Here is a 230608-nt window from a genome sequence, read left to right as displayed (position 1 = left end):
GATCCAACCAGTCCATTCTGAAGGAGATCAACCCTGGGATTTCTTTGGAAGGAATGATGCTAAAGCTGAAGCTCCAGTACTTTGGCCACCTCATGCGAAGAGTTGACTCATTGGAAAAGACTCTGATGCTGGGAGAGATTGGGGGCAGGAGGAGAAGGGGACGACCCAGGATGAGATTGCTGGATGGCATCATGGACTCGATGGACGTGAGTCTGAGTGAACTCCAAGAAATGGTGATGGACAGGGAGGGCTGGCGTACCGCGATTCATGGGGTCGCAAAGAGTCGGACACGACTGAGCAACTGAACTGAACTGAACTGAGTTAGCAGTCTTTCATTGTTTGTAGATTTCTTTGGGTTTTCTGGCTATGGATAATAGATTTGCTCCTTTCTTGTCTTGATGCTCTGGCTGGGCCCTCCACGCAATGTTGCATTTTGTTCAATGATAGGATTCAAAATTTTGTTCCTGGCTCTAAAGAGAATAATGCTTAACATTTACCATAGAGCATGGTGTTTTACCATCAAGTATAATATTTGACACAAGTTTTTTTATTTTTTATGTTGGGAGAACTCAACTAGAAAACCATCTGGACTCATTTTTTGTATATGGCTACTTGGTTTGTCTACTTCTTTTTAAATTGGTCTTGGCAAACTATCTTTTCTAGAAAACTGTCCATTTATTCTAATTTTTTAATGTATTGGTATAAAGTTTATAATCTTATTTTGTCATTTCTGCTGTATCTGTAGGTATATCCCTTTTGTACATTATGATAGTCGCTCAGTCGTGTCTGACTCTTTTCGACCTCATGGTCTGTCCATGGAATTTTCTAGGCAAGAATACTGGAGTAGGTTGCCATTCCCTTCTCCAGGGGATCATCCCAACCCAGGGATCGAACCTGGGTTTCCTGCATTGCAGGCAGATTCTTTACCGTCTGAACTACCAGGGAAGCCCTTTTGCATTATTTTATTGGTCTTTTGAAAGATCCAGCTTTGTTTTGTGGCCCATATTGTGTTTCTGTTGTCTATTTCTTCAATTTCTGCTCTTCATTATCTTCCACTTTCTTTGGGTTTACACTTACTGCATTCTAAAATTCTTCGACACTCTGCTCATAAATTTTCCGTATTTCTTTTTACCTAATATCACTAATGGGCTTCCCTGGTGGCTCAGAGGTTAAAGCGTCTGCCTCCAATGCAGGAGACCCGGGTTCGATCCCTGGGTCGGGAAGATCCCCTGGAGAAGGAAATGGCAATCCACTCCAGTATTCTTGCCTGGAGAATCCCATAGACGGAGAAGTCCATGGGGTCACAAAGAGTCAGACACGACTGAGCGACTTCACCACCATCACCAATATCACTAATAAAGATCTTTTAAATTCTGCTTTAGTTCCCCGTACCCTCAACCTGGAGTTTTTATATACATTCTCATTTTTAGTTTGACCCAAGTAGTTTTCATTTCCACATGATTTCATCTTTAAGTAAAGAGTTTTCTATAAGTGTTTTAAATATCTGAAGACCTAGACTTTACTCTGCTCTTGTTTGTGGTTAGAGAACATGGTCTGTATGAAATTGATTATTTGATATCTATTGAGATTTGTCTTGGGGCCTAGTAATCAGGTCATTTTTTAAGATAAATGATTCCTGTGTGCCTGAAAGTAATATATTGGGTTCAAGTTTCTACCAGGGTCCATTGATTAGAATTATTAATAGTATTAAAATCATCTGTATCCTTTTTCTTTGACTGGTCTATCAGTTACTGTACGAGGTCTTAAATCTCCCACTGTGATGAAGGATATGGCCATATCTTCTTGTATCCTGTCACTTTTGCTTCATATTCTTTCAGCCTTTTTTTTTTAACCTCTAACACACATTTGGAATTGTTTTATCTCCTTAGAAAATTATTCTTTCCATCATTTTGTGTTGACCCTCTTCATCACTAAGAATGTCTTTAGTCTTAAGACTATACTTTCAGGGATCATTTCTATATTTCATTACTGTTTTAGTGTTTGGAAATATTGTTTACCTTCTGAAGTCTTTGGAAATACATACTTGACTTTACAAAGCCAGGTCATTACTAATTATCTTTATCCTCCTCTTCTGAAATAAGTGAAGCTTCTCAGAACACTTAAATTCTGACCACCCTCTCCAGTCCTACCTGTGATCATGTCCTGCTCCTTGCTCTGCTCTCCACAGTCACCATTCATGTTCTGTGGCAAGTGCTTGTTCAGACAGACTTCCATGCTTATCAGTTTAGTTACTTGCCATTTCTCTAATTTCTTCCCTTTAGAGTTCTGCAAATTCACTACAAAGTGTTTAAAGTGAAGTCGCTCAGTCGTGTCCGACTCTTTGCAACCCCATGGACTGTAGCCTACCAGGCTCCTCTGTCCATGGGATTTTCCAGGCAATAGTACTGGAATGGATTGCCGTTTCCTTCTCCAGCAGATCTTCCCGACCCAGGGATGGAAAAAAGTGTTTCGATGAGATTTATTTTTATTTATTCCATTCCAGATTTTAGGTGAGGCTCCTCATCTTTAATCAATTTTGGAAGTTGTTCAGGAATTGCCTCTCCCACATTCTCTTCTCTCCTTCTGGAATGCTGATTGGACCCGAGTTCTCCTCACTTTACCATTCCTGTCCCTTCCTCTTTTATATGTTCCATCTGGCTTGTTTTCTCGCTCATTGCTTCTGATCTTTCATCCGGTTCAGTGATTTTCTCTTCTGCTGTATCTAATAGGCTTTCTTGCCTCATCCTTTGAGAACTTGACTTTCAATAGCTCTGTTTTTCAATTCTAGAAATTCCATGTAAAACTTTCACGCTCCTTTGTAGTGTCTTGCTCCAAGTGTCTTCATGTGTTAATCCCCCACCCCGACCACCTTTATCTTTCGCTAACCAAGAACTCCACAAAGGCAAGGACATTTGTTTCAGTGCTGTCATCCCCAGTGCCTCCTACCGTCCCAGGAACGGAACAGGCTGTGAGCGCTGTCAGATGACACAGTAACGGTGGGGACAGGAGGATGCTGTGCCGCAGCCCGGCCCCGCCCCTCCCGCCGGCGGAGCTCTGCTCCCCTAACCGCCTTGGCATCGAAGATTTGCAGTCTCCCCTCAGACCCGGCCTAAGGGAGACGGCGCCCCTCCGCAGGCCGTGACGTCACGGGACTGTGACGCGCCCTCGGAGCCTCCGCCCCTTCGCGGCGCGGGGCCGGCAATACAGGTTTTCTGCGCCGTGACGTCACGAGTCCGGGCGGGTGGATTTTGCGTCGGCCCAATGGGAGCGGCGCGCCGGCCTCCCCTTTAAGGAATGTTGTGACCTGACGTCACCCAGGCGAGTTACCTCCCCGAGCCGCCGCCGCCGGGCTCAGCGCGAGCTCCGGAGCCCTTGTGCGCGAGGCGCGGAGCCCCCGGAGCCCCCGGACCGCAGCCACATCCCTGCGTCGCGCGCCTCGGTGGTCCCGCCTGCGCGCCCCGCCGGGCCGGCGCGATGCCCTCAGACCGGCCTTTCAAGCAGCGGCGAAGCTTTGGTGAGGCCCAGCGGGCGATCTGCGAGCGCGGGGTAGGGGCGTGGGGGTTGGGGGTGTTGGCCGACCGACCCGACTGCCGCAGGTGACGTCAGCTCCGTGACGTCAGGCTCGGGCTGGACCCCCAGGCTGGGAAGCCGGCTCGGGCCTGGGCCGGGGCCTCTGCCTCCCATCTCTGTGTTGTGCCCGGGCAGTGGGGCACGAAGGCCCCCGGGGGCGGGAGCGTCGAGGGGGCGGGGCGGGGCGGGGTCGGGGCCGCCCCTCGGGTACCCGCGGGGCGGAACCTCGGCCCGGCCTCATCCCCGCCCGCTGTCCGTAGCCGACCGCTGTAAAGAGGTGCAGCAGATCCGCGAGCAGCACCCCAGCAAAATCCCGGTGAGTCCCTCCGCCCCCTCCCATCCCGGCCCGACCCAGGCCCCGACTCGGGCTCACGCGTCCCCCGTCCCACCCCGCTCCCAGGTGATCATCGAGCGCTACAAGGGTGAGAAGCAGCTGCCGGTCCTGGACAAGACCAAGTTCCTGGTCCCGGACCATGTCAACATGAGCGAGTTGGTCAAAATCATCCGGTGCGCGGGCAGCAGCTGTCAGAGGGGGACTTGGGTTCTGCTGGGATCAGGCAGGGCGCTGGGTCTTCCGGCGAAGGATGGGGTGGAGGTGGGGTATGGGACCGGGAGCTGGGTCCCTGTTCTGGGGAGGTTGGGAAAGGTCAAGGTCAAGGCTGGGGTCAGTGTCCAGTCAGAGGTAACCACCTCTAGAAGGGCCTGGGATGGGTGTGAAATGGAGGATCAGGGTCATTTTGGGGAGGGGTTCAGGCTGCGCTCCCCAACATCCAGGCCCTTCACAGTGTGCTTGCCTCCTGCCCCCCTCAGGCGCCGCCTGCAGCTCAACCCCACTCAGGCCTTCTTCCTGCTGGTGAACCAGCACAGCATGGTGAGCGTGTCCACGCCCATCGCGGACATCTACGAGCAGGAGAAGGACGAGGATGGCTTCCTCTACATGGTCTACGCCTCCCAGGAAACCTTCGGCTTCTGAGCCAGCAGTAGGGGGGGGGTTGGCTTGGGCATGGGGGGGGTGGGGGCCCTGTCAGGCTCTGCCCGGGGAGCTCCTCGCACCTTAACTGAGCTGCCTCTGCCCCTGCCCCTGGTGGGTGAGGCAGAGGTGCCACCTCCTAGCCAGGGGGTACCAACTGCACCTCCTCTGCCTCTGGGTGGATCCTGGCCCAGTCATGTTAGGGGGTTGCTCTTCTGGGTGCTGGCTGGGATTGGGGAGAATGGGGAGCAGCCCCCAGCACCCCTGTTCTGTGTGGTTTGTCTTTTTTTTAGGCCCCTGCCTGTCTGCCCATCTGCCCCTCCCTGACCTGAGGCGCTGCCCCTGCCTGGACCTGCCCACCCCTAAAGGACTGGCCCGGGCTCTCCTGGTCTTCATGTGTGTATGGACCTGTGGTCACTGTCCCTCTGCAGAATAAAGATTGCTCAGGCCTGCCTGGCCCTCTGCCTCCAGCTGCTTGGGGACTGGGAACGGCTGGGGGGCGGGGAGAGGACTGCCCCGCACACAGACCCCTGCTCTGTGGACTCAGAGCTCTCTCAGGAAACCCACACCTGTGTGTAGTGCCCCACGGCAGTATTATGGGTCATGCCCACCCCTTCCAAGAGTGCAGTGTGGTTCCAGGGCAGATGTGTTGGTAACAAAAAACATTTATTAAGTAGCCACAACCTAACAAACCCTGCTCACCTGCTTCGTCCCCTTTCCTGCTTGGGAGGGAGGGCTCCTTGGTATGTAGAGCCACAAAGTGGGCGATCCAAGGGGAGATGCTCTTGGTGACTCCCCCCACGGACCCTGCTGCTGGCGTTGGCTCCTCACTGGTACTGGTAGTCGTCACCCTGGACTCAAACCTCATCTGCCCTTGGACTTGCCTACTGGCAACTCTGGTTAGACGGCCTTGGCCCAGCTGCTGGCCCTTTCACCCCGGAAGTCTGTGCAGCCTTGTGTCCAGCCAGGCCTACTTGAGCACAAGCATGGCCTCCGTGCCGTCCTTGGCGGTCAGGTAGAGGCCATGTGTGAGGTAGTACTCGCGCCGCAGGAAGGCATAGAAATAATCGGAGATGAGCAGGATCTGAGGGGAGAAAGAGGTTGTGAGAAGCTTTATGATACCTGCCCCTGAACCTTGGGTCATTGAGGGGCCAGGTAGGTGTTAGGGAGATGCTGCCCAAGGAACCCCCCCATCTCAGGGCATACACTTGACCCTGCAGGGTCTCACTGGCCCCTCAGAAGTTGCCCTACCTCCTCCACCAAGCCTGGCCTCAGCTCTCCACTGGTGCCCCTCCATCTCACCTGGGTGCCCACTGGCCCTTTCACCCCAGCCGTGTCCCCTGTCAAACCTGCTTCTCCCACTGGGAACCTATATCCCGCATCTTCCATCCAGGTGTTCAGGCCACAGAATCAGCAGACTCGTCTCTTCCCCATACCAAGCCCCCAAGCCTGTTGGTTCTGTTTCTGCCTGCCCCTACAGATATCACCCCGGACAAAGCCACTGTCACACAAACAGCAGTGGTCTCCTCTCGGCTTCCTGACCTCAAATCTCCCGCCTGCCCCACCCTAGAAGCAGAGGTTGCTTTTCAAAACACAAATCTGGTCGTGCTGCTTCCCAGCTTCAGGCCTGTAAAGGTGCTCCATGGCTCTTCGGGTGAAGATCAAACTCAGGGGCTCTGAGGCCTTGCGCCTGGTGTGTGTGCTTTAGCCTCTCCCATGCTCCACCTCACTCAGCTCCAGCCACACCGGCTTCTTCCCTCCCAGGGCCGGATCTTTGCTGCTTCCTCTGCCTGAAATGTTCTCTTTCCCTTTCATCTCGTCAACACCTGCTTGCCCTTCAGGCTCAGAAAGGATCACTTCTTCAGGGAAGCCTCCCTCACACCCCAGACTGGGTCTTGAAACCATTCACTTCTATGGTAGCACAGACCCACCCAAATTGCAGTTCTGCTTTTATCCGTGTGACTGCCTGATGACCGCGGCTCCTCCCCTGGCCTGGGCAGAGTCTAGAGTGATTCTGCCATCGTGGTGTCTGTGCCTGGCTTGGTCTGTCTGTTCTCTCTGGGCCCCAGAACTGAGAGGGCCCTAGCAGCTCAGTCCACCACCCCCTCTCCCTGATGCCCTGAAGTGAACAGGGATTTGCCAAGGCCCCCGAACCCTGGACCTGGAGTCTTACAATTCCATTCATCCTAAGCCCCCAGGACCTCTGCTGCCTGAAACAGGATGGATGTGGGGAGAGGGGCTCACCTCTGCAGACACCACCAGTTCTCAGGCACTTAAAAGCCTTTCAGACTATCCGCACCAACCACCTCAACACGTAAGCCCGGAGCTGGGGGAGCACCTGGCTAGGGTCTAAAGGCAAGTCAGAGGTGGGCAGTGGAGCCTGGGGTCTCAGCCTCTGACTCCCCAGGCCCCTGTCCTGGAAAGCCTCCCTCACACGTGGGCAAGAAAGAGAGCACAGAGGGGTCTGGAGGAGGCCCTCGGAACCCACACCATCAATGGCCTCAGGACCACGACCTGCCATTTTGTCACCACAGGAACTCATCTGGAAGGCTGATGGAGCCCATCTTACAGATGAGGAAACTGAGGCACCAAGAGTTCAGTAGTTGGCCTAAGGCTGTACTGAGAGAGCTGGACTGGTGGTCATCACCCTGCAAGGCAATACATCTGGGGCCCAGTGTGCAAAAGGCTCAGAACCCTGCCGCTGAGGCTGTCAGAGCAGAGGCCCTGAGGCCTTGTCCTATAACTGCCCGTGGGGCACAGTTACCAGAGCAAGGGCGGTCCTCACCCCCAGCAGTTGCTTTCTCACCCAGGTCCAAGTGCCTGGGGAAGAGGAGCCTGGAGCTGGTGGGGACTGATCCCTGAGCCAGGTCAGATGACGGCAGGTGCAGAGTCACAGTTCATAACAAAAGAACTCCAATGTCACACATAATCAACTGGCCAAGTAGGAAGTCAAAATACTAGGTTATTAGTTTGAACCATATGAAACCGCCATTTATGCAGATCAAAAATGGTTGAGTATTAACAATTTGATATGATTCAACTTAATATAAACTGGAAGAAAATCAAGAAAGAGTAGTAATCTAGAAGTACCAGAGCAAATAACTGTAAGACCTTAAGGAGCTATTCTTCTTCCTTATAAGCCTAAACTTTGTAAATTATATATTCAAGTTATGGTGATAAAAATTAAAATCCAATTAAAAATAATCAGTCAATAAATGACTGAATAAATAAATAAATGGAGGATTCGTTTTGGAATCCTTTCAAGAGAATTCCAAATAATATATGTAGAGACTCTCCCCTTAGGAGGAGGAATTTAATTCTTGCTCACTCGCCCCCCCTGCCCCCAAGCTTAGGCTAGACTTCGTGACTCACTTCCAAAGAACAGGGAAAACAGAAAATAGCCACTCTGCACTGGAGAAGCCTGGCAAACACTATCTTAACCAAACGATGAAGGGTAAACAGCACGAAGTGTGGCTAGTGTGTACTGCCTGAGCTTTCCAAAAACCTTAAATGTGGCCTCATGATGAGAAAAGCATCAGAAAAACCCAGAGGGGACACTCTTCTGGGATACCTGGCCAGGATACCTCAAGACTGTCCATGTCATGAGAAATTAGGAAAGAGAGTGTGAGCAGAGGACACAGGAGATGGGACAACTGAGGTAGTGTGGTCCTGGGGGCTTGATCCTGGGAGAAAAAGAAGACATCACAGGAAAAGCTGGTGAAATCCACATCAGATCAGGAGTTTGCTTCGTAGTAACAGACCAGGGTCCGTTTCTTGGTTTGGACAAACATACCATGGTAATAGGGCTTCTCCAGTGGCTCAGCAGTAAAGAACCTGCCTGCCAATGCCAGAGACATGAGTCATAGGTTTGATTCCTGGGTGGGGAAGATCCCCCAGAGGAGGGCATAGCAACCCACTCCAGTATTCTTGCCTAGAGAATCCCCACGGACAGAGGAGCCTGTGGGCTCAGTGCATAGGGTTGCAAAGAGCTGGACAGGCCTGAAGCGACTGAGCATGCACGCATGGTGATACTATGTTAAAACGGGAGACTAGGTGGGGGGCATGTGGAAATTCTCTGCACTATGAAATCATTCCAACATTTAAACATTTTAAAAAGCAATGTATTATTGTCATATGCAACAACATGAATGAGCCTCACAAATATCTTGCTGACTGAAAGAAGGCTTCAGGAAATGTACGTAAAGATTTGTTTTACCATTAATAAAGGAAATTGAAGATGACTCGACGAAATGGAAAAATCTCTCATGCTCTTGGACTGGAAGAATTAATATTGTTAAAATGGCATGCTACCCAAAACAATCTACAGCTATAATATGACCCCTTATCAAGTTACCCATGACATTTTTCACAGAGCTAGAACAGATAATCCTAAAATTTATATGGAACCATGAAAGACGCAGAACTGCCAAAGCAATTCTGAGGAAAGAGAACAAAGCAGGAGGCATAACCGTCCCAGACTTCAGATAATACTACAAAAGCTACAGTAATCAAAGTGTCATGATACTATCACAAAAGAAGATATGGATCAATAGAACAGAAAGCCTAGAAGTAAATCCACACACCTACAGTCAATTAATTTTCAACACAATGGGGAAAGACAACCTCTTCAGCAAGGGGTGTTGGGAAAGCTGGACAACTGCATGAAGTCAGCAGTAAGAACATACCCTCCCACCATACACAAAAATAAACTCAAAACAGCTTAAAGACTTAAACATAAGACATGACACCATAAAACTGGAACACAGGCAACATTCTCTGACATAAATTGTGCCAATGTTTTCTTAGGTCAATCTCCCAAAGAAATAGAAATAAAAGCAAAAACAAACAAATGGAACCTAATCAAGCTTATAAGTTTCTGTACAGCAAAGGAAATCATAAACAAAATGAAGAGACAACCTACAGAATGGGAGAAAATATTTGCCAATGATGTGACTGACAACGGCTTAATTTCCAAAATATACAGCTTATACAGTTCAACAACAAAAAGCAACCCAATTGAAAAATGAGCAGAAGGACTAAATAGACATTTCTCCAAAGATGACATACAGATGGCCAACAGGCACATGAAAAGATGCTCAACGTCGCTAATTATTAGAGAAAAGGAAATCAAAACTACCATGAGATACCACCTCACACTGGTCAGAATGGCCACCATTAAAAAGTCCACCAAGAACAAATGTTCTGGGGAGGGTGTGGAGAAAAGAGAACCCTCCTATACTGTTGGGGGAAATGGAAGTTGGTGCGGCCACTATGGAAAACAATATGGAGCTGCCTCAGAAAACTTAAAAACAGAGCTGCCATATGACCCAGCAATTGTGCTCCTGGGCATATATCCAGAAAAAAACCTAAAATTCAAAAACTATACACGTCCACAGCAGCACTATTCCCAACAGCCGAGACGTGGAAACCTAAATGTCCATCGATAGATGAACAGGTACAGAACACACACATACAACAGAGTACTACCTGGCCAAAAAAAAAAGAACCAGATAACGCCCGTTTGTAGCAACACGGATGGAACTAGAGATTACTATACCGAATGCAGTAAGTCAGAAGACAAATATCATATATCACTTATATGTGGAATCTAAAATATGATACATATGGACTTATCTACAAAACAGAAACAGACACAGAGAACAGACTGGCGGCTGGCAAGAGGGTGACGGGGAGGGACTGAGTGGGAGTCTGGGGCTTAGCAGAGGCCAACTGTTCCATACAGAATGGAGTGACAAGGTTCTACTACACAGCACAGGGAACTGCATTCAATACCCTATGATAAGCCACAATGGCCAAGAACATTAACAAAGATAGGGACTTCTTTGGTGGTCCAGCAGCTGAGACTCCACGCTTCCACTGCAGGGGCACGGGTTCGATCCCTGGTCAGGGAACTAAGATTCTGCATGCCACATAGCAGCCAAGAAAAAAAAAAATGTATATATGTATAACTGAATCACTTTGCTGTACAGCAAAAATTAACACAATATTATAAATCAACTATATGTCAATATAAAGTTTTTTAAAGATTTGTGTTTTTCACTATATGTAAATTTCACATAAGAAAAATATAAGTTTTGAGCTCTGGTTAATGATACACATGCTGAAATATTTGGCAGGAAATGTACTGATATCTGTATTTTACTTTGAATACATTACAAAAATAAGATGGATTTAGAAATGGATCATTTGTGATCACCCAAGTATAGGAAAATGGTAATTGTGAAGTCCAGGTGGTAGGTATACAGGTGTTCAAGGTTACATCTTTCAACTTTGCTTGTATGTGTGAAACTTTGCATAATAAAGCAACAGGGGAGGGTGGTGTGAGGGACAGACTCCTGCGTGTTGGCTTGGTTTTCTAGAATCGAAGGTCACTAGTCCTGAGTGGGTGCCCTGCCTCTGCCCCCAGGGAGAGGGCATGTTGGGGACACACTGGCCTGGAGGCTTTGCGCTGAGGGAAGCCCCCAGCTGTCACAGGCTGGCTGAGAAAGCCTCGTTTGACCTCAAGACTTTCCATGTGGGCCGAGAAGGGATTTCCCTGAGGCCCTGGGATTCAGCCGACACCCTATCTGTAGACCCAGCGCCCCTTTGCCCCATCTGAGCAGGGCAAGTTGGGAGAGGAGCCTGGCCAAGTCGGTGGCTGTGTGACCCTCTGTGAGCGACGGCCCCCTCCCTCCCTATGCAGCACTGTCCATGTCTGTAAAATGAATGATAAACTCTAGTTTATTCCTTATAATGGTGGCCCCCTGGTCCCTGCTCTGTCCCTCTGTGCTTCCAGAGACCTGAAGAGCAACCCATTCTTTTGTTTTTTTAAATCTTTTAATGGCTTTAATTTGAAAACAAAAGTGAAAAATGTTTTTATGAAGTATGAAAACCTGGTTGTGGGGAGTTCCCAGGTGGCCTAGTGGTGGCCAGGGTTCAACCCCTGGTTGGGGGAACTGAGATCCCACAAGCTGAGCAGCATGGCCACAAAAACCGCCAAAAACCGAGTTGCAGGATTTCCAGTTTATTACATGAAAGTGAGAATTACATGATGTAGGAACTGAATGCTTTCTAAGGTAGTTAGTGGTTAGAACTGCAAAGGTCAGTGTCTGAGAGAGGAGAAAAACACTAGTGCTGATAAACGCTGCCCATTACAATATTTTATTCTTATGAATAAAAATGCTGATAATACTCAGGCATTAAACACTTCACACATGTTAAAACAGTTACTTCTTGCAATAAACCTTCATAGTAGGTACATTATAATTATCCTATCTTAGAACAAAGAAACAAAAGGTGCTTCAAGTAACTTGACCAAAGTCGTATAACAGCAAGTGTCAAGAGGCAGGCTCCGAACCCAGACTGTCAGGCATCAAACACCACACGCTGACCCACGCTGCTGGAGCCACTCTGCTGTAATGGAGCAGCCTGTTAAAGCTGCCCTCAGTGACCACAGCTGAGCCCCTTGGCCTCGCTTGCCATCAACCACCAGTTGCCACCAATTTCCCTCAGAATTCCAACTCGGCCCCCTCTTGCTCGAAGGCCTTCCTCATCCTCCTGGCCCCTGAGGGGTCACACACACACTCACTCACTCAGACTCTCTCTCATACACACACACCATGAAAGCCTCTCACTTGCCCGCTCAGAAACCTCCAGTGCTGCCCTCTCCCTGCGCTGCACCTGCATGTCCCCGAAGCCCCAGACACAGCCGGGGCCACACCTTGGTGCTTCTGCGCAAGCCCCATCCCTGGGCTAGGATGGTCTTTCTCCCAAAGGGCTCCTTCTCATCCCTAGAGAGGCAACGTCTCCATCTCCCACCCCCAGAGTCTCCCCCCAACCCCCACACTCAGTTCCTTGACCGCTGAAGTGAAGTCACTTCCCACTGCCTCCCCACCAAATGGTGGCATCTGCTCCAGCTCTGGGACCCCAGACCCAGCATGTAGCTGGCATCCTGCCCCCGTGAGGGCTCAGTCAGACAACATTCCTCTCAGTGGCAGCTCTGGGTCACGATGAAGATACAGACAGACAGACAGTCGTGCCGAGTGGCTTGTGAGGTATTAGTTTCCTGACCAGGGATCAAATGCAGGCCCTGGCAGTGACAGCACCGAGTCCTAACCACTGGACCACCAGGGATGTCCCAGAAGATGCAGACTGAATGGGGCAGCTGATAAAAGGTGGCCGAGGACAGAGTGGACAGATCGGAAGTGGTGTGAGATGGTCAGAAGATGCCTCACTACAGAGTGAGAGTGAGGAGAGACCAGGAAACCAACAGCTGAGTAGCTGCCCTGGGCCGGGTCCTTTAACAATAAGCACATCAGTGGCTCAGCAGGTAGAGAACCTGCCTGCAATGCAGGAGACCCAGGGGATGCGGGTTCAATTCCTGGGTTGGGAAGATCCCCTGAAAGAGGAAATGGCACCCCACTCCAGTATTCTTGCTGGGAAATCCCATGGGCAGAGGAGCCTGGCAGGCTACAGTCTATAGGGTTGCAAGAATCGGACACGACTGAGCAACTGATATACACACTCAGGAACTGTCACAATACCCTGGGGCAGGGCTTAGAAGTCTCAGAGGTGAGCAGACTCAGAGGTTAAGGGTCTTGCCTGGGATCACTGGGGAGTAAGTGACACGTTGGGGCTGCAGTGTCTATCCTGCCTGTCTGAGGCCTAAACACTAGTCCATCCTGGCCCCCACAACCCTCCTCAGGGGTCTGCACCCACACATGCTGTGGCCCTGTGCTCACGCTTCATATCCACTAGGCCCAGAGCTGTGCTCCCAGTTCACAACTGTGTCACTCAGCCAAGGAGACAGTTTCTTGAGAAAAGGCAAAACGAGCATATGAGGCATCAGAGTCAGCAATTAAGGCAGCGTGTCTAGAAGCCATGGGGCTCGGGATCGCAGCCATGGCCAACAGCCCTGGGCTGCAGTGTCCTGGAGAGGCAGATGCTGTCATCCCAGGCATGTCCTGGCTCCCCAGGTCTCACCTGTGCTGGGGATGCTGACACCTGACAGCCACGGAGAACTCCCGTGACCGTCATCACTGGCAATCACAGTGCCTCAGCCCCCACCCTTGCTGCCCAGGATCTAGGAAACGGGGATTTAGTGGGGAGCAAGAGGGGCCAAGGGCCGACTGGTGGAGCTGGATGGGGCTTAGGTGTGACCGGCCAACTCAGGCCTGAATGGACAGGCATGGGAAGAGATGGTGGAGAAATGGCCCCACCCTCTAAAGTTCTAAAGAAGCAAAACAGTAGGGAAATCAATGGACCTCAGCCTCAGGGTCGGGAAGGTCAGGAAGGTAGATCATAGCTAATTATAGAGGCAGTTATCTAGGCGGCACTTTCCAATTCATCCAAGTTTTCCCCACTCACTTCCATATTCTCCACTCATGACCCTGTTCCAGGCTGGGGACACTGAGGCTACCAGCCGCTCACACCAGGTCTCAAGATACCCCATCCCCATGCTCCAGATTCCAGCCCACCCCTGATCTCTTCCCTTCCTGGCAGAGGGAGGTTTTCAGAGCACAAGTCTGGCCTCAATTGTCTTCACTTCAGACCGACAGCTCAGCCTGGTCCTCAGTATAACTTGTGGCTCTGACCACAGCTGTCTTGAAAGGGCCTCATCCCCTATCAGGCGGCACGTGCTGGTCCTACAGAACTGCATTCCACAGCAGCTCCTTCACAGGCTCTCACCCCCAGACCTCACCTCCCAGAACCTGGTTTGAACCTGGCACGTCCTGCAGGACTCCACTTAGAGGCGTCCTCCCCGCAGAAGCGTCCTTAACCACCAGCTCTGAGCTCCCAGCACAGTCACCCTGCCCTGGCCCCGCCCACTTCCTTTTCTTTCTCTCCCACAGACAGCAGAGCTTCTGGGAAGCAGGGCTGTGTCTCACATACCCCTAGCAGAGTGCCCGGCACCTAGTTAATATTTACAAATCAATCAACCAGGCACGAAGTTATGTGACTTGCCCAGGGCCAGTGAGCTGGGCAGGCAGGGGGCTGGGAGGCACTGTGGAGTTCCTGTTGGCCTGACGCCGCTGTACTCCTTCCGTGCTTTTTCTCTCTCTCTCTGGTTGTGTGGGTAAGACAAAGGGGGGGAAAGCGCCTGTGAAAGACAAGTCTGGGATGCTGGGTGTTAAGTCTGAGGATGGGAGCTAAGACGTTAACAAAACGCTACCAGCTGAGGAGAGCGAGCACCCACGCACGGAGAGCTGGACAAGGAGGAGGGCTCCAGCCTGGGCCACTGGCGCCTCATGCCACGAGGAGCAGGCCTCCCAGCCGGGGCCATATACCACAAGAATGAGCCTGACAGTCCCCTGTCTGTGCATAAACACAGGCTCCACACCACTGGACCACTGGTGACCTGCACAACCCGCCCCCACATTTTTTCTCACTGGGGAAGGCAGATTCCCAGAAGGACACACAGGACTGAGTGAGCTTCCACATGAGTGAACAAGGAAAGATCATGGAGATGTTTCATTAGAAAGAAAAAAAAAAGTCATACTTTCATCATGCTGCCAACAATAAACATGAGTGAGTGAAGTTGCTCAGTCGTGTCCGATGCTTTGCGACCCCATGGACAGTAGCCTACCAGGCTTCTCCGTCCATGGGGTTTTCCAGGCAAGAGTACTGGAGTGGGTTGTCATTTCCTTCTCCAACAATAAAACACATACACAAACAAAACTCCTCCACGAGCAGACGAGGTCATGTCAACACACAGGGAAAGGTCCAGGAGGCTGGACAAGCATGTGATCCAAAAGATTAAAGGGATCACTTGGGCTTGCTCCCCAGTAAGAGCTCTTTCAACATGAGTCAGTATTAATCATAACTCTAGGGGAAGATTCCCTTATGTTACCTGTTTTTAAGTTGAATTAGGGCAAGTGGGATACCTTACCTTCCTCTTAAAACAGCTGAATTTAAACATTCCTTTTTGTTTACATGTAATCTGGCTCAGCAGTGAAGAATCCGCTTGCCAAAGCAGAAGACTCAGGTTTGATCCCTGGGTCAGGAAGATCCCATGGAAAACGAAATGGCAACCCACTCCTGTATTCTTGCCTGGGAAATTCCATGGATAGAGGAGCCTGGCAGAGGAGGATAGAGGAGATAGCCATGGACAGAGGAGGGGTTGCAAAAGAGTCGAACACAACTGAAGCAACTAAACAACAAGTCCTAGATGACAACATTATCCTTCTGCTCGTCTCTGAATTGCAGAAAAAAAGAGAGAAAGAAAGCAGATTGCTCTCTTTCCCTTGGTTTCTAGGTCTGAGTGCTTCCTTAGGAATTTGCTCTGGGTATTTGAAGAGCACCTTGCTCATCCTAGCTCCCATGTCAACATGTGTCAACACACAGATCCTCTCACCCTGCCCCACCAGAGGTGAGGTTATTACCTGCGACCCGGAGGTCACTTGCTGAAGGTCATACAGTGGCAGAGTGGGGGACCTTGTGGCACGTGTGCATGTAAGACACAGACACACCTCTTACGTACCTACAGATGGTTTCCTGTTGCTATTTCCTGGTTACTGACTCTCAGGCACAATTATAATCAGCAAATGATCTGTGCCACAGGCTAAAAAATACTTCATGGCTCTGAGGAAAGGATGGGGCCTAAGTCACTAGTTTACCTGCCAGTATCATTAATAATTACCAATGATTTGTTCTATTATGAAACATGGAACTGACCAACTCAAACAGAGCAGGATTTCAAATCTTCAGGCTGAGATGCGCTCTACATTCAGGTCCAGAGTCAGCAGTGATGGGCCGGACACCTGCTGAAAATCCGTACTCTTCTGGTTCCCAGGACAGCTTTGCTCTGTCTTGCCCAGGCAGGGGAGATAAGGACCAGGTAACTATCAGGCACTGCTGCAGGTAGAAGAGCTGGAAAGAGCAGGCTGAGGGACTGAGGACACCCTCCGAATGCTACACAGCTCACCAGAAGCACTAACTCTAGGTCAGACGGAGGCTGCCCTGGCTAGGGCTATGGACGACATGAAGGGGCTTCACTGGCCGCTGAGACTAGGATCTGGCAAGAGTGGGACAGAGCTGCCACCCCTCGACCTTAGCGAGTGGGGGTGACCGGGCCCCCACTCTGCCCACCTCCCCTTCCTTCTGAGTCTGGAAGGCCCAGCCCATACTCTTATCCCCTAAGGCTTTCCCTGACCACTCAACAGGAAAGCTGATCTTGCTCTCTTGGGATCCCTACAGTGGTCATACTCTGCACATTTGGCCATTAATCACATGATGTTCTCCCTGGCTCTCTTTGGTTCCTTCAATCATTCCACAAATATCTGCTAAACAACTACCCTGTGCCAAGCACTGACTGGGTGGCTGGGGACCCTGCAGTGGGTAGGAGGGTGGATTTCTGCCTCCGTGAAGCTCACAGGCTGGCGGGGGAGGCAGAGGGAGAAGCAGGTAAATTATGTAGAGTTATAAACTGGGTAAGTGCTATGAAGGAAACATGCAGAATGCCAAGACAGAGACTGTGGGACAGGGAAACCTCACAGAAGATCTCTCTGGGGAGATGACAATTAACTGCTATGAACTTCTAAATGTCCATTTGCACTTTGCAGCTCCCAACAGGCTGGAGGGCAGGGGAAGCAGACCCTCACAACAAGGGGCGCTCTTGCAGCTCAGTTCGTGCTCTGGGACAAGAATGTGACTCTAAGGACTGCCTTGGTGAGTAAGTGCCCCCTCTGACATGGCCCTTGAGTGATCCAGCGGCGGCAGCAACAACAAAACCCGAAGCCAGCAGTCCCAGGAAGCATTTGACCGAACAGACCTGTCTCTGGCTCAGAGCACAAAGCCCAGACCAAGGAGGCTGGATGCCTGAACAAACGGCCAGCTTCCGGACACCTGGCCCACTGCCAGGAGGCCTGGAGGCTGGCATGACTTGTCTGAAGGGCAACTTGGCAAAATCTGCCAAAACATACAATGCTTACGCCCTCTGACCCAATAAATCCCATCACCTGGAATCTATCCTAGAAAATACTGGCATGTGTGCGCAACAGTATGTGAGGAGATACGCAGAGTTCTTCCATTTATAACATCGAATGACCAGAAGCAACGTCAAAGTCCATCAGTAGCGGCCTACCAGTCACAGAAATCACAGGACATCCTGCCACAGAATGGGTATCATGGAGCCGTAAAAAAAAAAAAAGTGATCTCAAGGTAAAATTATCAAGTGGAAAAACAGGCAGTTAAAGAACAGTACTCAGCGTGGGATGTCTTTATGTTTGCATGTGGACTTAGAGCTATAAGTCTCTTAACACACAGAGGAAGCTTGCAAAGACACACACCAAACTGATTCTAACAATCACATCTGCCACAGGACAAGAAGAGATGCAGGCTTTACATCTCATATGCTTCTGTTCTGTCTTCTTTTCCCTGGCAGTAATGAATTCACTCATACGATTAAAAATGCATTTTAAAGAGTTTTTTTAAGATAAAGTTCAATGCCAAGAGATCAACCTAGTGTTTCTCCATAGCTCAGCCTCTAATACTCATCATCCAACTGGCCTTGGTTCCTACCCCTAACCACTTCCTCCTTTTTCCAACAATTCAGTTTCTCCTGGCTTTGCGGCACCTGACGACTTGTAAACATTTCCCATAACATTTTCAGACACCGTTTTCTCATAAAGACAGCCACAGGACAGAAAGCTGTTATCTGGAAAGTTCCATGGATACTTCATACCACTGCAACTGTATTCCACAGTGACCTGACGACCTGACAACAAGCTGTGGACTATTTCAGTGGAGCTTGCCAAGCCCCCCAGAGGCCCAGGGCAGGCCCCATACCAGTCATCACTTTCAAAGGAAAAGGAAGGGGATTTTAGCAAGACAGAAGAGCCAGAACAACTTTTTTAATTTCTTCAATGTACTTCAAGAAATTTGCAGCCTGCAGATTTCTGTTTGCGTGGACAGAGGCAGGAGGTGCTGAGTATCTCTCCACCAACAGTAACCTGTGTGTGTGACAGGCAGAACAGATTCCCTGGCTTGCTCCCATCCAGCCTACAGGGCTCTCCATCTCTCTTCCTGCTGTGCACAAACTAAGACAAATAGCCAGGCTGGACATGAGTTGTCCAAAAACGTCCATGCAGGAAATACCAGACTCATCACTCATTGCAAGAGCCCTAACTCCCTTCTTCTTTCCCAGCAGCTAACCTTGGAGGCAAAAAGTCTCCGTGGGGATTATTCACTGGCATCACTGGTCTCTCTAGAGAGTTGTGCTTCCCATTCGTCCATTATGCACAGGAAATGCCAGGCTGTGCCAATGGCAATTGAAATGGTGAAGGGCACAAGTGATTCTCATAAGACCTCGACAATTAGGACACAGCTGACCTGAGGGAACACAGCATGGTGAACAAGGGGCCCTCAGAGAAGTGTGCTAGACAACCTGCAACAGAATCGTTGGAGAACTTGTTAAAAATACAAAATCCAAGGACTTCCGTGGAGGTCCGGTGGCTAAGACTCCATGCTCCCAATCAATGCAAGGGGCCTAGGTTCGATCCCTGATCAGGGAACTAGATCCCAAGTGCCGCAACTAACGATCCTGGTGCAACCAAATAAAGAAATATTTTTTAAAAATACAAAATCCAATCAACACCTCTGGGAGTGGGATCAGGGAATCTGCTTTAAAAAAATCAAAGCCATGTAATTATGACAGCTGTAGCATAAACACGGGACTTAAAAACACCTTAACAAGGAATCTGCATTTTTTTAACAAGCTTCCTGCAATGATTCTGATGCAGAGAACCACTGCTCCATGGCCCCAAGAGAGAGGCTGTCCCCAGGTCAGAGTTCCATGCTGGTCCTTCTCATTCTAGCATGCCTCTCGGCCTCCTCTCTGGCTAAACTACTTCTCTCCTAAGGACTCTGCCTTATGCTCCTGCTGCTCGAAGGTCCGCAAAGTCTCCCCTCCCCACCCTCACAAACCGCTCTCACCCTGGGGGCCGCAGTCCAGGAAGTCACGGAAAGCAGAGTGCAGGGGGAGAGCACACTGGCCAGGATGGCGTGGTCAGGCTCTCACCCCACGGTCTCTCACTCTTGCCCCACGTTTTGTAAATAATGATGATCTAACAGCTGAGATCACTGAGAGCCCTGCTCATGTGCATCACGAGGTACTCGCGTGGCCATGGGCTACTTCTGTACTTACAGAAGCTCCACCTGGAAAGCCAGTGGGTTATGTGATGTTATGGCTACTGCTGAGTCTGCTGCACCAGCCAGAAGAGAATAAATGTGTCTGCAGTTACCTACGGCTCCTTGCGTCTTCTTCCAGCCTCTTAGCTTACGCCTTGCCTATCCTGGGTTCAACTAATAGTGCGCACAGTGAGATACAGCGAGACAACTGGTGCCGTGAGCAGGATCGGCAATACACCAAGCCTTCCCCAAACTTGGTTCTTGGCTCCTCCAATGACCTTGGGCAATCGACAATCTCTGTGAGCCTTGGTTCCCATTTGTAAAACGGAGATCACTGTCTCACAGGCTTGCTGTGAGAATTCAATGCAATAAATGTTAGCCAAGTTCAGTTTCCCCCACTGCTCTTACTGCCCTACCTTCTCTACAGAACCTCAAGCTATTTGAGGGGGAGAACTGCCCCTCGTTCACATCCAAACACTTGTTGGCAGAACCCAGGGCCCAGATGGAATGTCTGAGGCTGCAAAATGAATCCCTGTTGCTGGGCTGTCCTTGACTCTTACCTGTCCAATGTTGAAGGTCAGTGTGATGGCATAAAAGAAGTTGGAGTTGGCACTTCCTGCATAAATCCAGAGATGCCACAGGACAGGGAAGAGCAGGGAGCAGATGATGATGATACAGGCGAGGACAAATATGTTTCGCAGAACTGCAAAGAAGATGGCCACCATTAGCAGGACTGCAAAGACACACGGTCACCGTTAGCCTAGCGCTGACTCTCTCTGGGTCCTTTGCAGTGATGGCCCCGCAGCACAGAGAGGCCCAGGAAAAGCTTGGTGGAGCTCAAAGGCAGAACGCCCCTGCTTCTCCACCCCAACACATACATACACACACACACTCAGATGTACATACACACAAGACGCAACCTTAGACCCTTGGCAATGGCTCCTTCCGCCTCCTTCCATGGGAGGTACAAGACTTGGACTCTACCTCTGACTGGGCTCAGCTGGCTACAGTCGGTAATGCTGTGAATGCCTCTGGGCATGGGGCGGGGGAACTTCAGCAAGACACTGCCCTTAAACCCCCAATCCCAGGGTGTCCATGAGTAACTCCTCTCCCGGCCCCAAGCAGGGTGCTTTCTGACCTCTGTCGATCATAGATACAAATGGCAGCACCAACCCCTCAGTGTCTCTAGGGTGCCACAGCCCAGGTCTTAGGAAACACATTTTCCATTCTCCTCAGTTCATATCTTAGGTCCCCTGCCTTGCTTTTCAAATGTCCCTCACTCTTCCTTAGATGATCTCTTTTTGATACCCTCCCTCTTTACCATCATCCCCCCACTCCCTGAGGGAACGTAGAATCTCACCAGGGAGAAGCTCCCCCGAAGCCCCTGAGAGGACCGGCTACACAGAGTGGTCTGCGGGCAGTCTGGCAGGCAGAGTTCCACTGGGGTAAGGCAGCCTGAGAGTGGGGCACAGACCTCAGAGAGACCTTGGTTAAAATTCCTAGGGACTTTCCTGGTGGTCCAGTGGTTAAGAATATGCCCTGCAATACAGGGAATGCATGTCCACTCCATGGTTGGGGAACTAGGATCCCACAGGCCACATAGCAACCAAGCCTGTGCACTGCTTCTAGTAAGCCTCCCATGCACCGCATGAAAATCCGGCAAGCTGCAGTGAGACCTGATGAAGCCAAATAAATAATTTTAAAAACAATTCCTGCTCTGCCAGCAAGTTTCTCAGAATCTCAGCTTCCCCATCTCTAAAATAGGGCTAAAATGCCTACTTCATGGAGGGTTCCATGAATTGAACAAGTTGTGGAAAAGCTAGCAAGGGTGTATTACTGTGTGTTTGCTATTGCTATGGTAACAAATGATTGCAAACTTAGTGGCTTAAACAATATAATGCGTTGTGTTACAGTCCGGGAGGACAGAGGTCCACAGGCTCTGCTGGCTCTAGAGGAGAAGCCACTTGCTGGCCTTTGCAGTGCCTGGAGGCTGCCGGCATTTCTGGCTCAGGACTCCCATTTTCAACCAGCAATTGATTGAGTCCTTCTCATGTCGTATCATTATGATCTCCTCTTCTGCCTCCCTCCTCCACTTTTTTTTTTAACGGACTTTAGTTTTTAGAGCAGTTTTAGGTTCACAGCAAAGATGAGTGGTACGTAGAGACTGCCCATGTACCCTCCTGCGTCTACTTCTGCTCTTAAGGGCACTTGTGTGGATAATCTAGGATATCTCCCCATCTGCAGGCCGTCTGACACGTAAGGTGATCTAGTCACAGGTTCTGGGGATGATGAGGTGACATATTTGTCGGGATCAAGGAGGGGGCGTTATTCTGCCTAACACAGGGGTCTCCGGGGTCTGGGATCTAATGTCTGATGTGCTGAGGTGGAGCTGATATAATAGAAATAAAGTGCACAATAATGTAATGCAGAAATGCTATTCTGGGGGTTCAGGCGTTGGAAAGGAGATTGGATTACAGCCAAGGTTCTCAATTCTGGTTGTAAAATGAACTCACCTGGGGAGCGCCACCCATGCTACGTGAATCAGTCTACAGAGGTGGGGCCCAGGAATCCATGTTGGTTTCTACAAGCTTCCCTGGTGATTCCAATATGCAGCCAAAGCTGTGAGCCACTGGGTCACAGTGGCAGACTTCTGCCCAATATGGGGCCCGTGCTGGTCTGCAGCAGAGACTTGGCTGGTCAGTGTCACAGTGAGAATAACCAGCCAAGGTAGTTCAGAGATCTTGTCAGAGCTGAATGTTTTCAACTTAAGCTTCATTCTTTACTGAGTAATTACAGGTGTCTTGCTACTGGCTGCTGTTGTTAAAAAGTCCTTTCTTTCATAAAATCAAGACAAATGGCCAGTAGTTGACTGTTTTAGTGTCTTCAGTAAAATAAAAAGTTGGGAACTCTGTCCCCAGGATTTTTTTTTAATGCTAGTAGTCCCTGAAATCCCATGATTTGTAAACACTGACTTGGAGGGCTTGCAAGGTACTCTCTTCTGATCTGAAATTTCTACACTTCTGGGTTTTCAAAGCTGAGAGGTGAAAGCCCTGACTCAAGCCTCTTGGAGAACTCTAAGAGGCCTCAGTCTTGCTCTCAGAAACAAGAATCTGGGGAGAAAGATGTCTGCACTGAGAGTTATTATTAAACAAAGTTACAACCTCAAGAAAAGAGATGAAGTGAGTGAAGATCACTCAGTTGTGTCTGACTCTTTGTGATCCCATGGACTATACAGTCCATGGAATTCTCCAGGCCAGAATACTGGAGTGGGGAGCCTTTCCCTTTTCCAAGGGATCTTCCCACCACAGGGATTGAACCCAGGTGTCCAGCATTGCAGGCGGATTCTTTACCAGCTGAGCCTGGTGAAGGGAAGCCCAGGATACGTCTATTTACCATTCCTCCACTTCATCACTATTTACATACTTTTCTCAATGGTTCTTTCTTTAAAAAACAAAACAAAACACTCCTAATACTTTCAGAGGTTTTGTTTTGTTTTTCTTTTTCTGCATTGGGTCTTCGCTGCAGCAAATACGTTTCCTTCTAGTTGAGGTGCTTGGGCTCAGCAGGCCCGAGGTATGTGGATCCTAGTTCCCCTACCAAGAATCAAACCTCTGTCCCTTGCACTGGAAGCTGGATTCATAGCTAATCGATCACTAGGGAAGTCCTTCAGTGGTTCTTTCTGATTTCCGGGTAATTATTTTGCTGAAAAGAATACACAGTATTCCTAAAATAAAACTCCTGTGGTCTGACAGTCCAGGTGGGTCTTTGCTCCATGTCTCCAGCCACTCTGTATTTTAGAACGGGTGACAAGGAGGTGACCAAGTGCAGAGACTGAGAGAGGTTCACATGCACCTCCTGGGGGCAATCACAAAAAGCTCTGACAATGCTTTCCCTGTGCCCTGAAGAACTGTCACCACATCCAACTGGCTTCTGGCCTGTGGTGACCTTTGCAGGACTGTGGAGCTGCTACTCACTCTTGCTGGCTGACTGGCCTGAGGATTCCAGCTATACGCCAGAGCAGATGGAGCCAGGGACCCGGGGCACAGGACAGCCTGTTCCAGCACCACGATGTGTCGGAGATGTCAGAGGTGACCAGGGACCCTTCATCCGCCGTGCTGGGCCAGATGGAATCAGATTTCCCACCAAGTTCCCTGGGTGACTTCCTTGGATCTCTGGCTCCATCACTGACAAACTGAAACCTCAGGCAAGTCACTTTCCCTCTCTGAGCCTCAGGCATTGAGAAATAAAATTCCACTGGAAGAATCCAGTCCCATCGGGAGGGGCACAGAAGGGATTTAGGGACTTCAAAGGTCATGGTGCTGTTTCTTTTCTTAAACTAGGTGCTGGGCACATGGAAATTTATTATATTTTTTTAATAACAAATGCATATTTTAAAATCAGTATTCCTTTATCTCTATATAATAATTAATACCAAAAAAGAAAAAATGAAGGACACACACACACAAAATCCAGCCCTTTGGTAACTAGCTCTTTGAGCTCGACCACTGCAGGCTGGCACGGGCCCTGCCAGCAGGCTGTTCCCTAACACCACGCTTGTGTGTCTGTGTGACTCATCCTGGCCCCAAGCTCCGCAGAGTCCCAGCATCTAGGACCTGCACTCGGGGGAGAGCCCACGTGCCTCTCCTCCCCACTAAGCAGGACAGGAAAACAAAACGGCGAATGTGTGAGCAGGCATGCTGACACTGGTAACTCATGTCTAAACCGAATTCTTAAACACATTAGAAGCCTGATTATATTCAACCTAGGTGTAAAGACCTCACAAGGATTCCACTCGCACGTCCACACAACCAGGCTGAAGATGCCCTGGACAAACAGAATGACTCATAGTTGTCTTGCCCCAAACAGACACGCCAAGTCTGAGCGTTCTCTGCTGCAGGAGCTGCGCCTGGCAGACAACGCTGTCTGCGGGCCCTTCAGACAAGCTCAACTTGCCCAGTGAGCCAACAACAGCATCTATTAGCTCATCCAGGTTTCCGGAAACCCCATCTTTATTTTTTGTGCCTCATCACCCAGAGGGCATAAAATAGTTCAAGTTTTGAAAAATATGTTTATTTCAATGACTCTGAGTGACTCTGGTTATCAAGCCTGAAGCTTTGATCATGAAACTATGCAGACCTCCCTGTGTAATTAATACTACTAATAATAACAGTGGCACTATTTACATTTATTCTTTCTCAGACCTCAAACACCCATGAAAGATATTCTGACAGATGAAAAAATGGGAGACTCAGAAAGGTGAAACGACTTGCTAGTAATGGGAAAGCCAGAATTCAGACTCAAGACTGTCTGGCTCCAGACTCTTTAGCAATAGGGGATGAAAGATCTCACCTGAGGGAGACACCCTCTGTGGGAGAGACTGCCAGAGCAACTCCATCTTAGGGGAAAGAGGACCAACGTCCCCCAGACTCACCCCATCACAAACTAGGGTATGTTCACATGTCCTGTGCCTTTGGGACTTGCCAAGGGGCCCCAGGCTGACTCTGAGACCCCTCTACTGGGTGAACTGGGTGATTCTTGTCTGTTCAATGAGGATGCCACAAGCAGAAGATGCTACTTCCTGCTTCTGATCTGCTCGACTGGTCACTGCCCCACCTGGAGGAGCAGTCCTGCTTGTCCTGCCCACTCAACCTGTTTACCTTTGCTCAGAGGCCCACTCCTATAGACAGGTTTCTTTCTAGCAGCTGGTCAGTTTCACTTCCCGGTTGATGCTCAGCAGCCCCAGAACAACAATAAAGACATTTCCTCTGAAGCCTGTCCTCCCCAGGTTTATTGCTGTGCAAGGGAAGTTCTGCAGCTCCCTTCCTGTTTTAGAGAATCAGGTGGTGTTGGGCCACTGGCACTGCTTCTTTATTGAAGTGAAGTCGTTCAGTCATGTCCGACTCTTTGTGACCCCATGGACTGTAGCCTACCAGGCTCCTCTGTCTGTGGGATTCTCCAGGTTGCCATTTCCTTCTCCAGGAGATCTTCCCAACCCAGGGATCGAACCCAGGTCTCCTGCATTGCAGGCAGACGCTTTACCATCTGGGCCACCAAAAATCCCATCCACAGAGATTGGGACTGACATATACACAATACTACCATATATAAAATAGATAACTAATAAGGACCCACTGCATAGCACAGGGAGCTCTCTAATAGCCTGTATAGGAAAAGAATCTAAAAAAGGAGTGGATGTATGTATATGCATAATTGATCCACTTTGCTATATACCTGAAATTAACACAACATTATAAATCAACTAAACTCCAATAAAAACTATTTAAAAAAAAACCCATCCACAAACATTTGAACACTTGTTAGGTTGTTCTGTGTGTCATCGGGTGTAATCCTGGATGCTGGGGACACAGAGGTGAGTGAGTCATGAGGCTACTCTTAGGGAGCCCACAAACAGTGTAAAGAACCCAGAGGACACAGAGCCTGACTCAGGGCAACAGCAGGAAATACTAGAAAGACCAACTAGATCAGCACTAGGCCGACTTCGGAGGAGGAGCTTGAACGGGTCTTCACATTAGGTACGAAGGCTATGGCGCAGCAAGGGGAAATGGTTCAAAGCCACGCTGTCCAGCATGGCAGCCACTACCCATGTGTGGCTTCTTTAAATTAGATTAAAATTCAGCTCCCCAGTCACACTCGTGGTTACTCTATTGGACTGGGCAGATACAGGGCATGTCTATCATTACAGAAAGCCCTACTGGGCAGTGCTGGCTGGAGCCTCCTGCATTTGGATGCCAATGCCAGCCCTTCTACTTACCAGTCTTGTGCCCTTGAACAAGCGACTCTATCTTTCTGTACCCTAGTTTTCTCATCTGCAAATGGCGATACTTTTTCTCAAAGTCTGGTGTGAAGATAAAATGAGCTGATGCATGTAATATTCTTAGAACCACAGCGACCAGGCACACAGTCAGCGCTCAATAAATGCTGGTTATTTTTATTATTACCACTTGCGTGTAGCACCAAGGGGCAGATATTGTGCTTCATGTCACGGCTGGCACAGCAGGTGCCCAAAAAATGCCTGTCCATTCCTAACCACCGGCTGTTTTCATCCAGGGCGAGGTGACACAAACCTGTGCCAGAGGGTGCGAGGCGGGGGTACTCACATCTATAGAGGTGGTTCCACACGGGGAAGAAGGCCATGTAGAGGGCCACATCCCCCACCGTCGGGTAGGACTTGAAGATGGCGATGATGGCGATCTGGATGAACATGAAGAAGATAGGGTGCTCCCTGGGGCGAGGCGGGCAGACAGAGAGAGAGGCGGAGGTCAGTCAGGGACCAGGCCCACCCCAGAGTCTCTTCACCCCAACCCTGAAACCCAAATACACTCTCCAGGGGACTTTACGCAGGGCAGGCTCCACCACCCACAAAACACAGGGCCAGGCCCAGCAGGAGGGCAATAAACTGCAGGGACCCTAAGATGCCCACAGGTAGTGAGAAGAGCCCAGCACACACTAGAGACACAGCCCACAGAGACACTTCCCATCAACCCTCACCCCCCGCAGCTCCGGGCCTTCCCCCAGGAGCCCAGAGAAGGAAAACAAGTGAAGTCAGTGGCCTCTATTACTGGGTTTAAACAACTGCTTGTCAGAGTAATTAGGCAGCACCCTTGCCAGAGGCCCCTGACACTGGACCCGGGCAGGAAGTACCTCCTGGCTGATGCTTGTTTTCTCTGACAACAGGGTCAGTGGGGACTACAGATCTTTAGCTGTGATGAGCTCCTTTCCTGAAATGGCTACATGCAGCTTTTTGCTCTTAAGGGCTGGAACTGGGGAATTTTCTGGTGGTCCAGTGCTAAGGCTCTGTGCTCCCAATGTGGGGGGCCTGGGTTTGACCTCTGGTCAGGAAACTAGATCCCACAAGCCACGACTAAGAGTTTGCATGCCGCAACTAAGACCTATGCAGCCAAATAAATAAAAACGAACTTTAATGGGGGAGGGAGGGGCTGGAACTGGAGTTCTAGTCACCTTAAACCAGTAAGACTGGCTGCCACTTCTTGAACCTTCACTTGTGCTCAGCTCTGTGCTAGGCATCTTTTCCTGCATCATTACACGTGATCCTCACTACCTCCCACCTGGAAGGAGGCAATGCTGTCACAGCACTTTGTGGATGAGGAAATCAGGTTCAGAGAACATAAGAGAGTTCGAAAGTGATGGAGTGGCTTGTCTCCAGAGCACCTAAGCACCGCCGGTGCTGTTCTCCCAAGTGCCCAGCAGGACCACAGCTCTGATCAGGAAGGCTGAGACGGAACTCAGCCTCCAGTGCTCCTCCAAGAGCTGACTGAGTGCAGAAGAGAATCTGCCAGGAAGAAGCCAGATGTGCAGCCTCCTCAGGTCTGAGCAACGTGCACATGGCCTACTTCTGCACAGGACCCAGAAGGGTGTCTTCAGGTTAATGCCCAGTTTAGGAGGGTGTCTTCAGGTTAATGGCATTCTTGCCTTCTAGGTCAAAGGTCAGGTCACTCAATGGATGTAAATCTGAGATGTGGAGACAAATTTGTACACACCCAAATACTACTATGAGGCCAATGACTCAGAAACTCAGCTAAAAAGTTTCTGAGTCAAAGTTTCTGACTGCAAACTCATGCAGTCCTATAATCTCTAGGAAGGGTCTGGCTATCTCAGTGAGCATTTTCCTAAGGCTCATCCAAGTCATTGGTTTGGGCTTTTTAGGTAGCTGGTAACAGCTGCACCATTTCCAGGAAAAGGCTAATGACAAGGTGGTACCAAAAGACGTGGTGAATGTATGGCTGAGTCCCTTTGCTGTTCACCTGAAACTATCGCAAAATTGTTAATTGGCTCTACTCCAATACCAAATAAAGAGTTTCTTTAAAAAAACAAAGAAAACCCACACAACATTGAGACTTCCCTGGTAGCTCACCTGCCAACACAGGGGACAGGGGTTCAATCCCTGGTCTAGCATGATTCCACATGCTGCGGAGCACCTAACCCTGTGTGGCACAACTACTGAGTCCACACTCTAAAGCCAGAGCCGCAACTACTGAGCCCACTCGCCACAGCTATTGAAGCCCGTGTGCCTAGAGCCTGTGCTCCGCAACGAGAGAGACCACCGCAATGACAAGCCAGCGGATCATAACTGGAGTGTAGCCCCTGCTCACCACAACTAAGGAAAAGCCTGTACAGCAACAGAGACCCAGCAGAGCCAAAAATAATAAATACATAAATATATAAAAACAAATACTGACACCAGAACCTCCTGCAAGAGCCCCTGGGGAGCAGTGACTGGTGGCCCTGTTCTCACAAAACTGGCACTGCAGGGGCTGGAGTGAAACTGTATCCAGACACAGGAGGGTGGCCGAGAGGGAGGGCAGGCATCTTCACACCTTCCGTTCCCGCAGCTCTGTGGCCCTTGGTGGGGGTTGGGGGCAGGGTGTCACAAGATGGTGGTGTTCCCCAGGAGCCATCTGTAGCCTTTCACATGCCGACAATAGAAGGTGCTGGAGAACAGGCTACACACGTGAGGACAGGTGTGCCAGGTTCCCTGCTTCTTTCAGCTCAGACCCAGGCCTGACCAGAACGGGGGTAGGACATATGGACCACAGACAGCTGGAGAGCCTGGCTGAGTAAGGCTGCCAGAATTCTGGAGCCTGCCAGGCCAAGAAAGAAGGCTTTTTCTGTCAGATGCCAGGCCAAGGCTATGTTATAAGAAGGGAACACCAGCTCTGAGCTTTACGGAAAGAGAACTGTGTGCCTTGGTTCACTGGCCATGGAGAATGAATGAAAGGTCAGAGCAAAGAACTCAAGCTCTTGAAATCTAAATCCAGCCCTTCTACCTCCCTGGACCACCCAGCTGTATCTATGCTGACTGGTGCCTGTTTGCCCCTCTCTGAAGCTAGGATAACAAAACCATTTCCGGGAGCTATTTAATCCTATGTGTGATCTCTCTCAGGAGCTTGGCAAGGTGCAGAGGTCTGAGCATAATTCTGGAGCCAAACAAACCTGGTAACCCCAGCTCCACTGCTAACTGGCTGTGTGACTCTGGGAGAATCATTTCACCTCTCTGAACAGCAATTTCCTAGACTAGCAAATGGAAGTGACAGTAATATAACACCTACCTCTAAGAGTTGCTGGAAGGGTTGAGCATGAATATAACTCAAAAAGGTGGGATGGACAACACATGTTAGCTCTCTTACTTTGCAGAAGAGTATGCCATAGGCAATCCATTTGAGGGAAGTTGATCAAAGCTGCAGGTGACCAGCCCCTCAACTAACACCTCCTGAGTCCCTTTGGACAAACTATCACTGGGACGCAGCTAGAGGACTCCCAGCAAGATCCTCTTTTTCCAAGGATATCATCCCCACCTCAATCCAGCTCTTTTCTAAAACAGTGACTGGGGAGGTGGGAGGGAGGTTCAATAGTGAGGGCACATATGTATACCTATGGCTGATTAATGTTGATGTATGGCAGAAACCAACACAATATCATAAAGCAAATACCTTTCAATTAAAATATATTTTTTTAAATGAAAAAATACACAGAATAAAATAAATTGTGATATATACACACACAAACACACAAATAAAACAGTGACTGGGCTCAGCGGCATTGTGGGTTCAAGTACCCCAACGTGAGGCCAGGGGGCATATGGGGCTCCAAAGCACTGCCCCTTATAGCTGGCACCTTGTGTGTCACTCTCCTGCAGGGTACAGTCACTGAAGCAACTCAGGGTGAGGTTCCCTGGGCATAAATGCCTCGACCCAACAGCAGATGCTCCGAGTGAGAAGAACATCTGAAAAGCTACAAATGACTCTGGGGACAAAAACTCAGTAGGTCCCACCACTTACTTTAGCTTTATAGCTAAGGGGATGGTGTAGAAGAAGACGTTGATCTGAAACACACACACAAAGAAGAGGCTGAAGTGCTCAAACATCTCTGCAAAAAAGTACCAAAAGAGGCCAATGTTCGGGGTGAGATCTGGAACAGAAAGTCTGGAATGAAGAAAACAAAGGGAGAGAAAAAACACAGCCAAGTTAGAAACAACCTCCTTTGACCTGCTTTTCTCCTGAAGGTTTTGGTCACTGTTGAGCAGTCAAGGAAGACTCTATCTCCACAGAGATCAGGATGTGAGGGGCTCTCTGGGCACCCTGGATATAGGTAATTAACAAAAACAAGGGGCAGAGACCCAGAGAAAAATAACCCATAAAAAGGATCACCTGAGCCAAACTCTGGCATGCAGCAGAGATCTGAAACAAGGCAGGGATTCATGCTAGAAATCAAAAGACCAGCCCCTTCTCTTCCTGCCCCAGATACGTATGCTCAAAACCAGGAGATACCTAGCACTGTCGCAAAAGAGGAATGGGTTTGAAATATGTTCCTCTAACCTATTTTGAGCATTCTAAGGATTTGTCTAGGGGTAAGCTCAAAGATCCTGTTACTGCCCATTCTTTCTCCAGATGCATACAGCAGGAGCCAGAAGACTGAGTTCCTCACATAGAAGTGAGACTTCTAGGGGTCCAAGGAACCACTGCCAGGTTCTAGCAATGATCCCAGACCTTGCTGGAGAAACAGGGTTTAACTGGAAAACTTTTTGTCTTGGAGATATCAGATAAAGATGGGTTACAATTCTGCCTGTTCCAAAAATCTTACATAACATTAAAAACATACATATGGGGTTGAAACGGACGTCAGTTCCGTTTTAAAAGCACAAGGGAAGCATGGACAGGAAGACAGAGGCTATGGTTCATGGTCAGCTTTCAGACAAGACCATGGCTCATGGTCAGATTTCACTTGCCTCCACCCAGGCAAGTCTTTGCTTCTTGCTGTAACTATATTTCCTTTTCTGTGAAATGAGGGAAAGAACACAATCTGTGCACCAGCAGAAAACTAGGAAGTTTTTCATCAGGCATTACAAACTCTTATAGGAGGCAGAGGATGAGAAGCTTAAGGTTAAGTCACTGTTAGGCTCAGCGAGGATTTAACACAAATAAGCAGCTCAGAATCCCAAAGGGAAGCCGGTCACAGACCCCCTTCCCACCCTGGTGGGGTAAAGTGTCCATGACCCTCTGAGCTGTGAGTTCCTTCAGGCCTGAGCAGGTATCCTTCTCAGCAGACCACAGAGAGGATAATTGGAAATATCTGCAGAATTCATCTTGTAAACCCATTTTGATTTTCTCTATAAGTTTGACATATGGAAAGTGTTAAGTCACTCAGTCATGTCCAACTTTCTGTGACCCTATGGACTGCAGCCCACCCCTCCTCTATCCATGGAATTCTCCAGGCAAGAATATTGGGGTGGTATTCCTCTCCAGGGGATCTTCCCAATCCAGAGATCAAACCTAGGTCTCCTACTTTGCAGGTGGATTTTTTACCATCTGAGCCATCAGGGAAGTCCCTTGACATATGGAAGGTGGCTTTATTTTAAAACTGTTGGAGACCCTTTTACAATAGAGGAATAAATACATCCATTCCTGTTTGAGACTGAATCGAAACCTTCTAGTTCGAGGCTGATAAGTGCTTTGGATGTTCCCAGAGAGTGTTCTTTAATTGACTTAGATCAAACCAGTGGTTCTTGAAGTGTGTTCCTCAGATTGGCAGCATCATACCACCTGAAAATTTATATATATATAGATATGCGAATTCTGGGGTACTAATGAGAGGGTAACAGGCAGGAAGGCCAGGGGTCTCCAAACAGAGGAAATAGGCTGCAAGTGTCAGACAAGTTTTTATTTCTCTCTTAAGCAGCAGGAGGAAACAAACTACAAGTGTCAGCTTTTTTTCCCTTCTCCATACAAAATTAAAAGGAAGTTTCTCTTAAAATTCTGTGTTGCCATGATGACACTTGGTTCCACCTGAACTTTTCTCAAACCTTGAGCTAACCAATGCATTTTTCTTATGGAAATGTTTTTCTTAAGCTATGTTAATGAACTATGTATTTACCCTAGACTCTGTCTTCAAGTTGGTTCTGCCTAAGACTCAGAACTAACTTGACAAACCAGTATGTTTTACTCATAAAATTGTTCTCCTAATCTATGTTAATGAATCTATATATTTACTTGGAAACCTGTCTTTCTACAAGACTCATGTCAATCATGTTACGGCCCGGGATGACTCACCTAGTGCCAACGTTATCTCAGAATGGATGTTGTGGATGAGGGGCCTAGTGCCACTCTGAGTTTTGAGACATCTCCTTTCTCTAATTAACACCTTGATGATAGGTATATAACACACTGCTAAAGGCTAGCAGGGCGGCACTCTTTCTGCCTCCTTCTGACGTCTATGTCAGAAGCTTTCTCTAACTCTTTTATACTTTAATAAAACTTTATTACACAAAAGCTCTGAGCGATCAAGCCTCATCACTGGCCCCAGATTGAATTCCTCTCCTCTGGAGGCCAAGAATCCTGACGTCTTTCACAGCTCAGCAACAACCTTTCACTTACCCCAGACTTACTTAATCAGAACCTGTGGAGGTGGGGCCCAGCAAGGTGGGTGTTCAAGCCCTGCAGTGATTCTGGTGCACACCAATGTGAGGACCACTGCTCTAGATATGGCCTCTGCTTCTTCTCCCTCTGATTCCAGATGGAGCTGTGAAAACTAAATCAGCTTCCGGAGTTTTCTAATGGGGGCATTACTTACATGAAGCCATAGACTGCAGGGATGAAATCCCAGGAACTGAGAAGGAAGAAGGAGAGGCAAACGACTACCACTAGACTTCCCATATACATCATGGCATACTCCCAAGAGAAGATCCAAAAGGCTTTGCTCTTCACTTTCACAGGTATGTACTGCCGCTAGAAGAGAAGGCAGAATGGTACACTTAAGGATCTCAAAGACAAAGAGCAGTTATGAGTCAACTTTAAGATCCTTCCAGCAAAAAAACACAGGATACAGAATAGGTGAAAAACCTAAGGACTGAAAAGATATGTTAGGTAAAGTGAAAATGTTAGTCACTCAGTCATTCTGACTCTTTGCAACCCCATGGACTGTAGTCTGCCAGGCTCCTCTGTCCATGGAATCCTCCAGGCAAGAATACTGGAGTGGGTAGCCATTCCCTTCTCCTGGGGATCTTCCTGAAACTGGGATCAAACTCAGGTTTCCCAACTTGCAGCCAGATTCTTTACCTTCTGAGCCTAGGTAAACACTAACCAAAAGAAAACCAGTTTGGTTATTGTTACCAAATAAGATAGACTTTAACATAAAAAGTATTGTAGAGATAAAGATGTTCTATCATGATAAAAGTGTCATCAGAAAGATATTACAGTTCTAAACTTGTATGTACCTAATAACACAATCTCAAAATATATAGAACAAACATGGACAGAGTTACAGAGGAAAAATACACAAATCCATCATCAGTGGATAACTGGTAGATCTAATAGACAAAAATCATAGTGAAACAGAAATATGAATAGCACACTTCATGAACTTGTTCACCTAAGATCTTACAAAACAAATTTATAATTCCATACATTGAGTCATCTTTACAGTATTCTATTTATCAGAAGCAAGTCATTGGTTTTGTTCTTACTCAAAAGGATTGTGTACTATGCATATAATTGTGCGGTCATGAGAAACGCTGGGCTGGAAGAAGCACAAGCTGGAATCAAGATTGCTGGGAGAAATATCCATAACCTCAGATATGCAGATGATACCACCCTTATGGCAGAAAGTGAAGAGGAACTAAAAAGCCTCTTGATGAAAGTGAAACTGGAGAGTGAAAAAGTTGGCTTAAAGCTCAACATTCAGAAAATGAAGATCATGGCATCTGGCCACATCACTTCATGGCAAACAGATGGGGAGACAGTGGAAACAGTGTCAGACTTTATTTTTCTGGGCTCCAAAATCACTGCAGATGGTGACTGCAGCCATGAAATTAAAAGACGCTTACTCCTTGGAAGAAAAGTTATGATCAACCTAGATAGCATATTCAAAAGCAGAGACATTACTTTGCCAAAAAAGGTCCGTCTAATCAAGGCTATGGTTTTTCCAGTAGTCATGTATGGATGTGAGAGTTGGACTGTGAAGAAGGCTGAGTGCTGAAGAATTGATGCTTTTGAACTGTGTGGTGTTGGAGAAGACTCTTGAGAGTCCCTTGGACTGCAAGGAGATCCAACCAGTCCATTCTAAAGGAGATCAGTCCTGGGTATTCTTTGGAAGGAATGATGCTAAAGCTGAAACTCCAGTACTTTGGCCACCTCATGCGAAGAGTTGACTCATTGGAAAAGACTCTGATGCTGGGAGGGATTGGGGGCAGGAGGAGAAGGGGACGACAGAGGATGAGATGACTGGATGGCATCACCGACTCGATGGACGTGAGTTTGAGTGAATTCCAGGAGTTGGTGATGGACAGGGAGGCCTGGCGTGCTGCGATTCATGGGGTCGCAAAGAGTCGGACACAACTGAGCGACTGAACTGAACTGAACTGAAAGGGATTGTGATTAACATTAGTATGTAGAGATCATGGAGGCCACATTAAGATTATGTCCACCACAGTTGATTTAATACCTGAAAAATCAATTAATGTAACATCCCATACTAACAGGTTAATATAACCAGATCAATTGCATTTCTATATACTTTAACAAGCAATCCAAAATTGAAATTAAGCAGACAATTCCATTCATTACAGTGTAAAAGAGAAAAAATACTTAAAAAATAAAATTAACAAATATAAATACAAGGTATGCACACTATAAAATATTGCTGATGGACATTAAAGATCCAAATAAACAAAGAGGTATTAAAAAACACATTTATATAAAATAGCATGTTTGGAGAATTCACATTCATTTAAAGCATTTTGCTGCTGCTGCAGCTGCTGAGTCACTTCAGTCGTATCCGACTCTGTGCGACCCCATAGAGGGCAGCCCACCAGGCTCCCCTGTCCCTGGGATTCTCCAGGCAAGGACACTGGAGTGGGTTGCCATTTCCTTCTCCAATGCATGAAAGTGAAAAGTGAAAGCGAAGTCGCTCAGTCGTGTCCGACTCTTAGCGACCCCATGGACTGCAGCCTACCAGGCTCCTCTGTCCATGGGATTTTCCAGGCAAGAGTACTGGAGTGGGTTGCCACTGCCTTCACCATAAAACCTTTTGAGGGATTAGTAAAAACCGACCATAGGGACTTCCCTGGTGGTCCAGTGGTTAAGAATCCACCTTGCAATGCAGGGGATGCGGGTTCAATCCCTGGTCACGGAGCTAAGATTCCACAGAGCATCTAAGCCCAAGCACTGCAACTACCAAGCCTGTCACAACTAGAGAGTCCATGTGCTGCAATGAAAGATCCTGCACAACACAACAAAATGTCCCACACGCCACAACTAAGACCTGACACAGCTTAAAAAAAAAAAAGACCACATACCTTAATCAGGTCCCAAAGCAATATCAACAAACTTTAAATATAAAGAATCTGTACCATACAGACCCCATTCTCTGACCATAATGTAACTGGTCAAAATCATTAATAAAAAGATAATCTAAAAACACATTAGGGCCGGGCCGGTGGAGCGGACGGCAGGCTGAGCGCACCCTGCTGTGGGTCTGCAGCGGAGGCCTCAGCAACCTGCTCTTCCGCTGCTCGCTGCCTGACCACCTGCCCAGCGTTGGCGAGGAGCCCCGGGAGGTGCTGCTGCGGCTGTACGGGGCCATCCTGCAGGGCATGGACTCCTTGGTCCTTGAAAGTGTGATGTTCGCCATACTTGCAGAGCGGTCGCTGGGGCCCCAGCTCTACAGAGTCTTTCCAGAGGGCCGGCTGGAACAGTACATCCCAAGCCGGCCACTGAAGACACATGAGCTTCGAGATCCAGTGTTATCTGCAGCCACTGCCACGAAGATGGCCAAGTTCCACGGCATGGAGATGCCTTTCACTAAGGAACCCCACTGGCTATTCGGGACCATGGAGCGGTACTTAAAGCAGATCCAGGACCTGCCCCCTACCGGCCTTCCCCAGATGAACTTGCTGGAGATGTACAGCTTGAAGGATGAGATGGGCAACCTCAGGAAGCTGCTAGACACTACCCCATCACCAGTGGTCTTTTGCCACAATGATATCCAAGAAGGGAACATCTTACTGCTCTCAGAGCCTAAAAACACCGACAGCCTCATGCTGGTGGACTTCGAGTACAGCAGTTATAACTACAGGGGCTTTGACATTGGGAACCATTTTTGTGAGTGGGTTTATGATTATACCCACGAGGAGAGGCCTTTCTACAAAGCACAGCCTGCAAACTACCCCACTGAGGGACAGCAGCTCCATTTCATTCGCCACTACATGGCAGAGGTGAAGAAAGGTGAGGCCATCTCCCAAGAGGAGCAGAGGAACCTGGAAGCAGATTTGCTGGTGGAAGCTAATCGGTATGCCCTGGCATCTCATTTCTTTTGGGGTCTCTGGTCCATTCTTCAGGCATCCGTGTCCACTATAGAATTTGGTTACTTGGAGTATGCGCAGTCTCGGTTCCAGTTCTACTTCCAGCAGAAGGGCCAGCTGACCAGTTTCCACCCCTCATCCTGACTCCGCCTCCATCTTCTGGCATTTCTCCTGGAGCCTCCAGGGCAGGACCTTGGGGGGAGGGGCACAGGGGAAGCCCTAGGGGGCTGGGCTGAGCTGCACTGAGAGTGGAGTTAAGGAGGCTGACCTCCCCCCGACCCCAGGTTCCCCCCGCAGGAAGTGGGCAGAAGCCCTGGCGTTGGCACCATAAGACAATAAACTGGCTGCGTCGCTCAAAAAAAAAAAAAAACACATTAGGAAAATTTCAAACACTTTGTAAATAACTCAGGAGTCAAAGAAGGAATGATAATAGAAAGCTTTGATATTAGAAATTAATGGTTATGAAAATATGTTATGCAGGTAAAACAGTCCTCTGAGGGAAACACAACCATATACACTTTGTGTGTTTGCGTGGTTGCACAGCGTGGCTTATGAGATCTCAGTTCCCTGACCAGGGATTGAACCTGTGCCTCCCTGCAGTGGAAGCATGAAGTCCTAGCCACTGGACCACCAGGGAAATTCCCATGTAAACTTATATTTGAATACAAGGCTGATCATAAACAAACATCCATTTTAAGATTTTAGAAAAAGAACAGAATAAACTTCAAAAGAAGGAAGGAAATAATAAAGGTAAGAGTAGAATCTGTGGAAATAGAAACAAAGTTAAGACACAGGCATACTTCATTTTCTTTATTGCGCTTTGGCTTACTGCACTTCATAGATTTCACAGATACTGTTTATCGCAAACTGAAGGTCTGTGGCAACCCTATGGGCACCATTTATCCAAAAGCATTTGCTCACTTTGTGTCTCTGTGTCACATTAGGCAATTCTTGCAACATTTCAAACTTTTTCATCATTATTATGTTTGTTATGGAGATCTGTGATCAGGGGTCTTTGATGTTACTATTGTAACTGTCTAGGTGAACAATGAACTACACACCCACACAAGAGGCGAACTTAACTGATAACTGTTGTGTGTATTCTGATTGCTCCGCTCGCCAACTGTTCCCACTTCTCTCCCTCTTCTCAGGCCTCCCTATTCCCCTGAGACATAATAATATCAAAATTAAGCCAACCAATAACCCTACGATGCCCTCTAAGTGTTCAGGTCAAAGGAAGCACTGCACATTTCCTACTTAAAATCAAAAGTGAAAGTCGCTCAGTCATGTCCAACTCTTTGCGATCCATGGACGGTATAGTCCATGGAATTCTCTAGGCCAGAATACTGAAGTGGGTAGCCTTTCCCTTCTCCATGGGATCTTCCCAACCCAGGGATTGAACCCAGGTCTCCCACACTGCAGGTGGATTCTTTACCAGCTGAGCCACAATCAAAAGGTACAAATAATTAAAGAAGGTACATCAAAAGCTGGGATAGGGTGAAAGCTAGGCCTTTTGCACCCAACAGTTAGCCAAGCTGTATATCCAAAGGTAAAGTTCTTGAGAGGAATGAAAAGCACTACTCCAGTGAATACATGAATGATAAGAACGCAAAACAGCCTTCTTGCTGATGTGGAGACCAGCCACAACATTGCCTTAAGCCAAAGCGTCATCCAGAGCAAGGCCCAATTCTCTTTAATTCTACAAAGGCTGAGAGAGGAGACAAACCTGTAGAAGAAAAGTTTGAAGCTAGCAGAGATTGGTTGATGAAGTTTAAGAAGAGAAGTCCATCTCTGTGACACAGAAGTGCAAGGTGAAGCCATAAGTATTGATGTAGAAGCTCCAATAAGTCATCCAGAAGATCTACCTAAGAGAATTACTGAAGGTGGCTACACTGAACAACAGGTTTTCAATGTAGACAAAACAGACTTACCCTGCAGGAAGATGCCATCTAGGACATTCACAGTTAGAGAAAAGAAGTCAATGCCTGGCTCCAAAGCTTCAAAGATCAGACCAGCTCTCTCATTAGGGGCTAACGCAGCTGGTGACTAAGTTGAAGCCAATGTTCATCTACTATTCCTCAAATCCTAGGGCCCTTAAAAATGATTCTAAATTGACTTTGCAAACACTCTTTCTACAAATGGAAACACAAAGACTGGATGACAGCACATCTCTTTACAGCATGGTTTAATGAATATTTTAAGCCTACTTAAAATGTTGAGACCTACTGCTCAGAAAAAAAAAAAAAAGGTTTCTTTTCAAAATATTACTGCTCATTGATAATGTACCTGGTCATCCAAGAGCTCTGATAGAGATGAACAATGAGATTAATGTTCTTTTCATGCCTGCTAACACACATGCATGGGGCTTTCCTGGTAGTTAGTAAAGAATCTGCTTGCAATGCAGGAGATCCCGGTTCGATTCCTGGGTTGGGAAGATCCACTGGAGAAGGGATAGGCTACTCACTCCAGTATCCTTGGGCTCCCCTGGTGGCTCAGCCAGTAATGAACCTGGCTGCAATGCGGGAGACCTGGATTGGGAAGATCCCCTGGAGAAGGGAATGGCTACCCACTCCAGTATTCTGGCCTGGAGAATTTCTTGGACTGTATAGCCCATGGGGTTGCAAAGAGCTGGACAAGACTGAGTGACTGTCACTTTCACCACATATTCATTTTGCATCCCATGGATCAAGGAGTCATCTCAACTTTCAAATCTTATTATATAAGAAATACATTTTGGGGGCTTCCCTGGCGACTCAGTGGCAAAGAATCTGCCTGCCAATGCAGAAGACGCATGGGTTCAATCTCTGGTCCAGGAAGATGCCACATGCCATGAAGCAACTAATCCCATATACCACAACTACTGAGCCTGTACTCTAGAGCCCAGGAGCTGCAACTACTGAAGCCTGCACACCTAGAGCCTGTGCTCTGCAGGCTCCAGGTGAAGAGAAGCCTGAGCACCCAATAAGAAGCCTGAGTACCACAATTAGAGAGAGATCCGCTAGCTGCAACTAGAGAAAAATCCACACAGCAATGAAGACCCAGCATAGCCAAAAATTAAAATAAGTAACTAAAATTACTTAAAAAAAAAAAGAAAAACTCTTTGTAGGCCTATAACTGCCACAGATAGTGACTCCTCTTTTGGATCTGGGCAAAGTGAATTGAAAACCATCTAGAAAGGATTCTAGATCAGTAAGAATATTCAAGATTCATGGGGAGGTCAAAATATTAAAATCGATAGGAGTTCTGGAAGAAGCTGATGCCAACCCTCATGGAGGATTTAGAGGCCTTCAGGTCTTCAGTAGAGAAAGTAACTGCAGAGGTGGTAGAAACAGCAAGACAACTAGAAGTGGAGCCTGAAGATGGGACTGAATTGCTGCAATCTCATGATAAAACTTGATCAGATGAGGAGTTGTTTCTCATGGATGAGCAAAGAAAGTGGTTTCTCGAGACTGAATCTACTCCTGGTGATGATGCCGTAAAGAATATTGAAATGACAATAAAGACAGAATATTATATAAACTTAGTTGATACAGCAGTAGCAAGGTTTGAGAGAACTGACTCCAATTTTGAAAGAAGTTCTACTGTGGATAAAACGTTATCAAACAACATTGCATGCTACAGAGTAATTGCTTGTGAAAGTACTAGTTAACTGATGTTTGTTGGCAAATTGCATTTGTTGTCTCGTTTTAAGAAACTGTCAATTCACCCCCAGCTTCAGCAACCATAACCCTGATCAGTTTGCAGCCATCAACATCTTACATAGCAAAAAGATTTCTTTTTTTGGCCCATGCCTCAGCCTGTGGGATCTTAGTTTCCTGACCAGGGATCAAACCTGGGCCCTCTGCAATGGAAGCATGGAATCTTAACCACTGGACAGCCAGGGAAATATCAATGAAGTATTTTTAAATTAAGATGTGTACATATTTTTAGATATAATGCTATTGTACTCTTAATAGTATAAACATAACTTTTATTATATCCCGGAAAACCAAAAAATTCATGTAACTTGATATATTGTGATATCCACCTTCCTGCATTTGTCTGAAACCAAACCTGAAATATCTAAGGACTCAAGAAGCCAAAAGTCAGCTCTTGGAAATGACTAATGAGACTGATTAGTCTCTGATAAGATAGACCAAAAAAAAAACCAACAAATAAACAATGTAGGAATGTAAAAGGAGACATATCTATGGCTGCACCAGGATTAATAAATATTAGAAAGTATGCTAATAACGGGCACTTCCCTGGAGGCACAGTGGATAAGAATCCACTTGCCAATGCAGGGGACATGGGTTCGATCCCTGGTCCAGGAAGATTCCACATTCCGCGGAGCAACTAAACCCGTGTGCTACAACTACTGAGCCCACACTCTAGAGCCGGTGCTCCACAACAAAAGAAGCCACCGCAATGAGAAGCCCAAGCACCACCTCAATAAAGAGGAGCCCCCTCTCCCTGCAACTAGAGGAAGACTGTGCACAGCAATGAAGGCCCAGCGCAGCCAAAAATAATAAATAAAAATTATTTTAAAAGTATGCCAATGTATTTAAAAACAGGCAAAATAGACACAGTCTATGGAAATATAAATAATTCAAATGGTTCACTTAAAATGTTGGTGTTATTAAAAAAATTAAAAGGTAGCGATAAAGGAAATGACAATAACCCTTGACTAGATCTTGAACCTACTTCTCCCCCAAAATGCTGTAAGTCATGAATAAACTGGGGAATCTGAATGTATACATTAGATAATATTAATCTTTGAAAGCTAATCTTGGATGTGCTAATAGTATGATGATTACATAGAAGAATGTTCTAGTTCTTAAGAGTTAGTTATTGACTGAGTATTTAGGACTGATATGTCTTGTTTGTAACTTCCCTGCAAACAGGTCAGGAAAAAAAAAACAAAAGGAAAAGAAATCTATACATCTACAAAGAGTTATACAAATGGTAACTAGAGAATTCAAAAATAAAGGGTCTTATTACACTGTCTTACAAATTTCCTGAAAGCATGAAATAAAAAATTGGGGAAAAAAAAACAATTCAAGAAGAAATTGAATATTTGTATGGTCCTATAACCATTTAAGAAAATGAATTAGCAATGAAATTTTTTCCCATTAAAAAAAAAAAAGAGCAGGCCAAGCCAGTTTTACAGGAAAATTCTACCAACATTCAAGAAGCAGGTGATTCTAATCTTACATTAACGCTTTCACAGCAAATATAACCTTCCTACTAAAATCAACTACCAACACAAAAGCAAAAATGCTAAGTGCAATATTGTCTAATTCAGCAACACATGAAAACGATTACCATAACGTTGTATTATGACTAGGCTGGGTTTATTACAAAAATTTAAGGTTAGTTAAGATAAGGAAAGCTATTGATAGTGTATCACAAACAGCTTAAATAACTAAGATCAGTATCTAGATACATGCAACAACTACTCATGATAAAAATAACAAACAAGATAATTCAGTGAAGTTAGCAAGGTATACAACCAACATACAAACAGCCATGATAACCATTTTGTAATGAATAGAAATATCGAATCACTATGCTATGGGCCAGGGACTAACATAGTGTTGTAGGTCAATTATACTTCAAAAACAAACAAACAAAAAAACTCATAGCAAAAGAGATCAAATTTGTGGTCACCAGAGTGGAGAATAGGGAAGGGAGAACTGGATGAAGATAGTCAAAAGGTACAAACTTCCAGTTATAAGATAAATAAGTCCTAGGGATGTAATGTACAACATGATAAAAATATAATTAACACTGCTGGATGTTGTATAAGAAAGTTGTTAAGGAAGTAAATCCTAAAAGTTCTCATCACAAGGGAAAAAAATGTTTTTCTTTTGTATCTGTATGAGACAATGATGTTTACTAAACATATTATAGTAATCATTTCATGATGTATGCAATTCAATCTCTGTATGTATACCTTAAACATATGGCACTACACATTTAACTACTTCAAGCATGCAATTCAGTGGCCATTTTGGTTATTACTCATGGGTTCTTGACAGTTGTCTTGAAAAAAGTTTCAGGTGTGTAAGGGTTAGCTCCTCCTCTAGGATCTCACCACAAAGAAAGCAAGTTTCAGCCTAGATTCTGGCACCCTTAGCAACATTTATTCAATAAATATCCTTTAGCAAGCAAGCACACAACAGTTCACACAAACTACTGTAGAAGGCTGATTAAGTCCCAGCTCTCCTCCCTATCAGTTGTTCCAATCACCACTTGCAAGGAAGGTTCACTCAAGGCAGAAGTGACAATATCCCAGAGATAAAATCACTGCAGATGGTGACTGCAGCCATGAAATTAAAAGACGCTTACTCCTTGGAAGAAAAGTTATGACCAACCTAGATAGTATATTCAAAAGCAGAGACATTACTTTGCCGACTAAGGTCCGTCTAGTCAAGGCTATGGTTTTTCCTGTGGTCATGTACGGATGTGAGAGTTGGACTGTGAAGAAAGCTGAGCGCCGAAGAATTGATGCTTTTGAACTGTGGTGTTGGAGAAGACTCTTGAGAGTCCCTTGGACTGCAAGGAGATCCAACCAGTCCATTCTGAAGGAGATCAACCCTGGGATTTCTTTGGAAGGAATGATGCTAAAGCTAAAGCTCCAGTACTTTGGCCACCTCATGCGAAGAGTTGACTCATTGGAAAAGACTCTGATGCTGGGAGGGATTGGGGGCAGGAGGAGAAGGGGATGACTGAGGATGAGATGGCTGGATGGCATCACGGACTTGATGGACGTGAGTCTGAGTGAACTCCGGGAGATGGTGATAGACAGGGAGGCCTGGCGTGCTGCGATTCATGGGGTCGCAAAGAGTCGGACACGACTGAGCAACTGAACTGAACTGAACTGAACTGAAGGTTCTGTTGCTCTTAAGGTCGCATTCAGTTCAGTTATGATGGTGTGATCACTCATCTAGAGCCAGACATCCTGGAATGTGAAGTCAAGTGGGACTTAGAAAGCATCACTACGAACAAAGCTAGTGGAGGTGACGGAATTCCAGTTGAGCTGTTTCAAATCCTGAAAGATGATGCTGTGAAAGTGCTGTACTCAATATGCCAGCAAGTTTGGAAAACTCAGCAGTGGCCACAGGACTGGAAAAGGTCAGTTTTCATTCCAATTCCAAAGAAAGGCAATGCCCATGAATGCTCAAACTACTGCACAATTGCACTCATCTCACACGCTAGTAAAGTAATGCTCAAAATTCTCCAAGCCAGGCTTCAGCAATATGTGAACCGTGAACTTCCTGATGTTCAAGCTGGTTTTAGAAAAGGCAGAGGAACCAGAGATCAAATTGCCAACATCCGCTGGATCATGGAAAAAGGGTCGCATTAGGTAACCAGAAATCTCTTAAGAAAAAGCTAGATGCAGGATCAGTTAGGAACTAAGCCTCAGGCACCATCTCCAATGGAAGAAGTTACAGATCTTCCTAGATTCTTATTTCCTCCTCATGCAAATATAGGAAGTATCTAAAATGTTTTAGTCCATTCCACTTCTTTTGAATATTTCGATTTCACCTATGAGTGCCTACTTCTGATATTCAACTAATCTCACCAACAAAAATCCAATCTGCTTCTGACATTAACTGTACTGTAATCAGCAAAGGTGCAGCTCAAGCTATAGAAGCACGGATGGCAGCCACTTGTGGAGCATGGCCTTTCTGATGCAAAGCTAGTTGAGTACCACAGTGCATGGATGCTTCTTCAAAGTAACTCACTGCCCCTAAAGTTGAGGCTGAAACTAACTGCCATATAAATGTCAGATGGCCTCTGCAGAAGTATTTTAAGACAAGTTATAAAGACATCATATATAACTCCATGGTAATGACTTTCAGGAGAATGGGAAGTCAGCCAAGAGAACAGAGATAACATTAGTGTTAACAAACATGAGAGGAAAGGAAACAGATCAACCCCATGGCTGCTCTCTAAGCTTGCACATATGTAGCTCTACTCTTTTTTTTTTTTAGTGCAGGATATTAGTCCCCCACCCCGGCCAGGTATCAAATCCTGTGTCCCCTGCAATGGGAACTCAGAGTCCTAACTGCTGGGTTACTCTTACCTTAAAACTGTGCTATCCCCTAGTCACATGTGATTATTTAAATTTAAATTAATGAAAATTAATTAAAATGAAAAATTCAGTTTCTCAGTCTCACTAGCACACTGCAGGTGTTCAACTGCCACATGAGGCTCCTGACTACTATACTGACAGTACACAGATATACAATATATCCATCATCACCAAAGGTTCCATAGACAACGCTGCACCAAAAGAACAAAGTTTTCAGAAAACAGTCCATTTCTGGGAATGGAAAATAATTAAACAAAGAAGAGGCATACATAGACACATTTAAAGAGTAAGCCACCTAGGTTCTGAGTTCCCTTCTAGACTTCTACCTGCCTTTGATAATTTTGATCTTCTCTTCTTCCTGAAAAATACTGCCATCTAGCCTAGAAGGAAGAAAGGGAGGGAGGGAAGAAACCACAACCCATGGAAGAAAAACAAAACAAATGAAAACCCTTCCTACCTGCTAAATGACATTTAAAAAGAAATAAGCTGGGAAGTGAGAATGCCATAAAGAACCCAATCAGGTGGACTGTTCAAACTGGTTCTCTTTGTAGACCTCTGAAGCATATACCCAACATATGAGGCTTTTCTAACTTGGTGAATCCCATGAGAGCCTCCCAGTTTTGCTTGCTACCTTCTCCATGCTTTATTGGACCTAAAGTGCTATTGTTGTTAAGAGTAGGAAATGATCCTCTCCTTGCCCCTGGCAAATTTGTGATTATGTGTATTAAATTTTAGGTATAATTTTTAAGACTTGGTCTTAGAATCAGGTTTGCTTTAGGGAACAGAGCTCTGAAAATATAATGTGGAATATTTACTGAGTCTATTTATAAAAACTTGCCTTGCTTAAAGATTAAGTAATCTTTTAGAACTACTTCTGTTACATTAAAGCAAGGCATACCTGAAATTTTTGAAAAAAGAAACTCAGGCAATCCTTTGATGGCTTGTTATTTATAAATACTCCAGCCAAACTTAATCTAGAGGTCCACACTACAAATTTCTGAGTGAACAAATGAGCATTCCTTTTACTCATCTATCTTGCTCAGTAGCAAATGCTACCTTAAAGTGAAAAGTACGTAAGTAGGAAGGGTTGAAAGGGTGGTGACCTAAACATTCTGATCAACTTTTTAAAACTTTTCATTGTAAAAGTAAAATACAAAATACATAAATCCAATATAAAACTTAGTGACTGATTATCAAGCAAACGTTCATGAGGTCGAGGGAGATAGAGACTTCATGTCACTCCCTAAGTTTCTCTCTGTGCCCTGTCCCAACCAGAATCCCCTCTTTCCTCAAAGTAACAATTTTTCCTGGTTTTTATAGTACTCACTTCCTTGCATTTCTTAACAGCTTTCCATCTAAATGTGCATTCTTTTATACTTTAATCTTGCTCATTAAAAAAAGTTGTATCAAATTTTTGAATTTAAGTACAGTTGATTTACAATATTGTGCTAGTCTTAGGTGTACATCATAGTGATTCAGTATTTCTGCAGATTATATTCCATTACAGGTTATTACAAGATATTAAGTATAATTCCCTGTGCTATACAGTATATCTTTATTGCTTAGCTATTTTAAATGTTCGTATCTGTTAATCTCATGCTCTTAATTTGTCCCTCCCCACTTCCCTCTTCCCCTTTAGTAACCACAAGTTTGTCTTCTATTATCTGTGGGTCTGTTTCTGTTTTGCATATACATTCATTTGTACGATTTTTTTAGATTCCACAGGAGTCTTTGGCCGTTTCCTTGTCTTCTGATAACAGTGTTCCAGGATTATCCTGCACATTTCCTGCCCTCAACCTAGAGTGAGCCATTTCTCTAAGAAACCCTAGTTTCTTTCCGAGGCTAAAAATAGTAAGATTACAATCTGAGCGCCAAGGATAATCACTGATACTGGGTTGGTCATTCTTTCTAGATCTTTCAGTGAATATAAACACACATATTCAAATACCTAGTGAAGCCAGGCATGTAACAAATGAGTGAAGTGTAATAGAGATGAAGCATATGGACTGTGGAAAACTAAGGAGGTAAACTAAAAGCCAGATCTTCCAATTTTTCAAAAGGAGCCAGAAAAATACATTTTTAACGTAAATTTTAAAAACAATGACAATGAATAATATAATTAAACACTAAGGTTAAATAAAACACATCTGTGGGACAGATGTGGTCCATGGGCTATGTGTACCTTTAACCTGAAAAATTAAACCAGTGTGTCGTTATATCCCAGAAGTCACATTGTTGCTAACACGTAAAAATATTTAGAGAAGTAAGATAATTCTCAGATTGCTTCAGGAAAAGCCAAACTATAATAAGGAAGGGGAAAAATGTATAATTATTGCCCTCCCCATTAACTCTTTAAAGTACAGGGAGAAAGGCATTTTTCTATACAGAAACTATTTTCTTTTTAGGACATGGTGAAAAAAGGAAAAAGTCAGTAATCAGAAAAAACAAAACTCTCAAAGAGAACTGAAATCTAACGAAAGTCTTTATATCTAAGCTATTGAAATCTCAGGCTGAGACCCAGAAGATATATTTTACATGATTAGGTATATTCAGTTCAGTTCAGTTGCTCAGTCATGTCCGACTCTTTGCGACAGCATGAATCGCAGCACATCAGGCCTCCCTGTCCATCACCAACTCCCGGAGTTCACTCAGATTCACATCCATTGAGTCAGTGATGCCATCCAGCCATCTCATCCTCTGTTGTCCCCTTCTCCTCCTGCCCCCAATCCCTCCCAGCATCCAAGTCTTTTCCAATGAGTCACCTCTTTGCATGTGGTAGCCAAAGTATTGGAGTTTCAGCTTTAGCATCATTCCTTCCAAAGAAATCCCAGGGCTGATCTCCTTCAGAATGGACTGGTTGGATCTCCTTGCAGTCCAAGGGACTCTCAAGAGTCTTCTTCAACACCACAGTTCAAAAGTATCCATTCTTCGGCGCTCAGCTTTCTTCACAGTCCAACTCTCACATCCATACATGACCACAGGAAAAACCACAGCCTTGACTAGACGGACCTTAGTCGGCAAAGTAATGTCTCTGCTTTTGAATATACTATCTAGGTTGGTCATAACTTTTCTTCCAAGCGTCTTTTAATTTCATGGCTGCAGTCACCATCTGCAGTGATTTTGGAGCCCAAAAAAATAAAGTCTGACACTGTTTCCACCGTTTCCCCATCTATTTCCCATGAAGCGATGGGACCGGATGCCATGATCTTTGTTTTCTTAATGTTGAGCTTTAAGCCAACTTTTTCACTCTCCTCTTTCACTTTCATCAAGAGGCTTTTTAGTTCCTCTTCACTTTCTACCAGAGGCAATAAAACTGGTAAAAAGTTTATTGCAAATGCATGATCAACCCCATACCCTCATTTTCACCTGTTCCAAAAAGAAAGGAAGCTAAGAGCACTGCCACCTCTGCCCTGGTCACTCTCCTGGAAGCAGGAGAATGAACAGAAACTGGCTGGGAAAGGAGCAGTAAGAGGCAAAAATTCTAAACAAGGCCCTGCAGAAAGCCTGGGGAAGTGCCCTGTTATCAAGAAAGACCTGGTTGGCTTTGGCTTCTTTAGTACAAGCCAGTGCCATGTGATTTGCTCCAAGCTCCAGAAATATAGAAATCACAGGGTTAATTTTTCAGCTCAAAGACAAGAGAGGTCAGATTGCATGCGTGCATGCTCAGGGGCTCAGTCGTGTCCGACTCTTTGCGTCTCCGTGAACTATAGCCCACCAGGCTCCTCTGTCCATGGGATTTTCAAGCAAGAATACTGGAGTGGGGTTGTCATTTCCGCCTCCAGGGGTCAGATCAGATTAAAGCAAAAACCATAAGAACACTCAGAAGGTTATTTCACCCTGGTTTCTGTTATACCCTTTCAAAGAAAATAAGGACCTCAAACGCTCTAAGGAATCCCAAGCAAAAGGAAGGAAGGGAATAGAAACTTCCCTGACTGCACCAGGAACCTCCCTCTGTCAGCTTCTCAGCTTTAGCCTTGAGCTCCTGTGCACTTGGCCCATCCTTCACTGCAGCCTCTTGGTCCTGGGCGCTCTAGGGTTGTTTTCTTCTGCATGCGATCAGAGCATAACATTTTAAGCTTTTCTCTAATTTGGAAACTAGGCCCTAAGCCAAGGTCAGAGAAGAGTAAAGTTGGGGGAAGGGACCAGATGGGCTCAAACTACCATTCTCAGAAGTGACTCACCAGGGAGCCAGCTGCAGCATCCCCTGCCTTTGATCATGAAGCCTCTCTGCATCTCATGTAGGAAAGAGAAAAACAGCTTTGCCTCTGGCACTGATCAGACATGAGCATGTCCACCACCTGCCTCTTGTACCCTCTAGAAATACGACCAGCAGGATGGAGGCAGATTTGCAGGGTCAAAGGTGTAATTTCAAACTAATGCTTACAGTTCTTTTCACTCTAAAAAGTCAATTATTTTCTCTTCTCCCTGTGCTGTGATTAGTTGCTCAGTCATGTCTGACTCTTTGTGATCCCATGAACTGTAGCCTGCCACGCTCCTCTGCCTGTGGGGATTCTCTAGGTAAGAATACTGGTTGCCCACTCCTCCAGGGGGTCCTCCCAACCCAGGGATCTAACCCAAGTCTCCCTCACTGTAGGTGGATTCTTACTGTCTGAGCCACCAGGGAAGCCCAAGAATACTGCAGTGAGTGGTCTATCCTTTCTCCAGGGGAACTTCCCAACCCAGGAATCAACCCGGGGTCTCCTGCATTGCAGGCAGATTCCTGAGCTAACCAGGGAAGCCATCTCTACACTGGTAACCATGTCCTTTCTAAGAACATTTAAATACTAATAACCGTAACTAATATCTATTGAACTCATGTCATACTCTGCTCTACATACTAGACATGTATTAACCCTTTGCAGTAGCTACTACTGTATTATCCGCATTTTACAGATGAGGAAACTGAGACATACAGAAGTTAAGTAGTCACTTCCCAGGGTCACAGAGCTTATCAGAAGCCAAGCCAAGCCAAGCTGACTTCAGAGGCTGTATTCTAATGTCTCTCCTTTGCATTATAAAATTCTCACAGAAAAGTTGAAAAAATATTACAATAATCAACCATATGGCTGTCATCTAGATTAAATATTAATACCCTGCTATATATAAACTTTTCTGTGTGTATGAATTTTCTACACATGACATTTCTCCCCCAAATATTCCTGCATATAGCTTCTAAAAATAAGGACATGTTCCTATATACTATAGTACTCTTCTCAATCCAAGAAGTCAACAATTTCCTATAATCATCTAATATCTAATCTATCTTCAAAAATATTCTGAATATCCTCCAAACATCCTTTATAACTATTTTTTCCAAACCAGAGTTCAATCAAGACTCACCCATTTCAGTCAATTACTCTCTTTCATCTAGAACAGTCCCTTCCCTTTTTCTTTTTTATGACATTGACTTTTGAAGAGATGTAGACCAGCTGTCTATATCTCTATATTTTGATTGTCCTATATTTTGGTTGGTCGCGTATTTCCTTCCATTGTTTAAATGATAGTATCATTTAACTTGTGCTTCTGCTCTTGTGGCTCAGACGGTAAAGCATCTGCCTGCAATGTGGGAGACCAGGGTTCGATCCCTGGGTCAGGAAGATCCCCCGGAGAAGGAAATGGCAACCCACTCCAGTACTCTTGCCTGGAAAATTCCTGGTAGGCTACAGTCCATGGGGTCGCAAAGAGTTGGACGCAACTGAGCGACTTTGCTTTCTTTCGCTTTTCTGCTCTTGTACTTCCTAAAAATCAGAAGTTAACATTCTGGGTAAAAATACCTTGGAGCTGATGCTGTGTGCTCTGAACTGATCACATCATGAAGCACATCATGTCAAGCCATTTCACCATAAGTGATGCTGAACTGGATTACCTGGTTAAGGTGGTGACTTCCACAGCACTCCTTTGTAAAGATTCAATTTTCCCTTTGCTTTTAACCAATAATTTAGAGGTAGGCGGGGGTACTATTTTGGCACCATGAAAATGCAAATACTCTGTTCTCCAAAAAATCTTTCATCTAATGATTTTAGCATCCAATGATGACCTTTGCTAGATTTAATCATTTCACTGATGATTACCCATTCTAGCCTTCCTTCTGCAGTTATAAGCTGGCAGTTCTGTAAAGAACTTTCCTTCATTAACTAGGGAAGAATTATAGCTCATTTTAAGAAGAAAGGGTAACTGCTTAGTTTTTTCTTCTAAGTATTGATTTTCAGAGTAAAAAAAAAAGATAAAAGAGCCATATTTAATGATGGCACATGCATTTTTTTCTCTTCCCCCCTTTTCTGAGCATCACTATAGACACAGAGACTTTTCTTTAGTGTTTTACAATTACTTGCGGTAATTATTCTTTTGATACTCAGAATATAATAAATTTAGTTATGTTTTAAAAATTATTATTAAAACAAACAACTCAATCAAAAACTGGGCAGAAGACCTAAGCAGACATTTCCCCAAAGAAGATGTACAGATGGCTAATAAACACATGAAAAGGTGCTCAACTCTGCTCACTATTAGAGCAATGCAAATCACAACTACAACGATGACCACGACCTCACACAAGTCAGAATGGCCATCATCAAAACATCTACAAACAATAAATGCTGGAGAGGATGTGGAAAAAAGGGAATCCTCTTGCACTGCTGGTGGGAATGTAAATTGATACAGTCACTATGGAGAATAGTATGGAGAGTTCTTTAAAGAAACTAGAAATAAAACTATCATATGACCCACCAATCCCAGTACTGGGCATATACCCTGATAAAACACACATGTACCCCAATGTTCACTGTAGTACTATTTACAATAGCCAGGACATGAAAGCAACCTAGATGCCCATCATCAGATGAATGGATAAAGAAGTTGTGGTACATATATACAATGGAATATTACCTAGCCATAAAAATGAATAGATTTGAGTCAGTTCCAGTGAGGTGGATGAACCAAGAGCCTGTATATAGTGACAAATACATTACCATATGTAAAATAGATAGCCAGTGGGAATTTGCTGTATGATGCAGGGAGCTCAAACCCTTGCTCTGTGACAATCAGGAGGGGGTGGGATCGGGTGGGAGATGGGAGGAAGGTTCAAGAGGGAGGAGACATGTGTATACCTATGGCTGATTCATGTCGATACATGGCAGAAACCAACACAACATTGCAAAGCAATTATCCTCCAATTAAAAAAAATAATAATAATATTTTTATTTATTTGGCTGCATGGGTCTTAGTTGCAGTGTGTGGGATCTAGTTCCCTGATGAGGGACTGAACCTGGGTCCCCTGCATTGGAAGTGTAAAGTCTTAACCACTGGACCACCAAAGGAAGTTCCCCATTAGTCTTCGATACTATTTTGCTCTCCATCCATTAAGATGTACCAGTCAAGCCTGTGCTCTCACATAAATGACATAATCTCTCCTAGATGGATGTATGTGTTTATAGAGGGCTTTAAAAACTCTAGAAAAATATAACCTCAAGAGCAGCTGTATCACTTTCCTGTGGTTATCAAATCCAAATCAATTAGGGGGGTGAAAGGATTTTTAAGACCATCAGGTCTAATTACCCATATGATGCTTACAGTTCTGCTACAGCTCCCCACTATGTGGCCATTCAGTATGTAGCCTAAACACACTGATCCACAGGAACTCAACTCACTTGAGGCATCCCAGGCTGTCCTGGACCTGCCTTATCCTGGGCTGCTTATGTTTCCCACCCATTAGTTCTAGGGTCTCTCCTTGGAGCCTACAGATCTCTGTGAAACTCACACCTAAAGATAATTTCTTCTTCTGTTCCCTCCCTCATATTTAAACAAGTGGGTTTATTTCCCGGATGTCACTGGATTGATTTTCCAAATGTATTACTGTGCCTCACAAGGCCCTACTGCCTTTCAAGGCCACTTCATATACTTAGATAAAAACACATAAATATAGTATGTGTAATTTCAACATAAATGGGTCCTGTAGTTTATCTCACTCTTTCCAGTCCTGTTCACCACATATACACAGCTGCCACACAGCCAATTCTTCCTCCTAGAATTCTGCATCTAGTCCCTCATCTCTCCATTTCCCGTGACACTGATCTGGGCCCTTAGTCAAGCCCTCTGACTTGACCTAATACGATGGCCAAACTCTTCCCAACCTCAGCTCCTCCTCACTCCTATCCAACCCAGGCTGCTGCCAGAGCTGTCTTCCCACAGGACTTCCTGCTCAGCAACCTTTATTAACAGCTTTTTATCTGCAGAGTCTCCCAGAGTGTCTAGCATACTGACTCTGGATGCTCAGTCCATATTTGTGGAGGGAGGGGCTGAACAAAGTAACTGCTTGAGTAGCTAGATTTCGTGACTCAGCCACACTGTCCATTGTTATCAGGACAGAATTTCCTTGAGTTTTAAATAAGAGCTATTTTACATAACATAGTATTTAGTATTTGGCTTAACAAGCCAATTAAAATTTTTTGGTCAGTTCATGTGTCTCAGTAAATATATTTTTATAGTATTAATTTGATAAATAGTTGTACAGAAATTCTGGTTGCATGCATTCTTCGTGGTGCTCAGATCTTCTAAAGAATAAACTGTAAATATGAAGCAAGAAAGGAAATAACCAACAATATACTATTATGTAAGAAGATGTCTGCTTTCTACAAGAATCTAGAAAGCAAGTCAAAGTAAAATAACTTCACAGCATGATGATATAGCTATTAAACTAGCAATCATAAATCGAATTTGAAAAGCCAGTGCTGGTGGCCTGGGAGGAAGTGGTTCACTTTAGATGTTGATGGTGGCCCCACAGATTGGCTCCAGATTTCTGGTGACCACTGTGGTCTTACATAAAAAAACTATAAAATTTCTCACACTTTTGGTGCCAAAACTTTGGCTGGAAGAACACACCTTGAGGAAATTAAATGTCTATACTACTTATATTAGTGACAACTAGGGCAGCTCTCAAATTCCCCAAATAGGAGAAAGACTAAGCTAACCATGTGCTACTGTACACATCAGCCGAAAGATACATGAGGAAGTCACTTAAAATGACAAGCACACATGGCCTATTTCAGTAAATGGAGTACACACTCAGTTTCAGCAACAGCTGCACAGAAATTTTATAATTAAAAACAAGGGTTCTGAGAGCAGACATTTCTTGGTTTGAATCATGGCGTTGCCTACCCTTTCATGAAATGTTTCCTTCTAAGAATGGATTTGGAACCATGCAGGACCTGTAAGCAGCTACTTGCTCTTGAGGAGATGTGTATAGTCTTACTTGAGTAGAAAAGACAGATGCTTAGAGAGCAGGCTCTGCCCAAGCTCACATCTCAGCAGTCACTTGCTGGCCATGTGACCTCCGGCAAGTGATTAAACTGCCATACATTCTAGCTGCAATGTATGTGTCTAATATCATTACTAGTAGATGAATACACAGCTTATAATATGACTGACCTGTTAAAGTTCTTCTGTGGTTGAAATGAGATGATGCCTGGAGAGTGCTCAGCATAGTGACCAACAAGTAGCAAGTTCTCAGTAAATATTGGCAGTTTGCATTCTTCCACTAAACTACTGATCTCCCACTATGGTCCAGGCATTGCATCAGGTACACCCACAACATTAAATTCATGCAAGAACCTTACAAAGACAGTGTTGTTATACAAAAAAAAGTTAAAGAAATGGGCTCAGAGAAGGATCTGTGAATATTAGGCCAAAAAAAAAAAGAATGCAAGAATCCCAATTACAAACATAAAAATGAAATGCACTGATACATTTGCAATGATATGTATAATTAGAACATAATGATCATTGGGGGTTCCCTGGTGGCTAAGATAAAGAATCTGCCTGCAATGCAGGAGACCTGGGTTAGATCCCTGGGTCAGGAAGATCCCCTGGAGAAGGAAATGGCTACCCAGGGGTTCACTTTGTTTAAAGTTAGTCAAGTTTCTTTGTGTTTTCAAGGAGAAGCAAGTAAATGTGAACTGGGGACCCAGTCCTACAGCCTTTATTGTGCCATGCCCTTCTTTCCCCTAAGCAAGGACCAGGCTGTGTATTAAATGTCACCTGAGTGTTGGCTTCTGACCAACAAGTGCTTACCTGGAGGAGATAGAGGAGTCCTGGGACAAACAAGGTGAGTGGGTACAGAGACTGGTACGTTGCTAAGGCAAGAAAGATAGCACTGAGGAAGGCACTACCTGTAAAAAGGAATAAATACATGGACTAATCCAGGCACATCGATTAGGATTCAATTCAGGCAATCCCCCCAAACAAGAAACTTCCCATAACTGCTGTCAAATAATTTGTCAAATGTCTCCTGGTGCCTAAGATGTATGCAAACTCATAAGAGTGAGAACTTCTTGGCTTAATTTCTAATAAAAGGAAACCAAGAAAGTCAAAACCACTTACCTTTAGCAACACCACAGGTATATTTCTTGTAAAATTTTCAGACCCAGAAAGATTTTACAAAACTTGAGCCCAAAGATGAATAAAAATAAAAGATCTAGTCTGTTAACACCCATGTCCTATTTTATCTAGTCTGTTAACACCCATGTCCTAGTTTATTAAGCTTACAATTATTGCTTATGAGATTCAGAGCTGTGAAACCTATACTTTTTTGGGGCATCACAATGGGCAGCATGCAGGACCTTTGTTCCCCAAACAGGGATCAAACCTGGACCCCCTCAGTGGAAGCATAGAGCCCTAACCACTGAATCACCAGGCAAGTCCCTAAAACCTATACTTTTGATTGTTGCAACACTCCATCACTATTTTTATAATATCCTTTCCTTTTGTATATGCTTTTTATTTTTCAAATTAAAATATATTTATCTTTATTAATATTCTACATAAAATGGGCTGCTATTCTCTATTCTCTACATAAAATGGGCCACTATGGAATTACTAAATATGATGTTATAAAGAATTTTCAATGACATGGAGAGATACTTATACCATTCTATTAATTGAAGATCATAAAAGAGATACATGCTATAAACTCTTTAAAAAAATACATAAATATATTTTTTAAAACCCTAAATGGTTAGGCCACAAATTTCACAGTGTTTTCCTCTCGGTAGTTGGATTATGGTAATTTTTCATTTTTGCTTCTCTGTATTATCTAAACTTCCTATAAGGATCCTTTGTTTTTGTCTTCAGAAAAAAATGGATATCTTGTCTCCCAAGGTAATAGAAATGAAAGCAAAAATAAACAAAAAGAACCTAATCAAATTTATAAGCTTTTGTACAGCAAAGGAAATCATAAACAAAACAAAAAGACAAGCTACAAACTGGGAGAAAATATTTCTAAATGATATAACTGACAAGGGAATAATTTCTAAAATATATAAACAGCTCACACAATTTAATAAGAAAAAAACAAAACCCAATCAAAAAATGAGCAGAAGACTCATACAGATATTTCTCCAAAGAAGATATACAAATGACCAACAAACACATGAGAAGATGTTCAACATCACTAATTATTAGAGAAATACAAATCAAAACTACAATTAGTACCACCTCACACTGGTCAGAAGGACCATCATTAAAAAGTCTACAAATAACAACTGCTGGAGAAGGTGTGGGAAAAAGGGAACCCTCCCACACTGTTGGTGGAAATTTAAGTTGGTACAGCGACTGTGGAAAACAGTATGGAGTTTCCTTAAAAAGCTAAAAAATAGAGTTGCCATATAATCCAAAAATCCCACTTCTGAGTGTATATCTGGAGAAAACTCTAATTCAAAAAGATACATGCACTCCAATATTAACTGCAGCACTATTTACAAGACATGGAAACAACCTAAATGTCCACCAACAGATAAAGAAAGAAGATGTGGTATATATATTCAACAGAATACTACTCAGCCATAAGAAAGAATGAAATAATGCCATTTGCAGCAACATGGATGGACCAAGAGATTATCATACTAAGTTAAGTTAGAAAGACAAACACCATACGATATTTATATGTGGAATCTAAAATATGACACAAATGAACTTATTTATGAAACAGAAAGACACACAGACATAAAAAACAAACTTACTGTTACCAAAGAGGGAAAGGGGATGACAGAGGGTTAAGTTAGGAGTTTGAGATTAGCAGATACAAACTACAACATTATAAATCAATTATACTTCAGTTTAAAAAAAACTAGATGGATGTAAGAAAAAACTGATATATATTTTTAAAAACCAAGTAGCTATTCCCTTTCAGATGGTTTAAGATAAAGGGGTACCCTAAAATCGAAGTTAGAGATACCTAGTTTACCACAGAGATTCTAGAGTGGCCCAGAAATCAGTAGAGATCAAATAATGGTCCAAGGCTGGTATCTATAATGATATTTCATCAAATAGTGTTGCTCATGGTCACTCTTATTGGTGTGGGGTCAACTTTTACTGAAAAGAAAACAGACATCCTCTCAAAGGTGTTTCATAAAAGAAGGAACTATTCACACCACTCAGTCTAGGGAATTTTACCCTCTCCCAACTCAGCTCCAGAAATGAACAGAAGGAACTGTTCCATAGGACTTTTCTGCCCACTAATGTGGTCTATGCATAGTGGTCTGACTTGTAGTTGTTTTTTTTTTTTAATGGTACAAAAGTGATAAGCATTCAGCAGAAACCATACGTCTAATTTTGAAGATTCTTTTTCCTCAGACTAGTGATGGTGGGCAGCAGCAGCCACAGCTCCCAGTCAACTACTCAATCTCGAGGTTAAACAGTCAACACACTTGCATCCATTCAACTATTCTGCTTTTCACTTTCAGCATAGATTCAATAAATTGCATGAATATTCAACACTTTATTATAAAATAGGCTTTGTGTTGGATGATTTTGCCCACCCAACTGAAGGCTCATGTAGGTGTTCTGAGCACATGTAAGGTAGGCTAGGTTAAACTAAGCTATCATGTTCAGTAGGTGAGGTGTACTCAATGTAGCTTTGACTTAGGATATGTTCAACCTGTGATGGGTTTACTGGGATATAACTTCATTATAAATCAAGGAAGATCTATACTTGGAATATCTAAGAGCCACCTTAGAAGAGGAGGGTTATGAAAGCGACTACTTCACTGGAGAGTGATGGAGAAAATAACTTTGGGTGCTCCACACTTCAAGCCAATGAAACTCACCAGCTGAAGACAATTCCTCGTTGAAAGAAAGTGGAAAGAAGGCAGAGAAAGGAGGAAGCTGGAAGTAAAAGACCAAGGACATGGGACTTCCCTGGTGGTCCAGTGGCTAAGACTCTGAGCTCCCAGTGCAGGGGGCCCAGGTTCGATCCCTGGTCAGGGAGCTAGATCCCACATGCTACAACTAAGACCCAGAGCAGTCAAATAAATAAATTAAAAAAAAAAAGACCAAGGACAGAACCCTATAGAATGGGCTATTGTTGACTAATGCCAGCATGACGGCCCATATCCACAGTACTTGTAAATATGACTGAGCAAGGACAGATCATGCCCAGCCAAGCTATGCTACCAGCAGAGGCCCCCACACAGCTAGAACCAGAACTGGTCAATTCTAAGATAGGGAGATGGTGGTGGTGGGCAAGGTCCTATTCTGGAGTCCAACAGCTAGGGGGACTCAGAATTCCTTGACCAGGGCAAAAAGGTGAATAATATTTTGTGGGAAACCAGCAAAGAGAGGGGGAAAGCTGGAATGAACTTTTTTGGGAAAAAAAAAATTTAGCCGTATCAGGTCTTAGCTGCAGCATGCAGGATCTTTCATGGCGGCAAGCAGGCTTCTCTCTAGCTGCAGAGCATTATCAGCTCAGTAGTTGCAGTGGCATGGGCTTAGTTGCCCCTCGGCATGTGGGATCTTAGTTCCTTGATCAGCGATAGAACAGTGCAGTCCCCTGCACTGGAAGGTGTATTCTTAACCACTGGAGCACCAAGGAAGTCCCAAGAACTTTTAAATTTAACACTGATTTCTACAGAGATTAATGGCCCTGGGAGTGAGAAGAGGCCCAAGGGTCTGTTAACAGAGGAGGGGTAATGTTTCAACTCCATTCATTCTTACAAATGTGGTGAAAACAAACATGGCTTTCACTCCTCTCTCCCGCAAGAGACTCCAGGGAGTGAAAGAAACAAAGCCACCTTCTGGCCTAAGCACCCAAGATAAGTAATTATTTGTCTGGAGCAGCTAACTATTTATAAGGCCCAAGAGAGAAGAAACTGCTCCAAACTAAAGAATGGATTTGTGAGTCCAAGATCAGGAAGAAGCAGTCTTTCTCCTTCGATGAAATAATTAGGAAGGAAAAATCTGTTCCTTCTGCTAGTCCCTCTACCAGTATGTGGCATCAGCAGCTCTCTGGACATTGCAGCTCTTCTTCAACCCTCCTGCTCTCACAATCCTTCCACCAGTCACCACGCTCCACTGAGCCACCTCTGGAATATCCATCGCTGCAATTCGCACTCTCATCTTCTCTCACCAGTTTTTAGCAGGTTCTTCTTCTCAGGGGTTTCCCCACCTCCCTCCCATCCAATCCATCCTACACAGAAGTATCAGAAGGAAACTTCTAAAAGACAGTTTAGATTGTGACAAGCCCCTCTTAAAAGACTTCTCAGGGTTCTATTTCATCTGTCAGATTATGTCCAAATTCTAGCAGCAAACAAGACCCTTCAATGAGAACTTCCCTGGCGGTCCAGTGGCTAAGACTCCGTACTCCTAATGCAGGGGCCTGGGTTTGATCCTTGGTCAGAGAATTAGATCCCACATGACCCAACTAAGAGTTCCCACGCTGCAAGTAAAGATCCCACATGTAGCTACGAAGATCGAAGATCCTGTGCACCACAACTAAGTCCTGGCTCAGCCAAATAATTAATTAATTATTTTTTTAAAAAGACCCTTCACTATCTGGGTCTTATTTCCTGAGCTTCATCTCCTACACATCCTACACATCTGAGCTTCATCTCCTACACATCCTCTGTTCTTCAGCTACACTGGGTCATTCCCCAATGTCTAAAAACATCATGCCCTGTCATTCTTCTGTGTCTGTTCTCAGGCTATTTCTTAGCTGTCCTCTGTCCTCCTTCTAGTACAGACCCATCCTTTAGCGACCAGTTGAAATGTTACTTCCTCTATGAGGCCTAAGCAGAGATGCTAATGATAGTCAAGTATAGCTACCATTTACTCATCACTTACCAGGGGCTAGGCACCTATCCTCTGTATGTCAAAGCTCTTTAGGTGAAGAAACCAAGGTACAGAAACAAAGATAATGTATCACATTAAGTAATGGGATCATTCAGCTGATTCTAGTGCCCATTTTCTTACTCATTCAACACTCTCATTCAGTACTGACACTCCTCTAATAATTTGCTAATATTTCTCTCTCATCTGTCTGTGAGTTAATCAAAGGCAATAAACCTCTCTTAACTTAGAATCTCTAGCATCTTAGCATAATACCTCGCCCACATGGTGAACGAATGAATATCATTCAGTGATACATGTGAAATCCTTTTTATTTTTGTAATTATCTTGTTTTTATTTGGCTGCACTGTGCAGCTTGTGGACCAGGGATCAAACCCACACCCTCCAAAGTGAAAGTGCAAAGTCCTAACCACTGGACCACCAGGGAGTTCCCCTGAAAACTTTTTTAAAAATCTTAGGAGAAAATCAATTTTCCTTTTTTTTTAATTGAGATATAATTGACATATAACATTACATAAGTTTTAGATGTACAACATAATGATTTGATATTTATACATATTGTGAAATGATCACCTTAAGTCTAATTGAGACCAATGTTCTTGAGAAAGAAAAACTTATGAAGTATAAAATACAGAGTAACAAAACATGTAGTGTTAGTCATTCGGTCATATCCGACTCTTTGCCATCCCATGGACTGGAGCCCTCCAGGCTCTTCTGACCACAGAATTCTCCAGGCAAGAATACTGGAGTGGGTTGCCATTCCCTTCTCCAGGGGATCTTCCCAACCCAGGGATCGAACCCAGGTCTCCTGCAGTGCAGGCAGATTCTTTACCATCTAAGCCATAAGCTGCTTACCATATATTCTGACTTTTAAATAAAACAGACCCTGCAGAATAGCAGTTGAGGACCTGTGGCAGCCGGCCAGCACAGAGGATGTGGAGCAAACTATTAGAAGACTGAGGCCTCTGGTCTGGGGGCAGAAAAATGGTCCTGCAGTAGTCAGGAGCCTGGTGTGTGGGAGGCTAGGGCATGTGTGGATGGGGCACAAGCACAGTCTGAGCAGCAGTGAGGGGGGAGTGTGGAGGCACAGGAGAGACTTAGACAGGGCTGACATGGTTTTTAAAAAAAAAAAAACTAGAAGAGGCAAGAAGAGTGAATTAGGGAGGCAGGAGGATGGTATGTGCTTGGGGACAGGGTCAGGAAAGATAAAAATAAAAGGTGTCTTCAAATATTTTAGACATCCTTGAGAGTCCCTTGGACTGCAAGGAGATCAAACCAGTCCATCCTAAAGGAAATCCACCCTGAATATTCATTGGAAGGACTGATGCTGAAGCTCCAATCCTTTGGCCACCTGATGCAAAGAGCCAACTCACTGGAAAAGACCCTGGTGCTGGCAAAGATTGAGGGCAGGAGAAGAGGGCTGCAGAAGGTGAGATGGTTGGATGGCATCACTGACTCAACGGACATAAGTTTGAGCAAACTCTGAGAGACAGGGAAGGACAGGGAAGGCTGGCGTGCTGCAGTCCATGGGGTCACAAAGAGTCGGACACAACTCAGAGACAGAACAACAACAATACAACATGCAAACATTTCCCGAGTGCCGGTTCTAGGCCAAGCCTGTTCTGAGTGTGGAAGACTGATGACTCAGATAGTTTCTGTCCTCAGGGAGCTCCCAGTAAACAATGACAATATGGGAGGAAAGTACGGTGCAAGTATTCAGAACCCATCAGGAGAAGATGACGCCTGAGTTTTGAACAATGAGTAGGTGAGGTCTGGCAGTCCAAGGGAACAGCGGTTGCACAGGCAGGAGGGTGGAGGGCGAGGGGAAGAATGGTGTGCTGGGGGTGGAGGGATGAGGATCGTAATTAGCTCAACGTGGCAAAAACAGAGTTGGAAGGAGAGGCTGGAACAGGGTGCAAAAGGGACTTTTGTGAATGTTGGTAACATCCTGTTTCTTAATGTGTAGGTTACTCATCATCTTGTGAAAATTCATTCAACTGTACACTAATGATTTGTGCTCTTTTCTGTATGTTGTACTTCAACAAAAAGTTATAATCTAAAAAGTCTCAGCAAGGGACTTCCCTGGTGGTCCAGTGCTTAAGACCGTGCTTCCAATGCAAGGGGCGGGGGGTTCAATCCCTAGTCAGAGAACTAAGACCCCACATGCCACGCAGCATGGCCAAAAAAAGTCTCAGCAAGCAAGTAGGTAGGGGTCAAACCAAGGAAGGCTTAGCTTGCATAATCATTCAAGAACATGTCTACAAGCCTGGGCATGGTATCTCAAATGATAATGAAGTGGCAGCCTCATTTGGGCAAGAGCTAGGGCATCCTGCTCGTCTAACCAGGAGAAACTATACCAAGAAGACTGAATTTTACCAAAACAAAAAAAGATATAATTGCTACCATTTATCTGCTAGAATGGCCCAGATACTCAGGCACTAGGTTTTCTGTACCAGCTCTATCTAGTCTTTGGCCTTATCATAAGAATATTAAAGTAAATTAGTCAACTGTATATGTGCACTGGCTACAGGAAATTTCATTATCTAGCCAATCGAGCTTTGACTATGTTTTCCAAGCCTCTATTTGTTTCAGCGTGAAGGCCAAAACAAGCCTTGCAAGACCTGGGCTAACACTCTGCCTCCAGAGACTATAATTTGAAGGAATCTGGGCCTGGGTCAGGGGCAGAGCTACAGGACAGTGGAGGAATGTCGATGAAGTGGGGCTGTGGGGGCTGGTTCAACATGTGGAATTCAAGTAGAATGAGCAGAGACTGGGACACAAACAGAATAGAATATTCTATTCTGTACTAGAATAGGCAGTGGGACAGACTGGAATGTGGTCAAAAGGACTGAGGTCCCAAGGACACTCAGAAGAGGAAGTTGCACTAGGGCCTGACCAGCAAGCAAGGCAACTGGGCAGGAGGAGGGGCTGGGGCCTGGCTGTGTTCCAGCCTCTCCGCCCAGTATTCTTTCGACAGTGCAGGCTTTCTCAGAGTGGTCCATCCATATTAGTGATGATGATGACGATAATTCACTGAGCATATATTCTGTTCCAGCCACAACTATAAGCACTTTAAACCTATTAAGTCATTTAGTCCTTCCAATAATTCCATGAAGTGGGTACTATTTCTATCCCCATTCTACAGATAAGTCAACTGAAGGACAGAGATGTTATTTGCCAAGGGTTCCCAAACTGGTGAACAGTAACAGAATATGAACCAAGACAGTCACATTCCATGGCCCCTAGTCTTTAACTGCCTCACTATGCTACCTTCTTGACCTCAGTCCGTGACCGTATCATTAACATCATAACAAACAGAGCAACTATTTGCAGATAGGCAACTATTGGGTGTTTGTTTCTTGTTTATTCCTCCACTAATCCATGAGGCTGATCTTATCTGTGTGATCAAACTGAAGCTCTAGAGGCTGTGTGATTTGCCTGAGGCCTCAGCAGTGGCCACAGGACTGGAAAAGGTCAGTTTTCATTCCAATCCCAAAGAAAGGCAATGCCAAAGAATGCTCAAACTACCGCACAATTGCACTCATCTCACATGCTAGTAAAGTAATGCTCCAAATTCTGCAAGCCAGGCTTCAGCAATACGTGAACCATGAACTTCCTGATGTTCAAGCTGGTTTTAGAAAAGGCAGAGGAACCAGAGATCAAATTGCCAACATCCGCTGGATCATGGAAAAAGCTAGAGAGTTCCAGAAAAACATCTATTTCTGCTTTATTGACTATGCCAAAGCCTTTGACTGTGTGGATCACAATAAACTGTGGAAAATTCTGAAAGAGATGGGAATACCAGACCACCTAACCTGCCTCTTGAGAAATCTGTATGCAGGTCAGGAAGCAACAGTTAGAACTGGACATGGACCAACAGACTGGTTCCAAATGGGAAAAGGAGTACGTCAAGGCTATATATTGTCACCCTGCTTATTTAACTTATATGCAGAGTACATCATGAGAAATGCTGGACTGGAAGAAACACAAGCTGGAATCAAGATTGCCAGGAGAAATATCAATAACCTCAGATATGCAGATGACACCACCCTTATGGCAGAAAGTGAAGAGGAACTAAAAAGCCTCTTGATGAAAGTGAAAGAGGAGAGTGAAAAAGTTGGCTTAAAGTTCAACATTCAGAAAACGAAGATCATGGCATCCGGTCCCATCACTTCATGGGAAATAGATGGGGAAACAGTGGAAACAGTGTCAGACTTTATTTTGGGGGACTCCAAAATCACTGTAGATGGTGATTGCAGCCATGAAATTAAAAGACGCTTACTCCTTGGAAGAAAAGTTATGACCAACCTAGATAGCATATTCAAAAGCAGAGACATTACTTTGCCAACTAAGGTCCGTCTAGTCAAGGCTATGGTTTTTCCTGTGGTCATGTATGGATGTGAGAGTTGGACTGTGAAGAAGGCTGAGTGCCGAAGAATTGATGCTTTTGAACTGTGGTGTTGGAGAAGACTCTTGAGAGTCCCTTGGACTGCAAGGAGATCCAACCAGTCCATTCTGAAGATCAGCCCTGGGATTTCTTTGGAAGGAATGATGCTAAAGCTGAAACTCCAGTACTTTGGCCACCTCATGAGAAGAATTGACTCACTGGAAAAGACTGATGCTGGGAGAGATTGCGGCCAGGAGGAGAAGGGGACAACAGAGGATGAGATGGCTGGATGGCATCACTGACTCAACGGACGTGAGTCTGAGTGAACTCTGGGAGTTGGTGATGGACAGGGAGGCCTGGTGTGCTGTGATTCATGGGGTCGCAAAGAGTTGGATACGACTGAGCGACTGAACTGAACTGAACTCAGCACTGGTCTAAAACAAACAGGTTCGAAGTTGGGTTGATCTGACAAAATCCCAGCCTGGTTCATCCTAGGGTCCTTGGGCCTGTGAGGTTACCCAGAGGAACCACATATGGAAGTGATGGGTTCATCAGAGCTCAGGATCACCACTCTGCCATGTTCTTCAAGAGCTCCAGGAAGAGAACCTCTCATTTTAACCTTCTCCCAGTCCTTTCCAGAAGACTCAGGGAGACCCTGTCTATCCTGAGGGGTCTTTTAAATAGGAAGATAATATTAAGAGTAACAATCAGCACCACCATTTACTGAGTATCCAGTACCTGCCCCTACACTACACTGTTTCACATTACCATCTCATTCATTATGTTCCCTTTACGCAGTAGAGATTGTTTCAGTCCCCATGTTATAGACAAGGAAACTGAGGCCCCAAACAGTTAAGTCACTTACTTAAGGTGATATTGTCAGGAAGGGCTGGAGCTACAGTTAGCCACCAGGTCTGTCTCGACTAAAAACAATGCACAACCTAAAAAGTTGAAATTTATGTTTTATTTGGTGGACAAGACTGAGGACTTAAGCTTGAGACAAAACCATCTCAGATAGCTCTCAGAGACTGCTTCAAAGAAGTAAGGGAAGAGCCAGGATATATACCAGTTTTTTTGTTTTAAACTTTATTTTGTATTAGGGTATAGCTGATTAACAATGTTGTGACAGTTTCAGGTGAACAGTGAAGGGACTCAGCCATGCGTATACATGTACTCTATCCCTCCAGTGTTGTTGCCTGGAGAATCCCAGGGACGGGGGAGCCTGGTGGGCTGCCGTCTATGGGATCACACAGAGTCCGATAAGACTGAAGTGACTTAGTAGCAGCAGCAGCACCATACCTGTACCCTATAGTAGTTTTTGAAACAAAGACCAGGTAATTTGAACATCAAAAGTCTCCTGTTAATGAAAGAAAACTAGATATCTCAAGTTAAGGAATTTAGCACTTTTCTTTAAAAAAGCAGATGCAAGAGTCTCACTGAAATCATTCCTTTGATATGCACCTCAGCTACCTGGGTGGGTACATTCTCATCCTGAGTCTCCTCAGGGTACACTGTCGGGGGGGAAGGGGGGAAAGGGGGAGGGGGCTGCAGCACTGACCGCTGGATGGGTCATCCTGTTTCTATCCTGAGTTCCTTCCTCATCACTTTGGGGCAGCTGGAATGTGATGCTTGAGGGCTGCAACACCCTTTATTTACTGATTTTGAAGGCAATATTTTTTTGTTGACATCTATCTGACATCAGAGGAGCCTGAGCTCTTACTCTGGACTACCTCTGGTAGTACTGATCTTTCTTTTCCCTTGGGAAGCAAGTGCTGTCATCCAGGCCTCTTTTGGTGGAATAAGGACAGTTGGAAGGGTCCTTAGGCAGCAAACCTCAAGCATTTCCAGTCTGGAGCATCTCAGTGTTGACAAACAACCACAGTGAACAGGGAGGATACCTATTAACATCTGTTTGTTTTCCTTGTGAAAACCTAATGAAGACAATTTCAGAGGGATGGAGTATTTTAACTAGCTCACAGATAGGCAGAGAATTCCTTCACCAAAGCTCCAACCTCCGAACTGAAACCAAAGCCACTTCACTAAACTAACATCAACCCTGCCTACAGACCTGACTTTCCAGGCCAACACCCCAACAAGGACATCACAATACATTGGCCTGGACCTTGTCCTGGCCTGTGGCTCTTGACGTGTCCCAGACAACCCTGGCCTGACACACAGGAAGTCAAGGGAGGGCAAGAAGGAGTCAAGGGGACAATGCAAATGAGGCCACTCCCTTCTGAGGGGACACCTGCTCCATCGAAGTCTGGGAAGAGAGATACTAAGTTAACTTCCACGGTCCCTCATCAATTAAGTTAGTTTATTTTAAATTATGTACTCATTGAAGAAACTCTGAGGAAGAAACAAAAATTACTCATCAACTTACTCTACTAGAAACAAGTATTACTCTTTTGGAATCTATTTTCTATTTGCGCTGTGGTTTTCACATAGTTGAGATTATATTTTATTAAAATATATAATTTTGTACTCAGTTTTAAAAAATAAATGTTCTCTCACATAATTTAGAATTATTATTAAATATCATGTGCCTGGGTAAACTGTATTTTCTTTAATTACATGGGCAAACTTACGTTTTACTCAGTCATTCCTCTATTTTAAAGTGGTTTCCAATTTTTCTATTATAAATAATCCTTAATTAATGACTTTGTATCATAAAGCCTGGTCTGTAATTCTGCATTATTTTGGAATTAGGTTATCAAAACTAAAATTCATAAAAGCACAAACATTTTACTGCCAAATTGCTTCTCAAGAGGGTTGTACTAATTTATAAGTCAACTTGTGATGTGGGAAAATGCCAATTTGCCAGCACTTTGCCAGCACTGAGAATCATCTTCTAAAATCTTTGCCAATTTGAAAGGGAATAAAAAAAGCCACTTCTCTGTGTTTTCAATTTGCTTTGCTTTATTAGTTATCTAATAACTAATATCTGAGGTTATTGATTTCTCCCTGCAATCTTGATTCCAGTTTGTGCTTCATCCAGCCCAGCATTTCACATGATGTACTCTGCATAGAAGTTAAATAAGCAGGGTGACAATATACAACCTTGATGTACTCCTTTCCCAATCTGGAACCAGTCCATGTCCAGTCCTAACTGTTGCTTCTTGACCTGCATGCAGATTTCTAAGGAGGCAGGTCAGGTAGTCTGGTATTCCCATCTTTTGAAGAATTTTCCACAGTTTGTTGTGATCCACACAGTCAAAGGCTTTGGCATAGTCAATAAAGCAGAAGTAGATATTTTTTCTGGAACTCTCTTGCTTTTTTGATGATCCAATGGATGTTGGCAATTTGATCTCTGGTTCCTCTGCCTTTTCTAAATCCAGCTTGAACATCTGGAAGTTCATGGTTCATGTATTACTGAAGCCTGGCTTGGAGGATTTTGAGCATTACTTTGCTAGATTGTGAGATGAGTGCAATTGTGCGATAGTTTGAATATTCTTTGGCATTGCCTTTCTTTGGGATTGGAATGAAAACTGACCTCTTCCAGTCCTGTGTATACTGCCGAGTTTTCCAAATTTGCTGGCATAATTGAATGCAGCACTTTCACAGCATCATCTTTTAGGATTTGAAATAGCTCAACTGGAATTCCATCAGTTCCACTAGCTTTGTTCGTAACAATGCTTGCTAAGGCCCACTTGACTTTGCACTCCAGGATGTCTGGCTCAAGGTGAGTGTTCACACCATCGAGGTTATCTGGGTCATGAAGATCTTTTTTGTATAGTTCTTCTGTGTATTCTTGCCACATCTTCTTAATATCTTCTGCTTCCGTTAGGTCCTTACCATTTCTGTCCTTTATTGTGCCCATCTTTGCTTGAAATGTTCCCTTGGTATCTCTAATTTTTCGAAGAGAGCTCTGGTCTTTCCTATTCTATTGTTTTTCTTGCACTGATCACTGAGGAAGGCTTTCTTATCTCTCCTTGCTATTCTTTGGAACTCTACATTCAAATGGGTATATCTTTCCTTTTCTCCTTTGCCTTTAGCTTCTCTTTTTTTCTCAGTTACTTGTAAGGCCTCCTCAGATAACCATTCTGTCTTTTTGCATTTCTTTTTCTAGGGGATGGTCTTGATCCCTGCCTCCTGTACAAGGTCACTAACCTCTGTTCATAGTTCTTCAGGTACTCTATCAGATCTGATCCCTTGAATCTATTTGTCACTTCCACTGTATAATCATTAAGGAATGTGATTTAGGTCATACTTGAATGGTCCAGTGGTTTTCCCTATTTTCTTCAATTTAAGTCTGAATTTGGCAATAAGGAGTTCATGATCTGAGCCACAGTCAGCTCTGAGTCTTGTTTTGCTGACTGTATAGACCTTCTCCATCTTTGGCTGCAAAGAATATAATCAATCTGATTTTGGTATTGACCATCTGGTGATGTCCATATGTAGAGTCTTCTCCTGTGTTTGTGGAAAAGGGTGTTTGCTATGACCAGTGTGTTCTCTTGGCAAAACTCTGTTAGCCTTTGCCCTGGTTCATTCTGTACTCCAAGGCCAAATTTGCCTGTTATTCCAGGTATCTCTTGACTTCCTACCTTTGCATTCCAGTCCCCTATAATGAAAAGGACATCTTTTTTGGGTGTTACTTCTAGAAGGTCTTGTACGTCTTCATAGAACCATTCAACCATTCAACTGGCTGAGGCATAGACTTGAATTACTGTGATATTGAACAGTATCACAAAATCACTGCAGATGGTGACTGCAGCCATGAAATTAAAAGACGCTTGCTCCTTGGAAGAAAAGCTATGACCAACCTAGACAGCATGTTAAAAAGCAGAGACATTACTTTGCCAACAAGTACTTTGTCTGTCTAGTCAAAGCTATGGTTTTTCCAGTAGTCATATATGGATGTGAGAGCTGGACTATAAAGAAAGCTGAGTGCCAAAGAACTGATGCTTTTGAACTGTGGTGTTGGAGAAGACTCTTGAGAGTCCCTTGGACTGCAAGGAGAACCAACCAATCTATCCTAAAGGAAATCAGTCCTCAATATTCATTGGAAGGAGTGATGCTGAAGTTGAAGCTCCAATACTTTGGCCACCTGATGCAAAGGACTGACTCATTGGAAAAAGACCCTCATGCTGTGAAGGACTGAAGGCGGGAGGAGAAGGGGATGACAGAGAATGAGATGGTTGCATGGCATCACTGACTCAATGGATATGATTTTGAGTAATCTTCAGGAGTTGGTGACGGACAGGGAAGCCTGGTGTGCTACAGTCCATGGGATCACAAAGAGTCGGACATGACTGAGTGACTGAACTGAACTGAACAGTTATCTATGGAGTTGAGTATTTCTTCATCGTTTTTAGTCATTTATATCCCTTCTTTTGTGAATTCTCCCAACTGTTTTCATCTTTAATGAATTGTTCCATCATTAATTTCATTAAATATCTAATTATGTGGTACAAATATGAAATGTAGAACTAAGAGTTGCAAATTTTATAACTGAACTAACTTTGTGTATACTGTTAATAGAGATTGGACTCGATGGACGTGAGTCTGAGTGAACTCTGGGAGATGGTGATGGACAGGGAGGCCTGGCGTGCTGCGATTCATAGGGTCGCAAAGAGTCGGACACGACTGAGCGACTGAACTGAACTGAACTGAATATACTCAAAGAGTTAGAGTAGTTTGGAGACCTAACTAAAATAGAATTCTGGAAATATTTTAACAGATTAGAAATGTTACTTGTGACAGTCTCTATTTATAGCCACCAACAATGGAAAATAACTTAGGTATCCAGCAAAAGGGAAGGGCTGGGACCCCATGACAAGTATACCTGAGGAATGGAAGAGGAGGTGGGGTAGGGTGGGATGATAAAAGACCTTTACTTCTCATTTCATATGTTTGAACTTCTTTTATTTTTACTAAGTACTTGAACTACTCCAAAAACTTAAAAAAATTAAATTTAGATTTAAAGAAACTAACAAATATGTGACCAATATCATACATGATTCATATGAGACAAATAATAAAAGTAAAACAAAATTGTGCATACAGTATCACAAAAAAGTTTATAAAATTCACTTGACAAAAATCTGGAGTGACGTAATAAAAAATTTTTTCTGTGGAATCAAAAACAGTGTGGCTGTTGAAGAGTTATATATACTTTTTAATATGATTTTTCCCCCTCAAACAAAATCTTTTATTGACCTAAGAAGTCTTATGAAAGGTGTTCTTCAAATGATATACTTTACATTTTTGTGTGAGACTCCTATTGTACATACCTCAGAGGGCATGGCTTCAGTCTTTCTACCTTTGTGCTTGGCTATTTTTTTTTTTTTTTAATGTCTGGGCATATCGTGTGGCATGTGAGATCTTATTTCCCTGACCAGGTATAGAACTTTCACCCCCTGCATTAGAAGTGAGGAGTCTTAAGGACTGGACTGCCAGGGAAATTCCTCAGCTATTTTAAAGGTGACATTTCCAAAGGGCAGTGTTCAATCCCTTCTGCCAGGTGGTAGCAGATAGTTCTTACTTTAATGGACACCAGGCACCTTGATAAATGACTCTACCTGAGATAGACACTCTGGAAATAGGAACTAAGGTGGGGGTGTTCACAAACAGCAAAGAGTCATTTCAAGTAATCTGACAGTAAGTTAAACTAAACAACCTACAGAAAGACCACCACAACCACTCCAAGAGAAGTAATGTCTTAAAAAGACCCAAGTCCTTTCCATGTGCTACCCTAGACAAGGTAAACTCTAAGTAAAAGGCTCTATGTGTAACTTTTGAGTCTTTGTTCCCTAAGTGTGTAAACTATTCAGTAATAATGTAGGGAAACAAGGGCTCTCATACATTTCTTATGCCAGTATAAGTTGGTAAAACACTTGAAGGCAATTTAGTGATAAATTTCAGAAATCCTAAGGAAGGTATATAGCCTGTGACACAAAATTCTATTTCTAGGACTCTATTTTTCTGGTAAGAAAATAATTGAACATGGGTGTGAAAATTACTGTTAGAAATTACATTACAGAATTAACTGTATGGGAATTCCCTGGCGGTCCAGTGGTTAAGACTCAGCACTTTCACTGCTGGGGGCAGGGTTTGGTCCCTGGTTGGGGAAGTATGCCTGGTGATGAAGCCAAAAAAAATTTTTTAATAAAAAGAAGGAAAATTAACTGTAATACTATTTAAACAGCTGAAAACTGAAAACTATTAACTAGTATTTAATAGTAGAAGTTGGTTAAAGAATTTCTATTTATTGGTCAACACAATGGAACAGTAAGCAGCCATGAAAAATGACAGACTAAATGTTTATTGACATTTGCAACAGGCCATATTTTTGGTGCCAACTCTTTAACCCTCCCTATGTCCAGGTTCTTTGCCATATAACTTTGCAGTGCGCTCCCACTGTGGATGGGGAATTATCTACCCCTGAGCTCAGACATATGTTATGTCTGCATCATGTGATACAACCAGAAACTTCAAATGCTCAAGCCTCACAGTTGTGTCTCTGCCATCAGTATGAGAAGAATATACTTAAATTAGTCCCTTGGTCCATGAGGATGACAGACATGCGGAGAAGAGCCCAGCCGAGATTAGCCAACTACAGCCAGCTGTTGATGCATGAATGAGCCCCGATGAAACCAACAGACTGTCTAGCCACATCCAACCTATATCAGCTGACACCTAGCTGACTTATAGACATACGAGCGAAGTAAATGTTTACTGTTGTTTTAAGCCACTGAGTTTTGGAGTGCTTTGTCAAATAACATTTTTGTGGCAACAGTTAATTGATACATTTAAAAGTCTAAAAGGAAAATGGGGGGAAAATCTGGAAATATATACCTCTAATGTGAGTTTGAGTGAACTCCAGGAGTCGGTGATGGACAGGGAGGCCTAGCATACTGAGGTTCATGGGGTCACAAAGAGTCAGACCGGAGAAGGCAATGGCACCCTACTCCAGTACTCTTGCCTGGAAAATCCCATGGATGGAGGAGCCTGGTAGGCTGCAGTCCATTGGGTCACTAAGAGCTGGACACAACTGAGCGACTTCACTTTCACTTTTCTCTTTCATGCACTGGAGAAGGAAATGGCAACCCACTCCAGTGTTCTTGCCTGGAGAATCCCAGGGACGGGGGAGCCTGATGGGCTGCCCGTCTATGGGGTCGCACAGAGTCGGACCCGACTGATGTGACTTAGCAGCAGGAAAGAGTCAGACACAACTGAGCAACTGAACTGAATGCTAATCAACAGAGGATGAGATGGCTGGATGGCATCACCGACTCAATAAACATGAGTGTGAGCAAACTCTGCAAGACAGTGAAGGACAGGGAAGCCTGGCGTGCTGCAGTCCATGGGGTCTCAAAGAGTCAGACACAACTTAGGCACTGCACAAAAACAACAAATCACATGTATGTCACTTTTTCCTCCAAAAACCTCACTGAAATGACAATAAAGCACTAAAAATTGTCTTAAATCACAAAAAGCTGGAGAAGAGTTATAGTAAAATAAATTTTAATAGTGGAAACATTAAAAGAAGGAAGAAGAGGGGACTTTCTTGGTGGTCCAGTGGTTAGGAATTTGCCTTGCAATGCAAGAGATTTGGGTTCCATCCTGGTCAGGGACTAAGATCCCACATGCAGCAGAGCAATTAAGCCTGTGGGCCACAACTACTGAGCCTGCGTGCTCCTGAGCCCTCACACCACAAGTAGAGAACCTGGGTGTGGCAACAAAAGATCCCACATGAAGCAAAAAATATCCCACTGGCCGCAACTAAAACCTGATGCAGTCAAACAAATATTTTTAAAAATGAAACAATATTAAGATGCATTAACAAAAACTATTTTTTAAAAAAGGAGGAGGAAGAGGGATAAATGAGCAATATGGAAGAGATTACAACTTAACGGCCTAAAGAGATGAATACCAATAAAAATCAGGCCAACTCACCCCATTCTGAGAAATACAGCACCTTGAAGGTATCAGATACTATGGCAGGTGGGGTAAGTTACAGAGATGAAAATCAAACTGAAAGGTTTTGTACAGGCCAGCCAGAACCCCAGGTCTCATCTCAACTATGTGCAATCAGTCAGCTACCTCTATACAGCCTCATCCTTCATTCTACTCCACCCCTAGAGATTATAGTTCTGGAGAAAATTAACTAGAGGCACAGGTCAAGGGATATTAAGCACAGTAATAGGCTAAAGAGAAGTGTGGACTAAAGAGTAGTAATGAAATTACATAAAAATGTAAGAAAGAGAAAAACAAATACTGTATATGAACACATACATATGGAATTAAGAAAAAATGGTACTGATGAACCTATTTTACAAGGCAGGAATAACGTGGAGAAATAGACTTGTGCACACAGCAGGGGAAGGAGAGGGTGGGACAAACTGAGAGAGTAACTGACATATATATAACACTGTGTGTAAAATAGATGGCTAGTGGGAAGCTTCTGTATAACACAGGAAGCTCAGCTTAGTGCTCTGTGATGACCTAGAGTGGTGGGTAGGAGGGAGGCTCAAGAGGGAGGGGGTATATGCATACTTATAGCTGATTCATCCCTGGAGTAGGAAATGGCAACCCACTCTAGTATTCTTGCCTGGAATATCCCATGGACAGAGGAGCCTGGCTGGCTACAGTCCATGGGGTCTCAAAGAGTTGGACAGGACTGAGTGACTGAGCACACACACAGCTGATTCATGTTTTTGTACAGTAGAAACAACACTGTAAAGCAGTTACCCTTCAATTAAAAAAAAATTTATGTATTTCAACCAGCCCCCTCCCCTACTACTGCCCTCACAACTCCAGCAGTTGATCACACAAACCCCCTACCCCCACTGCAGTTCCAACCCTGTTACCCTTACGCAGGGAACTGGAAGATTCCTCTGTGGAAAAACTAAATACATTCAGAGGAAAAGAAAACCTATAAATGATGACATTTAGGGATCCCTCCATCAAAAAAAGTCAGCCAACTGTCTGATCTTGCTACAGTGAGAGTGATCCATCAACAAGTCTTGCCCATGTACACAGTCTCAAATCAACAAGTTAGTATAATATCCTTAAATAATAAGCAGACAGCTAAGGATCACTATAAATAAGAGAAAATCTCCCCACATGAAAGACAGAGCTCAAGATAAACAGGAAAAAAAAAAATAGGCAGCCATGGGTGGGGGGAAAGGGGGCGAGTCCAGGAAGACAAAGGGATCATGGTTAGAACAAACGGAAACTAAAAACAAAAACAAAACCAAAAAAACTCAGCTTAGAGAGGACACTGTGCAACAAAATATGAATGATGCCTCAGAGAAACAACTGGAGACCAACAAAGAACTTAAAAGTATAAAATAAAAATTAAAAATTCCATATAAGAGTCAAAAGATAAAAACAAGGAAGTATTCCAGAAAAAAGAGGAAGTAAAAATGATGGGAAAAATCAACAGAAAATAAAACATGCAAATTAAATCAAAGCAGGGGGCCTAGGTTCGATCCTTGGTCAGGAACTAAGATCCCACATGCTAGAAGACCTCACATGCCACAATCGAAGAGTTCACATGCTGCAACGGAGATGGATGATCCTGCATGCTACAACTAAACAAATAAATAAAAGCAATTTAAAAAAAAAAAACAAACAATAGATTCTCAGTGTAGAGGAGGCAGTCTCCTTTCAGAAGAAGATGCCATCGAGACTTTCACAGCTAGAGAGGAGAAGTCAATGCCTGGCTTCAAAGGACAAGCTGATTCTCTTGTGTGGGGCTAATTTTTTTTTTTTAATCAATAAACTATGTTTAAATTAAGCTATGTACATTGTTTTAGATATAATGTTATTGCATACTTAACAGAATATAGTATAATGTAGACATAACTTTTATAGGTACTAGGAAACCAAAAAATTCCTGACTCACTTGATTGCAATATTTGCTTTATTGCTGTGATCTGGAACCAAACCCACAATATCTCTGAGGCATGTCTGTATTATTAGGCACTTGAAAGATCTAGCAGAGCAACTGGGGGAAAAAACAGTGAGTGGTACAAAAGGATTAAGCACAACAAAAACAAGCAAAAACTCCACAATTTAAAAAAAAAAAGGTTGTACAAATAGAAAAAATAACCATAGTTACTACTTTTCCCAGTAGTGAATAATACCTATACTGTCATAAAATATAGGTACTAACTACTGATTTAATCAAAGCTGTGAAGGACTTCCCTGGTGGTCCAGTGGTTAAGATTCCACTTTTCCACTGCAGGGAGCACCAGCCAAGAAACAGGTATCAAAGAGCTAAATTGTTATCTCCCATAATGAGAATCAACAATAGATAATGAATGTCTAAAATTCATAATTCATCAAACAGCAACACTAGGTCTTATTTACAAACATGGAAATAGATACTAGCAAAAAAAAATTAGCTCCTTCAAAGAACTTGAACTAGGGATAGGAAGAAGGAGGCACAGTGCCGCTGTTCTCATTGTAAGCCTTTTAGAATTTTCTTGTTTTTGTTCAAACTATGTTAACAGTGACTCTCTGAGTGGTAGAATCAGGATGTTTCAATTTTTTCTCTTGGCTTATCTGAAATTTCTAAAATAATATTATACTACTTGTGTATTTTTAAAAAATCTTTTTGAATGCTGTTTTTTGTTTTTAATCCACTGCATAAGTGTTACAAAAAACCCTGCACAAATCAGGAACTGAGGTTTGTTCTTTCCTTTGGGGCCTTACCTTTCATTGTAGCCAAAATGAAGAAAGCAATGAGGGTGTTGTTGATGGCGCAGGTAGACTTGGCAACACAAGACAAGATCGTGTAGGGATTTAAAAGATAGCTGGAGAAAAACACACATATCTGACATTAGTAATCCTGGTCAAAGGACCAGGGAGTCCTGTGCCACCATAGACAGAAAGTTCTTGAGGCTTACTAAAAGCATACGTAAGGGAAGGCAACATCTTAGAAATGAGTTCTCCTAAGTAAAAGAGGATGGAGTAGGGTTGTGGCCAGTGAATAAAAGGCACTGAACATTTACTGCTTATTCGTTGCCATGTGTTTTATAGGAAAACCATCATATTTCATCATCACAGAGATTCTAGAAACCAGCAATAACACTACTCTTATTTTGCAGATGAGAAAACCAAAACTCAGTGGTTAAGTAACAAGCTTAAGGTTTTACAAGCTAATAAATACATTCAAAATCACATCTTTCTGGCTCTAAAGCCTATATTTTCTATTACTTCAGGCCTCAAAAATTATAAAAGTTCTACTAATTCCCACAGAGCCATATATTTTAGGAATGGCTACACTTGTCTCTGAAAAACAGGAAACTACTTTTTCCTCAATCAGGTTCCTAAACTCTAACACAGGTTACCCCCATTCAAGAGGTGAGAGTGGCTTAAGTTTAGTCCTCTTAAGCTACATCCACCAAGCCAGACCCAAAGGACAGAATAAGTGTCTGCTGAATTCAACAACAGGAGACTAGGAGAGTCGCACACAAGCTAGTGGCCGCTGAACTTCACAGGACAACTTGAACTTCCACTGGCAAGGAATTAAACTGAAACAGTCTTTTCCTGAGGTGGGAAGGAATGAACTGAAAAAAATGAATTTGTAACAGTGAACAGGGAAATCTTAACACAGTCATAATTGTATTTTTATTTATTTTTATCTTGCTTCCACAAAAGATCTGAAGTAGCTGAAATGAGAACAGATGATAAAAGTGAGAGCAAATTTAAAATAAAAATAAAGAATTAAGACCAGGAAAAACATAAATAAAAGGAAAAAGCCAACATCAGGGAAAGAAGAACAAATAGGTCTTCTACAGCATTGTAATAATCAACTTTAAATCTGGCTCTGAGGAGTTTCCTGGCAGACACAGTGAAAAGGGAGAACAGTTACATAATTCTGATGATCAGATAGGAAGAAACATGCCAGTGTCTCCGGAAGAGATTATAATTATTACTCACAAATAAAGACCTTAAATCCAATACCTCTCAGAGCTGTACGATTATCAGTTCTAAAGCCAACAGCCCAGAAATTGTTAATTTTTTTTCTAGCAATTATAGATAGATTTGTTACACAACCTTTAAGGAAATGACTGTTGCTATAACAAACCTACCCCCTGAGTCCATAAGGCATTTGTAATGCTGCCAAACCTCTATTAGGTAGTTCCCACCAATATTTCTGAAATACAGATATGAACTGACACCTCAAATATGCTTGGTGGGAGGGGGAAAAATGCCATTTCTAAATAGCAGGTGATGTTCAAGAAGCAGCTACACAGCCACCTATCTGGAATACTGAATAGGAGAGTCACACACAAAGCAGAGGGCTGAATAAACTGTCCTCATAAGACCCCTTCTAAATCTGACGTTCTAAGGTCATGTCTTTCCATGAGGAAACTGGTCTGCCTTGTTTACTGTGTATCCTTAGGAACAAGTATATTATTAACATTTACCATCAGTTGACTGAATAATTATTCCCATTTGCCTATCTCAGCAACATAAACAGGAATAACCTGAAAGAATTAAAAGTTACAGGCAGCACTGGTACCCCTAGAGAATTCTTTCACAGAACCTCAGTTCAGTAAGTTCTACTCTCCCATGCTCGTCAGCTGGGATGGGTCTGTTTGGCCCTTCAGTTCAGTTTTCTGAACTACAAGTGGGGGAGTAAATTCTACATGAGACATAGGAGTTGCTTGGAATAACAGCTGCATAAAGACCAGAATTTTCTGCAACCCATATATTACAACTGAAAAATTTTTTGTTGTTATTGTTTTTAGAAATACTGGTTACATGGAGGCTGGAACCCAGATCAGCATCGAGTGAAAAAGCATCTGTGAAGGGCTGATTGTGCGTGTGCCTGTGTGAGGCTTTGTCCCAACAGAGACAGAATGGCTCTGTCTCTTTTCCTGGCCAGAACCCCAGCTGTGCAACAGAACTATAGCAAACACTTGATGACTAAGACTCCAAATCTCCAAAAATACAACAAACAACATGAGAAAGTCTCATCAGATTTTCCTCGCGTTTGTTGGCACTGAACCCCGTTTGGTCAGAGGATACTTACAACACGGCCACTTTCAGAGGGATGTAACGCATTTCCATAGGGGTTCGGATGAGTTCGGCCACATCAGGGGCATATTGGTCTAGTTCTAGGAGAAGTTTCTGCTTTTTAAACTGAAAAAAAAAAAAAGACAAAACATGAAACAAGTAGTAACTTCCCACTGATTTTAGATTGAAGACAAAAGTCCTTCCATGGCCCATGTGGCCTGCCTTGCTTGGCGCTACTTCTCCAGCCTCAGCTCACACCCACTTCCCACACCTCTCACTTTCTGGGTTCAAGCACCATGAACATGCCACCCTTCTCCTGTTCCCAGGCCTCTGTATTTAACCTGGAACGACCTCTTCTTCTCTCTTCCCAGTTAACTCCCACACAGTCTTTGAGCTCCCAGTTAAATCATCACTTCCTCAGGAAGGCACACTCTCCACCGCCCTAACTGTAAAAATCTCATAACAGCGTTTACGGTTAGAACTTTTTTATTAATTTATGTGACCAACTAACATCCTTCTCCTTTAGCAGACTATAAGTTCCATGAAGGCAGGGACCATGTTTATTTGCCAGTACCTGGCACAGTGAGCAAACAATAACTATTGAATGGCTGACTGAATGATTGAATGGCAAGTCAATTTTTAGTCATTTTTAAAAGATATCATCAGTCGCCCAAGGATTTCAAAGTTTCATCAAAGTGAAATATTTTCATACAAAGTGGAATGACCCCCTGAATGTCACAATGTCCTGGGTTTTCTTCTGTGCTATCCTCTTTGAAGTTGTTTATATATATGTGTGTGTATATATGTATATATATGTGTGTGTATATATGTATGTATATATATATATCTTTTGGCTGGCATACATGCTCTTTGATTTTCATTGCAGCATGCGAACTCTTAGTTGTGGTTTGTGGGAACTAGTTCCCCAACCAGGGACTGAACTTGCGCCCCTTGAATTGTGAGCTCACAGTCTTAGCCACTGGACCACCAGCAAAGTCCCGTAAAGTTTTTGACTTCCACAGAGGAAGTGGGAAATGACCATGATGAAGAGAAGGAGAAGGGCTGGGTGTGGCTGGGCAGCTGGATAGTTAAGAGGCAGTGAGATGGAGGTGGAAAGCTCTCGCCTTCCCTTGTGTGTGTCCTAACAAGTTCATGGGTGTGTTCTAGAATGAAAAAAGTTAGGCAACCCTATAAGCAAACATGGGTCAAACTACAGATAGAAAAAGCCTCTGAGGGACTTTCCTGGTGGTCCAGTGGCTAACATTCCGAGTTCCAAATGCAGAGGGCCTGAGTTCGATCCCTGGTCGGAACTAGATCCCACATGCTGCAACTAAGACCTGGTGCAGGCAAATAAGTAAATAAATATTAAAAAGAAGAAGAAAAAAGCCTCCAAACCCCAAATGGGTACCCCGGCTGATTTAATGATCTTAGTATAAAATCAATGCTGTAACCTATTATAAAACAGTAATTCAGAGAAGCCAAAGTAGTAAAGTAGTGTGTGATTAAAGATTTAAGGATGAAAACACAGATGGCAACAGAAAATATACTGCCTTATACTACTTACATAAAGTTACAAGCATGCAAAATAATACTATATGCTATTTAGGGATATTTACAAATGCATAAAAAGTTAGGACCATGTGTGGAAATGATAAACACCAAAATCAGAACAGTGGTAACTGGTGAGAAGGGGAGTAAGGAGATGAAAGTATCAGAGACTCAACTACATGTGAAATATTTTACATTTTAAGCTGAAATAGGTTCAGAGTATGTAATATTTTTTACATGTTTTTTCATGTATTGGGTATTTAAATTGTAAAATTAAAAAAAAATTTAAAGAGCCATCTTTCAGGTCAAAAGAAAACCTCAGGATCATCACAGGAACACAGGTAACCCCAGATTTCCTGCACAGGTTCAGGCTGAGGCTTAATCAGAAAACCTGAACAAACTTTAAAAGCCTCCCTTTGATCATCTCTGGGAGTCCAAGTTAAGTGGTAGGAATTATCATCAGTAGGATTTATGCTGCCATTCACAGCTGGGGTTATTTAACTAAAAGGGCAAAATATAAACTAAGGTGCTTTTATCAGAGAAGGGGGCTGGCTCAGCAAACAAAGCCTTTCATGAAGACAGCTGCAGCAGGGGTGGAAGGACGAGGCCTCACTAGCTGGGGTTCTGGAATTCAACTGCAAAAAGAAGGCCACCTGGAGGGCAAAAGAGCCACAAAGACAGGCTATTAAAAGGAAACAGGGAGTTCACCCAGGAGCAGCCGGAGAGACAGGTGGGAATGCAGGCCCACTCCCCAGGCTGGAAGCCAGCCAGCAGGACAGTTAAAGAGAGGAGGCAGTTAAACAGGGATGTGGAGGCCCCGGGCAAAGGTGACAAGTGCCAAAAAGGAAAGAATACTTCTATGTAACTCCAACCTTACAAAATAGTTTAAAACAGAAAGATTTTATGCAAGGAGAGTCTCCACTAGAGAAGGGTAGTCAGGTCACCAGTCCTCAGACACTCTGCTGGCTCTCTTTTCGTCTCCCCTAATCTCACCAGCACAGCTGCCATTATGCCTAGCCTCAGAGGCTCAATATTGACTCAGAGCCCTGATGCACAGACAAAATTCCTTTAAAACATCCCCAGGCATCCCAGTTAGAGAAAGAAGAGTGGCTAAGAATATGAGGAAAACTAAACACACACCAAGAAAATATTAGAAGTATAAAAATAAATGGGATTAAGGAGTACAATTTAAAATCCAAAGGTAAGTATCAGTATATTTCCAGATATATTCAACAGCCACAACAATGAGATATACAGCTATCACAGGAAAGATTAAAAGTGATCTAAAAATTAATTACCTGAATGTGTTACCTTTGTAATCATGAATCAGCTTCTCTATATACTTCAGCAGAACTAAATATTCTGCTGAATTTTAATATAATTAAAAATTATATTTTTCTGAATTAAAAAATCTCCAAGGTAGAGTTTTCCTTCCCTTTTACCCACTACTCCATGCAGCCATTTCCTTGTCCCTTGGAAAACTGGTCTTTTCAAGGACATAATTCCCCTACTCCAAATAGAGAGCTTTTTCTAATCACTGAAGCTGTGTCTACACACTTTTGCATCCCCAAAATCTAGGGTGGAGGGTAGGGAATGAATCATCCATCCCCACTACATCTTTAACTGTTAGTGTCAACACCTTTCAAATGCAGGAACCTACCCTTCAAATTCACAACCCTCTAAGCATATCAGAGGATGGAGGTTTTTATCACTCCCTATCAAACCACCTGCAGCTTTCTAACATGAATTCTGAATTCCAAATGAGCACAATCTCAGCAGAGGACAGACTAGACCAATTTTGCTTTTGTCAAGCGAGGCAGACGTAAAATGTCATGTAAACCAACTGGTCACAATCAATCAGCACCCATATTTCACATGCTGAAGCTGGAGATGGGGGTGGGGATGCAGTCTTCCCTCTCTACCCTAGTTTTCCAGGATGCATTTGGGTGCAGATGGGCTTCCCTGGTGGCTCAGATGTTAAAGAGTCTGCCTGCAGTGCAGGAGATCTGAGTTCAAGCCCTGGGTCAGGAAGATCCCCTGGAGAAGGGAATGGCTACCACTCTAGAGGAGCCTGGTGGGTTACAGTCCACGGGGTGGCAAAGATGTTGGACCCAACTGAGCGACTAACACTACTAATACTACTACTACAACTTCACTAACAGGGATAAAAAGTCTCAAATTCCAGCTAGACCGAATTAAAATTATTGGCCCTCTAAATTAAAAGTATCCCTTTTACTGACACTAAAGCCTGACTTTGTTAGGAAACTCACTGAAATCTAGTTTCACTATTTCCCTATAAGCTTCTCCTCCCATTAAAAATTGTTTTAATTGGAGTATATGACAATTGGTCAGGAAAAAAAAGGAATACATATGATGTTAGCATCTCTAATCAGCTTTCATTAAAACACAAGAACACAGATGAACATCTGTTTCATCTAAGAACACAGATATGGTTGATTGTGTTCTTAGATGAAAGCTACCAACCCTCCCTTAGATATTCACATATAGCCCTTATACATACAAACACACACACTGGTGAGTATAGACATGGATCTATTTTCTATTTTTTCCTCCAGTGTTTTATCTTAAAAACTTTCAAACTATAGAAATGTTGAAAGAACAATTCAATAAAACACCTAGATCCACCAACTGTTAACATGTCCACATTTTATCTCTACATACACAGACAAAAACACACACCAGATGCATTTTTTTCCAAAACTATTTTAAATTAAGTCACAGATATCATGGCCCTTCACCCCTAAATATTTTAGCATGTAACTTCAAAGAACAAAGATTGGAGTTTACATACACAATCTATCTTGGGAGAAGAAAATAACCACTGCTATTTTATCTCTGAATTCCTCTGCTTAGAAATCTCATGCCCAGTCATTTCACCACTGGCCTTCCAGGGAATCCTGTTAAGGCACTCTGTGTGTGTGCTGTCATGTCCGACCCTGAGGTCTCATGGAGTATAGTCCTCCAGGCTCTCAGTCCATGGAATTTTCCAGGCAAGAAGACTGGAGTGGGTTGCTATTTCCTCCTCCAAAGGATCTTCCCAAGTCTTTGGGAATGAGAGAACCCGAGTTTCCTGCATTGGCAGGCGAATTCTTTTCCACTGAGTCACCTGGGAAGCCCTAAAGCACTCTACATTAGCCCCCAAATTTTTTCTGTTCTCTTCCAGCTTTCTTGATATATAATTGACACATAACATTATATAAACTTAAGGTATACCTGATGGTATAAGCTTAAGGCTACACATACATATTGCAAAATTATTATTACAATAAGGTTAGTTAACACGTCTATCACCTTGCATAATTATGTGTGTGGGTGGGGGGGAATAAGAGTACATTTAAGGTCTATTCTCTTAACAACTTTCAAGTAACAATATGATACTGTTAACTAGAGTTACTATGCTGCATAGTAGATCTCTGGAACATAATTATCTTGTATCTGGAATTTGTACCCTTTGACCAACATCTCTCCATTTCCCCCACCCCCAGCCCCTGGCAACCACCAATATACTCTATCCTACAAATTCGACTTTTTTAGATTCCACATATAAGTGAGATCACACAGTATTTGTCTTTCTCTGATTTATTTTACTTAGCAAAATGTCCTCAAGGTTCATCCATGTTGTCACAAATGCTCCACTAATTTAAGATGTATACTCCCTGGTCTTAGTGATATTTAGTTTCTAGAATGTATTTCTTAATTCTTTAAGGGGTGAAATCAAGGACTCCTTGAGCGCTGGTAACAAATATGGACTTTCTTCTTGGAAAAAAAGGCACAGTACACACACATACAATTTTTCACATTTTAAGGACGTCTGCGGCTGCTGCTGCTAAGTCACCTCAGTCGTGTTCGACTCTCTGCGACCCCAGAGACGGCAGCCCACCAGGTTCCCCTGTCCCCCGGATTCTGCAGGCAAGAACACTGGAGTGGGTTGCCATTTCCTTCTCCAGTGCATAAAGGTGAAAAGTGAAAGTGAAGTCGCTCAGTCGTGCCTGACCCTCAGTGATCCCATGGACTGCAGCCTACCAGGCTCCTCCGTCTATGGGATTTTCCACGCAAGAGTACTGGAGTGGGGTGCCACTGCCTTCTCTGTAAGGAGAATGTAGACCCATTAAATCTGAAAATGGACTCCAAGTAAGAACCCTCAGTTTAGATATTTTAAGAATCTCTGTAAGGTCTTAAATTCCAGAATTCAATAAGTTTATATTATTGATGACCAGTACACAGAAACGCAAACAGCTAATTCTGATTCTATTGCTTGATAACAGAAGTGAAAATGAACCATAAACAGACAATACCAATGGGGTGCAGCCTTCACTCACTACAGTCTAAATCCTCCCAGTGGCTCCCAGCCAATCAATGAGGACTGCAGCCAATTTTTAAAATAACTACATGAATAGTACACACGTTTAATCTGTTAACTCTCTCAGAACCTAGGAAAATGAGAATGAACCCAATACACAATTCCCCTGGGTTATTACATATGGCTTTTAACAGGCATTTAATACATGTCAAATTTTCCAATTAAGATTTTTCTATATAGGGTAACAAAAACTATATTGAGAATCCAGTTTTACCTTGGACAGGCATAAGACAGTGAGTTAAAAGCTATACTCATTTCCCTTTAGAAAGAAATACTGGTGAAAGCAATGGAGGATTTTTAAGGGTCTTAATTAATGTAACAGCAATTCAACTCCATTTGCTCCAGAAAGTCTGAACTTGGATAGTAAGTGAATACTAAGCCACAAAGATTAAGCTGACCTTTCTGTAAGTAATTAGTAAAGCCATCTTGTTGGTTTGGGTTTGGACATTCCAGGCATGGTTGAACAAGCCAGAAGCTTCACTCCCACTTCTTAGGATTTTAAGGCAGTTGATCTTTGAGTACACGACCTTTGTCCTACCCACTGACTACTCACCACAACTTTATTGAAGTCCTGGATTGCAAAATACAGGGCAATGGCAGTGAGTGCATCAGTGATCTGTCAAAAGAAAGAGAAATAAGAGGAAATGAACCTACTAAGTGCAGGAGTAATGGAATGCCACCGGAGTCTGGAGTTTTTGGATGGTAGTAGACTATCTATTATAATCAGGCAGAAAGTCAACCCTCACTTTGACCACAAAGATAAGGCCTTTTCAGGGAGATCTGACCAGAAAACTCTGAGGATTAGGACCCAGGCTTAATCAAGTTTGGCATCCCATATCTGTTCTGTAATTGCAAGGTATTTCAGTTTTCTATAAAAGGAGAATAATACCCATTGCTTTGCAGGGCTGACCCAACTCAAGTACTTAGTACACAGTATGTCCTCAATAAGCCACAGCCATTATAATTATAAAGGAAGACCTCAGTGGACCTTTTACTTGACCCAGATTTTCAACTCTAGATCAGACAAGTGTTTCAAGCCACTGCACTCAAAACACAGCCCCATTGTCTTAATTTTAAGGTTCTCGCCCTGAAAGTCTCATCTGGCCTATGTCCTCTTCACAAAATACTTGGCAGAATGCTTAGGAAATTCAGGATGCCCTCTCCACTGGCGCCACGATTAAAGATAATCATAGAATCTTGAAGCTAGAAATTCAAGACTACAAAGTCCAGAAATGAAATTTTTAAAGTAGAATGAATTAGAATTGGTCAGGTGTCAGAGATAACTCCTCACACATCCATTATACTATCACAATCTTATGAATCCACATGTAAAATAGCTTTTTGCTTTTATGTTCTGAGAAATTCCTGAGCTCCTAAAATAGATTATTTTTTTCTTAAAAACAAGAGGATAAAGGATTTTTTAAACACATACATATTGATTTCATGTAGAAAGTTACTTACCATAAATACCAATTCAGCATAGTCAATCAGAAAATGAAAGAGGTATATTATTAATGGAGTCTGCAGGAGAAAAACAAACAAATTAAATCTTACTATTGTCAGTTTCCGGAGTAGAGGATAGGAAAGAGGCTATTATGTCAAGAAAAATCTCTTCTTTGAATAATGTTCTACGCTAGTTTGCCAACATACATATAAGGGAGAATTATTTAGTATCACTTGAATCATTTTGCGCCACTGGTACTGACTATCTGCTGAATTGACTAAAGAGAATAAACAAAATCTAGTACGTTTTAAATAGGCTTCCCTAGTACTACCTGTGGAGAAGGCACTGGCACCCCACTCCAGTACTCTTGCCTGGAAAATCCCACAGATGGAGGAGCCTGGTAGGCTGAAGTCCATGGGGTCGCTAAGAGTCGGACGTGACTGAGCAGCTTCACTTTCACTTTTCACTTTCATGCACTGGAGAAGGAAATGGCAACCCACTCTAGTGTTCTTGCCTGGAGAATCCCAGGGACGGGGAAGCCTGGTGGGCTGCCGTCTATGGGGTCGCACAGAGTCGGACACGACTGAAGCAACTTAGCAGCAGCAGCAGCAGCAGTACTACCTGACCTGCCTCTTGAGAAACCTATATGCAAGTCAGGAAGCAACAGTTAGAACTGGACATGGAACAACAGACTGGTTCCAAATAGGAAAAGGAGTATGTCAAGGCTGTATATTGTCACCCTACTTATTTAACTTATATGCAGAGTACATCGTGAGAAACGCTGGGCTGGAGGAAGCACAAGCTGGAATTAAGACTGCCGGGAGAAATATCAATAACCTCAGATATGCAGATGACACCACACTTATGTCAGAAAGTGAAGAGGAACTAAAAAGCCTCTTGATGAAAGTGAAAGAGGAGAGCGAAAAAGTTGGCCTAAAGCTCAACATTCAGAAAACTAAGATCATGGCATCCGGTCCCATCACTTCATGGCAAATAGATGGGGAAACAGTAGAAACAGTAGCTGATTTTATTTTTCTGGGCTCCAAAATCACTGTAGATGGTGATTGCAGCCATGAAATTAAGATGCTTACTCCTTGGAAGGAAAGTTATGACCAACTTAGCATATTAAAAAGCAGAGACATTACTTTGTCAACAAAGGTCCATCTAGTTAAGGCTATGGTTTTTCCTGTAGTCATGTATGGATGTGAGAGTTGGACTGTGAAGAAAGCTGAGCACCGAAGAATTGATGCTTTTGAACTGTGGTGTTGGAGAAGACTCCTGAGAATCCCTTGGACTGCAAGGAGATCCAACCAGTCCATTCTAAAGGAGATCAGTCCTGGGATTTCTTTGGAAGGAATGATGCTAAAGCTGAAACTCCAGTACTTGGCCACCTCATGCGAAGAGTTGACTCATCGGAAAAGACTCTGATGCTGGGAGGGATTGGGGGCAGGAGGAGAAGGGGACGACAGAGGATGAGATGGCTGGATGGCATCACTGACTCAATGGACGTGAGTCTGAGTGAACTCCGGGAGTTGGTGGATAGGGAGGCCTGGTGTGCTGCAGTTCATGGCGTCGCAAAGAGTCGGACATGACTGAGCAACTGAAGTGAACTGAACTGAAAGTGTGTAGTGTTTAATTTCTAATTATTTTAAAGTTTACTTTTTATATTTTTGTAATGTATTTACTATTATAGTCATAGAAAATACTATGTATTTTCAATGATTTCAATCATTTAAAATGTGTTGTGACTTACTTCGTGTTCCATCATATGGTCAATTTTGGTTAAGTGTTCCACACACACTTGAAAAGAATGTGTATATTAACATTTTTTGGTGTGATATTTTATGGATGACATCTAGGTTGTTTGTTAGGCATTTGTTCAAATCTGCTATGCCCTTATTGATTTTCTGGTCTGTTTGTTATATCAGAGACTGAGAAATATATGTTAAAATCTCCCTCTATGATTGTGGGTTTGTCTATTTCTTCTTTTAGTCATGTCACTTTTATAGATTTTGAAGCTATGTAGTTAGATGAATTTAAGTGTAGAATTACTGTATCATCTGGGTGTTTATCTGTTATTAAAAATAATTCTCTTTGCCTCTAACAATGTTTTTTTGTCTTAAAATGTTCTACCAGGTTCCACTCTGGGCAGGTTGTTTTGCCCTCTGAGCGTTAGTTTCTAGTTTCCTCAGCCACAAAACATATATAGTGACCTATTTCACATGGTTCTTGGGAGAATTAACTGGTAATATTCACAAAGTACTCAGCATAGTGCCTAGCACACAGTAAACCTCAATATGTTAGCTACCTGAGATCAACTTTTTACCTCCTTTTGAAAATAGGGGCCTCAGCTTTGCCTTTCAAAGTTCTAAAAGAATTAAACTTTTAAAACTATCTACTAATGGATTCTTTTTTGCATTTATCTTTGTCTGTAAGAGGTAGCAACTTGATATTTATATTACCAATACCCTACTTTTGAAATGTTTTGATGCTTCAGATAGTTTAGAATGGCACTAAATAGAACAGAACAAAATGTTCTCAAAAAGTCTGTCAGCAATGGGGCTTGTTTCCTTAATGAACTAACAAGTACATAGCAATTAGTTTAACTGCATATTTCAACTCCCCTCCCCAGTTCTCACTTACAGCCAACATTTCTTATTTCACTGAGAAAAGAGAAGCAATTACATGAGAACCACCTTATTTTCCCACTACCCAGTTGATCAATTTCCTCTATCTATACTTATACTCTCTACTTTTCTTGTATTAACAATGGATGAAGTTCCATTCTTCCTATTTAAAACCAAATCCTCCACCTGTCAACTGGATCCCATTCCTTCTGACCTCCTCAAAGACACTGCTCATTTGATCTTTCTTACATTCTCAACTTCTTATCCACAGAATTCTTCCCATCAGCATTTATAGCATTTATAGATTTATCTGCATCAATATGCAGATCTTCATATTTTTAAAATCTTCACTAGACATCTCTATCCAGCTACCATACCATTTCTCTGCCCTCCTTTAGAGTGAAACTCCTCAAAGAGGTTGTCTCTACTCTGTCTTTCCATGTCTTTCCCTCAATGTATGTCAGTAAGTCGCTTGTCCCTATACTCCACTGAAATTACTGCTGCCAAAGATCTCAATTTTGGCAAATTAATCATCAATTTTTAGTCTAAATTTTCTCAACCTTGAAATAGCATTTGACATAATTTTTGTTGTTGTTTAGTAGCTAAGTCATGTCCAACTCTTTGTGACTCCATGGACTGTAGACCAGTAGGCCCCCTATCCATGGGATTTTGCAGGGAAGATACTGGAGTGGTTTGCCATTTGCTTCTCCAAGGGATCATTCCCAACCCAGGAATCAAACCCACGTCTCCTACTTAGCAGGCAGATTCTATACCACTGAGCCACCTAGTAAGTTCTGACATAGTTTTTACTCCTTCCTTAAAGCATTTAGCTTCCATGAACTACATTCTCTTGATTTTCTACCCTTTCAGCTCTATTTGCTAGTACCTCTTTCCCTTCCCAACCTTGATGTACTGGGTAGCTCCAGGTCCTCGAATTCTTCTTTATGTAAATTCACTCTCTAGGTAACTCAGTTATCTATTTCTGTGTAAGAAATTATCCAAAAACTTAATAGCTTAAAACAGTACACATTTATTATCTCACACAGTGCCTAAGAGTCAGGAATCCAGGAATGGCTTAACTGGGTGGTTCTGGCATAGTCTCTCGTGAGATTGCAGCCAAGCTGTCAGCTAGGGCTGCAGTATCTAAAAGAGCTTAAGTATCTGCTCCCAAGCTTACTCATATGGGTGACAACAGGATTCAGTTCCTCAACACAAAGGCTTCCTTAAGGTTGGTCATGACATGACTTCCCCCAGACAAAGTCTACAATGGAAGCTATTAACTGGGTAGCTCCTGGGGAGATCATAACCCAAGATCAAAAGGCCACTGCTACCTCCCTGAAATCCTGGATTGAGACCCTCACCTCCAGGTTGGCTACTCTACCTGAGAATCCACCTGCTCTGACTGGGCTTACTACAAGGCCAATGTGAAGGCTGGCTTAGCAGATGACTTTGAAAAGAAGTTTAATTCTTGCAGGTTCCCATGTCACAGCATAAATATACTAACCAGTTGGAGGCTAAAGAAAAAGATGCAAATACTGTTCTGAGTTCTGTCTCTCTCAAAGGCCAGGACTAAGGAATAAGAGACAGCTGGAGCAGATGAAGAACACGGTTCTATCTGATCAGTAACCATTAAGAACTTGAATGAAGTCTTTCCAGAAACCAAATTAGACAAGAAGTAGCCCAATTTATGTTATACAGGAGGAAGCTCAGGTGCTCATCTTACAAACAATGGACATTAAAAACAAACAATGAAATAATTAAATGAAACAATTTTATTAAAAGATAGATAAAGACAAGGGGTAAAGGAGGAGAGAAATAGGTGAGGAAGATTAAGAAGCACAAACTTTCAAGTGAAAAATAAATGAGTCACAGGTCTGAAATGTACAGCAGGGGGAACATGATTAGTAATGATGTAATGTGGTATTGGAGAAGACTCCCGAGAGTACCCTGGAGATCAAACCAGTCAATCCTAAAGGAAATTAGTCCTGAATATTCATTGGAAGGACTGATGCTGAAGCTGAAGCTCCAAAACTTTGACTGACTCACTGGAAAAGACCCTGATGCTGGGAAAGATCGAAGGCAGGAGGAGAAGGGGATGACAGAGGATGAGATGGTTGGATGGCACCACCGACTCAATGGGACATAAGCTTGAGCAAGCTCCAGGAGCTGGTGATGGACAGGGAAGCCTGGCGTGCTGCAATCCATGAGGTTGCAGAGTTGGACACGACTAAGTGACTGAACTGAATATCCTTGTATGTTGACAAATGACAACTAGACTTATGGTGAGTACTTAAAAATGTATACAAATATGTAGTCACTATGTTATATACTGGGAACTAACACAGTGTTGCATGTAAAATATACTTCAAAAAGAAAAAAGAGATCAGAGTAGGAGGGAAAACTGGATAGTCAAAAGGTACAAATTTTCAGTTATAAGATAAATAAGTTCTGTCTAAGGATGTAATGTACAATAAATGATACATATAGGTAGTACTTCTATAGTTATAAATGAAAGTTGTTAAGAGAGTAAATCCTAAGAGTTTGCATCACAAGGGAAAAAACATTTCTATTTCATTAATGTTATATCTAAAAAAAAAAAAAAAAAAAAAAAAAAAATGTTATATCTACTGTGGTCATAATTTCATGATGTATAAAAGTTAAATCATTATGCTGTATAAAACTTACACAGTGCTGCATGTCAATTACATCTCAATAAAAGTGGAAAAGAAAAGATACAAAGATAGATAGGGAGATATAGAAAGAAAATCCAAACTCCTAACCATGTCTACAAAAAGTCCTGTATCATCAGGCCCCTAATTTCTTACAACTTATCTCTATTATTCTCCTTTGCTCATTCTGCCTTGGCAACACTGATCATCTTTCTGCAACTCACAAATGCCAAACTCATTCCCAAATCAGGGCCATCATATGGCTTGCTTGATTCATTTAGATCTCTTATTCAAATTTCACTTCCTCAAGTGCCTTCCCTGAACACACTAAAATAGTCATATATATGACCACCATTCTTTATCCTTTTACTCAGCTTTATTTTTCTATATATACTTACCATTTAACTACCACATCAAACTTAACATCAAGCTACCGCACAATTGCACTCACCTCACACGCTCGTAAAGTAATGCTTAAAATTCTCCAAGCTAGGCTTCAGCAATACGTGAACCATGAACTTCCAGATGTTCAAGATGGTTTTAGAAAAGGCAAAGGAACCAGAGATCAAATTGCCAACATCTTCGGGATCAACGAAAAAGCAAGAGTTCCAGAAAAACATCTATTTCTGCTTTCTTGACTATGCCAAAGCCTTTGACTGTGTGGATCACAATAAACTGTGGAAAATTCTGAAAGAGATGGGAATACCAGACCACCTCACCTGCCTCTTGAGAAACCTGTATGCAGGTCAGGAAGCAACAGTTAGAACTGGACATGGAACAACAGACTGGTTCCAAATAGGAAAAGGAGTACGTCAAGGCTGTATATTGTCACCCTGCTTATTTAACTTATATGCAGAGTACATCGTGAGAAACGCTGGGCTGGAGGAAGCACAAGCTGGAATTAAGATTGCTGGGAGAAATATCAATAACCTCAGATATGCAGATGACACCACCCTTAGGGCATAAAGCGAAGAAGAACTAAAGAGCCTCTTGATGAAAGCAAAAGAGGAGAGTGAAAAAGTTGGCTTAAAGCTCAACATTCAGAAAACTAAGATCATGGCATCCAGTTCCATCACTTCATGGGAAATAGATGGGGAAACAGTGGAAACAATGGCTGACTTTATTTTTCTGGGCTCTAAAATCACTGCAGATGGTGACTGCAGCCATGAAATTAAAAGACACTTACTCCTTAGAAGGAGAGTTATGACCAACCTAGACAGCATATTCAAAAGCAGAGACATTACTTTGCCAACAAAGGTCCATCTAGTCAAGGTTATAGTTTTTCCAGTGGTCATGTATGGATGTGAGAGTTGGACTATAAAGAAAGCTGAGTGCCGATGATGCTTTTGAACTGTGGTGTTGGAGAAGACTCTTGAGAATCCCTTGGACTGCAAAGAGATCCAACCAGTCCATTCTAAAGGAGATCAGTCCTGGGTGTTCATTGGAAGGACTGATGTTGAAGCTGAAACTCCAATACATTGGCCACCTGATGCAAAGAGCTGACTCATTTGAAAAGACTCTGATGCTGGGAAAGATTGAGGGCAGGAGGAGAAGGGGATGACAGAGGATGAGATGGCTGGATGACATTACTGACTCAATGGACATGGGTTTGGGTAGACTACAGGAGTTGGTGATGGACAGGGAGGCCTGGCATGCTGTGGTCCATGGGGTCACAAAGATCAGACACAACTGAGTGACTGAACTGAACTGAACTTACCATTTAAGTGAAATCACATTTTAAAAAATTTAGCTTTATTATCCCTGCCTGGAAAATCCCATGGACAGAGGAGCCTGGTAGGCTGCAGTCCACAGGGTCCCTAGGAGTCGTACATGTCTGAGCGATTTCACTTTCACTTTCAGGCACTGGAGAAGGAAACGGCAACCCACTCCAGTCTTCTTGCCTGGAGAATCCCAGGGACGGGGGAGCCTGGTGGGCTGCCGTCTCTGGGGTCGCACAGAGTCGGACACGACTGAAATGACTTAGCAGCAGCAGAAGCAGCAGCAGCAGCAGCAGCAGCAGCAGAAGCAGCAGCAGCAGCAGTTGGTATAAAAAAGATATACAACTTGACATGTTCTGACCTATCTATACACCCATGAAAGCATTACCACAATCAAGATAGTGAACATATCTACCATTCGCAAATGTTCCCCTATTTTACCGTTCATTCCAAAGAACCAACTATATTTCTGAGCTTTTCCATACTTTCTGTTTTCTGTTTCATTTGTTTCCACTCAGGCCGTTATTATTCCTGTTATTCTGCTTACTTTTGAGTTATCTTCTTTTTCTAGTTTCTTAAGGTAGAAACTGAGGTCAATGATTTGAGACTTTCTTCTTTTTCAATATAGGCATTTTACATCATAAATTTCCCACATATTTTGATAGGCTGCATTTTCATTTTCATTCATTCAAAATACTAATTTCACTTCTGATTTCTTCGTTGATCATGGGTTATCGAGGAATATGTTACTTAGCTTGCAAATACTTGGGGATATTCCAGGTATCTTTCTGGTATTAACTTTTCACTTGATTCCATTGTGGTCAGAGAATATACTTTGTATGACATCAATCCTTTTATTAAATTTATTGAGCCTGTTTTATTTCTCAGAATATGATCTATCTTGCAAATACACACTTGAAGGGATTATGTGTTTGGCTGTTACTGGATGGAATGTTCTGTAAATGTCAATGAGGTCAAAATGGTTGGTGTATTGTTCAAGTTTTCTATATCCTTGCTGACTTTGTCTTGTTCTATCAATCATTTACAGAGCGATACTGAAATCTCAGACTATAATTGGAGATCTGTCTATTTCTCCTTGCAGTTCTATCCATCTTCATGTACTTTGAAACTCTATTAGGTGTATAAGCATCAGGACTGTTATGTCTTCCTGATAAACTGACCCCTTCATCATGGTGAAATTATTTTCTTTATCCTTGGCAATATTCTTTGCTCTTTTTACTAACTTATTGTCTGTTTCTCTCAGAAATATGAGTATAATAATGCCAAAGACTGTGTCTTATTTTATACCCCTAGCATCTAGCAGGGTAGCTGGCATTTGGTGTGTACTTAATAACTCTTTGTTAAAGGAAAGAGAGAAGGGAAGAGGGGTTGGAACACCTATGCAGATACAGAGCGAGGCACTAGGAATAAGTGATCAAAAGGTGCCAGAACACGTTCTAAGCAGCACATATCATAATGGGTAAAACAAGTACAGAGGCAGTTTCAAGAGTATGATAAGAGTCATGAAAAGGATAAGCACAAGATGCTTTGAAAGATATAAGAGAAACATCTAATTTAGTCTAAGGTGATGAAGGATGGCTTCCTGGAGGAGGCAAAACCTAAGCTAGTATCTGAACAGCAGGGTCAACCATAAAAAGAGAGAAGAATGGCCCTTTATAAAAAGACAACAGCATGAGCAAAGACACAGGTAAGAGAGAATATGGTACTGGAGCATAATAAAACCATGTCAGAACTCTGTCGGGGTTCCTATTCTGTTTAGAAAACATACTGCCCAAGGCACACAGCACACTGAGCTCTCCTGGCTACTAGGCTATGCTTGTATAAGGCCATACACTTCTGTTCCCAATTTCTGAATTGTGTGCTCATAAAGAGTCTCATAGACTTCCCTGGTGGCTCAGATGGTAAAAGTGTCTGCCTACAATGTGGGAGACCAGGGTTCAATCCCTGGGTCAGGAAGATCCTCTGGAGGAGGAAATGGCAACCCACTCTAGTATTCTTGCCTGGAAAATCCCATGGACGGAGGAGTCTGGTTGGCTACAGTCCATGGGGTCACAAAGAGTCGGATACAACTGAGCGACTTCACTTTCACTTTCAAAGAGCCTCAAATTTTTCCCAACCTGTTTGTGCTAGAAGTTCTTGTTATTGTGGCTCAATTAGATAGCAATACGAAGATAACGAAGTATGAATACAAAAGAGTTGTTACCTCCATGAGAACCAAGTTGAATGCTTTAAAAAGACTAGATAGGAGAACCAAAAAAACTGTTCTCAAAGTAGGTATGAGGGAGATAGTTGTAAAAATTAAGGATCAAATTGCCAAATTAGAAGATGTCTAAATGATAAAGCCAATAAAAAAGGTCTGGGGCTTTCCTGGTGGCTCAGTGGTAAAGAATTTGCCTGCCAATCCAGAGACATGGGTTCAATCCCTGGTCCTGGAAGATCCACATGCTGTGGAGCAACTAAGCCTGTGTGCCACAACTACTGGGCCCAGGTGCTATAACTACTGAGCCCATGCTCCACAGTAAAAGAAGCCATCATGATGAGAAGCCCGAGTACTACAACCAAGAGTAGGCCCTGCTCACCAAGACAGAAAGCCCACGCAACACTGAAGACCCCGCAGAGCCAAACATTAAATTAAAAAAAAAAAAAAAATGGGGAGGAAGAAGTGAAAGACATGTGACTGAGGGAGTGAGCAGGGCCCATAGGGCTTTGTATGCACCCTAAGGTGCTTGGATTTTATCCTGAAATCAGTGCCAAGCAGGACAGGGACAAAATCAGATTCACATTTCAGGAAGATGGCTCTGACTACATGATAAAATAAAAAGGAGCCAGACTGAATGCAGAAGGACTTGTCAGGAAGCTGTTGTAGTAACCCAAATAAGAGATGATGGTGACCTAAGAGTGATTTTACTATTCTTAAGTAACTTTATGGGATAAATGGCTTTGGTGGGCTTTCCAAGAAACCAACACTGCTGACACAGTTGACACAGGAAAGTACGTTCCAAAGAACAAATTACATGCCAATTAGCATATAACCTATTCGTGAACTACGAACTATTTACAACTTATCTGCCAACAAAAATGGTAACTTCCACAGAAGTCTCATCTGCTTCCCCAAATTACAATCTGGATCATTTCCACTGCAATTATGAAACCTTCTTCTTAAGCAGAAGACATCTAAAAAAAGGGCTGTTTCTAAAAATGATTTTCAAAAATAGATCTTTTTAAATGTTTGTACAAAACAGAGGTTAGATTTGGCATCTGTGACTATAAAATACTCTTAGTACCCAAAAAAGAAAGCAAAAACACTTACTTCATGAAATACTGCTCCAGAATAAGGAGACACTCCCAAGTCCAACAGTGAGAGGCCTTCAACCACTGAAAAGTAAGACATCCAAGTTCACTCTTACTTTAGAGACATATGCAGATTGGCCATAAACCAAAGTGCTAGATACTCCCAAGAACAAGAAGGGCTTCCCAATTTGTCTAACCCCCTTTTATCTCATTCCCAGCAAGTGATTTTAAGTCTTGATTTCAGATGATGGTGAACCTTCTTCCCTACAGAGCAACTCTTTTCATTGTGGGGCAACACTCATTATGAAAAAATTTTATATTAAACCTTAACATTCCTTCAATCTTCTTCTAAATTCCACCCATGCTAAAAAGGGTTTTGTTTGCAAATTCCCTGGTGGTCCGGTGGTATGGACTTGGCACTTTCCTGCCGGAGGCCCGGGTTAAATCCCTGGGCAGAAAACTAAGATTCTGCAAGCCCCTGCCAAAAAAATAAATAATAAGTGTTTCACTTCCACATATTCTGCTCCATTGCAAAAAACAGCAAAATAACAAATTAGAAGCTGTGAGAAATGTTGTCCACAGAATAGGAAAATGGGCAGTCACTCTCATATGCTGACTGTTTGAGTGACATTTGTTATTAACTTTTCTGCAAGCAACATGTATTTTTAAGTGTGTGCCTCTTGATCCAGAAATGATTGTTCTTAGGGTAGTTTATCAGGGGAAATAACTGGACAAGTGCCCAAAGAAATATGTTCCTTATTATGCTCAGAGTACTAAAATATTAAAAATTAATATTTCATTAATGTTTCATTAATGGGTATTTATGTAAATGAATTAAGAAGTGTATACATATATGTATGAGTGGCTGGAGAAAAGCACTTTATAGTTAGAAATCATACTTTGCTATTAATAATTGAATAAATAAACAGGTAAAAGAGAAAAGAAAACTCTTCCTTATAGAGAAGTGTAAATGTCAAATGTAGAGGAAGGATGAAAATAGATAATCACCATTTGGCAGATCCCACAGTAATAATCATGAAAAGCAAGTGTCAATAATGGATACTAACAATTAGTGGGTGAAAATATGACTGGAAACAGTATTTGCAAGGAGAAAAATAAAAACTTATGTAGGTAAACCTGGCATTCACTATCTTTCTCAAGTAACCTACCTTAATATCACCAGTAATATGCTGACCAGTTAACATTATCAAGTTCCTCCTGACATGATTCATCATGATGGAGATAAAAAAACTTCTGTGGTGTTTACGCCAAAAATGTGGTTCTTACCAAAAAAACCATAACTTCAATCTCATCATGAGGAAACATCAGGAAAACCTAAACTGAGAGACAAAATAACTGGCTGACTCACTGGAAAAGACTCTGATCCTGGGAAAGATTGAAGGCAGGAGGAGAAGGGGACGACAGAGGACAAGATGATTGGATGGCATCACTGACTCAATGGACATGAGTTTGAGCAAGCTCCGGGTGATGGTGAAGAACAGGGAAGCCTGGCCTGCTATAGTCCATGGGGTCACAAAGAGTCAGACACAACTGAGTGACTGAACAACAACATGAAGGAGGAAGTATCCCAGATAGGAAGAGACTAAGGATAGACAACCATTAAATGCAATATGGGATCGTGATGGGATCTTGGACCAGAGAAAGGACATTTGTGGAACAACTGGTAAAAATCCTATAGGTTAGTTAATGGTATTGTATCAATGTTAATTTCTGGTTTAGGTCATTGTACTATGATTATGTAGGATATTAGCAGGAGAAGAAGCTGGGTAAAAGGTGGTAGTGGTGATTCAGTCACTAAGTCATGTCTGACTGTTGTGACCCCATAGACTGTAGCTTGCCAGGCTCCTCAGTCCATGATATTTTCCAGGCAAGAATAATGGAGTGCGTTGCCATTCCCTTCTCCAGGGGATCTTCCTGACCCAGGAATCAAATCTGAGTCTCCTGCATTGAGGCAGATTCCTTACCATCTGAGTCAACGGGGAACCTATGGGATATTAAAACTCTAGCATTCAAAGTTTGAGAACATGAAAGGGGACTTCTGTGGCGCTGTTCTGTTTGTTGATCTGGGTGCTGTCTAAATGGATGTAGACAGTTTGTAAAAAATTTCTTGAGCTCTAGGTTTATTATACTTTAGGAAGGAAGTTTTTTAGAAAATCTTCAAACTCTGGCCCTAACCTCTCCCCCATCCCATTACTCACCTACTTCGGATATGTTCACTCCCTTCAACATTTCTTGATCCTGTTTATCTTCTACCTGGAACTTCCCTTTCTCTAATCGCCCTTTCCAAATTCTGCATCCTTCAAGAGTTAGCTCAAATTCCATAGCCTTAAGAAACTGGAAAAGGAGGGGACCCTTTCTTCAAGATCAGAACTCCAAGGAAGGAACTGGATGTACACAGGAAGTACACTTTCCACAAATGATTATAATTACCTATTTCTCCCATTAGCCTGTGGATCCTTTGGCCCAAATTCTGTCCCTTTAATATAAAACAATGTTTGATAAAGAACTCCAAGACCTAGGAAGACACAGTAGGAAAAACTGCACTGCAAGTCCCAGAAGGAGAATAGGCTTCCAAACACACTCACTCACACCCTTTCCTCATTAGGCAGGATTGGTCCCCGCACTGGGGCTACTCTCACACACCACCCCACACCCCAGGGAAATTCATGTGCGAATCTCCCGCCAAATGCACTCCAGCCAGCATGCACTTCCCTCATCCTGACCCTTCCTCAGATCACGCCTCTCAGCTCGAAACCCGTGTGGGACACACCCCCTCAGATCCCCACGCCGTAGATGACCAGCCAGTAGGGCCCCAACCTCACCACTGCCCCACGCTCCCTCCTCCCAGCAGCCCCGCTCTCCCGCCTTCTCTAAGTACTCTTCAGTGGGTCAATTCCGTCAGAATCGAGCTTGCGGCCAATGCTCCCGCCTTCCATTCAAGGAGGCCAGGAGCGCACAGGCGGGACCTGACCGCCTACTCGAGCCGGTGGCCTCACCTCTCTTCCAAGAGCTCAGTGGGGACACCACCTCCACACGCTCCGAGATGAACTCGGCCAGACTGGAGCGGAACAAGGCCGCCCGCACGGTCACGGCCACCACCAGCAGCAGGGCCAAGGGAGCCGCCATGATAGCTGGGGCGGGCGCGCAGGCGGGGAGGGAAAGGCGAGTCGGAAGAGCCTGGACGGGCGTACCGCCTCCTGTAGTTCAGCGGACCGGCGCACCTCGCTACTATCGCCGGAGCGGCCAGGCTGGGGACTACCACTCCCAGGAGGCCGTGCGGCGAAATGGGGGCGGGACGACGGCAAGCAGGGCGTTTCAACCTCGCCTCAAAGGGTTGGGCGACGTCTCTGACGGTAGTAGGTGAACTGTAAATCGCCCAGAGAACGAAATGCTCCTGAAAGAAGACAGGTGAAGGCAATTGTCGTCCTAGGATTGTGAACGAGATTTAAAAGACGTTTGTTTCACTCATGTCTATGTTTTTAATGCTTAAAATTTTCTTTTTTATGTTTTTCAGTCAGTTCAGTCGCTCAGTCGTGTCGGACTCTGCGACACCATGGACTGCAGCAAGCCAGACCTCCCTGACCATCACCAACTCCTGGAGTGTACTCAAATTCATGTCCATTGAGTCGGTGATGCCATCTCATCCTCTGTCGTCCGCTTCTCCTCCCGCCTTCAGTCTTTCCCAGCATCAGGGTCTTTTCCAATGTTCTTCACATCAGGTAGCCAAGCTTCAGCATCAGTCCTTCCAATGATTATTCAGGACTGATTTCCTATAGAATGGACTGGTTGGATATTCTTGCAGTCCAAGGAACTCTCAAGAGTCTTCCCCAACACCACAATTCAAAAGCATCAACTCTTTGGTGCTCAGCTTTCTTTATAGTCCAACTCTCACATCCATATGTGACTACTGAAAAAACCATAGCTTTGACTAGATGGACCTTTGTTGGCAAAGTAATGTCTCTGCTTTTTTTTTTTTGTCTCTGCTTTTTAATATGCTGTCTAGGTTGGTCATAACATTTCTTCCAAGGAGCAATCATCTTAATTTCATGGCTGCAGTCACCATCTGCAGTGATTCTAGAGCCCCCCAAAATAAAGCCAGTCACTGTTTCCATTGTTTCCCCATCTATTTGCCATGAAGTGATGGGACTGGATGCCATGATCTTAGTTTTCTGAAAGTTAAGTTTTAAGCCAACTTTTTCACTGTCTTTCACTTTCATCAAGAGGCTCTTTAGTTCTTTGCTTTCTGCCATAAGGGTGGTATCATCTGCATATCTGAGGTTATTGATATTTCTCCCAGCACTCTTGATTCCAGTTTGTGCTTCATCCAGCCTGGCATTTCACATGATGTACTCTGCATAGAAGTTAAATAAACAGGGTGGCAATTATACAGCCTTGACGTACTCCTTTCCCTATTTGGAACCAGTCTGTTGTTCCATGTCCAGTTCTAACTGTTGATTCTTGACCTGCATATAGATTTCTCAGTAGGCAGGTAAGGTGGTCTGGTATTCCAATCTCTTGAAGAATTTTCCACAGATTTATGTTTTTAAAGAATATTAAATATGTGTTCATTGATTTATTCTACAGTTTGTTGTTGTTCAGTCCCTAAATCCCCTCCAACTCTGTGACCCCATGGACCGAAGCATGCCTGTCCTTCGCTATCTCTGGGAGTTTGCTCCAACTCATGTCCATTGGGTCCATGATGCCATCCTGCCATCTCCTCCTGCCCTCAGTCTTTCCCAGCATCAGGGTCTTTTCCAGTGAGTCCACTGTTCACATCAGGTAGCCAAAGTATTGGAGCTTAAGCTTCATCATCAATCCTTCCAATAAATATTCAGGGTTGACTTCCTTTAGGATGAACTAGTTTGATCTCCTTGCACTCCAAGGGACTCTCAAGAGTCTTCTCCAGCACCACCGTTAGAAGGCATTAATTCTTCGGTACTCAACCTTTTTTATTGTCCAGATCTCTCACCCCTACGTGACTACTGGAAAACCATGGCTTTGACTTCACGAGCCTTAGATGTCAGAGTGAAGTCTCTGCTTTTTAATACACTAAGTTTGTCATAGCTTTTCTTTCAAGGAGCAAGCGTCTTTTAATTTGATGTCTGCATTCACCATCCACAGTGATTTTGAACCCCAAGAAAACAAAATCTATTGTTATTTCCCCTTTTCCCACATCTATTTGCCATTAAGTGATGGGTCCAGATGCCATGATCTTAGTTTTCTGAATGCTGAGTTTAAACCAGCTTTTTCACTCTTCTCTTTCACCCGCATCAAGAGGCTCTTTAGTTCTTCTTCACTTTCTGGCATTAGAGTGGTGTCATTCTGCATACCTGAGGTTGTTGGTATCTCTCCCAGCAATTTTGATTCCAGCTTGTGATTCATCCAGCTCAGCATTTCATATGATGTATTCTGCATATAAGTTAGAGAAGCAGGATAGCGATATACAGCCTTGACATATTGCTTTCTCAATTTTGAACCAGTCTGTTGTTCCATGTCCAGTTTTGATTGTTGCTTCTTTACCTGCATACAGGTTATCAGGAGACAAGTAAGGTGATCTGGTATTCCCATTCCTTTAAGAATTTTCCACGTGCATGCTAATTCGCTTCAGTCATGTCCGACTCTTTGCAGACATGTCCACTGGACATATGGACTGCCCATTCTCCAATGGACTGTCCATTCTCCAGACAGGAATATTGCCAGAATTCTCCAGGCCTGAATACTAGAGTAGATTGCCATTTCCTCCTCCAGGGGATCTTCCCGACCCAAGGATCGAACCCAGATCTGTTATGTCTCCTGCATTGGCAGGTGGGGTGGGGGGGTTTACCACTAACACCACCTGGGAAGTTTGTAATCCACAGTTGAAGGCTTTAGTGTAATCAAAGAAGCAGAAGTAGATGTTTTTCTGGAATTCTCTTGCTTTCTCTATGATCTAACGTATGTTGGCAATTTGATCTCTCATTCCTCTGCCTTTTCTAAATCCACCTTGTACATCTGGAAGTTCTCAGTTCACATACTGCTGAAGCCTAGCTTGAAGTATTTTGATCACTACCTTGCTAGTTTGTGAAATGAGCATAATTGTATGATAGTTTGAACGTTCTTTGGCGTTGCCTTTCTTTGGGATTGGAATGAAAACACCTTTTCCAGTCCTGTGGCCACTGCTGAGTTTTCCAAATTTGCTGAAATAGTGAGTGCAGCACTTTAACAGCATCGTCCTTTAGGATTTTTAAATAGCTTAGCTATATGACCCATCAATTCAACCCCTAGCTATATGTCCAAGAGAAATGAAACGTATGTCCACAAAGAAACTTGTGCACAAATGTTCATAGTTTATTCATAGCTATTACATAGAATAGCCCCAAAGTGGAAACAATTATCAACCCTGAATATTTTGTTTTCCTGTGGATAGAAAAACAAGATGTGCTATATCTATACAATGGACTATAATTGAGAAAATAATAATAATGAAGTACCGATACATGCTACAATATGAATGAAACTTAAAAACATTATGCTAGGGACTTCCCTGGTGGTCCAGTGGCTGACTTTGTGCTCCCAAAACAGGGGGCCCAGTCAGGGAACTAGAACTGACAAGCCAAAACTAAAGATCCCCTATGCTGCAACTAACCTGAGTGCCCCAGCTAACTGCAGCCAAATACATAAACTAATATAAAAAAAAGCCAGCCAAGTTCCTCTGTCCAAGGGACTTTCCAGGTGAGAATACTGGAGTAGGTTGCCATTCCCTTCTCCAGGGGATCTTCCCAACTCAGGGATCAAATTTGTGTCTCCTGCTTGGCAGGTAGATTCTTTTTTCCACCAAGCTACATGGTAGTTAAACAAATACATACACACACACATACAGTACAGTTCCTGTAATTTCCCAATCACCACACATGGATGAGGAAACTGAGACAAAAAGAGATTTAGTTTGTTTGGGGTCACACAGCTAATAAGTGGCAGAACCATGATTCATTAGATTGGGTTGTATTGTTGCTGTAGCTGAGAAGGAAGGGTAGAGAATTGAAAGGAGGGAAATAATAAAGGAACAAACAAGGTGATATCTTTCCTGAGATCCTAGATGATGTGTGGGTTGCCTAGAGAAGAAGGAACTGGGGCTCTGAGTCATCAGCCTTAAGCCATATACCCAGGTAGCTTTTTCTTTAGCACTTATTAAATACTCACCATTGCCAGATCCTGCACTAGATTATGGAAGTACAATCTATCAGGTCCATATTTTTTTGTACTCCCAATAGCAGACTGACTCTGGCCATCTTTAACCTAAAGGAAATTAACTAGGAGGCTGTGAGAGAGCTCAACAGGATCAAAAAGAAGCCTAAGGAACCAGACTTGGAATATCAGGACTCAAGTAGGCAGCAACACAAAGCCTGGGTAGCTGTCAAGACTACCAGGTACCACCACTGAAATGAGTGAACTTCAACCCGTTTTTAATGACCTTGCATTGTGCCATTCAAGAGTCACAATTCTGGGACCTCCCCAGTAAGAATCTGCCTTCTAATGCAGGAGACTTGGGTTCAATCCCTGGCTTGGGAGCTAAGATCCCACATGCTACAGCTACTGAGCCTGAGAGCCTCAATGAAGAACCAATGTAACAAAGACCCAGCACAGCCGAAAAAAAAAAAAAAAAAGAAGGCCAAAGTTCTTGGACAGAGCATGGGATTAACTGAGATTAGGTCCTGTACCTACCTCTTGGCTGTGTGTAGGGCAGCAAGAAAAAAGAATCTGTGAGAATACAGATCATGAATTGATTGTATTTGCCTTAGGACAGTACATCCTGAAGGCAATTCAGTGAAATCTTTTGGGTGAAGGTAAAAGATGATTGCTGACAAAGGTATGTATACTCAAAGCTATGGTTTTTCCTGTAGTCATGTGCAGATGTGAGAGTTGGACCATAAAGAAGGCTGAGCACTGAAGAATTTATTCTTTTGAACTGTGGTGCTGAAGAAGACTCTTGAGAGTCCCTTGGACAGCAAGGAAATCAAACCAGTCTATCCCAATGGAAAACAACCCTGAATATTCATTGGAAGGACTGATGCTGAAACTAAAGCTCCAATACTTTGGCCACCTGATGCAAAGAGCTGATTCATTGGAAAAGACCCTGACGCTGGGAAAGATTGAGGGCAGGAGAAGGGGGCAACAGAGCATGAGATAGTTGGATGGCATCACTGACTCAATGGACATGAGTTTGGGCAAACTGTGGGAAATAGTGAAGGTCAGGATATGCTGCAGTCCATGGGGTCACAAAGAGTCGGACACAACTCCTCACTGTCCACTGCCACCTCCCAGAGTTTACTCAAACTCATGTCCATTGGTTGATGTCATCCAACCATCTTATCCTCTGTCATCCCCTTCTCCTCCTGCCTTCAATCTTTCCCAGCATCAGAGTCTTTTCCAGTGAGTCAGTTCTTCGAATCAGGTGGCCTAAGTATTGGAGTTTCAGCTTCAGCATCAGTCCTTCCAATGAATATTCAGGACCAATTTCCTTTAGGATGGACTGGTTGGATCTCCTTGCTGTCCAAGGGACTCTCAAGAGTCTTCCCAACACCACAGTTCAAAAGCATCAATTCTTCAGCACTCAGCTTGCTTTATAGTCCAGCTCTCACATCCATACGTGACTACTGGAAAAACCATAGCTTTGACTAGATGGACCTTTGTTGGCAAAATAGTGTCTCTGCTTTTTAATATGCTCTCCAGGTTGGTCACAACTTTTCTTCAACAACAACACAAAAGGTGATTGGATGCTGGATAAGGGGGAAAAGGAGCAAATATCCACCTATAAGGGTTTCCCCAGTGGCTCAGCAGTAAAGAATCCACCTGCAATGCAGGAGACTTACAGGAGATTTGGTTTGATCCCTGGGTCAGGAAGATCCCCTGAAGCAAGAAATGGCAACCCACTCCAATGTCCTTGCCTGGGAGGTCCCATGGGACAGAGAAGCCTGGCAGGCTTCAGTCCATGGGGTCACAAAGAGTCAGACATGACCGAGCGATTAACCAACAACAACAAATCCACTAATAATGCTGCTGAGAAACGTAGGCACTGTCTCTCCCATGCTGGAGTTTTTAGTCTAGCAGGAAGTGATACAGAATAAGAGCATTAAGACAAATAAAATAATTCGAGGTTATGATTAGACTAATGAGGGCAACAGATCTGGATCAATGATGATGAATAGCAGAGGACATACTGTAGACTAAACTGGATCGTTAAGGAAAGCCTGTTTGAGGAGGTGATATTTAAGCTGAGATCTAAAAGGATGAGAAGGAGCTCTTGCTGTAAAGAACTCGCTATGGTGAGTTGTGTGTATGGAGAAGAGGGGACTAAGGTTACAATGTGCTTGCAATGAGGGAGGTCAGTGTAGGAGTAAAATGACTGGAGGAATACATAAGAGTCAAATGGCCTTTGTAGGGACTTCCCTGATGGTCCAACGGCTAAGACTCCAAGCTCCCAATTCAGGGGGCCCAGGTTTGATCCCTGATCAGGGAACTAGATCCTGTGTGCCACAACTAAGAGTTCATATGCTCTACTAAAGATCCTTCATGCTGCAACTAAAAGATTCTGTCCCTCATGCACAGTGAAGATCCAAGGTCCTGCAAAATATGTCCATGGGATTAGCCAAATTTAAATATGTCCATGGGATTGTCCAGGCAAGAGTGCTGGAGTGGGGTGCCATTGCCTTCTCCAAAATTTAAATATAAATAAAGATAAATATTTTTTAAATAGCCTTTGTAAAACATAATACTGAATTGGACTTTTCATCTAAGAGCAATGGGAAGTCCACTAAAGAGTTTCAAGGAAAGTTGGAACATGATTACAGTTTAGATTTTTAAAATAATAGCCATCTGGCTACTGAGTGAAGAATGGATGGAAGGAGTGAGGAGTGGCGGCAGGGAGACCAGTGAGGAGGCTGCCCAGTTAACCAGGTGAATGCAGACAGTAGCTTGGCTCAGGAGGGTAGAGAGAAGTGGGTGGATTCAAGAGATATTTTGGAGGTAGCATTGATCAATTGTTTCCCAAATTCCCCTATTTCTTATGCCTGGCACTCAAACCCTGGCTTTTATAAAAGTCTGAGACATTCATTAATAAAAAATTGAGACAGAAACTGAGAGCAAAAAAATCTCAGATTGAGGAGTAGATAAAATCTCTAAATCTTTTACACAACTGAAGCTGAAGGAGGACTTCCCTAATGGTCCAGTGGTTAAGAATCCACCTTCCAATGCAGGGGATGTGGGTTTGATCCCTGGTCAGGAAACTAAGATCCCACATGCCAAGGGGCAGCTATGCCTGTGTGTGGCAACTACTGAGCCCTCTAGCTCTAGAGCATGTGCACTGCAACAGAGAAGTCCACAAGCCACAACAAATAGCCCCTATATATAGATAGAGATAGAGAGAGAGATAGCGACAAGCAAACACAACTGAAAGCTTTTCCCCTCCCTGGCTGCCTGATGAGTAGCTGCCATTATGTGACATGGTAACCAGCCAGGCAAGGAAATTCATGACTCACCAAACTGTTGCACACCGAGTCAGTGGGGATACTGGTCCCAGAAAGCAGGGTTCTCAACATCTGTTTCCTATACTAGCTACCAGCTGCCTCTTGTTCCTGGGCTGGGTCTCTGGTATAGCCCCTTGGGAAATCCATACCTGTTCCCTCCTCAACCCTTGGACCCAAGTATTATAAAGGCCCAAAAGGAACCAGAGATCTGGTCTTACATAGTGCCCTGAGGACAGATTTCTGGTACCTGCTACCTTAAGACCTCTCAATTTCCTTCCTGTCCCCTACCACAAATACCCACCATTGCAAAAGTCATCCTGTTAGGAAGACCGAGTTATAAACTAGGCCTCCAAAGGCTAAAATTGACTCTGCTTCCCCCAGCCTCTTCTCTCTGAACCTTTATCCTCCTTAAAGGAGCCATCCCTCCCCCAATTATGCATCCAGACCCTGCATGCCCTTCCCCCAAGTACACACTGCTGCTCTGGGAAAGAAGATGGGTATAGCGGGCTTTGTTTACTGCTTTCTAGAATCCATTCTTCCTTTCCCTTTTCCAAACAGGACCCTGAATTTTCAGCCATGTGATCTGAGTAAGATTGACCTCACCCCCCATTTTCAGGAATGGGCCCTAAATGGCTTTAACTGACCAATACATCCTACATCCTTAGCCACAGTAATTGGTGCAGGCATGAGTACATGACCCAAGTCAGGTCAATCAGAGTCAACAAGACTCAGTTCTGGAATCTTGCATTGAGTCATTTGGGCAATGGCTTTTTCTTTTCTGCTAAGTTTGAGCTTGGAAGCACCCAGACCCAGGAGCAGCTGGTAGCTTAAGATAAAATAAGATAAGGCCACAACTAAGGCCTGACTGATTCTACTGGTCAAGATACAATGAACCAGTTTTCAGTTGAATCAGTTTATTACGTACATAGTCAGCAAGAAGAATAAGCCAGGTTTCCATGACCCTTGCTCTACACACCAAAAAGGATGACACTGAAACAAAAGAGGCTGAACAACTGCAACATGAGTGTAGGGCACCCTATTGCTGAAAAGCCAATTCTGGAGCAGTATTATATTCTGCAACACCATTCTGAGTAGAGTAGGGAAGAAAGTCCTACAGCTCATCAGAACCTGGGAAGCAATAAGAAAACTGTCTCAGGGCAGCCTCCCATGGGAGACAGGGAGGCAAGTGGAAGATGCTCTCATTACCTTACAAGCCTTCCACTCTCTCATGTTCTGGAAGGATCACTAGCCATTCTGCCAAGACTTAGATAAGCTGCTCAAATTTTTGCCAGTGTGCCCTATATGAATGAATGTACGCAGGGTAACCGTGGTGTCCTGGCAGGACCTTCCCCAATAGTATCACATGGGGAAGGAGAGGGCCTTCAAGAATTAAGCTAATTCCTAGGAAGTGCTTTGGAAAAATTAGAAAAGACTGGCTCTCAGTTCCATTATTTGAGCCACGGAATCAATCCTTGTCTACAGCAATTTTTTTTTTTAATATGTATTTACTTTTGGCTGCTCTGGGTCTTCATTACTGTGTGGGCTTTCTCTAAGTGCAGCGGACAGGGGCTCTTCCTTGTGGCCTGTGGGTTTCTCATTGTGGTGGCTTATCTTGTTGGGCAGCACGGGCTCTAGGTACATGGGCTTTGGCAGTTGGAGCTAGAAGGCTCCAGAGCAGGCAGGCTCAGTAGTTGTGGTGCATGGATTTAATAGCCCCATGGTATATGGGATCATCCTGGATCAGGGATTGAACCCGTGTCGCCTGCACTGGCAGGCAGATTCTTAACCACTGAGCCACAGGGAAGTCCCTGCAGCAATTATTGATGGACATTTCACCAATTTCCTTTTCTAATTTACTCTAGCTTGAGTTCAGTCGTTAGTCACTTGAAATCAAAACAACAGATAAGTTCTAGATTGGTTCTAGATTTAAGTGTAGAATAGATTTAAGTGTAAAATAGATATAGGTAGGTATAGATATAGATGCTCCTCCTGGTGGCTCAGAGGTCAAAGCGTCTGCCTGCAATGCAGGAGACCTGGGTTCGATCCCTTGGTCGGGAAGATCCCCTGGAGAAGGAAGTGGCAACCCACTCCAGTACTCTTGCCTGGAAAATCCCATGGAGGGAGGAGCCTGGGAGGCTGCCGTCCGTGGGGTTGCAAAGAGTCAGACACGACTGAGCGACTTCACTTCACTTCACTTCTTATCTATATCTATGAAGTGAAGTGAAGAAGTGAATAAGCCTTGATACCTCCCACTTTGCAATCCCTTATATACTTTCAAGCTTTGACCTAAATATCAGTCAAATCTACCTACTCTCTATCTTCACTGCCACCACTCTAACCTAAGCCACTAGCATTTCTCACCTACACATGTAGCTGCTGTTCTCTCTTGACTGGTCACCTGCTGCCACCCTCCATGACATTTATTAACTGAATGAATGAAGGGACAAGTGAATATCACTAACCCCTCACTTAAAATCCTTCACTGGTTTTCTTTTACACTTAAATCTATTCTACACTTAAAGCCATGGGACTTCCCTAATGGTCTAGTGGCTAAGACTGTTCTTCCAATTCAGGGGGCCCGGGTTTGATCCCTGGTCAAAGAACCAGGGTTTCCTTGGTGATTTGAATGGTAAAGAATCTGCCTGCAACTCAAGAGACCTGGATTCAGTCTCTGGATCAGGAAGATCCCTGGAGAAGGAAATGGCAACCCTCTCCAGTATTCTTGCCTGGAAAATTCCATGCACAGAGGAGCCTGGTGGGTTATAGTCCATGCGGTCGCAAAGAGTCAGACCCGACTGAGCAACTAACTTTCTTTTAAGGAACTAGATCCCACATGGCACAACTAAGACCCAGCAAAGCCAAATAAAAATAAATAAATATTAAAAAGAAACCAAAGTCTCCTTGTAAGACTGCTTACAAGGGCCAACATGATCTATCCCCCTACCTACCTCCTTTGCCTCATCCCTCACTTTTCTGCCCTATTTGCATCAGAAAAAATAAACTATCAATGATCATGCCCTTGGTACATTATACTTTGTACATCCCAACAGCATTTGTCCTCGTTTGGCAAAGTTCCACTTATCCGTCAAAGCTTATTCTTAGTCTCCTTCTCTGTGAAGACTTTGATTTCATCAAGGAATCTGTTCTTTCAGTATGCTTCCAAAGCACTTAGCAGCTACCTCTAACCTGCACTCAATGATCACTATCTGATAATTCTGTTATCTGAAGTATGTAGGAGTCTTATTCTTCTGTGCATTTTGTCTACTGAATCTTTTTTTTCCTCAGTGACAACCTGTTTATTGAATTTTGCAGCAGTATGGGGTATCTCCTATTGTATACTAGAACCCCAGGATTCAGAGAGGTGATAAAGTGGCAATGGTTAATTGGACAATCTCGTCTCCCAGAAGAACCTTCCATTCTATCCCTGATTCTGCAGTAGCTGCCAGGTGGATCACGCTGCTGCTGGAACCGTCCTGTTTCATGGCCAAAGACAGAGTATTGGCAGTGGATTGCAGACATTCTTTCTTTGTCATGCCTTCCCAGTAGGTAGCCTCAACATAGCCACAGATATAAGAGCTCCCGGAGTCCCCGATGGTGAGGGCCTACCTTACCATCACACCCTCCATAGGTACTGAGAACACCTGTCCCCCTTCTTGGGAGTCCCAGCCCTCGGTGATGATTCCTGCCATCAGGTCTTTTCGGTATCGGTAACACATCTCCTTAAGGAGGCTGGCCGCCGTGTGTACCAGTGGAGGCTCAGTCAGCTCAACACTGTGCAAACCAAGCTGATAAGCGACTGCATCGGCTTCTGTCTGAGTATCAGCTGCTGAGCCTGAGTGGCAACAGAAAGTACCACCGTGAATAGGGGTCAGCTTGTCAGTCACTCGATTGGTGGTGTATGACTCCGTGGTTGTTCTGAAGTTGGCTTCTAGAATCATGTTCCCATCAAATTGCACGGCCATGATAGGGATCCCTGTGGAGACTTCCTGGTTTTCCCAGTCAGAGGCAATGGCCTTGGGCCCCCAGACTGGTGCTGGCCCCTCTCCCAGAGCAGCTGCTAAGGTGGCTGCCATCTTCCTGCACCAATATTGCTATGTCTACTGAACCTTACTCATGATGGATTGTTTCCTTGTATACTTTAGCAGTTGTTTCCTTGTGGATTATTAGCTGTTTGGAAGGGCTCTATATATAGGAACTCTGTGTAACCTGCAATGATTGGGGGAGGAAGAGGGTCCCTGGAGGAGATCTGGAGAAGATTTGCATTAGTTTCTGCCAGGAATCTGAGAGGTACTTTTGGAGTAGATCTCCTTAAATGTTAATTTCTCAGCCTTGGCGTTTCCTAGATATGCAGGTATGTAAATATGAACCCCACATTCATCACCTCATTTTCATCAAGGACAAGCATGCAATTTCAAATTCTTAAAGATAGTTTCTTTACCCCATCCAAAGACTAGTTTGTTTGGACCTATATCCCTTTTGTCTTCTTGGCTAAGGACATATATTCTTTTTGTCTTCTTTTGTCTTCTGTACTCAGACATTTGCTTGTTTTCCCCTAGTCTGCACTTTCACTGTTGGTACAGCCCTTTAAGTGTCCTAGGTTTATCAAGGATCTCAGTTACAACCCTTAACTTCATGTAAGTCAAAGCCTTCATCTCCCCCAAATGTCTATTAAAACCCAAATGGTTGCAGGTCCATTTGTGCATTTAAAAGGATGTTTATTGTTTTTATCTCCAGCAGTTCCATGTGCTGTGTAGCAGGAAGTTCCAGATATTATCAGAAAAGGAAGTCCAACTCAATAGTTAGTAGACAGAATTGTCACTGTCTGTTTACTTGTCTATTTTCTCCATGAGTATCAAGCCCTGAGAGGGCAGAGACAGGGTCTGACTCATCTCCGGCTTAAGACACCCATCTAAGAGACTTCACACAGAGTAGAAGCTCAGGGCATTTGTTGATACCAAACTTCCGTTCAAACACCCCTATTGATGGGGAGCTCAGTTTCTCCCACTCCCAAAGTAATCTTTCCTTTGGAGAGAGTTGTGTTACCTGGGTGACTATCTGGCTAGTGGGGGACAGCCCTGCCCCCTTTCTGTGTTTATTCTTCCCAACACTTGGCTTACCCATTCAGATTCTGCAGAGTAGGGCTCAGGGTCTGGATGATCCCAGTGATAACCCGTACTTTGAGTTTTGTTCCAGGAGAAAGCACATGGGCAGGTTCAAGAGCAGGTGACGCAGTGGTAAAGAATCTGCCTACCGCTTCAGGAGACGCCAGAGACGTGGGTTCGATCCCTGGGTTAGGAAGATCCCCTGGAGTAGGAAATGGCAACACACTCCAGTATTTTTGCTTGGCAAATTCCATGGTCAGAGGAGCCTGGTGGGCTACAGTCCAAGGGTCACAAAGAGTCGGACACAACTGAGTGAGCACACACAAAGTTCTCATGCACTGTTAGTGGACGTCTAAACTGCCATGACATTTTGGAGGAGCAACTTGACAGCGTCTATTGAAATTTTAAGTATGTATAACTATCAATCTTGCAGTTTACTTCTCTGAATCTATTCTATTCATATTAATACAAGAAGAGTTACTGCAGCATTGTTTGTGGAAGCAAAAATTGAAACCCAACCAAATGTCCATCAATATATGTTCAACTAAATAAACTTTCCACAGCCATAGCAGTGGGAAATTGTAAGATGGTCTTTGTTTTTAATGAGGAAGACCTAAGCATATTGACGTAAGTAGAACTCCAGTGTCATATTACTGAGTGAAAAATGTGAGTCTGCAGGACAGAGTATATCATATGACATACTAACAAAGAAACAAACAAACTCATAAGCAGTATAAATTGGTGCATCCTGAAGGCTATTTGGCAGTTTTTATCAACTTTTAAAATACTATTTAAACTTTTAAAATAACCTCAGCTGACTAATCCCCACTAATAGGCATTCATCTTACAAATAAATAGGCAAAATAATGGATAAAATATTTAATTGCAGCATTGTTTGTAATAAAATATTAGAAACAACTTTTTTTTTCCATAGGGGACTGGATAAATATTGTGCATAAATATAATGGGATACCATGTATATGTGAAAAAGAAGGAGGTTATTTTCCATACTGATTTTAAAAAGTCTGAAAAATATACTATAAATGAAGAAAAACAAGGTGCAGAAGAGTCTTTCTTTGGAAAATACATATACGTATTTACACATTGAGTTTTAAATGCTAGACTATCTCTGGAAGGAATTATAAGAAGCTAGAATTGGTAGTTGCCTTTAGGGGAGTAAAGAGACAATTGGGAACAGAGAAGAGAGGGACACCACTTTTCACTGTTTTCCCTATTGAACCTTTGGAATTTTGATCTCTGTCCCTGTAATTGTCAGCTCATAAAATTTTTTAAAGCATAGTGCTTTTAAAACTAGAAGCAAAACAAGCCCTTTGAAACAATACACTTCCTGTGTGTACATACATGTGTTGTGTAGAAACAAGGAAAACTCCAAATGAGGAGCAGTAGTGGAAGGTCTCTGGGATGGGACGAGGGGCGGTCAAGGGTGCCCCTGACTTTATTTTGTTTTTGTTTTTTATACTTTTTTTAAAATTACAAAGTCTGCTTGTGTTTTATATAATACTTTATATAAATTGTTGCATCATTTAAGATACATTTTAATTCAAAAATTTTGTTATTTTCTGACTTCACCATGTGGCATGTGGGACCCTAGTTTCCTGATTAGGGACAGAACCTGCACCTTCTGCAGTGGAAACATGGAGTCTTAACCACTGGATTACCAGGGAAGTCCTTAAATACATTTTAATTTTTAAAAATAGACTTCAGGATATTTTCCTGGTGGTCTAGTGGCTAGGAATCTGTCTGCCAATGCAAGGGACGCAGGTTTGATCCCTGATAGGGGAACTAAGATCCCACATGCTGTGAGGCAACTAAGCTCACGTACTGGAATGAAGAGACAAATAAATAAATGTTTTTTAAAAATAGACTTCAGGTGGATAGAATGCAACTACCCACACCCCCAGGCAAAGGAATGAGGCTGACCCCCTCCTTTCTGAGAGAAGGATTCACCTCATGCCATTTGTCCCACCTGCCTTCCCTAAGGACACCCTGGCTCAGATTGGGGCACCCAGGTTACACCCAGCGTCATCTAGAGAGCTTCTCCTGTCACCTCTTACCTACATGGCTCCCTGTCTCCAGTGTCTGGGGGTCTCTGGTCTTCAGAGCTGACTGACTGTAGGGTCATATTTTCACAGGGTCTCATTGATGTGAGGTTGAGCAGGGTCAGCCCAGGAAACTTGGGACACCTGGCTCTAGCATCTTACCTCTCTGGTCTCCCCTTCAATGCCCCATCACCCTTCTTCCCACCTCCCAATCTGTGTTTTTCTCAGAACGCTCAGTGGATAGAAGGCGTCTGGAAAATCCATTTAACTATATGGGTAGGGAGTGAGTGCTCCCTTTCTCTTGACTAGTTGCATTTTAGGAGGCATCTAGAGAGGGCAAGGCTTGGGAACTTCCCTGGTGGTCCAATGGTTAAGACTCCAGGCTGCCAATGCAGGGGGCACAAGTTCAATCCCTGGTCAGGGGACTAAGATCCCACATGCCACAAGGCATGGCCAAAAGATTTAAAAAAAAAAAAAAAAGGCAATGCTTAACTGTGAGGGAGGACCAATGGTGGAATTTCTGGCGGTAGTGAGGAAGGGATCCTGAGGCAAAAGGGTTTTGCTGTCACTCTTAGGTCATTTTATAGGTAATGCTGTATAGCATTACCATATAGCACTTAAGAGCTATATGGACTCTGGAGTCAGGCCGATAGGGTTCATATCCATCTGTCATTTGTGTATGCGTGCTAAGTTGCTTTAGTCATGGCTGACACTGTGTGACCCTGTGGACTGCAGCCTGCCAGGCTCTACTGTAGGGGAGAATTTTCTGTCAGACCTCCAGCAGATAACTCAAAGTCTCCATGCCTGAGTTCCAAAACCTGCAAGATGGGACCACAAAAGGATCTTCTTCAAAGGACAGTAGTGAATCTATATTGAGATGTTACATGCAAAACCTTTAGAACATCTCCTGGAACAGAGAAAGCGAGCAAGCAATGTTAGCCATGGTTATTATTACTTGTACAAATGCTTTTTTTTTTTCTTTTTTAAAGGGCACAAATTAAAAAGCTTTGATAGTCCCTCCAAGAAAAATCCAATCTAGCAAGTTAACACAGCTCCTGGATAGACAGTGAAGAGGTATTAGTCACCAGCTTTGTAATCCCATCCAAGTCAGGAGCCGTGGTCATGACACAGTGAACAAAAGTCTAAAGGAAATGATGTTCTGACCAAAATCTGTGACGACTTCATCTCAGAGATGCAAGCCTGTGACCTGGGAGTTATGAATGGCTCCAGTGTTCTTGCTTGGAGAATCCCAGGGATGGAGGAGCCTGGTGGGCTGTCATCTCTGGGGTCGGACAGAGTTGGACACGACTGAAGCGACTTAGCAGCAGCAGCAGCAGCAAACTCAGAGGAGCTGGTGCGAGTTGACTGTGCATGTAGGTCAGTGGTCACATTGTATTTTCTTAACTAAATTGAGTAAATATATTTCAGTGTTGCTTTTTTTTCTTTTAAATCACTTTTTTGAGGTATAATCAATTTTGACAAATATATATACCCTACCATCCCACAATCAAAACAGAACACTTCTACCACTCTAGAAAGCTCCCTCACTCCCCTTTGTAGTCAGTCTATCCGCTCATCCCCAGGAAGCTATGGATCTGCTTCCTGTCCATATGTATTACTTTTGCCTGTTCTAGATATTCTTACAATGGAATCCTATGGCATGTACTCTTTTGCTTCTGGTTTCTTCTGTAAAGCATGATATCTTTTTTAAACATTTATTTTTATTTATTTTTGGCTGTGCTGAGTCTTTGTTGCTGTGCACAGGCTTTCTCTAGTTGCAGCAAGTAGGGGGCTTATCTAGTTGCAGTGTATGGGCTTCTCACTGCGGTGGCTTCTCTTGTTGCAGAGCACAGGCTCTAGGGCATGCAGGCTTCAATAGTGTGGCCCACAGGCTTAGCTGCCTTGTGGCATGTGGGGTCTTCCTGGACCAGGGATCGAACCCATGTCCCCTACATTGGCAGGCAGATTCCAAACCACTGGACCCCCAGGGAAGTCCTACATTTTGAGAGAATAAAGATGAATTAAGTCTGAACTCTAGGAGGAGAGGGTGAAGAGGTTAGACCTGGAGGTAGAAGCCTCAAGTTCCTGTTCTGTCCCTCTTACTCACATATTCTGTTCCCTGGGCTAGTCCTACCCTCTCATCCATACTTCAGTTCCCATATTCGTAAATTTGTGGCACTAGATAATCTCTAAATACCATTCCATGCAATTCTATTACAGGTAGAAGGGTTTTTTCTCCTTTAAGAAGGTACTTTTTTTTTAAGGTTCATGGGTAAGGTCCTGCCCCAGGATCTTAGAGTAGACCCAGTGAATTCCTCTGGCAGAAAGGTAGGGCAAAGTCCTACCAACTAGCAATGAAGAAACAGAAAACCAAATAGCAATGAAGAATAAGCAGGGAGGCCCCAGGAAAGTCTAGGAGTAGATCAACAAGTATTTACACTCTACTCAGCCTCTGGGCTTCCCAGGTGTTGGGCTCAGTGGTAAAGAACCCACCTGCCAATGCAGGAGACACAAGAGATGTGGGGTTCGATCCCTGAGCAGGAGGAAACGGCAACCCACTTCAGTATTCTTCCCTGGGAAATCCCATGGACCGAGGAGGCTGGTAGGCTACAGTTCAGAGCGTCGTAGGGTGTCAGTCATGACTGAGTGACTGAGCACGTGCACAGAGCCTCTGTCTCTGGCTTTTCTGCCCACAACTCCTGGCAGGAGACTCTTGGCTGGAATCAAGAGTCCTGGAGGATTTTTAAGACACAGGAAGAGTTCTGAGGACTTCAGAGAGCAGGCCATGGTGAAGGGCCAAAGCTACCACACTGGGTCCCAACAACAGGGTGGGCAGAACCGAGGGAAAAGGCAGTAGGAAGAGCTTGATCCAGAGGATGGATCAGAATCTGTCAAAAAACATCACTGAGTCCAAAAGCTCCCAGTATCCAAATAAATCCGAGGCTTCCAGTGGCTCAGGCTTAGCACCTTTAACACCATGTTCAAGAACTGCAGTATGAAGGGCAAATTGTTGCAAACAAATGAAAGGTTTAAATATAAGGGACTATCTGAATAAACTTCAATCCATCCTTAATGTGAGACAATGAAATACTATGGTGGCTGTTAACAAAGAATTAGGCAGCTCTGTATATACTGCTAGGGACTGTTCTCCAATGTGTATTGTTAAATTTTAAAAAAAGCAAATTTCAGAAAAGTGTGCATAGTACGCTGTCATTTGTGTTCAAAACAGGGGGATCATACCTACATATGCATGCTTGTACATGCAGAGATTATTTCTGACAATTCACACAAGACGCTGGTAACAGCAGTCCCCCCTAGGGACTAGAAGTTGATTGGAAGGTCCCAAAGGCAAAAAATGGGAGGGAAACCTTTACCCTTTGTTCTCTGGGATTTCAAATCATGTCCATTTTAACCTATTCAAAAATGGATAAAAATGTAGTAAATCCAAGAACAATAGTCCAGCTCCCAAGGGCAATTTAAAAATGACTCTCATATTTATCTGTAACTCTCGAGAGACATCAAAGGGTCTCCACCCCTTGTCAACACTGTTTAAAATCTCCTTTGTTCTCACCAGTCCTCCCAAGCCCCACTGCTGCCTCTCAGTGTTGCTCACTTACCAAATCTGTCATTTCCCATCAGAAACTGTCCCCCTAGGCCCTTTTCCACAAGTCTTGCTTTTTTCTTTCCTTCCTTCTTTCTTGTCACTTCTCTGTTCTGTTTCTGTCTCCCTGTTATCCCAGTTCTCTACCTAAAAAGCCTGGAAAGTGGTCAGACAAGACAAAACTCTCCTTAGAAAGCAACAGGCAGGGAAAAAGTGAGCAGGCAAAGGAATTCCCTGTGTGTGTGCCAAGTGGCTTTAGTCGTGTCCGACTCTTTGCAACCCTATGGACTGTAACCTGCCAGGCTCCCCTGTCCAAGGGATTCTTCAGGCAAGCATACTGAACTGGGTTGCCATGCCCTCCTCCAGAGGAATCTTTTCAACCCAGGGATCGAACCCATGTCTCCTACACCTCCTGCATTACAGGTGGATTCTTTACCATGGAGCCACTGGGGAAGCCCCAAAGGAATTCCCTGTCATGCCCCTATTGTGCAGACAGAGAAACAGAGGACCATTGAAGATCAGAGAATCACCTAAAGCAAGTCAGAAGCAGAGCCAAGACAGGGGTGTAGGGCTCCTGATATACATGTATATTTTTAGTATTTATTTATTTGGCAGTGCCATATCTTAAGTTGCAGCATGCAGGATCTTCTATCTTCCTTGAGGCATGCAGGATCTTTTGTTGCAGCATGTGGGATCTAATTCCCTGACCAAGGATCAAACCTGAGCCCCCTGCATTGAGAGCATAGAGTCTTAACCACTGGAAGACCAGGGAAATCCTAGAGGGCTCCTGATTTGAATCATATTCCTGGCCTTTCAACCCCAAGGTCAACTTCTACTCATCCTTCAAAGCCCATCTCAGATGTCCTCTTTTCCAGGAAGGCTTCCATGGATCCTTTCCTGCCCGCTCCCCCCCCCCCCCGCCCAGATTCCCCTAGTTCCTTGTTCTAATCACTATCCTAGCCTCTTGGGCTTCCCTTGTGGCTTAGCTGGTAAAGAATCCCCATGTAATGTGGGAGACCTGGGTTCAATTCCTGGGTTGGGAAGATCCCCTGGAGAAGGGAAAGGCTACCCACTCCAGTATTCTGGCCTGGAGAATTTCATGGACTGTATAGTCCATGGGGTAGCAAAGGGTCGGGCATGAGTGAATGACTTTCACAGCCCTTATCTCCCTGCATTTTAAAGTCTTTGATTATATTTCTGTTTACACTGAAGGGGCTTTCCAGGTGGCACAAGTGGTAGAGGACCTGCCTGCAAATGCAGGAGACATAAGATACATGGATTCAATCTCTGGGTTGAGAAGATCCCCTGGAGAAGGGCATGGATCTTCTCACAAGACTTTCAGGATCAAGTGATTTGAAGCCAAGAAACAAAAGCAGAATTGTCCCATTCCTCAATGGATTTGAATGAAAACTGATAATAAAATCAGGTACAACTCCAAGAGAAGACACTGAAGAAGAACCAAGCTGGGTCTATAAGAAGCCTCCTATATAAAGTGGCACACATGCTGTGTGTTAAGATCACTTGTATATTAACCAACCAAGTCTCAGTGACAACATCACTACTGTCTGAACAGCTTACGGGGGAGATGGAATGCTTGTAGACTTGGGACCTATGGGAACAGTATCTTACAGTGAGTTACACGAATGTATGCATCTGTCAAAATTTATTGAACCCTACATTTATGACTTGTGCACTGCACTGTAATTTAATCTCCAAAACAAGGCAAAATGATCTTGTAAAACAAACAAACAAAAAAAGAGAATGAAGTGTGGACAAATTAAGGGGAAAAAAAAAGAAGGGCATGGGAACCCACTTCAGTATTCTTGCCTGGAAAATGCTATGGATAAAGGAGCCTGGTGGGCTTCAGCCCATAGGGTAGCAAAGAGGCGGACACGACTGATGCAACTTAGCATGTTACACTGAAAGAGATTCTCCAGTATAGAAAAGGTTAGATATCTCCTGGAAAGAAACTAGGTATTCCTGAGTATGTGGTGAATTCAAAGTGTACAGTGCTCTAAGAGACAGGCAGACAATGTGTTTGTTTTGGAGGGTCTGAGGAGTGAGAGGTTAATTCTTTTCAAAGACAGCTTGGAGAACTTATTGGAGGAAGTTTCTTTTGGCTGAGATATATACCCTGGATTTGCATCCCACATATGCAAATTACTCGATTTAACTATATGACTTCAGCAAAAGAAAATATTTGCAATAAGACAAAATGTACTAGAGTAAGATGAATAACTCAAGCTGCTTCTTAATTTTCATGCAAAAAACTTTTCAACATACTCACAAGGCTGAAATCAAGCCCGTGTTCTCATCTGGAGACCCAAATAGGGAAAGTTTGGCCCTAGGCTCCCTCATGTTATGGGCAGAATTCATTTTCTTGCTGCCATACAACTAAGACTTCCGTTTTCTTAGTCTCTTGGGCAGGGACCACTCTCAGTTTCCAGAAGTCCCTCTTGGGTCCTTGCCATGTGGTCATCTTCACAACACAGCAGTTTGCTCCTTCAAGGCCAACATAGGAGGGTCTGCTGCTCAGGAAAATGATTTTTTAAAAAATACTGTACATTGTTTCACACACAGTCTTTATAGTTGTATGTTATTTATTATCGAACATATAAGCACATAGAATACGGAGCCAGCCATTTTGCAGATGAGAAAACTGAGGCCCAGACAAAGAAAGTGACTTGGACAATGAACCTAGGACAGAACCAGGATTGAAATCTGGATTTACTGACAATCAGGCCAAGGTTTTTTTCATGGTGTACAAACACACACACACACACGCGCGAACACACACCACAGTTCAGTTCAGTTCAGTTGCTCAGTTGTGTCCGACTCTTTGCGACCCCATGAATCGCAGCACGCCAGGCCTCCTTGCCCATCACCAGCTCCCAGAGTTCACTCAGATTCACGTCCATCGAGTCAGTGATGCCATCCAGCTATCTCATCCTCTGTCGTCCCCTTCTCCTCCTGCCCCCAATCCCTCCCAGCATCAAAGTCTTTTCCAATGAGTCAACTCTTCGCATGAGGTGGCCAAAGTATTGGAGTTTCAGCTTTAGCATCATTCCTTCCAAAGAAATCCCAGGGTTGATCTCCTTCAGAATGGCAGTTACCCCCAGTTCAAACATCTCTTGGTTGAACAACAAAGTTTTTTGAGTATAGGTTCTAAGGAAGTGCCCCTTGGTTAAGGTATAGTTCAGTCTTTTGGGGGAATATGGGGATTATGTTTGCCTCAGCTGGCTTTACCAATTAAATTTCTTTCCCTATCTCAGTTTTTTCACCAGTAAAATGAGAAGAATAAATTTTATCTGTATTAGGTTGTGGAGATTAAAGGAGTTATCAACACAGGTAAAGATGTAGAATGGGCTTTCCAGGTGGTGCTAGTGGTAAAGAACCCACTTGCCAATGCAGGGGACATAAGGGACATGGATTCCATCTCGGGGTCGGGCAGATCCCCTGTACGAGGGCATGGCAACCCACTCCAATATGCTTGCCTGGAGAATCCCATGGACAGAGGAGGCTGGAAGGTTACAGTCCATAGGGTCGCAAATAGACACAACTGAAGCAACTTAGCACACACATAAGCAAGGATTTAGAATAATACCTGGCACATAGAAGTCCTAAGAGTGTCGTCATTAATATGGTTTGTTTAACTCTGTAAATCTAGGGCTAGTTCGGGGTGGGGGGTTGTGTGTCTAGAGTGATCAGGACCTGCTGGTTTCATCAGATTCCAAACTGCCCACCAGGCTCTTGCTCTCTATTTCAGAGGGGAAGAGAAGAGAGGGCAGTGGTGAGTTAGTTCTCCAGTGGGCTCATAATTTTGAGTACATGCAAGATCCCATGAGGGATACACCCAGGCTGACACATCTCTGCCCTTTGAAGTGGAGGAACCCCACGCCATTAGGGAGCCCCCAGAGTTCACTAAAGGGAAGCCCAAGGCTCAGATAGAAGAGAGGCCTCTTGACCTCCAACCCTGGAGCCTGAAAAACTGGGCTAGTTTTGGGACTTCCCTGGTGGTCCAGGGGTTAAGACTCTGTGCTTCCAATGCAGGGGACATGAGTTTGATCTCTGGTTGGGAAACTAAGATCCCATGTGCCCTGCAGCCAAAAGAGAAATATTCGGCAGGTGCTGACATCTGGGCAAGGATTAGAAGGGCATGAACATCTGTTAACTCGGCAAATGTGAGCTCATGTGCACGTGTATGTTTGTACATGGATGTCTTCATGTATACACATAGATGCCCGTGTGTATGTGTGTGTACAGGAGTGGCACCTTATGTCTGATTGGAAATGAGATTCCAGGATTACCTTCAGCATGATGCCCAGGCCAGGCCAGAATCCCAGAATACTAAGCCCACTCCAGCGCCAACCAAGGTCAGTAGATGACTCTGTTGCTTTATAATTCTAAACAAGTAACTTAATCTCTGTGTTTCAGGGTGCCTTAGTTTCTCTACCTATAAAATGAAAATTTGGGGATGAGCTGAGCTCTGAGGTCTTCTCCAGCCCTAACAGTAAATCTCTGCAGTAGAGAGGGATAGGTCCCAGGGGTTTCAGGAGGGGATTCTGCTAGGCTCAGCCACTCCACTTTCATGATACCTTTGACTCATGAGAAATGTAAGGCTGAGATCTGGCCTATCTGTCTGTACACGGGGTTTATAAGATTGGGAACAGAATCCAGGCCATTTAGGGGACCAGAGTGTATGACGAGAAATCCTTTCCCTGGGCTTGCGGGGACCATAATCCTGTGCCCAATAGAATACTTCCTGTACCAGGGTTAAAGGTCCAGGTATAGGAGTCTTCTCATACCAATTATTTCTCTTGAGCTAAGCCTTTAAATTTTTTAATTGAAATATATTTTTTACAATGTTGTGTTAATTTCAGGTATATAGCAAAGTTATTCAAATATATACATCTATATTCTTTTTTTACATTCTCTCCTATTATAAGTTTTTACAAGATGTTGAGTATAGTTCCCTGTGCTATACAGTAGGTCCTTGTTGGTTGTCTTATATATAGTAGCGTGTATATTTTAATTCCAAATTCCTAATCTATCCCCCGTTCTCCAACCTTTAACTGTTGAACCTTTGGTTGTGTCTACTCTATGCCAGGCCCAGCACAGGCTGAGTGAAGTATATAGACAAAGATCCTGCCCTTGGGAGGCCCACAGTCTACTTGGGAAAACACATATACACAATTAGTCATCATCACTTACTGTTTATTGAACAAATAAATGATTATACCGTCCATCAAGGTAGTTCTGGACACCTGGGTGGGGACAGGAAATCTGACCTAGAGGAAGAAGGAGTGAGTAGAATCTTGAGGACAGAAAAACTCTGAATTCAGAAAAGCCTGAACAGGGAATTCCAGGAGAAAGCTTGAGCAAAAGTACGGGTGTGGGAGAATGAAGAGACAATAGGAGTCTGAGCATAGCACAAGGTGGATGTAAGTGAGGAAGAGAAATAAAGTGAGAGCACTGGGGCTGGATCATGGAAGGTACAAATGCCATATTAAGGGGTGTGGTACTGTGGGAGCCACAGGAGGTTTTAGCGCAGGCTAATGATGTGACAAGAGAGGCGTATTAGGGATTAATCACTTTAAGTCAGCAAAAGGTGAAGAGAGGCTATGAGGTTAGCAGGAAGCAGATGTGATGGGCAGAGGCTCAGGGTTGCAAAGAAAGGATGGTTTGGGGATACCACTCCAAGGGCCAAAACACTGCTCCCTCACTCCTACCCCTCTTCCCCAAGCCGCTGGGTATTGTTTCCCGGTTCCTTCTCCTAGTTGCTAGGATTGAGGAGTCCCTCTGGGGTTTCAGATTAGGCCGGGACAGGATTTTATCAGCAGAGCAGAAGCTCTGGCCTAGTTCCTCTCCCCCCCAACCCCCCTTCCCAGTGAGACAGATGGGCAGTGCTCAGATTCATCCCCACCAGCCCTGCTCTACTGAGAGAGGACGCACAACCTCTGGAGATGCTGAGGATGTGTACTTGTGGTCTTTCCAGCCTCTTCTCAGGCCACTGGGAATGATGGGGGCCTAGAATATGGGACTGGAAGAATGCTTACGGTGATGACTTTGAAAGAATCTCTAAAAGCTAACTTGGATGTTTTGACAGATATGAAAATTAAGGCCCAGAGAGATGACATGACTTGCTTGAGGTCACACAGCAAGTTTGGGGAAAGGACGAAGCCCAGGTCTCCTGAGGGAGGCTGAAGCACCCTCGGGCTTTGATTATCTGGTGCTTGTAGAGAGCGGAGAGTGTTGGAGCCAGGAACTACGTGTTCAAATCCTGGCATCGCCATTTACTATAACTGTGTGGCCCTGATTCCTCAACTTGAAAATGGGGATAACACACACCTTTTCGGTTGTTGTGAAGAATAAAAACACATACACAGCAGTATGGCACAATGCCTGGCACTCAGTAAGTGCTCAAAAATGTCAGCTAATGGTCTGGCAGCAGCAATAGTTATTATTGAATGCATTACTGATATGAATCTATATACTAACCATGAGATCTATCTGTTTCCCTGTGTGGTGGTGGGGTTGTTAGTCATCCAGTTGGGTCCCACTCTAATAATCAATCAATCCCTGTCTCTCACTTTTCTGTCCAGCCCCAGTAGTAATAGGGATTAAAGAAGGTGTGTAAGGGCTTCTCAGGTAGCCAGGGGTAAAGAATCTGCCTGCCAATGCAGGAGAGGCAAGTTCCATCCGGAAGATCCCCCGGAGAAGGAAATGTCAACCCACTCCAGTATTCTTGCCTGGGAAATCCCATGGACAGAGGAGCCTGGCAGGCCACAGCCCATGGGGTCACAAGAGAGTCGGATACGATTGAGCACACACACGCACAAGATCTGTAAACGTTCCAGTGCAGAGTACTCTCTAGATCAATGTTTATTTAGCCCAAAGCAATTCCTCTCCAAGTTCTACCGACAAAATTTTCCTGTCAGCCTAACCAACTCGTCTATACTTCCTGCGATCCCCTGGAACCAGGGAAGAGAGTTGTCCTCCACCTGTTAAGCTTGCTCAGCAGAGGAAAAGAGTGGGAAAACAACGAGCGTGTACGGCTAAGAAAGGGAGACAGAAAAGGCAGAGCCGGGAGACGGGTGGTGAGGAGGCTGGGGTGCACGAACGTGGTGTGGAGTTGAGAAAACTGTACAGACTGAGGGACTTGAGTGTCAGATGCAGGGGAAAGGACAAGAGGCGGCGGGAGAGGTGAGGGAGCTGACAGACGCGGAGGGTGTGCAGAAAGGTGGGGGTCTCGTAGGAACGAGTGGGAACCCCCCTCGTAGAGAGGTCCGTGGGTGGCCCAGAGGCAGGGCGGTCCAAGCTTCCAGCAGTTGTTTCTCCAGGCCTCCTCTTCCCTAGCCTGGGAGTCTGGGATCCCCGCGAGGGAGCCACTAGCCGGCTAGCCGCGGAGGAGGCGGGGAGGGGGGATCCGCAGCCTGGGATTGGCCGCCGCTTGGCCGGGCGGTGACGCGAGGCGGGCGGGCCCCTTTGTGACGTCACAATCAGCTGTTTGAACGTTCCAATTTGTGCGGTGAGTCCAGCAGCCGCGGCTGTAGACTCAAAGCCCGGCGCGCGAGCGCAGTCACTCTGAGCGCCGGACTCGCTCCCAACCCAGCCCCCGCGATGCTGCCGGGCCTGTGATCCGCCGCCGATCCTGGGACGCTCCGCCTCACAACTACCTCAGCGCCACCTGGGCCCGCCGCGCTGCCCCCAGTCCCCAGGTGAGTTCCCACCGGCTTTGGCCTGGGGGGCTCCTGGAGCCTCGGGACACGCCCCGCGCCCCCAGTTCCCGGGTCTTTGTCAGTCTCAGCGGGCGGCTGCCGGGGCTGCATTCTGGGCTCCGGATTGGCTGTCCCCGCCCGGTAGACCGTGACGTCTCTCTATTTGCATATGACTTTGAGACGTCACCAAGGCCGGCACCGCCCCCCCACCCCCTCCCGACTCGGGTCGCTTGTCCTCCGGTGACCCGTTGGGCGCTGGGTCGGAACTGGGCCCAAGAGTGAGGGACGCTGAAGGCAGCGGGACCAGAGGGCCCTCTTGTTTCCTGGGCTAACCCGGGAGCTGAGGTCAAACCTCTGATCTTCTACTTTGTCCTTGACACCTGAGAGAGGTTCGAAGAGACTTGAGAGACGTTCCGAAGGCTAGGTCTAGATAGGGGGAGGGGGTTGTCAGAAGTTCCGGAGCCCCTGAAGCTTGAACTCTAGATCGCTGGGGCAGCGCCAAGTGGTGGTGCAATCTCCTCCCTCTGGCTCCAGGCTCTGCGCTCCTGGGACTAACATAATAACATTCTCCTAATCCCTGACATGTGTGCAGCGCCTTAGCTGACGTCGTTCCCAGCCCCCGAACGAGGGGTCTTAGAGCCCATTTCATGGAAGGAGAAACCGTGGCCCTGAGAGGGGAAGTGGCTTACTCGAGGTCGTGCAGCTAGTTAGAGTCATGCCTACCTAGTGAGTGGCGGATGCGTTAGCCACTGGCACATACCTAGTAGAAGCTTATTACAAATAACAAGTTACACATCTTCCTTGCACCTAAGACTCTACTTGGGTTAGTTCAGTTCAGTTGCTCAGTTGTGTGGGACTCTTTGCAACCCCATGGACTGCAGCACGCCAGGCCTTCCTGTCCATCACCAACTCAAACTCATGAGTCGGTGATGCCATCCAACCACTTGGGCTAAGCCCCATCCAAATTTGATAATGCTCCCAGGTTTCCTCACTCCTGGATCTTTTTCCAGGAGGTCTCTGGAGACTGGGTCCCCTTTTGAGGCCCCCATCCTCATTCTATACCTCAGAGTTCTGGAAACCAGTAAAATCACTGCCTCCCAGCTGTTTTGGCCACAGAAAGGTGAGTCAATGACTGCATCAGGGTGTCTCCCGGGCCAGTGTTGGAATGGGGTGGAGATGAGAGTTCCCTCTGTTTGGCTGTCCTTCACCTCCCACCCTGGTGGCTCAGATGGTAAAGAATCTGCAATGCAGGAGACCAGAGTTTGATCCCTGGGGTCAGGAAGATCCCCTGGAGAAGGAAATGACAACCCACTCCAGTATTCTTGTCTGGAGAATTCCATGGACAGAGGAGCCTGGCAGGCTACAGTCCATGGGGTCACAAAGAGTTGGACACAGCTGAGCAACTATCACTTTCACCTTGCACCCTCAGAGCTGCCAACTAGAAAGGATTGCCCTGGACTAGTGCTGGTGATTACAAAGCGTGTGCTCCCCTCTCTCTGCTCACAGAGAAGCACCAGACACTGAGCAGAAGGAGAGTCTCTGACTTTCCAAATAGATGGGCCTATGGGTTGGACCAAGAGTCCTATCTCAGCCTAGACTCTGCTCACAGATGGGCTGGGGTAGAGGTGGCTTGGGGATCAAGTGTTATTCCGGGCACAGCTGTTGCAGTTATTAAAGGGAATGGTTCTCCCAGGAGCAGAACTGGGAATGTGAGAACCAGGAAGTTGGCAGGGCTGGGAAAGAAAAATTCTGGGAGCCTCCCTCTGTGGTCATGAGAGGGGGCGGGCACTGGCTGGCTGGTAAGGTTGTCACTTCTGGCTCTGTCACTGACTTGCTGTGTGACCTCGGGAAGGGAGCTTTCCCAGCCCTAAGCCTTCCTTACCTCAATCTGTTTGTAATTTGAAGAGGCCTGGAGCACACTCTGGTACACAGTGGGTGCTCTGGTAAATGCAGGATGAATCTCGGTGCCAGGAACCTCAGACCCTTTTATAGCTGGACAGAGGGGCCCCTGAGAGGGGCGGTGACTTGATCAAAATCTGACTTTTGTCTGGCTTCCCCTGTCTTCCCTGCATCATTATATTTTGGGGGATTGTTTACTGAGGAGTTCCTGACTGTACACTTTGGACCGAAGGCTCAGTGACCTGGTGCTAGGCCTGTTCTGCCACCATCTAGCTGTGAGTCTTTGGACGGACTTATGTCCTCTGATCCTCAGCTTATAAAATGGGCTGGGGAACATCATGGTTTCTGAAACACCTGTTCACTTTCTTTCCATTTTCTCGATGAAGCAGTAGGTCCTTGGAAACAGGGTGTGCCTCATCAAGGCCCCAGTCTTTCCCTTCCTTCAGGAGGGGTCAAACTCTCTGAATTTTTGGTAACTGAGTCACTAACTCCCTGTGGCTACAAATGGGCTGGGATATGTGGCTTGTGCTGGGCGGGCACTGATTGAGGGTGACCCAACCTTTCATAATCCCTGAAAATCTACCACCAGGGAGGCCAACACCCAGGCACCACTTCCTTCTGGAGCCCACTGTGGGGTCTGCAAATGTATACATACTCTTAGTGTGTAGAGCTTAGGTGATTCTGCGGCAAGTGTGAAAAATATACCCAGGGATTGGAAGATGTGCAACAACCATAGAAATACCCCAGGTGGGTTTGCAATAAGAGTAGAATGCCTCCAGGGAATGGTAGTGTGACTGTATCCTCAGGGAGCTTTATAGAAAGTGTGGAAACATCCTTAGAGGAAGGTGACAAGTGGCTGAGTAGCAAAACTGTTGGCTATCTTCAGGAGAGTCAAGCTTTAGGGACATCCAGGGGGCCTGGCCAGCAGCCCCTGACCCAGATCTAGTCCTGAAGTAGGCTTGGTGTTTCCATTCCTGGAGCAGGGAGTCTCCTTTCTCATCTTCAGCCAGGGAAGGACTGATTGAGGGCTTGAGTTCTGGTCCAACCCTCAGTCCTCATCCTTAAGGGCTCTTGGGGTCTGATAGCTCTCTCCCTCCATCATCACCTCCCACTGACCTGCTGTTTCCCTGGGACCAGGCAACCTGATCTTCCTCCCTAACCAGGGATGCAATCCTTGAGCAGGAGCTTGGAAATAGTGGGGATGAGGGTAGAGGGCCTGTGGGAATAGGACCTTCATCTGACAGACACAATTGAGGTTTATGTAATCACATGGTGAGATGGTAGCTGTTCTGTGGGATTTCTGCTAGTGAGCCCTCTTCAAGCCACACAGGCTCAAGTAGTGGTTCTTTTTTTTTCTTTTTAAATTGTTTTTGGCTGTACCAGGTCTTAGTTGCAGTGCTTCATTGCACCATGTGGGATCTTTAGTTGCGGCATGTGGACTCTTAGTTGCAGCATGTGGGATCTAGTTCCCTGACCAGGGATGGAACCTGGGCCCGAGTTGGGAGGGCGGAGTCTTAGCCACTGGACCACCAGAGAAGTCCCCTCAAGTAGTGATTCTTAATCTCTGGGGTCAAGGACTACTGTTTAGGGAATCATGATGAAAACCAAGGTCCTTCAGTTCAGAAAAATACACATGGACCATGGTCCTAGGTCACTAAATTAAAAATGCCTAACCCAGACAGATACCCAGCAAAGGCAATGGAGTATAGTGATCTGGAATCTGCATGGATTAGAATCCTTCCTCTGTGTCTTACTAGCTGTGAGATTTTAGGCAAATCATCTTATGCCTCTGAGCCTCAATTTCTTCACCTGTAAAAGAGGGCTAATAATTATATCCCATTTCCTAGAGTTATTATGACGATTACATGAGGTAGTAGGTTAAAGGCTTAACACAGTACTTGGCACATGAATATTAGCTATATGATGATGATGATAAATAATCACAATATTGGGTGATTTCTTCCTTGCCTGGAGAAGTGTTTTTACCCTTCAAGGTCCAGGTTGGACGTCCAGTCCTTTGAGGACCTTCCCTGATAGAGTCTTATATATCAGTCCTAGAGCATGCAATAATATTAACAATTATTAATAATAAACCAGTTGATTAGTTTATTGAATGCTTAGTCTGTATCCAGGTACTGTTCTGAGCACTTGGTGTTTAGTTCATTTAATTCTCATGAGAGCCCAGAAGAGGATACTATTATTGGCTCATTTAATTCCTTTAAGGCCTGAGAGGAGGATACTGTTATTCTTGCCATTTGACAGATGAGAAAACTAAAGCACAGATACGTTAAATAACTTCTGCTGCTGCTGCTGCTAAGTCACTTCAGTCATGTCCTACTCTGTGCGACCCCATAGACGGCAGCCCACCAGGCTCCTCCGTCCCTGGGATTCTCCAGGCAAGTGGATTGCCATTTCCTTCTCCAAGGCATGAAAGTGAAAAGTGAAGGTGAAGTCACTCAGTCGTGTCCGACTCTTAGGGACCCCATGGACTGCAGCCTACCAGGCTCCTCCATCCATGGGATTTTCCAGGCAAGAGTACTGGAGTGGGGTGCCATTGCCTTCTCCGAAATAACTTCTAAGGTCATACAAAAAACAGAAAAGCCTGGAGGCAGGCTGACTTAGCAGAAGGTGAACAAACAACACACACACACACACACAGAGATGTGTTTACACACACACATACACGCACAGGGCAAAGCTTTCCCACACATTTCCATTGTACTCTTATCAATGTTTTGGGTGCTGGGGCAGGTATCCCCAGCCAGGAGTTGAGGGGAGAGCAGTCCCTGGTACCTCTGACTCCTCTCTACCTCACAGGTTTCTGCACTGCTATAGACCATCCCCCTCCCGCAGGCCTCTCTGCTCCCCCACCATGCTTCAGCGCCTCACCAGCCTCTTCTTCAGTCCCCCACCACCTGCTGCCGAGGACCCCGACTGCCCCCAAGCCTTTGTCTCTGAGGAAGATGAAGTGGATGGCTGGCTCATCATTGACCTGCCCGGTGAGTCTGGGGACAGGGCTGACTCCTGAGCCTGTGAAGTTTTCATTAGGGCACTAGTCCAGCCATCGAGCATGGAGCTGCTAGGGGACTGGGGAGTTCCCAAGGCAAATTGGGGCTGAGGCAATAGCATTGGAGGTAGGGTAACAGTGCCGTCCCATGCAAGCTGGGGCTCTCTCCTGGCAGAGGTGTTGCAGTCCACACCTCAAGCGCCCTAGGGCAGCAGGTCGAGACTTGTGGGTGCCCCATGGGTGTGGCTGGAGGGGCTACGGGTCTGACTAACGATGCCCTTTCTCTCCCTGTCCCATTGTGTCCGGGGTGTGTGTGTGTGTGTGTCTGTGTGTGTGTGTGTGTGTGTCTGTGTCTGTGTCTGTCTCCCCACTGCGCCCCCTTCTTCCGTAACCCATAGACAGCTTCACAGATCCACCCAGCCCCGGGGCTGCCGCTGCCACGGCAGGCCGCCCTCCGCCCGCACCCTCCTTGATGGATGAAAGCTGGTTTGTTACCCCTCCGGCCTGTTTTACTGCAGAGGGGCCTGGACTCGGGCCTGCCCGCCTCCAGAGCAGCCCGCTGGAGGACCTCCTCATCGAGCACCCCAGCATGTCCGTTTACGTGACCGGCAGCACCATAGTGCTGGAGCCTGGCCCGCCCTCCCCACATCCAGAAGACGACGAAGCTGCCCTGCCTGACGGAGACTCTAGCGACGGGTGAGTGGCCCGGGAGCGGAGCCTGGAGGCCTAGAGAGGAGTGTCTTGGAGCCCAGGAACCCCCTGGCACTGCCCGGGAGGACCCTTTAGAGGCGGGTGTTCGAGGCAAAGGGCGGGGCCGATGGGCCAGGATGTAGCTCGGCCTGAAGGCAAAGGAGCCTTTGAGATTGGGAGAGGCGTGGCTTCATGGCTGGGGCGGAGCTTGAGAAAGACTGGAGCAGACGCTTGGGGTCTGTTGAGGTTGGAAGGGCGAGGCCGCAGAGCTAAGGAAGTGTGGGGGTAGGGTACAGAATGCCAGGGTCGAATCGGAAGCTGAGCCTTCACGGGGCCACATTTACCCGTTTTAGAGTCTAGGACCGAGGAGGCATCTCCGAGGTGGCTTGGAGGAAGGGCTGGTACCCACGAGAAAGGCATTGGGCGCCCCCCTCTGAGCAGAGACCAAACCTTGAGGAGGGTGCGGGGACAAATGGGAGGTGCCAGCACTCCCCTCGATCTGTCCAGCCCTGACTGACTCTCTGTCTCTCCCCGCAGGGAGCTGGCGCCTGCTCGCCGCGAACCCCGGGCCCTGCACCACGCCGCCCCTCTGGCGGCGCGGGCTGCGCTGCTGGAGAAAGCAGGCCAGGCGCGGCGGCTGCAGCGGGCCCGGCAGCGGGCCGAGCGCCACGCACTGAGCGCCAAGGTGGTGCAGAGGCAGAACCGCGCCCGCGAGAGCCGTCCGCGCCGGCCCAAGCACCAGGGCAGCTTTGTCTACCAGCCCTGCCAGCGCCAGTTCAACTACTGAGCTTCCCCCGGCCGTGCTGCAAACCCCTCGCTGACTGCCGACCCCATCCAGCCCCTCCGCCGCAGCCAGTGTGCTGATCGAGGGGGCGCCTGCAGCCCACCTCGGGCTGGATACCACAGGCTCCCTTCTTAAGTGTGTGAAGTGGGCTGATCGCCCCTCTCCCACTCTTCCTTCCCTTTCTCTGATCCTCTAATCTGCCTCTGAACACAACCCTCACCCCGCTCCGCAACCCCGCGCCCCCGCCCCCCCAGCCCCGCTCTCACCTTCTGGCCTCTTCTGGCATCTAATCCTCCTCCCCCACTGACAGTCCGTCTTTCCTTCCCTGGTTCCCCTTCTGGATCTTTGCTCTGACCCTCTCCATCCCCATTCCTCCAGTCCTCTATTTCCGACCCACTCCTGTTTCTGAGACTGTCTTCTTCCAGTCTCATATCTGGCTCATTTCCTACCTTCAGCTCCCACTTTACAAGCCTCACTCTATCTAATGTCTGGACCTGCATTCATTCCTACTCATTACTCAGTGATTCTCCCAGTGAGACTAGAGGGTTCTGCCTTTAGTTTCCCCCTTCCCTCTCCTCTGGAGGCTGGGCTCCCTGAAGTTGCTCAGGCATGGAAAGGTAAGGTATGTGGGAAAGGACTGTGAGATGTGAGTCAGTGGGAGAAAGTGGAGGGAATCGAGGAAAAGAGGAAACCTATTGGAAAGGTAGTCAGGTCAGGCGGGTTGAGATGCTGTAGGGAGCAGGGCACAATAGGGGCTCACACTGTGCTTGCTCAGAGAGGCCAAGCCTTGCTCTCAAGCTGGAGCCTGGAGTCTACTCCCTCATCCCTTTTCTATAATTCACCTCCCAAATCTCTTCCTGAAATCAAACCTTCTGCAGATCCCTGTGTCTGAAGGGCTTAGTTAGTACCTTGCTGCCCTTACTTGCAACATGTCAACTTAGCAGTAAAGGCTGGGCAAAGCCCTGCCATCCTAGATATCTGTTCATATGCCCAAGGTGCTAGAACTAGCTTAGGAAAGATGCAGGCTGGAGGGATTCTAGGCAGGGGAAGGACACACCCCAGAATAAGAATGCAGAATAATGATGCTAGGGAGAACGAGCTGTGGGGTGAAGCCATCCCAAGAATGGCAGTGCCGCCTTTATCTTGCCTCTGGCCTGGTATTTCACACTCTGCCAGGATGGCTAATAAACAGTCCTGGGTAGGAGGCCAGGAGCCCCACTGTCCCAATCCCCATAGTCCCTACCCAGGTTCAGGGCCTTTAAGGAGGCCTCTCTTCATTTTCTTTCCCAGGGCTCTCTCCCTTTCTAGGCTGCTTGGGAGAAATAGGTACCCTACGGTTTCCTCTTCCCTTTTCCTCCAGTAAGTATGTGGGAGAAGGGACCTGGATACCTGGATGAACAGGGGACAGGGCAGTCAGCTTTCTCCTTCTCACGGCAGGACTGAATTTTGGGCTCAGACACCAGCAACAGCCTCTTGGGATGCCCCAAGTTGCTTCTCCTTTCCTTTTTCTAACTGTCCTTTTCTAGTGTGTGCTCTTTCTTCCTTGAAACTTTTAATATTTCCTGTTACATATTAACATAGGTCTTCCCCCTCACTCCAGTTCTAGGTTTCTAGGCCTCGTGGCCAAGCTGAAGTTTAGAGAAAACTGCAGTTCCATGAGGGCAAAGGCAGCTGCCCTCCCTGACCTGCTAACCCTAGGCCTCATGGGGGGTGTATGGATAAGGGAGGGGGTAGCCCTACAGATGTTGGGATGGGGACAGAGGAAGCCCTGTTGGGGTCTCATACACAAGGGAATAAGCCACATTTACAATATAAAAGCAGTTCAAAGTCCCCATACTGGTCCACCAGGGCTCCAGTAGTTGACAGCCTTGCCCCTCTCCCCAAGGTTACAACCTAGTCTCTGATTCTTCCAGCTACTCATTGGTTACATCACAGCCAGCTTAGGGTCTTCAGCACTTCCAAGAGCTGAAACTCCCTCCAGCACTTCTTGCCTACTCTTTCGCTGCCAGCTGGAGCTTAGGCTCAGTTCTGGGCAGTGCTGTTCACAACCCTTCTGTGGGGGAAAAGTGAGTTAGAGCATTTGGCTCCAGTTTTGGAAGGCCCCTACCTTACCCATAATTCTGTAAGGCTCCTGTAGTTTTAGAACCCTCCAATATCATCACCTAGCTGGTTGCAAGGCTCATATTTTTTTACTTTCCTATAGATTTCTGTAGCATTTGAGTATGGCAATATTTTAATTGTGTATAGATCTCTTAAGAACCAACACTAGTTGGTCTCCTGATGGTCTGACTCCTGAAGCATCAGACCTTGTCATACTGTACTGACTGTGTACGTGCCTTTCACCTTGAGCATGCTTCAGGATTTTTTTTTAAACCACAGAACTTGAATACATGAGGGAACCAGAACTCACAAAGTCCTATGCAACCTCAGACAGGAGAAGGTTAGAGAGTCTGTCCTTATGATGTTTTCAGAGACCCTGGAGAAGTCTGTTCCAGACTGTATTACTTCATGTCAGCACTACCAGCGCTTTGCCAAAACTCAGTTACATGAGAGGGACCCATTTCTAGAGTGTGTCCCAGTTACATTAAAGGACAACTTCCAGTAATTCCCCAATACAGCTCTCTTCAAGCTGGGTGTCATTTCCAGCTCTTGCCAGTCTGGCCCCACCAGGGTACCACGTGTGTATGAATGCAGTGTGCTGCTGTTTTGGAGTATGCTTGCTCCCTGACCCTTGTCTGGAACCCTGGTAGTCTGCTCTGACACATGATGTCAGGTACAATGAGGACCCCAACAGAGCTCCTGGATGACTCCTCAGATCCATGTGGCTTTCTGTGAGGGGACTGAAGGCAGACATAACATGGTCCCGTGTACCTTTCCTCTTGCCCTGCCCCCTGGTTCCAGGTGGAACCAGTAAGATGAGTGCATCCCTCTTGGGTGTTTTGTGTTGAGACCGGCTGAAAAGAGGAGACTCTGGTTGACCATGTTGTGACATGTTGCAGACTCGAGGACACAACCCCCTCAGCCTGGTCATGTGGCATGCCTGTGGATGTGTGTAACAGGATTCTGATTGTTAGACTGTAATGTTATTCCTCTATGGGAGAAAAAGTTAATATAAAGAAAAACAAATAAAAATCTATTTAAAGCACATTATGCTTTCTTCCTGAGTAGAGCTAAAGTTGGAGAAGCACTTTGCAATCTCAAACACAGTACTGACATAGTGTGTTATTATAAGGCTGGGTTTGGTTCTGGTTGTGTGTGTGTCACACACGGGAGGAAAAGGATAGATGAGCTTGCTGGTGACAGAGCCAGACAATGTGGTGTGACTTAGAAATAACTACTTTTAGAGAATCCTTATAATGCAAGACACATTTCAAAAAATGAGAATAAGAACATGAGACTCAGCAATTCATTCTTTGGATCTCAGGCACTGGGTTATGGAGCCACTGCAGGGGAAGGGATGGAGTATATGTCTAGCTATAGGAGACACAGCAGAAGGCTAGGGCCCAGACCAAGATAAAGACAAGACCTCAAGCACTAATGTCCCCTGAATGTTGGGGGTAGGAGAGGGGCAGAAGTAGCTGGTTTAGAGACCACAATTTTTAATGTAAGGACAGAGCCAGGAAAGGGAGAAACCTAGGCATGTTCATAAGTCACCCCAAGCCATGGTGATGCAAATTAAAAACAGAGCAGCCAAAGAGTGGAACACAGTGGGTATCTCTGAACTACATAATGCAAAATGACCACTTTTATTTGGGAGCTGCTCCATCTAACCACAGATATGGACTGAAGTTAGAAACCTGACCTAAACTGGGCTAGATTCTTGATGCTGTTACAAAAAATCTTGCTGGTCGGTCTGGGCTTCTCTCTTGAAAGGAGGAGGTGTATACATGCTTGTTTTGGAGCAATCATGCGCATGGAGAAGCAGATGAAAGAGGTAGAGAAAAGTGCTATCTGATTTGCTGATTGCTTCCTGTTTCTAGACAATCCTGGGTGACTTTGATCCTAAGTTGATTCTGTTGTTTTCAACCAAAGGAAATCTGACCAATATCAAAGTGCCTGGTACAGTGCTAAAAAGAGCTAATTTTCCAAAGCCAAGGAATGAGCTGAGTGTACAAGTATGTTCATTTCCCACAACTTCCCAGACGGGCATCTCAAGCGCAACGAGGACAAGATGGAATTCTAATTCACAAAGAAGGCTGTTCCTATTCACTTATGGTCCAAAGAAAGAGCCTGCTTACCCAATAATCCCTTACCAATCAATAACATACGTTTATGTTCTAGGACAAAAGACATTTATTTAACACATTCAGTATTTCACATTGTACAAACCCTTAGATTCTCTTTATTCACTGGTCCATTTCTACAACAAATACATCCAAAACACTATATAATAAAATTATTTACAACATTTCCAAATGAGAAGATTTCCTGTTGCCCTACTACTGCTATTCACACACAGTACTTCCACGGCACAATACATCATTAGAGATCTAAAAATGCTCACCCTGTACTCTAGGCTGCTTAGGAAATGTGAAAACTAATAACATAATCGCATTAGCTCCTCTCAATACATGGCAACATTTTAGAAACCTTGAACTTCCTCTTGCAACACCAAAATGGTTCAACAACTCTGCTTTCCCCATTGCACTTTACGAAACAGGCTGCAGGGACTAGGAAAAGGACCACGTTATTAAAATAACTAACTGTACAGAAATGGATTTTTAAAAAGTCACAGCGCAAAATTGCTTTTTGTAAAATTCACACACATTTACAAATATCAAGTCGTCATCCAGCTTGTTTACTTGGATTTTCTTCGCTTGGATTGCACCGCACTGGTTACGTCTGTGGGGGAGAAAGGAAAGACATGTTCAGCTGAGGCAACTTTTTACCGCAGTGCCTTTCAGGCAAGTCCACAAGAACCAGGGCTGACCTGAGTGGAGGCCTACTGGACTCTGAGTCAGTCTAAGGGACTCAAAAGGCCCACTTAGTGTGAAGAGGGTCTCAGGCTTCTTGGCCTGATAAGACTCGGGCCTGGCTGGCAACTGGGGAAATGTTATACAGGTAGTAGGAGGTGAAGCAAACATACATGGAAAAGGTGCCAAGGTGGGGACAGCCTCTTTAGTGGGGCAATTAACCCCACCATCTCCATCACCTGTTTCCATCACGCAACAAAATGATGGATAGACTGACAACGCTTTTAGTCAGAAATCAATGAGTGATGCCAGAGTGCAAAACAAAACAGCCTCTGGATCCCTTCTGGGGCTAAGCCATTTTTTTTTTTTTGCACTGAAGAACTCTTAGCCATGCCATAGTCAAAGTCTCTAAATAACATGACCATGACCTTGGTCAGGAAGTGTCTACCATGGCCTGATAGCAATTTGGAGCACGCCACAGCCTGCTCTGAGCCCAGGTGAGCCTGAAGGCTTCATGGAAGAGGTGGGAACTGAGAGGTTTGTATCAGTGACAGGGTAACAGTGACATAAAAGGGAGGGAAGGAGTGTGTTTTAACTCCTTTAGTATTACGTCTTCAACCAACCAACTTAATCTTCTCCCATATTTAAACCATCTTTCTCAAACACTTTTCAACATAAGTCTTCTACAGCAAAGTAACAGTGAATAGCCTAAAGCTCTCCAACTGTAAACATTTCTTTAAAATCTCATATTAATATTAAAAATTCACCCTCATTCTTCATGCTGCTCCATAATAGATATTTTTGATTTAAAATATTTTTACTTCCCAATAAGGACCAAAAAAGTGCCCTCTATTTAACATAAATGTGTTGGATGAATTCAACTTACCCCTTCCTAGAAACTAGGCTGAATTTTCTGATGCTGCACATTATTAGGTTCAGTATTCTAAGCAATTTTTATTTTCTTTTTTGTATTATATTTTGAGAACCCAGACTTAAAATGTACATGCAAAAAGCAAAAATTTCACTAAGTAAAATTTTAGCTAAGTAATTGCTAAGAAGTGAAACCTAGATGATTTTCTAAAAGGTGGCCTGTGTGGTGATTTCAGGCTTCTGTTGGTAGAAGTTTCAATACATCTTGCTTCTTGCGGGGAGATCGTGATGCTCGTGCCAGGTGGTAGAATTAGTTTCTCTGATTTACTCATTAGTCTTTTGCTAATCAGAGGACAGTAAATCTGATAGGATGTTGATAACGGTGTAAATTCCATGTAAATAAACTGAGTCCCACATAGCACACAACTCCCCATGATCAATCAACTCTTTACATCCACCACCTCTCAACCTTCACTTTCATTGTAGATTTGTCATTTGCAGTGAAAACATACAGGGTTTTGTCTTGACTAAGTGTTCATCCTAAGAAAAATATCTAACTTAGGTCAACTTTGGGAGCTTCTCCTTTGTTATGATTTGAATGATCAAGTGGTATGTCTAAGCAACACATGTGGCTGGGAAGCATGGTTAGCAGTCGGGGAATAAACAACCTTAGGCTCCCCCCTCCATTCCCTCCTTGCTTGTTCCCATCTGTCAGTGCTCCAAAGCACCCAGGGATCTGGCAGGCTGCCTCTGCTTCTGAGGATGAATCAATGAGTGGGGCCATGAGTAAACAATTTATCTATGCTAGAAACTGCAAAAAAAAAAAAGTCTTTTAGATACTAGGGTGAGAGGTGGCAGTGGTGGTGTAGGGTGTACGTTTATACTTCCATGAAAGAGAAAACCTGATCTTGAAGTCTCTATCACCTTCTCTGGATAAATCCAGCCAACCTGGTCACAGAGCAAAGTTACCTTTGATGTTTCTATAAACCTGAAAGGTTATTTTTACGGTTCAATTTTATACTCCCTCTAAAATATTACCATGTTTACCATTCTGTTGAACACAATAAGAAAATCTAGAAGCTAAGTTTTTAAGGTAAGGAATTCTGGGGAAGTAATGTAGTAGGCGAAGGTATATTCAGGATGTATTTAATATGTAAGGCCTGCTCCTTTATCCCAAGCCCCTATTATAAATACTATATTGGGGGAAAAAAATCACATACATTATTGAAAAACTCTCAGTATTTTTTTTTTTTTTTTTAACCATCAAATATCTTTTTATTTTAGGCTGCACTGCGCTGCTTGCCAGGATCTTAGTTCTTTGACCAGGGATTGAACTCGGGCCATGGTAGTGAAAGCCCAGAATCCTAACCACTAAGCCACCAGGGAACTCCCAACCTTCAAAGATTTTATAAATTAATGTCTTCACAGATACACAAATAATCCAAAGACTAATAGTATAGTTACTTCGCTGATGTTCATATTTTACAATCGACTCTATGGTAAAAGGGAGGGTCAGTAACAGTCTTTCAGGTGGTGTCTATGTATGCCCTTGGGATACATTTAAATTTGTAATTTGAAAGGGCCTTTTTAAAGCATTTTAAAAGTAATTTTTAAATGACTGCCTCATTTTTTGACCTTAAGCAAATTTGGCTAAATCTATATAGTTCAAGTTTCTATTAAATCTTCTAGTATGTGAGCTTTACCTTCTACGGAGTTTTATAAATTAACCTTGACCTTGCTCACTTCATTACGCTTTTTACTATTCCTCTTCTAGCCAAGATTTCCACTTAATTGTAAAAAAATTCTGGAAATTTCCTTTCAAAATTTGTATGGCTTGTTTCTAAATGACTACAAGAGTACAGTTTCAGGCAGTTACTGTTCAGGGTTTTCCTCGGTCTTCCACATGGCAGGCGGATTCTTTACCAGCTAAGACACCAGGGAAGCTCTTTCCTTCCATAAGATGTAGCTAATTATGCTTATTCTATAATAACAACACCTACATTTAAAGTGTATCTGTATCAGTTCACTCAGTCTTATCCAACTCTTTGTGACCACCTGAGCCACTGATTCCAGTGTATCTGTATACTCTGTGCTTTTTAGATTGCTGCTTTTCAAGTCACTAGCTGTGGACAGGACAGAATTACCATCCCACTTTGCTGTCAGAGGCATCTAAGGGCACACCAGGGACACCCACAGCTACTGCTGATTATAGCTTGCTCTGAACTCCCCTCTTATTAGGATATTTCCCCTGGTTTCAAACTTGTACACCAAACTTCATCTATTTAACTGCTGCTGATCCTTTTTACCAGTTGAAAATATAACACAAAACTACTATAGACGTAAGACTAAATACAGAATGACAAGGGAAACTAGAAAAATCATTTGTGTGAATGGGGAATTCATCATGTCAGGAAGAACTACTCACCTGCATATCTGTAGACACATCTGATCAAGTGCAATTTTAAAAAGTTCACTGATTGGTGGGAGCCAATTTTCATTGTCTGTAATTAAAAGTGGCAGGACAGGGACTCCGGAGGTCAGGTGGTTAACAATCTGCACTTCCGGCACAGGGTGTAGGGGTTCAATCCCTGGTCAGATAACTGAGATTCTACATGGCATGAGGTGTGGCCAGACAAACAGAAGTGGCAGGGTGCTGGGGGTTGGTGGTGGTGGGGGGAACCCAACCAACTAAAATCAAACAACAGATTGGAGAAAGGGACCCATCGACCACGTGGGCCTTGCTGGACTTGCGCAGAAATCATCCATCCCACCTGCTCCAATCTGGTAGTCCGGTGGGCCTTGGTTAGCATGAGGTAAGCAAACTCTTTTCTCAAAGCAGAAGCATGATTAAGGTTACTGGTTTTCCAATAATACAGGAAGTACCAATATTTCTCATTATAAACTGCTCATAATATTTCATGAAAAAACACAGACTGTTTCTGATTTTGTTTGGGCATATATGACCAAAATCTTAAGAGCACAAAAAGGCAAAACCCTCTCTTCCTTTCAAAAATTGAAGAAGTGTTGATGCTGCAGGAAGATGTTTCAGGTACCCAGCACTATATATGTCTACAAGTTTGGGACACATACAGCTTAGAAGCCAGCTTGATATTTTATGACACTGGTTCATTTTTGGATACAACACAGAAAGCCAAATAATATGCATATTAATTCTTTAATTTGGATCCAAGAGCTCTAACACTTAAAAATCAAGAGCTATAGCTTTCATTTCTGATTTAAAAAGTAACTTACCCTAGAAGAGTTAAAAATAGATAGCCTGAGGGCTTAAAACTGATGTGGAGATCTAGACAAGACTGTGATTCCTGGGGTCTGGCCAGAACCCTGCCATCCTCTAGGGAGGTACTTATGCAGCACTGCCTCATGTAATATCGCAAAGCCTGTGAGTCATTACGATCTCTTCTAAGCCAGTTGCTAAGCCTCAAAGCATGGATGGGACAGGCATTCCAACATGACTACCATCACCTTGGGACAATGTTCAGTTTAAGTGTACAGGCCTGTACACCCAAACCCACTTCTAAAACAGGCTCCAGCTTTACATCTTTTCTTGGCTAGCAGTTATCTACAGAGTGGCTCTAATTTGGGCATCTCTTAACTGTCCCTCCCAGCTGCCAGATTAGTTCTTTCTGGTGCACTGTAAATGACATCTTTAGTATCCTGAGGCTCTGGGCTCAGGCCAGATTTCCAAAAATCTGGTTGTATGACATCTCTAAAGGTCAACATTTATCTTCCTGCTTTAAAGATATTCTACAGCTTGGAAGACCGTGATCCTTTGGGAAAATACACAGAATTGAGGGGAAGCAGATTTCCTTACAGAACTCCAGGAATCTTCCACATTATGTTTCCTTCCAAACAAGTTTTTGCCTAGGAGATGATTCCCAAGGAGGGAGAAGGAAGTTGTTGGTTCCACTTCTGCATCCAAAGTGGGGATACCCACAGGACCCTGACTGTGGTATACATGGTATGTCTGGAGAGGAAAGAAGGCCCCTCCCAACCTCTCCCCTATCTGGCAGGCTGAGGTAAGGTGATGTCTACATCTCTGCTTTGCCTACTTGATCTGCAGATTTGAGGCCTCCTCCAGGAACTCTTGTGAGGCGTTTGATTTCTGACCCAGAAACGTGACCCAGAAACAGCTGAGCTCTCAGTCAGTGTCTGGTGTTGGGGCATCGCAATCTGCCCTGGTCTTCAGGCTGGTATCCTACTGGTGTGTGACTGTTTCGCAGCAGCCCTGCTGCTATCAGGCACTTGGCCAAGATCCCAGCTCTTGTCCAACTCGAGCTACTTAAACTCAGTACACTTTCTGAGAAGATGATACCCCCCCTCAGCTCTGGGCGTTTGCACATGCTTTACCTTTCACTTGGATGATGTTTCTTCGTTCTCAGTCTCAGCTTAAACATCTTTTTCTCCAGAAAGCCTACACTGACTTGACAGAAGAACAAAGCATCCCAGGTACTGGGTTGACCAAAAAGTTCCTTTGGTTTTTAAGTAAAAATAAAAACATATTTTTCATTTTCACCAACATATTCACTGTTTCGTTCTACTATCTTCCGCCTTTTTTCAGGCAACTTCATAATCCCATCTTCCCAAAACTTTTTTTTTTTTTTTTGAGCAAAGAACTCTCCCAGGTACCTTCTACAGTCTTCCAGGGAAAGGAAATTTTCTCCATTAAGAGAATTTTGTAAAGACTGAAATAATAGAAATCTGAAGGTGCAATGTCTCGTGAATACAGTGGATGAGTCAGAATTTCCCAGCCAAGCTGTAACAGTTTTTGCCTGGTCATCAAAGAAACATGAGGCCTTGTGTTATCCTAATGGAAAATTATGTGTTTTTGTTGACTAATTCCAGAGACTTTTCATCAAGTGCTGCTTTCAGCTGGTCTAACCGGGAGTAGTACTTGTTGGAATTAATTGTTTGGTTTTTTGAAAAGAGCTCCTAATAGAGGACTCTCCTCCAATCCCACCATATACAATATCACTTACTTTGGATGAAGACCTGCCTTTGATGTGGTTGGTGGTGGTTCACGTCACTTGCCCTATGATCTCTCCTGTTGCACATTATTGTACAGTTTCTACTTTTCATTGCCCATCACAATTTGTTTTAAAAATGGAACACATTCATTACATTTAAATAGAAAATCACATGCAGAAATACGGTCAAGAAGGTTTTTTTGCTTATGTGGGATCCAAACATCAAAGTGCTTAACATAAACAAGCTGGTGCAAATGATTTTCAAGGCTTTATCTGGATATTTTGAGTATATCAGCTAACTCGTGCGTGGTACAATACTGACTATTCTCAGTTAATGTCTCGATTCGATCACTATCAATTTCAACGGGTCTACGCAGCCATGGAGCATCGTCCAGAAAGAAAACTCCAGCACAAAACTTTGCAAACCACTTTTTACACGTTTGATCAGTCACAGTAGCCTCTCTGTACACTGGACAAATCTTTTTTTTGCACTTCAGTTGTCCTTTTACCTCTCTTGAAATAATAAAAGCATAGTATGTAGAAAATGTTCCCTATTTTCTTCCATCTTCAATACTAAAATGGCCACATAAAAAAATCACCAATTTTGATAAGTTTTTTAAAATGCACACTGATAACGATAGCTGTCACAGTACAATACAAGAAAATTGTTTTAAATGAAGTTAAAAACAACTAAGCACTACTAGAGCTATCTTATGGAAAACAAACAAACAAACTTTTTGGCCAACCCAATAAATACCTCTACTAACTACATAACATGGCTATCATAAGAGCATCATAGCCAAATCTTTCTTGACAGCTTATAATCGACGTGACAAAGACTATGTTTTTTCACTGTTTTACATCCCCAGAGCCTGGCATGCAGTAAGTACTTAACATATAGTTGATAGATGGTTATTAACATAATAATTACTGATTGGATACTTCTTGCATTTAGGCAACACAGTAAGCACCAAGCATACCGTGGTGAGCAAAACCAGACATTCCCTGCCCTAACTGAATATGTATATTAACTACTTACCACATAAATTGACATAAGTTACAACTGTGGTGTTACAAAGGAGAAGAACATGGTGCTATGATTCCACATAGCAAGGACAACTGAGTTAAGATAGAGTGAGAAGTTAATGAGGAAAAAAAAGGAAGAAAGAGAGACTACTCCTCATAATAGGCATCACATATACCCAGGCTCTGATGAGAGGATGGCATATCCAAGATGCTAAGGGAAGTCAAATGAACTGGGAGAGGTTGACAGGGGCCAGACCAGACAGGATCTGGGGTTCATGCTGGCGCTTTTAGACTTTAATCTCAATTATAATGGTAACCCATTAAAAGGTTTAAAGCTAGGGTAGCAGTGAAGATGGGGAAAAGTGGATGAACTTGAGTCATCTGAGAGAAAATCAGTAGCTTTCTGAGATATATGTGAGGGTGAAGGACACAGGTGTCAAGCAGGACATGCCGAATGGACAGACAGATGGAAGCAGGGGACCAATAGCAAAGGACCTGGCATCAGGGGTGAAAAATCACATCTGTTTTTAGACATGTTGAGTTTGCGGTCCTGTTAAGAATATATGTGCAATTGTCTAAGATCTCTAGAGGTCAGTACTAGAAAACAAATGACTAGAGTCATCTGTGATAGGTTATAACTAAAGAAGGGAGGCATGAATGAGATCACCTGGGGAGAAAATATAAGTTGAAGAGAAAAGGTGACTCAGGATTAAAGTTTGAGTAGGCCAACATCTACTACATGGGTACAGAATCTGAGAAGGAATAGTCAGAAGACTATTGAGAGCTCTGGGTCAGAGAAGCCAAGAGCAGAGTTCATTTAAAGGGGAGACAGCAATCAACAGAGAAGAGAAAACTGACTGTGTCAGGTTCTTGAGAGGCTCAGAGAAGATGGGATCAAGAAGGCCCTGGCCTTTGGACTGAAGGAGGGACAGGTACTCTATTATAGCATGAGCAAAGGAGGACACTGGTAGATTTACGTCGTGGTAGTGAGAGTTCTCTGTGAAGAGGTGAAAGTCTCTGCTGAAAGAGAGGACATAAAGTAGGAGCCAGAGGTTTAAAAGGAGTAGAGAGAAGGAAGACAAGTTGACCACGGAAACAGAGGAAAGACAAAGCAGCCATACTGAGGACCTGTCTGAAGCGACAATCATGGAGCAGTCTGCCCTGTTACATGCTTGCTGCTCTGGTACATACACTGTAAACACACAGTTAAATGAACTAACAAATAAAGGAAGGACCCACTAAGCAGCAGAAGTCAAAGCAACTTGAAAATGTAAGGAATACAAGCGAAGATGAAAGGCAAAGGCCGCTGAGCTGTGCTAAGAACCCTGTTCTTCTATGTGACCCAGAAACAGCACCCACAGCCCACTGCTAACCTTTAGTAGAGCTGGAGGCTGAAGCAGGCCGAGAGGATCGCTTTCGATGTCCATTTTCCACACTTTCAGAAGCCACAGCCGGCTCTTCAGTTCGCGAGTTTCTTCGGCTTGGAGTTTTGGACTTTTCAATTATCTCTTTGGGCTCACTGCTAACAGGGGGAAGCATAAAGTCCAAAGACGTGAGGAAAACAAGTCACACAAAAAATAAAGATTAACAGTTTCATTCACAAGGTAGGAGATTAAGAACTATATAATTATTCTGAGGAGACAATGTTCCAGTCTGGGACAATAATCACAGTTACACTCTAATGTTACTGACAAGTTAAAAGTGAGTCCAGCTTGTTATATTAGTAAAAATAAAATAAATTTAAGCGTAATACTGGTGAGATTGTGGAAAAACAGGTAAAAGACATTAAGAACTTGGAACAAACATCATCAAACTTCCTCACCCATTTTACTAAGATGAGGATACTTCCCTTCAAAAGTTAACAGCACCAGGTTCGATGCATGATACAGGATCCTCGGGGCTGGTGCACTGGGATGACCCAGGGGGATGGTATAGGGAGGGTGATGGGAGGGGGGTTCAGGATGGGGGACACATGCACACCTGTGGCAGATTCATGTCAATGTATGGCAAAACCAATACAATATTGTAAAGTAAAAAAAAAATAGCACCTAAAATCTAGGAAATGAATAACATACACTGACATTTACTATGAATTAGATAGATAATGGCATATTACAAGTCACATTGGAGAATTTATAGGAGAATATATTTACAATACACTGCTGGGTATATTCCGGAGAAGGCAATGGCACCCCACTCCAGTACTCTTGCCTGGAAAATCCCATGGGTGGAGGAGCCTGGTAGGCTGCAGTCCATGGGGTCGCTAAGACTTGGGGACGACTGAGCGACTTCACTTTCACTTTTCACTTTCATGCATTGGAGAAGGAAATGGCAACCCACTCCAGTATTCTTGCCTGGAGAATCCCAGGGACAGAGGAGCCTTGTGGGCTGCCGTCTATGGGGTCGCACAGAGTTGGACACGATTGAAGCAACTTAGCAGCAGCAGCAGCAGCAGCTGGGTATATTGATTGCTCCAATCCCCCTTTTAGTACATGAAGATTAAAAAATCGTAATATCCAGTATTACTGAGGGTATAGGGACAAAAACTCATGATGGAGTATGAACTGCACAACCCAATCATTCTCAACGGGGCAGTTTTGCCTCTCAGGGACACTTGGCAATGTCTGGAAAATGTTTCTGATTGTTATGACTGGGGGATGCCACTAAACATCCTGCAATGCATAAAGCAGCACCCTCCCCCACACTCCACACAGAATTATCTGATCCAGTCAGTAACGCTGAGGCTGAGACACCCTCGTGTAATCCTCTGGCTCAGCAATTCTGTTTCTAGGTGTCTAAGGAAACAAATCTTTTTACAGAGCTCTGATTACACACATGGATGCCAAAGCATTTTATTCATATTGATGAAGACAGAAGACTGAGATGCTTAATGATAGCAGATTAGTTAACTAAATCATGGCACATCTAAATGGAGCTATAAAAATCATGCTGCAGAAGGTTAATAATAAAAACTGTTCATAATGCATTATAATAGGGGAAAAAAGCTATCACCATTATGAACAGTATAATCTCATTTTCATTATAACATATATTGAGTATATATGTAACACACATGAATGGGTGTGATATATTTATATGTGTGTATACAACATATAGGATTTATATATGGATATAATACTACATATTAGATGTATACAAATACTATAGTATATATTAATATATACCATCCTTGGAGAGTTTTAACTCTATCTGTACAAACTGTGAAGAGGACTAGAAGAACTAAAATATAAACAGTGAATATTGCTGAAATGTAGGAATACTGGCTAACCGATAACATTCTTCTTCGTAATTCTCTGATCTGAATTTCAATTTATCTTTAGTGAACTCTCACTACTTTCACAGTTCATAAAAATTCATGTTAAAGTCATTAGGAAAAAAAAGAAGTTGATTACATTTACTTCTAAGACATGGAAATGAAACAAAAGGAATGCAACAAAAACAAAACCAAAAACCAGTCGAAGGGATGCCTCTTCTGAGAGTCTTCCATGACCTCACTCCCCAAGAGGAGTTGCCCCTTCTGTCTTTTGGGTTCAGAGTCTGTGTCTGGCATTCTAGAGCACCCATCGGGCTGTACAGCATGTTTTTAGTGTCTTGTGTCTTCCACTACAACATAAGCTTCTTAACCACGGCCTGTCAACTATCCATACCCCTCCACTGCTTACTCCTGCCAGAGGACCCTTTGCCTGCCAATCCGGCCACAGAGTTCATTACCCTAGCTTTACTTTTAACAACTGGCCAGCAAGCCAAGGCAAGTCAAATAGGAGGCTGGGCTGGCACTGCAAGTCAGGGGGATGTACATATCCTTTTAGAAATGGCGTGTAAGGATGGCTTTCTGACTAGGAGTCCAGAAAAGGGTCAAAGACTCTAAGGAAGAAGTTTCCTAATGGAGGTGCCTCTTTCTCCTGGTAAAACAAAAGCCTCAGCAATACCGTCCTGGTGTTTATAGGGTCAATGGTCAGGCAACTTGGGGAACAACCACCTATAACGTATCTTTGGTCTGATTATCTCTTCCCTAGCTATACAGTTGGTGTATACTTTGAAAAAATGCAAATGAATTCAAACATAAGCCCAATCTAAATGAAACTAGACAGGCAGAGTGGTGTTGTAGGAAGGGCAACGAATCCGAGTCAGAAGAACTGGGGTCGAGTCTTACTCATGCATTTACTGGCCATGATATTTAGCTTTATGCTTCAGACTCTCGATCTATAAATTCCCATCTTATCTGCTGCAATACATTAAGTGTGAGAGCTCTGGAGTTAGAAGGCCTGAGTTTGAATCTCAGCTTCACCATTTACTAAACCTGTGATTCTGGGTGATTTAGTTAACCTCTCTGAACTTTAGGTTCCTTATATGTAAGACAGAATTTCTTTCCTAATAGATACTGTGAAAATTAAATGCAATAATACATCTAGGGAGCTTTTAGCCCAATATATGACATGGTATAGCATTCAAATAAACATTGGCTATTATTACCACCTCACAGGGTAGACATGATGATTAAATGAGAAAATGACTGTGAAGCTGTTTTACAATCTAAGTTGATACAGAGCATGACAAATTCTTTAAAATGCTGTCTAGTATATTCCTACACTAAAAAAGGAATGACTTTTTTTAATACAGTAATACTCCTCCCCATGGGGCTAGTGAGGTTGAAGCTACAGTTGTATTTCATCTTGTTAGGTTATGTGGGACAGCACAGTACAAGAGACAAAGCATGAGCTTTGTGGTCAGAGCCCATCTGCCTTGCTCTCACTTGAGGATCAAACAGCTACACTTAGAAGGTCTTGCAAGGAATACTATTAATGATAATGATGGCAACAATTCCTATATACTGAACACTTACTATTTACTCACTATGCTGAGTGCTGAAAAATGTTATGTGATTCAGTTTCAAAACAACTACAAAAGGCAGAAAACTTGCCACCAAGTTTTATTCAAAGAAATGTTACCCCTGAGAGGCTGGTACTCACGACAGCTCCCTACTTCAGCAGGAAGAAAAACTGGTACAAAGAATGAAGGAAAAGGACAAGGTGGGGAGAGGTTTAAAGGCTGAGAAAGCTGATACCTTTCAAAAAGGCTTATGCCATATTCATGCTAAGTCTATAGAAATGATCATCTTACCTTTGTCCAGAGACTATGGCAGCATTTGCCTCGAGTTCTGTTAAAAATACAAAGGACAGAAATGAGATGTAGGAGCTTCTCCTGTATATGTCCACTGGGAGAGGCTAGGTATCTGTGAGAATTCTAAATGCCCTGTTTAGGCTGTTGTGTCTCCAAGTGTGGCAGGATCCTCACCCTAATGCAGTACAGAGACAGAGCTGGCGTGGACACAACTCGACTGTCTGAGGCATAAGACACTAACTCATTCTATTTTCACTTCTACTCCATACTGTGAAATAATCCTGTTTGGATCAGCAGAACTAAATTCACACTGCCTGCTTCATATTTCATCTAGCTAACTAGGTTAGTAAAACAATCCTCTTCCTCTCATGTAGAAAGAGACTGTTTTCATTCTTATCTCTTCCCTCCTGATGTATTTTTTAAACAGTAATCTTCAAATATGTCTTAAATATCCATTAAGGATGTATTCTTCTCCAAAGGATTTTCCCACTGAATTTTAGAGGGCAGACTGCTTTACTCTAAGGTATCACCTACAACCCCATTATGTCCCTCTCTTCCTCAACCTCTCAGCAGTGCCCTCTAAAAATGGAAACCCTCAGTAATTTGTCTAGCTGGGTTTTGCTTAAATGAGCATGCTATGGACTGACCAGGCTTTTCTTTCTTAGCACCAGCAGGAAAACATCCTCTTCCTCCATTATCTACCTTTAGGTAGTCCCAAAAGACCATCCCTGATGCACCTGGTCTCCAAGAGGCCTTTCCCCATCCCCCCACTTTCAGGGAATTCAGCACCTCAGACTCAGTGTACATGTCTAACCTACCCTACTTATTACAGAATAAACTCCTTGAAAGCAACGAAGTTAGAGTGCCTTGGTTATTTTGACCTCACTGCCTGTTAGCCATGTGACCTTGGGCAAACTTTTCGACCTCTCTGTCCTCAATGCTTCACCTGAAAAAACAAGGATAACCATTTTACCCACTTCAAAGTTAAAAAGATCCATCTTTTGGAGAAAAAAGGTGGGTCAGGAAATGGAATTCTCTTCCCCTTTCTAGTTGCTCCTTTTCTCACCAAAAATGAAAAATGAGTTTAACTATCTATCTGCTCCATTCCTATCCTTCTCAGGTATCATGTGGGTAGTTGGGAGCAAAAAAATCTGGGTGGTTAAAATTGTTTTTTTCCAACCATTTTTTCCAGGGGTCTGGTTTTACCCAAAGAATGTACAACAGAAAGTCCTATCCATCATATAGGACATAGCACCCTGAGGCAGGTTTTAAAATAATCACAACTTTTACCTTACATTTAAAAAAAACTTACTTTATTCATTTATTTATTTGACTGTTCTGTTCTGTGTGGCTTGTAGCATTTTAGTTCCCTGACAGGGGACTGAACTGGGCTCTCAGCAGTGAGAGTGTGGAGTCCTAACCACTGGACTACCAGGGAATTCCCAATTTTTACCTTACTTTTACTAACTCGGACTCAAAATTAAACATTAAAAAAAAAATTCTATCAAGTGTATGAACCGTATTGTCAGTGAGATTCTAACCTCCTTGTGGAAAACAGTCATACTTTTTGGGAGGCATACCTACAATAACCTACAATGCAAAGAGCCAGGCAGGACTAAACTGTAACAAATCTATGCTCTTTATCTGCTCTGGCAATCTAATCTATGAAGGCAGTGTGCTATTATTGCCATCAAGATCCTCATGCATTCAGAGCTGACCCAGCATCTCACAGTAGTTATCTGTCAGATTACCATGGACTCCACCTTCCAGAAACACCATCCGTAGTGCTATTTACAATATCTTGGTCATGGGAAGAAACTTAATGCCATCCAGAGATGACTGAAATGACTCTGACTCTCTAGAGGAGTGGCTACCTCACTGCAGCCTAGGTTTTCGGAACAAGCCTCCACTTCTGTTATGATAATCCAATTACTATCCTAACGCAATAATGCCTGCCACCCTAGTGAGTTACCATGTGCCAGTCAGTCAGCTGCCAAGTACGGGGGCAGGGTCATGGAACAGGGCAAACTGTGCAATGGAAACCACCCACGGCTGGGTAGCAGACAGACAATGGGCACTGAGATGCCCTTCTTGAGTTCCCTGGCTGACACCAGGAATGCGTCAGAGAGCAAGCTGCTCAAGGGAAAAATAACCTCAAACAGTACTGCACAAGCTGCCACTCAACCAAAGTCTGCCCTAAAGCAAGTAGAGTTTCAGCATTTCCTGGCACATGGAGAACAGCAGTGGTTCCTTCACACGTGATCAATTCCACTCGAGAAATTTTTCCACGATGGGCCTTACCTGGTCTGGGAACAGACCCCTGCAGTGCTGTGGCTGGAGTCTCCTTTGGGACTAAACTCTGTGAAGGAGCTAAGGCAAGAAGTAAAAAAAGAGAAAGAAACAGGTCTTTACCTTTCTTTTCTAAACAAAGCAGAAAGCACCGAATCAAGAGCTAAGTAACTGCTGAAATACATACACTCTTAGAAAGCAGTACTTGAAGTTAACTTCAAAAGTACAGTACACTTCAAAACTGACCTTAAAAATTAATTACTTTAACACTCAGTAACAAAGACTACCGTGAGGAGAGTCTGTTTTTCCTTTTGTGTGTACAAAGATCAAGGAAGGATATGGCCATAAGATAATAGCACCCATAATTTTTGCTTCTTGGGGTCAAGTTCTGTCCAGTATTCTAAAAAACCTCAAAGCATACTTTGGCAGGCAACCCAAACCTCTTTCAGAGGGACAATTATACCATCCAACCTTAGCACTGAAAAAACTGCCTCAATCCTCTAAAGACTACATTCCTTGAGAACTGAAATGAATCATATAATTTATCTTATACTTTTCTACAGTACCTGGCAAGTGTGATGAGCATAAAGCAGGTATTCAATTCATATTTAATGAAGCAAATCAATTTGATGTTATCTACTTATCTAACAGTTACCAAGAACTTTTTAGGGGCAAGGCTCTGTGCTAGGCACCCTTAGAGACCAAATTACATCCTCTTGCTCATCAGAAATTCAGTCTAATATTAAAGACATATATACAACTGGCACTCAGGAGTGAACTGTGATGTTAAAATGAAGCAGATTCATAAAGTACAAAGTGCTATGGGAGTTCAAAGCAAGGGATATCAATTCTAAATTGAGAAATCTGAAGGTACCCTAGAGGCAGAAACATCAGATTAGGCTTTGAAGGACAAAGAGAACTTGGGCCCCTGAAGAGGAGTGGAACAGAATACACAATGTACTCTAGAATGGAAACTTCTTGGATCATACAGTAAAGATTGAGGGCATAGATATGAAAGTCACTCAAGGTTATGTCCCCCCACCTTGATACTCAAACATCCTAGATAAATATAAGTTTTTTCTTCTTGTGCAAATGTGACTCTTGCAGATTTCTCTCTCTGCTTAGTCAATGACGCATTTGTTAAGAATTTATTTTGGATGCTTATATAATACAGCTTAAAACTATAACTTTTATTTTTTACTCCAGTATTGGTTTCTCACACTTTTAAGATAAAATCACAAAAGTCCTTTGAAAAAGAATGGAAATAATCTTATCTAAATTTGAGAGGTTTCTTTCCAACTACTGGTTCATCTCCCTAACACTCATGTATTTCTCTAAGATTATATAGGACCCTGGTAAAATATTTTCTAAATCATTATCCTCTTGGTACCAGAGGGCAAAGTTACCTGAAAGGAAGTAGAATGGAAACATTTAATAGTGGAAAACATGTTTATGTAACATATATATATTTTTAATTCTTTTAAAAAGTTTTAGAAGGTTTGAAAAATTCTTAGGGCTCACCTACACCAATAGAACTAGAACCAGAAATCTATTAATATAGTAACCAGCTCTATGAACTCTTTCTCCTCCAAGGACAGAGAACTCTCTTAAAGGCCTTTATCCCTCCCTGCATCTCTGGTATTGAAGTGAACAGGTAGAGAGGAGAATTAGCCTTTCCTGGGCTCTGTAGGAGGCAGCATGCTGGCCTGTATGCTAAGCCCCTCAATGAATCTTTGTATTAATTCTGGGAGGTAGGAATTATCGACACAATCTCAATTTACAGGTGAAGTCCGTAGCTTATAAGAGGTTAAGGGATTTATCCAACCACGATTGGTTATCAGTGGAGCTAGAACTTGAACTATGATCCTGTCCTGAAGCTTGTGTTCTTTCCGCCCCTCCTCTAGCCCCTGCAAGCATTTTAGCTGCATAAACAACACAGGCTGGCCTAGAATACAGCAAAGGTCCTTTGAGCTTTGGCAGTTTTTGACTGATTCTACTGTGGGGAAACAGAGCTTCTGTACCACTTAAACCTCACAGGAGGAGGAACATTATGTGTATATGTAGGGGTGGGGAGGTGGCGTGGGGTGGTGATGAGGGGGACGCCAAGAGAAGGAAGGGAAATGTAAGGACACCTATGTTTCCTATGATGTAGCCCACCTTACCAGTACATAGGAAACAATCTGAACTAGAAATGCATCAATGGGATGGTCTAATTTTCAAAGAGACTTCATCAAAAAGAAACTGGTAATAAGAATACTTATTACTGAATGATTACTATATTCTAGCCCTGTGCTAAGCATGTTATATACAGTATCTCATTGAATTTTTGCAATTACTACTGTCCCTATATGACAAAGGAGGAAACTCAAGTTTGGAGTAAAGAAACCTGCCTAAGATCAAACAGCTGGTAAATGTTGGTTGGCACTGTGATACTTCCTTCCATGTCTATTATCATGAAACCTGGTTTTCTGGAAAGCTCTCCTCTAGCCAGTCAGAAGGAAAGAATTCCTGGGAGAGAGTACCGTGAGGAAGGGGCTATGAGAACCCTGCTCTCAACAGCTGAAAGCAAGTCTTTATCACACTAAGAACCTGCAGGAGCTGCTGTTTACCATTAAGAGACAAGGTTAAACTGGACGCTCACATACAGACTTTGAACAACTGAACTCTGAGCTTCCCACCTGTAGGATGAGATGAGGGTTACGTGACAGGGTTGGTATGAAGACAAGGTAACGTATGTAAAAATGCCTCTTTGTAAAATGAAAAATTTTATAAAAATATAAGGTATATCATTATTCTAGGAGTTGAGAGAGAACCATATTAATAATATAAACAACATGGGAATCTAGGAAGTATATTTCCCAATGTACTTCAAATAAATGAAACTACCACTATAGCCATTTAGCCCACTCTTCTTCCTCCAAGTAGAAAAGGAGCCATGCTTTCTCTGGTGGGATAGGTCATCAAAAATTGACACGAGATGATGCCAGGTATCAAGTACATACCTATGCTGGGCAGAAGCTCTGGATGAGATCCCACCTTCTCCTCCACTAGGCCACCTGCAAGTGGCTCAGATGCTATGCCAACATGATTGCTTTTTGTGGTCGGCGCCGCGGAGATGAGTTCAGAGGGAACCAGAGCGGTTACTATTGAGCGTACATTGGTGGGGAGAGTACTGCTAGGTAAGCTGGGTCCTGCTGAGGCGGAGCCCGGGCCCACAGGGCTAGAGGTCATTTTTAGCAGAGTGGGTGCTGGGGGAGTTGGGGTTTTACTGTCCAGCTCTGTGCATAACTGCTCTGTTCCCAAGAGCCCTGGAGCTGGGGTCTCTAGCCCTTGGCCTTCAGTCTCTCCATCGGCACCATACTGCTCTTCCCCTTTCTCGAGGGAGCCTGTAACTTTTTTACATGCCTTGGTCAGCAAAATCTGGCCGATTTTGTCCACTTTTCCTTTGCCCTTACTAGATGAGACTGGGCTTCGCCGGTTGACAGAGGAGCCTGGACTATTGGTCAAAAGGGGAGAAACCACTGTGGTTGTCTGTGAAGAGGGCAGAGTGCTTTGATCTGCTGAGGTGCTCACCTGAGGGCTAGTCTCATCTGGATTCAGTTCTTTTACTTGCTGGACAGGGGGGTGAGGAGGAACAACTGGAGAAGTTGTACAAGGCGGGGAAGGAAGCTGAACAGGAGTGGCTCTTGAGTTAAGGACCAAGGGTCGACCTGTCTGTATGTTTGGAGCAGGACTGCTGGTGGGGGCATTAGGCAGCACGGGAGCAGAAGAAAATTTTATATTCTGAGGTATGTGTAAAGGGCCAACGACTGCAACGGAGGGAGGCATCAAGCCAGAGTTGGTTGTCAGCGGGGCTGCAGGAATTGTGCTTGGCTGTGATCCTTTCATAACCTGAATTATTGAGGATGAATTGATAAAGACAGGTGTAATGAACTGAGGCCGGGCATTTGACTGAGCAGCAGACTGTCCCTCAGAAACCATAACCTTGTTACCCACATTGGGCATTGTGACAACTGTTGACATTAATGCAGACTGCAGGTGAGTTGGCAGAGCTGCTGACGTGTTCGCTGAAGTTGTGATGGGATTGGAAGTCACGAAAACAGTTATCTGATTTGGGGGCAAAGGAGTGGAAATGGAGGAAGAGCTGACAGGTCTTGACATTACTTGAGGGATGCTTGGGGTGACATTAGAACTGACCTCACCCAATTCTGGATGCACAAGGGTTGAACACGGCTCGTTACTGTGAGGTAAATTTAGGGAACTGGAGGGTTCTTTAGAAGACGGATCCTGCAAGGAGGGAATGACAGATGCTTTTTTTGGGTCCTCTCCAGACACTCCTGGAGGTGTTACTTCCAGATCTGTAAGCCCAGGGGGTTTAATGGTCACGTTAGGAGCTCCAGAGTTGTCAAGAAGTTGACTTAGCGATGTTGGTGCTTCCCTCATAGCAGGAGACACCAAATTTTTGTTCTCTTCGGCACTGGGAGGTTTGTTAGGATCCAGAGGCTGCCCATCCTTTTTGCATTGATCTTCAGGGACAACCATTTTCACTTCTTGGGGAGGGACTGCTTTTAGCTCAATGTTTACCTGCTCCTTCCTAACCTGGGAATTCTGGCAATCACTGTCCTGTGGCATATTCAAGCTCTCCTTGTTATCCTCCAGAACACCCCCTATCGTGGCCACAGGCATGGTAGGATTCTGAGGATTCAGCCCACTGTTGTTAGGGAAGCTCCCAGGTACAGGCGGATTGGCCAAAGGAGTAGGACTAACCAATACATTTCTTGGCAGCTCTACATTTTGCAACAATGTTGCATTTGTTTGAGAGGCAAGTGTAAGTTTAGGGGCTTTTGAATTCTGTCTCCCAGGACTTGGGGTGGTTTTCCTACTTGACCCAGGACTAGACCTGCGGCTGTTGCTTGGACTTGCCCGTTTTGGTGCTCCAGAATTAGACTGCTTTCCAGAATTCACCACCACAGAATCTAATTTGTGAGTCTGTGGGGCAGCAAAATTGGAAGGATTATTCATGGTAAGGTTTGAAGGTGCTTGCCCGATGGCCTTCAAAGTTGTCGGATTTAGGCCCTGTTGATCAAAGCCCCTGTTTAAATTTGGCCTGGGAGGTAAAGGAATATTAATCTGTGGGGGGAAGAGTCCTGCTATGGAGGCATTGAGTCTTTCCGGTGACAGACTGATTTCTGAAGGTTCCGTGCTAGGAGGGCGGTTGTTGGGTGTCTGGGGATAATAGGGTCTGGGGCTGGCTCTGTTGGGTGTTTTAGGCCTAGATGTTTGGGTGGGAGCAGCCACATTTGGAAAGTGGTGGCCATGAGAGCTGGGGAGGGAATTTACAGGAGGTTGCTGGGGAGTTGCACCTTGAGTTGTTGAAAGTGGTGATGGTCCAGGTTTTGGCCCTGTCATCATTAACTGATTCTGGGAGACCACTAAATGTGGAGGCATGTTATTTGGGCCTCCTGAGACGGGCGGTCCTTCACTGCCACTTGCTTCTGGGAGCGAGGACATCTCCCCCATTGGTGAGCTGGCAGGGTTCTGGGGGTTCTCCTGGTACATCATTTTCCTTGAAGTGCTTCCCAGAGGAGCAGTCACAGGCATTGGCATTCTCTGCTTGTCAGGTGACGGGGGCACCGAGGCAGGGCCTTGCAGGCTGACCATGACAGGCACGCCGCCGCTCGGCTGTGCGGGCACCCTCTGGGCATCTGGGGTCAGCAGGCCCCTGGGGGGGTGGGCGCTCTGGGGGGCTGGGAGCCTGGCGGGCTTGGGCTCTTGCTGCAGCATGAGCATCATCATCATCTGCTGCTGCTGCTGCTGCTGCTGCTGCTGCGACTGCGGCTGGCTGGGAGGTGGCTGCGGCTGCGGCGGTGGCGGCTGTGCTGGGGGTGCCGCATGCTGCACGAGCTGAGGAGGCAGCTGCTGAAGTGGCCTCTGTTCAACTGGTTGAGAAGGATAACCTAAAACAAGCCCCCAAAATCAGGGAAGTTAGATTTTCAGCAAGAAAAGCTTTGCGAACTTTACGGTATGGCCAAGCAATACTCATCTAGGTGGCACAAATAGCTCAGGCATGCCCGTTCCCAGGGGGGTAAGGGGCGGCCCCTCCTTCTCTGGCATAAGCAAAGAGGCACGCTGCTTCAGGAAGCAAAAAGCAAAGCACTGAGAACCTGGAGCTCCTCAGTCTTCAGGGTTTGCATGAGGCATCACTGTACTAAGACTTTAACAGGCACTGTGCTATGCACTGAAACTGGCCAAGTCTATGCCAGCCTCACATTCAGATGAAATGAGGACAACTCCATCAACAGCACACAGATGACCACCCAGTACTGGGCTCTCATGCAGGCATAATAAACATTTCACTGGATTTGTGAATGAAGCATTTAAGATTCACTTTTTTCTTTTAGCACAGATTAATTTTTTTAAAGACTTCGTTTTGTTGAAAATACCAGCATCGAAGATAGCCTTTTTATTCTTTCAACAGAAGTGAAATATAAAGTTCTAGGGTTCAATTCCTTAAGAAAGAAGGATTTAAAATCACTTCAATCCATTGGCTTCACACATCATGCTGCACCCTCCAGGCTCACTTCTTTGGGAAATCCAGTGAGTTAAACTGTCCCTCCGACGTAAGTCAGTTTAATAAATAGTAGGAGCTAAATAGAAGCTGATACACACACTGAAAATACAATGAGGGCACTGAAGTTCTGTTTACAAATGCTAATTTCCATTTACTTTTTTACATGTCAACCTGTATTTGGAGAAATATTGTCTTTGAATCCGTAAGTGGAGAATAAGTGAGCAAGAAGCATAGCCCTCAGGAATAAAAAATAATTTTGGGAAAAGAAGTCTGAGGACAATGCCTTATAGATTCCTAGAAGACAACATCTCAAATGATTCCTTCTTTTGTGAAGATTTTATTTGGCATTTTAGAACCAAAACCTTACATAATCAGCAGAAAGGACCAAGAATAAATGTGGTTCAATGGGAAAAAGTGGACATATAGCTGGGATGCAATTTTACAAACTAGATTTATTTCATTGTTACATGAAAAATATATTAGGAAAGTATTACGAAGGCACAGGCATAAGGACAGCTGGCTCCAGTGGTTAGAAGAAGTGCCGGCTCCAGATTTTCACAGAGCAGCTATCAAATGCTACTGAGCCATAGGTTCACACCCTGTGTTTGATAGATAATCAATGTCTTCTGGCCAATGACAGACATGACACCAATGAGTACAATGTTTTCTTTTTTAATTATTTACTTATTTGGCTGAGCTGGGTCTTAGTTGCGGCATGTAAGATCTCGTTACCTGACTAGGGAACAAACCTGGGCCCCCTGCACCGGGTCCAGTCTTAGCCACTGGACCACCAGGGAAGTCCTCAGAATCCACTTTTGAAGTTTTGTGCTTTTTTTAATCCTTTTTTGTTTTAGGCCCAACTGACTTCTTTACATTTATAACGCCAACAACATATGGCATTTCTACAGGTTTAACTCAGGTTCCCATGTGAAGAAACGTTGCCTCTTGATGTCAGGGCTATGACACAAATGCCTTCGTCTTTAAAATTAGGGCATCAAACAACATAAATACCAAAGAGAGCAGCAGAGACAATACAGCAGCCTCTTGAAAGTAACAGTTAAGGGCAAGGCTGCTATAAAGGTTCCAGAAGCTGGAGGCAGCAGTCCAAAGAGCACTAATGGTAAGAAGACAGACTGGGGCTATAGTGGCAGAATGGTGAAGAGGCACAGCCAGGACACACACAGTGCATATAACATAACCAAAAACCAAATTTATTAATTAAAAGATGAAAATTCATATGCCTTTAGGGGCCAGACTGGTAAAGAGGAGAAGTGGGTTGCTATAAGACAATAGCAGTTCTGTGGACAGAGCCAAACTGCAGAGCGGATGCTCTACCTAAAGGCATCTAAAATCAGGTTTCTGTTTGCTTTCAGATTCTGCATGACAATTCAAATATACTGCAGGCCAAATTCAGCCTATAGGCTCCCAGTTTGCAAACTGTAGAAAGGAAGCAATAACGTGTGTGAGAACCTCCGGGATTTATAGAATTCAGATGTGTCTGAGGGAAGAAGGTGCCTTCCTGTTCATAATGCCTCTGGACATACCCATCAAAGACTGGTGACCTCTCAGCCTCAACTGTGCTGCTTGCTGCAATTCACCAATGGGAAGGGTGGTATGCCCAAACAATTTGCAATCAATAACATATAGTATTGACATCATAATGAATATACTTTTTTTTAAAAAATTCACTTTTAAAATACATAAATTAAGGATACTAAAGTTTATCCCTAAAATAACTTACAAAATCACTTCCACTTATAGGCCAAAAAGGATGTCGAATAACTGGAAAGGAAAGAACAAAACATAACCCTTTGTATACACCCAGAAGTGTGGCCTACATGTGATAGGTCTGTGTGTCTTCCTCATAGGGCAATAAAGTTACAAATTACTGCTCAGGCTAATAGTAACCAGGTTTGGAGACATTGTGGCAGCTAGCCTTAGTTCTATAATAGCTAGATTAGAATGAATTAATTTTAGGAGACTTTTTTCAACATTTTAGAGGATGGTATTATTTTATAATCAGAGGGGGATACAACACAGAGGATTTCAACATAAAAGCTCTATTAAAAAATCTTATTTTAACCCCTAGTAGTTCTCTGCTTTGAGAAAGCCCCAGTAGAAAAGGCTGCAGGAAAGGCAGGCAAGCAGGATTAGAGTGAAAGCATCATTTCATTTAATCTTATTCCATTTTGATGCCAACTAGAACCTTGATATTGACAAGAATAAAGAGGCACTGACTAACTTTAGTTTGATTTTATGAGGACCTAATATAACAAAAACTAATTTGAGCAAAATACACACACACACAGATACATATACATGCACATGCACATACACACACTTTCAGAGGTTATATTTGAAACTTTTCACTAACAAGTAACAAGGCAAAGTTTCCAAATACTAGACACATTAAATCACTAGTCTAGTTAGTAGACAAAATAAAACACTATTGTTTCCTTGATTAAAAAAAAGCCTTATAATGCTGTAAATAAATGATGACAAGTATATAAACTTTAGCTAACATTTTATCACCTGGTGGTCGGTTTGAAAATTCTGGCAGTTTAGGGCCTGAGCTGTCCAAGTTAATTCCTTGTTCTCCAGGCAATGGCTGCTGATCAGCCTCCTCCAGACCAGCTGGGCGAGTATCTGGGGTGCTAAAAAATAAATTACATGTTTGAGAGTAAGTTGTACAGTTTATACATGAAAACTGCTTAACCCCTTCCCTATGTCTGAATAAATCCATCTGCATTATCATTCTTAGCATTATTTATATCTCTCTAGTCTGATAAAACGTTCAATATTTGGCATAAAAAAACTGCCAGTTTCATTAAATGTTAAAATCCACTTAATTTAATAAATGGCTATTTACTCTAGGTGCTTTCTACAAAATTCTGATATAATGATTTTCATTTAATTATCCATCCATCCAATGTTTTAAGACCTGATTTGGGGTTATCAGTATTGTACTGTTCCTATGAAACCACACTATCTTTGGGGTAGCTATCAAATTCAACCAGGGAATCCAGACTTCTTTTTTTGTGAATATTGCAACGGTGGCTCCAACAATCCATAACACCTTGCAAGAAATTGCAGACTGGCTAATGAAAATGGTATTCAGAGAACAAAGAAAGCCAGAGAATACCAGAACAAAGCTAATTAATTTTGTTGCAGAATGTCTATTTAACAGACATCCCCATCAGCTTTGGGATGCTTTCTTTTTCACCTAAGTGTACCTTACAATTTTATTAGAGAAGGAAAAAAAGGAAGAAACACCCACATTCCCAAAGACCCAGGGCTCACAGCCCTCATTTCGTTTTTGCCCTGGTATTAGTCACCCACTTTTAGACAGTATTTTATCTCGTGGTACTCTGTAGTTTCATAAACCTTACCTTAAATCCATTTTAAAAGCTCTAGCACATTTAGAATTTAGAACCTGCAGCAGGTCCTAAGCACATCTAGATTCCTGTATTGATTTGCTCCTTAAATGACTTCTCTCTTGCTTCAATTACAGGTAAGGATTCCTGTAGTATTCTTTACTTTCAAAGCATTACACTGCTAAAAAAATATCTCAGGCCCAGCCACCTCATGTTACTGGATAACAAAACAAAGGCCTACAGAGCTGTAAGAAAACAGGCTGAAGATTCCATTGTAAGCTAGTGGTAGAGCTGGGAGCATGCGCTCTTCTTTTTAACTACCTGTCTCCATTCCTAGGAGCCTTGATGTGGTATAAGGCCCTTTCCACATTCTGTAGCTGTAACAAGTAAGCAACTCCCTAAGTGCTGGTACAGATACCAAAAACTATACTAATGGCAACTGAAGAACCTTGCAGTGTTAATCCTAGATTACTGAGAGGAATAAATATTGCCAAAGAAATATTATTCCCATACAGACTGATAGTAGTAAAGAATTTAACTTAGAAAGAGCTATTGGAAAAATCAGATAACCAAAGAGTTTACTAATTTTGAATTCAGGAAAAATACAGGTTGCTAATATACAATTATTTTTTGATTTATAAGATTCAAGAAGAAAGTGAATATGATATAGTTTTATAGTACCACCAAAGGCATATTGTAAGAAGACTGAGAGAAAGGTAGTGGGTTGGCCAAAAAGTTCATCCAGTTTTTTTCCAGGTGTTATGGAAAAACACAAACAAACTTTTTGGCCAATGCAATAGATGGTTTTATTTTAAACATTTATGTTTGATTAACTAAAGCTCCCCTATTCTTTTCTGTAATTCTAGTAATTTACTTGAATTAACCCGCTTTTATACTTCTTAGTCATTATTTTCTGGTAATAAATGTCTCTGGATTTCAGTTTTGTGATTAAAGGCAGAAAATCCAGTTTAGTCAATATTCCTTTAGGAATCATTTTATCAAAGCCAAAAATATGACTTAACACTTAGCTTTAGGAAACGAAATATAAATTAATTGCCCTTCCCACTGTGATCTTGCTAAAGACTAACCTTTACCAAAAGGGTAACTGATTGAAAAGGTCTAATCATCTTAGCATGAGGTTTTAAGCTGCTAAGGATGATAAAGAGCCTTTAAAAGAAAGGCACTTGCACACAAAAAAACATTTCTATTTGAGAGACAGAAGGGAGTCTCCATAAGTAGTTTTCATTCCTAAAACACATATAGCCTCTCTGGTTCCCCAGCAGTCGTTATAAGCCTGACATGCTTTGTAGAGTTGTAGTGTGGTAGCACTGGCTACTTCTCAGGCTCTGAAAGGCACAATCCCCTCTGAGACTATAGACTTAAGAGACATATATCATTTGACTGCAATATATGAACCTTGTTTGGCTCCTTATTTGAACAAACCGTAAAAAAAAAAAAAATTATTTTGAGATAATCAGGGAAATCTGGACACTGTCTGAATATGTGAGAATATGAAGGAAGCATTAGTTTTTTCCAGGTGTGCTAATCGTATTGTGTGGTCACAAAAAAACAGAAAACAAAAACCAAAAACCTGTCCTTATTTTTTAGAGGTACACACTGAAATACTTAAAGTGAACTTGCTTTAAAATAATCAAGAGCTAATGGGAAGAACATGAATGAATGCAAGATAGATTATGAGCTGAAAATCTGAAGCATGGGGAATTTCATTATATTGTTCTTATACATGCTCAAAAATTTCCATCAAAAAAAGGTGTTCACATAGAAATAAATGAGTAAGATTTCAGACAAGACTATCACAACCTACTTTAGATCCTGCTGACTATTTTTCTTCTTCCGAGGGGGCTTCTTCTTCTTCGGTTTATTTGCGTTGGTATTGTTTTGCTTATTGTTTACCCCGAAATGGCCCGCAGAGATATCACTCTGCAACAAGTTGACCAACAATGGGCTCGTCAGCGTGACATCCTTATTGACCGGGAAGCCTGGATTCTGACCACAGGACATCTGATTTCCATTGGGTGCTCCATTGAAAGGTGCATTGAAGGGCATCCCATGGCCTGAGAAGTGGTTTCCCGAGGCACTGTTCCCCTGCATGGCCTGCACGTGGGGGGGGACCATGTTGCTTTGCTGCATGCTAACATCTGGCATCATCTGAGACAAGCTGACATCATTATTTGCTGTCGTAGCAGGATCACCATGCTGCTGGGCCATGTGGGGGCTGGGCCCTGGTGGCCGCAAGACCTGCCCCTGCATCCCCATAACCTGAGACGGACTGCTGTTCACGGGCCCTTGCTGCGGCAGCATCTGTCCTGACATCGGTCCTGTAAACTGCACCATGTTTCCTTGCAAGTTTGGCGTTGGTCCCCTCATTATCTGTGCTGGTCCCGGCATGACATTAGACTGGTTCTGAGTGTTAAACTGTTGCTTATTCCCCTGCATCTGATTGGTCATGATCTGCTCTATCATTGGATTCTGTTGGAGCAAAACTTGCCCCTGAGGCCCCATCATCTGGTTATGTGGTGCCATCATTTGGGGGCCCTGCTGGGGAAGCATCTGCTTGGGTGGGGTCATCCTTTGGGGCGAGGGCCCAAGATTTTGGCTCTGAGGATTCACCATCATCTGACCCTGTGGCATAAGCTGGGCCCTTGAAAGGATCATGGGGTTCTGAGGGTTCAAGGTTCCTTGCTGCTGGACCATCTGGCCCTGGGAGGGCACGATCTGCTGGTGCATGCTCATCAGTTGAGATGGTGGGCCCTGCTGGGGCTGGCCTTGCATGCTGCCCAGGTTCACCTGAGGAACCCCAGAACCACCAGCCTGTTGGTTGTTCATGTTGCCATGAATTCCCATGAGGCTGGGCTGCATCATATTTGGTGGCCCATGGGACACCTGCATCTGGTTTTGAGGAGGACCAGCTCCTTGACCACCTTAAAAAAAAAAAAAGGCACAGTTTCAGAAAGAAATACTATTATCTTGTTGGTATTAAGATTCTCAAATTACCTTAATTAGAAAAACACCCCTCACCCATATCCAGTGATCAGCATAAACAGATGTGCTATGCTTAACATATTTCTGTGAGTTTTCTATAGTATGAGGCTGTGACTGTGGTGTACATTCTCAGTGACCATAGAATAGAGAAAGAGAAACCATTTCTTTATTCCTATTTGGTAACTTGATAACATTTTGAAGATCAATATAGTTTTCTTTCTTTTAGACTAAACAAAGAGAAAGATAGCATCTCATTATTTAAAAATAACTGGTAACTACCTTAAAATGAAGAAAATTAATGAAAAGTGTTATGGGGTAATGAAATAAGCTCTACTTTAGATGAGACAGGAAACAAAAAATGTGCTGCAGCCTCTTAAGAAAACCTCAGCAAAGTTGAGAAGATGTTTAACAATGCTCCTTGGGAAACTATAATTAAGACTCTCCAAGGTTATGGATGTGTTATCTGGATACTGCACTTTAAAGAACAGCTAATACTTCCTAAAGATAGGTCTCCTCCACCCTAACGTGGTAAAAATTATTTAATCTTGATCTGGAAGCTGAGCCTCTGGTGGAAGTCAACTGACAGACAATTAAGAAGCTGCAGACAGAGGACAGACAATCAAGGATGATAAAGCTTCAGTGACCCTCTCCTGTGGCAATCCCTAGGAGACCACGTGGGACATGTTTTAGTCTTAATTATTTCCAATTCAGACAAAGAACACTTCCTGGTTTGCCACAGTGTATACTTACTGTTAGGTCTTTGGGATTTTCCTATAGCTGCTTATATTCTCTCTTCCTTTCTGCAGAATAAACTTCTAGCTTATTTTATCTCCTCCCCACCCTTTTCATTTTGAAATGAGAACGAAAAAGTGATAGTCACAATGAAGTTATCAAGCCAGTCCATGCTCCAGCCAGGAGGCGAGGGACAAACTGTCCTTTGTTCATACAATCTAGATTTTTCCGGAATCCTAAGATCTTCCAGACCAGGCTTAAACTGAATTCCATGACCACTGTATATACTATATACACTAAATATTCCAGTATATATTCATTCAATAGACAATCATCTATTGAGTACCTAGTATGTGCAAGGCACTTCTGGTACTGAGGTAACATCAATAAGCAAGACAGACCAAATCCCTTACCCCATGGAGTCTAGTTGGCAAGAGTGAAATAACAAACAGACTAAGTATTTTCACAGGAAGAAGTAAAAGCTTAATAAGAGAAATAGAGTAAGAGAACAGGAAATGACAGACAAGAGTAGAGCTATCTTAGATGGGATAAAACAGCTGTGCTTATGTGGAGGAATTATGAATGATTTTATTATTGTTTTAAAACTTCCTATAGAATGTGAATTTACATAGCTCAGGAATTACTGTTTTGCACTAGCAGATGGGGAAAGTCATGGTTTGCCCTACATTTCTCTAGCCCTTCAAGAGGTAGTTTGAACTTTTTCAGTTTCAAACTTTTCTCCTTCCTTAGTGCTTTACAATTAATTACCAATGGAACCACACAACTAAACTGACTCCAAATGGGCATGGGAACTCAGAAAGTATTCGTGCTACCTCAATCCAAACTCCCTATGAGAAAGGGTAAGAGGATTAATCATGTGCCACCTAATAGCAACCAGTTACATGGCTAATATAATATTGCTTACAAATATTTTCGAGCCATTCTGCTGTACACAATATGCCCTCCTAAATTTCTTCTTATATACTATACACTATTGGCATTACACCTGTATTGATAAAACCTGGTCTTCAAACACCACCTTGTAAACCAGAATTCAGACACTCAACATATACAATGTTAACATGAATTATAGAGATTTTAAATGCTGCAGTTGTTCAAAATGCCATGTACCTCCATGCCTTTGTACCTACCATCTCCTTTGCCAGAAATACCTTTGGTCCTTTTACTAACTGAGGGGTCAGCAACCTATGATCCATGGATCAAATAAGGCCCACCACCAGCTTGTAAATAGACACGAATTCACTCAGAGCTCAGGAACATAGTTTTGCATTAGCATACAGGCATTGTGGAACATTGCCATGCCCATTCTTTTATGTACTGTCTATGGCTACTTTGATGCTACAACAGCAAAGTTAGGTAGCTGCAACAGAGAACATATAACCTGAGAAGCCTAAAATATTTACTACCTGGTTCTTTTTAGGAAAAAAAATGCTGACTCCAGCTCTACCTCTAGGTTTATCTCCTTTCTTTAGGTGTTTCTAGATTTTTTAAGACATTTTACCTACTTTTAATATAACAGTTATTGCCCTGAAAGGATATTTACAGGTCTGAAACGAAGGGCAAGGATCAAGGCTTACATTTCTCTGTATTTCCTTGTTGTCTACCTACCACACAATGTTCAACAAATGCTGGCTGAATAAGTCATAGAAAACAAACCTGCATGCTGGACATTTTGATTCGCTTGCAGCTGAGGGGCTCCTGAATTCCCAGGGGTAGCTGCTGTGGTCGAAGGCACCTGACCTTGCATAAAGTTCGGATTGGCCTGTCCTGCTGAGAAGCCAGGTGGGAGGCGTTTAGGCATTCCTTAATAGAAAACAACGAGTAAGGCAGTTACCTAGCAAATTTATACTCTTGCTTAGATGTGGCATGAATAAGGAAGGATGAGCTGCATGAAGTCTCCACTGGCTTAGCTCTCTCTGTCACACTGGTAGGATCTTTAACAAGGTTGGGAAAGATGGTTAAAAAAATCAACACAATTTCTTACATGAGCATTGTCAAAATGAAAAAGAAATACTAAAAAATTTACACTTTGAACATGCCAAGGAAAAGATGGCAATCTGCTCCCTAAATGTGATCTAAGGCCACGTCACAGCAAGGTTTAGGGCTCACTTTTCTGTAATACAACGGACCCCAACCTTTACATACTTTAACATAGGTACCAAAGGAATACACTAAATTCTCTCATATTCAAACAAACTGATCAGAAATACTATAAAACAAAGACCTGGGTCCTGATATTAAGCACAGATAGGTGATTTTTTTTTTTTTTCCATTGAGGGAATAGATGACAATTTTCTTTGTGGAAAAATTTCTCCCCTGTATTGTGCTGGTCTCTTTGGAAAAGACAAGAGATCAGCAACAATTTATAGAAGCATCAAAGTGAGGTTATATTAAATTTATCATTACACCTTCCTCTCAAAAGGGTTTGCTGAAATTCTGACAGCTATGGTACCAAAAACTGTGCTCTAATGGAATCTTACTAAAGTAATACTTTCTTTTATAGGAAGGTTTAATTTCAGAAAACAAATCTATAATAATAAGAATCTCAGAACCCATTCACTGTTTATAACATAGGCCTGGATGTGGCCAGATCACCTAGGTGAGCACATCATTTGCTCTATGAAAGCATCAAGACCTAAGCTCACTTGAATTAGTCCATTTATTTAAGGGCCAAATTTTCAATGTCCTGAAAAACGCTCTGTAGACAAATATGCATTTGTCCTTTCTTTAGCAGTGACAAGTCCCCATTTGCATACTTCCATTGTAATTATATCAGTAATCACATTTGCAGGAGGGACTACCCAGCCCCCACTGATCCAAGGCTAGATGCCCAGAACAGTGAAGTTTGGAGCCAAAACATTCTTCCATTTTCTCAAAACTTCTTAGGATTCAAATATTACAGCCTGCATGTCAGTAAAAGTAATTACAAGAGAGTGAAAAGACTGATGAGCAATTTAATTTTACCAGAAATCATGGGAACATGCCTTTGCTATGTTACACTAAAGATGCAAGGGTTTTTTTTTTTCTGGATAGGCAATGGGTGTCTTTTGGTGGGGGGGTATGTTTATCAGGTGACAGTATTACACTCTCTATACCTTACTGAAAAGCTCCAAGCACATTCATGTGCACTAGATCAATGATTAATAAGAATAAATAATAAACATGGAGATGGATAAGTTTTACTGTAATCGTTTTACCTCTCACACATTAAGCTCCATTGCTTTTTCTTCATACAAGAGGCACCTTACAAAATAAATAAATAAATCTCCTTTAGGTATAACTGGTGGAATTCCCTCTCTAAGGAGCAGGCATTGGCATTATAAAACTGTAAAAGTCAATGATTTCTGAACTTACTCCCCTTTAATACTTTAAGCAAATTTAACAAATACCATGCTAATAATATTTTTGCTAACTAGGATTATCAAAATTGAAAACCACAAGGGCCATTTCCCCAGCAAAACCCTACACTTATCTTCATTTTTGCTCTACTGCATAACCTTAATTTTTTCAACAGCGGAGCAGCATAGGTTGTTAATAAAACCATGATTCTTCCAGACGCCTTAATTTACTAGTACAAGATCAGGCAAAAATATTTGAAAAGCAAAATGAACGTATATCTACATTGAATTTTACCTGCGTTTTTATCCAGAGGACTAGCTTAAACATAACCAGTAAGATGCTGCATAATGTATCAAGTTAACTAAGTCATATCAAGTGTCATCACTATATTCACAAAACCAAATAGTTACATCCTCGTTTCACTCCCTCTATTAACTCTAAAAATCGAAGTGCTACTAAGATCTAGCTCCAGTCAATTCACAACACAAACAGCTCCAGTGCTCCTCACCTCCTAGGCCTGGATGTAAGCTCTGTGGCCCCTGATTTGGTGGTTGTTGCTGTATCCCCATGAAGTTAGGTGGCACGTTTCCCTGTTGAACCATAGGATTCCGACCCGGAGAGCTGACGGGCTGCTGAAATCCCTGGGGAAGTGGGTTATTTTGAGGTGGCCTTGGTCCCATCTGCTGCTGAGTTTGGTTAACCGTTGGGGAGGAAGCAGGGGATCCCTGCTGGAAGGAGGAGGGTGAGGAGGCAGGAGACTTGGTGAGGTGGGGCTGCTGCAGGGGGGTTGGGACCCTGGAGGGCCCTCCCTGCAAACTCTTCATCTGAGGAGCTGTGAACTGGCCTGGGTTGCTCATCTGAGGAAAGTTTGTATGGGCTTGTGAAGCTTGCTGGCTGCCAAAGGGATATGGAGGGGGAGGGTGGGAAGGTGTCTGTACCGTGGCTAAGGATGGTCTTGCCTGGAGTTGCTGTTGCATTGGGCCAGGCAAGGGAGCCTTCTTCCACCCTTGATTTGCAGTCATTGTGCCCAGAGAACTCTGGGCTGGAGGAGGCTGAAGGGCTCCAGAAGGCAGCTGGTTCCAGCCTGGAGGAACAGGCACCTGAGTTGGGGCAGTAAACTGGGGTCGAATGCCCTGTGGCTGTTGCTGCTGATGTTGCTGTGGGGGTCTTGCCTGCAGCTGTTGCTGCTGTTGCTGCTGCTGCTGTTGTTGCTGCTGCTGCTGCTGCAGCTGGGGAAAACTGGCTGGGTTTATTTGTCTGTTCACAGGGACGGGCTGCATTGGGTGGTGCGGGGGCGCTAAAGATCCTGAGGGATGACCTTGTTGCTGTATATGGAGCCCAGAGAGGAGTGGATCCATTCCATCTGTTTAAAGATAGTCAACAAAGCAATAATTAACTTACTGCAACCTAGATTCTAGAGCAATCCTAGAGTCTTGGCAATTTTGCAAAAACAGAGTAAAATCTTCTGGTATCATTTAATGTTTGTGAGCATTTACTAAAATGCAAAACAACTATCGAGATGAGAGAAAGACTGAATCTTGTCTATAAAGAGCATATGATTCTAAAGTGGATATAAGAGCCAGGCAAACTATGCAGAGCAGTATTCTCCAAAGCATATTCTGAGGAACTATGTTCATTAGTATTAGAAGAAAACAAAACAAAAAATAAAGTCAATCAGGTTTGGGAGACACTGGACCTAACAGCCTTAGACAGGTTTCTTCACTATAGGACTTTCAGTGCTTCCAACATGTTACTTTTGGATCTCTGGGAGGGAGGATCTAGTAGGACACATTAACCAAATTTACTTCACTACAGAATTCTCGGTTATGGAGGAGCAGGATTAAGCAGGCCATGGAATACATTTTTAGGAATGTTTGAGTATAACTGATAAGAATAGTGAGAAACTCTGAGAAGAAATTTTGAAAAGGAAATAATGACTTCCAGCTTGAAGAAACTAGGGCAGATTTTATATAGAAAACAGCATTTCAGCTGAGTAGTTAGAAATCTGGCATCAGAGAGAGAGCTGAATTCTATAATGCTCTGTGCAGGGAGTGCAGCCTCTTCAATTCTCAAAGGTTGGAGGTCAATACCTGACTGAGAAGCAGGGCGAGGAGTCCTGGGCTGCAGTTCTGAATTGGGGCCTGGTGCCATCATGGAAGATGACACATTTCCACCCTGGGGTATCATAACAGTGGCAGGGCTGGTCATCCTTATTAACCCTAGAGGAAAAAAAAAAAATCTCTAGAATAGAGTACTGGAATTGACACAATGCTTGTTTTTAATGAAAATTTTCAAAGATGTAAAAAGGTATAGAAAATTTTTATACCATCATCTACCTTATTTAAATGTAAACATTCTACCCTGCCTGCTTCATATATATATGCAAATATATATAAGAAGCCTCCTACTCCTTCCCAATCTCATTCCATTCCCTCCTTCTTATCTTATATCGGGTTAACAGTTTCAAGTTTTTATCTTTTCTACATATATAAACTGTAATACTTTTTTCTGAATGCTTTTAATCTTTGTATAAGTGACACCATTTGATATGTATTGTTCAAGTTCCCTTTTCACTTAATACTATTTTTTTGAGATTCACCCATCCTGACTATAATAGTGCCCCATTTTATGGAGTCAATACAGCCATTTGCCTGCTGATGAACACTAACTTTTCATCCTTAGAATTGCAATGGCATATATTTGTCCTGTATTCCACAGACATGTAAGAGTCTCTTTAGATTACATACTTAAAATCGGTAGGTTTTAAAGTATAAGCATCTTCGATTTTACTAGATATTGGTAAACTGCACTCAAAAGCGGTTATACCTATTTATACTTTCAATAGCAGTTTGAGAACTCCTCTTGATTCACATCTTGCTAACTTCTGATACTATTAGATTTTCTAGGATTTATTAATAGCATCTACCTTTATAAGTGAAAACAGCTTATAATTATCCTCTGCTCTCGTCCTAATTTTAGCATCACATTGAAAACAATTTTGAAGTGAGTTGGAAAGCATCTTTTCTCTTTTTCTATGCTCTGAAAGAATATGTGTATCTGTTCTTTAAATATTTAGTAACATTCACCTGTAAAATCATCTGAGCCTGTGGTTATTATACTAGTTGATCCACAGGGAGACATTATTTTATTTCTTAAGTAGTTGTAGATTTTTCATTTGATATGTCTTACTAAGTCAGTTTCAGTTAAATTATACTTTCAAGAAACTTGTTAATTTGCCAAAGCTTTCAAATTTATTAGCATAAAGTTATTCATGGAATATTTTTTTCCCCATTCTTTCTAAAAACTGAGATATAATTCACATGCCATAATAAAACACACCCTTTAAAGTGTACACTTTTTTTCATTCTTTATACCGCTCATGCCTCTCTCTTATTTGTCTTACTAGGATCAATAGTTTTAGTTGTCTTTTCAGAGAAACATCTTTTGGTTTTGCTGCTCTGTTCCATTAGGTTTTTTAATTCATGAAGGTGAAAGTGAAGTCGCTCAGTCGTGTCCGACTTTTTGTGACCCTGTGGACTGTAGCCTACCAGGCTCCTCTGTCCATGGAATTCTCCAGGCAAGAGTACTGAAGTGGGTTGCCATTTTTCCTGCTCTTACCTTTATTATTTCCTTCCTCCTAAATTATTACTTTGCTATTCTTTTTCTCATTCTTATGTCAGACACTTATGTCTTTTAATTTTCAGACAGCTCTAGTATAAGGTCTGCTCTAAATATCTGAGGAGTCAAATTTTCTAGTCTACATCTCACAAGTACTATTTTCATTGCATGTTATGTGCTCAGTTGTGTCTGACCCTTTGTGACCCCATGGACTGTTGCCTGCCAGGCTCCTCTGTCCATGAAAATTTCCAGGCAAGAATACTGGAGTGGGTTGCCATTTCTCCCTCCAGAGGATCTTCCCGACACAGGGATCGAACCTGCCATCTCCTGCATTGCAGGGAGATTCTAAACCTGCTGAGCCACTGGGAAACTATTCTCATTATTTCCTTCTAAATATTTTCTAACGTCCATCTTGAATGCTTTAAAAAAAAAAAATCACTGGGTATTTAGAATACATTTTAAAACTTCTAAAAATATGAGGGATTTTAGTTTTTTCTTCTTTTTGGCCACTGACTTAACTGCACTATGGTCAGAGAAAATGATCTGTGTGATACCTGTATTTGGTATTTACTGAAACTTGCTTTTGGAATAACATAATCAGTTTATACAAATGTCATTCGTGAGAAGATTAAGAATTCTTGAATTACTAGTACAGTTTCTAAATATGTCCATGTCTAATATGTCTCAAACCATTTTAATTATATTATTTGAGCTTTCTTTAGCCTTACTAATTTTTGTTCAATCCATCAATTACTACTGGAGGTGTGTAAGAATCTTCCTTAAGATTTGCTATCTACATGAATCTGGGCCATTTTTACTTCACATATTTGAAACTAGTTTATTAAAAATACAAGTTTAGTTATCTTCCTGGATTTTTCCTTTTATTTTATACAGTCATCCTTTTTATCTCTAGCAATGCTTTTTATCTGATAAAAATATTGTCATACTCCTTTTTCTTGGTTAATATTCACCTGGATTCTCTATTTTCTTCCATCCTTTTAACTGTGAACTGAGACCTTATGTTTTATATGATTCCTCTAAGAGTACATAGCTAAATCTGAATTGCTCAATCTGATTAATCACTTTCTTTTCATCATTGCTTATAATCCACTTGCATTTATTGTTAATTACTGGTATATTTTATCATTTTATGATATCACTGTTTTTTACCCTTTTTTTTTCCTGTGCTGTTTTCCTACTTCTCCTGAATTTTACTGGACTTTTTCTCATCATGTCCTTCCTTTCAACCCCTCCACTACTAGTTTAGAAATTATACCTTCTATTTCTATTATTTTAGTGATATTTTAAAAATGTCAACAGACATATCTAAAGGCCATGTATGATCATTATTACTAAGTAAGTTAATGTTTATTTACATTTACCCAATGTTTACCAATTATTTAGCTCACCATTCCTTCTTAGCTCTTATTTCTTCCATCTTAGGTTCAATTTTCTTCTTCCTGAAGTACATCCTTGAGCAGTTCAATTAGCAAGGGTCTGTTAATGGTAAATTCTCTTAGTCTCTTTAAAAAGGTTTTTAATTCACACTACTCTTGATACTATAGCTTTTGTTTAAAATTCTAGGCTGTTAATTTTCTCGTCACTTTGAAAATATTATCCTCATGTTTCATGGCGTCAATGTTGCCACTGAGAAATTAGCTGTGGGTCTGATAATCTTCCCTTTGTAAATCATTGGGGCTTTATTTTGAATTGCTTTTAACATTCTCTCTGTTTTTCTGCTCTTCAGTTTTTCAATTTTGTGTCTAGATGTGAATTTATTTTTTTTTTGTAGGGCTCAGAATTATTGGACTTCTGAATCTGAGGACTCATGTCTTTCATCAATTCTGGAAAATTTTCATCCATTCTCTTACTATTGTCACTCCTCAATTTCCTTATCTTCTTCTGGAACTCTTTTCAGGGATATATATTAATCTTTTTCATTTTATTCTTCACTTCTCTTGATCGCTTTCATATTTCCATCTATTTATTTATTGTCTGTTGCATTCTGACTGTTGGCATTTTTTCAAATTCACCTTCCAATTCAGCTGTCTCTAATTGGCTGAATAAGTTATTCACGTCAATAATTTTAAAATTTCTGTAGATTCTAATTTCCCCCTAAATTCTCTTTGTGTTTTGATAGTGTCTTGTTCTCTTCTTAGAATTTTCATTATTTTAAACATGCTGATATTTCTATTACCTAGAATTCTGGAAAGAGGGTCTAATCTTAAATTTATAAATTCAGAGAATAAGCTCGTTTATAACCGGCAGTAAATATGAGAAATCTGCAATGGTTTGAGGTGAGAGCTTCAGTGGTTATTACCACTTTAGAACCACTTAATAACTTAGCGTTGCTGTTCCTGGGTCATTTCAGTGACACATGTCCAACATGTATGAGGACAGAGAAGACAATTCTATAACCACCCTTTCCCCAACTCGACTAGAGCCCAGACCAAGGGAGACAAGCTTCGCCTTCGGCCTCCTGTGCCAGAGAGCAAAACTTTTTCTTATTTACCTTTTACTGAAAATACTGGCTTCATCAAGGATTCTGAACTCTAACTTCCTTCTTTATGTGGACCCAAGGCAAGGCTTCCTATTTTATCCCTCTTGGCCATTAATACTCAAATCCCTTGGCTCCTGCAGCATCTCCTCACGTGTTCTGCTGCTGCTGCTAAGTCGCATCAGTCATGTCCGACTCTGTGTGACCCTACAGACAGCAGCCCATCAGGCTCCTCTGTCCCTGGGATTCTCCAGGCAAGAATAACTGGAGTGGGTTGCCATTTCCTTCTCCCTTCACCTGTTCACCGTTATTTAAATGTTCTTTGTTGCCCTGAGGATTTTTCCTTATTGTCTTACAAGCTCATCTGTGCATTAAGTGTTCTATTTTATCCGACATTTTCAGATGTTCTGTAGCTGAGACAGGGCAGTTAGGCAAATGTTTACCTGTTAAAAATGGATTTGTTTCTTTGGAACCCCACCCCACTTTCCAAAGATGGTAATCAAATAGTAAGAAAGTTCTTGGGAAATAAAAAGACATACGTTTCCTTAGTCTACAATCAGCTTCCTATCCCCAGAAACGTTTAAGCACATGCTGGCTAACATGCTCAGGAGTGATACTGTAGAATACATTCTAGCACGATGTGGGAATCTTGACTAGAGTCATGCTTCACAACTGGGGGCAATTTTGTCCCCTAAGGGATATCTGGAAAGGTCTGGAGATAGTTTGTAGGAACAACTAGGAGGAAGGTGTGGTGGTGCTACTGGCACCTGATAGGCAGAGATCAAGGATGCTGCTGAACATCCTACAAGGCACAGGACAGCTCCCCATAGGAAAGAATTATCGATTCAAAACATCAATAATGACACATGACTAAATGACTACTATGGTACCTCACTAATCTTGGGATTCTATGAAGCTATGAAAAAAAAAATGCCTATGGATTTTGTTTTCATTTCAAAAGACTCCTGCTTATCAGTCAAGTTTCTGTTGCCAATGCAAAGAGAATAAAGTAGTGTTAAGAATAATTTAGTCTAAGACATTCTAGATACACAATTCTAAAATTATTTATTATAGTTTTAAAGGTTAGTTAAGGTCTCTTTCCCTAGAAAAATTTGTTTAGTTTAACTAAATATGAAATTTTGTTTGCATCCACTGTCCCAATGGACAACAGAGAAAAAACATTCTTATTTTAAGTATGCTTGGCAGTAAAAAAAGATACCTAGGTGTTAAAATATTACTGTGACTACAGATCATTACTAATTGATTATTCTTGAAACTTTATATTTTATCACAGTGTCCTTCATTAAACAATCTAATTTCAATCTAAATCTTTTAAGTTTCCTATATTGATAATGAACTACATACATCACTAAAATTTACACTCACTTTTCAGAGATACTTAGTAAATATGCCTGCTGTTTGCCAGATACTAGGAAAGCTTGCAATTAGTGTACTGATATTGGCTTAATGGAGTCTTAACATTTTAAGGTTGGAAGGGATCTGTAATATAGTTTCTTGGACATAAATATGTTTACAGGTAACTAAGGCCAGTAACTATTAAGCCATCTGGCTGGAAGTTGAGACTAGAACCTAGATGTCCTGAGTCTCATCCTAGGTCTGGTCTTGCACTAACTATATGCAAGTTGGCTATACTCTGCTTACTCTTCTGGCTCTTCAATGGAGGCAACAGTGTTACCTAATCTCTCATCAAGCTGCCTTAACACCAAATGCTCAGATTTCTGTGGAGAACTAAACTTATTAACTCCCTATTATAGGTTCCAGGTTGGGTATTTTCCATTTACTATACAGTACTCCAAAACAGCCCAACAACACAGGTCCTGACACACAACAGGAACTCAGTGAAGGTCTGCTACATTGCTCAGGGCGCATTCATCTTCAAAAAAGAGCTCAAAAGATTATAGGGACTATTATCTCGGTGAAGAAACTGTTGCATGGAGAGGTACAGTGACGCGCCTCAGGTAAACACTAAGTGGCAGTGCCAGCATGAAAACCTAGCTACAACTCTCCATGGCCAAGTCTTCAGCTATAGTTCAGAAAGAACGGCTTTATAAACTGAGCTTCTCTATTCTGCTGCATTTCTTCAAGAGCTACTGTGGTAGGTTGGAAGTGAATGATCGGGTACAATTTCACGTACTTAGATTCTCCTTCAATCACAGCAGCTGTGCTTTTCTGGCTTATTGGAATAAAAGTGCCTACAGCAGAAGAATCCTGAAAGCTGCTAGTGCAGTGAAAATAGCACTGACCTAGGGAGTCAGATTTGCCCATTGCTACTTGACCATGGGCAAGCTGCTTCCTTTCTGTGAACTCCATAGTTTCCTCAGCTTAAAATGAGAGTACCAACTCAATTTTAACCTTCTGTGACTCACAGAAAGTGGGTTCAGTCTCTAAAGAAGAAATTTCAGGACTGCTACAAAGGTAGCAAATAATTTGTAACTCTCTCAAATTCTAAATACAGAAAAACACATACTCTCCCACATACATCTACAGATTCCACCTAAGCATGCACAAACTCCTGGATTCTCAGTCACAGAGAAAGGTGACTCTTTCTCTTTCATAACATAGAAGGCTGTGTTATGCTATAAAACACCCTGAGGATAGATGATGTTTTATTCAGTTCTATTTGCAACACTTAGCATAGGTCCCATCATACAATGAGAACTCAATAAATGTTTCCTGCATGGCTCAGGGCTCATCTACCTTTAAGTATGAGCCCCAAACATCGCAAAGACTATATATGCTCCATGCTCTGTGATTCTAGTCTCCTAAGAGTCTAGATTCATGTCTTGTTTTCCTGAACCAATCAACAGAAATGTGTCAGGAACCCCCACCTATCTTGCAGGACTCAAACGATCATACATTAGCAAATAAAGCCAAAAAAAAGGGAACTAGTCAAATGTCATACAACTGAGTGGGAGATCTCACCTGGACCGCCTGCCATGGGAAATCCCGCTTCCATCCTAACTGAATTTCCAGCTCCCATGGGTCCATTCATTCTCACATCTTGGCTCCGGTTCTGAGCCAAAGCCAGGTTGATAGCACCTTCCCCTGAAAATGATAGTCAGATTTAAAAGGAAATTATCAGAATAAGATGTAAATTTTGTTGAAAAACAGATACACAAGAGCTCTAGGTTTATGTGTTTTTAAAGAATTATGCTAAGTTTACCACCACAAAAAGGGTGAGTTCAATACTATACAGGCCTCTTTTCAACCTCACCTGACCAGGTTCACTTACATGAAGCACAAGAAGAACATAACTAATTCTCACAATACAGTAGATGGACAATCATTAATGATGTATGGCATCAGCAGAGAGCTTGGAAGGCGGAATATTTACTTTCAATCAACTCATCTTATATGTGTGTAGGAAGAAAACATTCTCAGAAAGTCTCAAATCCTGGATTACTTTTTGAGAATTTATGATCAGAAATTAGAAATATGAGTAGGTCTAACGCAGAAAGAACATACAATGGCATGGGGACACTGTGATATTTGTAAGTAAAATACCATTTTCCTTTCAACAACTGAAATATAAAGAGACATGCAGAGGAGAAACTCATGCAATGAACAGTAGATACCCTGGCTACTAATCTACCTCTGAGATATTGTAAGAGCAACATTTGTATAGGGATTTTAATGCTTAAGAAACTGTATATTATTTGAACCTCACAATAGCCTGGTAGGTAATGTCACTAGAAGTGTTCCAATTGAGTAGACTCTAAAGTTAGAGGCAATTTATTTTATTTTTTAAAAATTAGAATGACATGATGAAATTCATTTTTTAGTAAATATCATGTACCTAGAAGAATGTATGAAACAAATTCAGTTCAAAGAATAATTACAACGCAAACCTCACATAACCACTATTCACTTTAAGGAGCAGACTCCCTGTAAGCCCTTTGTGCTTCTTTAAGATCACATGCTTTTCCTTTCCCGCTGGAGTTGACTACTAAAGTAAGGGGCAATTTAAACCTCACTTAATAAAAAGATCTCTGAAACAAGTTTTGGGATGCTTCCTGAGCTTAAGCCCAAATTTTGACTATTCTTACTCTGGTAGACAGCACCACCTTGTGGACAGAAAAAAGTATAGCTAGCCTGTGGTTGAGGATCTGAAAGGCTGCATTCACCATGCTCCTTACTGTTTTAGGGCAAGATGACAAAGAATGAAGCCAATGAAGGCACAGCAGTTTCCTGTCTTGTCACGATATAGGTCAGCTAGATAAATAGATAAAATATTAACTACTGTAACCAGGCAGATAGCTTGGTAATAGGGAACAAACATCTTAACAATAAGTGACCAATCACCAGGGGCTATACAATGTTCTAAATTGCCTATGGGAGTTAGGAATAAAAGAGAAAAAGAATACAGATCTTGACGGTTTCCACCAAAGGGAAAGAACTATTAACATACTAAATTTGCGAAGACGTTCTAGGTGGAAGAACTTTTGTTTTTGAAATGGACAACAGATCATAAAAGTGGCTTGTGGCTGTTACTAACAGCTCAGATGTGGTCCTTGCCAGTCTCTCTAATCTCAATTCAAACTAGTTTCTCCTTCAATAACAAGGACTCAGTGGTGTTTTTTACTTTCTTAGGCACACAAACCCACTTTTCACCTTAAGGCCTTTGTACAAGTTGTTCTCTCTGCCTAGAGCAATTCTCCTGCACTCCTCACATAAACCATCTTCTCAATTTTCAGTTTAAGATTTTCACAAGCCCCAAAAGTCTTCTCCAATCATTTTTTCCAAGGTTAGGTCACCCTTATCAAAACATCTTGTTACTTCTTCAGAGCATATCCCATGTAGTTATTCATTCACTTATTTTCTTGTCTGCCTCCCCTTTATGGGCTTCTGAGGTAGCACTATGTAAAGAATCTGGCTGCTGATGCAGGAATGCAAGAGACACGGGCTCAATCCCTCGGTCGGGAAGATCCTCTGGAATAGGAAATGGCAACCCGCTCTAGTATTCTTGCCTGGAAAATCCCATGGACAGAGGAGCCTACAGTCCATGGGGTCACAAAAAGTCAGACATGACTGAGCACGTACACACACTCTTTTATCTGTTCTCCCAGGATAGTTATTAATAGTTATTCACAGTAACTCCATTTATTTTCAATTCCTATTTAAATGATAAATTTTATGGCCACCTTAATTATATCCTTTAAACACTGAACAGTGCCTGGTGTACATAACAGGCACTCATTAGCTATTTACTGACTATATGATGAAAAGTCATCTTATCATAACCTTACAAAGAATCATAGACATTTTTCCATATGACAATTGCATTCCAGGAAAACCTCACAGTCCATAAAAATCTCACACTGAAAATAATAGGTTTCATGGGAGAAACACTGTTGAGGCAAACTCAAAACCCATGCGGCTTTCTAACTAGAGTTCTAATGAAAACAAAAATTGGTGTAGGCAACACACCTGAACACTAGAGTGGAAATGCCTGGTTAAAGCTGGGAGGGAACGCAGATGCAGTGGAGCTTTGAGATAGTGGGGCTGCCCTCCAGGTGGGCATAGGAGGAAGTAAAGTTCGCAAGCTGAGAGCCATGCAATGCTGAGGGTGTACTTCTGGGGAAGGTACCTGAGTGTAACTTCTCATTCTCAATTTTCTGAAAAAAAGTTGAAAGGACTCCCAGCCATGTAGCAACAGATCTAACGGTTTATGGACAATTAACCTTCTAATCCTACTACTCTAACTCCCTTTGCCCAGGAAAAAAAAAAATAATGCATGAATAAACACAATTTCCACACTATACTACTGTTATTATCCTATTTACAAGCTGCACATAAGTTAGTTGTTGTCAAGGAAACACACATAGAAGAGAACACTACTGGCTCTCCAACCTGCTGACTGGGGTTGGCAGGCTATGACCCATGGGCCAAATCAAGCCTGTTGCCTGTTCAGATAAATAAGTGTTACTGGAACACAGCCACATTCACTCATTTACATATTGCTTTGACTGTTTTTTGCACTATAGCAGCAGAGCTGAGCTGTCTTGAGAGAGATCTTCTGGCCCACAGAGCCAAAAATTTTTACTCTTTGACCCTTTATAGACTCCTACTTTAAATCAGAATGAATTTACAGAGGAGTCACAAAATGTCCTCAAAAGAGATATCTCCTCAACTCCCTGGCCAAAACTCAAAAGAAGGGTATAGGGAGTGTTCTTCAATGGAGAAAAGACTGTGTCCTTGGGTGTAGGACAACCTGTTCCTCCAGCCCTGCAGCAGACACCACAATAGTGGCAATACCTCCTCTTATAACCTAAAAGGCATCAGCCCATCATCAGTTTCACAAAAGCAACAGCTGCTGCCACCACTTTCACTCCTGCCTGAATTCCCAGTGAATGTGGAAAGAGAAAAGGAGATTACCCGGAACACAGACGTACTCTAAAAGTTAAAAAAAAAAAAAAAACAAAAAACTCTTTTCTGTAGTATGATAATCACTGCCACATGTAAATTTCATAATTTCTTATAATACATGTTATCTATTTTGCTTCCATGCTGGTATTTGCATTTTAATTTATGGCTACAGGAGTCTTACTCTTTTGAAGATTTGTAGGAAGTAGGGATGATTAAGAGAAGAAACTTGGGGTCATACAGACAGTGCATTCTGCCCTGCTCACTGAAGTTCTCGAGCAAGCTATGCGTCTGCCCTTTTGGCTTTCTGAACGTCACCAAGACGGTTGGCAAGAATAAGCGTCTTACAAAAGGAGGCAGAAAGGGAGCCAAGAAGAAAGTGGTTGACCCATTTTCTAAGAAAGATTGGTATGATGTGAAAGCACCAGCTATGTTCAATACAAGGAATAGTAGGAAAGCACTGACCACAAGAACTCAAGGAAACAAAATCGCATCTAATGGCCTCAAGGGTTGTGTTTTTGAAATGAATCTTGCTGATCTGCAGAATGACAACGCTGCCTTTAGACAATTCAAGCTAATTACGGAGGATGTTCAGGGCAAAACCTGCCTGAGATTTCCATGCTATGGATCTTACCTGTGACAAAATGTGCTCAATGGTCAAAAAATGGCAGACCATGACTGAAGCACACGTTGATATCAATGTGCTTCATCTGTTCTCGTGTGTGTTTTACTAAAAAACACAACAATCAGATTCGGAAGACCTCTTATGCCCAGCACCAGCAGGTGCGCCAGATTCACAAGAAGATGATGGAAATCATGACCTGAGAGGTGCAGACAAATGACTTGAAGGAGGACGTCAATAAATTGATTCCAGACAGCACTGGAAAAGACAGAGAAAAAGCTTGCCAACCTATTTTTCCACTCTATGATGTCTTTGTTAGAAAAGTAAAAATGCTTCAGAAGCCCAAGTTTGAAGTGGGAAAACTCACGGAGCTACATGGTAAAGGTAGTAGTTCTGGAAAAGTTGCTGGAGATGAGACAGGTGCTAAAGCTGAATAAGCTAATGGATACAAGCCAACAGTCCAAGAACCTGTTTAAAATGCAGACTTTTAATGGTGACAAACAAAAGATCTTATTTGTGGTTTAAAAAAAAAAGAGAAGAAATTTGTTGTTTCCTTTCTCCACTGGAAAACACTACCACAAAGCCCTTATAATTCAGGTAAACAGGTAACACAGACTATAAAATGTTTAGGGTTTTTAAGAAACTGCTTATACGTTTCTTATTAAAAAAATGCATGCTGATGCGCTTATAAAACATGAACTATATGGTGTTATTAACAATAGCTGTTTGACTTCTGCTCTTCCCAAAAGTTCATCCTATATTTAATAGATTACAGTGAATTAATTTTACTTTTCTGAATCCTTTCGAACAATCAAAACAAACTGGTTATTGTTAAACCACTATTCTCTTATTTATCAAATTATGGAATTCACCTCATTTCTCAATCTATCTCTTAACAATCTGTTTGTTATTATTGCTCCTTTGGGGCACAACAACCTATAATCTTAACTGCACAAAATGTGTCTCACTCCTAAACATAAAATGTTGACCTTTCAGTTACTGAGGTTTTGTGGAACTTTTAGGTCCTATGCAAGCATAGGGTCAGAAGGGCTTGGCTGACAAGGGCAAGAGAAGGCTGGAATCACTCACTGGTTGCCACCTTGTTTGCATCAACGCAGAAAGGGGAAAGAAGGTTTTAGTACACTGGGCACCAAAAGAGAGACGCTCCTCTGTGCTTCCTCATACTTGGTAGTTACATCTCTCAGGTTTATCTCCCTCATCAAGGTCATGAGCTCCTTCTGAGTTCATAAAGGCAAAGCCTATATTTTGCTTATCATGTATTCCAAGAGCTGAAGCAAACTAGTGCTATTATATATTTGCTTCCTTTACTTTCATTCAGCATATGTTTATTAAAGAACTTAACATGTACAGGCAAGTAAAGATACAACAGTCAACAAAACAAGATATGGTTTCTGCCCCTACTGGAGCTTGGAGTCCATGGGGGAACAAAACAATCATCAAAATAATTGCTCTAGTGAAAGTGTAAGAAATGATCAGAGCAGGGGAAAACCAGACTTTTGCAAGAGCATGTGAAAAAAGATTCTGATTCAGTCAAGGAGTTCAGAAAACACATCCTTAAGATTGAAGCTGATACTTGAAGGCTGGGTATATAACTAACAGAAAGGGGAATGGTAGGGAACAATATCCATACAGAGGAGACATAAATGCAAAGGTCCTGTGACAGGAAGAAGAAATGTATAATCAAGGAACCAAAAGAATGCTGAAGAGGCTAGGACAGACACCAAGGAGGAGGGAGAAGAGCTGGACAAGATAAGGTTAGATGAGAAATGTAAAGGTCAGACTATGCAAAGCCCGAGGTCACAATACAGAGTTTGGACATTATTCTGCAAATAATGGCCAGTCATAGCACGGTTTTAGGTGTGTGTGTACTGTATTTTCATTTTTAAAAGATCATGCTGACAAAAACATCTGCAAATGAATACGGCTACAAAGGGATTGTTCAGGGCCTCTGTTAGATAAATAAAAAAATAAATACTAAATCAGGCATATTGGGTGAAAGGAAGCAGATGAAATTAGGTATTTTTTTAAGGGTTTTTTTTTTTTTTTTTTTTTTTGATGTGGACCATTTTTAAAGTCTTTATCGATTTGTTGCAATATTGTTTCTCCTTTAAGTTTCGGTTTTTGGCCTCGAGGTATATGGGGTCTTAAGCTTCCTGACCACGGATCAAACCCACACCCACTGCACTGGAGGCAAAGTCTTTACCACTGGACAGCAAGTGTCTTAGTTTCGTAGCTGCAGTCACCATCCACGGTGATTTTGGAGCCCAAGAAAACACAATCTGTCACTGTTTCCACTTTTCCCCCAACTATTTGCCATGAAGTGATGGGACCGGATGCCTGATCTTAAGTTTTTTCAGTGTTGAGTTTTAAGCCAGCTTTTTCACTCTTCTCTTTCACCTTCATCAAGAGGCTCTTTACTTCCTCTTGGCTTTCTAGCATCAGAGTGGTATCATCTGCATATCTGAGGTTGTTGATATTTCTCCCGGCAATCTTGATTTCAGTCTGAGCTTCATTCAGCTTGGCATTTTGCATGATGTACTGTGTATATAAGTTAAAAAAGCAGGGTGACAATAATAGCCTTGACAAACTTCTTTTTCAGTTTTGCATCAGTTTGTTGTTCCATGTCCGGTTCTGACTTGCTTCTTGACCTGCACATAGGTTTCTTAGGAGGCAGGTAAGGTGGTCTGGTATATTCTCATCTTTTTAAGAATTTCCCACAGTTTGTTGTTATCCACACAGTCAAAGGCTTTAAAGTAGTCAATGAAGCAGAAGTAGATGTTCTGGAATTTCCTTACTTTCTCTATGACCCAACACATGTTAGCAATTTGATCTCTAGTTGCCCTGCATTTTCTAAGTTAAGCTTGTACATCTGGAAGTTCTCGGTTCATGTACTGCTGAAGCCTAGTTTGAAAGATTTGAGCATTACATTGCTATCATGTGAAATGAGTGTAATTGTATGGTAGTTAGAACATTTTTTGGCATTGCCCTTCTTTGGGACTGGAATGAAAACTGACCTTTTCCAGTCCTGTGGCCACTGATGAGTTTTCCAAATTCGCTGACATATTGAGTGCAGCACTTTAACAGTTTCATCTTTTTTAGGATTTGAAATAGCTCAGCTGGAATTCCATCACCTCCACTAGCTTTGTTTGTAGCAATGCTTCCTAAGGCCCACTTGATTTCACACTCTGGGATGTATAGTTCTAGGTAAGTGATCACACCATTGTGGTTTTCTGGGACATTAAGATCTTTTTGTACAGGTCTTCTGTGTATACTTGTCACCTCTTCTTAATATCTTCTGCTTCTGTTAGGTCCTTACCATTTCAGTCCTTTATTGTGCCCATCTTTACATGAAATGTTCCTTTGGTATCTCCAACTTTCTTGAAGGGATCTCTAGTCTTCCCCATTCTATTGTTTTCTTCTATTTCTGTACACTGTTCACATATGAAGGTCTTATCTCTCCTTCCTATTCTCTGGAACTCTGCATTCAGCTGGGTATACTTTTCCTTTCTTCTTTGCCTTTTGCTTCTCTTCTTTTCTCAGCTATCTGTAAGGCCTCCTCAGACAGCTACTTTGCCTTCTTGCCTTTCTTTTTCTTTGGGATGGTTTTGGTTACCGCCTCCTGTATACAATGTTACGACCTCGGTCCATAGTTCTTCAGGCACTCTATCTACCAGATCTAATCCCTTAATCTATTCATCACCTCCACTGTATCATCATAAGGGATATGATATAGGTCATAACTGAATGGCCTAGTGGTTTTTCCTACTTTCTTCAATTTAAGCCTGAATTTTGCAATAAGGAGCTGATAATCTGAGACACAGTCAGTTCCAGGTCTTATTTTTGCTGACTATATAGAGCTACTCCATCATTGGCTGTAAAGAATATAATCAATCTGATACCTGGTGATGTCCATATGTAGAGTCATCTCTTGTGTTGTTGGAAGAGGGTGTTTGCTGTGACCAGCGTGTTCTCTTGACAAAACTCTGTTAGCCTTTGCCTTGCTTCATTTTGTACTCCAAGGCCAAACTTGCCTGTTATCCTAGGTATTTCCTGAAATCCTACTTTTGCATTTCACTCTCCTAAGATGAAAAGGACATCTTTTTTAGTGTTAGTTCTAGAGGTCTTGTAGGTCTTCATAGAATCAGTCAACTTCAGCTTCTTCAGCATTAGTGGTTGGGGAATAGACTTGGATTACCGTGATGTTGAATGGTTTGCTTGGAAATGAACGGAGATCATTCTGTTGTTTTTGAGACTGCACCCAAGTATTGCATTTCAGACTCAATTGTTGACTATGAGGGCTACTCCATTTCTTCTAAGGGATACTTGCCCACAGTAGTAGATATAATGGTCATGTCAATTAAATTTGTCCATTCCTGTCCATTTTACTTCACTGACTTCTAAAATGTTGATATTCACTCTTGCCATCTCCTGCTTGACCATATCCAATTTACCTTGATTCATGGACCTAACACTGCAGGTTCCTATGCAACACTGTTCTTTACAGCACCAGACTTTACTTTCACCACCAGACACACACAGCACCAAGCAATGTTTCCACTTTGGCCCAGCTCTCTTTCTGGAGCTATTTCTCTGCTTTTCCCCAGTAGTATATTGGGCACCTACTGACCTGGGAAGCTCATCTTCCAGTATCATATTTTTTGCCTTTTCACACTGTTCGTGGGGTTCTTAAGGCAAAAATACTGGAGTGGTTTGCCATTCTCTTCTCCAGTGGACCACATTTTGTCACAGCTTCTTTGAGTTATGCAAGCTCCTTCACCACCACAAGGCTCTGATCCATGTGATCAGTTTGGTTAGCTTTCTGTGAGTTACTTGGCACTGTGAATTCAACTTAAGAGGAAGAGACAAAGCGGCCCATGCTATAAATCATGCTATATTCTAGTATTCCTATAATCTGGAACCAGACACGTACCTTCAATCTGAACGGAGAGAATTCCCAGATCCCGAAGCTGCTGGTTGTTGCTCTGAGCCAGGATCCGAAGCCGCTCCGCTGCTTCCCGGGGGATATTGAACGTCACACGCACACTATTCCAGGGCTCCACCTTCTGTACCTTTAGCTTGCTGGATTCTTGGTCATGAAAGGAAGAGAATAATATTAGTAATGTTTTAGCCATCAGAAGACATGGAATGAACAACAACAAGGAAGTAAAAGAACAAGGTAGAATACCAGTATGGAGTAGCTGAGATAGCTTAAGCTTTGGTATTAGACCTTAAACTTAATCCCAGCTTTACCACTTAGCACCTGGGAAATCATGAACAAGTTATTTAACATTTCTGAAACTTACCTTTCTCTTTTCTAAAACCATGAAAAAACTACTTCATGAGACTGTGAGTGCTAAATTATATAATAATATGCCTAAAATCTAGCATAGCACCTGACATACCATAGGCACTTAGTAGATGGAAAGCAGTAAGATGGAGTAAGGATCATATGAGAGAAGGGAGAGATAAGCTTAAATTACTAGAATAAGGTCTACTTCTAGACTCAGTTTAATGTATGTGAACTGAGAAACTAAGAAAATTTAAGTTTCAGATTTTAAGAGAAATTCTATAAAAATTCAACTGGCAGATATGCCAACTGTAGGATATCAGGGAACATGCAGCTACAATTCACTAAACTTGTTTAAAGAAAGAGCACTGAAAAGGAAGATAGTAGATTCACTTATAAAATGTTAAGTAATAATTATACTTCTTCAAATGAAAAAGTTGAACTTTTAGTACTCATATTTAAATTTTCACTGAGCATCTCTGTGACACATATTCATAGATATAGGGAGCAAACATTTCTTCCAATGTCCTGTAAATGCTTCAGTTTAAGGAAGGCTTAAGTCTTGATTCTTTACGTCTCTGATTTTTAATCTTTTTCTATGTTAAACAAGAGTAGAATTTCCATTGAAGCACACCAAACTGAGGAGAAAAGCAACATAAATCTCACAACTATATTTCAGTTAGGATAAGAAAACATTACATTTCAGCAAACCTGAAAAGTCAATGCAAACTTCGAAGATGTTTTTAAATTATAATGCAAAAGTTAAACTAACTGAGGAGGTAATGTTGTTTGTAATTATAGTTTACAGATGGAAAGCAAATCCCAGGTCCAGTTAGATAATAATAACAAAAAAAAACATTTTTTCCCCAACAACCCCAGACAAAATAATTTTCCCTTTTGTTATAAACTCAGCTACATCAAATCTTTTGCAGCCTCTATTCAATTATACATTCAAGCATTGAGAAAATGGTCATTTAGGCATATATGTCCTTAAAATAAGAAATTTACATGGATAGGGGAAAGTATCTACATGTTACCTAAAAGCCCCTTCTACCTCCAAAACCATTATACATTATCAGTTTATCCAGACATGGAGTCCACTTGTTCTAATATGGAAAAAAAGAGACCACTGGCTAAGAGCACTGAAATATATAATACAGGAAATTTAGGAAGGATTATGCATGATTCAGTCCAAATGTATTTTATAGGGGAGGAAACTGAAGCCCAGAAAATCTAAGAGATTTACCCAGAATCCAGTAGCTGCTGCTGCTAAGTCACTTCAGTTGTGTTCGACCCTGTGCGACTCCATAAACAGCAGCCCACCAGGCTCTGCCGTCCCTGGGATTCTCCAGGCAAGAACACTGGAGTGGGCTGCCATTTCCTTCTCCAATGCATGAAAGTGAAAAGTGAAAGTGAAGTCACTGAGTCGTGTCCAACTCTCAGTGACCCCATGGACTACAGCCTACCAGGCTCCTCCGTCCATGGGATTTTCCAGGCAAGAGTACTGGAGTGGGGTGCCACTGCCTTCTCCAATCCAGTGGCTACCTATCACTAAAATGGCATTAACATCCAGCTCTGATTTTCAGGCCATTTTCCTTTCCATGACACTTATACATCCAAATAGCAAAAGGCAGGAGCTTGAGATTCTGCTGCCACAGAGGACAAATGCTGCAAGGCTTCTTCTCAGTTTGAGCAGCACTGGAATCTTATGCCTACATGGCCCAGACAGACATTAAACTTGCTTTTGATGTTACCTACTCGTGATAAGCCTACAGAAAAAATTTTTAACTATAACACTGTTATATTTTATCAAAAAAATTTTTTTCTTAACTTTCATCATATTTGAGCACATCTAATTTAAAATACTTTTTAGATCAAGAATATAACTGATAACCATGTCTGAGCTTACCAATGTATTTAAAAGCCATTAATAAACTAATTCAGCTATTTAAAAACAAGAAAAAATGTGGATAATTAAGAACAATGAACAATCAGGCCCAGCTAGCTCTTAAAATATGATACATCATAACATGATTATGGTGGCAATTACAACTTTCACCATAGACCCTTTAAGTTGTTAAAACAGCCTTGTGTTATATGTGGCCTAGTGATCTTGGAGTAACTTTAGTGCAGGGAGATAGAAACTTCACAGGTACTCGTAATGTGAGTGTATGTAATTCAAGAAGAAAACTTCAAGATTCAGAGCATTTCTCTAAACTTCATTGTGTCTTATAGTTTATTATAGTTGTTCTCACAAGTCGAAGGCTTTCAACTGTGAATATCAGTGCAAATAATGAATTTAAGGCATTCAGATTGTCCATCTGTTGGCAACTGTTATTACAGACCCTGTAAGTTGTTAAAACAGCCTTGTGTTAAATGTTTCCTAGTGATCATGGAGTAAATTTAATGGGGGGAGATCGAAACTTCACAGGTACTCTTAATGTGACTTAAATACAGATGTCAGAACCGAAATAAAGAGTAAAACAGAGGTGGAACTAAAAAAAAAATAAATAAAATTCTCTAATAATGTATTAAATAATCCATAACTAGAAAGAAGCCTGAAACAAGTTTTTTTTTTTTTTTTAAAGCCATTTAAAAAAAAAAGCTCTCCTGATATTAATTCTAAAGAAAAGACCTCAAAACCTAAAAAAGTTGGTTAGCACTGAAGAGTTGCAATAAAAGGATAAAATCTAGGCTTTGCACTATGTCTGAAGGGATTAAATAACTGCACTAACCAGAAAAGATGGAGAATATATAAACCAAAGTCGACAAGCATAAATTCCTGTAAGACCACTATAGGTTATCTAAATGTGTGAAGAGGCCAGATGGGATTATGGTGAGGGGAAGGTATGTCTTCAGCGGCAGCTGCTACTTAGCACCACGCGGGATAGGAGAGTTCAATGTTATTAGACCTTTCCTGTATAAAGACAAATCCAAAATCTGAATTTTAATATAAAATATCTATTTCTTGAAGCACTGGCAATAAAATTCAAACACTAAAAAACAAATAAACAAACAAAAAAATAATCAGAAAAACTAAAGTGAGCTGTATGTAACACATGGCTGCACACTGGATCCAGGAGGCTATCAGTTAACCTCTGATCTAAAATTTAAGAGAACAAATTTCAAATACATTTTAAGTAAAGCCAAAAAAGCCATGGAGTAGATTTTTGAAAGCTTTAAGTGGCCTCAAAGAGCCAGTCATTTTATAGGAAAGGAAACTAAAGACCAGAGAGCTAAAAACAATAAATAAATTCGGGTCTGGAGAATTCCTCCCACCCATTTTTGCTGTTGTTGTTTAGTCACTCAGTCATGTCCAACTCTTCTGTGACCCCACGGACTGTAGCTTGCCAGGCTCCTCTGACCATGGGATTTCCCAGGCAAGAATACTGGAATGGATTCCATTTCCTCCTCCAGGGGATGGATCTTGCCGACCCAGGGATTGAACCTGTGTCTCTTGCACCTCCTGCATTGCAGCTGGGTTCTTTACTACTGAGCCACCTGGGAAACCCGCTCCTATCCATTACAACAGATAACTGAAGCATTACAATGCTAAGCAATGCTTTATATTCAGTCACTCCATGTACTTAAAAAAATACAACAGCATTTCTATTTAAAAAAATCCTAAAATTCCAGCTTTGCAATTAAAATCAGCCTTTCAACCTAATACAGCACAGTTGTACTTTGTAAAACTCAAGATAACCACAGAAGGGCAAATCAAAAACAGTAACAAAAGAAAAAATAATTAAGCAAATTACCCATGTGTAACAAATTGGGCACATGCTCCAATATTGTGTCCAATTTCCATTTGAAGTCTTTATCATCTATATTTCCTTTGAAGGCCACAAAGATTGTGGAATCCTCCAAAATACTATCACTTTTTGAGTCATCATCTTCTAGTCCAGAGTCAAAATCCATCTCTGAGTCTTCTACTGTTGATGAACACAAGGAAGTATAGATGTCTTCTAAGTTTGGAAGGTCATCCAAAACCATGGTGAATATTATTTCAGAAGCATATGTCAAGTGGACAATAAAAAAACCTTTCAAAACAGAAGATATAAAAAAGTATTACAACACAGACTTACACAATCAACAATATATAGTTCTATGAAAACTAATTTATTTGACAAGTAATAACAAAATACTATAAAGTAAATTAAAAATTACAGTGAGGATAAACTATTTTAATTAAGATATTCTATAAGTTCTTAAAGATACTAGAAATAAAAATTTACCAGTTTTAACTAAAATTCCTTTTACTTTGTCAGCCTAGAATATAGGCAGAAAGGAACAAGAGATCACAAGAAACTAAAATAGGTATCTTCTAAGAGTTAATTCATATAAGCCTTTGGTTGACCCCCACAGAGCAAGATCCAGGCTGACCACAGACTCTGCTTACTCCTGTCCTAACAAATGCTTCAGAGCAACCGAGGTTTCTAAAGTCCTCCTCTTCAACCTGCAAAGGACAACTTGACCTAACTAAGAGCATCTGCAGGACTACCTAAAATTCCAAAGTCTTTCACAAGGACCATTTAAAATAACTTTTAAAGGGTTATTGATAGTGGCATAACTAAAAATAATGATTCAGAAACAGAAAAAAAGAAAGACAAAGTTTTGAAAGAAAAAAAGGAAAAAGAAATACTTTTGCAAAAGGAAAACAACTGGTTACCACATGTTTACGGAGGCAAAGAACTATGTCTAGGACAGAACCAAATTACTTTTTAACTTTCAGGTTTAGAGAACTCAAATCTTCTGCTATTTTCAGTTATGTTGCCTACCAAAGAATACAAATATTAAAGACCACACCACGTGGCCAGTTCTTCCATTATCTCTGGGACTGATGATCACATTCTTAATCCAAAAGTGAATGAATAAACATCAATTTTTATTAATGTGTGTTAAGCAAGAATGGCAAGGAAATAAGAACCTCACACAAATCTTCTAATTAAAATAAATTCCTTACATAAAGCATAATTACAACTATGGGTTTTTTTTTTTAAGATGATTAAGAAAAAAAGACTGAAAAGAAATCAACTAAAATACAAATAGTGATTGTACTAGGTTGGCAAGATTGCTGGTAAATTTTCCTATTTTCCAAATATGCTATAAGTCATTAGGAAAAAGGAAAGCTACATATGTTGTACTATGATTATACTTCCTGCACAAATAGGAAAAAAGAATAACTTTTAAAAATTAACGATTCTGTTTTAAAAAGAGCAAAGGCTTTTCAAAAACTAACCTAAGCAACCTGAAGGGGGAAAATTTCTCTGTTGTAAATACGAAAAAAAAATTTACATTTGAGCAGAGTAATGGCAACCCACTCCAGTACTCTTGCCTGGAAAATCCCATGGATGGAGGAGTCTGGTAGGCTGCGGTCCATAGGGTCGTTAAGAGTCAGACATGACTGAGCGACTTCACCTTATAGTCTGGCAATTATAACCTTTTCTAGCACCGTCAGTGTACAAAGGAATAGTATAATTTGGATGGTTAAGAAAAAACAGCATTCAGAAAATCCTTTATAAATACCACTGCCCTTAGTCAATCACTCTCTACATTTTACTGATATCAAGGAATTTTAAAGGTAAATAAATGGAACTAAAAAATATTCTAAGGGTTTAAAAGCTGCTGCCTGGGAATTCCCTGGTGGTCCACTGGTTAGGGCTCCAGGCTTCTACTGCACGGGGCACAGTTTTGATCCTTAGTTTTGGTCAGGGAACTAAGATCCCCGGGAAAACTCCCCTGCAAAAGTCAAAGAAACGAAACCAAACAAATTCCTGCTTGGTCATGCCATGTAGGCTGTGCATCCAGATATGGAAAACTCTCTACTGGCAGACAAGAAGTCAGCTACTAACTTTGTTAGGTATGATAATAATGGTGCTGTAGTTATAAAGGACAAGAGATACCTTAAGAGATAGTAAGCATTTATCTTTGTGGGCATGCCACGTGGCACACAGGATCTTAGTTCCTGACCAAGGATCGAACCCTACAATGAAGTCCAGAGTCTTAACCATGGACCGTGGGGAAGTCCCATGCGATGCACACTGAAGCATTTAGAGGTAAAATGTCACAATGTCTATAACTTACTTTAAAATAATTCAGGAAAAAAAAAAAAACAGATTAACCAAATGTTGTTGTTTAGTTGCTAAGTCATATCCGAGTTTATGACCCCATGGACTATAGCCCACCAGACTCCTCTGTTCATGGGATTTCCCAGGCAAGAATATGGATGTGGGTTGCTATTTCCTTCTCCAGGGCATCTTCCTGACCCAGGGATCAAACTCGACTTTGAAGGCGGATTCTTTTACCACTGACCCACCTAACAAAATGTTAATAATGGCTAATTATAGATGATGGGTATATGGGTGTTCACTGTATTTTTATCTGTACATAATTTATATATATTTAAAATTGATAATAAAGAGTTAAAAAAAAATTTTTTTTAAGGGAAAAGCAAGCATACCAGAAACATAGTACTGTTTCACAGTAAAACTCCACCAGACATAGGAAATGTGAAACAGCTTCTGAATTTCTTCCAAATCACAGTAGGTTTTAAATATATATTTGAATACATATTTATAAAAATATAAATTTATCACATATATTACATATATTTAGCTACTTATAAGAGTCTTTTCAGATATAAATATATATATTTATACATATTCAGATTTATATGTGAATAATCGTTAAAAGATTGTCACAGACTATTCAGATTATCTGCCATTGAGTAAAAAGATAAGACACTATTACACACCTCAGAAATCACAAATTCATATACATACAGGCTTCAGGTGTGTAAAATAAGGGAAGAATGTTGAATATCAAATGTATTTGCATATACTGTATGAATGGTTTGAGCAATGGGAAACTCAAATACCCATCTATGCTAGGCACTCGCTACTTTGCTCCACTTTATTACTTTCTTTCTGGAGGGATGGAAGGAGTTGCACAGGCACAGGACTAACATTCTGAATTTTAAGAAAAGACTGGTGGCTCAGACGGTAAAGAATCCGCCTCCAGTGTGGGAGACCTAGGTGTGATCCCTGGGTTGGGAAAATCCCCTGGAGGAGGGCATGGCAATCCACTCCAGTATTCTTGCCTGAAGAATCCCCATAAACAGAGGAGCATGACAGGCTACAGCCCATGGGGTTGCAGAGTGGGACACAACTGAGCGACTAAGCACAAAATCCATATGTTGAGTAAAATCTCCAAATTTAAGAATAGATTTATATTTCTGGAAAATACCCTATAGGCCAAATGAAACACACTGTAGCTGCATATGGCTCACCAGCCATCAATTTTCAATTTCTAATTAACTCTAGTCAGTTTCTAATTAAGTCTAACTTTGACTTTTCACTTTCATGCACTGGAGAAGGAAATGGCAACCCACTCCAGTGTTCTTGCCTGGAGAATCCCAGGGACAGGGGAGCCTGGTGGGCTGCCGTATATAGGGATGCAGAGTCAGACACGACTGAATCGACTTAGCAGCAGCAGCAACAGTCTAAGTCTAACCTGGATTGAGTTAAATCCAAATATAATTCACAAAACTGGTAGAACACTAGAGTGTTAAGTCGCTCAGTTGTGTTCTATTCTTTGCAACCCCATGGACTGTAGTCCACCAGGCGCCTCTGTTCATGGGATTTTTCCAGGCAAGAATACTGGAGTGGGTAGCCATTCCCTTCTCCAGAGGATCTTTCCTACCCAAGGATCAAACCTGGGTCTCCTGAACTGCAGGCAGATTGTTTACCATCTGAGCCACCGGGGAAGTCTGGCAGAACAAGGGCCTCAGTGAGTTATGCTGGGTTTGGTGGAATGCTGGAAGAGACCAGGTATTTACAATGCATTTAAGTGTTATGATGCGCCTCTTGGGAGGCCTGTGGATTCACAGAGAGAATAAAAAAAGAGGAAGATCAAGGTCTTAACCTCAGAGAAACAGAGGCATTTAAACTTAAGAGAATTTCACTATATAACTTTGGTAGTGTCATTCCACTGGTAGGAATTAAGTTTGAGCCATATTTACTCTCATGTAAGTTTTCACTCACCAAAATGTTTTTCTTAATTTTTATCATTTGTCCAGGTCATCTTCTAAGTCCAAACAAGCTGGCATTTTTACGGCCTGTATTTTAAGGTAGCAGTCAAATAAATATCCTAAAAACAACAACAAAAAAGATAAAGTATTATACAGAAATTACAGAGGTGACCATCCTTCCATCAGAACACAAACATGACAATTTATCAAGTCAACTCAGACACATTCAGATAACAATGAAATATGCAAAGAACAGTTCCCCCCACCTGGAGATCTTAGAGCACTCATTGGGCTTCCCTGGTGGATCAGATGGTAAAGTATCTGCCTGCAATGCAGGAGACCCAGGTTTGATCCCTGGGTGAGATGGGAATGGCTACCCACTCCAGTATTCTAGACTGGAGAATTCCAAGGACAGAGGAGTCCGGTGGGCTATTAGTCCATGGAGTTACAAGTGTAAAGAATAACTCCATCAACAAGCAATTTTAAAGAATATAGAAGCAAAACTCAGGGATGTATACCAGAATTATGAAACTGGGACCCCAAGCCTTAGAAACCTCCCTATACATTCATTTTTTAAATTGGTCAAACTAGAACACTCTTTGACAAAAATTGCAGCAATATCTTTTCGGATTTTGTCTCCTAGAACGATGGAAATAAAAATAAATGGAAGAACCAAATTAAACTTAAAAGCTTTCGCACAGCAAAGGAAACCATAAACAAAAGACAACATACAGAATAGAGCAAATATTTGCAAATGAAGTGACCGACAGGGGATTAATTTCCAAACTATAAAATTGACTCACAAACTCAGTTTAAAAAAAAACTAATCAAAAAATGCATAGAAGAACTAGACATTTCTCCAAAGAAGACATACAGATAGCCAACAAGCACATGAAAAAATGTTCAACATCACTAATTAATTATTAAAGAAACGCAAATCAAAACTTCAATGAGGTATCACCTCACTCTGGTCAGAATGGGTATCATCAAGAGTCTATAAATAATAAATGCTAGAGAAAAATAAATCCTTCTACACTGTTGGCTGGAGTATAAATTGGTACAACCACTATGGGGGAACAGTATGGAGGTTCCTTTAAACTAGTTATCTACATTCCCACTTCTGGGCATACACTGAACAAAACTATAATTTAAAAAGATACATGTACCCCAATACTCACTGTAGCACTATTTACAATAGCCAAGACATGGAAGCAACCTAAATATCAATTGACAGGATAAAGAATATGTGGGGTGTGTGTGTATATAGATATACACACACACAAATGGAATATACTACTCAAGTATAAAAAAGAATGAAATAATGCCATTTGCAGTTATACTGATGGACCTAGAGATTATCTGAAGTCAGACAAAGACAAATATCACAGGACATGCAGAATCTTGAAAAAAAAAAAAAACAAAGAAGATACAAATCAATTTATTTACAAAACAGAAAAAGACTCATAGACACAGAAAAAACAACTTATGGTTACTAAAGAGAAAGAGGGTTTGGCATTACCATATATACACTACTATATATAAAACAGAAAACCAACAAAAACCTACTGTATAGCACAGGGAACTACACTCAATATTGCCTAATAACCTGTAAGGAAAAAGAATATATACATATACGTGAAGTTAAAGTAGCTCAGCTGTGTCTGACTCTTTGAGACTCTATAGACTGTCACCTGACAGGCTCCTCTGTCCATAAAATTCGCCAGGCAAGAATACTGGACTGTGTAGCTGTTCCCTTCTCCAGGGGATTTTCCCAACAGGGACCAAACTCAGGTCTCCCACATTGCAGGCAGATTCTTACCATCTGAGCCACCAGGGAAGCCCAAGAATACTGGAATGGGTAGCCTATCCCTTCTCCAGGGGATCTTTTTTTTTTTTTTTTTTCCCAGGGGATCTTTCTGACCCAGGAATCAATCAGGGTCTCCTGAATAGCAGGAGGATTTTTTATCATCTGAGCTACCAGGGAAGCCCATATATACTACTTTGTATATATACTAAATACAAGACCTACACTTTTTTTCCTATTTTATCTATACTAGCTGTACATTTTATTTTTCATTAAAATTTCAGTTCAAGTTTTAAAGCATTCTTTATTGTACATATAGAAACTTATGTATGGAAACTGCATAATTTTGGTATGCATCAGAAAAAATTTCCCTCTTAAGAAAATATGTCTACAATGTCTTTAACTGGGCTGCTAACATTTTACATTATTGTCAAATACAGATTTTATAATCTCAAATTTTTATTTTATTTATTTTTAAAAATTTTGGATGTGCTAGGTCTTCATTACTGCATGCAGGTGGAGAGCAGGGGCTACTCTCTAGCTGCAGTGGCTGGGCTTCTCAGTGCAGGGGCCTCTGTTGCTGTGGAGCAGAGGCTCTAGGCACATGGGCCTCAGTACCTGCAGCACGCAGGCTCAGCAGCTGTGGCTCGTGGGCATAGTTGCTCTGCAGCATGTGGAATCTTCCTGGAACAGAGATCGAACCTGTGTCCCCTGCAGTGGCAGATTCTTATCCAGTGTACCACCAGGGAAGTCCTACAATCTCAAAATTTTAGATAGGGCTTCACTGGTGGTCCAGTGGTTATGAACCCGCCTGCTAATGCAGGGGACATGGGTTTGATCCCTGATGCAGGAGGATCCCACATGCTGAGGAGCAACCAAGCTCACGCACCACAACTACTCAGCCTACATGCTGCAACTACTGAAGCCCATGAGCCTACAGCCTGTGCTCCACAGCAACAGAAGCCACCGCAATGAGAAGCCCGCACACCACTAGAGAGCAGCCCCTGCTCGACACAACTAGAGAAAGCCCGCATGCAGCAATGAAGATCCAGTGTAGCCAAAAATAGATCAACCTTAAAAAATTTTAGATGGATGTATGAACTGCTGCTGCTGCTGCTAAGTCACTTCAGTCGTGTCCAACTCTTAGCGACCCCATGGACTGCAGCCCACCAGGCTCCTCTGTCCATGGGATTTTCCAGGCAAGAGTACTGGAGTGGGTTGCCATTGCCTCCTCTGGATATATGAACTAGGTATTAATAAATAATTATTAGAGAAATAACTATCGCTTAACTATTTTTATCAAGAAAAAGCCAATTTTTAAAATTTTTTCCAATCAATAAAAATTAACCTCTAAGAAAGGCCATAAAGAAAATCTTAATAAATCCAAAAGTAACAACAGGAGAGTCAAATTACTCTGGTGACAATGCACCAAAATTATAAATTTAAAATAAAACCATGGCTTTTCCACCTTAAAGCAACAACAAAACCTTTGGATCTGGGTTAAAAAAGAAATCAAAACAGCAAAACTTTTAGAAATAAGGAGAATACTACATATTGGAACCTAAAGAATATAGCCAAACCAGTTGAGAAGAAAATTCACACAGCCAAGAACGCCTACATTAGGAGAAAATAAAGTGAATTAAACATTTGGCTAAAAAAGTTAGACATGGTATAGTCAAAACCCACATCCCCAGGTAAGGAACCCACAAAGGAGAGGATAATCACAGTTGCAGGGGTTTTCCCCAAGGAGTGGGGGGTTACAGACACACACAAGGATCCCCAGCACAGGGATTCTGCACTGGGAAGATGAGTCCCCAGAACACGTAGCTTTGAAGGTCAGCAGGGCTTGTGTACAGGACAGCTAGAAGGCTGTAAGAAAGAGACTCTGCTCTTAGAGGGTGCATGTCAAATCTCACATGCTCTCCCAGTACAGAGGCAGTAACTTGAAAAGAGCCTGGGTCAGAAACACTTGCTAATCTTGCAGAGCCTCCTGGAAAGGAAGGTATCAACTGGGACACTACCTGGGGACACAGATATTGGCAGCAGCCAAATGGGGGAGCTTGTTCTACCATGAGGATACTGGTGCTGGCAAGAGACATTTTGGAATACTCCCTCTAGCCTATTAGTCTTGGGGGCTTTACCCACCCACTAGCAGGCCAGCACCAGCCTCAGCCTCTGAGGGATCTGGCCCCTCCCACCCATGGGCCAACACCAGATCTGAGACCCCTGGGATCCTGTAGACAGTTGTGCCAGGACCTAGGCCCACCACCGGTGGGTTGGCAGCCATCCATGAGGCAGGACCTGGCAGCCAACTAGGCTGGGAGCCAGCCTTGCCTACCAGCATGTCTATAGTACGCGGCCCCCCAACAACAAAATGACCCACACAGTCCACGGAGGGCACCCCGAGAGTATATAGCTCCAAGTGACCAAGAGTAGCATGCAGCTGGGCCCCATAGGACGTCTCCTGTATAAGGCTACTTCTCCAAAATTGGGAAATGTACAATAACTGACCTACCTATTACATATTGGGTTGGCCAAAAAGTTTGTTCAGATTTTTCCATAACAGTGGAAAAACCTGAATGAAACTTTTGGTCAAATCAATAGAAATAAACAGAGATTTAGGCAAAACAAGGAGATAGAGGAGTATGTTTCAAACAGAGGAACAAAACAAAACCAAAGAAGAAGAACGAAAGTTAGTGGAGATAAACAATCTACCTGACAAAGAGTAAAGGGTAATGATCATAAGATGCTCAACAAACTTGGAAGAATGAATGAACAAAGTGAGAAATTAAGAGTTAGAAAATACAAAGAAGAACCAAACAGAGCTGAAGGACACAATAACTGAAATTTAAAATACACTAGATGTAATCAACAGTGGATTAGACAATACAGAGGAACAGATCAGCAAACAGGAAGTCAGAGTAATGGAAATCACACAAGCTGAACAGAAAAATGAACTTATGAAAATGAGGATAGCTTAAGAAATCTCTTGGAAAACTGCAAGCATACTAACATTAGCAGTTTAGAGGCCCAAACAGGAGAAGACAGAAAAGGGTAGAGAATTTATTTGAAAAATTAAGAGTTGAAAATTTTCCTAACCTGGGAAAGGACACAGACATCCACATCTAGGACTTAGTACAGAGTCCCAAACAAGATGAACCCAAAGAGGTCCACACCAAGATACACTATAATTAAAATAGCAAAAGTTAAAGACAAAGAGAGAATCTTAAAAGCAGCAAGAGTTGGGAGTTCACGGTTGTCTAGCAGTTAGGATTCAGCTCTTTCACTGCCATTGTTGGGGTTCAATCCCTGGTTGTGGACCTGAGATCCCAGAAGCCACACAGAGTGGCCAAAAGAAGAAGAAGAAAAAAAAAGCAGCAAGAGAAAATGCAAATAGTTACACCCAAAGGAATTCCCACAGGACCATGAGCAAGAGTTGTGCAGATAAGCAAAAGCTAGAAATTCAGTGTCACTAAACTGGCTTTACAAGAAATGTTATAAGGACTTCTCTAAAAAGAAAAGACCGCAACTAGAAATATCAGAATTAGGGGAATTCCCTGGCAATCCAGTGGTTAGGATTCTGTGCTTCCACTGGAGGGGGAACAGATCTGACCTCTGGTTGGCAAACTAAGATCCTGAAAGCTGTGTGGCATGGTAAAAAAAAAAAAAAAAACACCAAAAACTTATTTGTAAAGGAAAGCATACGGTAAAGGCAGATCGACCACATATAAAACTAGTAGGAAGGTTAAAAGGTAAAAGTAGTACATCATTTCTATCTATAAGTAGTTAAGGGATACACAAAACAAGAAGAGGTAAAATATAATGTCAAAACATTAAACGTGGTTGGGGAGGGAGTAAAAACGCAGAGTTGTTAGAATGTGTTTGAACTTAATTTACACACCCACAGAGCTATATATGAATCTCATGGTAATCACAAAGCAAAAATCTTTAATACACACATGCAAAACAGAAAGGAATCCAAACATAACACTAAAGATAGTCATCAAATCACAAGGGAAGAGAGAGAAAAAAATAAGGAATACAAGAGAATCACAAAACAATCAGAATAAAATTAACAAATGGCGGAACCTGGTAGGCTACAGTCCATGGGGTCGAAAAGAGTCAGATTCGACTGAGCAACTTCACGTGAAGGAAATGGCAACCCACTCCAGTATTCTTGCCTGGAGAATCCCATAGACAGAGGAGCCTGGCAGGCTATAGTCCATGGGGTCGCAAGAGTTGGACACGACTTGTCTCATATACCATCAATTACTTCAAACCTGAATGGCTAAATGCTCCAATCAAAAGACACAGAGTAGCTAAATAGATACAAAAACAAGACCCAGCCTTCAAGAGACTCATATCAGATCTAAAACAAAACACAAGACCGAACATGAGGGTATGAAATAAGGTATTACATGAAAATAAAAAGCTGGGGTAGCAATACTTGTATCAAACAAAATAAACTTTAAAACAAAGACTAACCAAGAGTATTTTAAACCTTGACTATTTGATATCAATGTTATCACATTTCCCTGAGAAACTGCAACTTATTTGGTACAGATATTTAAAACTCTTCCTTCTTCCACTAGTGGCTATTCTCCACTCTTCTCTCTTCCTTCTTTCAAAAAGTTAACAGTAAGCTGGAGCTAAATGGAGGCTACCGAACAATGCCTGGTTCATCTCTATCATCACCTCCATCCTAATTTTTCATTGATATACTTAAGGACACACTGAGACTCAAAGTTATTAACAGCACTGGAAACTAGGGCTGCTGCTCAAACAACTGCTGGACTCAAAAATGACTTTTCTGCCAAAGAGCAGGCACAAATGGGAGCCAGGAGGATAGGAACAGATTTCTAACTTCCTCCAACTACCTTTTCCTAAACAGCTTTCTCCAGAGGCAGCAATGGCAATGCTGTTACATTACCCTTCTGTAAGAGATTCACTTAAATGGTCAGTGCTAATAGTACTATATACCCACAACCTTCCTCCTGTACTTCAGATTTTGTAACATACAAAATAGTAATATACACCCTGAGATTTGAAGGCAAATGCAGGACGGGCTGAGACAGCAAAAGCCCTGGGAGCATTACATACTGGAAATCATTTTTTTTGTAGCCTAGACTTCAAATTATCAACAATAACAAAAAATCATCTTTTTCAAAGTAAAATTACCAGGCCAAAGGAAGGAATTTCCTCTACTCAATCCAGCAGGAAACACATAAATGACTGCTGGACACTTGAAAGTACTCAGAAACTATGTGAATCAATTAGTCCTTTAGTTTAACACCTTAAAAGAGAATTCCTACAGCTACCAAATAGCCAATGAAGCAACAAGTCTACCCTATCTGGCACACACTAGACCTATATACCCCTCTCCTTACTCAAGGAAGAAAAATTGAGGGGAGATGGAAAAACTTTCTGCAACATAAAAGAAGAGAAACTCTGCCTCTGTAATCCAGAAAATGAAAATATAAGGCAGCAATCGGTTAAATTTTAGAAATCAATTACATTGCTCTTAACAAACTTGATAAAGCACATTGAAATAAGAGCTCAAAGTTCACAGGCAGAAATGAAAGAAGCTAGTTGAGATGCAGGAATAAATACAAGGGGGAAAGAAAGGTAAAAATTACAAATATACCAAAGCAGAATTCAAATCTTTACTAGAAAAGTAAAGAACAGAATACTTTATTAGAAACACAGGGACAACAAATTCAAAAATCTGTTTCAGAATGGAGTAGGGAAGGACAAATAATGCAAAGTATGAGAGAGGGTTGATGAGAAGAGAGAAATAAACTTCAATTAATTTGCTATCCTGGAAACAAACGCACAGAAATAATAATCAAAGATTTTTTAAAAGGAAATGTAAACTTTCCTGGATCAAAGAATGTTCTGCATCTCCAGCTCAAAAGAGCTCACAAAAGATCAGCAAAATTACTAAAAAGAGAGTGACTGGATTTGTTCTAGTGAAACTTTCAGATTTTAAGGATAAAGAAAATGCCCCACAATCAACCAATAAGGAAAAGAGAAGTCATATACAGAAGACCAAAACTTGCTCTGGCCACAGATTTTTGCTTTGCAAGACCGGAAGATAACGGCAATATATTAAAGAATTAAGAATGGAAAAAACAAAGTGACCTAATAATTCTGCTCCCTTCCCCACCAAGTTGTCATTCACTGTGAAATCAACAGGATACTTTCAGATGTACACCAATCATGTACTTTTTATTAAAAAGTACATAAAAGTACATTGTCTGAATATAATTAACCAAAAACAAAGACCTTGAGAATAGGAAGGAAAAATGCAATCAGTTAAACATAAGACTGTGCTGTGCTTAGTCGCTCAGTCGTGTCTGACTCTTTGCGACCCCATGGACCACAGCCTACCAGGCTCCTCTGTCCATTGGGATCCTCCAGGTAAGAATACTGGAGTGGGTTGCCATGCCCTCCTCAAACATAAACATAAGACTAAGTCTAAATAGTTATTATAAATATCAGTTCAGTTCAGTCACTCAGTCGTGTCCGACTCTTTGCAACCCCATGGACTCCAGCACACAGGCCTCCCTGTCTATCACCAACTCCTGGAGTTTACTCAAACTCATGTCCATTGAGTCGGTGATGCCATCCAACCATCTCATCCTCTGTCATCCCCCTTCTTCTCCTGCCTTCAATCTTTCCCAGCATCAGGGTCTTTTCCAATGAGCCAGCTCTTTGCATCAGATGGCCAAAGTATTGGAGTTTCAGCTTCAGCATCAGTCCTTCCAATGAACACCCAGGACCGATCTCCTTTAGGATGGACTGGTTGGATCTCCTTGCTGTCCAAGGGACTCTCAAGAGTCTTCGCCAACACCACAGTTCAAAAGCATCAATTCTCCAGTGCTCAGCTTTCTTTACAGTCCAACTCTCACATCCATACATGACTACTGGAAAAACCATAGCTTTGACTATACAGACCTTTGTTGGCAAAGTAATGTCTCTGCTCTTTAATATGCTGTCTAGGTTGGTCATAACTTTTCTTCCAAGGAGCAAGCCTCTTTTAATTTCATGGCTGCAGTCACCATCTGCAGTGATTTTGGAGCCCCCCAAAATAAAGTCAGCCACTGTTTCCACTGTTGCCCCATCTATTTCCCACGAAGTGATGGGACCAGATGCCATGATCTTAGTTTTCTGTATGTTGAGCTTTAAGCCAACTTTTTCACTCTCCTCTTTCACTGTCATCAAGAGGCTCTTTAGTTCTTCTTTGCTTTCTGCCGTAAGGGTGGTGTTATCTGCATATCTGAGGTTATTGGTATTTCTCCCTGTAATCTTGATTGCAGCCTATGCTTCATCCAGTCCGGCATTTCGCATGATGTATTCTGCACAGAAGTTAAATAAGCAGGGTGACAATATACAGCCTTGACATACTCCTTTCCCAATTTGGAACCAGTTTGTTGTTCCATGTCCAGTTCTAACTGTTGCTTCTTGACCTGCATACAGGTTTCTCAGGAAGCAGGTCAGGTGGTCTGGTATTCTCATCTCTTGAAGAATTTTCCAGAGTTTGTTGTGATCCACATAGTCAAAGGCTTTGGTGTAGTCAATAAAACAGAAGTAGATGTTTTTCTGGAACGCTCTTGCTTTTTCGATGATCCATCAGATTTTGGCAATTTGATCTCTGGTTCCTCTGCCTTTTCTAAATCCAGCGGGGACATCTGGAAGTTCATGGTTCACGTACTGTTGAAGCCTGACTTGGAGAATTTTGAGCAATTTACTTTGCTAGCGTGTGAGATGAGAGCAATTGTGTGGTTGTTTGAATATTCTTTGGCATTGCCTTTCTTTGAGACTGGAATGAAAACTGACCTTTTCCAGTCCTGTGGCCACTGATGAGGTTTCCAAATTTGCTGGCATGCTGAGTGCAGCACTTTCACAGCATCATCTTTTAGGATTTGAAACAGCTCACCTGGAATTCCATCAACTCTACTAGCTTTGTTCATAGTGATACTTCCTAAGGCCCACTTGACATCGCATTCCAGGATGTCTGGCTCTAAGTGAGTGATCACACCATCGTGATTATCTGGGTCATAAAGATCTTTTTTGTACAGTTCTTCTGTGTATTCTTGTCACCTCTTCTTAGTATCTTCTGCTTCTGTTAGGTCCATACCTTTTCTGTCCTTTATTGTGCTCATATTATAAACATGATTAATACCAAATGCTATTTTTGAAAAATTATTATTCAAAACAAAGATAAAGTACAAAATAAAAATTACTATCAGTCACCATGATCTTTGAGTAGTATGAACAATTTTGCTAATATGCTCTGTCATTAATTTAATGGGTTACCTGCCCCTCCCCATTAAAGGATAATGAGTTTTAGGCTAGGTCAAGGAACACTGGTCTATTGGAGATACCTCATACAATAAGAACTATACAATAAGTGGTCTTTTGTGACTGGCTTCTTTCACTTAGTTTTATTTCTCCAAGGTGCTGTATAGCAAGTAACAGTACTTCATTATTTTAAATTACCAAATAATTTCCCTTTGTATGGGCTTCCAGGGCTTCCATGGTAGCTCAGCTAGTAAAGAATCTGCCTGCCATGTGGGAGACCTGGGTTCGATCCCTGGGTTGCGAAGATCCCCTGGAGAAGGGCATGGCTACCCACTCCAGTATTCTGGCCTGGAGAATTCCATGGACACAGGAGCCTGGCAGGCTACAGTTCCTGGAGTTGCGAAGAGTCGGACACGACTGAGCGACTTTCACTTTCACGGCCTTCCCAGGTGGCGCAAGTGGTAAAGAACCCACATGCCAATGCAGGTAGACATGAGAAGGTTTGATCCCTGGGCTGGGAACATCCCCTGGAGGAGGGCATGGCAATCCACTCTAGTATTCTTGCCTGGTGAATCCATGGACAAAAGAGCCTGGCAGGCTGCAGTCCACAGGGTTGCAGAGTCAGATAGGACTGAAGCGACTCAGCATGCACACACACATCCCTTTGTATGTAAACACCATATTCATTCATTCATTCATCAGTTGACAGACATTTGGATTGTGTCCACCATTCGCTATTACGACTAATGTTGCTATGAATATTGGGGTGTACAAAATTTTGGTGTGGATATATGTTTTTATTTCTCTTGAGTATATATACACTGAGGAGGAAAATTGCTGGGTCATATGTTATCTATATTTAACCTTTCGAGTCAGACTTTTTTCTGAAGGAGTTACATCATTTTGCATTCCCATCAGCAGTATACAGGAGTTCCAATTTCTCCACATCTTCACTAATATTTGTTATCTTTCTGATTATAACCATCCTAGTGCGTGTGCAACTGTATCTCACTGTGGTTTTGACTTGCATTTCCTTGATAGCTAATGGAGTTCAGCAAATTTTCATGTTTATTGGCTACTAGAATAATTTCTTTGGGGAAATATCTATTAAAATTCTTTGCCAATTTAAAAATTAGAATGCTTGTTTTTATTACTGAATTGCAAGAGTTCTTGATAAATTTTAGATATAAATTCCTTTTTAGATATGATTTGCAAATACTGTTTTACATTTTGTGGGTTGCTATAAGTGACTTTTTTAATTTGGTTTTCTTCTGATTGTTCATTATTGGATGTTGTATCATATGTCTTTACAGGAGATGACTTTGTTTTGTAATTTGGGACAAATTAAGTATCTGGAAAAAGTTTTATTGAATTCTTACTTCAGGACTTCCCTGGCAGTCCAGTGGTCAAGACTCTGAGCTTCCACTGCAGGAGGCATGGGTTCAGTCCCTGGTTGGAGAACTAAGATCCTGCATGCCTCAAAATAGGGCCAAAAAAAGGCAAAAGTTAAATATAAAAAATAAAACTACAATCACATATTGGTTATATATTCATACACAGTATATTTATCAGGTCATGGACTAAAGAGCTAAAGCAAAATATGTAATATTATATAATACATAATATTATGTATTACACAAATCATTATATAATTTCATTATTATTTTTAAAATTTTGCAGGACAAAGTACACAAGAGTAAAAAGGCAAAATATAAACTGGGAATTATATTTGTAAATGACAAAAGGTTAATAAATTTAACATTAAAAATTAAGGAAATATTAACACCCCCCTCCAAAACTGGCCCTCCAAATAGAAAATTTATGAAATTAGAAATAAAAATCATCAAATATATGAAAAGTTTGTTCATTTCATAAGTAATCCAAAAAACCAAAATGAAATATGCCTTTCTTCCAACATAAACATTTTTAATGAAATACTCAACTGCAACAAAGGTTAATGTATGACAGATTAACATTCATATTTTGCTCATAAATGTTCATTTTCCTTAACATTGTAATTATAATCCTCATATCTAGGAATCTAACTTAATAAATAATTAAAGACGTGGTTAAAGATTCATATTCAAAGATGTTTATCAAAATACTGATAGTGAAAAACTGGAACCTAGCTCAAGGCTCAACAACAAAAGTGGTGAATCAATTTAAATGTACTCAAATATTGCTTCTCCATTAAAACTCATATTTTCAAAAATATTTAACATCATGGGAAATGCTCACATAATTTTAAAGATAAGACGTATATAAAACTGATTATTTTTATTTTCTTAATGTTTGAACACATGTTGGGAAAAAGACAAAGGAAACTCAATAATAAGACAAACAACTGAATAAAAAATCTGCAGAAGATTTGAACAGATACATTACACTAAGAACATGAAAACATGTTCAACATCATTGGTCATCAGGCGAAGGCAAATTAAACCTACACCTTCTATAATGGCTAAAATTAAAAAGAATAATAATATCAAATGTTGACAAAGACATAGAGCAACTGGAACTCTCATGTTGGTGGGAATGTAAAAAAGAAATAAATGATTTGGCAGTTTAAAGTTATATAAAGTTTCTTACCATAAGACCCAGCAATCACTCTCCTAGGTATTTACCCAAAATAAATGAAAACATGTCTACACAAAGACATGCCTATGAAAATGAATAGAACTTTATTTACAATGGCCTCAATTGAAAGTAAACTGGCAACAAATCAAAGGTTTATCAGTTAGTTAGTGGATAAACTGAAGTATATTCCTATAGTAGAATACTGACAAATAATAAAAAGCATCAACTACTGAAAGGATTTTCAAGTAGAGCAGGGAGGGGATTTTGTCCTCTATTGAACATCTGGCAAAGTCTGGACACATTTCTGATAGTTACCACTACAGAGGGGAGTGCTAATGACTTCTAGTGGATAGCAGTCAGGGATGCTACTGAATAACCCACATGCACGGGACAATCTCCAAGACAAAGAATTATCCTGTTCAAAATGTCCACAGTGGCAAAGCTGAAGAATTCTGAACCACTGATACATGCAACAACATGAATGAATATCAAAAACCTCATGGTGATCAAAAGAATATTTCTATGACATTCTAGTAGGCAAAACCAACTTACAGCAATAGGCATCAGATGGGTACTTGTCTGGGATTGGGGTGGGGACTGATTACACAAGGATGAGGTACCTTTGGAGTGAAAATGTTCTATATCTTTATTGTGGGGATATATACATCTATCAAAACTCAAACTGTGCATCTTACTATATATAAATAATACATGTAAGATTAGTAAAAAAAATAAATTGTTGAAGCTGGGTTAAAGGTACATGGGGGTTCAGGATAGCATTCTACTTTTGTATCTGTCTCAAGTTCCATGACAAAATGTTTAAAAAAAATACATATATAAACACTAAATGATACAGGGAGAAGCCTTAATTGAATCTTAAAACATACACACACACCACCCACTCAAGATTAAAATCTCACTTTGAGAATGATCTTTGTATAATGTCTCCATTTTTGAAGGGGAGAAAAGCTAATGTTAAAGATAGAAGGAAGAAAGAGATATAGTTTGATACAGGGAAGGTAAAGAAAATTTTACAAACGACTCCTCACTATCACTATTCCCTTTAATATCCCATTGACTCCCAGCCTGGCACTAAGCCATGTCTTCTGTGGTAGACAGACTTTTAAGATGGCCACCAATTATCCCAGCCTCCTGGTATTTATGCCCTGGTATAATCACCCCTGCCCCTCTTCCTTCCCCTGAATGTGGGCTAGCCTAGTGACTTACTTATAGCCAAATATATATAGTAAAGGTGATGGGATGGCATTTCCATGATTAGGTTACAAAAGAATGAGACTTCCATCTCCCTAGGAGACTCTACTGCCTTCTCAGCTTGCCAAGTTGGAGGGGCTACAAGGTAAGGAACTGACGATTGTCTCCAGCCAATAGCCAGTGAGAAACCAAGGCCTTAAAAATCCAACACCCCTTGACAAAGTAAATTCTGCCAACAACCAAGTAAGCCTAGAGGAAATCCTTCTCCAGTCGGTCACTGAGATGACTCCACTCCTGGCTGACACCCTGACTGCTGCCTGCGAGACCCTGATACATAGGGCCCACCTAAACTGTGTCCAAACTCCTGACTTCTGGAAACTTTGCCCTAATAAATACATGTTTCAAGCGGCTAAATTTGTGGTAACTTGTTATGCAACAATAGATAACTAATGCACCCTCCTTAGAAATTCTGCTGAACATTCATGTCTTTTTAAACTGTTTGGCAGGGACTTCCCTGGTAGTCCAGTGGCTAAGACTCTGTGCTCCCAATGCAGATCCCTGCTGGGAACTCTTGATCCCTGGTCAGAAAACTAGATCCCACATGCCACAGCTAAGAGTTACAAGCTGCAACTAAAGATCCCATGTGCTACAACTAAGACCCAGCACAGCAAAAGAAATAAATAAATACTTTAAAATAAATAAATAAATTGTCTGGCAGTTTCTTAACAAGTGAGATATACCAGTTTTGTTGTTGTTTAGTTGCTCAGTTGTGTCCGACTCTTTTGCAACCCCATGGACTGCAGCCTACCAGGCTCCTCTGTCCGTGGAATTTCCCAGGCAAGAATACTGAAGTGGGTTACCACTTCCTTCTCTGGGCGCATCTTCCTGACCCAGGGATCAAAACGGCATCTCCTACATTAACAGGCAGATTCTTTACCACTGAGCCACCAGAGAAGCCCAAGATATACCATACAACTTGCTTAAGGTCCTACTACTAAGTGATAAAGCTGTGACTAGAGCCCAGTCAGTCAGTCATAAAGGCTGGACTCTTCACTACCACCACCACCACCCCACTCTACTCTATATCTCAGACCCCTCTGTACTAGGTAAAAGCATACTCAGTTCACTAAAGGAGGATAGGTTCATTCACCCATTTAACAAATATTTACGCATACATGCCAGTTATTGTTTGAAATGTTAATGATACAATGGGGAAGAAAATATATACATGGTACCTGCTTTTATGAAGCTTACATTCTGGTAAGAATTAGGTTTAAAGAACAGGATTCTAAAATAAAAATATTTATCCTTTATTCATATATTTATCCAAATATTTACACAAAAAAGTCACAAGTTGCATAGTGGCCAGATCTGCTTTAACTAGCTGGAACAGTGGTTCCTAAACTTGTCGGCACTTCAGAATCCTGTTGGGATCTTTTAAAAATTCCTAGGCCATATCCCCAGGCCAGTGAAATCACAACCTGGAGTGAGAGGTGGTGGTTGGGAGGCAGAACAAAGACATCAGTACTTTGCAAAGTTCTACTGGAGATTCCAGTGTAAAGACAAGTTTGGAAAATCACTAAGCTTGAGTTTTTATCTGTCTAAATAATGATAAAGTTCATTCATGGTGACACAGAGTGAGGTAAAAGAAAGAAAAACAGGAAGAAAAAAAAAAAAAAACCTGTATATACTTGCCCTTCCCTGAATGAAAGATTTGCAAGGTAAAGGTAGCTGTGATTGTTTTCCCCAGTGTTATGAATTCTGAGAATATTAGAAAGAGAGCCAAATAATTATTTTCCTTCTTGGATTTTTCCATGCCTCCATTTTCCACCAGAATCACAGACAAATGAGATACTCACTTTTTCATCTTTTCCTGGTATTTTCCAGAAGCCAACAAAGAATTCTGCCATATAATATATAATCAACATAACTGATAAAGACATGACAATTGCTTTTCTAGTAAACAGATCTTATTTAATTGAGTCACTTTGGGTCCAATCCACATGCCAAATGCAGCTTGCTAAAGTAAACACCCTGAGGACACTGAGATCAAAATGGCTTCTTTTTAAAAAAGGCTACTTCTTAATTCAATCCTTTGTTTAGGTTGAAAACAAATATTTTATAACTCAAACTTGCATCTGTATACTATAGAATCAACAGACCTGTTTAAGAACTCTCTGACCACTCTCAGAAAAGATAGTTAGAGGTTGAGCAGGAGCCCTCTCCATTCCATCCAGGACCTAGACAGAAAGGAAAAAGGGCAAAGAGGAAGAAGAGAAACATCAGAAAGACAAGACTTAATATAATCAAAATAAACCTATTCAAAGCAAATTTTTGTGACTGGACAAATTCTTTCTCTCTACCCCGTTACTGCTAATTTCAGTCTAGAAAGAGTTGTAAAAAACATGAGATTACCTACAGCCATAAGTCCAGTGATTTCTTTTAAAGGAAAGCTTATTATAATCACCAAGGAAGCTTTTTCAAAATACAACAGCAATGGTTATACAAGTATGTTCATTTTATTTTTTTTAGTATGTTCATTTTATAATTCACTATCGTTACGACTTGTACGCTTTGCATTGTGTTATACTTTCAGTGACAAATATTAAAAAAAAACAACCAGATATATTTGTTCTGGACAGAGCCCTGAAGGATTCTAATTAAGGTAGCAGATACAGTCTCACAGAGGTTACAAGATTTGCCCTAGGTCACATGTGTAGTTAGCTCCTGACTTAGTCCTTCAAGTCGTTTTCCTACTTGTTCTGCTGTAAAACCATAAATAAGCTAATAATATTAAACTTTAACATTTACTCTCCTACTTAAAAATTATTACAAATGACAACTGCAAAAAACAAACAAGTAAACAAATGGAAACCACAGATGTCCTGGGTTCACAACTGTGAAACACAGGCTAACAGAATGAAAAAAGAGCTAGGCTGAGCATGGCAGGATGAGTGTGCTCCAAGTTCTAGTTGTGACCTTCCCATAAGGTTCTATGAATTGGGGCAGGGTGCAATCTCTCTGCGTGTGCTCAATCACATCTGAATCCTCGTGACCCCATGGCCAGGCTCCTCTGTCTACGGAAATTCCCAGGCAAGAATGCTGGAGTGGGCTGCCATTTCCTCCTCTAGGGGGTCTTCCCGACCCAGGGAGAGAACCCAGGTCTCCCGCACCCCCTGCACTGGCCAGTGGAATTCTTTCCCACTGCGCCACCTGGGGAGCCCTACGATTCCTAAATCACAAAATGAGAGGCTGGATCACTAAGCTAGAACTAAAGAGGATTACAGGTTCCTTCTAAGTTTAAGAAAACTCAAGGACTATTTATCACCCTGGAGTAGGAAATGGCAACCCACTCTAGTATTCCAACATGGAAAATTCTATGGACAGAGAAATCTGGCAGGTTATAGTCCACGGGATCACAAAATCAGACATGACTAAACATGCACACGCAACAACACACACATGGTGGTTTCACTTTAACAAATAATCTCGCTACTCAAATGTTTTAAGTTGCTTTGTAAAATAAGAACCCTAGAATTCCTCGGTCATCTGCCTCATGAAAGTGAAAGTGAAGTCGCTCAGGCGCTTCCGGCTCTGTGTGACCCCATGGACTGCTGATTACCAGGCTCCTCTGACCCCATGGACTGTAGACTACCAGGCTCCTCTGTCCACGGGATTTTCCAGGCAAGAGTACTGGAGTGGGTGCCACTTCCTTCTCCAAACACAAATATCTTCTTCAGCTTGTGTAAAATACAAATCTCCTAGGTTTGTTGTCTAGATGCAAATAATATAGACAATATCCTCACTACTTTGCCACCACCATCACCATGAGACTTTTTCTTCATGAGTAAAACTTTACATTTTGAAATCATTTCAGACTTAAAGAACACAAGATAGTTTTTTAAATGGAAAATATATGTGTAAAGAAGTCCCTCGTAATTTCTTTTTTCATAATTTCTAATCTATTATAATTTGAATACTTTCAATGGATGCATTTGTTCAACCTCCCTTAACAATCACCTACTATGTACCAGGCTCTCTGCTAAACAGATTCCTGCTCCTGAAGTTACTATATGAGAAACAAAAAAATTGTGGAATGGATAATTTAAGTAAGATTTTCATGAATTCCTAGGTCTGGATATTACACTTATACTGCTTTAAAAGTTAAGTTGGCCTTTAAACCACACAGCCTTCAATGTTTCAAGGTAAGGTATTTTAAAAATTGTATTAATACACAGTTAAACATAAACTGTCAAAGACAATTTGCCATGGCACAACTAGTGTACGATCCAACTCTATCCTCCCTACATCATCTCATAAGATTCTTATAAAAACTCTTACATGTTTCCCGTTCCTAAGACCAGGGCTCCCAAGGGAAAATTTATGTAAACCTCCAGTCAAATCACAGAAACTTAGTGCCCTGAAAAGATAAACAAAATGCCTGTTGAGAAGACTTGTCATTTCACCACTGTGAAATTCCTGGTTTGCTCTTTGTAGGTATAATAGATGATTTAAGAGATTAGGGAATATTAACATTAAATCTAAATTTCAATCCTGATATTTTATTAATAGTATAAGAAAAGATAAATTTGTGAAATACAATCTTTACCTCCAAGTCTTTTCATTTTTCTTATATTTCATATTCATAAAAGAACAGATGCAAGATATGTGTAATTTATGAAGCCTCATAATAAAATAAATATTTGTGGGAAAGATGTATGAAATATAAAATTTGAAATCCCTAAACTAACACAGATACATACAGTTGACCCTTGAACAGCTCAGGAGTTAGGTGCTCTGATCCCAGGAGCATTCAAAAATCTGAGTGTAAGTTTACAGTCAGCCCTCCATACTTGTGGTTTTACATTCATAGATTCTACCAACTATGGATGTGTAGCACTGCAGTATGTATTTACTGAAAAAAATCTGCATATAAGTGGATTGGCACAGTCAGACCATGTTGTTCAAAGGTCAATTGTAGTTAATAATTTTAATTGAGCATAATCAGCAGAGTAAGTCAGAGGCTCAACGAGAGTTTTCCCATTTTGTTAGATACCATGATAAGAGGATAAAGTAAAATTTAGAAAAAAAACTACACTATACATCATATTCTAATAGTGAACCACCACGTTCTTTCATTCAGAATAAAGCTTCAGTCAAAAAACAGTGCAAGAGGACTTCCCTGGTGGTCCAGTGGTTAAGCTTCCACACTTTCAAAGCAGGGGGCATGAATCTGATCCCTCGTTGGGAAACTAAGATCCTGCCTGCCGCAAGGCCAAAAAAAATTTCTAGTCTTTTAATCCATGCTGTAATATAGAAATGACACTGAAATGTTGACCAAATCTTACAAAGTAGGAACTAATAATTTTTTAAAAAAATCCCTAAACATAACTTGACAAGATTCTGAGCAACATCAGAGGGCCCCAGGTCCAATACCCTCATGGAACAGACAAAAAAAATTAAGGCCCAAGTAAATAATTTGTCCAAAGCTTCTCAGTAGGAGGGAAGTCTTTCATTTCATGTATGACACTTCTTTCAAAAGAAATACTTCATTTTAAAAGCAGCAGCAAAGTGTGTCATATAATGATAATGAATGTTGCCCTGCCTTAAGAAAGTGTTGGAAAACAACTTTAGAGAACAATGGCTTTCTTTCTCTATTAAGTTAAGTTTCTAACAAGAAACTGTTAAATCATGAAATCTGGGCTCTGAATTACAAAAAGTCCTTAGACCATCATTCTAAGAGTCTGCCAGTGTTTCTTTTTCTCCACTATCTTAGCATACAATCATCCCTCAGTATCCATGAGGGATTGACTCCAGGACCGTCCCCTCAAAATCCACATCCGCAGATGGTCAAGTCCCTCATATAAAATGATGCAGTATTTGCATATAACAGCACATCTGATCCATATACTAGAAATCATCTTTAGATTACCTACAATATCTAACACAATGTAACTGATATGTGAACAGTTGTCAAAACAGTTGTAAATACAAGGTAAATAGTTTCCAGTCCTGAGAAATTCAAGTCTTGCTTTTTAGAACTTTCTGGAATTTGGGGGGAGAATGTTTTCAATCTCCAGCTGATTGAATCTGCAGATGAGGAACCCATGGAAAGGAGAGTAAAATGTATTCAAAGACAGTTTTGTCAGGCCTTTTTTTTTGGGGGGGGGGGGCCTGCTTTATACCCTTATAATTGTCACTTTCTTTTAAAAATCAAACACTGAAGTCCTTAGATCAGCTTTCTAGTTCTGTAGCTACCATTTCATCATAATTGATGACCCAGAATATACTTGGCAAACCTGCAGATAGAATTATTAGATGAATACACTATTATTTTCAAACACAGGTAGAGCATCCAAATTGACTTGGAAAAACCAGAAAAGCATTTCTTCAAAATCAAGAGAGATTGTTTAAAATAATTATAACCCTAAACAATGAAGAAAGAAGTTTTTGATCAAGAAAAGAAATTCAATAGCATAATAAACAGGCTCATCTATATTAGACAACAAAGAAATTTCTGCCCAAGTTGCAAAACTGAGAAAAACAAAATTAAAAATTAACAAGACAAAAATATAGAAAAAAATTAGAATTATTAACTTCAGTGGAATGGTGGTAACCAAGACATGAACCTAGAAATCATAAAGAAAAAGACTGACTGACATGATTCGATAATTAAAATAGTCTATGTGTTGAAGAAACCACAAAGTCAAAAGCCAACTGAGACACCGGGATAATATATCTGCACCATGTGACAAAAAGACCCCAAATACACAAAATTGCTATTTAAAGTTGATAAAGAACTGGCAAAGTTGATAAAGACAGCCAAATGAAACACTGAAGAGGACAAGAAACAAAAATAAATTCTGAGTGCTTTGGGGTTGGGTTTGTAAAACAACTTATGAATTCAGGACTTAACTCTCTTTCGAAAAGAAAAAGAAATTGTTTTATTCAAGAGCTTTACGCTTCTTAGTTTTGCCTGCTTACAAAGCTTTTTAAAAAAGCAAACATCACAGGATTCTGTCAAAGAAATGTCCCCTACTGTATATATATATCTGCAATCTGTCAGGTTTTCCTTGGTTAAATTATATTTGATTTAAGCTATACCTTAAAACTTGAAATTTATCTTTTATAACGCATCATATGTGTAACAAATTACACTATATAAAATTTTTAAATGCACAGTATAAACTTAAAAGGAAAACATCAAAGCTACATTGAACAAACGGTCAAACGAATGAAAAACTAGCTCAAGACTAAAAAATACTCATCAATGATAAAAATAAAAAACATATTCACTACTCACTTTCACTCACAAAAGAAAAAAAAATGCAACTTCACAGGAGAGATCTGGCAGTCACAATCTTAACTCTATGATCAAAGTTAACATCAACAGGGGAAAACCAGACATTTATGTACCTCGTGTTATGATGCGATGTAAAAAAATGTATTAAATATTTTTGTCAAAATGTTAGGCTACAATCTAATCACGTCTTAAACCTTCCAGTTGAGGAAAATACAAGGAACAAGTTAAATGCCACAAAGAAAACAATCAGGCATATTCAGGATGTGGGACAAACAAGAAAAATGCTCAGGTCTCAACAAATCAATGCCTTGGAGGGTGGGGGGAGGTGAGAGAGCAGATAAGAAATGGGAATTGCTTCAGATTTAAAAAAAAAAAAAAGACTACAAAAATAACAAATACAAATACCGTGCATAGCTCTTAATTTCACTCCACTTCGAATAAGTCAGCTGTAGAAGTCATTATAGAAACAACCGGAGAAACAAATACAAACTTAATGTTTGAAACATTAAGGACTTATTGATCATTTTGTGCCCTGTGATAATGGCGTTGCAACAATGTAGGAGAATGTTCTTATTTGTAAGAGACGCATGCTAAAGTATTTAAAGTAATACTAATAAGATGTCTTTATTTTAAAAAGGCTTAACCTAAGAAGTATATTAGTAAGTGTATGGCAACATACTGAATTGTTCATTGAACTATTTCTGGAAGGGTCTTTTGGGAATGTCTGAAAATTTTTTTCATAATAAAACATTTAAAATATCAAAAATCCCACGAAACTGTGATATATCACTATTACGTGTGTGAGCCTGCTTAGTTGTTCAGTTTTGTCCAACTCTTTGCAACCCTTTGGACTGTAGCCTGCCAGGCTCCTCAGTCCATGGGATTCTCCAGGCAAGAATACTGGAGTGGGTTGCCACGCCCTCCTCCAGAGGATCTTCCTCACACAGGGATCAAATCCTTGTCTCCTGCATTGCAGGTGGATTCTTTACCCGCTGAGTCATCAGGGAGGCCTCAATCACTATTACACTAGAAGAAAAAAAGTATAAAATCTACTGTTAACTATAGTAGAACTGTATAAACTGGCAGTTTTCTGAAGAATAATCTAACAAAATAGCAAAAAAGTGATATCCTTAGACCAAACTGAATTATTTTAGGGAATATAAAGTGAAGTGAAGTCGCTCAGTCGTGTCCAACTCTTTGCGACCCCATGGACTGTAGCCCACCAGGCTCCTTTGTCCATGGGATTCTCCAGGCAAGAATACTGGAGTGGGTTGCCATTTACTTCTCCAGGGGATCTTCCCAACCCAGGGATCGAACCCAGGTCTCCCGCATTGCAGGCAGACACTTTAACCTCTGAGCCACCAGGGAAGCATAGTCTAAGAAAAAAATGTGGGGGTGGGGAATAAAAAGCTGTTCAGTTCAGTTCAGTTGCTTAGTCGTGTCCAACTCTTTGCGACCCCATGAATCGCAGCACGCCAGGCCTCCCTGTCCATCACCAACTCCCGGAGTTCACCCAAACACATGTCCATCGAGTCGGTGATGCCATCCAGCCATCTCATCCTCTGTTGTCCCCTTCTCCTCCTGCCCCCAGTCCCTCCCAGCATCAGGGTCTTTTCCAATGAGTCAACTCTTCGCATCGGGTCAGTAGTATACTTTAGAATTGCAAATAAAAAATAAAAACAAACTGGAAATCATCCAAATGCCAAATAACCAGAGAGATTTAAACTTTACTGCGGATTCACTGAAAATGATGACTATGTTGACATGTAGAAAAGTGTATCAATATAATGCCAAATGAAAGACTATAAAAAACTATATGAAAAGACCATATGCATATGATGACTAGGAAGTTATGTTTGTTTGTAATATTTAAACATAACTTTTTAAATGTCATGAAAAAAAAGAAAAGGAAAGGAAAAAATAAAATGTCATGAAGACACACGCTCTTAGAGAAAATATGTGCGATGCAAATACAGAACCAGGAAGAAATGCCTGGGCACAAAGAAGGAAATGCACCTGACCACGGCTGTTGACCACAATTTGAATGAATAGTCATAATTTAATGTCTATAGTCCTACTGTGGACAAAAGTCAACAGAACTATCACTGAAAGGATACAGAAAAGAATATCAGTGGCTTGGATAGTACAGAATCTTCCTCAATTCCTTCCATTAGTCAGATGTTTTTAAAAGACATGGGAAGAAACTAAAAATGGTTCAGAGAAAAATCAAGAGGCAAAAAATAGGATGGAAAACCAGTGATTCTGAAGAAAAGTTTGAAGGAAAAATGAAGAATAACATGATTATAAATCCAAAGAGAGGCTTTTGAATTGAATAGAGACCCTAAAAAAGCAGCTGTGTATCAATGCCCACAGGTGACTGACCAAGAGGCTAGTAAAATCCTCCTGTGCTGTGGTGGTGTTTTCTGCCTATGAGGAATTTCTGGACTGTCTTGGGGCAAAGTTACTGGCATGGGCAAATGAGGGAGACGGGGTGTGTTAAGTCACTAACTATTTGTTTATCCAAGTTCACCTGATCACAGAATCTCCCTAAAGCTTGAATTAATTATCCAAAGTCTGAATTAGTTGTCCACCGTTTCAAAACTCTGCAAGGGCTATCCTGCTCCCACATACTACCTACTCAGCAGCACTCAAGTATCTGAGATCTGGCATCTAGGACCTCAATGCATTTACTCTGCCTTCATCTTCTCACAACTCCTCAACACACCAGCAAACCAGACTTCTTTATCTCATTTCCTAAGTATTCCTTACAATCTACTATGTCCATCATTCCCTTAGTTCTTCTTTCCTTAACTCAGTTCATTCTAGTTTTACGCTTCCATTTACTTAGCAAATTTTAATTTAATACTTCTGTATCATGCCACCTGTTTTAAGTTGAATCTCATCTCCCCAAAGAGATTTATCCTAACCCTCAGTACCACAGAATGTAACCTGATTTGGAATCACTACAGATGCAATTAGTTAAGATGAGGTAGACCCCCAATCCGATATGACTAGTGCCCTTATAAGAGAGAATTTGGATACAGAGGCACAAAGGTAGAATGCTATGTGACAACAGAGACAGAAACTGGAGTGAAGTAGCCGCAAACCAAGAAATGTCAAGAACTGATGGAAGCTAGGAAGAGGTACCAGAGAAGGCAATGGCACCCCACTCCAGTACTCTTGCCTGGAAAATCCCATGGACAGAGGAGCCTGGTAGGCTGCAGTCCATGGGGTCGCTAAGAGTCGGACATGACTGAGCGACTTCACTTTGACTTTTCACTTTCATGCACTAGAGAAGGAAACGGCAACCCACACCAATGTTCTTGCCTGGAGAATCCCAGGGACGGGGGAGCCTGGTGGGCTGACGTTTCTGGGGCCGCACAGCGTCGGACACAACTGAAGCGACTTAGCAGTAGCAGGAAACAAATACACCACCTTTTCTATGAAGCTGTCCCTGATTCTTCAAGTAGAAGTAATCTCTCCTGAGTTCCCATAGCACTCACTAGTTCATTTAAAACACACTTTCCCCTCTTTAATTTATGTTCACATCACTTCCCTAGATGAATTTGTTTCCTAAAAGGCAGAAGCTAACTAATCAACTGTATACAGACCTCAACAGTGGTAGGTAGTCAGCATATACTGACTTTCATAATTAACTTTTTCTCAATACATAATCATTCTGATTGTAAAACTTCTGAATGAGCTATCCTCATATATACTGAAGAGTTACACACAACCTCAGATGAAGATTCATTTTCTTTAGGAAGCGTTCCTAGATCCAAATGTACTTATATTAATTATATCAATATATATTACACTTAGATATGTGCTTGCATGTATATGTACGTTCTACTGATAGCTAATATCCACAATGGAAAAGAATGTTATTGATTTGTAATTGATCTAGTCAAATGCTGGTTTACTTAATATCTTCCTACTTTTACTAGTATTTGGCAGTTAACCTGTGTCTTTGAATTTCTCCAAAATGTTTGAACTTTTAAGTCTGTATTTGATGGAAAGAACACAGCCTTACTTCCATGTAACATTTAAATTTATGGCAAGAGACTTAATCTTTTGACTAATTTCCCTGAGTAAAATCTGATTCACAGGCATCTGATTCACAAATCTGCAACTAGTTATTTCTTCCTGAAAGAAACTGCAGTCTGGTCTTAAGAAAATGTACATAAATGGCACTATGGAACTAATATTCAACAGGTTCAATATCAGTAAAGGAGCTGGTTATTGGCAATTTTTGTTGCCTCTTTGTGTATGGGGGGACTTGCAGCTTATTAATGCTAAATACAACCAATTATCTATTTAAAATATGAATACCCTCTGAATTTGGTGATCATTAACATTATTAAGACTGACATAGTTTTTCTCCCAGGTTTATTGAGATATAGTTGATATACAATATTGTATAGGTTTAAGGCGTACAATGAGATGGATACACATATATATTGAGAAATGGCTATTATAATAAGGTTGGTTAACATATCCATCACCTCACATAATCACCATTTTTTATGTGTATGGTAAAAACATTTAAGATCTATTCTCTTAGCAACTTTCAAATACATAACACAGTACTATTAATTATAGTCACCATGCTGTACATCAGACTCCTAGCACTTATTCACCTTGTAAGTTTATACCTGCTGATCAAATCTCCCCCATTTCCCCATCTCCTGGCTCCTGACAACCACCCTTTTACTCTCTTGTTTCTATGAGTTTGGGTTTTTACCTGACATAGCTAACATTAACTGAGTGTTAATATTCTAACTGAAATAGAATATACAATTCTTCACAAGTTAAAAAAGAAGCAGTTCTAGCCTTTCATTTTGCAGGCTCTCTATATAAAATATAGCTTATCACCAAATTATAAGGCTGCATTTACTCCCTCCAATAAAACCATAGTATTCCCTTTATGTACACATCTATATATACCTCTAGTCATTTATTAATTAACTCAGCAAATGTTTATTGAGCTCCTAGGCAGCCACCTTAAGTCCTTTTTAGAACAAGGTAAGGTAGAAAAAAGATTATAAATTTTTTTAAGTAAATAAATGTGACAGACAACACAGTAAGTAGACATCAGAGCTGAAGGAAAGGAGAGATACAGTCCCAGCCCTTAAGGAACAATCAATTTGGTGAGGAAGGAGAGAAAACTACCTCCATATCTCTCCTTTCTCACCTTGCTGCTCCTGTATTTTATGACCAGGCTTAGTTTCCCAATGTACAGATTTCATTATGTCACTGCATAGCCAAGCACTTTTGATGACTTCCCATTACTTAATCAATTCTAAACTTCTCAGCCTCGAACTGAAGAGGATTCAAAGCCTTCCATGTATAGTATGCAGAGATTAAGAACACAGGCTTTGGAACTGGACTGCCTAGACTCATTCTCTATCAATTGTTAGTTCTATTTCTCAGTTTCCTTATCTACAAAAAGGGGATTTAAAATTAGTGCCTATCTCACAGGGTTATTGTGAGGATTAAATGAAATGCTGCTTGTAAAATGCCTGGCACATTATCTGGCAAATGGTATGCATGCGAAAAATGAGAGCTCCTACTACTATTATTACTGTTATTCAATCTCTACTTCCAGCCTCAACTTTAACAACATTCCTGTGACAATCCTGTTCTCCAACCAAACTAGACTCTTTACTATCTCTTAAACTCCCATCTCTACATTCATGCTTTCCCTCAGCCTGGAAAAAAACTGTCTCATCTTCAAGTGGTAAAATCCTAAACATTTTTGGCAATCCTGCTTAAAAGGCCTTCTCTTTCAGGTACCATCCTCTGATAGCCCAGCTCCATAACACATTATATATACACTCCACATGACACAAATCCTGGCTAGATTTATCCTTGTATTCTGCAGAGTTCTAGCCCAGTGTACAGGATAGGGTTCAATTTGTTGACAAATGAATAAATGCCTATATTTCCTCTCTGTCATCCAAATAAATGCTCTCTTGGAAAACAGCTCCCTATCACAAGTAAAAAGATCTCTTCTGTAGTATTTCATAAAGCTGGTCAGCTAGTTTTCTTTTCTATTACCAATGTGGTAATTTCTATTATAGTATCCAGCACATAGTAGATGCCTAAATATTCAATGATTTGAATTTCATCTCATCTTACTTCAATGATCAATTTATTCATTATGACTAAGAATGATTCAATCTTAAAAACATAATTTAGTTTTTACCTGCCCCCAAACTCATCTGTCAGTTTCTGGCCATCCTGACAATATCTCGGTATGTCCCTTATTAGTTAGGGAGAGGTAATATATAAAACTTTGGTAAAGTCAGAACTAGAAAACCAAATGCCTGTAGGGAGATAAAGTAAATGAACAAAACAAAAGAGTAGTGAAAACTGCAAAGAACTACAGGGAGGAGTTCCACTCCAGCAGATAGTCTAAGGCAGCAGCTAAAATTAAGCAGCCACCTGGAAGCATCTCCTGTAACACTTAGCTCTTGGCCCCTTTCAATCTGAAAATTGAATAAAGTCTACAACTGAGTTGAGCATATTGAGCTTCCACTCTTGCCTAGGAATCATAAATGAACAATAATGCTAAATAATACATAATAGCTAACATTATTGAGCATTTTCTAGATGCCACTCTGTTCTACATGTTATAAGAATTAGCTTACTTAATCCTCACAACAACTCTACTTTCCTTATTTTAAAGATGAGAAAAGCAAGGCACAAAGCGGTTATGCAACGTGTCCAAGGTACACAATTCGCAAACCATGGAGCTGGAAACAGGGCCTTCAACAGATTTCACCAAAAAGAGCTCACAATATGAAGACAGAGTACTATTCAATAAATGATGCTGGGATAATTAACTGTACACCAGAAAAAAATGAAATGACTCTACCTCACAGCACACACACATGTCAATTCCAGATAAGAGGTCTAAACATCAAAGGCAAAAAGATAATATAAAGAATAGCTACTAAATCTTGGGAGAGAAAAAGATAAACTTGATTAAAATTCAAAACTTTTTAACAACTTAAAGAGATACAAAAACATTAGCAGGAGATAAAAACAAACCAGGAAATGATATCTGTAATACATATAATTAACAAAAGGATTAATAATAAAAAAATATGAAGAAATCTTTTGGAAAAGACAACCCAATAGAAAAAAATGACAAAACAGGCCCCAGGAAGGTCTAAACTGTGAAAACCTGGCAAGAACCAGTTGTCACACAGTGGACTCCAAAACAGTAAACCATGGCACCACTGACCAATATAAAATATTCAGGGATCTATGTCATGCTGCAGATACACAGAGCATGGGGAATCCGGCCAGAAAGACAGTGCCAAGACGGTTATTCTTCATCACATAGGAACTGGATGGAAATCAAAAGTTTAATGTCCAACATTCAGACACACAGATCAGGAACTGGCAAGTATCTTCGGTAAAGGGCCAGAAAGTAAATATTTTCAATTTTGTGAGCTATATATTCTCTGTCACAACTACTTAACCTGTCATTGCTAGTATGAAAGCAGACAAAAGCAATATGTAAATGAGTGTGCCGATGTTGCAATAAAACTTTATTTACATAAACAGGTGGTGGGACAGATTTGATGCATGGGCCACAGTCTGCCAAGACCTGACATTGACAGTTACGATTTCCCTACTCTAGGAATACTTTCCCAGTCTACTGACACATGATTTTCTTAAGCAATAAACGACATCACACGTGACAGCTCTGCACTGGCTTCCAAAAGTCTATTATTCTACAAAAAAAAACTTTTTCCTTATTATCTGCAGCAATTCTCACTCATTTTCCTTTCATTCCTTTTTTAAACCTCTTTGACTGCCACCTCAAACTAGAAATCTAAAAAATTCCCCTTCTTGCTCATCACTCACAATGTAATTATATCAACACTTGAAAATTCTAACTCTAGTCAACGTGCCCAGCTTCTGTCTTGGTTCAGGCCCTCATTCCCTCATTACTTCTTTTCTGCTCTCCAATCTACCCTCCCTCCAAAACACATTCATTTATCTCCTAAAAATTAAACCTCATCATAACTCCTCTCCTTGAAAGCCCTGAATGCCTCAGTCCAAACTCCTTAGCAAGGTCCTTCAACCCAGGTTCCAAACAACCTTCCCAATCTCATCTCCAACCACTCTTTCACACACACACACTATGCTGCAGACACGTTAAATTACATTCCCTGAAAATATATGTCCTTACGTGAAAGCTCTTCTCTCTTCTGCATCTGGCAAACTCCTTTATCCTTCAGGACACATCTCAAGTTTCACTTATTTCCAAAGCCTTCCCTAATCCTAGAGCAGAGACTTGCCTAACTGTGTCCTAAGAAACTGAGAGCTCTCCTTTGGCATTTAACATCCTGAATGATCACTGTTTACATGTTCACTTCTCTCATGAGACTGAATATCCAAACTGAAAAGACTCTATCCTGCCTTAAAGATCTATGACTCCTCACAGCCTATCATAATGGCTGATGTAAATAGATGTCTCAGCGAATAGTAAATGTCTGTTGAATGGAAGACATCCTTTGTGGTTCCTTAACCTGGGGCTCACAGATGGGAGTTCACAGACGGAATTCCGGGGGAAGGAGGGGAGGGGCTGTGAACTTGGATAGGAAAAAAAAATTACTTTATTTTCACCAACTTCTAACTGAAGTTACCATTTTATTCAAATATGAATGTAGGCAGTAAGCCACTCTTGTATTAGCAGATCTGTGATTCTGCTACTGTAATCACAGATATCTTTATATGACATTATAGTTATTGCAGAATTATGTTCATTTGAAATAATTATCAGACCCACCACTAGATATAATTTCTTAATTTGCTGATAAAGAAGTATATCTATATTACATCACAATTTGTATATTGCAATAATTGTATTTCAATACAATTGGTTTCTCTATAACCCCATGTATTTTGTTTTATGCAATTAAAAATATTATTCTGAAAGGGATCCATAAGCTTTGCTAGACTACCAACAAAGGTCGATCTAGTCAAAGCTATAGTTTTTCCAGTAGTCATGTACAGAGACAGCTGGACCAAAAGGAAGCCTGAGCACTGAAGAATTGATGCTTTCCACTGTGGTACTGGAGAAGACTCTTTGAGAGTCCCTTTGAGTGCAAGGAGATTAAACCAGTCAATCCTAAAGGAAATCAATCCTAAATATTTATTGGAAAGACTGATGTTGAAGCTCCAATCCTTTGGCCACCTGATGCAAAGAGCCAACTCACTGGAAAAGACCCTGATGCTGGGAAAGACTGAGGGCAGGAGGAGAAGAGGGTGACAGTGGATGAGATGGTTGGATGGCATCATCAACACATTGTACATGAATCTGAGAAACTCTGGGAGATAATGAAGGACAGGGAAGCCTAGAATGCTGCAGTCCATGGCGGGGCAACGCCTGCCTCCAATGTGGGAGACCTGGGTTCAATCCCTGGGTCGGGAAGATCCCCTGGAGAAGGAAATGGTAACCCACTCCAGTATTCTTGCCTGGAGAATCCCATGGACGGAGAAGCCTGGTAGGCTACAGTCCACAGAGTCGCAAAGAGTCCGACCCGACTGAGCGACTTCACTTACTTTCACTTAGTGACTGAACAACAACAAAGGGGCCCATGGTACAGACAAGATTAGGCTTTCCTGCATTAGAAAGACCCAAAACAAATGAATCATGTTGCTGAATAAGGACACTGAACATATATTAAATATATCATTGCTATGAACATCTTCATAACCTTTTTGTTGAAAGTCTCTTTTGATTATATGGGGGCCCTGGGACAACTATAACAAAACTGAGAATTCTCTCATAGCCCATGGGGACTTTGAACTCCTCTATCATGATAGAACGTCAATTACAGTCATGATAGAGATCCATTGTTCACTGTTACCTTTTAGGCTTTTTGTATCCCTTTGCTGTACAGTAAACACCTAGAAGAGAAGGAGCATTTAAGACTCTACATAAAGATAGAAGTCAAAAAGATTCTGAAGATAACTTCTTTGCACAAACAGAAGTACACTAGAAATTATCAAATAGCTAGTTATCTATTCTTTCCTATCTTCCTCAGTTTTTGTACTGACAAACTCAATACAAAAAGTACTTAGTAGTTCTTTGATATATGCTGCCATACTTAATACTTTTCGCCCACCTGGGAAATTCCTCTAAGGCAGTCGTATTGAATAGGAGGCAACAGGCCTGAGTTCTAGTACTACTACTGCCATTTACTGGTTAGATCTTGAGAAGTCAACTTTACTTTCCTGTGTCTCAGCTAAAATCACTACATAATCTGAAATCATTACATGATCTAAAGTCTTTGCAGTTTTCACACATTTAATCCTTTACCATTCTCACGGCTTCAATAACGCCTTTCTGATGACCTCCCCAGGTGACACTGCTCTTAAAAAACAGTGGGCTGTCCCCTTCCTGGGAAGACACCTTGGGTCACCGCCCACAAACAGCCAAGTCCCTCCTTTTAAAGACACACACACAAACTCCCTAAGTTGATGGAGGCTCTCTTCTTGCCAACCAGTTCCACTCTGCATTCTTCTGCTGGCCAGCTCCTACACCCAAACCTCAATCCCCCTTCTCTCTCTTCTTCATCAAAGCATTACTTTTTCTGTTCCTCTTGCCAATACGGAGTGCAGGATCCTGGGGGCACATATGTCCTCAGTCCCTTGGGAGTTACACGGACTTGCCCCGCAACACTAACGATTAGACCAGTCTGATATTCACCTCTGTACCGAAAAGGCCCCCATTTCCAATCAACCCTTTCACCACCCCCCGCCCCCCGCAAAGAACTGTCCCAGCCCTGACAGCCTGGGCTCAAATCCCACGCCCCTCCGCGCCCTGCCGGCCTGGGGTCCTGAACATGGACCACGACCTAACCCAGCTCCAGTTCCTGCTCCCCAAGCCCCACGGATCGCGATCCCGATCCCGTTTGGACCCAGCGACCCTTCTCGGAGACCCCGGCCACGACCCCACGTCCGACTCCCTCCAGTTCCTCAGGCCTGGAGCGCCACCCCGTGCAGACCCCGGCCGGCTCAGCACTCCCTCAGCTCCCGGACACCGAGTCCCGCACCCTCCCCACCACTGCCGGGCCCCCAGCAGTCCCCAGCGCCCGCGCCCGCAGGCCCCGGGCCCGCTCCCCAACATGGCGACGGGGACACGAGCGCGGCGGGCGGGCGGGGCGGCTACGGGCCGGGACCGCACAGGGGCCGTGCTCCACGGTCCGCCGGCGCCATTTTCCCGCGCCGGGCCCGGGCGGCGCCTCCTTCCCGCGGAGCCAGCCGGGCCGGCACCGCGGACGCCCGGCGGGCCCACCCCTTACGGGCCCGCGTCGCCGTCAGCTCACCTGAGAGCGGCCCCAGCCCTCCCGGGCGGGCCTCGGAGCACCGGCCCGGGCCGTGCGTGCCCGCGGCCCTCCGTGTGTCTGTCGGTCCGTCCTCGCGTGCGCCCGTCTATCCGGCCGTCGGCGCCCGGCCGCCCGCAGCCCGACCCGGCTGGGCCTCAGGGAGCCGGCGGGGAGGGGGATGGGCCGGACCGGGTCGGGGAGGGAGGGGGAGGGAGGGAGAGAGGGTGGGAGCGCGGGAGAGGGCGGGGTAGGGCGGGGGCGGGGCCTTGGCCACGTGACCAAACGTCCCCGAGAGCGCGGGCCCGAGCGCGCGCCAGCTCTGTTGGGTGCAGAGCTTGGAGCCGGGATATGATATTGTCTCCTGGCGCTGTAATATTCCCAGTGGCTGCTGCCCCCATCTTGGAGTCACTGCGCAGCCATATGGAAACCCTCTAAGCTGAGTGTTCTTGGGCAAGTCAACTCTCCAAGCCTCAGTTTATGTACCTGAGATATGGATATAATAATAATAGTCTTTGCAAAGAGGAAATGAGGGAAAGCGTGGAAAGCCCTTGGCACAGTGCCTGACACATAGTATCTAATAACGCTAATGATGATAAAGATCATCTTTAGCCTTTATTACTGATGTCTGCCTGTAAGTCCCATCACTGTGACCCTAGCAAACTCAATGGGTACAAGGGAGTGTGGCCCTTTCCCCCTCTTCCCAAATGTAGGGAGGCCTCCCGAGCACTGGGCTTGATGCCTGTCCTAAAGGCCTGGATTCAGATCTGGCTTTCACTCTTGATAGCTGTGTAATTTTCCTTTGCCTCAACTTCAACTTCCTCATCTGTGAAATGGGAGTTAAGGGTCTATTACAAGCATCATGTTAGATAGATAAACGGGATTTTTAGCTGATTGTACAGCTCAGGCATATTGGTCTCATCTAAGAAAAGACAGAGTCATTTCATTCTACCAATATATTTATTGAGCACACACCATGTGCTTGGAGTGGTGCAGTAGCCCTCTAAGGCCAGTCTACATTCTCCCTGGCTCCCCGCCAACCTATTCTCCACCCCGCTGTCAGAGCAATATTTCTAAGTCAGAAATCTGATCATGTCTCTCCTCTATTTAAAACTATTTGATGGTTCATATTGCTCTTATGACAAAGGGCAAATAGATGTCTCACTCTTGCCCGTCCCACATCACCAGGCTTATCTCCTAGCACTCTTTAACTCTCTCTAGACTTTAAGTACATTGATCTTCACATTCTGTACTTCCTTCCTTCTTAGGATCCTTGCCCATGCTCATCGGTCCATCTGGTGTGCTCCCCCTCCTCATTAGATAATTTGTCAGCCTTCAGATCCCTGCTCAAACATCACTACCCCAGGGACAACTTCTCTGAGGATTCTTTAGGCAAGTTCTCTTCCTTGTCCTCAATAGGACTCACTAGGTTGTTTATCACCTGTCTTCTCAAGGCTGTGGACCTCATTAGGAAGGAGAGTTTATCCATCTTGTTTACCGCCGTTTTCTCAGCACATAGCACAGGGCCTGGCACAGAGCATATGTTCAGTAAATATTTGTTGTGTGTGAATCCTGAGAATGGTGGTGGACCCTAAAGGGCAGAGAAAAATAAAGAGAACCACAGGCAGCCAAAAGGGCACCTCCGACACTTGAGCCCAAGAGATTAACACCAAGAGGATTTACAAGAACCTTGAAAAAAAATTTTAAGCTTTTTCTTCTTTTAGAAAATGGAGCATGATTTACATACAGGAAAATGCAAACATCTTAAGTGTACACCTAATACATTTTTACCTACATTCCCGTTTACCACCACAGTTATCACTTTAACTTCAAAAAGTTAAATATAGAATTACCATCAGATCCAGAAATACTACTTCTGGATATTTACCCCAGGAAAGTAGAAGCAGGGACTTAAACAGATATTTGTATACTCATGTTCATAGCAGCATTGTTCACTATAGCCAAAAGGTAGAAGCAGGCTGTATATCTGTCAGATGAATGGATAAACAAAATGGTGGCATATACATACAATGTAACATTAGCCTTAAAAAGGAAGGAAATTCTGGCACATGCTATAACATTGCAGACATTGAGGACATTATGCTAAGTGAGATACTGCTGCTACTGCTGCTAAGTTGCTTCAGTCGTGTCCGACTCTGCGACCCCAGAGACAGCAGCCCAGGAATCACATAGTAGTTGATCTTTTGTGACTGACTTATCTCACTTATCTCACTACGGAGAGGGCAATGACACCCCACTCCAGTACTCTTGCCTGGAAAATCCCATGGGCGGAGGAGCCTGGTAGGCTGCAGTTCATGGGGTTGATAGGAATCGGACAGGACTGAGTGACTTCACTTTCACTTTTCACTTTCATGCATTGGAGAGGGAAATGGCAACCCACTCCAGTGTTCTTGCCTGGAGAATGCCAGGGACGGGGGAGCCTGGTGGGTTACAGACCATGGGCTCGCAAAGAGTCGGACTCAACTGAGTGACTTTCAGTTCAGTCCAGTTCATTTGCTCAGTTGTGTCCGACTCTCTGCGACCCCAGGGACTGCAGCATGCCAGGCTTCCCTGTCCATCACCAACCCCCGGAGCTTACTCAAACTCGTGTCCATAGGGTCGATGATGCCATCCAACCATCTCATCCTTTGTCGTCCCCTTCTCCTCTTGCCTTCAATCTTTCCCAGCATCAGGGTCTTTTCCAATGAGTCGGTTCTTCACATCAGATGGCCAAAGTATTGGAGTTTCAGCTTCAGCATTAGTCCTTCCAATGAATATTCGGGACTGATTTCTTTTAGGATGAACTAGTTGGATCTCCTTGCTATCCAAGGGACTCTCAAGAGTCTTCTCCAACACCACAGTTCAAAAGCATCACTTCACTTCCACTTCACTTCAAAATGAATTAGTAGACACAAAATGTTTAGAAGAGTGACTAGCACTTACGATAGCCTCAATAAGCAACAGACTACCTGAGGCCGCTGAAGAGGTTATCAGGCTGTTTCACAGAATTCTTTGAGCAAGAAACGCAGTCCTGAGACATCCAGGACTGTTCTGGATTCAGATTTAGATAAAAAGAAAGTGTTAGATGCTCAGTCATGTCCAATTCTTTGTGACCCATGGACTGTATGTTGGCTGCTGGGCTCCTCTGTCCATGGAATTCTCCAGCCAAGAATACTGAAGTGGATTGCCATTTCCTTTTCCAGGGGATCTTCCTGACCCAGGGATCAAAACTGGGTCTCCTGCACTGCAGACAGATTCTTTACTGTTTGATCCACCAAGGAAGTCCAATAGATAAAGAGAAAGCAAATCAATTATTCTTTGATGTGAACAATTTGGCCTTTTTTTTAAATTGGAGGATAGTTGTTTTACAATGTTGTGTTAGCTTCTGCTGTACAACTACATGAATCGGCTATAAGTATACATATCTGCCCTCCCTTTTGAGCCTCCCTCCCACCCCACCATCCCACCCATCTAGGTCACCACAGAGCCCAGAGCTGAGCTCCCTTTGTTATACAGCAGCTTCCCACCAGGTATCTATTTTACACTTTGTAGTGTATATATGTCCGTGCTAATCTCTCAGTTTGTCCCATTCTCTCCTTCCCACTCTGTGACCACAAGTCTGTTCTTTATGTCTGCATCTCTATTTTTCCCCTGCAAATAAGTTCATCAGTACCATTTTATTAGATTCCATATAT

The 230608-nt window shown here is 42.5% G+C and overlaps 5 protein-coding genes, 1 non-coding gene and 3 pseudogenes across 18 annotated transcripts; 6 read left to right on the top strand and 3 right to left on the bottom strand.

The window, feature by feature from the left end:
- The first annotated feature begins 1151 nt into the window (after positions 1-1151).
- TRNAW-CCA lies at positions 1152-1223 on the top strand. The gene has a single exon. It is a non-coding gene; the product is annotated as a tRNA-Trp (tRNA).
- A 2021-nt stretch (positions 1224-3244) lies between these two features.
- On the top strand, positions 3245-4998 carry MAP1LC3A (microtubule associated protein 1 light chain 3 alpha). The gene is made up of 5 exons (XM_040247494.1): positions 3245-3514; positions 3831-3886; positions 3971-4077; positions 4381-4550; positions 4834-4998. Exons 1-4 carry the CDS (start codon positions 3475-3477, stop codon positions 4541-4543), a joined length of 366 nt encoding a protein of 121 aa, XP_040103428.1. The 5' UTR covers positions 3245-3474; the 3' UTR covers positions 4544-4550; positions 4834-4998.
- A 194-nt stretch (positions 4999-5192) lies between these two features.
- Positions 5193-99453, bottom strand: PIGU (phosphatidylinositol glycan anchor biosynthesis class U). Of its 2 annotated transcripts, XM_040247492.1 has the most exons (12): positions 99273-99453; positions 96275-96339; positions 85947-86006; positions 85039-85101; positions 78573-78682; positions 76244-76344; positions 55144-55241; positions 33272-33426; positions 30484-30627; positions 26785-26909; positions 20227-20369; positions 5193-5624 (listed from the first exon to the last, which is right to left on the bottom strand). In XM_040247492.1, the coding sequence occupies exons 1-12, from the start codon at positions 99400-99402 to the stop codon at positions 5511-5513; spliced, it is 1308 nt and encodes a 435-aa protein (XP_040103426.1). In that variant the 5' UTR covers positions 99403-99453; the 3' UTR covers positions 5193-5510. The 2 variants fall into 2 exon arrangements, with proteins under 2 accessions (XP_040103426.1, XP_040103427.1); XM_040247493.1 differs by lacking the exon at positions 96275-96339 and having other exon boundaries at positions 99273-99418.
- On the top strand, positions 35342-37346 carry LOC120869404 (choline/ethanolamine kinase-like). The gene is made up of 2 exons (XM_040248725.1): positions 35342-35372; positions 36124-37346. The coding sequence occupies exons 1-2, from the start codon at positions 35342-35344 to the stop codon at positions 37140-37142; spliced, it is 1050 nt and encodes a 349-aa protein (XP_040104659.1). The 3' UTR covers positions 37143-37346.
- A 10678-nt stretch (positions 99454-110131) lies between the features above and the next one.
- LOC120868687 lies at positions 110132-110851 on the bottom strand (annotated as a pseudogene).
- Positions 110852-116725: 5874 nt separating this feature from the next.
- On the top strand, positions 116726-119016 carry LOC120869443 (annotated as a pseudogene).
- A 6030-nt stretch (positions 119017-125046) lies between these two features.
- Positions 125047-133284, top strand: TP53INP2 (tumor protein p53 inducible nuclear protein 2). 4 transcript variants are annotated; one of them, XM_040247489.1, is made up of 5 exons: positions 125059-125259; positions 126270-126379; positions 129976-130157; positions 130564-130861; positions 131393-133284. In XM_040247489.1, exons 3-5 carry the CDS (start codon positions 130031-130033, stop codon positions 131640-131642), a joined length of 675 nt encoding a protein of 224 aa, XP_040103423.1. In that variant the 5' UTR covers positions 125059-125259; positions 126270-126379; positions 129976-130030; the 3' UTR covers positions 131643-133284. The 4 variants fall into 4 exon arrangements, with proteins under 4 accessions (XP_040103422.1, XP_040103423.1, XP_040103424.1 ...); XM_040247488.1 differs by lacking the exon at positions 126270-126379 and having other exon boundaries at positions 125047-125259; XM_040247490.1 differs by lacking the exon at positions 126270-126379 and having other exon boundaries at positions 130012-130157.
- A 2082-nt stretch (positions 133285-135366) lies between these two features.
- Positions 135367-227072, bottom strand: NCOA6 (nuclear receptor coactivator 6). 9 transcript variants are annotated; one of them, XR_005722279.1, is made up of 17 exons: positions 225456-226645; positions 212601-212679; positions 210422-210499; positions 194376-194481; positions 190092-190373; positions 185977-186132; positions 176963-177085; positions 169995-170123; positions 168413-169267; positions 166222-166368; positions 162635-163751; positions 159968-160089; positions 155062-156821; positions 150877-150945; positions 148576-148612; positions 144807-144955; positions 135367-136481 (listed from the first exon to the last, which is right to left on the bottom strand). XR_005722279.1 is itself a non-coding variant. In XM_040247480.1 (17 exons), exons 5-17 carry the CDS (start codon positions 190324-190326, stop codon positions 136438-136440), a joined length of 6138 nt encoding a protein of 2045 aa, XP_040103414.1. In that variant the 5' UTR covers positions 190327-190373; positions 194376-194481; positions 210422-210499; positions 212601-212679; positions 225456-226645; the 3' UTR covers positions 135367-136437. The 9 variants fall into 9 exon arrangements, 8 of the variants coding, with proteins under 8 accessions (XP_040103414.1, XP_040103419.1, XP_040103420.1 ...); XM_040247480.1 differs by having other exon boundaries at positions 153867-156821; XM_040247485.1 differs by having other exon boundaries at positions 135370-136481; positions 153867-156821; positions 166222-166335.
- Positions 180615-181574, top strand: LOC120869403 (annotated as a pseudogene).
- Positions 227073-230608: the final 3536 nt, after the last annotated feature.

This window comes from Oryx dammah, unplaced genomic scaffold (genome assembly GCF_014754425.2).
Source record: "Oryx dammah isolate SB20612 unplaced genomic scaffold, SCBI_Odam_1.1 HiC_scaffold_10, whole genome shotgun sequence".
Classification (NCBI taxonomy): Eukaryota; Metazoa; Chordata; class Mammalia; order Artiodactyla; family Bovidae; genus Oryx; species Oryx dammah.
This window is presented reverse-complemented; position numbering and strand designations above follow the sequence as displayed.

What these genes read in the sequence shown, in the direction of transcription:
- MAP1LC3A (XM_040247494.1), top strand. Translation starts at nt 3,475, where the DNA reads ATGCCCTCAGACCGGCCTTTCAAGCAGCGGCGAAGCTTTG. An exon ending in CAAGCAGCGGCGAAGCTTTG is followed by an intron (nt 3,515 to 3,830) that starts GTGAGGCCCAGC and finishes CGCTGTCCGTAG; the next exon opens with CCGACCGCTGTAAAGAGGTG. An exon ending in AGCACCCCAGCAAAATCCCG is followed by an intron (nt 3,887 to 3,970) that starts GTGAGTCCCTCC and finishes CCCCGCTCCCAG; the next exon opens with GTGATCATCGAGCGCTACAA.
- LOC120869404 (XM_040248725.1), top strand. Translation starts at nt 35,342, where the DNA reads ATGGACATTAAAGATCCAAATAAACAAAGAG. An exon ending in AGATCCAAATAAACAAAGAG is followed by an intron (nt 35,373 to 36,123) that starts GTATTAAAAAAC and finishes AAAACACATTAG; the next exon opens with GGCCGGGCCGGTGGAGCGGA.
- PIGU (XM_040247492.1), bottom strand. Translation starts at nt 99,402, where the DNA reads ATGGCGGCTCCCTTGGCCCTGCTGCTGGTGGTGGCCGTGACCGTGCGG. An exon ending in CTGGAGCAGTATTTCATGAA is followed by an intron (nt 86,007 to 96,274) that starts GTAAGTGTTTTT and finishes TTTCTCCTGCAG; the next exon opens with ACTCCATTAATAATATACCT. An exon ending in AGGACTTCAATAAAGTTGTG is followed by an intron (nt 78,683 to 85,038) that starts GTGAGTAGTCAG and finishes TTTTTTTTTCAG; the next exon opens with TTTAAAAAGCAGAAACTTCT.
- TP53INP2 (XM_040247488.1), top strand. Translation starts at nt 130,031, where the DNA reads ATGCTTCAGCGCCTCACCAGCCTCTTCTTCAGTCCCCCACCACCTGCT. An exon ending in GCTCATCATTGACCTGCCCG is followed by an intron (nt 130,158 to 130,563) that starts GTGAGTCTGGGG and finishes CGTAACCCATAG; the next exon opens with ACAGCTTCACAGATCCACCC. An exon ending in GACGGAGACTCTAGCGACGG is followed by an intron (nt 130,862 to 131,392) that starts GTGAGTGGCCCG and finishes CTCTCCCCGCAG; the next exon opens with GGAGCTGGCGCCTGCTCGCC.
- NCOA6 (XM_040247482.1), bottom strand. Translation starts at nt 190,326, where the DNA reads ATGGTTTTGGATGACCTTCCAAACTTAGAAGACATCTATACTTCCTTG. An exon ending in AATAGTCAGCAGGATCTAAA is followed by an intron (nt 160,090 to 162,634) that starts GTAGGTTGTGAT and finishes TTTATTTTTTAG; the next exon opens with CACCCCAGATACTCGCCCAG. An exon ending in GGGGTCTGTTCCCAGACCAG is followed by an intron (nt 148,613 to 150,876) that starts GTAAGGCCCATC and finishes TATTTTTAACAG; the next exon opens with AACTCGAGGCAAATGCTGCC.